This window comes from Rhinolophus hipposideros, assembly GCF_964194185.1.
Source record: "Rhinolophus hipposideros genome assembly, chromosome: 22".
Lineage (NCBI taxonomy): Eukaryota > Metazoa > Chordata > Mammalia > Chiroptera > Rhinolophidae > Rhinolophus > Rhinolophus hipposideros.
In genome coordinates, this window is record NC_138068.1 from 19,467,767 (window position 1) to 19,678,864 (window position 211,098).

Genomic DNA, 211,098 nt, shown 5'->3' on the forward strand with positions numbered 1-211,098 from the left:
ACTGGCTTCCCAACTGCCCCTTCCTTCTCCCCCACTTCACCTCCTGCTTATACCCCACGTCAGTACACATCATATTACTCTGCTAAGAACCTTCCAAATGCTCCCTTCGCATGATCATGAGCTGGCCCTAGTCCCCCGGTGCCCTTGTCTCCGTTCATTTCTCTCTCCTTTGACTCCATTCTAGCCACACCAGCCTTCTGACTGTTATTTAGCCATGCTGCACATGCTGTCTCTCTGCCTGAAACATTCTTCCCCGGGTATCCGCACAGCTCATTCCCTCACTTCCTGTTCTCACCAATATGAGTCTTGGAGAAGCCTTCTCTCGCTACCCTTTACAAAGTAGTAACCTCTAACCTGCCTCCATCTCCCACTTACCCCAATTTTTCTTGTTCATTTTTTGTGTTCTTTAACCACCCACCCAGAATAGAAGCTCCTTGATGTCGAGGACTTTTTGGTTTGGTGCTGTATCTGTAAACCCTGACCAAACTCCCTCTATCCCGAGCATATCTGCTGGTTGGAGATACACTGGTTGAATTCATCTACATTTCAGTTCAGCCCTGTCAGCTCCCATACACCTCTACCTAATGGAGATGCCAGTTGCCTGAAAGCTGAGGACAGAAGATAAGCATTGGCATAAAGGGAGTCGGAGCAGGTAGGCAGCCATCAGAGAAGCTCCAGGGATCTTCTCTCAAAGTGGCAGAGGACCCCATGAGCTGATAATCATTATATGATAATGGAACAATGTGTGAATGCAGAATGATTCGCTGATGAGAGCTCCTTATATGTGAAAATCCCCCAACTACTGTGATCTGTTAAACTGAGAAATACCCATATGTAGGACTTTTCAATTTGACCTCTGTGGGCAGGGCTATCCTCCCTGTTGGTCTGCAGGCTCACGGATCTCCTACCTGTACCATTTTGTCCATGGTTGCCCCTTTTTCTCCCACCTCCCACCTCCGGCATCTGCTTTCTGATAGTCAACCTCTGAATTTAGTGTTTTATACAGACGACTTAAGTTAATCTTCATGACTTTATGAAACAGATGTTTTATCATTACCATATTACCGATGGGGAAACTGAGGCAAAGAGCAGTCACTTACCTAATGTCACACAGCTGGTCTGCAGCAGAGCAGCCTAAATCCAGAACTCCCACTCCTCCTGCTCTGTGATGTCAGTAAAATCAGACAGACCTGCAGGGAAAGGGCTGTCTTCACTGGTAGGAGGCCTCCAGAAGAGAGATGAGCAATTCCTCTCCACCTCCACCTTACACACAACAAGAGAAAGTCTTTAATGGTAGCATGAATTTTAAGTTATGACAGGAAGGAGGATTTCCTAACAGTATCTTTCAAGATAAAAACCTGCTCTCAGGAAAAGATATGGTGCCAGCTTCTATGCATTAAAATCACGGATGCTCATTATTGTTAGGGCTTAAACACCATGAGTCCACTGCCTCCTTCCGTGTGACAAGACTTCAATAAGGGAGCGAGAGGGGCACAGCCCTCACCTGCAGCCAACCATTCACATGCCAACTTCGGAGTATCAGAAGGGTCCTGAGGCTGAGAAGTTTAGAGCCAAGTAGAACAGGCAGATCCCTAATTTAAGGTACTCCCAAAGAAGGGAGCACACAATAAACTGAGTAGAAGACCCATATGAAAGAGAAGGGAGTGAGGACAAACTTCCCCAAACTCCTAGGGTGACAAAAACTTTGTTACTCTCCTGAGGAACTGACCAGATTCTTCCTTTCAAATAATAAAATACCACATTTCTCTTTCTTGCCTTGGCCTGCAGGGAGCTAAAAGTCAGGTTTTATAATCATCACAGTTAATACTTATGTAAATCCATACTGACTTCTTCCATCTTCTTGGTCTTAATTGTGTACTTTCTAGTAAAATAGCATGTTTCCCTTTTCACCCTGAATATTAGAGAGCTTATCGCCAGGTTTAAAAATCCATCATCACCTAATTATAAAGTCAATTAGAGCTAATATCTATGCCTATCAATGCTCACTTCCCCTCTTTTTTTTTTCAGTTGTAAGTTTTATTTTGAAATAATTTCACACTAAAATTTCAAAAATGGTACAGCTGCCATAGAAAATGGTATGGCAATTCCCCCAAAAGTTAAAAATGGAATTACCATATGATCCAGCTATTCCATTTCTGAGCATATATATATGTACCAAAAGAACTGAAAACAGGATCTTGAAGATATTTATAAGCCCATGTTCACAGCAACATTATTCACAATAGCCAGAAGGTGGAAACAACCCAATATCCACTGACAGATGAATGGACAAACAGTGCAATAGATACATATAATGGAACATTATTTCACCTTAAAAAGGAAGGAAATTTTAACACACGCTACAATGTGGATGATCCCTGAGTGCATTATGCTAAGTGAAATAAAGCATTTACAAAAAGACAAATATTGTATAATTCCACTTACACTGTGTGATCAAATAATACAGTGAATGCTGCTGCCGAGTGCCATCCAACGGAAAGGCAGGGATCTTCAATACAGGAAGCGGCATGTCGAACCTTAGTAACAGGGTCTGACAAGTTTCTACTTGCTCAGCGCAGTCAGCTGTGACCTACAGTGAGAGAAGGTGTGTTTTACGTGCGCCGTAAATCATGGATCACGAACAACACGTTAACATGAAATGGGCAAATGGTTTCATCCTCCATCATGACAATGCTCCATGTCACACGTCGCTTCTGGTACGGCAATTTCGGTCAAATAAAAATATTACAGCGTGTCCTCATCTGCCTTATTCACCGGATCTGGCACCATGTGACTTCTGGCTCGTCCCCAAAGTCAAAATGACCATGAAAGGTAAACGTTTTGAATCAATTCAGGACATCGAGGCAGCCACGACAGCACAACTGAAGACTCTCAGGAAAGAGGACTTCCAGAATTGCTTCAGAAAATGACTGAACAATGGAATAAGTGTGTTTGAAGCAAGGGGGGGACTATTTTGAGGGGGATTAATGACAATGTGTTTTACTATAATTATTTTTAATTTAAACATTCACCATATTGTTTGGTCACACCTCATATACAAGGTATCTAAAGTAGTCAAATTCATAGTGACAGAAAGTAAAATAGTCATGTCCAGAGGATGGGAGAGAGAGGAATGGGGAGTTATTATCTAATGTGTACAGACTTTCAGTTTTACACAATGAAAAGATTTGGAGATGGATGGTGATGATGGTTGCACACTATGAAAGTATTTAATGCCATTGAACTGTACACTTAAAAAATGGCTGAGAGGATAAATTTTATGTGTACTGTACAATTAATTTTTTAATTGCAAAAATGGTTCAAAGAACTCCTAAGTAGCCTTCACCCAGATTCGCCAATTGTTATGTTTGTATTTGCTTTGCCATTCTAAATATACACATAATATATTTCTGTATCATTTGAAAGTTGAAGAAATCATCTCCCTTAATTATCAAGTATTTAAGAGTGTATTTCTTAAGAACAAGGAGATTCTCCTACATAACTACAGCACAATTGCCAACATCAGGACATTTAAATTAATACAATACTAGTATCTCATCGGCAGTTCATTTTCACACTTCACCAAAGGTCTCAATAATTCATTTGCTTCTTGACTCTGATTTTCTTTTAGGGATGGGGAGGCTTCAGCAGTAGAACAAGAGAGTGGGTCAGGGGCCCTGCACAGCCCCTGGTGTAGGGGGAGGCTAGAAGAACAACGACTGAACCCCTCAAATTTTACAAATGATAGCAGTAAAGCTCCAGAAAGGGAAGGAGCCTGGCTGAAAGTCACGCAGCATATATGCCAGTGTGCCACCTACCCACTGCCCCCAGCTCTGTCCCCAAGGCTAAAGCCCACACTGCCTTCAGCAGCCATGAAAAACCCTATTCCAGCTTTCTGCTGCTTCTCAGCCACCTAGAAACAACTAGTCCTCATTGTTAGCTTTGAACCTGTGATTACAGATTCTGCAAGTCAACATCCTGGTGGTTAAGCCCCTAAATCCCCAAACAACAAAATGGCATCACAGCAAAATGGCCTCTGGTGGTACTATGGAAGTGGCAAAGTGACCCATCTCACCCCTTAGACTGGAAGGTAAGATTTTTCCATGAGTTATACAAAAGGAATAGGGGATTTAAAGAATGCTTTTGCTTTCAACCCCAAGATGGGACTCTTACACACTTCCTATAACAAATACTGGCAACATCTCCCTTGTTTATTTTTCAAATGGGTTTTTTCATTTTCTCCCTACAGTAGAAGCTGTGAGTGCTGGGGGCTGTATTTTTGGAGCAAGTGGCCTGGGTGTGCCTCTTCAAGTATGACTGTGTTTATTTACATATGGAAAATCATTCCAGGAGGTGATTATATTCTCTAGCACAGTTCCGGGTTGTGTGTACAGGATTTATTTTATGAAAACAGGTGGCTCATTTGGGCTAGATGAGTAACATGGTGTAACAGTACACACACTGTGATGCTGACTGCCTCGGAGGACGCCGGGCTGCGGGAAAAGCACACGGATTTCCTGAAACAACCACATGGTAGCCAGATGAGCGTAGACAAGGCTCTTGCCTCTCCGGGCCTCAGGTTCTTCATCTGTCAAATGGGGATAACGCCCCCTTGTTAGTGGCCGGGAAATATTTTCAGGATTAATGATGGCCTCTGTTGAAAGCCTCACACCATGCCTGGCACCTGAAGGACACTCCACACCTGAGCCCAGGCCTTTCTCCCTCGTGGCAGATCACTGTGGTGTCCAAAACTCGTGGATCTGTGCCCAGGTGGGCGATGAGGTCCTCTGTAGCACTGAAAACATAGTTTGCTGCTAACACGTGTGCTAAAAGGTGTCACATTTGCTCCTTCTGAATAAGTTGCTCTCCTAAATATATCCTGATTTGTCCTCCCTTCCTGATTTGACCCGTGCTGCGTGCTGCAGAACGCCTTGAGAACCACTCTTCATGCTGGAGCTCACAGCCTGGAAGCGAGGAGGCTCTCACACACTTACAAGCAACCACAAGCCCTCCCCATGCTCCCACCCACCCTTTCAACAGTAGCCCCACACACAGTGCATGTTAATGCTTTGACCTGCCTCTGCTCTCTCCCTCCCAAGCTGATATTAACCATGTCACTTAGTGAAGAGTGTGGCAAGATGTCAGCCAGGACAGTCCCACCCCAAATCTCTTGGAGATGGCCTTTATCACTGATGATGAAAGCTTAGTGTTCCAAAGCCCCAGTTTCCTATTCCACTAAAAGAGGAAGAGTCTCCGATGCCATACTGATCTCAGTCAAAAAGGTGCTGATAGCGTCTAATGTGTATTGAGCACTTACTAAGTACCCGGTACTTTCCATGTGTAACGCAAATGTCACTGGGGCCTCGTGCTGCCCACTCTCGGCTTGATTACAAAATTCAAAGGAACAGCAGTACTGCATAAAACCTAATTAAGAGCGATTTAAATGTTTATTTGGTTTCTCGAGAAAATGCCAAAGGAGAAACATATTCTTAATGCACAGAAAAGCTCTTTAAAGTCCTCTTTAGACGTTTCTCATTCTCAGGTTCTTCAATTGCACAGTGGCTTCAGAAAAAGGCTTTGCTCTTTCTCTACACCCAAGACTTATCGAAGCCCAGTCCCCCCGATCCCTCCCCCACCACAGCACAGCCACTCCCAGGTTGCTCTTCTGGTCTATTTTCTCACCCACCACTCCCCTATGATCTGAGTTTTTTCTCTCACTTCACAGGAAGTGGAACCCAGGGGCCTTGGTGAGTACAGTCCACTTTGTTGTACATGTACTTCTTTCAATCCTCAACAGCCAGTAAGTAGTGGAGCTGGGATCCTAGCCCAAAGGTCATCAGATACCACAGTGAGAGATTTAGCAAGATGGCTGTCATAGAATAAGTGCTCAATAATAAGCTTCTCTCCCCTGCTCTGGTCATGTCATGTCTGCTCAAGAATCTTCAAGGGCTCCTTATTGCCTGGATCAGGGATAAGCAAACTATGGCCTCAGGCCAAATTTGGCCTGCCACCTGTTTTTGTAAATAAAGTTTTATTGGAACACTAAAGCTGCTTTCACCACACAGAGTTGACTGTACGGGCGGTAAAACCTAAAATATTTGTTATTTGGCTCTTTACAGAAAGGGTTTGCTGACCCCTGGTCTAGGGAACGGGGACTGCCTTTTATCCTCCTTTGGACCTGCTCGGAGCAAGTGCTTAATAAATACATTTTGAATGAACAAGATGTCCACACCATCACCTTGGAGCCACAGCCTTAAATGCAGACAGATCCCAAATTGAGTCACACTCTCTAACTTACCTGATTCCAAAACAGCGCCACCCTGTCCTTGTAGGTCACAGACAGCCCTTCCAGGACGGCCACAGATGTCTCAGACTCTTTGACCCTTTGGAGCTATCGGGGAAGTTGAGATCATTACGTCCACTTTCTCTACCCTTCTACCTCCATATTCCGCTCTGACGGAAAAATTCCTACTCCTCCTTCTTGGCTGTACAACATAAAACGTTTTCTTTCAAATTCAACAAAAAAAATTATAATGTTGAATGTGCTTTTCAAACTATACTCACCCCTCACTCTTGAAAACTACTGACCTTGTCCAAGTTGCTCATTTTGCCACTGGGGAAACTGGAGTACAGGAAAGGACTCAAGAATGTCCAGTGAGAGGGAGACAGAGCAAGGCTCTCCAGCTCAGTGCCCAGGTGTCCCCCAGACTCCACTCCTTGCCAGGGGTGGGATAGGGGAGGGTTAAAGTGTGTGGAGTGGGGGAGGGCTCCTGCCTCTGCTGGTGGCCCCAGGCCAGGCTCTTGTGCTATCGCGGCCTCTTCCAGGCCCCTCAGAACTCTCAAAGCTAAACTATGGGGTTTCCCAGGGGAGAGAGGTGACTAGGCGCTGGGTATGTGGTGCTGAGGCTGGAGGGAGACAGGAACCCTGAGTTCTAGGCCCAGGTCAGTGACAGGTGGCTGGAGATTCAGGGCCCCCCACAGGGATTGAGGAGCCCTCTTTAAGTCCAAACAACCGCCTCCTGTCTCTGGCCTGCCTCCTCTCCCTCAGGCTGCTCATTCCTCCTCTTTGACCCTGGAGGCCACTCCTGTCAAGCTGCCCATCTGTCTCTGTATACCTCTCCCCACCCCCACTCATGCCTCACTCCAGCCTCTGGCAACGCTCTGTCAAGTCTGACAGAGGTGCTTGATGAGCACTGGCAAAATAGCAGCCACACAGCCCACATATGTGTTTTGTTTGCCTAACACAGTACTTCAAAAACAATCTGAGGGCGGCTGGTTGGCTCAGTTGGTTAGAGCACAGTGCTCCTAACACCAAGGTCACCGATTCGATTTCCACGTGGGCCAGTGAGCTGCACTCTCCACAACTAGATTGAAGGTAACAACTTAACTTGGAGCTGATGAAAAAAACACACCGTTCACCAATATTCCCCAATAAAAAAATTAAACAAACAAACAAACAAATAAATAAACAACCCATCTGAATTAGTTGCTCACATTTAAAAACCAGTAGGAATCATCTTAAACAATGAGTTTCTTGGCTCTTTTGAAAAACAGACTGGCAGTACTGGGCCTGCATTATTTCCTGGCATGGCATCCATGACGGGGGCTAAGGAGCAGCTGTTTTGTGGATGGGAATGTGCACAGTCCCCACTGTTCCCTGTTGCCTCCCCAGCCCTTCTGCTGTAGTCCTTTAGCTGAGCTGTGTGGCCTTGGAAGGCATTTGAGTTTGCAACCCATCTTGCTCACTTTGGTTTGAGCCCCACTTTGCCTCCCCATCCATCTCATCAGATAACACCCTCCCCACCCTGAGACCATCCCCAGTGAGACCATCCACACTCAGCGTCCCGACCACCCGTTTAATCAGCCCCACAAGTAACAAGGGAGACAGTCCCCAGCTGCTGCCCCCAAACCTCTCTCCAGATCCACAGCTCAGCCCCCAGGAGCCCCCACTCCAAGCCCCACACCCACATGGTGGTAATTCAGGAAACATGGTGGCCAACCCAGCATCCTTTATTGGGTCTAAACAAGGACCCCTGCATTCTTGTACTGAGGCAGGAGTTCTCGGATTTTATACCGGGGTGCTAGGATGGCTTGGACAACCCTCAGTGGGGGGAGGTACTTCTGGCGGGCCATAAAAATGGGGTAGCCTTTAGTTTTCTTGTGGAAGCTACACAAATCCAGCATCACAGACTTGGGGCTGTAGATCTTTTTCTTCTTGGGCCGGACTGGAGTGAATGGTGGCAGTTGGCGAGGCTCCACCAGCAGGCGCACCAGGTCCTTCCGGAAGATATTCCAGCTGTTCTCCATGAGGAACTTCTGACACATATCTCCATCGCTGAAGGTAAGGCACAGAGGCTGAGGTTCCCATGCCAGCCCCCGCCCCGTGCCCATGTCCCTCCAGCCTTGCCTCCTGCCACTCTTTGCCCTCCCTAAACACCACGTGCTCCATCCCACCTCTGTGCCTGTTCCCAGTCTCTTCTCTCTGCCTCCTTTACCTTTCCACACTTTCCTCCCCTGGTCCTGTGCTGTTCCACACACAGTGGCCAGAGCCACATGTGGCTACTGGGCACTGAAGTGTGGCCAGTCTGAATTAGAGATGTGCTGCGAGCCTAAAATACACACCTGATTTCAAAGACTTAGAACAAAAAAAGGAATGTAGACTGTCTCATTAATAACTTTTATGTTGAAATGATATTTTAGATATACTGAATTCAATAAAACATATTAAAATGAACTCCACCCATTTCTATTTACTTCTTTAATGTGTTTACTGAAATTGTAAATTACATATGTGACTATTAGCCATCAGGGAAATGCACATCAAAGCTACAGTAAGACAGCACTTACGCCCACTAGGATGGCTGTAATTAAAAAGGCAGTAAGTGTTGATGAGGATGTGAAAATATTTGAATGAGGGTTCAATACATCGCTGGCGGGAATGTAAACTGGTGCAGCCACTTTGGAAAACAGCCTGGCAGTTCCTCAAAAGGTTAAACAGAGTTAACTTATGACTCAGCAAGCCTACTCCTAGGTATATACCCAAGAGAAAGGGAAACATATTTCCCACAAAAACTTCCACAAGAATGGTCATAGCAGCATTATTCATAATAGCCAAAAAGGAGAAACAACCCAAACGTCCATCGTCTGATGAATGGTAAATAAAGTGTGGCATATACTTGCCATGGAATGCTATTTGACAAGAAAAAGGAATGAGGTATTGATACATGCTACAACATGGATGAACCTTGAAAATATCATGCAAAGAAACCAGTCACAAAAGACCACATATGGTAAGATTCCACGTATATGAAACGTCCAGAACAGGCAAATCTATACACAGAAAGCAGATTGGTAGCTGCCTTGGACTGGTCATTGTGCTCTGGCTCTACTCTGCCCCTGCCCTCACAGCCTGAGAGGGTGGGGCAAATGGAGGACGGTGGCATGGGCTCAGCACTCAGTGGCTTATTCACTTCTGAGACCACAGCAAAGGACGGGCATGTTCAACTTCATTGACTCACCTGTGCTCTCACCTAAGGAGGGAAGCCTAATAAATCACTATCAGATTAAAACGTTCTTCTGGCTAGATTATATTGACCAGGGCCAAGTCAACTTTGATCCATAGAGATCAAATTAATAAAAAATCCAGAGGTCAGAGTGGGCCACAAGCTAGTGGTATACCAAAGTCAGCTCCTACCACCTCACGAGAGCTGATTGTTGCATCTCTTCTCAACTCCATGTTCAGTGACATCAGGTTGGTAGCTCAAAACTGGCCATGGTGGGAGTGTGCACACCACAGAAACTGACATACACTTCAAATCAAGGTTACCTGCCACCTCCGGTTGTTAAACATTCACCAGCACACCACTGGAGAGTCTCCACTTTAAAAGTTCCATTAACTCCAATAACAACAACAATTTCTTACGTAATAACAACAATACTATATGACCTAGCACTTACCATGTGCCAAGCACTTTACATTTGTTGACTCATTTAATCCTCACCACCACCTTATTTCACAAACACTGAAACTGGGGCTCAAAGAGGTTAAGGGACTCACCACGCTCTATGAGGGGACAAGCAGGTCTTTACAGATTTTTAGGGGTCTTTTTTCCAAGTTAAGACAGACAAGATTCTATGTCACCTCCTGATGCTGAGGGTCCTGCTGATTTCTACGTAGTATAGTTTTTCACGAAACAGGCTAGCTCTTTAGTTCCAATCCCTACCTCACTTGGACTGAAAGTTTCACCTGTCCTTGCAGGCTGTACAACTTCAACCCATGATTCCCCCTAATCCCCATCCTCGCCGGGCAATCTCAGCACCAGATCTCACTCTGTGCTTTGGTTTTTAGGATCCTCTTCACTTTGACTCTTGGAGATGCCCCTTCTTGTGAACTCAGCTATTGATCCTATTTTCCATGGTACTCTCTGTGTTGTACAGGGTGAGAGGTTTCAGGGTATCTCGCCCATGGCATTCACAGGACAGGTGTCTCAGCTATTGACTGTGTGATCTTCAGGATGTCATAGCCCCTTTCCTAGGCCTCACGGTCCTCAATTAACACATGGAGGGTTTGAGCTAGATAATGGATATGATTTCTGCCTGCTTTAGCAGCCTAAAAACCATGAGTTCAACAATTAATGAATAAGCCAGAATTCAACCTGTCAGCATTATGGATGCCTGCAGCAAAGTGCTGACTGGGCAGTACAGATGCTGAACGCCCAAACATCTGCCAGCCTCAAGTCTATGTAAACCTTTTCTGAATTTCAATTCAACAGACATAAACTGATACCCATCATGTGCCAGGCATTATGGGAGGAGCTAAGGCTCCTTAAATCCTTCCTTGGGTAGGTGGCTCTGAATAGCCATTTTCTATATTGGTAGTATGGAGGAATCAAAGAACTGTGGCATCTTTGAAGGGCAAGGAACCACCAGTGTTTCCTAACTTGTTTTTCTCACAAAACTGCCCCAATTTGGGCCATATCTACAGATTATCTGTTCTTTAATTTACTAATGATTTTTCTTAAATCTACTAGTTTCTTTTACTTAAAATTTACTTTGGCTTTGTTCTAAGCAATAAGATCTGTCAGATGATGGGTTTAATGAGCTGTAAAAGCTAGTCATGTTATATTTCTAATTCACACTAGAATAAATACATAGCTGTTAAAACTAACAATGTCAAATAGTGTGCTACCTAAAATCATCTTGTAAACCTTCTGTGATTATATTCCAAACTTTGGGACACACAATCTAGTCTAATTTTCTTGTTTTGCAGATTGGAGTCTGAAGCGTCGAGGAGGGGAAATGACTTATCCCAGGTCCTATAGATCCCACATCAAATCTTTTCAGGTGCTTCTGGGACATGGCCGCAGTAACTCAACAGAGCTGCTTCACTTTACTCCTCTTTCTCTACCTGGAATCACCTGCTTCCCACACCTGTCAGCAAAACCAAGTCTGACCACAATATCACCACCAGAAAAGAAAAAAAGGGAGGATGTAAAATTGTACAATCAGTATGATCCCCATTATGAAACTTTGTGTGCCTATTTGGCACATGTCCACGTGGAGAAAAAAAAAAAACTAGAAGGAAATACACAAAATGCTAATTGAGATTGTTGGAGAAAAGCAAATGATCTTGGTTTTTTGCCTTTTTAAATGGTCAGCATTTTTCCGCACTGAGTATGCCCCATTCAGTCAGCATTTATTGAGCACCCACCAGGTAATGGACTGGGACGAGAGATGACAAGCGGATAAAGCCCTTCATGATACAATTAATCAAGTGCTGGCGAAAGAACTGTACAAATTACACGCCTCCCACCAGCTATAATACAACATGTACAGCCAGTGACAGAGCCATGGAGGGAGCATGATGAGCGTACAGAAAGGGGTTCTTACCCCAACCAGGGATCAGTCAGGAGAAGTTTTCTGAAGGAGATGAACCTTAAAGAATAAGGAGGAATTTATCGGGAAAAGAGGGGCAGGGTTGGGGGATTACACAAGGGCCTGCACTGGCAAAGGTGAGTATGAGCAGGGTCCAGGAGGTGATCTGCCTGGGCTGTTGGAATGGGTTAGAGGTGGCAGGAGGTACTGCAGGGGGTGTGAGGGGTCAGACTATGAAGGGCCACTTACGTGGCACTGAGTCTGCACTATATGCCATAAGCAGTGAGATACCACTGAAAGGTTTTAAGCACGAGTGTAACATGGCCAGATTAAGGTTTTACCAAGAGCACAGTATGCAGAAAAGATCTGGTGAGGGGAGATTGAGGCAGGGGGACGTGTTGCAGGAGTCTAGGATGGGGGTCCCAAAGTGGGGGTGGGGAGCATGTCACCCAGGGAGGTGAATAAGATGAATAAAGTAGTAGGGGGTGTATAAAGAAAATAGTAGGACTTCATTTATATTTATCGTCGTCTTATTCTTTCTAAATATCTATTTTTGTATGTTTATAATGTATGTGATACATTATTAGTACAGCAATATATAGATATATTAAGTAAAAAAAATTAAATAACATGTTATTTGTATTACACATATATTCTTAGAGAAAATATGCTCAAACACTTTTTAGTAAGAGTGTGAGATCAACATAGTTTTTTGACCATTGTTGTGGACAATAGATTAATTTTTACATAAAAAAAAATTAGGTGTTTTTTTTTCTCCACATGATAAAAGTATTCACTCTGGAAAATTTGGAAAAGAGAGAAAAGTAAAAAAATCTTTTATTGAATCTTATAATTTATTTTTAAAAAATTATAAAACTAACATAGCATCATTACCAAAAACTTGAAGAATAAAGAAAAAAATCCATTTGAAACGTCACTACCCTGACCCAACTTTTACGAAATCTTTTTTCCCTCATTATAAAAGCAATGCATACTCACTGCAAAAAACAAACATAAGAAGAATATTTAACTAAAACTAGAAAGTCCCTTGTGGTCCCACCTTCCAGAGAGAATTTCTCTGGCATAGTCATTACCACAGCAATTAATATTTTTGCTTATTTCCTCCTACATTTTTTCCATGTAAGTGTTTTACAAAGTCATACTCATAGTAGATACATAATTTTATACCCTGTCCTTTTCATTATCATTATATTACCCATTTTACCCTCCTGCTGTAGAACCATTAAACTTAGGATTTTTAATAAAATAGTTACAGTCTATCAAGGGAATGGACCATAATTTTCTAAACTATCCCCTTAGTGTGACACGTGTGGGTGGTGGTTGCTTTTCTATTGTGAATATGGCTGCTCTGAACATCCTAATGCATGTAGTTTTCCCCATAATTTAGTTATATAAAGATATATTCACAGGTGGACATAGTTTCAAAGGGTAGGAACAGTTTTATGGCCCTTGAAACATGATGCTAAAATTATCATCAAAAAGATTGAGCCCATTTAGAGTATAACAACAACTACCAGTTTCATTCCACCCTTGTCAACATTAGGTCATTCTTTTCGGTCTTTTACTAAAATAAGAGGTGAAAATGTGTTCATTTGATCTGATGAGGTGTCCACACATATCCAGTACTGACCTGGGGTACTCAATCTTGAACTTGGACAACTTTTCTGTTATCTCGCTATCCATCAGTTCACAGAATTTTTCTTTCCTCACCCTTATCACCTCAGTTCCCAGGCTCACTAGGATCAAGGGCCGAGTGTCTTGTTGGTTCTCCGGGAGGAGGATCTGGTGAAGGCCCTAGAGAAAAGAAGTCGCAGAAAATTCTACCTCAGAGACCATCCACTTCTACCAGATTTTCGAGATGGGAAAAACAAGACCCCAGACAGGAAGTGAACCCATCTGAGGTCATTCAACAAGTGGTGGGGAGAAGTCCAGGGCTCCTTTTGCTACATGACATCGCATCCTCTGACTCCTCAAATGAGAAGAGCCCTTAAGGCACTTTGTCCACATCTTACCTCCAGGCAGCAGGCTCTCCAAGAATCTCACTCAGACAGTTGCTCTTCAGAGGACAGAATTTTACAAGTTTTCCCCAGTATTCCTACCTTTTCCTTGTGCGAAGTAAGCCCTTTTTTCTCTTCCTGAGGACTACGACGAAAATCAAACAGCTAGAGCTGGTCCTCCTCTTTAGACCTTCCCTTTTGGAGCCTCCACACCCTCCCCTATCCTTCGCTGCAGGTCTTCGCTCATAAGTGCATGTTCCTGCTGAGCCTCAGTTCTTTCTCCATCCCATACCGGCTTTGGGGGCCAGTGGCCTCCTCTCTGCAGCTTATGATGCTCCTTTGGCTCCCTGGCATGGATTCTTATTTGGTTATATCTGGAGGGGAGATGGAGATCAATAGGCATACCTGCTTGTTCTACAGAGAGCGTAACCCCTTTTGAAGAAGAGACCCTGAGATGGGGCAAAGCCAGGACTAGAACCCTTGTTGCTGAAAGCTCAATCCAGTGCTCTCTCCTCAGCCTCGCAGCTATTAATTAAGATTCAGGTAAGAAGGGAAGTGGAGGTCAGTGGCCCCAGAGCCCATAATACCCTTCTGTCTTGGGCTTAAGAAGAAAGGCGGCCACAAACCAAGAGGTCTGTTCTATGGAAGCCATATGGTATTGGAAATAATCCTGGCTTCAGAAGGAAGATCAATTGATTACTTGTTATGTAACTTTGGGCAAGTTACACCTCCCTAGGCCACTGCTTGCTCATTTATGAACCAGAGGTAAGACTACCTGCCCACATCTCCGAGGGATTCTGAATTTGAGGGATGTGAAGTGGTGTCACGTCCAGCACAACGACGGTTGTGGGGAGCAAGGAGGGCGGCTCAGGGTTAAGAAAAGACAGTAGCCATGAATAGAGCTTAAGTGCAAGGGCCAAGGGACCAGCAGCGTCAAAGCTTGGGCTGAGGTGCCTAATCGGGTCTACACCCATTAGCTTTTATTAGTTAGGTGGGGAAGCAAAGGAGATAAAGCTTGTCAATCTCAAGATCTGTGAATTCCATACAGTATAATAGAAAACTGATTCAAGCCAATCACCCTTGCCTGCAGTCTCAGGATGTTTATACTTCCCCAAGGGACAAAACCTATATACATGTGAATAGATGGAGAGCACATCATTGAATCTCTTCCCCTCCAGGTTTTGGGAATGAATGCAGCCACAGAGGCAGAGGCTTTTCTTAGCCTGGGGAAGGTGGGGGGCTGTGCCCACCTCTAGGAACCACGTGGGTTCCCCTGTTGGTCCCCACTCGATTGCACCTGGTTTGAGTTGTCCCTCACATGGGGAATCTTACTCATCATTGGCTGACCAGACATCTTTTTGGGGACAAACAGGGAGACATGAGGTGTAAACAAAGGTTTGGCAAAGTCCCTGAAAGGATCCGTCTCACAGACTCTCCTTTCTTTGGGGGCAAGTACAAGGAGACAAAAGAGTAGGCTGCTGCGTGGAGACAAAGAGGGACTTGGAAGAGCTGCCCCCCTAGCCCCACCACCATTTGGGTTCTAGACCTTGAAGTCTGACTATCTTCAAACTCTTTGGTGCTCTGAGCTCTGGCCTTGTCTCTCCTTGGTAAGACTGGAATGGAGATACGTTATCTTTTTCACGAAGCTGTTGAAGGTCCAAACAAGATGGTGGGTGAGGACATTCTGGGAGACAAAGCACCTCACACGTCAGTTATGCTCAGTATAGTGAACATGAAGGCCCTTCTAACTAGCACCAGATCTTGCACAGAAATCAAAATGGCTGCCCTTTGGCCAGTTCCTACTGTGTGGTGAAAATATAAAATATGTATATAAATGTAATCTTCCCAGGCCCTCTAGGGTAGAGGGATTATCATCCTCAGATGTGGAATATGAGGCCTAGGAGAGGAAATTTACTTGTCGAACGTCATACATTTTGTAATTACGATACAATGATGAGGCGATAATGATGACGATAATAGCACCGGCTAACCTTTATTGAACATTCATTAAATTCCAGCCCCTCTTATAACGTTCACGTATATTAACTCATGTAACCCTCACAATAACCCCAAGAGGTGAGTCCTATTGCCATCCTCCTTTTACAGAGGATGCTGCTGAGGTTCAAGAAACTTGTCCAACATCACACAGCATGGAATCAATAAAGCTAGGATTTGAACTCAGATGGTCTGTCTTCAAAGTCCGTACTTTTAACCACTACAGTATGTGAGGAAATGGAGGCACATAGAGGTTAAGAAACTTGCCCAAGGACAGAAAGTGGTGAAGCCTGGATTGGGACCCAGTGACTTGTTCCAGGCCTCATAAGGGCAGGGCTGTCAGCTGGCACTCCTATCCACCTCCAATCCACCTCCCTACATTCCAGCTTGGGTCAGACCCCTTCTCTGCCTACATCCTTCAAAGAGCTTCCTAAAGCAGCCAGGATAAAATAAAACTCATTGCAGCCACCAAGGCCTCATCTCACCCTTGCCTGGCTCTTCAGCCTGGCCTCATGTTGCCCCTGCCTTGTTTACTCTGTTCCAGCCATACTGCCCTCTCTTCAGTCCCCTCAACATGCCAATCTCCTTCCCACCTCAGGCTGTGAACTTGCAGTTCCTCTATCTGGAATACTCTTCCCTCAAGTCATGCATAGCTTGTTCTTTCCATCATTCAAGTCTCAGCTTAAACATCACCTTCTCAGAGCAGCCTTCTTGACCACCCTATTTAAGAAGCCTGCTCCCCCAAACCCAGGTTTCTATTCTATTGCTAACAGCAATTTGCAACTTCTATGTGTGTTCATTTATCTGTTACTCATCTATCCCCAAACTAGATTGCAAACCCCATTAACGCAGGAATAATGTCAGTTTACTTGCCACACTGCTACCTTGTGCCATGCCTTGGAGCATGGTAGATGCTCAAGAAATTCTGCTGAATGAATGCCCAGAACATTAGAGCTGGCGGCTTATCCAGGTGAATTTCCTCATTTTCTGATGAGGACACAAATTCAGAGAGATAAAGTGATTTGCCCAAGGCCACAAAGCCAGCTAATTAGAAGCAAAATGAGAATAAGATACTCCCACCTCAGTATGTCATCTTGCCCACGGCTCTGCCTTGCTCAGTACTGACCATTTCTGAGGCTTCGACCTGCCTGTTCCCTGGAGAGGCTCATTCCCCTAATGCCTCCTAGCTCAAAACCTGGGTCTCTCTACTCTAGGACCAAACCTTTGCTTTTTCGAGGGCCAACCCAGCTCCATCTCCTGCTCCCAAGACAAAGAAAGTATGATCTCTGGTAGGTGAATACAGTAACAGCTGTTACCATTCATTCTCCTACAAATCATTCTCCTACAAATAAAGCTAGGTCCTTGAAAGCAGGGAAAGTGTGGGTCTTACCAAATGTACATCATGAGACATCCACAACCATTTAAAAACTGTCATGTTAACAAACACTTGTGTGGGGCCTTCCACGCACTGTGCCTGTGTGGTGAACGAGGCAGTCGGGTCTTTGCTCTGAGCCCTACCCAAAGCCTGGCAGGTCTTCCTTGAGAATTCAGTCCTAAGTCCCTATTCCGACATTGCAGGCCTTCCGCTGTATGAATCCTGTGGTTCTTATTCCATCTTACACAGCCTCCTGCTCCTCTCACCACCTACAAAACTGGGTAACGCCTTCCCTGTCTTCTGGTGCCTCCATTCTGCTCAGGGTGCCAAGCTCCTGTGCCTTGCCATGTGCCAGGCTGCATTCAGGGGCCCATGGGCCTGGCCTCTGGCGACCTGTGTTCAGTCCTGGGCACCTCACGTGGAAACAGTGACATGAGAAGGCTGGAAACTGCATCACATGGAGACTGACTGAAGGAATGGAGGATGTTTTGCCCGAATAAGAAAATAAGTAACGGGGCATTGGCACTGGGCCCGGCTCCATAAACGCTCAATGAAAAAGAAAACAGCATTCTTTAAATACCTAGGGGCCAACACATGGCAAGGAAGCTGATTTCTTTCATTTTGTTCTTGGGGAGTTGGGTAGGGTGGGGAGAGGAGCTAATTAGAAGTTGCAGAAGGCAGAGTTTTACAGAAGACAAGAAAATGCTTCCCAAGAGCTCGAAAATATTCCACTGGCATTGACCGAGGGCCATGAGAGTGCCTGGGGCTCCGAGACAACACTGGGCTGACTCTCCTGCTTCCCAAGACACACAATCCACAGGGCAGAAGCATGAAGAGCCCACCACGACACAGGGTGAGAGGGGCGTAAAAGGCCCCTGAAGACACTAACATGTCTGAGGAACAGTGGAAAGGGCATATGAAAGGAGCAGTTTCCCTGACTATGACCACCACACACAGGGCTCCAGAAGACAGCCCTCCCCAGGCAGACTGAGGCCCACTGCTGTTCTCCAGAACGCCCTCATGCCCTCTCCATGCTGCTCACCCTGCCTCCCAGCTCCAGCACTTATCACTCAGCTCCTAAAACAACAAACAACTCACCGCCACACTTGTTTCATCCATATGTTCCCCCTCCACTACTGGATAATTATGTTTTTTAATAGATTGTATTTTTTAGACTTGCAGAAAAATTGAGAAGATAGTACAGAGTTCCCATATAGCCTGCACCCAGTTTCCCATTATTACCATCTAACATTAGCATACCTTACAATTAATGAACTGATATTGATGCATTATTAACTGAAGCCAATGAGTTATTTAGATTTCCTGTTTTCACCTAATGTCCTTTTTCTGTTCCACAATCCTATCCAGGATACTGTCATGGAACTTTAGGCTCCTCTGGGCTGTGGCGGTTTCTCAGGATTACCTTGTTCATGATGACCTTGACAGGTTTGCAAGGTACTGGCCAGGTATTTTGCAGGATGCCCCAGTGTTAGAATTTGTCTGATTTTTTCCCCATGATTAGACTGGGGTCATGGGTTATCGGGAAGAGAACCACAGAGATAAAGTGCCATTTTTATCACATATGCCATTTTTATCACAACGTGTCAAGGGGTCATACTAGCGACATGATTTATTACTGTTGATGTTGGCATTGATCACCTAGCTGTGGCAATTTACAGGTTTCCTCACGGCAAATTTATTTATATTTTCCCCCAACACTTCCTTACTTCCTGGCACTACAAAATACTCCAGGCTCCTCTTGTCTATTTCTTGCCCTAGTCCTAGAATCTCAATCATTTCCCAAGGAGCCCTTGTTGCTTTTATTGAAGAACAGAATTAGAAACCACGATATGGGTGCTTGCTGTGCTCAATGTTATACGAGTGTCAAATACATGTACGTAAACATATCTTTTGTGACAGAGCAAAACATACCTGTTTATACATACATATATTTATACATATTTCTACATGTAACCATCTGTATCAGTATTTAGCTAAACATGAATGCATACTGATGTCCTCAACTCTAATCCATTACCACATGGATCCTTCTAGCCTCCTGCTCTTGCTTATCTATAAATTTCCACCCCAATGGTGAGAAACTTGGCTCTTACCATCTAGCATTCATTTACTTATACTTAATTGATTCATTTCAGTATACAGGTATAACATTGTCAGAATTGTTAATTCATACATCCATGGGAAACAACAGCTTTATCAACTAAAGTACAACGCTCATATGCAGTTCCTTTTGCTTTTAGTCTTACAGACTTGTCATCTCCAAATATTTAGGTCAGCATATTTTTCCCCCATCCCCTTCACTGAGGTTGTTTCATGCATCTGCGGTATCCTTAGATTCTCTTGTCATAGTATGTATTCCTTCCTGGGATACCCCGGACTTCCTAGATGATTTTTTTTTCCATTTGTATAAATTACACACATTAAGGTTCACTCTTTGTGCCGTAAAGTTCTATGGGTTTTGACAAATGCTTATGTTTTTAATCCGCCATTACGTTATCATATAGAATAATTTTACTGCCCTAAAAATCCTGTGTGTTTTAACTGTTCATCCTTCCCCCTGAACTCCAAACCTCTGGCGACCAGAGATCATCTAACTCTCTCTACAGTTTTGCCTTTTCCAGAATGTCATAGAATTGGAATCATACAATCCATGGAATGAATGGAGACTATTTCTCCATTTATTTAAATCTCTGAATTCTTTCATTATAGTTTATAGTTTCCTGAATATGGATCCTGGACAGGTTTTGTTCGATTTATACCTAAGTATTTCATTTTTTTGGTGCTACTGTAAATGGTACTGTGTTTTTAATTTCAAATTCCAATTGTTCATTGCTTTCTCCCTGTGACCTTGCTGTAATCGGAAGGGTTTTGTTAGTGTTTTTGTTTTTATTCTTCGGAATTGTTTATACAATCACGTTATTTGCAGACAAAGACACCTTTATTTTTCCTTCCCAATCTGCATGCATTTGATTTCCTCTTCTTATCTCAGTGCACTAGCAAGGACTTCCAGTACAATGCTGAACAGGAGTGGTGAGAGGGGACATCCTGGCCTTGTTCCTGAATTATTTTAAAGCAAGTCCCAGATGTCATATCATTTTATCTGTAAATATTTTGACATGTATCTCTTAAATATGAGGACTCTTTTTTTTTTTTACTTAGATGTTCATCATTTATATCCCTCACACTGTGAACCCCCCGCCCCCCATCCATTATCCCTCCGACCTCGCACCGAGCCATCACATTATATATATAAAATTATAGTTGGCATTCATTAATGTTTAGCTTCTGGTGTACAATGCCATGATCAGGCATCCACATTATCTCTGAGGTGGTCTCCCAAATAGGACGCATGTCCATCGGATACCCAACAAAATCTTTACAACATTATTGAATAAGTAATATGAGGACTCTTAAAAAGCATAACCACGATATGATCATTTTAAATGATCATATCTAAAAAAAATCAATAATATTCCTTTCTATCAGAACAATGAGTGAGATTTTTAAACATTTACTCTCACGACTTAACTCCGCCCGCCCATCACGTCACACGCTGTATCGTGAACGAGGCTCTCTGCACACTTACAATGACTTCTCCTTCTTCCACAGTGTGGATCTTGACATAGGCCCCCACTGCAGCCTCCACAGGGAGATCACCGTACTTGGTATTGATCATGGGACACTCGATCAAACGAGGACGCCTGGATCTGAAAGGTGACAACTTGTTAAAAGGAACTCATTTGTAACACAGCCAGTTCGTGAGGCTGTGGGTCATCAGCCCCAACCCTCCAGCACATGGAGATCTCCCCTGTCCGTCTCCCAGAAGGTGAGAAAATAACATCAAGCACGAGGAGAGACTGACTGTGTCAGGAATTAGAGAAGTTTAATGGGGGGGGGGGGCAGACTTGTAACGGAAGATAGGAAACCTCTAAACACCTGAAGGCTGTTATGTGGAAGAAGGAGGTGACGATCTCACGCAGCTGAGCTAGGTCTACTGCGTGAGAACTCCAGGCTGGCTACTTTATGCTCATCATGAGGAAAGAATTTCTAAGTCAGAGCTGTCTGAAAATGGAGCAGATTGACAGAGAGTAAGCTCTGTGCCCCTGGGGACACAACAGAAGCCGGGGCTCGTCTTCTTGACAGGAAAGCAGCGAAGAAATGGCTTTGTGTGTTTGTTTACAGAGACAGGTTTCCCTGGGTGGCCTGGCGACTCTATACTTTGTTCATGTTGGGGCTGATTTTACACAGGCAATGCTGTTGTGCTTTCTTTGGTCTCAGGCGAGGGAGAAGGCTATGCTATTTGGATTAAAGGCAGGGGAAAGACTGTTTATCAGCTGAGACTATAGCTGAACTTAACCAACACATAAGTAAGGCAGGCTTCTCTTCTCACCACCCCCAGGACATGTACATCAGTGGCACATGCCCAGCAGGTCCTTTTTTTGTCACTTCTGGGTCTAACCTGTCCCTTCTTCCTTATTGACTTTGTCATGCAGGGTGTCATGCGAGGTCTCAGGTCCCGTTCCCCACATAAGAACACAGGACATGGTGAGGCCAAAAAGGAACACCCATAGAGCCATAGATAGGGGAGTCATACCACTATAGTCTCACTGGTGATTGGGTTGGAGACACAGGAAGCAGGAGCCACATGATCCGCAACCTGCCGTCCACTTCTCTGCCAACCAACCCACCCCTTGCTAACTGCACTCTGCCTGACGCTCCTGCCGTTGCCAGAGTGATTTTGGTCCCAATTATGGAAAGGGGTCGGTCGGTTGGAAGGCAGAAAAGCGGACAGCATGTCGCACGTCGTGTGAATCCAGCCTCCAGTGAGACTATAGTGGTACGACTCCCCTACCTATGGCTCCGTGGGTGTTCCTTTTTGGCCTCACCATGTCCTGTGGGGAGCGGGAGCAGAGGCCCCGCAGGACAGACTTACAGCAGAGAAACGGGGTCTGTTCTATCTCTAACTACAGAAGAACGGGGATTGGGATTTCAAGCACTGGGTCCCTTGGGAAGAATGTCCACCTGAGGGAAAAACCACTGGGAAGTCATGGGATGCTCATTATGGAGGCGAGCAGGCTGGACGTGTTCGTAGGCAAAGGACCAGGGAAGTGGCGCTATGGCAATACGGAGATTGGGACACTAATGCCATTATCAGTATCACTGTGATCTTTCTATTTGTGATATAATGGGGCATGGGGCTGTTATGTTGCTCTGGGCCCTGCCGTGGGCTGCCTCTAGGCTGGTGCCCACTGAGTCCCTTCCTGTTATTCGGCCTCTCTGGGGCTGAGGCAAAAACTGCAGTCCTCGTTGTGCGTCCATCTTGTTTCCATCGCGACAATCGTACCAGATAACAAGACTGAGCACTAACAAGCAGCTTGGGCTGGAATCCTGGCAGCCACTTCCTACCTGTGTGACCTCGAACGAGTAACAATCTCTCTCTGTTCGGGTATTCTCTCAACTGAAAAATGGGAGTGATAATCGTAGTACTTACACTTACTTCATAGGGTTTTTGTGCAGATTAAATTAGATAATCCAGTATCAGGAACAGAGTATTCCGTAAGTGTTAGCTGTAGTTACCATTATCTCATTTAATTGCTGGCTTACAACAACCTCGAGCCTTAGATACTGGTGTTACACACAGACAAGGAAACTAAGGCTTACACAGGTCAAATCCCTTGCCTAAGGGTGCAGAGCTGACATACGTGGCCAAGCCAGGATTTGAACCTGGGTTGGACTGCAAAGCCCAGGCTCTTATCTACTGCCTCCCTCAGATGGGTAGAATTTTCTGAGGAGGCTGAGAGTCAAAAAGGCCCAGTGACACACAGAGTATCCGAGCCGGAAGACGTGTCGTGCCCTTCTTTCTCAAATGGGTTCCCTGAGAAAAGAAGTAACTGACCACCTAAAGTGGCCCTGTTAAGTTAGAGGCAGAGAATGCAGCTCCTGGATATCAGACTTAGCACCGCTCTAGGCTGCCTTCCCCCTATACCCCAACTTTTGGGGGTGGAACTAGTACGTCTGTCCCCTCCCCAGCACCCCTGACCTTCTGCCCTGTAAGTTATGTCACCCTTTTCAACCAGAATCTGGACCCTTCTATCTGCCAAGAGCTAAGCTTACTTGATCTTTGCGCCCAAAGTCCTTGGGAGAGTATTTTCTGAGGTATTAATCTTCCTGCTGAAGCTGGTCCCCTGTTGCTCCCAGGCTTTCTGGAGACGCAGAAGTTTCAGAGAGCTAAAGTCCTGTACAGGATATGATTTTATCCGGAATTTCTTAAATCTCTCCACAGTAGGAGGTTCTGTTAGAGAAAGGACAAGAAAACACATTAACAGGTCTTTGTATATGTGAGCGTCGTCGTGGTGGTGGCGATTGGAGGTATGTCACAGTCCCCTGCCTAGCTAATCTGGTGCATGGGTGAAATTAAAAAAAACAGAAAAGGAAAACACTGTGCCTTCTTTCCATGTATTGTGGCTCTGTGTCAGGCCCTGAGCTGGAGCCTTTACATCCATTACATCCAGACAAGTATCATTGGCCTCATTTAAGAGGTAAAATGAGCAGCAGTGAGTTTAAGTCACCCAGGCAGGGGCTGAAGCTTGGATGTGAACTCAGGTCTACCTGATTCAAAGGTCATGTCTTTTAGCAAGATCACATTTATCTGGGCTTTCAAATTGCGTCTGGGGTAGGCCAGCAATTAAAGATAAGTGGATGCCCAGGCATAGATCCTTGCACAAATAGGGCTAATGTAAGAAATCCAGATAAAAGTATCTACTATCACCTAGCACAGTGCTCAGCCCATAGCAGGCCCTCATGAGAGTTAGTAACAAGTTCTCCAAGAGAATATTACGCAGGAATAAAGAGTAAACCAACTACCCCAAAACACTATGCTGAGTGAAAGGAGCCAGACACAAAAGAGTACCTACTGTATGATGGCATTTATATAAAACCCTAGGGAAGACAAATGTACCTTATACTGATTGGTGGTTGCCTAGGGCCCGGGGTGAAGGGAAGGGATCGACTGGGAAAGGGCACAAGGAAACTTTTGGGGGTGATGGAGCCTATTACTTGATTCTGGTGGTTGCAACGGATGTAAGTTTGTCAAAATTCATTGAACTACACATTTTAAATGTGTGCATTTTATTGCATAAAAATTAAACCTCCATAACTATTTTAAAACCAGATCTCCAAGTGTTAGAATCAACTATTAAAATTAATGTTAGTAGAAATAAGTCCACAAGCTGCATAAAGAATAGGGCCTAGATTAACAGAGCACATATAAAAAGGCCTGAGTACAACCTTTTTGGAAGGCATTTTGGCAACATCTATCAGCATTTTAGATGTGCATACACACTGGATTAATTACTTAATCCAGTAATTCTAAGAATATATCCAATATGTTGCCTAGCACAAGGATGCAGAGATAAACACCAGGAATTCACCATAGGAGAGTAATAGTGAAAAATTGGAAATAACCCTAAATATCTATAAAAGACAATTGGTTTAATTAATTATGGTATACCCACATAGTAGAATAAAACTTGGCTATTAAGAAATAGATATCTAGACTTCTGATTCCAGCCGAATGGACTTACATAGACTAGATTTACTCTCCCACCTGAAACTGCTAAAATATCAGGCTACAAGCATGAAAAAGTGGTTTTCAAGACAAGGGCCATCAGGCCACAAAGAGCAATGATTCCTGAAAGAAAATAAAGAGGTGAGCCATATTTATTGCCCTAGCTTATGCCTGGAGATTTTCTAGGACGCGGTGCAGGGAAGGGAAACCCAGTGGTCTCTCTGAATTGATAAGATAGAATTGAGACTCCCACGGAGAACAAAGCAGTTAAGGGTTCACAGGGCAGGGTACCAGGAAGGAGAGAGCTGTGAAAGAACTTTGAAGATCTCCCTTCAAAGTTGAGCTTCTCAGCTGAGCACTGAGCAGCACATGTACGATGTTAGGAAACCACCAGTGATCCGCAGCCTCTGAGATGGTCCCCCACAATCTCCACACTTCCTGGTATTCACACATTGTGTAATATCCTGCCATTAAGTGTGGGTTGGACTTGATTCTAACAAATAGAACACAGAAGAAGTAATGGGATGTCACTTTGGATTAGATTTAAAAGATTGTCGCTTCAACCCTGGGCACACCCTGTGTTGCTCTCTCATTCCTGGTGGGGGAAGCAAGCTGCCATGTCATAAAACAACCCTGTAGAGAGTCCCATGAGGCGAGGGACTAAGGCTTGCAAATACCCATGTGAGTGGGCATGGAAGTGGCTCCTTCCCAACTGAGGCTTCAGATAAGACCACAACCCTGGCAGACAGCTGCAACCTCACAAGAGAACTTAAGCCAAAGGCATCTAGCTAAGCCATGCTCAAATTTCTGATCCACAGAAACTGAGAGATAGTAAGTATTTGTTCTTTTAATTCAATACATTGTGGGATAATTTGTTACATGGTAATAGATACTAATATAGCACCCGAGACTGGGGAAAGAACCATCCAAAATAATTAGAAGTATAAATCATCAGCGCTCACAGAGGACCAGAAGTAGTTCCCATTCTCAATAGCTAGAACAGAAAACCTCTCGAGTCACGGGGCACTGTGATACATTCAAAATGGTTTTGCCTTATGAATGGGGCAAAATTTTCTCTAGACTGAACACTGCTCTGATCCCACCTAACAAAGCTTAAATGCCAGTCTCCAAAAGATCAAAATATTTCCAAGTAACTTAAATGCATCCCAGAACAAAGCTCAGGAATATTTATAGGAACAACAAAAAAAAATATGTAGCATCCAAAATGCAGTTTCTAGCATCCCATGAAATATTACCAGGCACACAAAGAAGTAGGAAAGTATGAACCATATAACAAGAAAAAATGACTTGAAATTGACCCAGAATTGACCCAGAAGACAAAATTAATATAGGACATTAAAACAGTAATTATAATTATATTCCAAAATGGAAATTTTGTGTATATTAAGCAGAGACATGAAAGTTATAAAAAAGAGACATAAATCAAACTTCTAAATATGAAAACTGTAAGGTCTGAAATGAAAAATACACTGGATGGGATTAACAGCAGATTAGACAATGCAGAAGGTTAGTGAACTTGATGACATAGCAATAAAAACTATCCAAAATCACAGAGAGCAAAAAGACTAAAAAAAAAAAAAAAAATTAACAAGCATCAGTGAAACAACTTCAAGCAGTCCAATACACATGTAATTAGAGTCCCCAAAGTGTAGGAAAGGGAAAGGCAGGAAAACTTTTGAAAATTAATGGCCAAAAATTTCCAAATATGATGAAAACATAAAGCCAAAGATCCAAGAAATTAAATTAACCTCACACACAGAAAGAAACATGACAGAAGTATCCCAAGGCACAACATAATCAAATTGCTTAAAACTACTGATACAAAGAAAAATTTTAAATCACCCAGAAAAAAAAATGCACATTATGTACAGAGAATATACAAAATTATGCAAAGAGGTTATACAAAGATAAGAATGTTGGCGGACATTTTATTGAAAACAATGCAAACCAAGGGTCAGAGTTTAATATATCTTTAAAAGTACTGAACAAAAAAATCTGTTAACCTAGAATGCTATATACCCAGTGAAAATTTCTTTAAAAGGTAAAAATGGAATCAGTTTTAGACATAGAAAAGCTGAAAGAATTCATCACCAGATGTTCTGAACTATAAGAAATGTTAAAGGAAGTATTTTCAGGCAGAAGGAATGGTACTATGGAAATCTGAATCTATACAAAGGAATGAAGAACATCAGAAATGATAACTACATAGATAAATATAAAAGCCTTTTGTTCTCATTACTTAAGTATATTTAAAGGATAATTGTTTAAACAAAAGTAATAACCATGTATTGTAAGGTTTTTAACATGTGAAAGTAGAATATATCACAATAGCAGAAAACCTGGGAAGGGAGAAATGGAAGTATACTGTTGTAAAATTCTGATTCTACAAAGTGGTATAATATCACTTGAAGGTAGCCTGATAAATTAAAGATATATACAATATATTATAAAGCAACCACTAAAATAATACAACAAGGAATTATAGCTAATGAGCCAACAAAGAAAATAAAATGGAATCATACAGAATAATCAAAAGATGGCAGAAAAAAAGGAAAAGGGGAATAAAGAACAGATGGAGAATAGATAGGATAAATAAAAAATAGCAGGAGGGTAGATTTAAACCCAACCATAATCAATAATAACATTAAATTGTAAATGGTTCAGAAATCTCAATAAAAGGCAGAGATTGTCAGATTGGATTAAAAAAGAAAAGCAAGAACCAACTATATGATGCCTTTAAGAAACACACTTTAAGTATAAAGATAGACATAGGTTAAATGTAAAAGGATGGAAAAAGATATACCAAACTAATATTAACCAAAAGGAGTGACTAAATTAATATCAGAAAAAGTGGGTTTTAGAGCAAAAAATATTACCAGGGATAAAGAAGATTATAAGGAATAAGAATTCAATCCTAAACATCTATATACCTAATAAGAAACCTTCAAAATACATAAAGTAAAAACTGGTAGAAATGCAGAGGAAAACATATCTACAATTGTACTTGAAGATTTTAACAACTCTCTTTATTAATAATTGACAAAAAGGGGTGAAAGGATGGCTCAGTTGGTTAGAACGCAAGCTCTGGGAAACGGGGCTGCCGGTTTGATTCCCACATGGGCCAGCGAGCAGCGCCCTCTGCAACTGGAATGAAGTCAATGAGCTGCCGCTCAGCTCCCAGGTGGCCAGATGGTTCAGTTGGTTGGCGCACAGGCTCTCAGCCACAGGCTGCCAGTTGGACTCCTCGACTCCTGCAAGGGATGGTGGGCTACATCCCCTGCAACTAACAATAGCAACTGGACCTGGAACTGAGCTGCACCCTCCACAACTAAGATTGAAAGGACAACAACTTGACTTGGAAAAGTCCCGGAAGTACACAGTGTTCCCCAATAAAAAGTCCTGTTCCTCTTCCCCAATAAAATCTTAAAAAAAAAAAAATTGGTAAAGAAAGTAGACAGAAGATCAATAAGGATATAGATAACTTGAACACTATCAACCAATTTTACTTAATTGACATTCATAGAACACCGCACCCATTTCCAAATGCAAATGGAACATTTACCAAGAGAGACTAATTCTGAGACATGAAACAAGTTTTAATACATTTAAGAGGATTCAAGTCATAAAACGTATGTTCTCTTAGAAATGAGTAACAGAAAGATAGCTGGATAATCTCCAAATGTTTGGAAACTAAATAACACCACTCTAAATATTCAATGGGCCAATGGGTTCTTTTCTTTCAAAAAGAAATCAAAAGGGAAATTTAAAACTATTTTGAACTGAAGACTATGAAAACACAACATATCAAAATTTGTGTAGAAAACCCTAAAAAGTCCATGATAAAACTTTTGGAGTTGATAAATGAATTCAGCAAAGTAGCAGTATACAAAGTCACCACAAAAATCAGTGGTATTTCTATATACTAACAATGAGCAATCTAAAAAGGAAATTACAAAAATGATTTCAATTACAATACCATAAACAGAATAACATACTTACATAGGAAGTAATTTAACCAAGGAATGAAAAACTACAAAACACTGCTGATAAAGAAGACATAATGAATGGAAACACATCCCATGTTCAATGGATTAAAGACAATATTGTCAAGATGTCAATACTACCCAAACAATCTACAGATTCAATGCAATTCCTATCAAAAGCCCAGTAACTTTTTTGCAAAAATAGAAAAAGCCATCTTAAAATTCATAAGAAATCTCAAGAGACCTCAAGTAGCCAAAACAATCTTGAAAAAGAACAAAGCTGGAGGACTCACACCTGTTGACTGATTTCAAAACTTACTACAAAGCTACAGTAATCAAAACAGTGTGGTACTGGCATAAAGACAGACATATAGACCAATGGAACAGAGTAGAACGCCCAGAAATAAACCCTTCTACATATGGTCAAATGATTTTAGACAAGGGTACCAAGACCATTCAATGGGAAAAGGACAGTCTTTCCAACAAATGGTGCTAGAAAAAGTAGAGACCAGATGCAAAAAAAAATAAAGTTGGACCCTTATCTAACACCATAAAGAAAGTAGGCAGAAAATCAGTAAGGATATAGATAATACAAAAATTAATTCAAAATGGATTAAAGACTTAAATGTGAGATCTAAAACTATAAAACTACAAGAAAACATAAGGCAAAAGCTTCATGACATTGGATTTGGCAATGACTTCTTGAATATAAACTAAAGGCACAGGTAACAAAAGAAAAAATAGACAAAATGGACTTCATGAAAATTTTTAAATTTTATACATCGAAAGACAAAATCAATACAGTAAAAAGTCAAACCACAAAATGAGGTAAAATATTTGTAAATCCTATGTCTGATAAGGGATTAATGTCCAGAATATATAAAGAACTCTTAAAACTTAACAAAGAACAAACAACCAGATTTTAAAATGGGGAAGGGACTTGAATAGACATTCCTCCAAAGCAGATAGAAAAATGGCCAACAAGCATTTGAAAAGATGCTCCACATATCACTAATCATTAGGGAAAAGCAAATCAAAACTACAATGAGATACCACCTTGTGTCCATTAGGATGGAAACATTAAAATAATAACAAGTGTTGGTGAGGATGTGGAGAAATTGGAATCTTTGTACATTGTTAGTAGTAATGTAAAATGATAAAGCCACTGTGTAAAACAGTAATTCCCCAAAAAATTAAAAATAGAATTACCTTCTGATACATGTATCAGAATGTATACTTCTGGGTATACATTCAAAAGACAAAAAGGGTCTCAAAAAGATATTTGTACACCCATATTCATAGCAGCATTATTCACTACAGCTAAAACGATGAAGCAACTCAAATGTACGTGGACAGATGAATTGATAAGCAAAATGTAGTATACATGTATGTACAATGGAATATTATTCAGCTTTAGAAAGGAAGGACATTGTATACTACAACAGACAAAACTGGAGGACATCTTGCTAAGTGGAATAAGCTAGCCATAAAGACAAGTACTATAGGGTTCCACTTACATGAGGTACTTAGAGTAGTCAAAGTCACAGAGACAGACAGAATGGTGGTTGCTCAAGGCTAAGGGGAGGAGAAATGGGGAGTTACTGTTTAATGGGTACAGAGTTTCAGTTTTACAAGATGAAGAGTTATGGAAATGGATGGTAGTGATGGTTGTACAACATGATGAACATATTTAGTACTGCTGAATTGTATGCTTAAAAATGGGTAAGACAGTAAATTTTATGTTATGTGTATTTTACCACAATTAAAAAAATACTGGGGAAAATAATTCATGGGATGCAACTTTTTCTTTGGTGGAGTGGAAGCGGAAAAGAGAGATAAAATTAATTGACATGAGAAGAGAACTGACATTTCCTAAGCACCTACCAGGCCCTAGGCATACATGATCTCACTTAGTTTTCCTAATAACCTACGTGATAAAGACAGCGAACATCTATGTACTATATACTAATGCATCCAAGTAGTGTTCTGAGAGCTTTACACATTTATCTGCTTAATTTCGTAACACGTCTGAGGTACGGATCATGATTAACATTTTACAGACTCTAAGGGTACTGACACAGGGACACAGAGTGACTTGTCTAGAATCAACCAACCCGCTGGTAAGAAACGGACCCTGGATTCAAATACAAACAGTTTGGTTCTTGGGCCTGTGCTCTTCAGCTCAACACTACCGTGACGATGCGAAGTCACTCAGCTCATTCAGCTAATCAGGGGGATGCAAACCCAGCTCTGTCTAGTTCCAGTCTCTTTTTCCTACCCTCTCCCTGGGAGAACCTGAAGCAAAGGGGAAAGGCTGAAAAAGAGGAGCGGGAGAGGTGGGCCAGAGCACAACCTGGCCAGGCCATGTGGACCAGGTTTCCACAGCTGGTAGAAGAAGAGATCAAACCAGACAACCTGTCAGGTCTTTCTAGCTCTGGATTTCTAAGACTCTATGGACTGGGAACTGAAAACCGGACGGTCCAGGCGCCCCCTGCTGTGCTGCCAGATGTGGACAGCCACTTACCATTGAGGTGGCTCTCTAGAGGTCTGTCGTCAATCAGCTGCAGATGCTGCCAGATCCATTTATAATAGAAAGGCGAGGCTCCAAGGTCTATCAACCGCAGGACTTCACAGCTGCCCTGGACACATCAAGGGACATAAGCAAAAGGCTTAACCCCCTAGGCTCTAGGCAGGCTAGGCTTTGAAGATAAGCTCTCTGTACCCCCTTTTGTTTTACTTGCTTAATGAAAGTGATTTCAGGTCCCCCCCTTTTCTTGAAATGACAATGTTATCTACTTATAAAAAATTCAAATAGCTGGCTGGCCAGGTGGCTCAGTTGGTTAGAGCACGAGCTCTGAACAACAGGGTTGCCTGTTCGATTCCCACATGGGCCAGTGGGCTACGCCCTCCAAAATTAAATTGAAGACAACGAGTATTCCCCAATAAAATTTGTTTTAAAAAAATGCAAATAGCTAAAGAGATATGAGAACTAAATACAATGCTGGCACTGGAAAAACAATCACCATTGTGGATGATACTGGGACAACTGGTAAAATTGATTATGGACCATAGATTATATGTTATATCAATGTTAAATTCCTGGATTTTACTATATGTATGAAAATGTTAACAATTAGTGAATCCAGGTTAAGATTCTACAGGAGTTCTTTGTACTCCTTCTTGCAAATTTTCTATAAATTTAAAATCATTCCAAATTAAAAGTTTAAAAAACTATTCAAACCAAACAGAAGAACATAGATAAAAATAAGACAATATTAATCCTAACATCCAGAAATAACAAGTAATAACATTTTGGTGCGCATTATTTCAAACTTTTCACTATAAACATGTAAGATATCTATATACAATTTTTCACAAATTAGTCCATTTATGTAAAACAGACTTTCGTAACCTTTATAAAAACTCAGCAATACATCAAGGACATCTTTTCATGATAAGCAATATTGTTCTACATTATTGTTTTTAATGATTGCTTATTATTCTACATATGCCATAATTGACATAAAATTGAAAATAACAAATATTCAGTTGAGCAAAAGACACATAACTGATAATTCCATTTATATGAAGTTCAAGAACAGGCAAAAGTAATCTACGATGACAAAAGTGAGAAGAGTGGTTACCTTTCTGAGGGGATTTTTTTCTGGGAAAAGGAATAAGAGAACCTTCTGAGGAGCTGGAAATGTGCTCTATCTTGATTTGGGTGATGCTTATACAGGTGAATACATATGTAAAACTTCATCAAGCTGTACAGTTTCGATTTGACTTCTTTATTGCATATATGTTATAGCTCAAGAAAATATTTTTGAAGATTAATTTAATATTTAGTTGTTTCTAATTTGTCAGTATGGTATATAACTCTGATTTTGCTCAGGACAGCAAAATCCCCAGTTAAAAAAACTCTCCACCTTCCCAGACTCTCCATCAGTGGATGGGCAGTGACCCAGTTCTGGCTAATAAAATATAAGTGGAGGACTGACTGATGGATAAAACTCCCAGGAAAGCTATGGTTGTCCTTCCACCTTCCCTCCGCCTGAAACGCAGATGTGATGGCTGGAGGTGGAATAGCCATATTGTGATCATCAGGATGAAAGCTATAAGTTGTGGATGATAAAGGGAGAAGCTAGAAGGGGCCTAAATTCTGGAAGGCTTTCTAGAATAGCTCTTCTAGCCCTGGCTTGCTTAATTCTAGACTCTCTACTGCATGAGAAAAATAAATTCCTATTCATTAAGCCACTGCAGTTGGGTTTCTGTGACTTGCGGTGGATAGCAACTTTAAGTGATAATCTCGTACAGACATCTTTAATGCCTAGAGTGGTTATGAAGGCAGTTCACAAATACTTGAGTTTGCCTCTCAGGCACATGGCAGGATTGTATTTTTCCACCCTTTGCATTAGGCATGGCCTCCTTCTTGCTTTGGCCAATTTCCATTAGCAAAGTGACTTGTGATACTCTGAGTGAAAACTTTAAAAGCTAGGGCTTGATTCTCAGCATTCCCTTCCCCTGTCCTATTGATCATGGGAGCATGGGTCAAGACAGAATCTCCAGTGGCCTGGGTCCCTGAGTGACCATAAGGAGCAAGACCCGCTGGCGTGCTCTGATTAAGTAGTGGGATGAAGGAACAAATCTTTGTTAGTTAACCCATTTTTTAAAATAATTGCAGCAAAATCTAGTTTACCTAATAGAATACCCATGTTTGATTATCTACCTGGATTAATTCCTAAAGGTATGCATGTTTTAAATACACATTGCCAAACTTCCCTCCAGAAATGTTAGGTTCGTTTACACCCTCTCACGATGCTTAACAGAGCCGATGGTAATACATCTTTGTATTACACTGACAACTGGTCAAGCCTTTTAATCTTTTCTAATCTGATAGGCAAGAAAGATATGTCATTTGTCTTATATATTTCGTATCTTTATAACATCTTACCCTTTTTTAGTAGGAACTCTAAGAAATACATAAAAAGGGTTAAGGTTCAAGACATGTTACTATTGAAGAGGAAGGACAAGAAGGGATCAAATGTTTCATAAGCCCTTATTAAATGACAGGCCGTGTGCTTGGAACTTGAGTCAACATTCATTCAACAAACATTTATCAACCAGGGACTGCAGGTGCTAGAGAAAAACACTCTAACAGTTTCCTCTTGGAATGTCTCTCATGGGTCTTTAATCACATCTCTATCTGTGGAGAAAACAATTTCAACATGTGTCCCCAAGTGATAAACTGCTCAAAATGAGTTGATTATAGGCATTAATTGTGTTTGTGATGCCAGCAGGAAATCAGGTGCTCCAAGTTTCTTGGGTCCCAAGGACTCCCAGCTACCCGCTGCTGATTTCGCCCTCTAGTGGCGATATGAATAAACTACAGGAGTCAGGATAGCCTGTTCTCAGCAGATCAACAGTCACTCCTTGAGCTGACCAGATTTAAATCAGTTTTTAATTAAACACTGTAAGAGACAAAGTAAACTCATCTGCTGGCCAGGAGGCCCCCTACGTACTGTCACTTTGTGACAACTGTATTATTCTTCTCAGAATGAAGTTCAAGCACTCCTGCATTAGAATCACTTGCTACACTTATTCAAATGCAGATTTCCAAAGTTAACGAATTTTAAGGGAAAAATTTTAGGAAAAACAATTTTAGGAAAGAGGACGCAGATGTCAGGGAGGAGAAGGAATTGCAAATTATTCAGGTTAGCCTTCAGGGCTGTCCACTACCAGTTCCTCTTTTAAGCTGTCTCCCACCTCTTCTCATTTGACTATCAGGATTTCCCAAACTTATCATATAAACCACAGGCACATCCCTACTGTGTGCTTGGCTTCCCACTATTCCCCTCAGCCGGCAAGGACGTCCTCCTCATCCCCACCCTCCTCTGGGTCACATCCTATGTCTCCAAATCCCCATTTGTGTGTAGAGGCTGGAAGCCAAACACTGCATTTCCTAAGCTCCCTTGCAGCTAAGGCTCTAGATGTGATTTGGGCTCCACCGATCCGATGTACTTAGGCAAGGCTTGGTTTCGGAACTGCCCAACGTCCACTTGGTTAGTGGCTGTAGAAGTGGCTTCCTGAACGTGGCAGGAGCAGCAGCACCTATATGGCAGTTCAGTTCTGGACTCTGATCTGGAGTTGTTTGGGAGTCATTTTCAGTCTAGGTCTGTTTCTTCAGGCCTCCCTACCCACTCCCCCGCAACCCCCACCCCCGTAACTCTGTTAGCCATTTAACATCCTGCAATAAATCCCTTTCTCCTTATATTAGCTAGACTTGACTCTGTTCTCTAGGACGGAATCCAGAATAATAACACAAACACACCCCTGGTGCTGCTGGTAAATTTAACAACCAGCCCTCTGGGAAAAACCAATAAATTTTACTGTTATAAAGTGTGTGTTACACAATTTATAAATAACAAAATATACCATACTCTTATTGGAAATTCCACATAGCCAATTGATTCTCACAAAATGCTTTTGTTGACTTTGGCTGAACTCTTGTGTCTATGGCCAATCTATAGTCACAATTCAACCATGATTTCACAAATGAATTTGTATCCCAATGCACTCTTTGCCCCATAAATTTCATATTATTAAATTTGACTTGTAATCTACTGGGAAACTATCACTCTTATATAAACTATATTCATTACATTTAAACCTTTTTTAGCTTTGTCATTATGTATATCAGAACTTCACTGTTCATCAATGATGAGTCATTTCTATGATGAATCAGATAACTTTTTAAACACAGACAAATATTTTCTCAATTTTCTTATCTTCATAGTGTAATGGCTACAGACCCTGTCCACTATTAAATTTAATCTGCATTATAAACATTTTCTCTGTAGCTTTCTTAAGACAATGAAAACCTGTCTTAGAGTGCCTGCCAATTTCGCCATGTAAATACTCCCACGGTGGCCAATTTTAAGCTACCAACGTGAAGTTACTGAACATGGAATTGAGAAGAGATGTGTATAATTGAGAAGAGATAGTATTTCTGCCATACAAATACAACAGACATAACCTCAAGAGCATAGATAATACTAAAATGCAGTAACATCAGTAGGAAATTATGAGTTTTCAGCATTTATTACTCTTATTTTCAATATAATATATTTAATTATAGGTTTATATAATTTAATTTTTAATAATTACAGTGTTTAGCAACTCATAGAATTCCTGAAAACTTAATCAGATCTTGAAGGCCATAAGGAGCCAGCTCCAGCACACAACCAACTTTCCCCCCTCCTTTGGTCTACTGGTCCAATACTTCAAGGCTCATCTCCCACCTCCCATCTTCCAGGAAGCCTTCCTTAAAGCCGCTAGCCTTTAGAGAGCTCTCCCTCCTGAATTCTTATAACTCACAGACTTTGCACTAATCACCTGGTAGTTGGCATTGACAACTTTGTCTGTGCTCAGAATCTAGGGGAGAAGATACATAAGGAGAGACAACCAGTCTTTTCCATCTTTGTATCCCTCCCAAGCCTGGATCTATGTGTCATGACCTTGGCAAAAACTCGATAAATGTCTGTGGTGACTTAACATGTAAACAATAGGGATAGAAAGATGCTAAAAGTTTGGGGGCAGAACTCTGGCTCTGCATCTTACTAGCTGGGTGGCCTTTCTTAAGGTGTCTTAGTTTCAACTTCCTCATCTGTTAACTTGGAATATTAATATCTTTCTTGCAGAGCTATAATAAAAATGTATGGTGAAATAAGACTCATCAAGATTTATGGTGAAATGGTTACTCACAAAACACTGAAATAGCAAAAGATTGAGGTAACCTAAATATCCATCGATATGAAGCTGATTAAATAAATTCAAGTACAACCATACAGTAAAATACTACACAAGTGGGAAAAAATTTTGAACGATTCTTTATGTGCTAATATGAAACAACCTACAGAAATTCTTAAATGAAACAGTGAAGTACAGAATAGTCTGTGTAGTATGACACCATTTATGAAAAAAAGTAAAAAACATACACACGTGCATTTGCCTACATGTGCATGGATAGTCATGAAGGAAACTGGTGATAGTGGTTCCCTCTAGGGGGGAGTACTGGGTGGCAGGGGAAAGAACTGAAAGGGAGAATTATCACTCTTGAACCTTTTAAAATTTTGTCTTGACTGGCCGCCATCGAGAATATGTAAGCACCTTGACTGTGAGCCACTGTTGTTCCAGTACAGTACCCTGAGAGGCCCAGGAGAGTGGCAGTGCCCTGAGAGGCCCTGGCTGTGTCCAGGAAGTCTGGCTGTGTCCAGAGAGAGTGGTGGTGCCCTGAAAGCCCTGGCTGAGTCCAGGAAGTCGGGCTGTGTCCAGAGAGAGTGGCGGTGCCCTGAGAGCCCTGGCTGAGCCCAGGAAGTCTGGCTGTGTCCAGAGAGAGTGGCAGTGCCCTGAGAGGCCCTGGCTGTGTCCAGGAAGTCTGGCTGTGTCCAGACAGAGTGGCAGTACCCAGAGAGGCCCTGGCTGTGTCCAGGAAGTCGGGCTGTACCCAGAGAGAGTGGCGGTGCCCTGAGAGGCCCTTGCTGTGCCCAGGGAGGCTGGTGGTACCCTAGGAAGCCCAGGAAGTCTGGCTGTTCCCAGAAGGACTGGTGGTGCCCTGAGAAACCCTGGCTGTGTCCAGAGAGCCTAGCTGTGTCCAGGATATTGCATTCACCTCCAGGCTCCTTGCACAGGGCCCCTCGCAGAAGACGCTTGTGCGCAGATTGTGAGGCAAGACCCTGTAGGGGTAGAGTGTGGGGACAGAGCCAGGAGTGCAGTTTCCAGGCTCTCGGCCTTATGTGGAAAGGTGCTCACTCAGGTAGTAAATGGCCATCAATTGTGATTGGATGGCCATCAGCTGTGGCTAGTTGGCCATCAGCTGTAACCAGTGAGCCATTGGCCACTAATATAACTGCCGTGGCTACGCTAGCAGAAAATGGGGGCTAGCAAGAAGATTGTGGCTGAGCTAGCAAGCACAGATTGCAGAGAGGCAGATGCCGCTACCCAGAATATAGTGGTATGACTCCCCCAACTATGGCTCCGTGTGGGTTCCTTTTTGACCTCATCATGTCCTGCATTCTTATGTGGGGAGCGGGAGCTGAGACCCCACAGGCCACCCTGCATGACAGACCCAATGGTATGTGATAGGAGACTGGCTACAGGCTAGGTGAATGCAGGGCATGTTAAGTCTTTGAAATCAGACAAACCTAGGCTGAACCCTGCTTCTGTCCCTCAGCAACTGTGTGACTTTGGACAAGCCACTTCCTGTGCCTCAGTTTCTTCCTCTGTGAAAAGGGAATAATGACAATACCAACCTTCTTTGTACTTCTGAGACTGAAATGAAATAAAACAAGTGAAGCACACAGCATGCTACACAGTCAGCTCTTAATAAATGTTAGATTTTCTTTTCAACCAACGGGAGCTGACAAAGGACATAAAACAATTTGCAAAAGATGAAATTTAGATAGTAAACGAACATGATTAATCTCACTATTCATCAGGAAAAATATAAATTAAATCCTCAATGAGGCAGCAACTGCCACCTATTAAATTAGAAAACTTCTGAAAGAATGACTGGCAAGGCTGGCAGAGGTGTGGTGGCACTGGTGAAGCTGACAGTGCTGGGAATTAGATAAAAGTATAATAGGTCAATCCTTCCTTTTGGAAAGCAATTTGTTCCATGAGACATAAAAATAATGAAAACCTGAGGTGATGAGCTTATGGTGATTTCTTCCCTCTTTCCAGAAAGTTTTATAATGTGGTCATATCACTTTTACAATGTAAAGATCATAATTTTTAAAAATATATAATTTAAAAATTCTTAAGATTCAAGAGCCAAATGTCTAATTTAAATACCATGTTGCCCCCAAAATAAGACCTAGCCGGACAATCAGCTCTAATGTGTCTTTTGGAACAAAAATTAATATAAGATCCAGGATTATATTATTGTATGATATTATTTTATATTATTATATTATATTACATTATATTATATTATATTGCATTATGTTATATTATATTTCCTGTCTTATAGTAAAATAAAACCGGGTCTTATATTAATTTTTGCTCCAAAAGACACATTAGAGCTGATTGTCCGGCTAGGTCTTATTTTTGGGGAAACACAGTATGCATCTTACATAAATAAACACATACATGAGCTCAAGGTGTGGGTATCCTATCGGCCCTAATACAACTCTGTATCTTAAAGGTTCACAGCAACTCTCTGAGGGAGGGAGGGTGTCGTTTGCCTTTTGTATCCAGAACACAGAAACTCAGAAAAGGCAGTGAATTGCGGTGCCGCGGAACAGAGCTCAGCCCCTGTCTGTTTGGCCACAGGATGGACGTTGTGTTAGGCACACCCTTCCCAGCTTCACATCCCCAACCCAGACCTCTTACCCTGCAGACAAACATGATGGAGGATGATTCAACAAAGTCTTCTGAGATCAGTTGCCCATACGAGAACTTCTCCACATTCCCCACGGCTACGAGCTTCCAAAGCTTCTCATCAGACCATGACCGAAACAGATCCATCTCCCTGAGAGGAAAGGCCTGTCAGAATGCATTGCCTTCCATCACAGAAGGTGCACAGCTCTTAGCAATTTCCCGCAAAGGAGCATGTTCTCCTGCTCTTGCCAATGCCAAAGGTGGAAGGCTTCACACGCCCTCCAATCACCTGGCCTGTAGCCAATCTCCTATCACATACCACACTCTTTATTATGAGGTGAGGGTAGGTGGAATTGGTTAGTGTGGTGGAGCAGAGAGGCCCAGGGACTTCGGAATCAAGCATACCGGGACATCTCCATCTTGAGTTCCCTTGGCCATAAACTGGGGAGAATGAGACAAACATCGGCACAGGACTGAATGTGAGACTAGATAAAGCAGGTGGTCAAGTACATGTTAGCCATTCTAGTATTCCTGTTCCATGAGGAAGGGATGTTTGAGCTGAGACCTGAAGGTACAGTAGGAGTTGGCTAGACAGAGAAGTTGGGTGGGAGGTGGGTGCCGAAAGACATTTCAGGCAGCAAGAATGGCACCTAGAGTTTCCAGCGGGTCTTGAGCGAAGTTAGGCAAGTAGCAACATACACCCAGGGGGAAGAACACCAGCTGATGACGGAGGTACCTAAAAAATGCAAACCGATGCTGATAATCCTTTTTAACTTCCTTGTCCAGCTTATAAGCAAGAAAATCTTCTTTGTCAACAACCAAGAACTCCGTTTCTTCCATACAAACCACGGTAGACTTCCTTACCGAAGAACTCAGAAGGCCCATTTCCTGTTGGGTGGACAAGGGCAAAGGCAGGTGAGAGGCCACCTCCCGCTTCCTGCTTGCGGCCATCCCCATCTCTTTCCTGCTTTCATCTCCACGCCCACACCCCGGAAATCGCTCCTCCCCAGACTGCAGTTTCCCTGGCCCACCCTGTGTTCCTGTTCATTCCCCCTTTCTGTGGGCCCATTTCTCCCTCTTAATATGCTGCCTGCGGAAAAAGAGGCTTGATGAAGCCAGAGAGAGGGCCCTGGAGAAGCCTCCCTGAGCAGGCGCTGAATCTCTTAAGGGGTTTCATAGGGAACAAACTCCTTAAACAGCACAAATAAAAAGGCTGGCCTTGGACATCACTTGGTCCAGCTCAAATAGGCATTTGACAGGTAAGGATGCTGGGCAGTGACTTACACAGAGTGTAAGGCAGGATGGGGCCCAGCTGAGAGGTTCTATCAGGAGTCTTCTCATAGCCCACCCCCACCCCAGAAGCCAGGCCCTTCCCCCATACTTACCCCAAAACAGTCGCCCCTGTACAGCAAAAATGGGTGGGGGTCAAGAAAGGCACTGCTCCCATCCTCATCATCGGTCACTGCGACTCTGCCCAGGTAGATGAAATAAAGGCTGTTGCCCCTTTGCCCCTTCTTTATGATCACACGCCTGCGACCAAACCTGGAAAAAGACCATGGCCAGTTGATCTGGGAGCAACACAGAGCCCAGTCCATGCTGGGAGATCGGGACTGGTTGTGCTCTTTGCTCTGGAGTATGAAAGCACAGACTGGGACGAGAAGGGACCTCAAAGGAGTCCAGTCCCAGCCCCATCAAGCTTGACTTCTTTATCAACATTTATCTAGTTACCCACCTCTGATAGATTGAAGCTTCCTGAGAGCAGAGATTTGGGCAGTCTACTTAGGCACATAGTAAATGCTCAATGAACAGTCATGGAATAAATGCATGGACAGATGCTGAATGCAATAGGTGAGCAGCAGCTAAATGATTAAGAGCATTGGCTTTAGAGTCAGACCAGGATCTTAACCCTGGTTCTCTGTCCCTAGCTATGTGCCACTGGGCAACTCATATCCCCTTTCTGAGCTTCAGTTTCTCTTGTCTGTAAAATACAGATGAGTATGCCTAGCAAGAGACAGATAAATGCTCTTATTGTATCCCCAAGAACTCACTAGCCAACTGGGAACCCTTAGGGTAGAAGTACCCAGGTCCAGAGCAAACTGAGAGTTAGTGCCTAAGTTCAGAGGGAAATTTCTGTATTTCAAATGCAAGCTCCAATCTCACTTGTTTCAGTTTGCTTCCTTCATTCAGTAAGTTAGATAAATGCCAACAGTGTCTGTTAAGCACAATGGTAAAAGACACAGATTTCGTTCTCAAAATTATAGTGAAGTACAGGAGGCAAAGTTTAAAAATGCTTTAAAAGAGAGAAGCACAAGAAGGAACATTTATCCCAACTTTGAAAGGCCAGAAAAAGCTCTAGGATGGTGTGTGGAGTCATCCTCGTGGAGAGATGGAAGAGCATTCCAGGCAGAGGGACCGCCACGTCCAAAGGCACGGAGATGGCGGGCAGCATGGCCCATTCAAAGGAATGACCGTAAGCTCCATTAGAGAGGAAAATGGGAAATAGGGAGGAGGTCACAGGCGTCGTGGGAGAGAAGTTTGGCTCGATCCAATCACAAAGGACTTCAAAAGTGGGCTAAGTTTGGATTTTACCAAGAAGACAATGGGGAGCCCAAAGTCTGCCCTTTTGTCTCTGCCAAGGTCTGATGGGTCAGTGGCCTTTGTAGAAGTGCCCCAATGGCAGGAGTTAGTGTTTTCCAGACTGCTGCCATTTCCCTCAACTCCAATCTCTCTGCACTTCTCTCAGCAGGTCGTCCTTTCCTCCTTCCTTGCCTCACTGAGCTACCAGCAGCAGAAGAGCCAACCCTCTGCACAGGCCAAGTGTTACCCTTTTGTTCCATCAGTTTGTCCATACTGCTCCCCCGGCCTGGAACAGCCTTTGCTCTCTTACCCACCTATCCAAATCCTTTTGCAAATCCTCAAATCCGTCCAGCGCACACTCCTCTAGGACACCCTACCTGACTCAGCCCGTCGCAGCATCTCCCTTTCTGAGCTTCCAGCACATCCACTCATGAACTACGGCAAACTCCTTGGGGCAGAGATCAGAGAACAGATGGCCTGAGGACTGCAGCATTAGGCTGGAGCCAGTAGCTGTGGGTTTGTTCAGATACAAACCAGAGGCTTTGTCAATGTAGGAAAGAGGAGATGGCCCAGATGACAATGACTAGATGGGAGAAGGCAGGCATATTCAGCCAGGAATTAAGACTCCAGGGACAAAAGAGCATAGCCAGTGTTCATTCAAGTGTAGACTCCTAGAACTGGAGCTAGAAAGACCATCAGAGACCATCTAGCTCAATCTACATTTTGCGGATGAGGAAAGTGGAGCCTGGGGAGCCCAGGGCTTGCTGAAGGTCACACAGTGAGTCACACTTGCGTCAGCACTAGAACCTGAATCTCCTATAGCAGACATCTATTGCTTTTGCTGCCAACCATCTGGTCACCTTTTTCTACCACCTGCAGCCTGAGTTTGCCTTTGGGGAAACGCCCTTTACTCCCAATCAGAGCATCACTACCCGCTGATGATTTAAGCAAAGCCAATCTGGTTTAGGAAGAACTAATCCCAAGGCTCTGACCTGAAGGAATGGGAGGAGCTATTCCCTCTTTCCCAACAGACTGAAACCAGAAGGATGGAAGTTTGGAGCTGTGGCTGGAGGAGCCATCTTGCCACCGTGAGAAGAGAATCTAGCTGAGACGGTGGCTTATGCTATGAAGTGCCAAGAGATGGAAACAGACAGACAGACAGACACTGGATCCTGGTGACTTGGAGCCCCTGACTCCAGCTGAACTTACTGGAGAATTATCCCAGGACTTTTCAGATGCATGAGCCACCAATGCATTCCCTTGGGCTGTGTTTCTGTCACATGTAACTGGAAGGATTCTATATATGGTCTACTAATTCCTAGTCCTAGCAATAATCAACTGGCTTTCACAATCACCACCTCTTGATCTATATAAAAATCCGTATTATCTTCATTTCACTGATGAGGATACCAGGCTCAGAAAAGTTAAGTGGTTTGCCTGAGGTCACAGCAAGGCAGACATGGCATTCAATTCCAGAGCTTCCAGCTCCACGATTCTTTTTCTTTCCATGACACCATTCTGCATGCCATAGAATCTTACCTTAAGACTCTTCTTCACTAGGCTAGGACAGAGCAGATGGTTCCCTCTGCCCGGAATGTCCTTGTCTACACTTCCACCTGTCACACTCACCAGTTCAAATGCCACCTCTGCTGTGAAACTCCCCCTGGCTTATTACCTGTGGAATGGATCCTGGATAGTTCATAGAAGGTCATAATCTGTAATGAGTTGTGATTAGTCCTAAACTGTGACCTCCATAAAGGAAGATGTCAGGGTACAAACTTATGACCTACATCCTATCTTTTCAAGACAGGCCTTACCTCAAATATTCTGCTAGTCTGTCCCCCATAAGCCATTGAAATGTCCTGGAAATGGCAATATTTTCACACATACCTCTTAAACTTTTTCAGTACAAGGTATTTACATGGTGCTTTTTCTGCCATGGGCCCTTTGACAATCTGGTGAAGCCTTCACAGAATAACATTTTACATGCATAAAATAAGATACAGCAGAATTACAGTTAACCCAAATTTGTGATATAGTAATAGATGTGCACCTTTACTAAGGCGCTGAATAATAAGATCTAGCAGCATGTCTAATAACTATCATATTTTCGAAGATGCGATAAACAAACCATTTTTCAAGAAATCTACAACAAGTTGAATATGATGTCAAAATATCTGTGATTTCTTTTGGTGAAAAAAGTCACAAAAATGTCTAATACTACAGTAGTTTGTAACCTACATCCATGATTAAAGGACATAATACATTTCAGTTAGAGGTTAATGAAAATACAGGTATAATGTTTTTCTCATCCAAGTTCAAGACCCTAGCCCTAGTTCCTATCTGGACATAGTACAATCACCTGTGATCCATTCTGGCGTTTTTTGTTTTGTTTTTTTAAAGATTTTTATTGGGGAAGGGGAACAGGACTTTATTGGGGAACAGTGTGTACTTCCAGGACTTTTTTTTTCCAAGTCAAGTTGTTGTCCTTTCAGTGTTAGTTGTGGAAGGTGCAGCTCAGCTCCAGGTCCAGTTGCCGTTGCTAGTTGCAGGGGGCGCAGCCTACCATCCCTTGTGGGACTCGAGGAGTTGAACCGGCAGCCTTGTGGTTGAGAGGATGCGCGCTCCAACCAACAGCCATCTGGCAGCTCAGTTCAAGGCGCCATGTTCAATCTTAGTTGCAGGGGGCGCTGTCCACCATCCCTTGTGGGACTCGAGGAATCGAACTGGCAACCTTGTGGTTGAGAGCCCACGCTTTAGCCAACTGAGCCATCGGGGAGCTCAGCAGCAGCTCAGCTCAAGGTGCCGTGTTCAATCTTAGTTGCAGGGGGCACTGCTCACCAACCCTTGTGGGACTCGACGAGTTGAACTGGCAACCTTGTGGTTGAGAGCCCACTGGCCCATGTGGGAATCGAACCGGCAGCCTTCGGAGTTAGGAGCACGGAGCTCCACTACCTGAGCCACCGGGCTGGCCCCATTCTGGCTTTTAAGGGCCTGTGTTTGAGTCTCAGCTCTACCACTTATTATCTGGTTGACCTAGGATGAGTCATTTCCCCCTCCTAAGCCTCAGTTTTCTCATCTGAAAAATGAGGGAATTGGACCAGATCTTTTCTGAGGTTCCTACCAGATTCTCTCCAGATTCAGTGGCTCCTTAATTCTGGGTAGACTCTCAATAAACGGATGAGATAAACTGGGCTGCAACCATAACAGTGAGCACTAAGTGATCTGATAGATGGCTTCCCACAGCTGGCACTCCGCAGAGAGAGCAGCAGACTGCATGGCCTTCTCAGCCAGGCTCTTCCTGCCCAGCCCAGCCCCAGCCCAGGGGCCAAGGGCTGTCCCCCTCACTGACCTTTCAAAGCGCATGACTTTAGCCAGGAGCAGCTGCAGGGGCTCCGAGTAGTTTCGGTAGCTCCCCAGAACCTGCAAGAGGTTACAGAGAGCCTGGATATCCTGCTCCGTCCTCCAAGAAGGCTTCTTCCGTGCTATCTCAATGGCTTTCGGAGGAAAGTAACCCTGGGGAGAGAGAGAGCCAGAGTGACACACAGGACCCCACAGTTTCCCCCTGGGCCAGCAGGCAACTCCCCACACTCCTGCTTTTATACTTTCCCACACCCCCCAGTCACAAGAGTGGCTGACATGGAGTTAAGTGCTTACTGTGTGCCATGGTGGGTAAGGATACCCCCTTACACACACCGTCTCACTGCATCTTTGCCCAGCCCAAGCAGCGAGGCACAATTATTATCGCCATTTGACAGAGGAAGACACTCAGGCAGGATTAGAACCAAGATCTGCTACATGCCACGGCCTATATCCCCAGCTACTGACCATACTGCCACTGCCATTCACTGACACCCGCTCCCAGGCAATATGGGCTGCCTGGGCTCCAGGGGCCCCTCAGCACATGCACACTGCAGCCAGGGGAGACCTCCCTTGGCCCAGCCTTTACCTCTGCATGCCACCGAAGACTAAGGACTGGAGAACCTACAGAGACTATTGGCTAACCCTCATGAACCAGGACTCAAGGACCCACCCATTTACCCACCACGCCCACCTGCTGTGGAAATGGTACTTAGGTGCTTAGCACTCCCACTGGCTGCCCGCTGCACTTAGGATAAAATCCTAACTCCACACCACAGCTGAGGGGCCCAGCTGGTCTGACTCCCTACCTCCCTATCCCCTCCAACCTCACCTCCTGCCTCAACCTTTCGTTCTCTAGTCTCTAGCCTTCTGTCCATCTCTTACAGGTGCCAAGCTCACTTCTGTCTTCTGGTCTTTCCTTAGGCTGTTTCCTCTGCCTGGAATGTTCTTCCCCTGGATTTTCCTGTGGCTATGACTGTTTTCTCCTCCTCATTCTGCTCTCAGCGTCTATGTCCTCCGGTAGGTCCCTACTGAATCAGCTGAGCTAAAATAATAATAGCAGAGCCCCTATCCCAGCACCTTATAAGCTCTGGATCCTTTTCTTCAAAGCATTTAATACTTCCTGAAATTCTCTTATTCCTATTATTAATGTGTCTGTTATCTATAATTTACACACACACACACACACACACACACAAGCACACACATAAGAAAGTACTTTAAGTAAGATAAAAAATACGTTCCTCAGTCACACAAGTGCTCAATGGCTACACGTGTCTGCTGACTACTACACGGGACAACACAGACTATTGAGCATTTCCCTTATTGCAAAAAGTTCTATGGGACAAAGGTGCTCTAGAATATAAGTCCCAACGTAAATATGACAGTGACCTTGTCTGTCTTGTTTCCCATGTTAGAATAATGTCTCACGTGTAGCGGCCACTCAGCAAACCATTTATGGAAACGATGAATGAATGTGCTAGTGTTACAGAACAGTAATTGTCACAGAAACAAAATGAAAGTGGGATGTGATGAAGAATTCTGGACAAAAAAAGAAAGTATATTAGTGGTTGCCTAGGGCTGAGGAGGAAGGCGGAGTGACTGCTAATACTATGGGGTTTCCTTTTGGGGTGATGAAAAAGTTCTGGAATTAGTAGTGATGGTTGTACAACTCTGTGAATATACTAAAAACCAGTGATTTGAATGCTTTAAAAGAGTGAATTTATGGTATGCAAATTATATCTCAATTTAAAAAAAACAATCAAAAGGAGGGAAAGAAAAGAATCCCACCAAGTGCTGGCAAAGAGACAGAGCAACGGGGACTCATACGTTGCTGGTGGAAATGCAAAATGTAATAGTCACACTGGAAAACAGTTTGGGAGTTTCTCAAGTTAAACATACATTTACCATACTCGTATGTATAAATGTGTGTGTGTGTGTGTATCAGCTTGATTGAGAAATAATTCACATACCATATGATTCACCATTTAAAGTGTACAATTCAATGATTTTTAGTGTACTCACAGAGTTGTGAAACGATCACCACAATGGATTTTGGAACCTTTTCATCACCCTAAAAAGAAACCAGTACCCGTAAGCAGTCACTCAAAGGGCAGATTTTTAAATTGGGTCTCTACTCTTCGTATCCATTTTGGAGCCAGAGTTAGACACAACTCATTCAAGAAGCCGAGAGGCCTTGTCTGTGTGACGGATTTGTCCTTCATGCCCTCTTCTCTCCGTCTATTGTTAGATACAGAATTGCTTTCATCTCTTCTGTGGCTCTCAGAGAGGCCTCTAGTCTCTCCTGTCGGAAGGGCAAAACTTGGGTAAACTTCAATGCCCAATGTCAGACACTGGCCAGTCTAGAAAGTTGAGGAAACCCAGAAATTGGATGACTTAACTGTGCTTCATAGATAATGGAGGACGAGAAATTAGACTATGCCCAGCAGAGGCAGGCAACAGAAGCCATGCCTTGGCTCCAAGGGGGAAGGGCAGGGTGGCACAAGTGGTCCTGGTAACAGTTATAAAACTTTGTCTTAGGCCCCCTTTCCCTGAGAGAAAAACCGACATGGCTACTCCAGGCCAGGGTCAAGTCAGGTCTACACGGGTAAGAACTTCAAATCCTCTCTATAAATAGGTAGGTCCCTTTAAATTTTAAATTTAATTTTAAATTTTAATTAATGTCCAGATTTGGTAGGGAGATGCTGGGAAGATAACCATGATTCTTGGAATTCAGAGAACAAGTCACCCAGTCCAAAGCCTCACCCAGATATAAGGCATTTCCTCATCAGAATGGCCGTCCCACATCCAGGCTGGGGACAAGTGTGCCCAGCATCTCTCGGAGAGCTTGGGACAGAGGCAGAATTCTCACACAAGCCCGGGCTTCTGCCACCACTCTGATTATTTATCCTCCACCTAGGGCTCTTACATCCTCTGCTTTGCCTTCTGCTGTTTTCCCCCGGGTCCTAGAGCAGGAGCGCTCCCTCCTGGTGCTGCTCAGTTATAAACCAACAGTGAGTGCAGGGGGACTCACAGTCTTCAAATGCCAGGACTAGAAGGGATCACTGAGATCAGCTATTTTATAGATGAGGAAACAAAGTGGCTAGCTCAGGGTGACACACCGGGTTGGTGGCATTAACAGGAATGAACCCAGCTGTCCTAATGCCCACCCAGCCCAGTGCTTCTTCCACACCATGATGCCGAAAGAAAATTCCCAATATCAAGGTCAGAGCTATGCATACCGACTCTGTAACGAAGTCCATGGTATCAAAGGTGATTCGGCCTTGCTTCTTTTCCTGGGGAAAAAAAAAAAGGCAGTACAGGAGAGAAAGAAGAATCGGCATGGCTGCTTCTAAAATTCTGCATTTGAAACTGTTCTGCACACCTGGACCACCATAGCAGACAAGAAGCCATGGGAAACCTCCTTCCAGCTGGGCCTCTCATGGCCACTTCAGCTCAAAAGCCCCAACGCAGCATGAGCCCTGGGCACACTAGTGACAATATACAGTGAAGGGAAGGGAGAGAAAGATGGGGGTGGGGAGAGGGAAAGAAAGATAAAGGATGGAGAGGGAAAAGAAGCAAACAAATGGGAAATTAGAGGGGAGAAAAAGAGAAAGTGGGATACAATGGAAGGAACCAACCTTCACTGAGAGCCTACTATAACGAGCCAGGCACATTGCACCTTCCTCATTTTATTCCACTACATCTTTAGGATGAAGCAGGTCTCAGTAAGCCCCATTTAGGACTTGAGGGGAGTGAAGGAACTTGTGCAGGATCACACGCCAAGTAAATGGTCCTTGTCTAGAGGACAGCCAGGAGGAGGAAGTGTCAGAGGTCTTAGGGATGATCTAATCCAACCCTACCTCCTAAAAGATGCAGAGAGGATGTGGAAAGAGTAGAGAAAGGGGCAGAGAAAGAGGGGAAAATATGTAGGAGGAGATAGGGGGTATGGAAAGAGACAAAGAAGGCCCTGACCACCATCCTGGGCCAACAAGGATCCTTCTTCATCTCTCTAGGCACACCTCATGTCCTTCCCCAGAGCCCACGCAGATCCCTGTCTTCTCCCCCTATTTTATAATTTGGGTATCCACATGGTGCTTCTCAGGGGGTGGGGGTGGGGGCCAATGAAGGAAAGAGGTGGTGTTCAAAACGATCTGGATTCACATATTCCACTGAAAACCAGTCTATGGCTCTCTCCACCCTCTTATGCCCCAGCCCTCCCAGCTCTCTGCCCAGCAATCATATAACCCCCATAAGCAGCCCTTGAGAGGCTTCTGCTCTCCTCAAAGCCGCCCTGACTGGGTAATGTTGTAAGGTTCAGCTTCACACTCCCCTGATGACTAGCCTGACTCTGGTTGTCAGCTCTTCAAGCGCCCAGGCATCAGCCCAGGTCTGCTGGTCACCGAAAACTCCTGGTCTCCAGGGCCCTTCACGTCACCAATGCATGGCAGCCTGAGTCAGCCTGTCCTTCCTGAGAGCTAATCTGAGTCTCTCAGGTTACAGTTCTTCTACTCCATCCCTTCCTGTCTCATGGCCTAAATACAGGGCAGAATCTGGCTGCAGACTTATTTGGTTCGGTCAGCACAATGTCTTCAAAATATACGAATTTGAACATCTTTAGATGGGGCACGCCCTTTCTCTCTAGCTGGCCCATAGGCCTCTACTCCCTGTACATCTTAAACTCAGCCACATCCACATAGTTACATTACCTGCTGGCCCCTTCGAAACCAATCTAAGACCACCCTCTTTTCCCCCATCACCAGCCCCTCCCACCACCACCCTCCTTGGCTACTATCCTTCAAAAACCATTGTGGAAAATTTCTTGGAGTGAATCACTGGATGCGGGGTAGGGAGCTGCATCCAGTCACTCTTGGCATAACAGGAAAATGGGCAGAGTTTGTCCAGGTATTGGCTGGGGGAACTTTGGAGGCCTGGATAGTAATGAAGACAACTTTAGGGAACCAGAACAAGTTAACAAAATGGTGAGCAACTTTTCTGAGCCAAAAAGGAGCTCATGATCTATGATTGGGATATAATATTTGAAATTGGGACCTTCTAGAAAGTCTAGAAACCATGGTCACCAGAGCAAACAGGCCCTGCAAATGTTCCCTTCTTGTTCAAGTGAGAGGACAGGAAAAAAAGAGAGAAAATGACCAGGGATGGGCATTCGGAAAGCCCCAACTAGACTTCTTCTGGCTCTTTTGATCACTGTCGGAATGGTGATAGCTTCTTCCCCACTCCGGATGTTTCTTTCCACATGGAGGGAGCTGTTCTAGTCAAATACTACTAGCCCCTCTCCTCCTTCCACACTGATAAGGAGTGACTTAAACTCCTTAGTGGACTTGGAAGCAGAAACTGGGCATGCTCACTCCCTCCCCCTTCCCTCTGAGACCACTTCCTGCTCTGCCCTTCTCCCCTGGGAGCTTAGGGCAAGAGGCCCTGCAGCTACAGGGGAGGTCTGCCGTGGTCCAGCACTGCCTGTGACAGTGTGCAAGGCTGTCTAATTCTGGGGTTCAGCATTAGGTAACTCTCCCGCTTGATGCTACAAGTCACCTTGTGCAATATAAATCTCTTTATTAATAAAAGCAACAGTTGAGTCTCTCATCTGTTTTACCCTTTGTCTTCTCTCTCAGTTGGTAAAGAACTTGGGCAGGGAAGTAGGGTGCTAATTATAGTACTCCTTTAAATTCTCCTACTCCTGCTGAGCCTAGCTACTTACATCCCAGAAGGAGAAGGCAGGGTGCCTTCTGTAAGCAGTCTCCACAATCAAATATTCCCGGAATCCCCTGAGGCCTTGGCGGAACATTTTACACACTCGGGTCATGATGAGGATATCCAGGATGAGATGGTACAGCCCCTGTGGAAACAAAACAAACAAGAACAGTGGAAACCATCTATTTTCAACCATCAGCAGCAGGCTGGATGGTGCTGAATAAGGTGAAATGTAATACGATTAAATGCAGTGACGTGTTGGAGCAATGGTTACATTTTCAGGATGCTTTCAAGACTGTTGAAATCATGTTGGTAGCTTGAAATTGCCCACGGTGGAAATATTTATGCCACATAAATACTGGCAATTACTACAAGTGGGGGCATCCCTCTCCCCAAGAGCCAGTTGTTAAAACATTTACCAGCCCAGCTCTAACGAAATGTCAAGCCCTTCACTTTGGTCCAGAAAATAAAGAACACAAATAGTGGCAGGAAGTGAGGGGTGATGCAGAGAGCCTGAACGTGGGAATCAGACAGATCTGAGGGAAGAGCAGTCAGAGAGATGCAACATTGTTGGCTTTGAAGACAGAAGAAGGGAGCCATGAGAGAAGGAATGTGGGTGGTGTCTAGAGATAGAAAAGTCAAGGAAATGAATTAATGAATTTTTCTCTAGAACCTCGAGAAAGGAACGCAGCATTGCTGACACCTTGATTTTAGTGCAGGGAGACCCATGCCAGACTTCTAGACTATACAGGATAATACTTTGCATTGTTTTAAGCCACTAAATTGTGGTAATATGTTAGAGCAGCAGCAATAGAAAACTAACATAACCTAACACCTAATCCAAGATGGGTCATCCAATCTTTTCCCTGGGAATTTGGAATTAAAACTGAGAACAAATTCCAACTATGAATTTGGGAAAGGACAGTCACCCTCTACCTGCCAAGTAAATACAGGGGATAAGGAAGCAAGTTCAATACCAAGAGACAAATCCAAATGTGAAACAATCTACAAATCACTGACTCAGTTTCTTCAAAAAGTCAATTTCAAGAAGAAAAAAGAAAAAGAAAAAGGTGTGGGGGCTCTTCTAGATTAAGACTCAAGAGACATACAAACAAATGCAAAATATGAACCTTTACTGGATCCTAATTCATCATAAGCTGAACAACACATTTTAGGAAAAAATAAGGAAATTGAATATGACTGGATATTAGACGTTAGATGGAATTAGTATTAGTTTTCATATTATCATGATGGTGATAATTGTGTTGTGTTCTTATTTTTAAGAAAGTGTCATAAAGTATGCAACTTCCAAATGATTCAGCAAACACAGACCCGTGCACACAGACAAATACACAAAGCCAATATGGCAAATGTTGATTGTTAGATCAAAGGGGCGACCATTATATATATTTCAACTTTTACATTTGAAAATTTCCATAATTTAAAAAATGCAAAAACTTGTGTTTATTAACTTTTGATAGTAAGAATATCATAAACAAAATGAAAAGACAAACTGAAGACTAGAAGAATATATTTGCCCTGCATATAATCAACAAAGGATTACTCTCCGTAATTACAAGGTATTACTATTACAAAAGATAGCTAGCCAGAATTTTTTTTAATTTAAAAAATTCTACATATCTAAAAAACCACAAATAACCCAATAGAAAAATGAGCAAAAGATATGAACAGGTAATTCAAAGGGAAAACTCAAATCACCTACAAATAATGAAAAGATTCTGAATACCACTGGAATTAATGAAAATGGAAATTAAAGCAACAACAAGATACCATTTTACACTTATCAGACTGGGGAAATGAAAAACGTGGCACAACTATGTTAAAGATCAACTTAGCACTACAGTGGTTCCTCGGTTTTCGAATGTCTCCACTGATGAACATTTCGGTTTACGAATGCCGTAAACCGGGAAGTAAGTGCTTCAATTTTTGAACACGCCTCAGAAGTCGAACATGTCATGCAGCTTCCGCTGAGTGCAAGATCCTGAGGCTTAGCTGTGGGCTATTTTCGAACGTTTCAGAACTCGATTGGTCTTCCGGAACAGATTACGTTCAAAAACCGAGGTACCATTGTATTTTCAAAAGTTGAGGATGTGTGTCCTTTACAATCAAGGAATTATAGGCATTTCATGTATATGTTAGAGAAACTTACACATTTGCACAAGGAGATGACCATGAGGGTGACCACGGCACACTGTTCTAGTGGAAAGCTGAAAACAACGGAAGTGGCCACCAGTAGGGGAATGCATCGACATGTTACAGCACAGTCACAGGATTGAACACAGCATTAGAGCTGTGTATGCCAATGTGGGTAAAGCTCACTCATAATTTTGAGTGGAAAAAAGGTAAAATACAATGCCCTTCACAGTACCATTGAGAAAACAGGCTGTCTACTATACAGTTGCTTATGGATACTTAGCATTGCTATGAATACATGCACATGTAATAATCTTTAAAAATATAGATAGGAAGGGTATACATCAACCTCAGGAAAGTCGTTACCAGTGAGGAGAATGGGAGCGGGATGGTAAGGAGTTTTACTTGTAACTCTAATATTTTCTTTGAAAATTATATATGGAAATCTGGGGAAAGGCTTTATTAATAAAATTAATATTGAAAACAATACACCACTATGCTAAGTCCTTTATGTGTACTGACTCATTTAATCTTCAACAATAAATCTACACAGTAGTTATTATTATCACCCTTTACAGAGGAAAAAACAGGCACAGAAAATCAAGTAATTTTCCCAATACTAATGTTAGTCACATGACTGATAAGTGATAGGGATTTGAACTCCAGAGTCCATAAATTTAACCTATTACTTTACCCTACTGCTGTACTTTATTTTCTCTGGATCTCATAACAGCAGGAAAGGTGGGTACAGAGCAGGACTTAGGGGCTCAGTGGGTAACCTGTGACTTGCCCAGTGTTGGGAAGCAGGGGTGGAGGTAGTAGGCTACAGAGCAGGGCTCAGAAGTCAAGTCTTTCTGAACCCTAATCTGGAACTCTTTCCTTTGTGCCCATGCTGTGACTCCAAAAGGTACAGGGTGGCCACATGCACTGGAGGCCCCCTCTTACACCTGCCTCTCCCTTCCTTAAAATACCTGTCTGCGCAAGCGTCCACTCTTTCCTCCCAGGGCTTTTGAACCTTTCAGGAATAAGATACCATAGATCTCCTCATGGTTCCTGAGTTGGCAAATGACACACGAGCCTCTTTGCCTTTCAAGGGTAGGACCACAAGTCCTTCCCCAGGTATCTGCTTATATTAGAAGTGAAGAGCTTCTCTCTGTAGTAGGGTAAATGTTCTTCTCCACTCCTCACACCCTACCAACAGCTGCGAGAAGTCTTGTTCTGAGAAAATTTCATTCTCAGAATCTCCTATGTCTCAATTAAGGATTCTGGAAGGAAGAGAAACCAGATTCTGAAAATCTAACATTTATTGAACACTCACAGGCATTATCTTAGTTACCGTATTTTGCCGCATACAATGCTCTCCCGTGTATGATACACATTCAAGTTTCGGCCCAAACTTTCAGGGAAAAACATCTTTCATTTTAATTTTTTTTTTACTGAAAACAAGTTTTATTTAAATAAGGGTTTAAATACTTTACATAACATTCAAACTGAAGGGGGGGAAAATCAGTTTACTTCACATGGCATTGGGCAGCTACTGCCAGTAAGTTGCAAGCTCCACAGCTAGCTACATAACTGACGTTATCAGTTTGAAATTTGTTCCCTTGTCAAAAGTAACTCTGATAGAAGGCTGGCCTCACATTCTGGTGTTTGGACATCAGATAACTAGGATATGTCTGGCCAAAAAGCCCTTGGTGAGAAGCCAGATGTCTATCACCTCACCAGAGGGAAGGTGGCTGCTTTAAGCTCCGCCCACTGGGTCAAATGGGAGACACCAAGGGATCTTTGACCACCGAAGGCTCCCTCTAGTGGTACAGTTGCCGTTGCTCTCTCATCCCCTCCTCTGTCCTCTCAGCTTCACGGAAGGAATTCAGGTGGTGGTGACAATCTCTTAGGGCAGGGAACTCTGCAGGGGGACAGCGGAGGAGCTTCTGGCCAGACATAGCAATCTGTGATCTTGGGGCTCTGGGCTTGGCTGAAACATCACGTTATTGCTCTCTTTCAGGCTGGACACTGCCGGGCGCCTACTGCTTGACTTCTGTTTAAAGGAGGGACTTCAAGACTAGGCAGCATGACTCTTTTCAGTTTATTGCATGAAGGAGTTACACTAGTCCAAGTTAAAAGCAGGCCCAAAATGGTTACATCACACAAGCTGGGAGGTTTTTAAACTTGTGACAAGGGACAGAAGGGAAATTCCACTCATTGCAAGGAAATCTTCACTTAAGCTTCAGCAAGCCAAAAGCATGTAAAACCTGGTCCTCCTTAGCCAATCCAGTCTCTATGAGGAACTGGCATATGTTCTTGCACTGGTCACCCTTAACCTGAATTACTTCTCCATATTCTGGATGCTCGATTACAGTACCACTGCAGGCAAATTTCTTCTTAAACGCCTTCACTAGTTCATTTTTATTGTAATCATCAGTGATCCCTTGGACAGTAGTAAGGGTCTTTCTGCTGTTTCTCTGTTGAATTCTTATATGGATATAATCCTCAGTGCCAGCAGGACTCAGATCATCACCCTTACTTGCATCTGCAAAGGAGTCGAAAAGGGGTCAAAAGAGTGGAGGTTCTAGATAGCGGACATAGGATAGGTTCCTTTTTCACGGTGGAAACGGCCTGTGGAAGGCGGCAGCAGGAGAAGGCGGGCAGGAGGGATGGACCGTCAGGAAGCAACGGGGCTCAGGCAGGAGGCTGCTAAGTCTTCTGGGGCAGCTCAGTGACTGGGGTCTCATTTTAATTTTTTAATTCTAATTTTTATTTGTTTACATTTAGGTACTTTTTTTGTATTATAAATGAATTTTGGCATTTATTTTTTAACATATTATGGTACAAGAGAAGGCCAAGAACTCTTTGTTGTTGCACGTTCATCGAAAGTTCTATAAAATCGATTATCGTATTCCAGAGTGTTATTTTGCATATGGATATAATTATTGATTTCTAGAGTTACACTTTTAACTCATGAGCATAAATAAAAGAATCAAAAACATTTATATTGATACGGAATTAGTACTACCCATGTATAATGCGCATCCTTATTTTTCCCTTACAAATTTGGGCAAAAAAAGTGTGCATTATACACGGCAAAATACGGTAATCCTCATAAGTACCACAAGGCAAGGGACCTTACACCCACTCCATACAGGAGGAGACTGAGGCTCAAAGTGGTTCAATGACTGCAGAGCCAAGGGGCCATCTTCAAGAAAGAAGGAGGCTCCTGGGCTGGGGTCAGGGCATCCAACACGGCAGCCTGGGGACCACTCTGAGACTGAGAGCTTGGAGACCCTGGAATGTAGGTGTATGGCACTGTCCTATAAATCTTGTTAAATCAGTATATCAGGAACACTCAGCAAATCGGAAGTCCTCAAACAAACGGGGTATCAAATGTTGAAAGGAACTTAAGTGACTGAAACTCAATGACTCTGGGGTCCTTTCAAAAGTAGAGATGAACATAGGGTCTAAAGTACTTTTTTCTAATAAAGATGGCAGTTGATAATCTCAATTTGCTCTTGTACAAGAATCTTCAGTGAAAAACTATGACATCATGTATTGCCTGATTTGCCATTCCTATCCATCTAGGCCTATCTGCCAACCCTTCCCCAACTGACCCCAAATGGAAGGGCACTGAATGCAGTGAAGACAGATGGACAGCTGAGAACAAAGACCCAGGCTCTGAATTACTAAACTAAAAAGCGACCACTTCTGGGGTGAGACACTAACCACTTACAGAGGTGAGCATAGACAGAACTGGTTTTTTCCCCCTTACCTGATGAAAAGATGCAAAGGACTTACAGACAGAGGAAGAGAGAGTTTCAGAGGGAGAGAAGCAGAGTGCAGTTTTTGCCTCCTTCACCACAGACCTGGTCTTGAGGAAAGAAATACAAGAAGATCCCCTGCAAAAGTTTAGGGGATTTCTGAGAGAAACTACTGCACATGGGGAAGGTAAGAGAGATGGTGGGAGGTGGCTATGGACAGGAGGGTGTCCCATCAGTCCCTGAGTTGCCTGAAGATCCAAGTGACATGGAGAGGACCCAGACTAACGAGGGGCATCAGAGGATGCCAGTAAGTAGGACCAAAGACCTGATGAGACCCCAAAAGTAGACACTCCCCACCTCACCTCCTGCCAGCTGTGGCTGTCTAATTTCCCTGAGAACTGGATCAGGGTTGGGGAGGAAGAGGCAGGAAGTTTGGAGAACGGTGAACTGGCCTAAGATGAGTCACTGTACCTGAAATGACACCCTCAAAACTACTGGATTGAATCTCCATTTACTTGAAGACATGTAAATTAAGTTGTCTGCTAGGAGGCAGACTGGGGACTCAGAGTCAGACATTAAAGTCAGTTCTAGAAATTAAAAAAGTGGCATTTCTGTCCTAGTTCCTAATCTTGTAATTGAACTGCTACAGAGTAGAATTTCAGAAAGAGCAGTGGTCCTATTCCTATGTGATCTTGGGTAAATCACTTAACCACGTAGGGCCTCATTTTACTTCTTATAAAAAGGAGTTAAAGTCAATTCCACAAATAATTTCTTTGCAAGGTAAGATCCTTATTGCTTTGCTAGTTATAAAATGTATATGTCAAATGTTTATAGAGCACTAACATGTAGTTGGAAAAAGCATGAAAAGGTGAGTAGGATATAGTCGCTGCTAACAAGTACACAATACGATGGGGAAGAAAAATGCTTCCACCACCGTAAGAGAAAGTCTCTCTAAATAAAGTTATAAACACATAAGAAGAAGGGGCAGGGCCTGTTCAGGGAGGATGAGGTGTGGCTGGAATGTGAGATGCCCACAAAGCATTGCAGGAAGTGATGCTGGGCTGGCAGAGGCCACGAACTAGCCATCCATGGACCAAACTGAGCTTGCAGACTGCTTTTTTTTGACCTGCACGGTATTTTGGTTCAAATTTGCTTATCTTTAGTTTGGGAATGGACTCTCCAATTCACCAATGTCCTCGTCTCACACAACTGTGTTACCTGCCAGGCACGTTATTTACAACCCCCTGTACAGGACCTATATGGTCTCTTTCAGGTCTAAAATCCTTTGACTATAATCAGTGGTTGCAAAATTGGGGTCCACAGGCCATATTTAGCCTGCTGGCATGTTTTGACAGTTTTTTTTAAAATTTTGAATTAGTTGGCAATAGCTAAATACTGGGGATTTTATAGATAATTTTCTAGGACAGCATAATTTACCAAGGTGATCCCAATATAAACCATCTAAATAGACTAGTTTCCATAGAAAAAAATAGAGGAAGTTGTAAAAGAACTCTCACCACCACTACCACCAAAATTGAAAAAAGTACCAGATCCTGAAATTTTCACAGGCAACTTCAGATAATGCTGATGTTTCTGAAACTGTCCCAGAGCATAAAAAGAAGGAAAATACCAAATTCTTTTTATGAAGTAAGAAGAATACTGACACTTAAAATATGATAAAGACTGCATAAAAAGAGAAAGCTAGAGATTCATCTCATTTATGAGTATGTATTGTTTTTAAAATCATAAATATAATATAAGCAAACAGAATTTAGTAGCACATTTAAAAATAACATATCATCCCAGGAATGCAAAAATGGTTAGCAGAGAATCCATAAACATAATCTGTTATGTTAGCAGAGCTAAGGGGGAAAAAATCATCTCATCTGCATACATTAAAAAAATTGTTTTTGACAAAAGCACATGAATGAACATGTCACTCTTGTGGGCATCTGGGCCTCCAATGTGCTTGGGACCTTATTAAGACCGCACAGAGCAAGCCTGAGAGCCACACCATTGGCTGGGGGCTGTTCCTGGAGGCATTCACTCACCAGCATTTCTGGGCTGAACAATTCAGAGGCCAGAGAAAGCCCTCGGCAAAGGTGCTTAGAGTAGGAGGTCATCACGTAGACCTGTGCAGAAATGTCATGTGCCCAGGAGACGCATAAAGCCAACAGAAAATGCCTGAGGCTGCAGGTCTCAGGGAGAGCTGGCAGAGTTCGGAGTTCTCCAAAGGCCATGTACCTCGAAAGCAGAACCAAGAGCACCTTCTATAGAACACTGGAATCATGATACCAGGGCTGGCTTTGGGAGCTTCCCTGGTGCCACTGGTACCAAGGAGAATCAGGGCATGTGGGCTGACCAAGGGAACACACAGACATGCCATTTTTGCAGCCCTGCAGCTCCCAGGTCCTGTCTTCCAGGAAGAGAAAGGGCTAAACCAACTCACTCACACAAAACCCTTGTCGTAAGGAGCTTCGCTATCCCTGCCAACCTAGAATTCTATCTCTAGTCCCCTCTCCACACACAACTCCAACAAATAACTGGTCCAGGAAGAACTCACTTCATTTAAAGGGGAGTTATAGTAAAAAATAAATAGCACCAGACCTATATATTACTCCAAAAGTGGGAGAGAGAAGCAGGGAACAAGAAAAACAAATGGCAGATGAAAGGCACTCACCAGAAAAATATTAACATGAAACAGATGATAATCTTGAACAACAAAGAATTCAAAGGGCTGAGTGAATTTTAAAATAAGAGATCAAAGCAAAGATGACATAGTTCAAAGAGGAGATGACGAGACAACTGGAGGATATCACATTGGCACAGCTCAGGAACGAAGTGCTTTTTAAAAAAACCATCTCAGCAGTGAAAGTCATTTTAGAAACATCAAAAAGGAAGCAAGCCTTGCTGAATACAGAGGATAAGGTTGCAAAAAGCAAGTGATGGAGTTGGAAATAAACAACTAAAAAGGAACCAGAAATACACCTGAAACTAATAAAAAACGAAAGAAAAAAAAAACAGGAACCAGAAAATAATATAGCTAACAAGCATGGAGATAACACAGGGATGTGAGGTAACATTGGTTTATCAGGAATGAGAATTACTAATAACTGAGTTAATTACAAACATAGTCCAGCTAGATTAAGCACCCTAGAGACCCGTTATCTGTAGTTCATCGAAACATCAAAAGACAAAACAGATCTTCACGCCAAGATCAAACACATTTGATAAAGTAGGTTATCAAAAAGAAGTGAATCTCAGTAATCATCAGAGAAACGCAAATAAAAATCACAATGAGATATCACCTCACCCCAGTCAGAATGGCTGTCGTCAACAAAACAAATAGTAACAATTGTTGGAGAGGCTGTGGAGTAAAAGAAACCTTCATATATTGTTGGTGAGAACGCATATTGGTGCAGCTGCTATGGAAGGCAATGTGCAGGTTCCTCAAAAAATTAAGAGTAGGGGGCAGCTGGATGGCTCAGGTGGTTAGAGTGCAAGCTCTGAACAACAGGGTAGCGGGTTCAATTCCCACATGGGCCAGTCAGTTGCACCCTCTACAGCTAAGATTGTGAACAACAGCTCTCCCTGGAGCTGGGCTGCCATGAGCGGGCAGCCGTCGTGAGCGGCCGGCAGCCGGCAAGAGCTGCTGTGAGCGACCGACTGCTTCAGCCAGCGGTAGCGCAGGGCTCATAACACCAGCATGGGCCAGGGAGCTGTGTCCTACACAACTAGACTGAGAAACAACGACTTGAACAAGAGTTGGGGGGAGGCAGAAGAAGGGAGAAAAAAAGTGAATAAAGTCAGCAGAGAGACCAGAGCAAGCTTCTTAGACTACATATAAAATTTTCAAATGCAGAAAAAGGAACGTCCTAGAAGCTTTGTATTCAAACTACCTATTAGCCGAACCTGCTTCTTCTTCACCATGAGCACAGCTGGCCCCCTGGAATGATGTACATACTGTGTGGTGTGTGCAAATGAAATTATAGAATTACTAATTCTGTTGAAAATCTGAATTTCTTGTCCACTTGTAACTTCTCTTAAAATTTTCTATTTAATATCTCACATTAAAAAAATAATGCAAAAACACCAGTGTTGGTGAGCATGTGGAGAAACTGGAACCCCTTTGTCTTGCTGAGAGGAATGTAAAATGGCGGAACTGCTGTGGACAACAGCATGTGGTTCCTCAAAAAAGTAAACATAGATTTACCACGTGATCCAGCAATTCCACTTCTGGGTATATGGAATGGGCCACAGGGACTCAAAAGAGGTATCTGTCAACCTGTGTTCATAGCATTATTCACAGCAGCCAAGAGGTGAAAACAGCCCAAACATCCATCAATAAATGAACAGATAAAACATGATATTACATACAATGAAATATTAGTCAGCCTTAAAAAAGAATGAAATTCTGATACACAGTACAACATCGATGAACCTTAAAGACATTATGCTAAGTGAAATAAGCCAAACACTGAAGGGCAATATTGCATGATTCCACTTACAGGAGGGGCCTGGAAGAGCCAAATTCAAAGAGACAGAAGGTAGAACGGTGATTGCCAGAGACTGGGGGTGGGGAGGGAGGAATAGGGAGTTATTGATTAAAGAGTATAAAGTTTCAATTTGAGAAGATGAAAAAGTTCTGGAGATGGATGGTGATGATGGTTGCACAACAATGTGAATGTACTTAATGCCACTGAACAGTACACTTAGAAATGGTTAAAATAGTACATTTGATGTTATGTATATTTTACCACAATTTTTAAAAACTGCATTAGGATAAGTAAAAAACAAAACCCGAAAACCCTCAACAATAAGAAAAAAATTTTCAAATGTGTAAAAGATTTGAACAAATATTTTACAAAAAAAGATTAAAATATGACAAGATACCCCATACCATTAGATTTTTTTAAAAATTCAAATTAAAACCACAATGAACTACTATTAAACATTGACTAGAATCGGTTTTTAAAATCTGACAGTACCAAGTGCTGGTGAGGATGCAGAGCAACTAAAACTTTCATACATGACATTGCTGGGCCCTGGATTCTATCTTGGCTATCCTTATCCTCTGTGAACTTTGGTTTGCACACCGATGAAGTAAAGTTCTGAGGCTCTATGAATCAAACACACCTCTATGGACAGCAAGGTGGAAATATCTATCAAAAGATTTAATTCAGTTATTTCTCTATTGGGAATATAGTTTAAGGAAGTTCAGGTCTCCCTTACTATCCAAACTCTTGCTTTTCAAACTCAGAAATCAAATAGATTTGTTAGCAACCGACACCTGTAATCCAAAATACAGAAAGAGCTTAAAGCACTAGGTGATTGTCATTCTTTTAATAGTGAAAAATCAGAAAGAATCAAAGTATTCAGCAATAATGCAATATTCATGGATTATTATGCAGCAATAAAATCAATAAACTATTGATACACGCAATAACCTGGATGAACCTCCAGGGAATTTTTGAGTAAAAAAAGCCAATCCCAAAAGGTTATGTATTGTATCGTTCCATTTATATAACACTTTTGAAATGACAAAATTACAGAGATGGAGGACAGATTACTAGTGGCCTGCAAATTGGGAATGGAGTATACATAGAGGAAAGGAATGGATATAATTATAAAGCAATAGCACGAGAGATCTTTGTGGTGATCAAACATTTCTAGATATTGATTTGGTAGTAGTTGAACGCATCTACATGTGATAAAATTGCACAGGCCTACACACATACACAAATGAGTGCATATAAAAGGTGAGATCTGAATAAGCTCTGTGAATTGTACAAATGTCTATTTCCTGGTTTTGCTATTGTACTATAGTTATAAAAGATGTTACCATTGGGGAAAACTGGATAAAGGGTGCATGAGACCTCTCTTTACTATTTTCACAACTTTTTATGAATCTGTACTTCCAAATAAAAAGCATTTTTAAAAAAGTATCCAAAGCCTCTGTCTGAACGAGTCATATTAGAGCTCTCCCTTCATAGGGATGGTCTGTGAGCCACTGCTTGTCCTCTTTCCTTTAATCAACACTTACTGAGGGTCAGCTGGGAGTTGTGCCTTGCATTGGAAGCTAAGTGATACTAGATGAATGACTTATGATCCCTTCCCAAGTGAGTTCCCAGCCTAGTGCTAATAAAAAAAGCCTAATAAGAAAAGAGCATTGGACTAGAAGTCAAAAGAATTCTGTCCTCGTGGAACTACTTACCAGCTTTTTTATTTTGGACCAATCCTTTGCCTCTTGCTGGCTAGACTTCTTAACCTGCAAAATTCAGAAGAATTGAGTACATATAAACATAGATTTTAAACTTACCCTGCATTCAAGGATATCTGGAAATTACCTGAAATTGTATGCAGAAGTATGTAAGTGGATCACTCTTCTAGGAAGAGGTATTAGTATAATTTTTCCCCCCAGACTCTGGGGGCTTACCGACCCATAAAGAGTTATCAGGGCCACTGGTATATTGATGGTTGTTAAACAGGTCCACTCATTCTGCACAGAGCTCAAAGGGACTGCAAGGGCCATACAAAACCTTTTATATGGGGCCCTTGTTTCTCTCCAGGCATTAATTTCCCTCTCTGTAAAATGGGGATACAAAACATATTTGAGAGTCAGCTAACAGAATGTATCACTCACTGAAGGGCTGTCAGAACTACATGCTTTTGCCTGTGTCATCTCACTGAATTCTCATAGTAACTTCTATGAGAGAAGTTCTATCAATACACATTTTACAGAGAAGAAAACTGTAGCTCGGAAATAGCAAACAATTTACCTAATGAAGACAACAGGAAACTTTTAAAAAGTCTGGGGGTGGTGGGGGGTGGGAGATGAGGGTACAGGGGATCAAATATATGGTGATGGAAGGAGAACTGACTCTGGGTGGTAAACACACAATGGAATTTATAGATGACGTAATACAGAATTGTACACCTGAAATCTATGTAATTTTACTAACAATTGTCACCCCAATAAATTAAAAATAAATAAATAAATAAAAGCCCGGTCTTTCCAAGGGCTTTACTGATTTAATCTCCTCAATAACTGTGGCCTACGGCAAATCAACCCTGCAATGGGGGTTCTACCATAGCATACTGACTCCTATTTAATGCAAAAATAATGTAAACAAATAGTATATGTAATTTAAAACTTTTAGTACCACATTTAAAAAGCAAAACGACACAAGTGAAGTTAATTTTAATATATTTTATTTGCCCCAATATATGCAAAATATTACCATTCCAACGTGTAAATCAATATAAAAAATTATTGAGATATTGGTTTTCAGGTTTTTTTTGGGGGGTGGGGGGTTTGGTACCAAGACCCGTGTGTATTTCAGATTCAGCACATCTCCATGCCAACTAGCCACCTTCCAAGGGCGCAGTAAGCACATAGTGGCCACTGGCCACTGTGCGAAGCAACACATTTACAGTGTATTTACTAATCCTAAAGTTAAAAGCCGGACCAGAAAGTCCCTTGGTTCCACAGGACACACAAGAAACAATGGCAAAGAGTTCTTAAGCATTTACTTTGTGACATGACGTGTTACCACGTTTGCTGAGGATCTTACGTTATAGTTTGTCTCCCTCGCCTTACGACGGGGATGCACTCCCCTTTTGACGGTGCGAGAGAACTTTCTCGAGTGGGGCACTCCGTCGGTGCCCGACCGCCATCCCGAGGTCCCGCTCCGTTCCCCTGCCGGGCGCCAGCCCCCGCGAGCCCGTGGCTCCCCAACATCCTAACAGGACGAGGCGCGGGGGCAGGGGCAGGCGCAGGTCACCTGCGGCCGGAAGCGATCAGAGCGGATAACCCCCTTGGGCTCCGGCTCCTCCTCTTCTTCCTGCTGCTCCTGCTGCTCCTGCTGCTCCTCCTGCTCCTCCTCCCCCTCCTCCGACGCCTGCTCACACTGGGGCACTGAGGCGACATCGGCCGGTGACTGCGCGCTCGCTGTCACCTCCGGACTCGACTCGCCAACGCGAGGGGGCGCCGCTTCCTGGAGCCAGGACTCCGCTTCCGGGTGCTGGCGGGCCGACCTCATCTTGGAAACGCCAGCGAAGACTTCCGCTTCCGCCCGTCCCCGGCGCCTCGCTGGCGCAGGTGAGCTCCGTGCGCTCTCGTGAGCCCCGCGCCCGCCTTCCTGGAAGTCGTGCGGGCTCTGCCCTGTCGCGGGGAACGTCTCCCGCCTCACCCCGCCCCGCGCAGACGCACTGCTGAGCACACAGCCGCGGAACAAAGGGTGACGTTCAGAGCCGGAGTCATGGCGGCGACCGAGCCGGTCTTGGCGGCCCCTGGGAGCCCGACGCCGCCACGGGAGAAGGAAGAAGAAGGAGCCGGCCCGAGCTCAGGCCCGGAGAGCAACCCTGCGGGCTCCTTGTCGACTCCTGAGGCGCCCCCGCCAGCCCCCGAGCACTCCAACCAAAATGCCGCCGTCCCCGAAGCGGTTCCTCCGCCGCCCGCGGCGGCGTCCCCGGCCCTGGAGCTGCCTCTCCGTCCTGCACCCCTGGGCTCCGCGCCGCAGGCCGAAGCCGCTCCACGCTCCCCCCCAGGCCCTGGCGGCCTTGGCAGCTCCCGGCCCGGCCCGGAGACGTTCCGCCAGCGTTTCCGCCAGTTCCGCTACCAGGACGCTGCGGGCCCGCGGGAGGCGTTCCGGCAGCTGCGGGAGCTCTCCCGCCAGTGGCTGCGGCCTGACATCCGCACGAAGGAGCAGATCGTGGAGATGCTGGTGCAGGAGCAGCTGCTCGCCATCCTGCCGGAGGCGGCGCGGGCCCGACGGCTTCGTCGCCGCGCGGACGTGCGCATCACCGGCTGAGCGGCGGAGCGCGGGCGGCCTGGGCCGGAGGCTCCCTGGACGTGGGGCCGCGGCGGAGTCTGGGGGCGTGAGCCTGCTCCCCACTCCGCGTTAATGAAAAACGAGTTTGTGTAGCTCCAGTCGCCTGGTGTGTCCCTTTTCGTTCGTTTTTTACTGCGTTTATTTTCCCAAGCGTATTTTCAACCTCCCGGCTAAACCTAGTTGGGAGCCCATGAGAATAAAACCTGTTAATAATCACTTGGCCTTCGTTGGATCTTTACGCGTTGGCTAGCCCCGGGCCTGCACACCGGGGAAGTATTTCTGCGCGCTCCCCAGGACCCTGCTTGGGCGTCCTTTGTTTAGTTGCAGTCTAAATAGGGTTCCATATTCGCCCCTGATTCTCACTAGCTAGAATCTGAGCTTGTTTTCCTACCTGAAAAAATAGATGGTAGTGATAAGTCTTGCCTTCTCGTTGGTTTTGGGATCGTTCTGGTAAATAACTGGCTCTATTAAGTGCTTGTTTTTAATTACCTCTACACCAACACTGCCAACTTACCCCACGAGCCTGCCCTTTGGGCACCAGCTTCCTAAAAAGGCCCAAACTACGGTATAGGGCTATTTTAATAAGTGTTTCAGTGCGGGTCCTTATGTAGTTCCTGTTTGTGAGCTCTGGTTTAAGCCTGCGGCCTCACCTGCCTTGCCAAATTTTAGGCCTCTAGGACTTCAGGACTGATGTGAGCTAATGGATTTTTTTATATTGCTGGAGCTATGCATTTTAAGTATCTCCAACTGCCTGCATTTTTAAAAAATAAGCGTTTGTTTAGAAAGGGAAGCTTGGAGAGGGGGAGTTACTTTCTGAGGGGTGTAAATGTCTATTACATGGCTTCGTACACCTGAAACTGGAAAAAAAAAGAATTTGGGACGTAAACAGGAAGCTCTGCTATGAAATCTAGAGTACTTGAGATTTGAGTCTTCTGGTCAACCAGGAAGGAGCTAAGGGGTCCATAAGCAGCTTGGATTGGTCTCAGAAGAGTCCTAACTGCAGTGAGTGCCATCTCTTAAGGCCAAAACCTGTCCTGTGCACTGTTTTCAACAATCAAAATCTAATAAGTCTACAGCTCACATCATAAAAACAGGAGCCAGGCTGGGCTGGAGGCTGGTGTGGGACGTTTTACTTTTGCATATTAAAAACACAAATGAATTCCCAAGTATTTTGCATACTTGGGCTTTAGAGTCTTGAGCTTGCATCCATCTGCCTCACTGCAGAAGATAAACCTGTTTAGAATGTAAAAGCAGACTTCCTTTAAAAGATAATGTTTATACAAAAGTAATACATATTAAGAATAGAGAACTTTATTATACAATAACATTGTAAGGGTAATACTGTATCTTCTATTTTGAGACTTAAACCACTAGTGTAATTTAACACTGTAGTTGAGCTTGGGTCTTTTTGAAAGTTTTTCTCTCTTCTCCTCTCCCTGTCAAACCTTAATGACTCAGTTTACTATGCATACAAGTTTCAATGATTCTCTTTACTCCAGGCCAGTTTCAAGGACAGTTTACTCTGGGCCAAGACCATCTCCCCCTCCACCTTTTTCCTTTGTTCTGCCTCTTACAAGCCCATAAAATCTTTTAGCCAGGCCCAGAGGCGGGGGTGGGGGTGGAGGATGGCCTTTGGACCAGAGTCCCAACATCCTCCCAGAATGCCGGAATTTTGAATAAACCTGCTTTTCTTTCCATCAACCAGGTCTTGAGTTTTGGCTTTCGTGTGGTAACAATATGACAAACAGAGCAACAAAAACCTGTTTTATTTTTTCCAAATACAGATACAGAAGTTTGCATGTTTTGCAAATATTGCTTCAAAGCAACATTTCTATATACAGGGCCTTCTGTTCTAACAGCGCGTAAACATAGATATGTATCCACAGTGCAATGTTGGCTCATCAAGGGTCCACCTTGCATAAATTCATCACTTAAAGAAACAAAATGTTTAGTCAAACCAGAACTGTTTTTGTCAAGGCAATTTTGTTAAAGGTGGATAGTTTTTCTCAAAAGAAAACTTAGGTAGTGTGACAAGGATCAAAAAAAAAAAAAGAAAAAAAAAACCGTGCCTCAATTCAGTTTAGGCAATCTACTTAACAATGGAAGATAAGCAGGTCAGAGCAAAAGTGCTGTGGGAAATTTTCGGCCACCCGAACATATCTTCTGTTAAAACCATGTACCCAGTTAAGCTTACCCCCCAAAAAAAAACTAGATATCCTGTTGCTGCAGCAAAGATAAGCAGATCCTGTTGCTGCAGCAAAGATAAGCAGAACATCCCCTTACCCCTGGGAACATTCCCTTAAGAAAAACTTACCCCTGGGAACATTCCCTTAAGGAAACCTACCCCTGAAAACATTCCCTTAAAAAATAATAATAACCAGCACCCCTTTTTTCTCCAAGGCACATAAATCAGAAAAAGGACAAATAACAGAAAAGAATAAATAGGGATGGGAAACAGTGCTCGGGGCTCTCGCTCACTGCTGTGTCAGTGGAGGCTTGAGCCCAGATTCGGATCTGTAATAAAGAGTGTTAATTTGTCCAATTCGGCTCCGTGGTCATTTCTTGGGGACTCGCTCCGTAACATTTGGAGGCCCCAGCGAGATCGCCACCGGGACGCCCTGGAGCCCCCTCCTCAAGGTTGGAGGAGGCCCAGAGGCTCCCCTGTAACCTCCTAAATTCCTGAATCAACGACCAGCGGAGACTCCCTCTGTCCGGACCAACTAGCGGCGCCGGTAAGTCAGGCCTCTGTTATTCCGGTTTTGTTTATTTCTGGTTTGGTACGTACCCTGAGTGGTGGACGTTTGGAAGGCGGGACGCCGCGGAACTTCCAGTCCATGACCGAGACGGTGACGACCGTCGAGGTCCTGGTTTCGGCAGATTGGGGCTCCAGCCGCCCCAGTCTCCGATCTCAATTCTGTCAATTCTCGTGTTTGTGGACAGTTTTGTTTATAGGATTCTGGGTCTGTTTTGGTGTTCTGTGTTGTCTGAGTGTCTATCGTCTTGGCGCGCAAGCGAACATGGGTCAGGGAAATTCGCAAGCCGGGGGATTGAGTCCCCTCGACTGTGTTATTAAGAACTTTCAGGATTTCAGGAGGAGGGCAGACGGCTACGGGGTGCCCGTGGACGCCTTCTCTCTCCGGAAATTCTGTGAACTAGAGTGGCCCACTTTTGGGGTCGGGTGGCCTTCTACGGGGACCTTCGATCTAGATTTCTGTTACGAAATTCGGCGAATCACTTATGGGAAGACCGGCCACCCCGAACAAATTCCCTACATTGATATCTGGATTGATATTGTAACTGACAATCCAGGTTACCTGAAGGCCTGTGATTGCCCTCCCCAGAAATCGGGAAAGAAACAAAAACGATCAATTCTGTTAGCTAAAACCCCAGGCCGGACAGAGAAACCCAAAACTAAACAGCCTCTTTCTGCCCCGCCAGTTCTCTCAGCCCCAGAGGAAGATCCTGTCCCCCACCGGCGGCCACCCCCATATGCCCCTCCGGGGGCGGCAGCGCCTGTCCAGGGAGCTGTGAGAGAACGGGGACGGGCGGGATCCGCCCGGGTTCCTCCCGACCCGCTTTACCCATCTCTGGCTGACCTCAGTGGGGAGTGGGAATCCCAGCGCGCAGGTCAAAGGAACCAGATTTTGACTCACCCGGCTGGGGAATCGAGTTCACCTGATTCTTCAACTGGGGAAGGGAGGCCTCTGAGCCCACGTAATCCTTTTAGTCCCTCACACACCCGTTCGGGGACATTTTTTAGAGAGGCTCAGACAGTCCCTATTTTACCCCTCCGGGAGGTGGGAGAAACTGGCCCGGGAGGGGTCCCGCTACGGACTTATGTTCCTTTCACCACTTCTGACTTATACAATTGGAAAAATCAGAATCCTCCTTTTTCCCAGAACCCCCAGGGTCTTATTACTCTCCTTGAATCGGTATTTTACACCCATCAGCCCACGTGGGATGATTGCCAGCAGCTGCTGAGCACTCTGTTCACCACAGAGGAAAGGGAAAGAATTAAGACCGAAGGGAGAAAGCAAGTTCTTGATGCCCACGGGGAACCTTCCACTCACCCTGATCATATAGAGACTGTCTTTCCCAACTCCCGTCCTGACTGGAACTATAATTCACTAGTTGGAAGGGAGGCCTTAAGCCATTACCGCCAGGTTCTTTTGAGGGGAATCCGAGCTGCGGCTCGGAAACCTACCAATCTATCTAAGGTGACCGAGGTAAGGCAGGGGCCGACTGAAAGCCCGTCGGCGTACCTCGAGAGGCTATGTGAAGCTTACCGGACTTACACGCCTATCGACCCTGACGCCCCGGGCAATCGGGCGGCCCTTGCAGTCCAGTTTGTAGCCCAGTCAGCCCCAGATATTAGACGCAAACTACAAAAGTTAGAAGGCTTCGAAGGGAAGTCTCTGTCTGAGTTGCTGGCCGTGGCCCAGAAAGTTTTTGAAAATAGAGAAGACCCAACTCAGGTCTTAAACCAAAAAATGGCTAAAGTCCTACTTGCAATACAGGAAGATAGAGGAAAGGGACGAGGGAGAGACAAGACACCTGGCCAGGAACAAAGGAAGGAGCGGAAACAACTGGGGAAGAACCAGTGTGCATACTGCAAAAAGATCGGCCATTGGAAGAGAGAGTGCCCTGAGAGACCCCAGAATGGGAGAAACAGAGCCGCCCCAATCCTGGTAGAGGAAACAGACTAGGAAGGTCAGGGCTCCCCTACCCCCCAGGAGCCCAGGGTAACGCTGAATGTGGGGGGAAAACCCATTGACTTTCTGGTGGATACGGGGGCAACCCACTCAGTTTTACTAAAACCCGAAGGATCCCTCTCGAAAGGAAGGGTGCTCATCCGAGGGGCCACTGGGAAATCCAAATCATATCCGTGGTCCCGAGCCCGAGTCTCCAACCTCGGGGAGAAGACTGTTACCCACTCCTTTTTAATTATCCCCGAGTGCCCTGAGCCCTTACTCGGGAGGGACCTTCTCCAAAAACTTAGAGCCACCATTTCATTTGCTGATAATGAGCCTCGGGTAATGACAGGGGAGGGAAAAATATTGACTGTCACCTTCCCTGTGGAAGAGGAATATAGGCTCCTGGAAGAACGGATCCCTGAAACAGAAACAGCCCTCCTGGCGAAATGGCAGACCGAAATTCCGGGCGTTTGGGCTGAGAGAAATCCCCCAGGGTTGGCCAAACACCAACCACCCATTATTGTCCAACTCACAAGTTCAGCCACCCCTGTCCGAGTCCGGCAGTACCCGATGAGCCATAAGGCCAAAGTTGGCATAGCCAAACACATCAAGAGACTTCGAGAGGCAGGCATCCTGGTCCCTTGCCAATCTTCCTGGAATACCCCACTTTTGCCTGTTCAGAAACCAGGGACCGAAGACTTTAGGCCAGTCCAGGACCTAAGAGAGGTCAACAAGCGGGTAGAGACCATCCACCCTACGGTCCCTAACCCCTACACCCTCCTTAGTCTGTTAAAACCTGACCATCGGTTTTACACCGTCCTGGATCTAAAAGATGCTTTTTTCTGTCTGCCCTTGGCACCCCAGAGCCAGCATATATTTGCCTTTGAATGGGTAGACCCGGAGAAAGGGGAGTCGGGACAGTTAACTTGGACTCGACTCCCCCAGGGGTTCAAAAACTCCCCGACCCTCTTTGATGAAGCCCTAAGTCAAGACTTGAGAGATTTCCGAGCTCAACACCCAGAGACCACCTTGCTCCAATATGTGGACGACCTCCTCCTCGCTACCAGAACCCAGGAGGAGTGCGAAGAAGCCTCCCGGGACCTTCTCCAAACCCTGGGTTCGTTGGGGTATCGTGTCTCTGCCAAAAAAGCCCAGCTTTGCAGAACAAAGGTCACCTATCTGGGCTATCTTATCCAAGAGGGGAAGCGCACTTTATCCCAGAGCCGGATCCAGGCGATTCTCCAAATCCCCACGCCACGGACTAAAAGGCAAGTACGGGAGTTCCTTGGGGCTGTGGGCTATTGCAGACTCTGGATCCTCGGGTTTGCTGAGATCGCCAAGCCTCTGTACTCGGCAACCGGGGGAAAAGAGACAGAACTCAAGTGGACAGAAAACGAAGAAAAAGCCTTCACCGCACTCAAGACAGCTTTGGTAAGTGCCCCCGCCCTAGCTCTCCCTGACCTGGAGAAGCCCTTCCAACTATTTGTGGCCGAGTCTAAGGGGATCGCAAAAGGAGTTTTGACCCAGACCTTGGGGCCCTGGAAACGCCCCGTGGCTTACTTATCTAAGCGACTGGATCCCGTGGCTGCCGGCTGGCCTGGGTGCCTCCGGGCAATCGCTGCCACTGCCGTCTTGGTAAAAGAAGCCTCGAAGCTGACGTTCGGGCAGAATCTCCAGGTCACTGCCCCTCATGGTATTGAGGGCTTACTGCGGTCTCCACCAGAGAGGTGGCTATCAAATGCCAGAGTGACCCAATACCAGGTCCTCCTGTTAGACCCACCGCGAATCAGTTTTCACCAAACCACAGCTCTCAACCCAGCTACCCTCTTGCCTGAGTCGGGAGATGGGCTCCCGTCCCATAATTGCACAGAGATACTCACATCATTGACCTCCTTAAGGGCGGACCTTACTGATACTCCCCTCTCTGATGCGGACGAAACCCTCTTCACAGATGGGAGCAGCTTCGTAGAAGGAGGCACCCGCTATGCAGGAGCAGCAGTAGTGACTCTTACCTCTGTAGTCTGGGCGCAGGCGCTAGGACCCGGGGCATCTGCCCAGAAGGCCGAGCTAATCGCCCTCACTCAGGCGTTACGGTGGGGGAAGGGGAAGCGGATAAATGTCTACACGGACAGTAGATATGCCTTCGCCACTGTCCATGTCCATGGGGCCCTTTACCAAGAGAGAGGCCTCCTTACGGCAGGAGGAAAGGACATTAAAAACTCCCAGGAAATTCTGACCCTACTGGCCTCCATCTGGGGTCCTACTGCAGTAGCAGTCATCCATTGCCGGGGGCACCAAAAGGACGAATCAATAGTGTCGCGGGGAAACAGGTTTGCCGACCGGACAGCCCGAGACGTCGCCAAAAGACCAGTAGGGCCCCTACAAGTCCTGAGCCTCCATGAGGTCACCCTCCCTCCGGGCCCGTATTACACACCAGAAGAAAGGGAATTAGGATATAAACTGGGAGGAACCGAAACAGAAAAAGGATGGATCCAGCTCCCAGATAAAAGGACCTTACTTCCTCAAAGCTTGGGCAGACAAATCGTCGAACAGATCCACAAAAGTATGCATCTAGGTGGTACCAAGCTCGCAGAACTCTTGAAAAAAAATTTTTTCATAAAGGGACTCTATAAGATGACCCAGGACATCGCAAGGAGATGTCAGACTTGTGCTCAAGTGAACCCCAACCCTACTCCCATCAAGAAACCTGGGCTCCGGTTTAGGGGAGGGGCCCCAGGTGAACATTGGGAGTTAGACTTCACTGAGTTGCCACCAGCCAAAGGAGGGTACAAGTACCTCCTCGTCATGGTAGATACTTTCTCAGGATGGCCAGAGGCTTATGCAACCAGACAAGAGACAGCCCAGGTAGTAGTTAAACAATTGATCTCTGAAATTCTCCCTCGGTTTGGCCTACCGCTATACTTGGGATCTGACAATGGCCCGGCGTTCACCGCCCAGGTCACCCAGTTATTGGCTTCCACCTTAAAAATTAAGTGGAAACTCCACTGCATATACAGACCACAGAGTTCTGGCCAGGTAGAAAGGATGAATCGGACTCTTAAGGAAACCCTAACAAAATTAAAGCTGGAAACTGGCGGTGATTGGGTAAGTCTTCTCCCTTTCGCCCTCCTGAGGGCCCGGTGTACCCCGTATACCCAGGGTTTTACTCCTTATGAAATAATGTTTGGGCATCCTCCTCCACTCCTACCCCGGTTGGGGGAAGAGCAGCTGGGGGCCATCAGGAACCATAATCTTCTTAAGTCTTTACAGGCTCTCCAGGTGGCACGGAACGCAGCTCAGAGTGCAGTGCGTGAAGAGAGAGACCCGGAGACTTCCCGCTCAGCGAGGACTCCTGTTATTGAACCTGGTGAATTAGTCTGGATCAAGAAGCTCAACCCAGGCCAGCTTGAACCCAGATGGACTGGCCCATTCACGGTGATCCTGAGCACCCCGACTGCGGTTAAGGTAGCCGGAAAACAGTACTGGATTCATCACACTAGACTAAAAAGGGCGACAGATCGAGAAGGGGAATGGCGGGCCCAACCAACTACCGACCCCCTCAAGGTCAAGCTGACCCGGCGCTCCTCCTCCCCCTCTTTTTCGCCCTCCTAGCAGGGACGGTCCCGACAGCCGGCTCACAACATCGACCAGCCGCCTATAGGTGGGAGGTTACCCGGACCTTAGATGGCACGCTAGTTAGTAACCTCACCACCCTAGGCCAGCCCACTCTTAGATTTGATCTATGCGATCTCTTCGGACGGGAATGGAACAAGCCTCACCCCTCCACTAGCAGGGGGGGGCGGGCAGGCGTAAGGTCACAGGGATGCGGTAATCCTGATCTGGAACGTGGAATATGGCACTCTCAGCTTTACCTTTGTCCCCGCGAAGGGCCTAGCGAATGTGGGGGAGAAAACGACTTCTACTGCGCTGCCTGGGGCTGTGTCACCCTAGCCCCCTGGACCACGACCGACCAGCACCTAAGGTTCCGGAGGGTCGCTCGCTCGGGGGCTCCAGACGCACCGGGGACCTGTCAGGTCGGGAACTGTAACCCTGTGGAAGTTGACATTCTGACCTGGGGGTCACACTATTGGCAGGGAGGAAAGACCTGGGGTCTCCGACTCTATGTCACCGGCCCAGACCCCGGGATCCTTTTCACCATCCAAAAGAGATCCATCCCCCACATGGTCAACCCCATAGGTCCACTCCGACCCGTCCTCTACCCTGAGCCCGCCAGGCCTTCTCCTCCTCCCCACACGCCGCGGACAAGCATCCCTGATCCAAACATCTCCCAGGAGACCCCGGTGGAGGCGGCCCCACCTGTCAAACCAACCACTGCCCACCCAACTCTCCTGGGCACCCTGGATGCCATGTTCCAGTTTCTCAACCACACTTCCCCCAGTTTAACCCAGGACTGCTGGCTTTGCTTAAACCCTGAACCACCTTACTATATAGGAATTGCCGTCAACCGCACTGTAGGAACGGGTTCCACTAACATCAGAAATCTCTCCCTAAGCCAGACCCCCTCTCCAGGGACCCTCCTAGAACACTTCTGCCCATGGGGAGCCTACCCAAAACTAACTCTTGACGATCTGCAAGGAGAAGGCACATGCCTTTTCCCAGCCAACTTTCGCATAGAGGATTCTCCTTATTCATCCTCCTGTGTTCAGACCATCATCCTTCCAGAGATAGAGACCGACGGGGAAAACGTCCTTCTCGTCGCCCCCGAAGGGACTTGGTGGGCCTGCACAGAGGGTATCACCCCTTGCGCTTACCCCCCTGCTATCATGAACTACAACTCTCCAGGGCTCTGTATCCTTACTCGTATTCTTCCTCAGGTCTATTATTATTCTGGTGAAGGGGGTAGAGAACATCTAGGGTTAGAGCCCCATAGGGCCAAGAGGGCCCCAGTCCTAATCCCACTCTTGATCGGATTGGGCGTCGCCGGTTCCACTGCGGTTGGTACTGCCTCCCTCATTAAACAAGATCAAGATTACCGAGAGTTAACTAGACAAGTGGATTTAGACCTCAGTACGCTTGAGGGAACGGTTACAAAACTTGAAAGCTCTCTGAGCTCCCTTGCTGAGGTTGTTCTCCAGAACAGAAGAGGCCTCGACCTCCTTTTCCTTAAACAAGGAGGACTATGCCTCGCCCTGGGGGAAGCCTGTTGTTTCTATACTAACCATTCTGGGGTCATAAAAGAAAGTCTTAGCCAGCTTAGGCGGAGACTCAAGGAGAGAGAGGAAGAGCGAGCCAGGCAAGGAAACTGGTATGCAAATTTATTTTCCTGGTCCCCATGGCTCACTACTCTCCTTAGTGCGGCCGCTGGGCCCTTAGTTCTCCTCATCTTAATCGTCACTATCGGACCCTGCATGTTTCGATCTCTAGTCAACCTAGTTCACTCTAGGGTCCAAGCTGTCAAGGTCCTCACGGTTCGTACTCACTATCAAAACTTAGCCCTAGATGACGCTAACTTCCCAGAAGAAGATCGAGAATCAATGATTTGATTCCCGGATAAGACCAGTAGGGAATGTGACAAGGATCAAAAAAAAAAAAAGAAAAAAAAAACCGTGCCTCAATTCAGTTTAGGCAATCTACTTAACAATGGAAGATAAGCAGGTCAGAGCAAAAGTGCTGTGGGAAATTTTCGGCCACCCGAACATATCTTCTGTTAAAACCATGTACCCAGTTAAGCTTACCCCCCAAAAAAAAACTAGATATCCTGTTGCTGCAGCAAAGATAAGCAGATCCTGTTGCTGCAGCAAAGATAAGCAGAACATCCCCTTACCCCTGGGAACATTCCCTTAAGAAAAACTTACCCCTGGGAACATTCCCTTAAGGAAACCTACCCCTGAAAACATTCCCTTAAAAAATAATAATAACCAGCACCCCTTTTTTCTCCAAGGCACATAAATCAGAAAAAGGACAAATAACAGAAAAGAATAAATAGGGATGGGAAACAGTGCTCGGGGCTCTCGCTCACTGCTGTGTCAGTGGAGGCTTGAGCCCAGATTCGGATCTGTAATAAAGAGTGTTAATTTGTCCAATTCGGCTCCGTGGTCATTTCTTGGGGACTCGCTCCGTAACAGGTAGTGTACATATTTCTAAATGGTAACAGTAATACTTGCAAATAACAGTTTCCAGTGCTCCAACTTGGGGTTAATTCATTCAACTTGACCCAGGAATGAGGATGGAGCCCCTCAACATGGCTTTAAATTAGGGAAACACACTGAGGTTATCAGAATTAGGAGTCATCCCTGCTTCCCTAAGGATAAAAGTCACAATGAGTGATATGGGATTATTTCTTTACAAAATAAACAATAAACCCAATAATAGGCAAAATTAGGGTAATTCAGTTTCTGCTTCCATCTTTGAAAAAGACACGAGACTGACTAAAGTTACAGCTTCCCCAGATGTGACACTCAAATTCATTTTCAGAAAAAAAATCAGTAATCTAATGCTATGAAACACCGCACAGTTGTGGCTACAGAAAACCATCCTGTTTCTTCCCTTTTCAGACAAGTATCACAGTTCTGAAAATGTGGCTGTCTGATAAATGATGCAAAACCTGGATGCCACGCACACTCCTTGAGCGTTTCTTCCCATACCAGAAACACCAACGTTAGCAACTGGAAACAGCCTCTCATAGAGGAATTGTGTCAGCTTTATTACGGACGTCACATCTACATGTATGCCTTCTGATGGATAAGCTACAGCAGGTCAACTTGTCCTAAATTCATTTTATAATCACATGGTGAACAAATCACTAGACAGCGTTCCCTGAAACAGATCTTGGTACAGAGGCTTTCCTGACCACAATGACCTGTGCCTTAAAGCCTAACCATTCCACAGATCACTGGACATATGGTCATTGCTACTGAGATATTGGCTACTTCACGTTTACATAGTAAATATTTGCAGCATATAACATTACAGATTCAAAAACCCATAATTAACTTGTGTTAATGGACAACTGTGCTTTGATTTTTGCCTTTAGTGATAAGAAAACTAAACGGTGAAACGGGTCACTCCTCAAAGCATGGAACATTTTCTTTAACTTTGCCTAGTAAGGAAAAACAACAATATAGCAATTACACGTGGAACCGTAACCTGTGAGAGTAACAAATATTGTCTCAAAAGGTACAAATTGTACCTGGACCTTAAGCAGCATAATAATCACCTTTATCTCACAAAATAATACAAACAGGATATTTAAACTGTTAAAGTATATTAAAACAATTCTGAAAATGCCACTACTGAACATACACCCTTCAGAGAAGGAGAAAAGCGGCACATGTAGAATCTGAAGTTTGTTTACAATATAAAATAAGGTAGATCCCCAAACCACATTCTTTGTAACAAATCTTTACAGTGAAAGAGTTCAAAATTTTGGGAAACATTTTTTGGACATTAAATAGAACTGGGAAGCTGTCAATATTAAGAAGTAGGTAGAAAACGATGTCCTTTGGGTTCCAGACCTTTCCTGCTTCAGCTTGGAATTCCTCCTAGATTCTTATTACAGTGAGATTCGAGTTTCTCCACAGGCTGTATGGGCTTTGCTACAGAAGACACAACCCAGCCAACTCTGGGATGAAAGCATATAAAACTTGTCCCGGTACCATGAAGTCATGCAAGAGATGTGAGAAAAGTGACGAGTCCTAAGAAGACAGGGCAGCCAAGGCCTCTGCTCCTTTCCAACCTCCACAGAATGGTGAAGTCATGACATTCTGGAAAAATGAAAATGATGCCTTCTGCCTAAATTCATGCCAGGCAGAAACCAAATGGCTTGGCATGTGCCCCAACCTACCAGAAAATTCAATTAAATAAGCTGCAAGTTGAATTTATAACTTGTTTCTGATGAAACTTTTTTGGCTCTCATTCTATTTATCATCAGTGGCACGATTTCAAGTGAAGTTTGTGCAAAAAGACTCACTCTCCATCCAACGACGTGCACAGAAGAAGGGAATCCCAGGAGTCTATTTGCTACCTTCCTTGGTAGGCTTTGAGATCAGTGCCCAGCCCTCCAGCAGTCAAAATGGCCTCTTTGTCCAATGTCCATCACACCCCCTGCCCAGATCCCTGAAGTCGGTCGGTGTCACGTGCATTCAGCATGCTAGGTTTATTTATTTAAATATGCGAAGTTCCTCCTGCAGGGGCCCCGGGCTTGTGCCCCATTAGTTTTGGGTGCCCACTTTCACGTGGAGCAGCAGAGCGCGATCTGCTGCACCTTGCCCAGGTCCGTCAGCAGCTGCTTGATGCAGTGCTTGAGCTGCGGGAGCCTGGCCAGCGGCTCCGGGGGCTCCAGTTCCCCGGTGTAGTCCAGCCAGCTCTCCAACACTGTGGGCAGAACAGAGAGAGAGGACTCAGTGACTCCCCAACACTTGATTCATAAGACTATCAACAACAACTCAGGCACCAAATCCCATCTGAGCATTCCTGGGAGGCGGGAAGGGAGGGCAACACTGACTCATCACCCTCTCTGGAGAGGATTAACATCTAGAACAAAGCTCAAAAGCTTTGGAGCAGCGCAGTCCAATAGAACTTTCTGCAACAATGGAAATGGTGTACGTCTGTGTTGTCTAGTACAGTAGCCATAGGTAGTTACTGAGCACCTACAATGTGGCTAGTGCAAATGAGGAACTGAATTTAAATTGTATTCAATCTTAATTAATTAAACAGCCACACATAGCCAGTGACTGCTGTCACTCTAAAGCTTTCTCACCCATGTTGGAAATCAGAGTCTGATATTTTCGCCTCCTGTTAAGAAAAATGAGACTCTAAAGGGACTTGAAATGGTCTATTTTTATCACCATAAATTCTGATTTGCTTGCTTCATATTAATCCCTATCATTAGTACAGAATACTCTGATTTTATTTTCTCTTGAAGTATTTAGTATAAGATGTCCAGGTACTAATGCACTTGATTATAATTGGTTCCGTATCTAAAAAGCTGTCATGCTTTTCTGAGAGCAGGAATTTCTCTTTAGGAAGATGTCTGTTCTTCCCCAGGCAACTCCCTGAAGCTCTGGCATTTGGGGAGAAGTCATCTTGGAACGCTGCATCTTGGACAAAAGCCAGCCCCTCCAGGTAGGCCCTGTGCTTACCCCAGCATGCCTATAGCCTTTCTAGTCCTGTACTGAGCACCTTCTGGACCCTGGATCCAGAGTTGCAGAAAGAGGACAACTCATCCAGTGCCTGTTGCTCAAGCAGCTCGCAGTCTCACACACAATCCTCTTCCTTGCTCAGACTCAGCCCTCTACCTTCCTTCCCACCTTTTAAAAATCCTGTATTTCCTACAAGTTACTTCTCAGAGAAGCCTTCCCCAACTCTACACCTGGAATCCAGTCCCTGTGTTATGGGTGCTACGCTACCACATGTTCTCCTCTGGAGCACTAACCATAATTTGTAATCATATATAATGTAATGATTTGATTAATATCTGTCTCGACCACAACACCAAGCTCCATGAAGGCACAGGCCGAGGTGGCCTTGCTCATCATTAGACCCCTAACACTCAGTTGTCCCTGGAACATAGCAGGCACTCAGCCACTCAACAGAGGCGGTGAGAGCATGTGGGAATGCTCTGGCGGAATGCCCGGTGACTGATCGGGCTCCATGGAACTCACCTTCCTCCCTCTATCATATTTCTTGTTGGCTCTTGGGGGTTCTAAGGAGGAGGAACCTATCCCCTTCCTGATCCCAACAAGTACCGGGACTTAAAAGTAAGAAAAATAAAGAAAAATAAAAAGTAAAGGACCAAAGTCACATGAGAGGGACTAGCGACCTCCTGAGAAAGAAAAAACTCCATAGCGACCAGTTCCAATACAGCAGTAAGTTTAAAAAAAAAAAAAAAAAGAAAGAAAGATACTAGGAGACAAGCCACTGCTCAACAAAAGGGCACAAGAGTAAATGATGGAACAAAGACCCAAAGCCAATGCTGGAAGAGCTCATCTGGGTGAGTCTGAAGAAGAGGCAGTCAGGGCTGGCGGGGTCAATTCTGAGAGAGTGAGAATGTCAATCAGTCTGTCCCTGGCAAGATGACCCTACGATTGACGAGAGGCCCCTCTCTTAAGGTCACCGTAACTACCTCAGATCTGGTTTCAGGCTTACTGAAGACCTCTCCCAACTCTGTGACCCAGGAGGCAAGCACCAGGAGAAAGAGCACCAGTTTGCAAACAGCATTGTCTGAACGTGGTTAGGAGGACTGGTTAGAGCCCCGAAGCTGAAGCCTTCTCTAAACCTGTAGGTCTGAAGACCAGGCCCTGGACTGGGAGCCAACAGCCTCTCCTCTGGATCCAGGATCCAGCAGGCCAGCCTTTTCTCCACACCAGGTGCTGGAGCTAAGTCGCTCTTTTAAGGAAGCTCAACAGCTTCTCAGCAGTATGACGACTGCAAGCAAGGGAAAGGGTTGCATTTCAAATGCGCTCTCCCAGACCATCTGGATAGAGGCCAACGCGCTCTAAAGTAACACATTTTCTTAAAATAATAATTTCTAATGCTAAAAGATTGAGTATTTTCATGGTCATTAAACATCTTTTGTCTTTTAGTTTTACAATACTATTCACACAACCACCTCAATTATTGAATAATGGTTAATATTAAAACAATGACATTTTAAAACATATTTATCAGTCAATATAACAGCTTACTAGGCTTTTTACAAAGTAACATTGTCCCCCAATTCCTATACAAGCTTAGCTTATCTTGATGGTATTTAGATGAACTGAAGAGTTCACTTACTCCCCACTGTAGTGGAAATAAAACAGGATTCTTATGAATAAATTAAATACAATGCAAAAGTCAGTTTATCTGAATAAAATCTTTACACTTTATAATTGATTTTCGTGCTTCCTTGGTATCTCTCAGGGCCTTGAGTAGCAGATCTCCGACAGAGTATGTGGCCCCAAATCAGCAGGACACAGAAGAGGCCCACTGGAAGGCTAGAGAAGGGAGCCTCGGCTCATCATCCTTACCACCGCTCATGCTGGGCCGGAGGAGAAGTCGGTGAGTAAAAAGTACATAGGCTCCGACTTCTCCCCATAGGGCAGGTTCCTTTGACAACAACAGAATGTTCGCTGTTTCCACCAGTGCCAGGCCTCCCCTCAGGGACCCAGAGCCATTCCTACTGCCATTCTTCCAGAATCTGTCATTTTCAGTCTGCCATTCGATCCCCTTTCAGCCATCTACGAGCAGGGTTTTCATAGACAGTGACATCAGTTGCAATTCTACGGAGCCCAAGCAAACCTTTTAGGAGTAAAGGAGACACAAACATGCCCCCTTTCAGAAATGCCCTCACAATGGACCCTGCATTAGCATCCTATTCCCACATCAGCTTGAGGGCATGGGCTAGGTATCTCTGTTTCTCACTGCCCTCCAGCAGGGCAATCCCTTTTCCAATCGTGCTAGTCCTCTTTCACCCACTCTGGAGTCACCCCCTCTCCAGCAAAAAACATCATCCTCCAAGCTCCACTTCAGTCCCAGGGGTTCCAGGAAGCCTCCCTGTCACCGCTTCCCCTTACAGCAGCTCTCCTCTGGCACGGCCTCTGCCACACGTGTCCTGGCCATACCTCATGAATCTAGCCTGGGTAACATATGGCATTGTTCTGAGTTATTTCATGTTAAGTATGTTTTATATCCCCAATTAAAGCAATAATAGCTTGACTGTACTCAGAAATCCTCAAACAGAACATTTATTTCTTAATCAAGCCCCATTTTAAGAATGAAAACAAATAATTCGGAAACAAGTGAACAATCAAGAGGGAATTCTGTCTTCGAAAACCAAACCGGCAACTTCCTGGGAATCAAAAGGGACTGAACTTGATCATGTACATCGTCACAAGTTCCGTCTTCCAAACCCATCTGCTAGTACCACTAACATCTGGGAGAAATACCCAGGGACTACACAAACGACTCAGTCAAGTTCTTAAATCTCTACTGATACGGAGGAGAAAGGCTTCATTTTAGATTTATCAAAAGTTGAAATAAAAGGTTTTTTTCAGATTAATCCTCAGATACCCTAAAAACTCAATTAAAAACTTGGTTACTGAGACGGTCAGCTCGCACACGGCCTGCAGGCAGTTCAGTTGCTCATCTGTACACTCTCCTTTGCAGAAGGGATGGGGCAGATCTTAGACATGCATGATAAATACTCAAAGTAAGGCCGGCCCATCTGGAGGGGAGAATGGAGGTGGGCAAGACTGAAAAAAAGAGAAGGCAAGAACACAGCTGTCCCTGGAGAGCTAGATTGGGGGTTCAGAAAGCGGCTCATCCCGGCGGACTCACAGTGCCTATTAATGGGCAGAGAGCCAGGGAAGGAGCCCTACCATCCAGCTCCTTCTCAATGGAGTCCATCCTATGCGTAACTTCATCCTGAAGAGATTCCACGTGAGTCAGCAGGTTGAACTGCCACTGGTGCTGGGAGCTCAGCAGCCCCTCTCCGCCTCTGTCCAGCAGCTTCCGAGCAGGGGCTTCCTCTGGTAGGACCTTTTTGGAGACGTAGTCCCTCACCTGGTGATGCAATGGCATTTAAGTTACTGAGTGGAGACAGCTCCCAGCCCCTTCTCCAACCAGCCAGTGTTTGTAACTATTTGAAAAACCAGCTGCAGCGTGAATATTCCAAATCTCTACCTCCCTTTCCTCCCACTCTCGGCCACTGGGCAGACGCGTGCCTGCTGTACCAACTGCAACCACCGCAAGGCAGCACAGACCTCTGGCTCAGAGGGCCCCACAGCAGCTTTCCAGTGACTGGCCAATGCCCGAGGCCTGAAGTAGGCCTCCCAGAATGGCTTCCAGAGCCCTGAGCTAAGAACAGAGCTGGGCGAGTGTAGATCAGGATTAGTATATGGGAGTCAGAAAAATTAGTTTTAAGTCCTAGCTCCGTGTCTTGCGGAACATATGAACCTGGATGAGTTACTTCACTTCTCTGAGCCTCTGTTGCTTTATGGGAAAGATGGAAATAGTAAAACCTACTTTTAAGGTTCATGAAGATAAAATGGGATACAGTTTATGAAACACAGTGCCAGCCTATAGTCAGTCTGCCATCGATGAAAGGAATTTTTAACCCTGGCTGCCATGTTTAGGCCCAGTATTGTCTGCCTCGCCTGCAGGAGCACAAACCTTTTCTGGGGTTGGTGATCTCAACTTTTCATTCATTCATTTGAAATGAAATAAATTCTAGCTGGTATTTACTTAGAACTTACTATGTGCAAAGCCATGTGCTGAGAGCTTTTCACAGATACACTGGGCAATAACTGAAAGGTCACTCTCACTGACTCCATTCTACAGGCGGCTGAGGAGACACATCTGAGGACGAAAGTGACCTCAGAATCACAGCAAATCGCTCAGTCCAGACTTGAACCTGGGTCTGTCTCCAAAGACTGTCCTTACCAGCCTTGCCCAGCACTGTTGAGACACTGGCAAGGGCACAGGCTTAATGAGGTGCGATGGCCCCCTTGGGCAGCTATAATCTAGGACACTCCCTCACTCTCAGCAACGAGAAGCAATGCACCCAATGCTGGTGATACCAACCCGCACGGTCAATCAAGTCTGTGAAAGTGAGGATGACAAGGTGGGGAAGCTCTCCAATCACCCAGAGCCTCACTGACAACTGAGGACAGTGCTGAACAAGGCCAGTGAACAGTTACAGATGACAACTTTGGCAAGAGGATGACACAGCGGGCTCCAGAAGAGAATGACTTGAATAATGAAACAAAAATGAGAGTGGCTCTTGGGAAACTGATGAAACCTACAAATGTTTTGACCAAACAGACTGTTCTTATGTCGGGGCTGAGAAGTTAAAGGTCAGAGTAAAGCTATCATAGAATTGTATTGAAAAACGATGCCTAACAGGACACTTGACTCATTCTTTCCTCATGCTAAGAATTAGCACCTAGGTGCAATTATAATGTAACTTGTGTTAAAGAAAAACTCCTTTTCCTAACTTGGTTCCATTTACCAAGTCCGAAGCAAACCTTTCCTCCTTGCTACTTCCCACCTCTCCACCCCACCCCACTGACTATGCCATTTTGTGGGTGCCTCCCAGAACCAAATCAAGTGGGCTCTCCTGACTTTGCACCCATTTTAGCAGACCAAAAAAACACCTATGAAGGCAAATTTAAATATAATTCTACAATAAATACAATTTCACACTAATCATCTTCCATAGAACATTTAGCCCTAGAACTTACAAGCACCCCCACCAAGAACAATAAAAGTGAGCCACATACCTTTGGGGAGCTGGGTTTGGGGTCACTGTCACCCCTGCTCCTGTCTTGGTCTAGAGGCCAGCCCAGGCGTGGGGAGAGAGAATCGTCGCCATTCTCGTGGAGGGGGTTGACTGCATCCTCAAGGGCAGAGCCCCGGGTCTCCACCACCAGCTTCTGCTCCACAGCAGGGTAATAGGCGCGGGGCTTCTGGTAGCAGTGCTCGCTGGTGATATAGGACTCCTCCACAGACCGGGGCAGGGGCAGCGGCAGGGGCTTCTCCACCGCCCCGTTCAAAGTTCTATAGCTTGGGGCTTCCTCCTTGCTCTTGGCTTCCGCGACATGGATGTGTTTGGAATGAGACCTTCCGTCCCCTGAGTGCTGTTTCCAAGGCTGACACCACAGCTGCAGGTCAGGGTGCTCCCTGTTTCTGTGGGGAGGGGAAACACGGAGAGGGCACTGGAGTAACTGGAACCACTCAAGGGGCTTCACGGTTCCCAAACCCTCTCCCAGTAGGGAGAGAGGCTCCCACCTGGGCCATCTGGTCACAAACCGTCCTATGCCAAGCAAAGAGGGAATGAAACTCTGCGGTCTCTGAGGGGACCACTTCCAGGCAACATCCCACTGTATACATTGCGGCGAGTGGACCAGACCTGCAGTGAGAAGGCCTGACTGCATTTCACTCAGCTGCGGATTAGCAATGCAGCTGGGACGGGTCACTCAGCCAGCCTTGTTGCCATTTCCTCCTCTGCAAAACTGGGCTAACCATCTGTCTGCCATCAACCACTGAGTTTGGTGAAGATTAAGTGAATTAATTCAAATGGAAGGACTTTGTTGGTGGCAAAGTGCTTTTCAAATGTGACTTGCTAAAAATAACCCTAACTTATTAATAAACAAGGCACGATAATCCGGGTATACAATGGCACTCAATTATAAAAATGCAATGATGACACAGGGAAGGGGGGAAAACACCAAAAGTCATCTGTGTATAGGTCACCAATAAGAAAGTTTTTTAAAATTCTTCTAAAATCTTCTGTTCTCACCATTCCAAAGAGAAAAGTTTGCTATTAAAGAAAAGGGATTCTGATCCTTTTTTGGGCCACAGACTCCTGTGAGATAATGCTGAAAGCTCTTCCTACATATATATATATATGCACATGAAGCTCTGTATATAACTTCAGTTTCCTAGATTCATTCACTGTTTAAGTTTTGACCCAATGGAGGTCAAAACTTATTAATTTATTGAATCAATTATAAAAAAGGAAAAATAGAATAGAAATATAGAAAAGAAAATATTAAAGTAGGAGTAGGTGTTTTGTGAAATTTTAGTTTCAGTTTTATACATGTGAGTGAGATAAAATGTATTCCTTACTCTGAGATATATGTTTAAGTTTAAAAGCCACTACTTACTCCTCTAGATAAAGTTCACCTTTTAACTCCTCTTTACCACCCAGAAGTTCCATTATAACCTTTGATCATTAAATAAAGAAGGAAGAAAGAAAGGAGGGAGGGTGGGTGGAAAAGAGGAAGGAAGGAAAACTGGGCTTCTCCAGTAAGGTCCATCAGCTACCAGCAGCAACTAGCTGGGAGGGCAGTGTCCTCCAGGAAGTGCTGGGAAACAAGTGGAAGGACAGACAAGTGCTACTCACATTTGGCTCACAGATGTGTTGAAACATGTGGGGGTCTTTCTGACTGTCACAATGACGAGGGGTATTACTGGCATTTAGTCCCCAGAATCCAGGGATGCTCCACATCCCGTAATACTCAGGCCAATCTCACACAGAGTTAGTCTATGGTATAATTGTCAACAGTACCTTCCCAGCCCCGGCTAAGAAACACTGAAACCAGATCAGCAGAAAGGCACAAGCTTAACTCACTAGCAACTCCCACACATGGGTACCACCCCCACCTCCCTCCTCCAAAACACACATTTCAATGAAGCCTTCCTGCAGAAATGGAATAGGTCATAAATATGAAGGCATGGATCTTACAGAACCTAAAATTCTGCTCCCAAGGGGCTGCAACTATCCTTTCTCAGCATTCCCACTCCAGTAATCTCCAATACCAGTACCACTCCTATCTATTGGGGAAGGAGAGGAAACAACCAACATCACCTCCAACAGAGTATCACAGCCTATACAAGGAACCCCAGACCCCAGACACACCTCTGAAATCATAACTGCATTGGGGAAATGGGAGCCATTGTTAACTCTAAAGTTCACTATCATCAGAAATCTGTTAACGTGGAACATATAAGCCACAGTATAGACTTCCTCTTGCATGAAAATCACAAAAGTCTTTGCTTCCTCCCTCCTGTAAGTTTCATCTCCCAGCTAAGACCTGAAGCCCCAACTACTACTCTGCACAAGCATGACTCTGGCCTTGCCTTGTAAGCCCTGCCAATCAGGAAGAAGGTACGCACAGCCATGCATGCTACTTTTTAAATGACAACAGATGCTCTGAATTTATTCCCAGTTTTGTTTGCCTTTGAAAATTGATCGGCCAGGCCACTTAGGAACAATATGTCTGAGCATGAAGTCCCAGAGCCTGTGAGAGCAGAGACTATCGATGTGTACGCAGACATACTGGGACCATGTCCCATCTCCCAGGATCTTTTCTACACATGAATGACTACACGATCCCCCTTACACCTCTGCTGAACTGCTAAGAGAAGTCAGCCTTAATTCCAGTACGAAGTCACTACTACAAAGAGGAAGGATGGAAACGGGGATTCAGAAGAGACAAAGTTCCCAAATATGGAACACAGGCAGGAGCTCTGGCATCTCGGTGAGAAGAAAGAGAACCACCATCCGACTGAATCCTCAGATGAAAAGAAATGTAGCAAAGGTCACAATGAGCAGCATCACCTGAGTGTTTTAGGCTCTCACGTGGACCACCTTCTACCTACCTCAGTCAATTTCTGGCAACTCATTAAGAAGAAATTCATTTGGTTGAAATGTGGCAAAGTTTTCCAATTTTATAAAATGTGACAGAATAGCTAGTCTCTGACATCCTATCGAGGGCTGTCACCTGATTCAGTTCCCCTCAACAATAATGGCTATTTTCCTCTCCACAACTATCCTTCCCTTCCCTAATACGCACTTCCACCCTCACTGCTGAGTTTCCGCAGGGCACATGGCCACCTGCAGTTAGGTGTATCCATGAAACTGCTTGTTCCCCCTTTCTCCCTTCTTCTCATCCTGGGGTTAGAGCTGAGTTGAGGTACAGATGCCACTCCTTCAACCACGCAGATGAGGATAATCCCAACAGACTGCCAGAGCATTAAGACAGAAGGAACTCAAATCCCCAAGACCACAGCCAGAATCCTGGAGAAAAGTTACCGACCTGGCCTGGACCCCTGCCTTCTTCTGAACCATGCATTATGCGAGAAAGAAAATTCCATTTTGTTTTAGCCTCTATTTTTGAGGTCTTTGTTATAGCACCCTAGCTTTTATAGCTTAGCTTTTATAGCACCAAACCAATATATACCCCGGCTGAACAAGCCCTGCTCAACCTCTCCTGGTCATGCCAGTACTTGGAGCCAGGCCTCTGTGTGACGCCAGAAGCAGCAGACCCTCATGCTGCCACCTCAGGGCTGTGATGCTCTGCCTGACTCCGAGAGGCCTCCAGGACTAGTCAGCACAAAGAAAAGCTCAGCGGAGGGTGGTCTGTCAGATCTAACGCACTCGAGGCGCCAGTTTGTTATTGTTGATGAGAGACTTTTACAGAAGAGAAGCTGTCTCTGCTACAGACCGTGCTAATACCAAAAGAAAATTCACGGAACCACTGAGGAGAGGCAGTTAGAAAGGCTAGGACAAGTACTTGACGGGAGCCATGGTCTACCCCCCAGAAACCACAGGAATGGCTGCCCCACTTTAGGTCCAGTTGTCCTGTTTGGTAAAGTGGGGGTAGGTTATAAAGCCAAAGGCCCCAATAAGAGCCACATTTCTTTCTCAGAGCTTACGTGAACTTGGGTCACCTGACATGTGGAATGCAACCACAGAAAGGAATTCACACTCAATTTAAATCCAGACTCTGGCCACTAAAAGCCAGAAATCCAGCTCCAAAAGGCCTAAAGCTTTTCTGTATGAGCAAACCGTCTACAAACATACTTATTAAGCAATCCCTATGCGAGAGGCAGGCTTGCTAACAGCATTTCTTCCAATACCTTCCAATTTTACTTTGTTTACGAATCAAGAATGTTTAGGATGAATGGATAAATAGAAGTGGTATTATTAGGTTGGTGCAAAAATAACTGCGGTTTTCGCAATTATTTTTAACCTTTAAACCTAATTACTTTTGCACCAACCTAATATATACAATGGAATATTATTCAGCCTTAAAAAGAAAGGAAATTCAATACAGGCTACAGAATAGATGAACCTTGAGGACATTATGCTCAGTGAAGAGAGCCAGTCGTAAAAGGACAAATATTGTAGGATCCCATTTATACGAGGTAGGGAGGTATGTATAGTAGTCAAATTCATAGAGACTGAAAGTGGAATGGTGGTTGCCAGGGGCTAGGCGGAGCGGAAATGGAGAGGAGTCATTTAATAGGTATAGACTTTCAGTTTTACAAGACACAAAGAGTTCTGGAGATTGGCTGCACAACAAGGTGAATGTACCTGACTCTTACTGAACTGTACACTTAAAACCAGTTCAGATGGTAATTTTTATATTATGTATATCTTATCATGATTTTAAGAACAAAAACAAAAAAACTCAGAACTGTACAGCAAAACAAAAACAAACTGAACTACAAATACATACATCGTTATCTTGATTATGGTGGTGGCTGTAAGGGTGTATAGATCTGTCGAAACTCAATAAATGTGAACCTCATTTATGTAAGCATACCTCAAAAAAGGTGATTTTCTTTTTTTTTTTTTTTAAACAATGTTTTATAACAGAATTTTTAGTAAAGGTCTCAAACTCATCTCTTATCAGTGATTTTGTGGCTTTCCAATTTCTCAAATTTATCCTGCCTCCAGACCCGCACCATCAGAGCCCGCCCATCAGACCTGCACCATCAGAGCCCGCCCGAGGCTACGGCTGCCACACTTACTGCAAGATGCTCATCTTGAGCTGCAGGCCGTGCAGAACCTCGATCACTCTCTGCACGTCACCGAGAAGCTGGTGGGTGGCCACAATCTTCTTGGCATTCTGTTGGGAGTAGTTCTCTTCTAGAAATGCCAGGCCGTGCATGTGACCCCTACTCAGCCACTCCTTGTCATACCAGTACTTGAAGCTAGGCCTCTGACCTGAAACAGTGACAATGACAGTGTTAATACTTGGCCTAAAGGAAACCCCGGCCATTTCATCAAGGTACAACTATCACACAAACTAAGGGAAGGATGGATTGGTGTGTTCATTTTGTTCCTTTATTCCTCCAATATACATTTACTTGGCACCTACTATATACTAGGCTATCTACTAGGTGTTAGGGACCAGGTAGGGAGTAAGGAATGAAAATTTCCTGATCTCCAGGAAACAGCCAGAGATGCAGTAGGAACATGGATATCTCCTTACATTTAATCACGGCATCCCCTCTCCTACTTAAAACCTGCAAAGACTTCCTAGCACGCACAAAAGAAACCCAAGCCCTAACTCGGGCCTCCTGAGGCCTGTAGGATCAGATCCTTCCTTCCCTCCTGGCCCTACCCTTCCAGGGGCCTCCTTTCAGTTTCTGGAACACATCAAGCTCTTTCTGGTCTACAGTCCTGGCTCTAGCACCCGCCCTGTCGGGAGCACTCTTCTCCAAGGCCTTTGCCGGACTGAGTCCTTACCACCTCTCCTCAGAGAGGTCTTCTGTCACCTCCCGATGTAAGAGAGTCTCTTCAGTCCCTCCTAGTTGTTCACCATCTCTTCGTTTTTGCCCCCTCAGAGCATTCATCCCTAGCTAACAAGTTCTTGCTCGACTGATTTTGACATCTGTTTCTGGCCCCAACTCCACTAAGAGCCACAAGAATAGGAACCATCTTGTTGACAGTTGTATCCCCAGTGCCTTGCAAAAGGCATCTTGAATGGATTTATCAAATGGAAGGGAGCTCCAAGTCCCCCTCCAACTGTCACCTACCATCTAACTAAATAATGGCCAGGCCCCCTCCCTTTTCTGGACCTCTGCTTCCCATCTGTTACAACAGATGAACTGGATGGCTTCAGTGGTCTTGTTCATTACAGGGATCCTTAGGAAGGGCTGAAAACACAACCATATGTAACTTGGCAGTGTTTCCTGCTCCAAAAGCCCAGGGAACAGCTTTCAACCAGACTGCTGTTCACCTCCTAATACCTAAAAACCCTGAAATACCCCGGGTTATCCCCACGAAAGTCCTTGGGCTCTTTTTCTTTCTGGCTTTACCAACATGTGTCGTGGGGATGCACCCTGATTCTGTTAAAAACATCTTTAAGTAACCTCTAAAGAATAAATCTGTTAGGTTAAACTTCGGGCCCAAGTCACTGCAGAGTCAAACACAGTCTATAAATGTGGCAGACACTGAGTGCTCAATGCAAAGAGGAATCTATTCATAGTCTTGGCAGTTAGAGTTATAAAAGTTCAGAGAGTGTGTAGGAATTGACAAAGACGGTGTATATGATTTCTAAAAAGAGAAAGAATGAGAGACAACCAAGTAGACAGAAGAGATTTTTAAGCAGTGCCCCCAAGAGCCCTAAGAATGATGTGCGGGATCTCAGAGGCAACTGCTACTGCAGGAGTGGCCTGAGCAGCAGGACTCAGGGCTGTACTACCTGTTTTACATGACAGAGGCCAGAGACACTGGTTCTCCTTCTCTGTCACGTCCTTTCTGGGCCTGTATTAGCTCACTTGTCAAATGCTGGTCTCTGAGATCCTGCCCATTGATAATATTCTATGACTCATAGACTAATCTGACCATATTTTTTCCTTGGGATAAAGGGAACACAGGCAGATTAGTCTCTGTCTGTGGACTAATCTAGCGCAAGGAGATATAGTGTCACAACAAAGGTTATCAGGGGACCTGCTTGCTGGAAAATGAACTACAGTGGCCAGCCCCTCCATACACAACCAGCAAAATCAAGAAATTTGGCCCCACAAGCCAGTTCTAATTCCAATTTGCTTTATGAGATTAGGAAAGTCATTCATATCCCTGAGCGTCAATTTATTTCTCATAAGCAAAAACGGGAACAAGAGTTCCTACCAGGCCCCTCAGAGCACTAAACGGAGTAACAGAAGCAGAGGCTCTCAAGAATTATCTAACTGTAATGTGATCATGGGAATGGAGCTGAGGGGAGACCTTACAAGTGGTAAAGGGAGAAGATGTCACCATCCCATTGACAGCAAGACAAGAACCACAGATTTATTATCCACCCCTCAGACTTCTGGAAAGGGGCACCCAAGAGCCACAGGCTAGCCCTGTGGCCAGGGCACAATGAAACTAACTGATTCTGCTACAGAATTAATTCACTGCTCTGGGTGGCAGACCAGCTCTTTGAAACGGCACCTTTCCCGTACCTTCAAGAGCATGTATCTCCCTTCCTAGTAGCAACGAAGCAATGAAGGGCGATGCCACCAGAGGGAGCAGCGGCAGATTTCTAACCCTCCAACAGTCTCAAAAAGCCAAGGACAGAGCCCACACACATCCTCCTGATCTGCCAAGCAAAGGGAAAGGTGCTGCCTTGGGCAGCACGTATTCTGAAACTGGAGTGATACAGAGAAGATTAGCATGGCCCCTACACAAGGATGACACGCACATTTGTGGTGTTCCATAGTTTTTACAGAGGCTTAGTCATGCAAGATGAAAAAGTTCTAGAGATCTGCTGTACAACACTGCTTAGTTTACAAACAATACTGTACCATACACTTAAAAATCACTGTACCATACACTTAAAAATCTGTTAAGAGGGTAGATCTTATGTTACATGATTTTTACCACAATAAAAATTTTACAATTCTAGTTCAAGGCTAGGCCTTCCACTAGGTGAACCTCTTCACACATGGCCTCTTACTGCTAAGTTCAGGACAGCTGGCCACCAGGTGAGTGAGTGACAAAGGCGACGAGGTGTCGTAGTCTAGCCGATGCTGAAGAAACGAGTCTCAAGACCACAGACACTTAGGCTACTTCACAGGCAGCTGTGCTCAGGAAAAGGCTACATACTGTTAAGATCCCTGACTCTAGAAATCTCTACCTGGAGGGTCTTGGCAAACATAACAGGTGTATTTCTCAGGCACATTTTCTTCCAGTAATCCCATGCAGACCCCATGCTGCCAGCACTGGCACTCTTCACACTGTTAGAATTAAAGAAGCAATAAAAATTAAACTCAGAAGGTATCCTCCGTCCAAAAATAAGACCCACCTGTGGGGGAAGGGGACAGGGGGATGTAGAAGGAGAGGGGAGGGTGAGCACCCCCAACTGACTTACACAGGAACTGGGGCTGCAACCACTCATCTAGAACTGAGCTAGCGTATGGCAGCTACTGGCCACCTGGGGCTCTTTGTATTTATTTACATTAACAAATTAAGTTAACATTCAGTTCCTTAGTCCCACCAGCCACATCTTAAGTGCTCAATAACTACATAAGGCTAATGGCTACTGTGCTGAACAGCACAGATGAAGAACATTTAAACAGTGCTGGTCTCAGAAAAATGACTATTTTCGTTTCCATTTCTATAGGCTTTCATTGTTCTGATCACTTTATGAGGACACACAAAAACTGTTCAAGTCCTTAAGGAAAGGTTAACAGGGAATGACAAAAACCTGAGTTTGAATTCTGGTTCATTCATTCATTAGCTAAGTGACCTTGCACAGGTCACTTCTCCATCCTGGGCTTCAGTTTCCCCATCTGCAAAATGGGATACTAGTCCTACCAACCAACCACAAGGGGCTGTTTATGACGAATCAATGGGTCATGTACAGCAGCAACTATCTCACAGCCCAGAAAACAGCTTTACTGTATTAAGAGCCTATTACTACTACTACCAATGGGCAGGCTAATTCACTTTGATGCCTCCTGGAATAACCATGGGCTGGCACTTCGCATTTATTCTCTCTAAACCTTACCAAAGGTCACACAGCGGAAGAGAAGCAACAGTGAATCAGAACACAAGCCAGGCAACTTGCAAAGCTAGTTCTTTTAACTCCTAGACTCCACTGCCTTCCCTGGGCAATGGGAGAGGAAGGAGAAGGAGGGACAGGAGGCACAGAAGGAAAGAAAGGGGCAGACAATGAGGGCAGCCTTGGGAGACCTGAGGACAGTAAGCAAGCCTGAGGGCTAAAGGCCCAGAGGAGGAAATGGAAAGGAAAAAACAGATACCACCACGGATAGTACTTGAAGCAATTCCAAACCATGACCCTAAATCTTTGTACCCAACCAAAAGTATAGCTCTGGAAGGTGGACAGTGAGCTTCCTGACATGGCCTTATGGGTCGACCACCAGCCTGGACACAAGGGATTAAAAGGCCAAAGCTCAGCAAGTCTTCAGCCACTTGGAGTCAGACAGTCCCCGTCAGTAAGAGGGCTGTCGTGGGCAGACAGAAACCCTCTAGAAAGCTGATCATATCAGAGTCGACAGGGGCAGAGCTGGAAGAGAGGTTTCAGATGAAGATCTGGTCCAGATTCTTCAATTTCCAATGAGGACACTAAGGCTTGTTCAGAGGGAAAGGAAAGAGTGCCCGACAACAAAAGCAGTTAACAGCACACAAAAAACCACAGACTAATAATAAGAATGAAAGTCTCTCAGCATTGACTTTGTAAGTGTCTTAAGAACTAGGATTCCAAATACATGGTGATGGACGGAGAACTGACTCTGGGTAGTGAACACACAATGGGATTTATAGATGATGTAATACAGAATTGTACACCTGAAACCTATGTAATTTTACAAACAATTGTCACCCCAATAAACTTTAATTAAAAAAAAAAAAGAAAGAAAGCTATCTGGAGGAAGCAGTTCAAAAAAAAAAAAGCACTAGGATTCACCACAATTGAATCAAATACAGCCAAGTTGAATATTTCAGAATAACTTTTTTCATGTGGGTCTGGCTAAAATACATTACTCATTTTTTAAAAGTTTAAATTTAGAAATGAACAAGAATAACAGAAAAAATAAAATAAGAATAAGTCTAAGACTATCTAAGAATAAAACATCTAAGATAAAATATCTAAGAATAAAACATGCAACATCTCTATGAAGAGTTTTAAAAAGTTTTAAAATACTATTTCGAGGACACAGAGACTTATTAAGTCAATGGTGAGGTGTACTTTATTCCTGAACAGCCAGAGTCATTATCATGAGCATGTCATTTCTCCTTGGGTTAATCTATAAAAATAATGCAGTGCCAATAAAATTATAAATGAATAGCTTTGGAACTAGATAAAAGCTGATTTTAAAATTAATAGCCAGAAAATTTGTAAAAAAGAAGAGGGTACCAGCCCTACAAGGTATTTTTAAAATATTACAAAGATACAGTAATTAAAATAGAATTATACAAGTAAACATATAGACAGATGGATCGACGGAAAAGAAGAGAGAATCCAGAAAAGATCCAAATACATACCGAAAGAGTAAATAAAGATGAAATTGGTGGGGCATAATGTTGGGACAACTGGGTAGTAGTCATAGGTCTCACCTTATACCAGGATAAATTCCAGGTGGCTCAAATATTTATATGGTTAAAAAAAAAGGAAAAAGAAAAAGAAACCTCAAAAGTACCAGAAGAAACCGAGAGAAAATTCTTTTTATTAACCGTTCTATAAACTTTTATGAACTTCCAATGAGGAAGCAACTATTATTGAAATTTCAGAAGCCACTGAAGAAAAGTTAATATACTTGACCTCACAAAAACCAGTCTGTAAGGCAAGTCAAAATAGAGGTGACAAAGTGGGTACAAATATTTCTAACTGTTCTCAGAAATTCAAAAAGGTACTACAAAAAGCTTATACAAAGTAGTAAAATCAGCAACCATTCAACAAAAAAATGAAAAAGGACAAGAACAGACGAGTCAAAGGAAAAAAACCTAATTCTTAAATAAAAAGATGTTCAAATGAACTATCCAAAGAATAAATTAATGTACAACTACCTGAATTAATATAAATTAATGTGAAATAAAACAAGACTAATAAACACATACACAGTATTCGGGGATTACATGTAAACATCAATCACTTCTTTATACCTTTATGTACTGCCTGAAGTTTTTCCAATAAACATTTACTACTTTCACTATGAAAGTGTTATTCTCATGAAAAACTGTTTATAGAGCATAATTTTTATTTATACAGAGGGTGCCAAAAAATGTATACACATTTTAAGAAAGGAAAAATTTGTATTAAAATTGTAATACTCAATATATATCAATAACAAAAGATGAATACAAGTTTATGTGTATACATTTTTGGGCACCCCTGGTATATGCATGTGTATGTGTGTATTCCAAAATACGTATTAACTGGTTATCCCAAGGCAAAAATAATCTGGGCAATTCTTGTTTTCTTTTCTGTGATTTTCTGCATTTTCCAATGCTACAATTATGAAATTTTTTAAACGTTTATTTAAAAATAAATCACGAAATGGCTATATTAATAAACTGTTTTTTCCCACTTCTCTGAAAAGCCAAGATAAAAAAGTTCAACAGTACCTTGTACTTACAAGGGTGCTGGTGAGACTGCTCTTTGATTCTGCCTCCGGGGGGAGGCTTCACATCATACTATGACAAATAGTAGTATTTGTCAAAATTATAAATGCACATACCCTTCAGTCCAGGAATTCCACTTCCAAAACTTGGTCCCACAGGTATACTTACACAAAATTATTCATTACATCACTTAAGATTAGAAACAATCCAAATGTCCATCAACAGAGGAAGGGTTAAATAAATGATCATCCATCCATTCATTATGCAGCCATTTAAAAAAAATGAAGCTTTTTTATGTTTGAAAATGGAATGGTCTTCAAAAAAAGATATTGAAAATACTACATATAAAATAACATTTGTGTTTAAAAAGAAATATGGTTGCATAGTAATATGAATGTACTCAATGCCAATTCACTTAATTCCACATACACTTAAAAATGATCTATGCATACTTTGCGGAAAAAAAAGGAGGAAAAATGGAGAGAATATATTTGTTAATGCTTGTGTAGCCACAGAATGTTTCTGGAATGATATACAAAAAGGTGATGAGGCTGCCTACAGGGCAGGGTAGTTGAGGGACACAGGTGAGGGGGCTGCTTTGCTCTGTATACCTATGTTTACGTTTTAGACTTTGAACTATGTGACTACATTCGCTAGCAACAAATAAACAACACGAATTTCAAAACAAACAAAACTTTTTGAATGGGCTCCTTGTTAAAACTGGTACCCAATCTTTACTGGGGTTTGGCACCTAATATATATTTTTGTTGGCCTACGGCAAAGGTCGGCAAACTACAGCCCACAAATCAGATGGAGTCCTGTTTTTGTAAATAAAGTATTATATGAACATGTTCACTCATGCTCATTCATTTTACATGTTGCCGACAGCTGCTTGGGGCAGAGTTGAGTAGTTAGGACAGAGACCGTATGGCCCTCAAGGCCTAAAATATTTATTATCTGGTCTTTTAAGAAAAAGTTTGCCCTGGAGCAATTAAAATTAATGCACGCATCTTCTAGAAAACAAACTTTCAATGTATTCTAGGGTTATACAAATTATCAAAGTTAAAAATTTGTTTTAAGAAAAGATTATTTGACCCTTCCTACATGATGAATACATTTAAAACTAGACGATGAATAAACTGAAGAAGTTTTAAATGTATTAGCTCCTTCTAAATTTACGCCTTTTGCTAAAAGTTACTCAGTAGAAAAGGTGCACTGCTCACAATGATAAGGAAAAGTAAGAACCTGTCCCTCTATAACACAATGCCAGCTGGACAGCAGGAAAAGCCTACAACAAAACCCAACAAGTCCTGAAGTGAGCTCATCACCACGATGCCAGATAGGAAGGCACAGTGTGAGCTGAGCTGAGGGGAAGGCCCTGGGAAGCAAGAGATGGAGCTCAGTTCCTGACTCTGCCATGTGACAGCTGGTGTGGCCTCACTAGCTCCCGACTTTGTTTCTTTATATAGCACAGAATGGCACATCAAGCTCTATCCCCCAAACACCCTGCGATCCTTGCTACTTATAAAGGACCACAGTGGGTCAGCACTGGGTCTCATGCTAATTAGCCGGAATAGCCTTGGCAGGGCCACCTCCATTACTCACTCACCAAAGATGTCTAGGGACAAACGAGGACCAAATCAGGCTTCCAAGGCCTGGAACTAAGCACACACCCAGAGGCAGGATAAAAACTAACAATCTGTAACATCCTTTTTAAAATGCACAGGGAAACGTGTTCCAAGCTTAATGTTATAATTCTGCACTGTTAGGCTAGCTCAGTATTACGTTGTCCTTGGAACAAAGCTTTTCCTCCCATCCTGATTAATCAAAGTGACTGCACAGCATGCTGCTTCAGGAAAGTCACCCATACAAAGGCCACGTGCATCGGGCTCATCTCACAAAAAAAGAAAAACAACTAAGCGATTGAAATGCTCCAAGTCGTCAACTATCCCAACCGTGGCTGCGCATCCGACCTCATGGGAACAGGCCCACCACTCATACTTCTAAACTTCAAAGTGCAGATTATCCATTTGGAGCTTTCAAAACGACCGCTTTTACCTGTTATACATTTTGGGTTTCTGTGAAAGAGAACGGTTCCTCTTTCACAGAAACCCAAAGAGAGGGGTTCTGATGCTGAACAAGTTTGAAAACGGCTGACCTAGGCATCCTGAAGGTCATCGTATCAGGTAGCATTTGAGACCATTCATGTATGTACCCGGAATTCCCAGAGGTTATCATGAAGGCTATTCAAAAGGAAAGACACTCCCCCCAAATCCTAACCAGTATAACCATGACTAAGAAACTCACCTTCTCTGGACAACCAGGCAGCTGCCAAGACATGCAGGGTATTTCTGACAGCCCTTGTAGTCAGCCAGAGAGGAGCCACCTCCACCAGAACCGTGATTAAGAGCAAGAGAAGGGCCAGAGGCAAGCAGGCAGGGAGGCCCAGCCCACAGGCACCTCCCAGCGATGGAAATGACAGATACAAGTGTCAGCAAAATAAAAAACAAGAAACAGACAAGTTATCAAACTGGCCTCCATGACTTTAGGCCATAAAGAAAATTCCCCTCAGAGAGAAGGTACGGGTCCGCAGGAAGATTAAACTGCCAGAGATTCAGGGCGCTGCTGTCCAACTCCTTCCTCACTGTGTGACCACAGGCAAGGCTCTTCCCAGTTACGGGTCCCCACTGCCCCAAGCAGAGCACGAAAGGTGTAGACTCAGTGATCCCTCAAGTCCTCTCTTCTTCTATAACAGGCTATTGACACCAGCCTGAGATTCGGAGGAAACTGAACCAAACAAGCAAAACTCGATGTACTGCTAACACTGCCTACCTGGGGCTTCTGACATGACCTGTTATTTTTGCAAGCCTCCAACTGCAGTCCCTCGAAATTCCCTCCAAGGACCAACTTGCGCTTCTCTATACCTGTCTCCTGGAAGCTCTACCTACCTGAATCATGAAGTCATTTTCCTCCTGAACCTCGCAGATGCAGCGGACCACTTCAAAATCATAGCGGTCGTCCCCATCCAGTTCCTCGTCTGGGTTGGTGGTCACGTCGACGTCCTGCCCATACTCCTCATCGCTCCAAAGGAAGCTCTCAGAAGAGCACTCACTCAGATTATCCTCCTCTGGGAAAAAAGGGAAAACAACAGCCACTATTTTAAATTATGTTATAGACTTTTCAAACTCCTACATTGTCAACAGTGGAAATGACCTCACAGACTTACTCTATGAACTTTCAGAGCTGGGAAATGGAGACTCCAATCTGTTCCTAGGGCCTGTCATCTAGTAACAGCCCAAACAATATGGGTTACTTAGCAGTGAACTGAACTCCACTTCCTCATTTTACTGAGAAGCCCAAGGTAAGTGGCTGCTCAAGGTCACAGAGCTCATCTCTGCAAAGCTGCAACTCCTCATGAACGTATAGGTCACCATCCCTCAGGACTCACACATGTTCTTCAACTTCATCCCAGCCGACCAACCCGGACCTGACTTACAGTCAAGTCTGTATCCAGAGTCACCTTTAAAACTCTGTAGATGGTGGGGAGTGAAGAAGGGGCAGATTCCAGGGGTAATCAGAACTAGAATCTGCTTAGTCAGTTACAGCTAACCTTTACTGATCACTTATTCTATACCAGATACTGTTCTAAGTATTTTCTACATGTTTATTAACTCCTTTAAAATTCACAATCACCCTATAAATTGCTAGAGAAGGGGTAGCTTCAAGGTTGACTCAGATTTCCCTGAGCAACCAGGTCAGATGCAGAGGCCATCAGACAAGAAATGGAGGAAAGCGAGGGCAGGTGTGCAAGGGGATGGGGATAATGGATTTGGTTACGGACACACCAGCTTGGAGGTCCCTAAAAGACATTCAACTAAGAGCAAAGTTGGAAAGAAGGGAAGTTCAGGGAAGGTACAGAATGGCCTTTGTTTCGTGTGATGTACTTCTTATTTTAAAAATATAACAGATTATGCTTGCAGAGAGCCTAGGGAGTAGATTGCAGTATCCACATAAACCCAGCCTTCTCTGACTGTAGTGCGATGGAAATGATCAAGCCAGCAGGGCCCCCTTACCGGATACTTTCACTTTCCCTTTGTGGTTTCCGGATTCTGAGCCATGGAGCTGTGGGCTCATATGGACCCCCGGCTTGTGTGAAGACCCACACCTGGTGACAGCAAATGCTTTGGGTGGAGAGGGTTCCTGGGAGGTGTCACTGATCTCCTCACTGCAGGGGCATTCTGGAAGAACAGGATCAGGAAGGAATTAGCACCCCCAGACATCATCAGGGCATTCCAGAATCAATCCCATCCAACCAGCGGTACCACTGTTCAAACAGCTCAAAGGTTTGAGAGCAATTCGAGTACAAAGGGGTGTGGAGGAGAGACTTAGAGATTAATTCTGCTGGCTATCTCTGAGGACCTCAAAACCAAAAGCGTCCTCCTCCTCATCACCTCTCTTCCCCCTTTTCTGGTAAGATTGTTTTTCTAAGCCACAAGATACACTGAGAATAAAATGTGGTGTCCCTTTAGCCACATTTGAAAGATTGAAACACTGATTTTCTTACAAACCCAACATTTCTGTGAGGGCTAGACATATTCTTTTCAAGAAGTGAATCCTTTCCTAAAAGGGTTCAGATATGTGTTCGAGTTGCATCTGTACGCAAATACAGTCCTTTGCCTGCATACCCTCTGCTACTATGAGGCTTTCATACGTATTGCCCTGTGACAGGGCACACTGGCCAGTGCAGCCCAAGGGAGGGCTTTTCTAAATGCCAGTGGCCTTCTAACTCCGGGGTGAGTGGGCTCCTCCCCTGCCAGGGCCCATGCTCGGCTGAGCTCACAAGCTCCATTAAAGGGCTGCTGGCCCTTCCTCTCCTCCGTGCAGGCTGGGAGGCCAGGCCTGGGGAGAAAGCAACCCCGTGGCCCACCCCTGCATGGTAAGGAAACCCTAGGGAAACATTACCAGGTTTGGTTTTCTTTTTCTTTTTCTTTTTCTTCTTTGGCTTCACTCTCACAAACTCTTTGAATTTCTTCTCTTTATTCTTTTCCTTGTCTTTTGCAGCTAGAAATAAATACAAGTGTAAGTATTGGCATTCTAATGCTTTGTTTTCTACTCTGGGTATTTATTGTTAACTAAGTAAGCATGTCCAACATAATGAACGAAAATAGGTGGTAGAACAGAGTTCCGGGTCTGTTCTGCCTGGAAGGTCACCTTCCATCGCCTTCATGGCTCTGGATCCCCTCCTCCATCATTTAGCCTTCAGACCTGGAGTCAGCAAATTCTGGCCACCGCCTGTTATTGTGCCTAAATTTTACTGAAACACACCACGCTCATTCATTATATGCTGACTATGGCTGCTGTCATGCTTCAACAGCAGATCTGAGTAGTGAAGACAGGGACCTTGTGACTCTCAAAGCTGAATATTCATTGTCTGACCCTTTACAGAAAAAGTTTACTGACCTTACTTAGATCAATGTTTCTCAATACTGGTGTATCACATACTGCAATCACTGGGGGAGACTTAAAAAGTGAATGCCGGGGGTGGGGGGTGGGTGATGAGGGTAAGGAGGATCAAATATATGGTGATGGAAGGAGAACTGACTCTGGGTGGTGAACACACAATGGGATTTACAGATGATGTCATACAGAATTGTACACCTGAAATCTATGTAAATTTACTAACAATTGTCACCCCAATAAAATTAATAAAAAAAAAAAGTGAATGCCCAGGTCCCACCCCCAGAGATTCTCATTTAATTGGCTTCAGGTGTGACCTGCGTGTCAGGATTTTTTTTTTTAACTCTTTTTTTCCTTTTCAATTCACAAAACATAAAATTACCCATGAAAAACGACCAATTCAAACCTTCCAAATACCACAACTTCATTCTCTGCTACTCTCCACAGCAAAACTCCTTAAGTTATTGATACTCCCATCCAAACTTTTTGTCCCTGCTCAGCATCATACTAAACATCCCAGCTAGTACAATAAAATACAGATTGGAAAAGGAAGACATAAAACTATCTGCATAGACATAACTGGCTATGTGGTAAACCCCGAAGAATTGACAAAAAAACAAAAATTGGAACTAACAGTAGTTATAGCAATGTTACAAGATATAAGGTTAATATACAAAAGTCCATTGCTTTCCCATATATTAACAATGAACAGTTGGAACTTGACATCAGTAAATAGCAAAGAGGCCTGTATGTCTGCATTGGAATTGAAATTAGAATTAGGTAGAGGGAAAGATGATGATGCAGAGTAGAGGCAGATCACACAGGGCCTTATAAGGAAGTTGGCCTCACCATGAGGGATTGAGGGGGCTTCTGGAAGGATCTGAGTAAAGGAGTAATAGGACGTGATGTACCTTCACCCACACACATACAGAAACTGTTGCCCAATCGAGTTCTTAATTTGTAAATCCAGGTCTTGATAGCCTCCAAACTAAAGTAACCGTATGCATTAGTTCAGTGAAATGCGACCAGCATTAACCCAGTCAGTAGCAGAACTGGCTGAAGAAGAGGTGTCACCTAGGTCCTGGATCCCTGAGCTCAAGGTGAACACGTAAGGTCTACACTGCCAAAGCCAGGGCCTGCCCTGGCACCTAAGTAAGGGGTGCCTTTGCACTTCTCTAAAACCAACCTTGTTTGCATTTCACATTTTATAATACAGCATCACACCTTCAGGGAACAACAGGCAGTGAGAGAAGGATGGGGCAGGTCATTCCATACAAGGGATTCCTGAAGACCCCACATTATTCAAATGCACACAATTTATGATTAATATTCTCGTACAATAAAGGTATAATGAACACACTCTCACTGGCCTTCCAGCTTTGAAATCATGTAGTTGATGAATTTTCTCAGTTTCTTGGGATCTGCATTAATTCAGATTTTGTACATAAAACTTTTTATAATTCACTACTTCAAACTGGTAAACTTCAATTTTGCATAAAATCCAAATACCTTAACATCATTACCACTTTATATAGAAGGAAGTGCAATTCAGAGAATCTGCAAGATCACATAAATGAATGTACAGAAAAGGAGAAGTGAGACCTGTCAGAGCACGTGGGCCTCCAAGTCCCGAGCCCGTAACAGGAAACGAGCACAGGGCATGGGTCAGCTCCATAGCTTACCCCCACCACCCTTCCCTGGCGGGGCACGTTTCTCCTTTCACATAGTGCTTGCTGGGGGAGTAGACATGGTGGACACCTCCAGAACCTTTCCTACCCCTACCTCACTGTGCAGCATCTAAAGGGTTTGGACAGCATTGACTCCACACTCAGTAAACCAGTAAGAGTAACCCCATGCCCCGCGTGTCAGTGACAGGCTTACATAGTCTGAGCCTGGGCCAACTAGTTCCGAAGGCAGGAACAAGAATGGACTATTCCGACCCAAACTTAGGACTCTGGTCCAATGTTAATAAAAAGGGTATTCTCTTACTCTCGTTAGGTTTGAAGGAAGCAGCACGGAGCCTTAAACGATACTGGCTACCATCTATGACCACAAGGGTGTTCAACCTGAACACCGCAGTGACAGGCGAGAGGGAAAGACACTGGGTCCTCAATCAGCAGGCCTGGAGTTGTACCTCCCCTGGACTCCCTGTTAGGTGTAACTAAAAGCATCCAAAGTGTTAACGGTGGGTCAGAAACATGGGTCAGAAACATGGGCACGTTAAGCTTTAAAGAGGCTCCTCCTCAGGCTTCAATTAGAGGAGTAAACGATGAAGACAAAAAGAAGAGATATTCCAGTTGTTCTATAGAAGCCCATGTTCCCTGAGGGAAGAGGGAAGAGAGAAGCCTTCAGAGGCTCACCCTGGCTTCTGGCTGAAGACTGTGAAGTTGTATGTGGCCTTAGGTGGCAGAGCTCACAGGGAGAATTGTTACTAAGGTAACCCACGTGAGTCCCTGAGGAACAGGGGCAGACAAGGGGACAACAGGCAGCACTCATTCAGATTACCCACATGCACAGGAAGTCTCGTGAAGGGAGGCATTCTTATTTCCCAGTCCAGGTCCCAGGGGCAGAGTATCCTTCCCTTAAATACAGCAGAGCCTAGAGGTGAGAGTATGGGCTGTACAACTAGATTCAAACCGTGGCTCCACCACCTGCTGAATATGTAGGCATTGCTTCAGGTGAATCCATCTCATCTGCACCTCAGTTCCAATCTAAAGAGTAGAAACAGGGGCCGGCCCGGTAGCTCAGGCGGTTAGAGCTCCATGCTCCTAACTCCAAAAGCTGCCAGTTCGATTCCCACATGGGCCAGTGGGCTCAACCACAAGGTTGCCAGTTTGACTCCTGCAAGAGATGGTTGGCTGCGCCCCCTGCAACTAGCAACGGCAACTGGACCTAGAGCTGAGCTGTGCCCTCCACAGCTAAGATTGAAAGGACAACAACTTGACTTGGAAAAAAGTCCTGGTAGTACTACACACTGTTCCCCAATAAAATCCTGTTCCCCTTCCCCAATAAAATCTTAAAAAAAAAAAAAAAGTAGAAACAATAGTACTCATCTCCTAACGTTTGTTTTGAGGATTAAATAAGACACTACAAGTAAAGAACTCGGCATGCTGCCCAACACATGGCAAGTATTCAAATAGTAGCTGTTATTATCTTGTTTGTGACATTCTGCCCAGAAAGTGGCGTTGGTCTGCTATCAGCTCTCTCTTCAAATAGCTTAGCCAACTGTTCCGCGACCCGTAGAACATGTACCTGGCTGTAGGGCTTTGTCCTGAATGCCCAGATTCAGTTGGACCAAGAGCGACTTCCTGCCAGTCCTCTGGATCAGAGAACAGCTTGTCACCTGAGGAGGGCAAGGCTTTTCCAGGATGGCCACTTGTCCTCTCGTCAGGCTGCAGACTCCCATCAAGAGAAATACCTTCTTGCTCCCTCTGCACAGCCTGCTCCCTATTTCTCCATCAGATCATCACACCAGACTGCTGCTTCCAGGAAGGAAGAAGAAACAATAACATCCCCCTCCCCCATGGGCGAATAGCTTGTACACCACAGAGCTGGGGCAAGCGCAGACCAGATCGTGTCTGACCTCCACGAGAGGCAGGGATGACTCGATCAGCTTCTCACTGCCTATCGGAGAAGTGATGCGCACAGCCTAACACCATCATGTCACCATGTCCACCTTCCTGGCCTCATCTCCCATCAGTCCCTGACCCCAGACATCAGCCCAAAAGGGCCCGCCAATAAACCCCTCCCTCGAACCCTGCATTTTCTTTTCTTTTTCTTTTTTGCTTTAGCTCATGGCAGAGACTGCTATGCCTTTCCCAATACCCATTTCTCCACTTAATGCACAGGAAAAGAGAACATGTTCCCAGCTTCCCCTGACTGAGGGATAGCCAAGTACCAGAGGTTCAGGATATGAACAGAATTGACGTGGGGTAGTCTAGGTTATATCCTTACAAAAAGAGGCATGCTCTCCCTTTCCCTGCCCAGCAGCTGGAAGACAGGCAAGGTGGTGAGCAATCATGGACCATGCAGAGGAAAGCCACTCCTCGGGCCTGCTGGGACACTGAGGAGAAGGCTGGCCTCAGACAACTTCACACAGCCACCGCACATAGGTTCTGTGACTTTAAGTGAAGAGCTTGCAGTCTGGACTGAGAGGGAAATAAACTTCTATCTTATTGAAGCAGCTACTTTAGCATCGTAATCTGTATCCTAATTAAGCTCATACTGCTCTCTTCCCATTAAGGGGACAGACGGCACATCCCTGTGAGAAGGCCAGTCTAGTACCACAAGAAAAGGTACAGATGGCGACAAAGAAGTACCCACTTTGGTGTCCCAGGGCTCATTCTGGCCTAAAGCCAAGGTTTATCCAGAGGTAGAATATGAACCAAATGGATGTGACAACAGGTAAGAAGCACAGGTGAGGTTCCCGTTGATCCTAGAATGTTCTTTCTGGGCCAAACCTCTAGTCAAGACTGAATGCATTTATGCAGAATCAGACCCAAATACCAAGGAAGCCCGAACTTGTCCCTGAAGAGAATTTATTAAATACATTCTGATATTCTGAGAAACTTCATTTGGAAAAGCAAATCTAAATTGACCTTCCAAATTCCCTTACGGGACTGAAGGCCTCGCTGAGGGAAGAGGAAACCCATGAAGGCCTGAGTCAGAGGGGCACCTTCGGGACAGATGATCATGCCAGTTTGCTGCCCTCAATACCCCTGAACCTTTGCTCTGCTTGTTCCCAGCACAGGGTACCTTTTCCCATCCCCCTGCCTTCTGGTCCTACCCTCACCCTTTCAGGCCTAACTCAAATGTCACCTCCTCCTCTCGACATCCCACCCTTGCTCTATATGCAAAATTTGAATCTGTGTTCCGACAGCACTTTATGTGTCCCTGATATAAGACTTAGCCCTTTTCACTGTATCTGTTTCTGTGCTTTTCTCCCCATGTGAAAGGGCTTTGTCTCGTTCATGCCTAGTCTGACATCATCACTTTAGAAATGAGAAAATGAGATCTGTGAAGAGCTCAGATCACAAGCAGACAGGAGCAGGACTGCTACTAAGATTTGGTCTATAGACTCTCAGATCACGACTGCTTCTCCTGCTCAAGGTTATTGGCAGGAAAAAAAAAGTCTCTGCAGAGTGTTTTCTGGTCCTGACGGACTAGAAGAGCCAGGAATCTCCATCTGAGAAATCCATCAGAATCCAAGTTTCTATTTGCCATAATCAGAGCACTCAGCATAACAGGGGTACTTTTTTTTTTAAGGTAATTATCCCCAAGCAGCACAAATTCTATAATATTCTGTCTTCTACTTAAGCATAAGGTCAAGTCCAGGACACAGGCTGCCTGGTGTCAGAGTCTCACCTTGAAATATGTCCTCAACTGAACTCCCCACAACTGTCTGAAATGCTACTCCTAAAAGATAAAGGCTCTCTTAGAAATCTGAAGTGAAACCTAGGTATGCCAAGAAAACAGGCAAGTGACTGAGCTGGTTTTATTCTTTCAAATCTTATAAAATTTAGTTATCGGATTAGTCAATTACCAGCAAAACCATGAGGAAACAGACGGAGGCTTTGAAGGGAGAAAAGTGAGGGGAGATGCCTGGAACAGGGGGGTGCCTTCTGGAGTTCTGGGGCCTGTGGAATCTTAACCCCCTGCTGTTTGCTCTCACTGATAGCCAGAAGCATGATGAGGGTCTAGACCCCAGTACACAGAAGACAATAACTGAGGCACCTGCTGGTCAGTGGCAGAAACAGGACCTAACTCTTCTTTAGATCAATTAGCCTATGGTAAAATTGGCTTCATTATACACCCTTTCACTTAAAGTCTCAGAATCTATCGACAACATTAAGTGAGGACTTAGTATGAGATCCGAGGACAGTACATAAAAGTAGAAAATCAATCACCCAGGCTTATTAATTATACCAAATGGCAACTCTGTCTATTTCACACACAGGGTCAGAGACCACCTTTGTCTGCATGGCCCTGACCTACTGTCCTGAAACCTGATTTTATACCTGCTGTCAGATGACCCAGAGTTGTACATGCCATCTAATAACTAATGTATTTTAATGGCGAAGCTATAAGCTTCCAACATATATCATAATGTTACAATTTCAGGTAAAAAGATGCTGAGAAGCTCATAGAATTTACAGGAAACTCGTTAATTTTTCTGCAGTTCCCCAGAAATGTGTAATTTTTCAATTTCTGTAAGTTTCAGAAAAAATCTCCAAAACAGGGTATCTGTAATAAAACATAACCCTTACTAGCACCATTATAGTTTCTATGTAAAATATACAGTGCTGTACTGTTGGTGGGATTGCAAACTGGTGCAGCCACTATGGAAAACAGTTACTCAAAAAATTAAAAATAGAACTACCTTATGACTCAGTAATGCCACTTCTGGATATTTAATTGAAGAAATCCAAAACACTAATACGAAAAGATATCTGCACCCCTATGTTTACTGTAGCATTGTCTACAATAGCCAAGATATGGACGTAACCTAAGTGTCCATCAATAGAATACTGGATAAAGAAGATGTGGTACATATCTACAATGGAATACTACTCAGTCATAAAAAAAGGATGAAATCTTACCATTTGTAACAACATGGGTGGACCTATAGGGTATTGTACTAAGTGAAATTAAGTCAGAGAAAGACAAATACCATATGTTCTCACACGTGGAAGCTAAAGAACAAAACAAACAACAACAAAAAAACCAGAAATGGATACAGAGAACAAACTGATTATTACCAGATAGGAGGGAGTTTGGGGGGCTGGGTGAAAAAGGTGAAGGGATGCAGTACAAAATGGTAGTTACAAAATAGTCACAGGGATGTAAAGCAAATCATAGGAATACAGTCAATAATGTTATAAAAACTATGTATAGTGCCAGGTGGGTACTAAACTAACTGGGGTGGGGTCACTTCATAAATTATATAAATGTTTAACTATGCTGTACACCTGAAACTAATATGAAATAATAATGAATGTCAACTGTAACTGAAAAATAAATAAACAGTGTTACAGGGAAATGTCTTCAGTTGCAATTATGTTGAAATCAGACTCAAATTTGGACCTCACAAGAAAATCATGTCACCTTTTAGTTCTTTTGTTCCTTTTGTCCTACCAGCAGGGATGGGTAATGGAATAGCACCCATGCTGTTCTGAGCACAAGTTGTGCTGGCTTTGGAAGGAGCTCTCTTTCCTTGACTGTCTAAGCGACTGTCCTTCACAGGCTAAGCAACTTTCTCAAGGTAACTTGAGCAGCAAGACACTGAGGTAAGAACAACAGTTAGGTACCTCTACTTCTTCCAGGAGGGCCACAGCTCCATGATGTTAACTCCTGAGATCACTTGTCATTTTCAATCTTTTGGGACTCAACTGGACCAGACCAACCTAATACCTGCTTTCTGTGTCAGAAATGCAAGCACTGTGACCTGAGCAGCAGAACCACCCTCGGTGATACAGACACAACACAAAATGAAAATACTTACTTGGGGAACTGGCAGAGACTCGCTTCCTGGTCAGGCTCTCCTGGCTGGCCTTGTCTGAAGCTGAAGAGCCCCTCGTTTGGACATGCCTCTTTCCTGGGTTCTCCTCTGGCTCTGGAGACTTCTCCATTCCGTGGAAATACTTCATGTGATAGTGCAACAGTTTGGCTTTGCGGAAAAATTTTAAACAATCCACAACCTTGCACCTAAATTTGTGGTCTAGGTCGATAGCTGGTGCTTTCGATGTCACGAAATCATCTGTTTTCTTAAAAGTATTTGTTACTGAAAAACAAAAACAAAGATCCCTTGTGCTTACCTAATTATTACAATATACACATTAACACATGGCAGTAGAAAGTGAAAGAGTAGCATACATACAAAGCTGCGGCATCAATCAGACTGCCATTACCTCCCAAGATTACTCTTTGGAGAGAATGGATATAACTTCAGGGTAAATAACAGAGACTCAACTGTGATACACCTTTTGAAAGAAGTGATCAACTTTGTTTGCTTGTTTGTTTGTTTGTTTGTATAAAGATGCCATATAAGTTCTCATGGTTTCAGACTTAGGGAAAAGAACAAGGGAAAATACTAAAAACAAAAATCAGGATCCCAACCCAGCACTTGTTATTCATGAGTTGGACCAGATTCAGACTCAACACCATTCTGGTACCTCTCTGTGTAGACAAAACCAGGGTCATTCTGATGGGATCTCTTTATTAAACCTAAAGGATCTTACGATAGTTTTTGCACAAGGAGAATGTAACTGTTACAAAGGTTTTGGTATTGAGCTTTTTTGAGATTTCACTACCATGTACTTTGATCAAAATGACTCAGAGACTATAAGGGGGGGAAAAAAAGGCAATGAACTGAATGGAGCTCAAGAAGAACTTGGAGGACTCAATGATTAAATTCAAGAGACAACAAAGTTTGAGTCTCCCAAAACCAAATCAACAGAAGTCAATGGTCTGTCTATGCTTCAATGACAAAGAGTAAAGGTGTCAAAAGGCCTTCACATGTATTAGAAAATCAGTTTAATTATGGTCAGTAACAGTATAACAATTATATATGGGGTCAAATGGGTACTAGACTTGGGGGGATCACTTCCTAAGTTATATAAATGTCTAATCACAATGCTGTACACGAGACTAATATTATATTGTATGTCATTGTAACTGAAATTTTTAAAAAATTTTTAATCAGTTTACTGAAGACTCCCTCCACAATGCCCTCACCCCAATGAGAGCAATGACCTTAAACTCAAGTAAGTCACTCCTACTCTACAGAATAGGTCACCCAAGAATAGCCTTTCTTGAGTGAATCAAATTTTTCCTAAATGTAATGACAGAAGTTCCATTAGAAGCAGATAGTGTGCTGAATCTCTGGTAAATGTTATGATTACTTTTCAAGTACCATTCCAGAATCAAAAGGAATTTTAAAAATTCGTAAACTCAATTTAAATCATACTCTATTTCCAATGCAGCACTAGGGAATGATTGTAAAACTGGGGGGCTTTATGATCTGATACATGCTGTTATAATATATGGGCAATTTTAAAAAGTACAATATTCTACACACAGACACACACATCCCAAAGCAAAATACCTTAAAATCATTTTCTATCCATGACAAGAGATTTAAGAAGCTCAAAATAGTTAGAAGCAGTTAAGAGAACAAAAAGCAACAAAGTAAAATGGAATACATACTTCTCAGACTAATAGTTGTACAGGACAAGCATGTCAGTGGAGAAATTCAAAACTCAAACCTCCAATATATCCTAAAATTCTTTCTTAGAACTAAATACAAACGGTTTCTCTGGAATTTCCTCTTCTTGGTCCAATGAGTTTGAACCATAGAGATCTGTCACTTTTTTAGGTTAAAAAGGTTAAATATTGGCCATTTCATACGGTACAACCTAATAATTCCTCTTCCATATGACACAGTCTTTCAAAAATTATTGCAGGGCCGGCCCAGTGGCTCAGGCGGTTAGAGCTCCATGCTCCTAACTCCGAAGGCTGCCAGTTCGATTCCCACATGGGCCAGTGGGCTCTCAACCACAAGGTTGCCAGTTCAATTCCTCGAGTCCCACAAGGGATGGTGGGCTGCGCCCTCTGCAACTAGCAACGGCAACTGGACCTGGAGCTGAGCTGCGCCCTCCACAACTAAGACTGAAAGGACAACAACTTGAAGCTGAACGGCACCCTCCATAACTAAGATTGAAAGGACAACAACTTGACTTGGAAAAAAGTCCTGAAAGTACACACTGTTCCCCAATAAAATCTTTTTTTAAAAAAAGTATTGCAGACAACTCCACTTACTGCATGTGAACAAAGCGAAGGTCTGCGATAGAGTATTAATGCCTGCCACCACCTGACTACAGCAATCAAGTTCATGTAAACTCAGCCATCCTCTGACTCGTGTTTAAAACCCAGGTTTGTGACATACTTATTTATAATGCCAAAAAAGAATACTAAAATATAAACATCTTTTGAATTTTTAAAAAATTTTAAGAATTGAAAACGATCTCCAACAAGTGGTGGTGCTGGGAAAACTGCACATTTACATGCAAAAAGTGAAATTGGACCACACTCTTACACCATATACCAAAACAAACTCCGGATGGATTAGAGACTTAAAACATAAGTACTAACACCATAAAACTCCTAAAAGAAAACATAGGTAGTAAACTATTTGACACCAGCCTGAGCAATATCTTTTTGGATATGTCTCCTCTAGCAAGGGAAACAAAGCAAAAATAAACAAATGGGAGTTCATCAAACCGAAAAGTTTCTGCACGGCTATGGAATCTATAAACAAAACCAAAAGACTGAATGGGAAAATAGATTTGCAAATGATATATCAATAAGGGGCTGATATCCAAAATATATAAGGAACTCATACAACTCAATAACAAAAAAAAATAATCCGACCCAAAAATGAGCAGAGGACACGAAAAGACATCTCTCCAAAGAAGATATACAGATGGCTAAAAGACATATAAAAAGATGCTCAACATCACTAATCATCATGGAAATGCAAATAAAAACCACAGTGAGATAATCATTTCACACCAGTCAGAATGGCTATTATCAAAGAGTCAACAAATATCATATTTTGGTGAGGATGTGGATAAAAAAGGGAGCGCTGTGTACTGCTGGTGGGACTGAAAATTGGTTGCTGCCACGGTGGAAACCAGTATAGAGATTCCTCAAAAAACTAAAAATAGATTTACTATACAATCCAGCAGTTCCACTTCTGGGTATTTATCAGAAGAAAACAAAAACAGTAATTTGAAAAGACACATACACCCTATATTCACTGCAGCATTATTTACAATAGCCAAGATATGGAAGCAACCTAGGTGTCCGTCGATAGACGACTGGATAAAACAAGATGTGACACACACGCACACACGGAATACCACTCAGCAAAAAAAAAAGACTGAAATCTTGCCATTTGTGACAACATGGATGGACCTAGAAGGTATGAAGCTAAGTGAAGTAAGTTAGAGAAAGAATATCATATGGTTTCACTTCTATGTGGAATCTAAGAAAACAAATGAACTAAACAAAACAAAACAAAAACAGACTCATAGAAACAGAGACCACAGGGATGGTTGCCAGAGAGCCAGGGGGTGGGGGTGAAAAACGTGAAGGGAGATAGTCTGTAATCCTGTGGTTTAAGTTTGCATGGTTGACAGACGATTACTAAGAATTACTGGAGTGAGCACATTGTTAGGCATAAAAATGCTGAATCACTCACGATATTGTACACCTGAAACTAATATAACTAATGTTGTATATCAATTATACTTAAAGAAAAAATAAAAATAATGTACATTTAAAAAAAAGAGTTGAGTATGAAAACTATGGACCAACTCTATGAAGACTTTGCATCCGGGGTACACATGCTGATCGTGTGGATGAGGCAAAGACAGGGCAGTAGTTAAAAGTGTGGACTCGGCGCTGGACAGCCTGGTTCAACTCTTGGCTCCTCTGCTTATGTCACCTGCCTGTTTCCTCATGTGCAGGATGGAGATAATAATGGTAACTTCTTCACTGATTTGTGAGAATTAAATCAATTACATGTGAAGATCCTAGGAAAGTGTCTGGCATGTACGTGTCATGTTGCTATTTTGTGTTTATGAACAAATGGGAACAGCCTTTCAGGAATTAACCTGTTCATTAGCAGGAGAGCAGAGGGCCCCACCACTCCCAGCCTCACTGCATGCCCATGCCAGAGGCAGCATGCTATCATGGAAACAGCCCAACTTTAAATCCTACCTCATCCTTCCTTCGCTGCATAAATAAGCTGTGCATATTTTTTTTGAACTAATCTGATCATCCAGTTTCTCATCTACAAAAGGGAATAATACCGTCTATTTCAAAGAGCTGCCTAGGAGGCTATAGACAACATATATATGTGGCACAAAGCCGACCATTTCAAATATAAAATATACCTTATAAATAAATAGGCTTACGTCATTTATGGAGCAGCTGGAGACAGCCATTACAATTATCAACCAAGGTGAAACAGCCTTTGAACCAGCCCTCGTAGCTCTGGCTGGGAGGCAAAGCGCCATGCAAGCACTCAGGTTTGTCTGCATCTTCTAAAACTGTGACATCCAAACCAATCACAAGATTTCTAGTACGGCTATTCCCTGGGATTATTACCTCCACTGTTTAAGACATTTCACTTTTACTAATGCAACTAAATCATATTATACGATGCTGGAAAACAACAAGCTTAGGCCCTCGAAATCCTAAACTCTGTGTTGTCTTTGCATTTCCATTTTCCCCAAAGAGTTTTCTCAAACTATACACTGGAAGTTACATTTATCGCTAACAAAGTCCATCTGATTATTTTAGCCCAAGAATTTCATAACTCTCAACTCTGTAATCCTGTGTATTCTTAGGTCTTTTTCCAAGTTGTTGATAAAGATCCAGTAGATGGCCATTAGAACACCTTTCAGGCTGACACTGACCAATTAATCCACACCGGCTGGGCAGAGGTGCCTGAGCCTATTCAATCTCACCTATGAAGATCACCAACGCACTCATGTAGCTATTTCCTGCGTCCACAGATCGTTTTCAAGAGAGATGTGGTCAAACCACCTGCTGAAATGAAGATATACCTGGTCTGATAGTGCTATAGATCCCCCAAATGCGTATGTTGAAAACCTAATCTCCAATATGATGGTATTTGGAGGTGGGGCTTTTGAGAGGGGACTAGGTTATGAATGGGACTAGTGCTCTTATAAAAGAGACCCCAAAGACTCCCCTACCCCTTCCACCATGTGAGGACACAGTGAGAACAATATGAACTAGGAAGTAGGTCACCAGACATTGAATCTGCTAGAGCCTTGATCTCAGACTTCCCAGCCTCCACAACTGTGAGAAATAAATTTCTGTTGTTTATAAGCCACCCAGTCTGGGGTATTCTGTTATAGCAGCCCAAATGGACTAAGACAACTGGTCTTCCAATCTTGCAAGCCTCTCAAAAGAAAGTAAGTTTAGTTTGGCATGATAAAAACTCCTCCCTCCAAAAGCCAAACTTGATTCCTCACAGCTAAGCAGAAGGTGAGAGCAGCAGGGCCTCCAAAGGTCAGCAAGCTTGGCACGTAGTGGGCCACCTGCCTCTGAGAGGCGGCCTAGGACCACAGCGGCTCACGTGAGCAGAGAAACTCCCCAACATAGAAGACACTTCCAGGTGTCACTGTCACCAAGCCCCTGGCCAAACCAAGAGCCCCTTTCAAGACAGCAACATAGATAAGACAAAAATCAGTTGCTGGTTTTTGCCTGAAGGAGTAAACATTAAAAGAAGATTTAAGAATTATGAATCTTCAACCATGGAAATTCTGAAAGATTCCCCCATAAATTCAACTCAGGGAAGTATTACTCATTGATATGCAAGCCCTTCTGAGTATAAGCCTGCCAGTAACCCACTGTTGAGGAAAAACAATCAACACAAGCACCAGGGTGAGAAAGCAGCAAATAGGGTATAAATCAGTCACAAATAGCCTGTGACAAAATCTGATAGATTATACGATTAATTATAATTTCAGACCCACAAATCAAAAAGTAGATAAAAAATATTCTACAGTAATAAAAGTATTAAAAGCCAACTTTTTAATAATGAGAGTTATATGTTAAATAAAAATGAAACAACAGCAAGAAAAGATATATAAACACCCCAAGACTTAAGTATTTGTTCCTTTTTCATGAAGGTGTTGCAAACTGTACTAATTTTGAACCCAACAAGTTTTTAGAGGCATGAAAAATTCTCCAGACTTCACAATTTTATCTTACTTTTCCCTGACAACAGCCACAATGAGCTGTCTGTATGCACAATGAAAGCTGCCAGGTCAGCCTGTGCAGTCCACGTGGTTCCCTGCTTGGCACCTTTCTCCCATATGCAAACCAAGCCGTAATCATTCAAATGCACCGCCTTGCACAATGCTTTCTCCTTGGCTTCTCGGCAGAAAACATTCTGTTCTGTCTTCTCTGAATTCCCATAAGCATGTCATGGAAAATAAATCTTGTAGTATCTGTCCCTTTCTATTTGTATTACAGTTGGTTCTGCTCACTCCTTATTCCAAAATGAAATAGAAAATGTGTTCCTTTCTTTTCTTCTTACAGTACTTATTGTGTACTTCTACATCAAACAAGAGAGCCTTTCCCAGACTGTTTCCTCATCATTAAGTGGAAATAAAAATACTTCTTTCACAAGGCTCCCACATGTTTCCATGAGGTAATAGAAGAGAAAACCATTATTAACTGCAACAGGTTACTTGAGCATTAGTTGTCATGGTTGTCACTGACCTCACAGTAATTTACTGAAAACAATCAAAATTATGCATAATCCCAGCCAGGAATCCATGTATCAGTGGCATAACTTGCAAAATTTTAACATCTAATTGCCCATTTTATTAATCAAAAACTGAATATCAATGGTAATTAATAGAAGCGCAATAGCAACAGTAAAATGATGTAACCAGCAAAAGTGTTTTACATTTTAAAAGAATTAAAAAAGCAAAATATGCACACTATAACTATGCTCAAAAACCCCACAAAATATGTTATAAGCAAAACATAAGAATACATATAAAAATAACATATAAATATAATAGTATATGTTAGTTTTTTAGAATTGTAAGAATGTAAATAATGGCAACTTTTTGGTTAAGGGATTTTAAGTAAAAAAAAAACAGTTTGATGGCTGCCTTATGGGAAGGCGGTTGGTGGGCTGGGTGACAAAGGTGAAGGGATTAAAAAGTACAAATTGATAGTTATAAAACAGTCACGGAGATGTAAAGTACAGCAAAGGGAATATAGTCAATAATATTGTAATAACTACCGTGTTTCCCCCAAAATAAGACCTAGCCAGCCAATCAGCTCTAATGCATATGTTGGAGCAAAAATTAATGTAAGATCCAGTCTTATTTTACTGTAAGACCCGGTCTTATATTAATTTTTGCTCCAAAAGACGCATTAGAGCTGATTGTCCGGCTAGGTCTTATTTTTGGAGAAACACGCACAGTATGTGTGTTGTCAGGTGGGTACTAGACTTACTCAGGGGCCACTTCGTAAATTATATAAATGTTTAACCACTAAAACTTAAAAAATAAATGAGAAATTTTTAAAGAATCAGTTTTCTCTACTTTCCCATATTTTCTAATTTTTACAATAGCCATATTATTTTCATAGTAGAAAAAAATTCTTTTATATTTTCATATAATATTTTCCTCCTCAGAAAGGTGTTCCAGTGACAAAAGAAACATGGTGATGGAAGCATGGTCGAGAAACTAGGAGAGCCTCTGGCTGTCAAACGGGCCTGCTGGCCACTGTCTACATGAATTCCAAGTCTCACACATAGGTGTATATTTCCCAAGGGGAGGACAGTTCATTTGGAACTTATGTCACTGATGGCACCAGCTAAGTGACGTCATCCACTCTTGGAATATTAGAGTCCTTGTCAAGATGGGAGCAGTTACTAGGACAGAGAGCAGAAAATACGTACATTAAAACCTCGTGGGATCAAATATATGGTGATGGAAGGAGAACTGATTCTGGGTGATGAACACACAATGGGATCTATAGATGATGTAATACAGAATTGTACACCTGAAATCTATGTAACTAATAACAATTGTCACCCCAATAAACTTTAAGAAAAAAACAAACACCTCCTGGGAGCCCGGTTCAAACGCTAGGGATAATGGAATTTGCCTCTGGGGTAGAAACCCATTTATTCCTGTTTTAGAAAGTCATATGGAAATCAATCTTTGCAAACAGTTACTGGTATTACCATTTCCATGCTCTGTGCTCTTCCTCATGTTTAACAGATGTTTGAAGGAATCAAAGCATAGCGCTCTTCCCTGGCTCCCAGGCACCCTTTGCTCTTGCCTCTCCCAAATTACTACTAGACAGAGAAAAACAGTGCACAGAATTTGAATTTGCTTTTAATAATGGTAACTCTAAAAAATGTTTGTTTCATTTTTGTATTTTTGTATTTTTTTTTGGTGGTGAAAGTGGGGATACACTATAAAATGTCTCTTAATAATCCCTGCCTTCTGGTACTTACACCCATGTATAAATCCCCTCCCCTTGAGTATGGGCAGAACTGGTAACTTGCCTCTACTAGAATATGGCAAAGGTGACAGTGTGTCACTTTCCTGATCATGTTATGTAAGATTGTAATGTCCATCTTACTAGTTAGCACAGCCCCTTGCTGGCTTGATGAAACAAGCTGCTATGTTTTGAGCTACTCTATGGAGAGGTCCATGTGGCAAGGAGCTGAGAATGCCAGCAAAAAACTGTGGCCAGCAGTCTGACTTCCTGCAAGGAACTGAAAGCTGCCAACAATCATGTGAGCCTAGAAGCAGATCCTTCCCCGGTAGTTTTCAGCTGAGAACACAGCCCTGGCCAACTCCTTGATTGCAGCCTTGCAGAGGATCCAGTGAAGCTGTACCTGGGCTCCTCATCCACAGAAACTGAGAAAATAATTGCGTTGTTTTAAGCCACTATGTTTGTGCTAATATTGTTACACGGCAATAGATAATACAGAGTAGGATCAGAAGCCCTCTCATTTTCTATATGCTTGGATAATGCTTTATAGCTTCTTTTTTTACAATACGCATACATTACTTTTATACTAAAAAAGTTTTTTAACTATGTTTTCTGAAATTTGGCTTAGAAATAAATGTCCTATTTCACTCTTTTTTCGTGTGTATCCATTGGCAGTACCTCAAAACTGCACAGCTAGATGACTGTGATGGTTATGTTCAGTCTGATTGGCGATACTCGGTCTGGCATTCTAAGCCCATGTCAATCGAAGTACCATCCTGCTTTCCCAGCTTATCTCCCATGACTCCACCACAGTGAGGCCTCAGGTCTGCCCCAGCCTACTGCTGGCCCCCGCAACGGCTCACGCTCCCACAGCTCACACCTCTGCTCATACTGTGCCCTCTCCCTGCCATTCCCCCAGGGCTCAGGCAACTCTTCACTTCCATCCAGACCCAGCTCACTCCACGTGCAGGAAGACGTCCAGATGGCCCTGGCTCTCAAGAACCACATGCCATCGACTCCTGGCACAAATGACTATCTGCTGCACCCCATCTTTAGCACTTTGGATCTGCTCCTGGATCCTGTCATTTGTCACTTCTCCAGCCAGAGGATAAGGGCCACTTCTCATTGTCTTGTGTTCCCTCAGCAACAATCCCTAATACGGTCAGTATCTTAGTCAAGTAATAGCACCACATGAACCCAGGAGTTGAATACTTTTTTGACATGTACTTCAAATACTGTAATATAATGAATAAAACATTTTCCAAGTCTGTGAAGGAATAACTTTCTCAGCTTTGAAGCAACAAAAGCAATCAAAGAGAAACATGAACAGCTTTAAATATTCACAGCAAGTCCACTCAAACGCTTAGAATTAAAAAATAAACAATCAAAATATCCACAGTGGAACAGTTAAAAAAAATTATGGGAAGTCTGCATTATGTAATTCTAACCAGCCACTTAAAAGAATGAAGTAGCTCTGTATGAATAATCTGATATGAATAATCTCAAGATACATTGTTAAGTGAAAACAGGAAATTGCCCAGTACATACTGTACAACTCCATTATAAAACTGCACAGCAAGGAAACCAGAGGATAGAAATCAAACTGTTGACAGTAGTTACCTCTGGAGAGGGTCTTGGGCTAGGAAGGCAGGTGGTAAAGAAGAACTTCAACATTTTCTCTGTATTCCCTAAAACAAGGAGCACACCTAGCACCCACATTTTGGTTTCCAAATACAATTCTCTGCTTAAAAAAAATATATGGCTTCTTGGAGAAATAACTGAATCCAGGATTGAATAAGTATAAGATGAGCTTAGAACATCTTCTTATGCCAAAAAGTAAGTAAGTGCTCAATTATGATGAAGACATAGGAACCAGTTTGAAGGGTTCCCACTGGCCAAATATGGGACAATATGGGTATTAAAATAAGTAAATGATACTAACAGATTATAACTCATAGAACAAAGTAAGAATCCATGAGTCCGTGTGGCTATAAATAAATACAATAAATAAAAAAGAAGGGAAAGCTCTTCCTTACAATAAAGCACAACCTAATAAATGTAGAAGGAATGAGGAGAGTTAGAAATCACCATTTGGCAGCCATCGTAGTTATAGCTGTTCCTGGCAATATCAATGGATGCTAAAATGTCTGCAACATTTAATGAAGAAACAAAATATTTACACAGTCTCAGAGTATTCTCTCACAAGACATTTTTTAACAAAGGGAAAAATAATAGCTTTACAGCATAGAAACCCCATAGATACTACCCTAGCCAAGTGACAGAATTAACATCAAGCAATAAATGGGACAAACAGATATGTATGTGCCTCCTGAAACAATGCACCTGAAAACGACATCCCACTTATATGGTATTTCTGCTAAAAGTGAGTAACCTAAATCTAATCATGAAGATACATCAGAAAACCCCAAATTGAGGAAAATCTTATTCTTTAGAAATGTCAAGGTCATGAAAGACAGAAAATCTGAAGAATTGTTTCAGATGAAAGGAGACTAAAGAAACAAAATAATTACATCCAATGTGTCATCTAAGACTGGATCCGACCAGGAAAAATAATGGTATAAAGAATATTATTATAATAACTGACAAACCTTTAATAAGGTCCTGATTTTGATAATTATATTGTGGTAATGTAAGAGAACGGCCTTGTTTTTAGGAAAATATGCACTGAAGTATTTAGGGGTAAAGGTCTCCAACTTATTTGTAAACAATTCAGAAAGAAATATATTTTAAAAAACAGAAAAAGCAAACAAGGGAAATTGCTAACAAGTGTGGAATCTGGTTAAAGACATACATGCATACCTCATTTATTGTGCTTCATTTTACTGCACTTCACAGATGTTGCGTTTTTTTACAAACTGAAGGCAAGACCCTCCACAAGCAAAAAGATTACAATTCACTTTATTGTATACTTGCTTTATTACAGTGGCCTATAACTGAACCCGCAAAAATCTCAGAGGTATGCCTGTACAGAAATTCTTTGTACTATTTTTGCAACCTTTTTATAAGTCTGAAATTATTTCAAAATAAAAACGTCTTAAAAATACACACAGGAAAAATATTTTGAGGCCACAGAATATTCAAATAGGAAGAAAGTAACCCTGCCAAGGCCATCCCCTAGATTACAAATGTCTGCACTCAGCCCTCACAAAAATCACTGAGCATTTATTCCACAAGATGGCAGAGCTGCCCCAAATGCCAGAGCTGCGTTTAGAACAGCTAATCCTTCCTCTCTTCTCTGAACTAGACGTGTTGCCTTCCCTAGCGTCTCCTCCTGCTGCCCACGTGCCTCCTTCACACTGATTTCTCAGATCGTGACTCCAAACCACGTTAGAAATTCCATGACAGGCACCAGCTTAGGACAACAACCACTAAACAATGACTAAGCCCCGAAGCATCCTGGCCTCCAGGGGCCTTGCTGGATGTTTCTGATGATGATACCGCCCTCCTTCCTGCTTACTTACAAAACACATTCCTGGTGAATGAGTTCTCAACAACCCCTGTCTCTCTCCCAGCAATCTTTCTGGATCGTCCTGTACTCACCACTAAGCCCTGTTCCAAAAGAACACCAGGAACACCATTCGGTTTCCAGATCAAATTAGAGAATTCCAAAGGCACCAGCGTGTCTGCGTCCTGACATCACTGTCCCACACTGCTCTTCCAGACTGACCACCCGACTTAATAAGCCTCTTACCCAGAGTGTACACAATGCTTTCACGAGTGCCCACAAGAGCAGTGGGAGTTATAGATACAACTTCCCTAAAGGCAAGGATTGTGTTCACTTCGCTTGATTTTATAGCAGCCGGCATCTCAACAGATGTCATCAGGCACTCATTTGGTGGATGGGAGTCAGAGACCCTGCATCATCAGCTATAAAAAAGTGTACAACTCTGGCTAAGTCACTCTTTCTTGGCCAAGTATTAGGCTCTTTGCCTATAAAACAGGAAGAATTAATAGTGAAAAATTAGAAATAAATGTCTGTCAGCAGGTGATAGTTAAATAAATTATGAAATACCCATACAAGGAAATAAATTACATGCAATTGTGAAGAGATATGAACCGGCATGGGAAAATACCAATCCATTGAATAACACAAGAATATGATTCTATTATTGTGTCTTTTTAAAGCTATTTGAGTGTATATAGGCTTGCATGTGCACAGATCCATGACTGGAAGGATGGAAAGCCACTCACCAAATTGTACCATGGTTCTTTCAAGAATGAGAAGGCAATAAAAGGAGGACTTTTCACTTTTTTTTCTTTAACTTGGTTTTAATTTTTCCTAGCATGTATTGATTTTTAAATTTATAGGAAAAACAAACAGCAACATGATTCTTTATAAAATACTTTTTAAAATATGGATCTCAGATGCCTTTGAGAGTAGTGAAAATTCATGAAGAACTAGTACTTATAAAGAACTAGTATTCCTTAGTGTTCTGATTGTGAAAAATCAAATTTCATTTAAAAATCAACATTAAACAAAACTTGCTATTGTTATCACCTTATATAAGACTCAAAAATGACGAGGATACTAAAACTACAAAGTCTGAGATTACTAAATTCCTGCCATGTTACGTTTTTCAATGAAGAAATTAATGAGCAACTGATGTGATTTAACTTTTAATACCTTGGAAACGTACTAAAATACCTTTTCACATTAATTTTCAAAACATTTTTTATTTGGCCATATATGTTGAGTTTTTTTAAATCCCCATATCCAATAGGAATCTTGGAAAAAGAATCACTGCATTAAAAAACAGGACTTATTTGAAATTTTGTTTGGATAAAAGAATTGTCAACATTACGACAGATCTAGAAATATTTAAGCTGGGCAATGATCAATCAATAATGCTATTCAACATTTATCAACTGGAAGTATGCAGGACAGCCCATTCTTATAAGTAAATGCCTCCCTAAGATTAAGGAGATAATTTATTCATTTTTGTGTGTTTTCCTAACTCTCTCCAGGTTTCCTTTCGCTCCTTCAAAGTTGTGGTACATAAGAGATGTACATCAACTCTAATAATTCCTCTCACATGACAGAAAAGCAGGCTCGGGGGAGAGGAGCTCTGCCAGTGTAAGGAGGCTCGGCAAGAAAAGGGAGACCACTTGCACCCACAAGCCCTAGAGGCTGAGCTACAACACTCTGGACCCACTGAGTCAAAAGACCAACCTAATGGCACCACAAATGAGCCAGCAGTGAATACTTGAGAACTTTCAGTTCACTATTTTCTAAGTGCTGCTCTGCTACAGTATTTATGTTAACTACATGGCATCTGTCAAGACAAAAAATCTACCCCTCCCCTCAAAATTGAAATCATCCAAATAGAAGTATGCAATTCTGTAGACATTATGGTGTAAAAGCCTTATAGTCACATTAAAAACAAAACTATTTAAATACCATTAATCTTTTAACAATGCAAAATTTTCTATTTATAATTTAAATTACTCTTACTATTTGGAATTTGCCTTTCCACAAGAAAGGCAAAAAATCTCAAATCTTGTATTCACTGTTAAATATACAAATTAGATTTATATTTGTATAACACAACTGAGGATATAGATTTCATGACAGCTAATTTTTTTTTAAGTGGCTACTTTTTTTTCTTTTTTTTTAAATTTTATTGGGGAAGGGGAACAGGATTTTATTGAGGAACAGTGTGTACTTCCAGGACTTTTTTTCCAAGTCAAGTTGTTGTCCTTTCAATCTTAGTTGCAGGGGGCACAGCCCACCATCCCTTGCGGGAGTCGAACTGGCAACCTTGTGATTGAGAGCCCACTGGCCCATGTGGGAATCGAACCAGCAGCCTTCGGAGTTAGGAGCATGGAGCTCGAACCCCCTGAGCCACTGGGCCAGCCCCGTGACAGCTAATATTAAATAAAGTCACAAGTATGTAGTGTGTCAAAATACAGAATCACTAAATATTCAACCACCTTCTCTCCATCTGAAACAGCCTAAGAGGAAATGCGCTATACCTTTGGTCATCTTGCTCCCTCTGCTAGAATACCAGCCCCATCTGTTACTCGGGGAACACTGCTATTCATCCATCAAGATTCAGCTTCAATGTCAAGTCTCCCAAGTTAAGATACCTTTAGTTAGCACTAAATCTGACTGATCTTGTATCAGTGATGCTTATTAGCACAGGCCGTGGTACTTAGGAAGTTCATAGGATGCTGTAACTGAACTGAGCAAAAAAAAAAAAGAGATGTGCAGCCACGACCTCCACATCCACATGTGCGGCACCTCTTCTCACGTGTGATGCCCTTGTTGCCGGAAGACAATTTCATTTCACCTTTAGTATTTCCCTGAGTTGTTCTGTGAAAGGACTTGCCAGCATATTCTTCCCCAGAGAACAAGAAGCAACCCACAAAAATCTCCACAAGCTGCTTCATTTGTCCTCTGGGGTTATAGGTACCCACAAACCACTCTACATCCTGGGAAGGAAGAAATTTACAGACCATCCATATATACCAAGAAAATGTCCCAGGTCCAGAACTATGTAATGAATAACATCTCATGAGATTTGATTCCACACATTGTTTATGGATAAACTCTCCCATAAGGCCATGTTTTCCCACAGTTAAGTTGGCCTTAGTCCAGAATATAGCTGAGTCCAGAAGGAAGCTATCCTACAAGGCCTTAAACTTTCATGGATATTTAGAAAATGCCAGAATTTACCGACACTATTCCCCGCTCCCCTACTCGACCCTTCTCAATTCGTGATAACTTAAACTTCACAAAACTTTTTAAAGATGGATGTTAATCAAGAACCATGGGACATGAGTTATGGATAGGAGACAAACAACCTCATCAAAATATTTAAAGAGTGGCTTATACTATAATTAAAATGATTTTTTAAATATGGGGTTTATAATATGGGAAAATACATACATATGAATATCGATTGCATGCATATTATGATCGTAACAACAGTTTTTAAATAGGAAAAAAGACAGTAATTTAAATTTTTTAATTTCACTATTGTGAAATACAATAATAAAAGTAAAAGATAAGTGATAGACCAAGAGAAAATATAATACAACGTATATAAAAGATAAAGGATCAGTATCAATAATATACAAAGAAAATGTGACAAATCAATAATCAAAACAACCCAACAAGAAGTGGGCAAAGAGTAAGAAAAGACAATTCACAGAAAAACAGATAAAAATATTCAATAAACACATGAAAAACACTTCTTCATTAAAAAAAGAACTCAAAAAATGAAATCTTGTTTCCAATCTTAACACAAATTAGAGAAAACTTAAGAGATGAGTAATAGCCATAGATGGTAAAGATGTAAGGGAAAATGTACTCTACCATACTTTTGGTCAAATTATAAAGTGGGATGGCTTTTTGTGGTTTTTTGGAGGTGATTTGTCAGTGCAATTTAAAATGTGCGTTCCCCTTGAATGCAGCACTCACACTCACTGAAACATCCTTATGGGGCTATTCATCAAGTATTTAAAAATACATATTCAAGAAATACCACTCTATCATTATTTGAAATACTGCTCAGAAATACTCTAAAGGTCCATCAAATAGGAAATGGTTAAATGTATGTTGGAACATTTTTACGAGAGACAAATATTCAACCACTAAAAAGAGTAAGACAGTGAACTGCCAAGGACAGATCTCAAAAAATACTGTAAAAAATACCTGACATCAAATTATACTACAAGGCTACAGTAATCAACACAGCATGGTACTGGCATAAAAACAGACTTATAGATCAATGGAACAGAACACAGAGTCCAGAAATAAATCCATGCCTATATGGCCATTTAATCTACGACAATGGAAGCAAGAATGTACGGTGGGGTAAAGACAATCTATTCAATAAATGGTGCTGGGAAACCTAGACAGACACATGCAAAAAAATGAAGCTGGAAAACCTCCTTACACCATATACAAAAATAAATTCAAAATGGCTTAAACTCAAATGTAAGATCTGAAACCATAAAATACCTAGAAGAAAATATAGGAAGAAACTTCACAGACATTACCCGAAGTAAGATTTTTACTGATATATCCCCTTGCGCGAGGGAAGTAAGAGAAAAAATAAACATGTGGGATTACATCAAATTACAAAGTTTTTTCACAGCAAAGGAAACCATCAATAAAACAAAAAGGGATCCTACTGAATGGGAAAAGATATTTGCCAATGATATATCTAATAAGGGGTTAATATCACAAATTTATAAAAAAACTCACTCAACTCAAATCCAAAAAAAATAAACAACCCAATTAAAAAATGGGCAGAGGAGATGAAGAGACATTTTTCTAAACAGGACATACAGATGGCAAAGACATGTGAAGAAATGCTCAACCTCACTAACCATCAGAGAAATGCAAATAAAAACCACAATGAGATACCACCTCACCCCAGTCAAAATGGCTATCATCAATAAATCAACAAATAACAAGTGCTCGGGCGGATGTGGAGAAAAGGGAACGCTTGTGCACTGTTGGTGGGATTGCAGATTGGTGCAGCCACTATGGAAAACACTACAGAGGTATCTCAAATATCTGAAAATGGAACTACCTTATGATCCAGCAATTCCACTCCTAGGTATCTATCCGGAGAAATCCAAAACTCCAATTCAAAAATCTTTATGCACTCCTATGTTTATTGCAACACTATACACAATAGCCAAGACATGGAAACAACCGAAATGCCCATCGGTAGACGACTGGATTAAGAAGCTGTGGTACATTTATACAATGGAGTATTATGCAGCCATAAAAAAGAAAGAAATCTTACTATTTGCAACAACATGGATGGACCTAGAGAATTATGTTAAGTGAAATAAGTCAGACAGAGAAAGACAAATAACATATGATCTCACTTATATGTGGAATCTAAAGAAAAGAATAAGTGAATGAACTAATCAGAAACAGTTTTGGAGACAAAGAGGAAAAACTGAGGGTTGCTAGATGGGCGGGAGGTGGGGATAAATGGGAAGGTGAGGGGATTAGAAAACAGTTGGTAACCACAAGATTGCCACGGGGTTTTGAAAATTAATTTGGGGAACATAATCAATAATGTTGTAAAGATTTTGTAGGGTATCCGATGGACACGTGTCCCATTTGGGAGACCACCTCAGGGATGATGTAGATGCCTGATCACTGCAATGTACACCTGAAGCTGAACAATAATGAATGCCAACTATAATTATGTATCTGTATATATGTACATGTATGTATATACTTACAAGAAGCGGAGTACAGCATTGGGAGTGGAGACAGTGGAAGTGTAATGGCTCTGTGCGATGTCAGAAGGATAGTGGATGGGGGGAGGGGGGTCACACAGTGTGAGGGATATAAATGATAAAAGTCTAAGTATTACTTTGTCTTGTGCACCTGAAACTAATAAAAAAAACTGTAAAATTAAATAGAGAACAACAAGCCTAGAATTAACCCAAATAAGACTAAAAGAACCCAATTATATTTAGAAATAATAAAACCTTAATTTCTTCCCTACCTATGGAATTGTATATAGAAAAGGGTCTGAAAGTAAAAAAAAAAAAAAAAAATCACAAACTAGTAACAGAGGTCTACCCCAGTGGAAAGGAGCAAGACAGAGGAGGCTTTTCACTTTTACTCCTAATGCTTCCACATTGTTTGGCTTTTTTATGATCAATATGTATTATTTCATACTGCTTTTTTTAAAGGAAAGTAAAACATGAATATACATACACACAATACAAGGGGCTTAGACGTTCTTCACTTTAAAAGGCAATCACGGTCAGCACCGTCCTGGACTCTGATCAGTTACCACCACCATCAGCAAAACTAAGAGTATGCATTACCAATTACATCCAGATAGATATTAATGAAACAAGCAATCATTACTTGAGAGGAAAAAAAACCCTTATGTGCTCACGAACATGCAAAACTTCCTAAAGCTGTCTGTTAACATAAGATAGGGTTTTCTTTTTCAATATGGTGGAATCACTCATATTGAAATAACACTTTTGTATGCAACCCTATTATAAACTCTACAAAAAACATGTAAAAAAAAACCAAATATCTAAAGGCAGTGAAGAACAACAAAACGCAGGCCGAAACAGGAGTCAAATACTTGGAATAGAAAAGGGCACAAGATGAGTTTCCCATTTTTAAAGGTTTTTCACCTAAAATCAGTTTCCAGTCAGTAGCATTGGGTAGCTAAAACTCAGATAGAAACTTTTAGTCTTACTGATTGAAGAAACAGAAGATAAAGTTCAGTGCAACTACTGGAAAGTGAGGGACAAAATCCTAGAAAGAAGACAGCCACAAAAGGGTGGCCCCAATTTCTGCATAAAAACTCTGCCTAAGTCTCTGGCTGATCTCTGCATGTACACAGTTTCAAGCAGCCCAACTAAGGCAAAAATAACTGAACAGAGGTTTCAACTGCTGCCCATTGCAGAGGAAAAGAATTTGGAGTTTGAGTTTGGCCAAACTAATTGCCCTTTATAACAAAGAAAACAGTCCTTTTTTAAGGAACCTAACATAATCCAAACTCTACAACATATTAGTCACAATACCCAAGATACAATCCGAAAACATTAGACATGAAGAAAAGGGAAGAATGTGACCTGTGGTCAAAAGTCAAACAATGAAGATTAAATAATCTAGACATTGAACCTGGTAGACAAGAACTTTAAAGCAGCTATTAAAACTATGCTCATAGGGCCGGCCAGGTGGCTCAGGCGGTTGGAGCTCCATGCTCCTAACTCCGAAGGCTGCCGGTTCGATTCCCACATGGGCCAGTGGGCTCTCAACCATAAGGTTGCCAGTTCCATTCCTCGAGTCCCGCAAGGGATGGTGGGCTGCACCCCCTGCAACTAGCAACGGCAACTGGACCTGGAGCTGAGCTGCGCCCTCCACAACTAAGACTGAAAGGACAACAACTTGAAGCTGAATGGCACCCTCCACAACTAAGATCGAAAGGACAACAACTTGACTTGGAAAAAAGTCCTGGAAGTACACACTGTTCCCCAATAAAGTCCTGTTCCCCTTCCCCAATAAAAAAATCTTTAAAAAAACAAAAATTAAAAAAAACAAAAACTATGCTCATAATGAAAATATCAATTGAAAATCTCAGCAGAAGATTTAGAAAAAAAAGGGAATTCTAGAACTAAAAAGGTATCAAAATAAAAATTCAGTGGATGGGCTTAAAAGCAGATTGGAATTGAGTTGCTGAAAACAAAATAAATTATTCAATCTGAAAATGCTCATGATGAATAAACAGACTGAAAATCTCAGCAGAGAATATAGAAAAAAGGGAATTCTAGAATTTTTTGGTGGGGTGATCTTTTCTATTTTTTTTCTATATTTTTATCAAAATAAAAAATTCAGTAGACAAGCTTAACAGCAGATTGGAGTTGAGAGAAGAAAGAATTTGAGAGCAGATCGAAAGAAATTTTTCAATCTGAAAAAGAAGGGGTAAAGAGTGAAAAAAACCAAAAAAGTAAAGAGTCCCAGTGACCTGTGGAACAATCTCAAAAGGCCTAACATAAGTCTAATGTAAATCTCAAAATTAAAAGACAGAGAAAATGGAATAGTAAAGAATATTCAAAGATATAATGGCTGAAATTTGATGAAAGAAATCAATTTTCATATTCAAGCTCAGTGAAACTTAAGCAGGTTAAATACAAAAATAAAACAATTTAAACACATCACAGTCAAACTGCTAAAAATCAAAAATAAAGAGAAAAGCTTTTGAAAGTAGCCAAAAAGAAAACAACACATTTCAAACAGGGAAACAATGATATAAATGATCACTAACTTCCCTTCAGAAATAATAGAGGGCAGAGAACCATGAATAACATCTTTAGAGTACTTAAAGAAAAAAACTAAACCCACAATCCTCTATCCAGTGAAAATATCCTTCAAGAATGAAAGTTAAATAAAGTCATGTTCAGGTAAACAAAAGCCAAGAGAATTTATCACCAGGAAACCTGTATTACAAGAAAAACTACAGGAAATTTTTCAGGCTGGAAAGAAATCTTCAGGAAGAAATGAAGAACACTAAAAATAGTAAATATGTATATAAATAAGACTACCTCTTTTATCTTCTCTAAAATATGTAATTGTTTACAGCAAAAATTATAATACTGTATTGTGGATTTTATAGCATATGCTGATATAATTCATGTAATAACTAGAGCATAAAGAGGGAGAGTTAATGGAACTATGCAACATTTTACATAAAGTGATTCAACATTAATTAAATTGCGAAAACTTAAGGACATACAGAACGTTCCAAAAAAATGTATACACATTTTAAGAAAGGAAAAAATTGTATTAAAATTACGCTGATGATAACCACTTGAGTACCTCTTATAATTGCAGTGTCAAACATGGCTTGTATTTATCTTCTATATCGGTATATATTGAGCATTACAACTTTAATACAGTTTTCTTCCTTTCTTAAAATGTGGACATATATTTTTAGCACCCTCTGTATATCACAATTCCTAGGATAACCTCTAAAACAAATGCTAGTAAGTACAGATAAAACCTAATAGATGAATTAAAATGGAATTCTTAAAAAATATTCAATTAACCTAAAAAATAGGAAAGGAGAAAAAGAACAAAACATAGAGAGGATAAGCAGAAAACAAAAAGCAAACAGTAGAGACCTAAAAGCAGCCATATCAATAATTACGCTTAATATGACTAAACATTGTAGTTAAAAGCTAAACCTAACTATCTGCTATCTATAAAAGATACACTTTGAATTTAAAGGCACACTTATATTGACAGAAATGATAGAAATAGATATACCATGCATACAATCAGTAAAAGAAAGTTGGAGTATCTATACTAAATATCAGATAAAGTAAACTTCAAGTCAAATACTATTACCAAAGACAGTGATACATCATATTACAAAGGGGACAATTCATCAGGAGGACATAATAATAAACGTATATGCACCTAATAAGAGAACTTCAAAATACATGAAGCAAAACTGGCAGATTTAAAAAGAGAAATAGACAAATCCACAACCATAGTTAAGAGAGTTTTAACACTCCTCTTTTGGTACCTGATAGAACTAAACAAAAAAACAAAATCAATGGAGATATATATAAGAAAAACACCATCAAACAGCTTGACAGATATAGAACAGATATACAACAATGGCAGATTTTTTTTCAAGTGCATATATAATAGAAAATTCAGCAAGACAAATCATAAAATAAGTCTCAACAAAGTTTAAGACTGAAATCCTACACAGTACATTCTCTGAGCACAATGGAATTACATTAGCATCAGTAACAATAATGTATCTATAAAAACCCCAATACTTAGAAATGAGTTACTTCCTAAGTAGCCTATGATCAACAAAGAAGTCACAAGATAATTGAAATGAATGAAAATGAAAATACAAGATCCCAGGGCTTGGTGGGACATTTATAACTTCAAATGTTCATACTGAGAAAGAAGAAAGATCTAAAATCAATTACCTCAGTTTCTAGAAAAATTTAAGGGAAGAAATAGAAATCAACGACATTTTAAAGACAAATAGAGAAAATCATATAGGTTGTTTTTTTTGAAAGTATTAAACAAAATTGATAAATTCCTAGCAATACTAATAAAGAAAAGAAAGAAAACACAAATTAGGAATATGAGAAATGAAAAGGGTATTAAAGTGATAAGCGAATATTATTAATAAAAGGTGGAAAAACATCATTAGAAAAGTCCATTAATTGTAGCTCAGAGTCAAAGCAGAAGCAAAAGTATATATTAGAAGAGAATTGGGCTGGCCCGGTGGCTCAGGCGGTTAGAGCTCCATGCTCCTAACTCTGAAGGCTGCCGGTTCGATTCCCACATGGGCCAGTGGGCTCTCAACACACACATACACACACACACACAAAAAGGCAAAAAAAATTGTAAAAAAAATATAAAAAAAAAAAAAAAAGAAGAAGAGAATTATGTTAACTCTAAATATGAACCTGCCACAGTAGAAATCTCTTGTAACTCAGCAAGAGGAGTAGCCGGTTCTGTTTTCATAGCGTTTTCTCCCATTGACTTGCAGTTCAACTCTGTGCCTGCAGCTCCCACTCCATGCCCAAAGGGGTGGCAAGTTAGTGCAGATGAGACCTGGCCAGCTTCCAAGGGAGATTTCAATTGACCTAGAAGGAAAAAAGAAAACTTGGGAAACATATACATGTATGTAATCTAGGAACCAAAACTACCTCAGCAGACTAAGAAAACCAGGGACTTTTTAGAGAAAGCCATTCATCTTACACAATACAAGAATATATCCACAGGTTCCAGCACATACAGCCAGGGCTGTGAGCATCTTAAGAAAGAGGCTAATAAGAGGCTAAAATGAAGGGAGGATTTGCCAAAAGCATTAACAAAAAAAGCAAAGGCACTGGAGTGAATTAACACCAGAAAGACAGAGACAGGGGCAGGGCTCTTCAAGTATCATACCTCAACCCCACATTCAGATATACAGAAGCAAAACCAATCTCAAGCTTGTCTACTGAACCATCAGTGAAGAACAATATAAGAAACACTGCACCCCATTCAATAACTTGATTTCAAAACTATCTAAAACTTGTGGAAGGCCGTAGACAACAATTTAGATTGCTTGCCACTAGACAGGCATCAGTTTGGCAAGACAATTCCAGAACAGACTTTGACTCACCTTCTTCAGATTCCTTGGTACTGGATGATGTGTGCTGCAAAGGACCAGTACTAACTGTATCAACCAAATCTGATACAACCAAGTCAGGATCTAGGATCTCGTGGGGCCCATTAGTGGACAGCCTGGAGGACCGTCTCCTCGGGTCTTTATCAGTGTTTTCTGAGTAGTTTTTTGACTTTTCCTGGGCTATAAACCATTAAGAGAGTTGTAGTCAAGAGACCAGAAGAAATAACTCTACTATTACAGATTTCTGGACTGGCTGTCCTCTGTACAGTCTTTACAGAGACTTATGGAATATTAGACCAGTAATAAAAGGAAATAGCCTTTCCTAGTTTACAGTTTTAAGTGAAGGCACAGTCTCTCTTCCAGGACAGAATTTTCTTTATTAAAGGATTCATGGTCTGAAAATATGTGCCAAGATCATGTCCCAATTTTAAAAACTAAGTTCTATGTTGGGGCTTCCCAATATAAAAGTCTATGTACTAACTTTGAAAGTCAGTAAGATTTAGAAAGCTTAGAGCCATCACAAATCCTTTTTGGAGCCAACAGCATTACTTTTAAAAAAATCAATAAATAGTATTTTTACAGTTTCACTCATCATATGAAATCCATCCCTTCCTAAGCCATTAAATTTCCAAATCAAATGTAGTTTATGGGTATGTAGATGGCACAGCTGAACCCAACAGTAATGGAGTTTGTGCTCTGAGATTTATTTTTTCTAGCAAAACTTGTTCTAATCCAACCATATCCCACACACACTAGCTCCTGCAATTAAGGACAAGCCTTAGAGCCTATAGGGACAGAAGGGAGGCTAACCTAACCCACGTCAAGTTCTAGCCACACATACACAAACTGAAGACTCACGTGAATTTTTGTCAAGCCGAGGACGTTTTAAGGGGACTTCACTTCCTTTTGATATTTTCCGTTTTCTCAATTCCAATGTTATGGGTTGCAAAGTTTGAGAGTTTGAATCCACAGCTACAATATAAATAAAACCACACAAAAAAAGGCACAATTTCTTAGTGTCCAATCCTTGTTACTATATATAAATAACAGAGATCCTTGCATAATAAACAGACCAAGAAGCTTTCTTAGTTAAGTGAAAAGAAAAGTAAAATGGATGAGAAAGTACTTCCTTATAGGAGATACTTACACCTTGCAGACTGACTTCCTAAATCTCTTTTTCTTGGTCTCTCTTAAGACCCAGCTCTAGTCATATACCTCTCTCCTGAAACCCTCTCTTTAAAACACTATACCTCAACATGAAGGTGCAAGAGCAATAGAAAAATCACTTTTATCAACATCAAATCTTTTCATCAATACTCAGGAAATCCACCATGCAGGCTAATTCCTAAAATATGTACCCTGGAACTACAGCTTGACTATTGTTTCCAATCTCTACTTGCTAAATTAGTTAGCTTGGCATTGGTCCTAGCTTTAAGGAACCAAAAGGAATGTCAATATTTATAACCTCTTAAAAACAATTCCAGAAAAGTCTCAGGAGACTATGTTATTTGGTAGTCAATGTTGCAGGCAAGGCTGCTGATCTTTAGCAAATCCAGCTCCGACATAACTTAGCAGTGCAGACGCTAAAGTACTCTTTATTTTTAAGTCTAACACTTAAGAAGCTCTCGCCCAATCAGGAAAGATGAGAATATGAAAGGCAGGCAAAAGAAAAAACAGAAGAAAAAACTGGGATGCTTTGGGTGAAGGCAGGGCTAAAGGGTCTAATGAAGGTTGAAAGGAGAGGGAGGGGGAAAGGGGAAAGAGGAAGAGGGAGGAAGGGGAAGAAATGGGAGGGGAAGGGGAGAAAAGACTCATCTAACACCAGTAGCAGGGCCGGCCCGGTGGCTCAGGAGGTTAGAGCTCCATGCTCCTAACTCCAAAGGCTGCCGGATCGATTCCCACATGGGCCAGTGGGTTCTCAACCACAAGGTTGCCAGTTCAATTCCTCGAGTCCCACAAGGGAGCAAGTGATGGTGGGCAGCGCCCCCTGCAACTAAGATTGAACACGGCACCTTGAGCTGAGCTGCCGCTGAGCTCCCGGATGGCTCAGTTGGTTGGAGCACGTCCTCTCAACCACAAGGTTGCCGGTTTCGACTCCCGCAAGGGATGGTGGGCTGTGCCCCCTGCAACTAGAAAATGGCAACTGGACCTGGAGCTGAGCTGCGCCCTCCACAACTAAGACTGAAAGGACAACTACTTGACTTGGAAAAAAGTACACACTATAACACCAGTAGCTTCAGAGCTGCCATCACAAATGGCCAAACAAGAAACTCGGCTGAGCTCTGAGGAGGCTAACCTGATGAGAGCTGAAATCCTTGGCTCTTTCTGTGTTCAGTCTTCCCAATGTGCCAACACTATTTTGTTCCACGTGGTGGGAACTTGGAGATCACACACATTCCAAATTAAACACAAAGACAAACAATCCTCCTTAAATAGCTCAGATCCTGTTCCCAAATCTGTACAATCCAGACAGCTCAAGTATCCACGGAGTCAATGAACTTATCCCAAGCAATTTTTAAAGGGGACTTGAACTACATGAGATATTTGGCAAGACTTCTTCACTTTGATACAAACTGGGGCTGCCTATACAGAACGTCAGTGTTGTCCAAACTTGTCTTACAATAATAAGAATAATCTGGGCAAGTTGTTTAACAAGTCACATTCTCAGACCCTAATCCAGAGATTCTGACTGCGGAGGAAAGCCTCACACAAGTGTTAACAGTAAACGTGGAATACACCATTTCTCTATTAAATTGATCCTCCCTGGTATGAAATCTTACATTTACAAAATAAAAGCGATAAACTGAATGGCCTTTATTTTATCTGAATGAAATCATGTGGCTTCTTAAGAGCAGTCTGGAAAGTGACGTGCAACTATGCCAGTACACACTTTCCAGAAGATACAAGCCAGAGCATGAATAGCTAAAGAGGAATCAGTTTTCAGAAAACTCAATTCCCACATATACTCTTTTCCTAAACTGAGATGGGGACACATTCGATTTCTGCCAGTTCACATTTTCCACCTCTCCTTGCATAAGTGCCCTTCTCCCACTTACATAAAAAGGTCTGCCTCTCACTCATCCCACATCTTAACAAGGTACACTGTCCAGAGGTCTAAAATCCCTAGACCTTCTCAACTAGGGTCCTCACGTGAACACCAAACACACAGGTCATTTCCTGAGTTCACCCAAGGGTGGTTTATAACCATTCTCAATGCATAGGAGAGAAGTCAATTCATCCCAGATAACAGATGCCTTGAACATTAGGGATTCTCTCCCAGAACTCTGCTGAGAAAGCCAGTGAATGAATTCAGGCTAGTGCTGTCCAACAGAAATATAATAAGAGATACAAATGCAAGCCATGAATGTAGTTTTCATCACATTAAGAAGTTAAAGTGAAATTAATTTTAAGACTATTTTATTTAACCCAATATATCTAAAAGTATTCAACATGTAATTGATATAAAAATTACTGCGATATTTTAAATTCTTTCTTTGTTGTTTTTTGTTGGGTGTTTTTTTTTTTTTTGGTACTATTTAAAATCTGCTGTGTATTTTACACACTTACAGCACATCTCAATTCAGACTAGCCACTTTTCAAGTGCTCAATAGCCAAATGTGGCTAGCGGCTACCATACTGGACAGCACAGGTCTAGGCCCTAGATTTGTCTAGGGATAATTCCAGCATGTTCAGCTTTTTTTTTTTTTTTTTAGCAAAATAAATGTGTATTTTTATATTATTTATTCCAGAGATAAGGTTATTAATTATCCCAGATATAAGGTCCACGGCATGCTCTGCTCTTGAGGGCAAAATCCAGTTACAACCACTGAAAGGGGAGGTAGGTGCCTTATTTCATCTGGAAAGAAATCAATCTACCTCTTTTCATACCTTAAAATTAGAACTCAGATGTGAGAAGCTGCCTACAGGGAACGAGACGTAATACATTCATTCGAAGTAAATTAAGGTAGACTTTTTGTCACAGAAATTAAGTCTGATGGTCTAGTGTAGCCGTCTGGATCGATGGGCCTAACTTTGCGTTCTACAGCATATGGAAACAATGAAAGAGCTACCTCTAGCTTTGCTGAAAATAAATTTTATATTATATATATGTATATGTATATATCTTTTGCAACTATTTAAACTTGTGAGAAAAAATAGGTATCACTTTAGACTGTGCTAGGGGCGTCAAGAGTTTTTCCAAATTCATGTATGCAAGCAACAATGTCTGAAGACCACAGCCAATAGGTGGCGCTCAGTCTAGAGATCCTGCGGGCTCTTCATGCCACTGAATCAATCTAGAGGAGGACTATTTAGCTTAGAAAGAAATTCAGGTGTGCAATTTCTTAGAAATTGATTAAAATAATTCCAAATTTCAAATTTTTTAAAGAGCTGGGCATTCTTCCCTAAATCTGTGCCCTCTAACCTTGACTCTTACCAAGTAACCATCTCAGCTTATTTAGACTAAAAATTTCCAATCAATAATCACTCTCCATAGCTCCATTTCAAATGCACCCATGCCTTCCAGTGTTCTCTGGCTCCACCTCCTTCAGACGTCCACACCTATTTTACTTCTCCTTTTCTCTTTCACGTCTCTCATGAAAACTGTATTTCTTGATCTCAGGTTCTATTAAGCTTACTTAAACTGAGATCATTTAAATAGCCACAAGCAAAAGGTCTCAGCTCATTAGGTTTTATCATATAAGCTGAAGTATCTAGCGGACAGTTATCTATCACCCTAGAAACTCAGTCACAGACATATTTCCCAACTTATATTCATGTGGATATGAGTCTCCCTTAAAATTTGGTGCCACAGGCCAGCCCAGTGGCTCAGGCGGTTAGAGCTCCATGCTCCTAACTCCGAACGCTGCCGGTTCGATTCCCACATGGGCCAATGGTCTCTCAACCACAAGGTTGCCGGTTCCATTCCTCAAGTCCCACAAGGGATGGTGGGCAGTGCCCCCTGCAACTAAAATTGAACTTGGCACCTTGAGCTGAGCTGCCTCCCAGATGGTTCAGTTGGTTGGAGCGCGTCCTCTCAACCACAAGATTGCCAGTTCGATTCCTCGAGTCCTGCAAGGGATGGTGGACAGCGCCCCCTGCAACTAGCAATGGCAACTGGACCTGGAGCTGAGCTGCGCCCTCCACAACTAAGACTGAAAGGACAACAACTTGACTTGGAAAAAAGTCCTGGAAGTACACGCTATTCCCCAATAAAGTCCTGTTCCCCTGCCCCAATAAAATCTTAAAAAAAAAAAAAAAAAAAAAAAAAAAAACAGAAAAAAAAGAAAAATTTGGCTCCACAGATACAACTTGATTTCAGATCGCAGGACAATTCCAAGTTAGCCACAAAAATGAAGGACTGACATACAGAAGTGAAAAAGAACCACAAAAGGCCACAGAAGAACACTTTAGCAGAGCCCACTTGAGAAACTCACCAGTAGGAGCGATGGAAGGAGGTCTGCCTCGTTTTCTTTTCGGCTCCCTCAGGTTTTCTTGTGGACTCTTTACAATGTCATTTTCAGGTTTCTTATCCACTTGAGCATCTCCAGAGTACTCTCTGTCATTTTCTGAAATGTTCTCCTTGTCTTCCTTCTCGTTCTTGGGAAGGCTTTTCTCTGACACCTTCCCCTTTTCAGAACAGATTAACTTTCCTTCTTTATCAGGCTGCTTGGGTCGCTTTTCTGTCTTTAAGGCTTTGTCCTCTTTGTCTTTCTTCACATTGACTGTGGCTTTTCTCTGCTCTTTAAACTTCTCTCGTTTATCAGGAGATGACGAAAGACTTTTGTGATCTGTTTCTTTAGGCCTAGCATTACCCACAATATTCTAAAATGAGCAAAATAGCGATGAAACACATTTTGTGATTACTTGAAAATATAAAATCAGATGGTTTTTTGCAAACTTACGAAAACAAACAAAGAAATTTAAAAAGGACATATGCCAGGTCACATAATGGAAAGCATCACTAAAAATTATCCACCCACACTCTGGGGCTTAAGAATCAATCTTAGGTTTAAAGAAAATAATGGTCATGTTCAATTCCTTCCGAGACAGAGCTATCTCCCTTATGATTAATAAGTCACTAGAAAATAATTAAAGGAACATACAATTACCCCAGGGACCTCTTGCGGAAAGCAATCTTTCTGACAGAGGTGTTCTAAGAAAATGACTTCATGCCCCATCCTTCTCATCCCAAGCATGACTACACTGAACCAGGGCCTTTCAGAGGCCTGGCTCAGTTTGCCAGTGAATACTGATTCCCTGTGTAAAGAAGAACCCAAACTAAAAATTCACCCTAAAAATCCTGTGTCCTGTTATGATTGGCTCATAATAAAGCCAGCTCTGAAAGCTCTGGTGTTTCCAAAACCACAATTAAGTTTTATTTGTATGTGCATCTCTCTTTCGTGACCTCAGTCTCCACCATATCAGGTTCCTATGAGATTCCCAGCACCTAGCACGCACTAGGCACACAGATCTTTCCCAGAAGCAGAAAGGAGCGCCCAAACACTCATTGAGTGAAAGTTTAATCTGTCCCATAGGGAATACTAATAAACAAGGAGAATCCTTGTGGTTAGAGCCTAGACAGAAATATTTTTTCAAGTCCCAGAAATTTTCTGAAAGCAGTGAGGTTTCAGAACAAGCATTCCTCATAACTGCTGGCAGAAATAGAAACTGCAACCACCTGGGTGGGAGGCAGGGGTACTGGCAATTTGTGTGAAAGATTTGAGTTTATATTTTTGAACTAGAATGAATTCCTAGAAATGGAATCTGCTAACAGAATAATGAGATTTGTGCACCCAGATTTACAAATATTCCTTAACTGACCATTAGGGAATTGGTTACACAAAATAGTATTACATACATACTATAGAATACTACATAACTATTAAAAGCCGTATTCTCATACAGTCTTAAGGAGCTTGGGAAAATGTTATTTCATTAAAAGAGCAAATTATGGTACAGTAATATGCTACATGACTCAAATTTTGAAAAGAATACGTATACACTTAAATACTTAACAAAAAGCACAGAAGGATATACATCACAATGTTAACAGTCAACAGCAATTGTATCTAGATGATAAAATTATCGTTTTTACTGTTTTGTGCTTTTCTGTACTTTCCTAATTTTCTAGAGCAAATATGTGTTATTTTTACAACTTCAAAGAAAGATAAATGTTCCTAAAACATAGTTTATCAAAATATTTAGGACAGTTTAGTCCTACAGAAGCAACCTCAATCTAGTCTAATACTATATGAAAAAAAAACTTTAAAAATCATCTGACAGGTATTTCAAAGAAGTTTTGTTTTTTAAGTGGCCAATACAGAACCCTAGATTATTAGGGTTGAAAAGAGCTGAGAAGTCATTTATCCAAACAATTGTGTCCTCCCGGAACAGAAAACCAAGCAAACAGGCACCATGGTCCTGTGCCTGACAACCTGCCAGGTCTGAGATGAGGTGAGACACTTAGAGGCATCTGGGAAATAAGAACTGAAGCGCACCCACAGATCCACACTAGGTAAGGTGCCCAGCTCCAAGCCAAAGCACCGTGAGCGCGGCAGAGTAAACAGTTGGCAGTTTGTTATATGGTGCCCTGGACTTCTTTTGGGGGAGGTTCTGGATACAATCTGACAATTCTGAACAAGTTCTTAATATGGTCCTCTATCTATACTAACTCTTTCCACGAACGGAACACAGAAAAATGCCAAACCTAACGCTAAAATAACGTTTTAGGTTATAGTGTATCTCCTTAGATGTCTGAGGGGCAAATCATCAAAAAGAAAACATCTTTGGGGCTGAAGCTTTATAATTTTGTCAATTTTCTGAAGAGGATAATCATGAAAAGGTAAACATGTCTTGAGGCTACCTTTAAAGATATCCTGTTCATGATCCTTGGAAATTGCTAAATATATGTACAGAAGAATTTACAAAAGTCTGTGCTAAGTAGAAGCATTTGATAATCATAAGAAAAGACACAACAGGTTGCAGCATCACCAAACACTGTTACATCAACAACCACCAAAGAGGTGAGTAACAATTAGTAACAGTTTTTAAAAACATCAATATCCAAATTTTGATCTCTTTCCCCTCAATTACTTCATTAAGACATAAACATGAAAAATATTAAAGGAGAAAAAAATCATGACGAAAGCAGGCAGCACTTCCAGATGGCCCATATACATATGCACCATATTTCCAGTATCAAAACTCAGGCCCGTGCTCAGGCAAATATATGCCTGCGACAACAGGAAACAAAATTTTCAACGCTGGCACATCTAGCGCCAAGAGATTGCCAAATCCCACCGAACTGTAGCTCTGTAACCTGTGTCATGGTCCTGAGCTTAAAGACAAAGTGAGATGAGGAGGTAACATACTTAGATCTCCTCAAGCAGTTTGGCAAGTTCCCTGCAATGGATAACAGCTCTGGCAACAGGGCACATGGAGAGAGAAAAATAAGGACATTTCTGAGAAAAGATGAGGAAAACAGAAACAGGTAATGGTATCCAAGTGTTTGGTGCTTTTGAAAAGAAGAAACTGTGTTAAAAGGAAATGGCAGAGACAAATATTTACAATTTCTGAAAATCTGAGTATTGCTTTCTGGTGAAATAGTGTCAGATAGAGGAAACAAAGACTTTGCCATCATAAACAAATGTAATGTTTTATTTGAGAAACAAAACTACAATGTTAGCATTATTCATACCACAAAGCACAAAAACCACATTTCTCACCTGATCTTTGGAAAAAGCTTTGACATGAATATGTTTGACAGTCTGAACTACTCCATCATAAAATTTCACAGTGTAAGTACCTAAAATTCAAGAAGATATGATTTTAACTTGCAGTTTCATGAAAGTGACAAAACTTTTCAAAGCATAAACACAAGGGAGATCCAATCACAATAACAAACTTATGGAAATTTAAAAACTGAGAATCACACACACACACACACACAAAAATTGAAAATAACATCAGTCTTACCTATGTCTAAGATAATAGTATGTTTGCCTTTCTTTTTATCTATACAGATTAAAATTGATCAAAAAACAACTCATTTTTATGATGCTTCGAATAAAATAAAATAAAAATTGCAATGAATTTAAACCAAGAACAAAGAGGAGTAAAACAATGGAGAAGGTGAACAATAAATAAGTGAAGATTTATTTATTTACTGGTGAATTATTAAATTTTATCATTTAACTTTATTTTCTGGGCTTAATAGCTTTTAAACTTTCAAGGAAACATGACCGTCTACTAAAGGTATAATGTTTTTAGAGGTCACATTAATCTCAAAATCCATACGAATTACCTTCATATTAGAATATTTAAAAATAGAGACTTGGCCAAAACATTAAATGGTGCCTGCTTCATTACCAGTTTTATTCCATCAGAAAAAAAAATGTCCAACAAAAATCACTCTCTGCTAAAAAAAAAAAAGCTGGAAATCCAAATAACCTTTATCTTCCCAATTAAGGCACCCGACCACAAAAGTTCTCATTAGTTGCACCCAAATCAACTTCCAAACTTATGATCTTAGAACCACCGATGTCCCTTTTCTTTTTTTTGTCCCAGAGATTAAAAAAACCAAAAATCAGTTATTCTTGTCAATATTACCAGTGAACCAGTGGTAATTACATAATGGTTCACCATTAGTAAACATGGTCAATTTTCAGGATCAAGTTCCCACCCAACAAGGAAGGAAAAAAATAAAATCCCAAAGACTGAGAGCAGAAGAATGCAACAGGAAAATTAAAAACAGGCTGGTTACCTCTTATACATTCTCTGCCCACCCCACCTCTCCTCCAATCCTAAATAGGGCCCTGTCAATGGCTAGCCACCTCTATTAAAAGTCTTCCTCTCTAGTGTTCAAAGTAAAATGCATCCTGAGCCCAATTATTTGCCAAAACTTATTTCTCATACCCACAAACTCAAAGTGATTAGCTACTTGCTACCCACTAAAACTGCCTTGTGATATTTCTACCTCCATACGTATCTTTACCGAGTGTTTTCCTGCCTGCAATGTGCCACTCCTTGATCCTTAAGCCTCCCACTCAGATGACAAACAGTTCTGTAAAAGCTTCCTGACTTCCTAGCTACTGGAGATTTCTCCCTGCTCCGAACTTCTCAACGACTCATTGGGCACCTGCACAGCCTCTCACTTAGATCTGCCTTAATATAGAAGGCAGATCCCAACTCAAAGGCAGGCTCTCCAAGGCCAGAGACCACTGATCTTTATCCTAATAATTATAAAATAAAGGTGATTATTTGTCACAAGAGTCACCAACACAGAAAGAAAATGGCTAGCACACAAGCTAGATATTAAGAATATATAGCTGTGCTTGGATGGTATGGTAAAGGATTCTCATGTAGATCAGGCAGCTCAGCGCTGACTGATGAGTAATGACAACAAAAGTCTGCGTTCCTGTCTTCCTGCCTCTATGGTGAAGGTGTTGGCAAGCAACAGAGCAATCCCAGGCGATGCTACGGAACTCTCAACAGACTCTTTCCAAGTAATCATGGGGCAGCTCTGACCAGCCTGGGGAATGGGGGTGGGGGCCTTAAGCACCCAATTCTCATGAAATCTTAACGATTAAGAGTGCCAACAAGCCACCCAAGCCTATCCTTTCAATTATTTTATCAACAAAGGAAATCAGCATCAGCTACATCAAAATGAAAACTGTCAATTTTTACAGACTTGTCAAATATCCAGAAGGATGTCATTAAGTAATACTATCCAACAGTACCTTTTCAGCTATTTGAGGTCAATTTTGAAGCTTACTCTTGACGACAGGCTTAAAAAGGACACCTTAGATGAAGGCTGTGCCTCAAGTTCCAGGATAAGTCTGAAGTAGAGCTGGGATTAGGATCCAAGACTGTCTGCTGACCTCTGACCAATTCTTCTCCCACCACCCCACACTGCCTATTCCCCAGGTCCTTCAGCCTAAAGTCCAAACCACAGACCCAGAGCACAACTGGCCACTTGCAAATGACCCAAACTATAGCCAGAGGTGCTCAGGGCCACTGTCCTTAGATGACAATATCCCAACCCTAACTTTTTTTACTTCCAAAGGACTACAAGGGATCATCTTGAAACTTTCTCCCTGGATCATGCACACACTCTAACCTGGACTTTGGGAACAAAACAGCACATCCCATGGACAACGGTGGCCTAGAGAGGCCCCAAATCTACCTTAATGATTTCATACATGACTAAAATAATGTCTTCCCATTGAACTCTCCCATGGATGGCTGACAATAAAGCTCTCCCATGGCCATAAACAACATCTAAACAATAACATGTAAATGACAGAATTCAAAATAAGCGTGTCCTTAACACAAAGGCCACCTGGCTCAGGCTCCCTTAAGAAGCACCTGTCCTTACACTGCCAGGTGAAACAAAGCTTCCCGGCCTTGCCTCTCCGGAGGTTAAGAACTCAGCATATGAGACAAATTATAGCAATCAGTAATAGAAGAAGGGATGTAAGAACCAAACTAGAGATGTATCGCAAGCTCGTCTTCTCTAGGACCAAGGGATACACAGGTCACCCTGGATAGGAAAGAGTTCTATTGCTCTTGAAATCCACCATGCCTGTGACTCCAGGGCCTTTTCTCTATCCCACTCCTTCTCTAGGAATCAGAGAATTCCAGAATGCCATGGATGGGAGACTCAGAGTTTTCAAACATGGTTTCTCAAAGTACTGAGGTTTCCACAGATGTGCCTCAGTGGGGGGCAGAGGGTGTGTACCCATCTGCAGGCACACTTTCCCTTCCCTTAGTCTTTTCTTCTCAGCAATTTTTATATAATGGGCTTAGGTTCGGTGGCCAACAATTTCAAAAAATGCTCATGTAGTCCAATTTCTTCTCCAGCTTCTAATTGCTCAAATGAGTCCAGAGCAAGGACGGTGAATTGCCTATAATCACCAAGCAGGGACTGGACTAGAGATTGTCTCCCAGTCAAGGCTCTAAAGGCACCGGCAGACTCCAGAAAGTACAGACCATCTACACCCACCTACCCTACCACTATCTCAGATGCATGCATGCATACGCATTCTCTCTCTCTCGCTCGCTCTCTCTCTCTCTCTCTCTCTCTCTCTCGCTCTCTCTCGCTCTCTCTCTCTCTCCCCCTCTTCTCCTCCTCCTCCTCCTCCTGCTCCTCCTCTCCCCCTCTCCCTCCCTCCCTCAGTTCAGTGAACACCTGCCCTAACTGACAAGACCTACTGTTTTGAAACACCCTGCTTCCCAGAAGCAGCATGGTACTATGGGAACTGAAGTTCAGGAATTCTGGAGTCACACAGCCCTCCATTCAGATCCTAGCTCTACCATTTATGTATGTGCTCTGTAACCTCAAGCATTTTTCTTGTGAGCTTAGTTCCTCATCTTTAAATTGAGGATGAAGTTGATGGCAACAACCTCTCCATGTTTGTGTGAAGAACTAAATGAGATCAGATATGGACATTGCTTAGCAAAGGGACTGTCACAGAGCAAGGGATCAATAAGTGGCTCTAATTATTATCATCCCCAAGTCACTTTAAAACGGAAGCACCAACCTCTCCCTTCCATGGAAGATAAGAGCCAAGCTAGCACTGGCATAAGTGGGCCTAAATCTTTTATATCTGGGCAAAGCTGGTCACATAGTACCAACATCCCCATGTTTCAAATGGATCAGTCACAGCATGAAGAAAACAAAAAATAGTAACTGCTTCAACCAGAGACTCTAGAAATAAGACCATTTCCACAGAATCTCTCATTATACAGACTTCACGCACTACGTCAAAGGAACTGAACTGGGATGGGGGTGGGCGCACATGGTCTAAGAATACACATAACGGTAAGGAAGAGGGACCTGATTAGCCCGCTCACTCAGAGTTAAAGAACCACAGATCAACAGGAAGGAACAATTCCTCATTTTGTTGTAAATGTGAACCTACTTTCAATTTCCCCCCGAAGACAACGCTTTGCAAAGCAAAGTAAGTCCTCCACGGCTAGGGCACAAAACCCTGACAGAAAAGTGGCTCTGCCACCCCCAGTTTAAAAAAGGGGGGAGCTGAGTAGTTGCAGCAAACAACTGAGGTCAACTCACCAGAGATGGCTTCCGAACAAAGATTCCCTGGAAGCAGAATTCCATCTTTTACTCCAACACAGACTGAGAATCTACAAAGCTACCAGGTGTGACTGCCTTCACACTAAATGATGCTTAAATACCACTGGCAAAGAACCATTCCAGGTGAAAAGAGCTAAATGACATGGCATTGCCCTCCTCCCCAGTTTCCCAAGGCTAAATAACTCCCTTAAGAAACTCTAAAGTCACTATTCAGTTGTAATTCAATCATGCCAGGCTCCCAATGCCAGCAGCCACTGCTCTCCACTCTGGCTAGAGCCCCCCACCCAGCACCCTGCTCAGTCAATGCTCAGCCTCAGCAAAACCACCAAGGAGGTTAAGAGTGGCAAGAAAACCAGACCAAGCCTTCCAAAGATGAATCTACACAGTGTGACTTCGCTATATCCCGGACCTACTCCTGGCAGTGCTAACAAGACAGAATAACTTTTACAGGAAATAAAGGGGCACCGTGCCAACAGAGCTTCTACTAACAGAGCCATTAAGCTGTGGTGGCCTCTGTTACAGATGAAATGGAGGCAGGGCAGAAAATACCAGAAAAAGAGTGAAAAGAGAGCCCTGCATTGCCCCTCCCAATTCTGCAATTGCTAGAACGACTCATGATGAACTAGAATCTGTTCGCTGGCTCCCACAGATAAAATCTAACCCAAAGGCAGCCCCCAAGGGTCATAACCTCACCTCAGAATATCTGAGCTCCCACAAAGACTACCTTTCCCTCACAACACCACGCAGCCAGTTCCACTAACTTTCAGGACTTCCCCTCCCCCACGTCCTTTCTCTCCTCCCCTTTCCAATTAGTCTCCAGAACCAATAAGGGTAGCAGCATAATACAGGACTTCAGACTCAAGAACTCAGGAAAACAGATTCTGGCAGAAATTTCCCCTCTCTTCCAGTGTCCCTCAATTAACTAAAATTCAAGGGACAAAATTTGGAGCTTATAGAACCCATGTATTAGGAGAGCAAATGACCTTTTTAGGAACAAACAACCATTACCTCAAGACTCTCCCTCCTATAATTTTAGTTCATGGAGGAAATAAACTGAAAAGATTTTTAAAACAACTTGTAAAGCCCTGGTTGCCCCAGTTTAAAAGACATTTTAAAACGTTAATTAACTATGGCTGATAACGTGGCCAACCACTTTTAGTCCTTAAATGATTATTTCAAGAGATTTCAGACCCACCCACACACAAAACCATTAACTGTACACAGGGGTCCCTCCCCACTCCCCTTATGATTTATCTACACCATTTCTTCCTGCTTTGCCTCCTCTGGTGGCTCCATCTCTACACCTACTTCATTCTGCCTTGAACTAGTTGGTGGTGGTGTTTTTCTTTCATCCATGCTCGCAAGCTCTGGATTCTGCAGATATTAGATACACACAGTAGGTTCCTAAGTACGTCCTGCCTCCACCAAGCCACTCCCCTCTCTGTGAGAGCTCCCAGGGCTCCCCAATCCCTCTTCCTCAAACTGCCCCTCCTTTGCTAATCCCTCATTCAGTCACCTTCATCTCATTTCTGTCCTGCACGTGACTCTGGGACATCACTGGAACAAAAGAAAAATGTTGCTTCCTTTCTGCTACCTCCTTTACCTACAGTTACCCATGTTACCACCCACAACTTTCGTCTCCTCCAAGAGGCAGCCATTTTCTCAAGGAGGTATACCTCCAATGGATATTATTCAGGGGAAAAATAAGACTTGATCAGGATAAATCAACCTAACAGACTTTCAGGAACACATGAAGAACACCTGTATTTCATATTAGATGATTTAAATCCAGTAAGAGCAGAAAAAAATTATTAATCTTGAAAATGAGACCGAAAAAGTGAATCATATCTTTTACTAAAGGGATTTGAGGCAGTTTAATAACATATAAGCTTTCCTCTAAAATAAGTTTTAAGGTTAGTGATACATATGAAAATTATAACAGGTTTTTATTTTGAACACAAGCTTATAAAAGGAATTTAAGGAAACAAGGGGAATATCCAAAATGACTTAATCAACCATTAACTGGAGGATTAGCATCTGCTTAGACCACTTAGAAGATACAATCTTCCTTTGGAGGCCTGAGGATCCCCCACATCTGGCACGGGACTTAACCTACATCTATTAACCCACATTGGTCTAACAGCTGGATGGGTGGAGGTGGGGCAACAGAGAAACTAAAATTGCTGCTACGTGCAAATATATGTTCAGGGCAACAGAGAAACTAAAATTGCTGCTACGTGCAAATATATGTTCATTTTTAACCATTTCAACTTATTCTCAGACAAAATTTCTTGGTCAGAGCAAGGGCCAGCATTTAGCAGAGAGCTGAGTAAATACTTGAGTAACTTCACTGAATGCAAAGTCAATCTGGCTTAGTCACCCCTAACAGTAGTACTAAGAGGCCTGATTACCCTCTATAGTCACTACAGAGATCATGGACATACCGTAAACATCCTGGCAGAAAATGCTAAAAATAAAGTATATCTTGGACCCACAGTCTGTTATCTGTGTCAAGATACTGACCACACATACCGTTTCCCCAAAAATAAGACCTAGCCAGACAAACAGCTCTAATGCATCTTTTGGAGCAAAAATTAATATAAGACCTGGTCTTATAGTAAAATAAGAACGCCCCCCGGTCTTATATTATATTATATAAGACCCGGTATTATATTACATTATATTATATTATAATATATTATAGTACATATTATAGTACAATTATAATTATAATTACACAAGACCCGGTCTTATATTATAGTAAAATAAGACCGGGTCTTATATTAATTTTTGCTCCAAAAGACGCATTAGAGCTGACTGTCCGGCTAGGTCTTACTTTCAGGGAAACATGGTATTATTTTCATGACCCTCCTCTTGCCTTTGTACTAGCGAAATGAGCCTTTTTGAGTAACAGTCCCTGGTCTGACTCCTCACGTGTTCTAAACTCTGGCAAAGGCATCCCAACACGGTGCTCTAAATCCCAGCACCCCAATTTCAACTAGCAACTCTGATATAACAGACCACCCTCAGTCACCTTGCATCCACAAAGCACATTTTTAAGAAATATCTGTTGGTATTCATTTCTAGGCTATTCACAATAAGCAAAAGGAATATTAGGGGCTTATTTCATCAATTATATTCGGAACTCCTGGACAGCAAGAACCTACACCCTTTCCAGGAGAGTGACAGATGAACCATGACTGTATTAGAAAACAATAACTAAAATTAAGACGGCAAAGAATCAAACTACCCTATTTAACCCAGCTTTCTCTCCATTTGTAATTTCTTCCTAACTCTTGACATAGTGATTAATTTGGAGAGGGGACTTCTAGGCAACAAATACATTTGAAACTATATTATCCAACTCTAATATTACAAACTCCCCCCTAAGTCATGAGTAAAAACCATTACAACTCAAATGCCTTACCGTCCTTGTTAACAGCAGTGACTTTGGCTGGATAAAAACGACAATCAGACCAGCAAGCAAGGACCTGCTCATTTATTTGAAATTCCTAAAAAACATGGGGGGGGAAAAAAGATCCTGTTACCAATCTAATTTCACAGTACACACACAGAACCAGAATTCATAAAAGAGATTGAAATTCACAAGAGTGGAAAGGGGAGATGGTGACTGGATGAAGGAAGATATTTCTGCTGTTCAGTAATAGGAGTCACAACAAAATAGCTGGATACCAGACTTTCCCCATCCGAGGAGGTGCAGGCAGCGCAGCACAGCACTGATGATAATGCCACCCTGACCATGAAAGTGAGTGTAAGACAACAGGACCACCAGGAAACACATGCAGTAGACAGGCTGGAAAGAAGGAAGCTACCTCATCGTGAGGGAAGAAGCATTCATGCCACCTACAGCCACTCCCACTCTGAAAGGGTCTTTTGCCAAAGGAAGCACCCACTCACCTTTAATATTTCATACTGTTTCCCTAGTACACAGTTTGCACTTTGTAGAATAAATACGGAGCAATCAATCTGGACAACAGTGAACAATCCTAAATGGGGGGAATGAGGAGGCTATCGAGAGGTCAAGTTCCCTGGTCCAAGTTAAAATGGAAAACAAAATCCAGGGCTGAGTCAGATCCAAAGGCAGCAGGATCTCTATAGCCGTCTCAATGTCTATTTAAAAAACTCAAAACTTCATCCTTCATTCTGAAGTCAATAAAAGCTCCAAGAATACTGATGAAATCAATTCCAGGTTTTTCAAGGGCTTATAAAAGACCTTGATATGAAGCTAGCACAGTACTCGACATGGCATGACTGCTTAATAAATGATCAAGGAGCAGATCAGCTTAATAAATGACCAAAGGGATACTCGTACAGTGGTGTAAAAGAGAAATATAAGGTCACCATTCCTCATCAATGCAGGCTCAACCAAATTAGTTTATGAGCTGACACGTCAGTAACATCATACCAAGCAGACGACAAATGGGATTCTTCAAGGGCCCCAGGTGCCCTGGGGATCTCAGGGTTGCAACTACAGGCCTAAATAAAGATTGGTCCCCAGCTGCTACTGACTTTCATACTGAACATCAAAGGCTGGAACACAAAGTACCCAATGGCCAGTCCTGTTCATTACAGAGCTTCCCAGATCTGTTACTCACAGAAGATCCTTCCTCTTCGTGTAAACCCTCTTTCCTCAGCTGTATTTTCTCTAAAGGGCGTAAATAAGGACTGTCCCAGCAGAACCACTCATCGTAACGATGGTTCCAACGCTTGAAATGGATGAGTACTTTTCCTTCTTCGTAGTCAATATCTTCTATGTGAGCTGGATACCTGAGTCAGAAAAAAAAAAAATTAAAATGCCTTTAATACCCACCCAACTTACCTAAAATGGTATCCTTCCAAACCTCTTTCCAAAGGAGTAGGTTACCAAAGAACCAAATAAATACTACCATTTAGAGGTTCTGCATAACTGGTCAAATCACAAATTATGGAGGCTAACAGACATGGGATACGAATTCCAACCTTGATACTCCTTAGCTTATGAACTATTGGGTTAACTTTACAAAGTTCCCTCGTGTGAAGTGGAGGAAGGATACCAGCACATTGGGTGGTAGTAAAGGTTAAACAAGATAACAGATACACAAGACCTGAGCACAAAGGAGACAGGAAGTAAGTAAACATTTAACAACTAGATTATATTTTACATGTTCCAACAAATAAGAATGACCATGCAAACCAGACTGTATTAGACAGTCTCAATTTTAAGGATTTTTGAAATCCATAAAGTGGATTACCATGCAAGTGTTAAAAAGAATAAGATGGTTCTATGCCATGATAGGGAAAGCTCTCCCAGGATGAACTATTGTAAATGAAAAGAGCAAGGTGCAGAACACTATGTATGGTAAGCTATTGTTTATTTTTTTAATTAAAAAGAATATTCATATCTGCTTAAATATGCATAAAATAGCCGGAAAGATAAACAAGAAACTAACAGTGGTTTCTTGTGGAAGGATGGTCAGTTCAGTAGATAGACTCTTCCAATCTCCATTTCATCCTCCTTCTGACTGAGAGCTGCGAAAACCAACTACATCTCCCTAACTCCCTTACAAATGGCAATCAAGGTCACAGAGACCTATGGGTTTGGAGGCAACTACAGTGGCCAGAACCTAAGCTCCAGTGCAAAGCCTCTCAAGCTTTCAAGTAATAACAAATCCTCAGGGCATCTTGTTAAAATGCAGATTCTGATTCAGTAGGCAGACCAAGGGCCTAAGAGCTTTAAACAATCTCCCAAGTGATACTAATATGCTGGTCTGCAGTAGCAAGGGGCTAATGTCTAGTCACTGGCTTTCTGAGTGTCAAGCAGCAGGGGTGGAGATGACAGTGGCAGTAGTGACTTCCTGAGCTTCAGCGGTGGGTCCTTCAAACTGATACTCTAAGGGCAGCCCCCTTGAGCCCCACTCCTCCAACCCTTCCAACAATTTTCTAAGTACCCAATTGCTTGTGTTAAATCCTTTTGTGGTTAAAGCACCCAGAGTGGTTTCTGTTTCCAGCATTTAAACCTGACTAAGAGGGGAACTGGGTATGGGGACAGGGAAGAGCAAAAGTGAGAGAGACTTTTTGCAGTACACCTTTCAATACTTTTTCATTTTTCAACATATAAATGTATTTATTGTTCATTCCAAAAATAAATAAATGGTCAAAAATTAAGAAAAATAAATATTGCATGCAATTGTTCTATTAATCCGACTGCTGTTCTAGATTAAGTTTCGATTCTACCAATATTTTCTCCCTACAACTTGGCTTTACACCATTTCCTTCCTTTCTTATACCCTGCTGTGCTACCTAAATGAATAGGTCTCCTCCTTGTGTCTGTAAACTGTGTCCTCTTCAATCCTACACGTATCCTTTAAGGCAGTTTGCTTGGCGCTAATCTATCACAATAGGTTGCAAATACTGGGCATTCAATAAATGTTCAGCATATGAATTCCACTCTTTCTATTCTTCCCAAAGGTCACATGTCCTGTCAATTCTTCAATGCCGAGGCTCTCAAGCTCCAGCTCCCCATTCCAATTTCAGTAACCCATCGCTTCATGTGGGTATTTCTCATACAGGACTGATAGGGTATACTTTTCAAAATTCCTAATGGTACTATGTACACATTAGTTGCTCAAAAAAACATTAACAGAAGGAATAAACAGCCCAGAAACTAGTCTCCCTACTTCAGTCCAATTGACATACAGCTGCTATCAATACAAGAAGTCTTGACAGCAGAATGGTTAACTGTACGATCTGGTGAACTGAGTAGTAGAGTTGTAGGAGACAAAAGAGGGTTCCTCCCTACGAAATGGGGAGAAGGACAAGGGTATCTCAATTATACTCCTCTTGCCCTATCATTCACTCAGCCTGCCAGAGACTGGTGAGCCTTCCTAAAATAACACAACCTGCCCTAACACACACCTATTCAAAGACCTTTCTTTAATGGTTTACTATCTCTAGCCATAGTTTTCAAACACAGGTCTTTGGATCAATGCACAAAATTAATTTTTCACAGAACTAAATTTATTTCATTTACAGAACTTTTCTTTATACAAAAATCACATTCTTTCTAACGTTTTTGTGCTTAAATATACTTCTTAAAAACAATAGTAACTATTTTTAATACCCTTACTAAAATTATGCAGCCATTAAAAAGAATGAGGCAGCTCTCCATGTATTGTTTTAAAAGATTTCTAAGAAAAATAGGGGGGAAAAAACAATAACTCAAGATGCAGAACGGTACTGAATGCACTACTATTTATTTGGGGGAAGGGAGAGAGCCAATCCATTCGTACCTGTTTTTAAATGCGTGGGCTATCTCTGGAAGGATGATCAAGCAACCCGGTTTGCCTCTTGGGAGGGGAACTGGATAGTTAAGGAACTGGAGAGGAAGTATGAGACTTATTTTATTCAATGTATATCCTTTTGTATGTTTTGAATGCTGTACCATGAGCATGTATTAACTATAAAAAGTATATCATTATATACTTATTTTAAATATCTGTATTTGGCAAAAGAAAAAGTTGGAAACCTCAGGACAAATTCTTTTGAACTTGCACTGCTCAGTGTCTTCTAAAAGTCTGGGAGTCTGGATCCACAGAATCAACTCCAAATTCCTAGGCTCACAACTCCACTGCATACACTCGGAGTCTGCAGGACCCTCTGAGCCCTTGGCGAGCCCAACGCTTCCTCCTCGTTCAAAACGCGTCCTAGGGCACAGGCACCCCACTACCTGCGACTACATAAAACTCTCCAGGAGGATCAACAGTAACCAAGGGGTGAGCAAATTTCCTACGGGGAAGGGGGTTCTCCCTTCTGCTCTAAAGTGTGACAAAGATGCAAGTCACTCATGGAGGATGGAGAACCCCAACTGCATTTCGGAGAATAGACAGTTGATCTTGGAGATCAACCCATAAGACTCGAGGGATCACAACTGCTAGTTGCCTTGGGGACAGCTCAGCTTCATCAGTCAACAGAACTTCATTAAATGACTTTGATCTGGGCAGTCAATTCCTGGTCTTGGAAGGGATTATAAGACATGTGTTCTGGCCCCTGTCCTGACGGAAAACAAGACACATGAACCAATTAAGCTTTAAAACTATTAGTGGGAATCACATGAAACTGCTGATAATCAACTGCTTTTTACCTACAAAAATACTAATTTTATCTGGTTCGACCTAAATATTTAGACAACTATAAGTGGAGCTGCAGAAGTTGCAGCAAGGTTAACAAATGAAGAGACAAGATTGGTATCTGTATAAACAAAAAAGGGGAGAGAGAATTTCCAGCTTCAACGTGTAACAGACACTGAGGAGACTCTAGTTTCCAAACTAACATTGCAGCTGGGAGTCACATTTCTAATGGAAATATTAGCCAGAATGAAGCAGATATTGAACACCAAACTGATAACAAAAGGGGAGGGAAGTGGACTGAGAAGGGCCAAGAGACTTTTGCTTGTAATCCAAATTTTTTAAGGATTTAGTTACATAATACTTGTATGTAAGTAAAAAGAAATACTTTTAAATTAAAAAGTTTTAAAAAGTATTTAATGGGCAGATATCAACCAACAGCTTCATGGTTATTGGGCTTATATGCTGCTTGGCATATCCACAAAATAGAATATGATGCAACTATAAAAAAAATGAGAATGTACTCTATGAATTGATATAGAAAGATTTCCAAGACATATTAAGTTTTAAAAGGCAAGCTATAGAACAGTGCATATCTTATGATACCTTTTGTGTTATGAAAGAGGAAAATAGGAATATATGTGGGTGTTTGCCTGTATTTAAATAAAGGAACACTGGTAGGAAGGACAGAAACTAGTAACACTGGTTACCTACAGGGGGTAGGGTGGGTATAGGATAAAGAAGTGGAAGCAATCATTCTCATTGTATACCTTGTTACACTGTTTTTATTTTTTTGAACCTATTCAAACTCTGTCTAATGTTTTATCAGTCAATTCCCTTGCATATCCCAAGTAGACTATCATATCGTATTCAAATTATGATTATACTGTCTCATTTTCAACACTGACACCTGCCATTTATTTTTCTTATATTATCAGATTGATTAGTGCTCCCAAGATGATGTTAAAAATTATTGGGGATAGTTGGCATCTTTCTCTTTAATGAAAATGTCTCCAGTATTTCATCGTTAAGTATAATAACTTTAATCAAGCTTACGAAGTTTTTTCCTCTGTATCTAACTTACCAAGGGTTTGTCAAGAATAAGTTTTGAGAATTTTCAGTCTTTGTCAAGATGATTATACAGCTTTCCTCTGTTACTCTACAAATATAATAAGATTTCTTAAATTTGTTATCATTACCCTGCTAAAATAAGTCATATTTGGTTGCATGTGTCATTCACTTAATAAGTGTCCGTTTGAGGTTCTAGTATATTATTGACAAGTCTTGTGTTCTTTTATAAGTAGGATTTATCCAAGTTTCCTTGTATTAAGACCTTCCTGCCCAATTTTAGTGTTAGGCTATGCTAACCTCATAGAATAAACTAGAAAGCTTTATTTCATTTTCTATGAAACTACTTCCTCTGGAGTCTTCATAAGATAGCTCTTGATCTACCATTTCCATTACTTCTGTGGTTACCAGTCTGGACAAGTGTTCTACCTATTCTTGAGCTAAATTTGCCTAAACTAGAAAGAGAGTTTGAAATGTCATCAGATACAATGTAAGTGTTCAAAATCTATAGTTTTCCTTTGAAGAAAAGAGCTGAAAACTCAATGAAAACATTTCAAACTCAAGTTACAAACAGGACTTAAATGGCAAATACAAACACTAGATCGTTAAGCACTTTATAGGGCAGAAACTATGCCCTACTGATTCCATTATTCAACAAACATTCCTAAGTTTGCATTCTGAGAAAAACTGCTAGTTGACTAAATAGATGACCAAACATCAGAGCATCTAGGATGACAAGAGCCCAAAGAGAAGTTTGGTGGACTCCTTGGAATTTCCCACCCCTTCCCACAAGCAGAGAGACCAAGAACACTCTAGACCTCTGAAGGGAAAGGAGGATAGCCCTAGAATTGTCTGGCCTGTCTGTACCCATAACTAGGACCAGATGGAAGAGAGGCATTGCCCTTCCATGGCACACTTGGGCTGAAGAATCTAAGCATCTACATGTTCTCCCCTAACCCTTCTGAAGCACCTGAATGGACCCTTCTCCTTTTAAAGTACATTTCCTACCATTCTCTTCCCAGTCTCCTCCTTAATTAGCCAAATCTACTTCTTCTGCTCCTCTTCAGAGGCAGCAACCAACTGGGAACGCACTTCAAACTTTTCCATAAGGTACTGGAGGATTGGAAAGTGCCTTTAAAGACGACTTAGCACTTGGGCTGAGCCTGATGAAGAGAGGTGTTTGCCAAACGTTTAAATTTCTTCCAGAGTGTTCTGAATATATTAGGCATTCAATAAGTGTTTATCAAATGTAATTTTTAAAGACTTGATTATGAATAACTAGAGCCATAAAACTGCAATAGGAATAGACACACAAACCAAGGTGGATCATTGAAAAAAACCAATAATATCCACGTTGTGTCGGACCGACAGAAAATGGTCGGATTAGAGGGGATATACGCTCATGAGCTGTGCTCACCATGACAAAATTAAATTAGTAACAAAACAGGTTTCTACCCAAAGCCGAAAAGTATCAAGAACTCATATTTATCCAAAGTTCAACTCGGAAAGGTCAGGGAACCTAAACGTCATTAAGGTCCCCTCTGGGGACCTTATTTTAGACAAGTGGTATAACTGGTCACTAAGCCAACCAAGAAGCCACAGAAAGCCAGTGTAGCCAATCAAACAGAAAGGAAAAAGGAGAATGGACAAAAATTAGAGGGAGAGAAATTCATCAATCCCACAGATATTTTCTGAGTACCTACTCTGGGCCAGGAAGTGTGCCGGCGTTTGGAAATACCGACCCACATCTGTGAAGATGTGTGATCACAGCAGCTGGCAGAGGGAGACTGACTCTGTTACAACACGTTCCGCAGACATACCGCACACCTTACCTACCCAGTCTCACTTTACCTGCAATACTTCTCCTGCCCGCTCTCCCCAAGCAACAGCCTCAGATCCCTGACTACACTATCTTGAGTAGCTCCATTTCCTTCCAGCCTGTCCGTTTCCCGCTTGCTTCTTTCATAGCATTTACCCCAATCTGTAATTATTTTATTTGCTCCCCTGCTTACTTGTTTATGTTTATGGCTTGCTGCCCTGGGAGACTACAGACGTCCCCTAAAGGCATCTGTCTCTTCAGTATCCTCAGGGGGAATAAACATGTGTCTACATGCACAAATAATTGTAATGAAGTATTACAGGTGAAACAACAGAAGACCACTTAAGCTAGAGTAGCGTACAGAGGAACGAGAGGCTAATTCTGGGGCAAAGAGAGAGGGAGGTGGGAGGAAAGGAAGGAAAGGCCAAAACAGCCCTAGTGAAGAGGAGATAATCTCAATTCTGAAAGATGAATCGGCATTTTCCAGGTCATCAAGGAGGCACTGAAGCCGGAGAGTATTTCTGGGAGAGAGTGCATATTAGTAAACCAGCATAGGACAGAGGAAGGGAAGCAGGAAACAGGACAAGAAAATGCAGGAAACTGAAAGTAAGAAAGGAAACTAACTCAGTACAGAGAGCTGCACAGGCACCTTGTGGATTCCATAGCTATTGTACGGATGCTCTCAACGAGTATTTCCCAGAGCAGTTCATGGACCACGGGGTGTGGCTGAACACAGAGCAGGTGGCCCATAAGGTCTCCATGAGGAAATGTTTTATTGTGTTTCTCCATAATCTAGCCCATCTGTATGAGAGCTTCCCAGCTGAGGTGACATGAATGAATTACAAGTGAACAATGACATGAAAAAGGTTGAGACGCACTGACCAGATGACTACCATATACTCAAGGACTACTAACGAATTTTAGTGTATTTGTGTTTGCAATGAACCTGGCATTATATGATCACTCCCGAAAACATAGTTGTAGTAGCTTTAAAATACGTCTGCAAACTTGACACTCTGTCCTTTAAAAGGCAGAGCGTATTTAATGTGGCCTCATTTCTAACAAAGAGAATGTGGTGAAAGTGACAGCATGGTATTCCAAGGCTGGGTTATAAGTAACAAGTGTCCATTGAGAGATGAGTGGATACACAAAATGTAAATATCCATAAAATATAATATTTATTACTCAGCCTTGAAATGAAATTCTGATATACGCTACAACATAGATGGAATCTTTAAAATATTATACTAAGTGAAATAAGTCAGTCACAAAAGGACAAATACTATATGATTCCAGGCATATTATAAAATATCAGAATAGTCACATTCATAGAGACAGAAAGTACTGGGTTGGTGCAAATGTAATTGCGATTTTTGCACTGTTAAAAGTTGCCATTTGATATTGGAATACATTCTTAAATAAATATGGTTATGTTATACATCATTTTAATGCATATTTTTTGCTTTATTTCTTTTGCTAATGACATTACTTGCTGTTTATTTTCTATGTATTTTAGACTATTCAAATGATGTTAGACAAAAAGCAAATTCAAGAAATTTTCTTATTCGAGTTCAAAATGGGTCGTAAAGCAGCGGAGACAACTCACAACATCAACAACGCATTTGGCCCAGGAACTGCTAAGGAACGTACAGTGCAGTGGTGGTTCAAGAAGTTTTGCAAAGGAGACGAGAGCCTTGAAGATGAGGAGCGGAGTGGCCGGCCATCGGAAGTTGACAACGACCAATTGAGAGCAATCATCGAAGCTGAGGCTCTTACACTACGTGAGAAGTTGCCGAAGAACTCAACATCGACCAATCGACCATTCTACGGTCCTTTGGTCGTTCGGCATTTGAAGCAATTTGGAAAGGTGAAAAAAAGCTTGATGAGTGGGCGCCTCATGAGCTGATCGCAAATCAAAAAAAGCATCATTTTGAAGTGTCATCTTTTCTTATTTTATGCAACAACAACAAACCATTTCTCGATCGGATTGTGACATGCGATGAAAAGGGGATTTTATACGACAACCAGTGATGCCCAGCTCAGTGGTTGGACTGAGGAGAAGCTCCAAAGCGCTTCCCAAAACCAAACTTGCACCAGAAAAAGGTCATGGTCACTGGTGGTCTGCTGCCGGTCTGATCTACTACAGCTTTCTGAATCCTGGCGAAAGCATTACATCTGAGAAGTATGCTCAGCAAATCGAAAAGATTCGCCAAAAACTGCAACGCCTGCAGCCATTGGTCAATAGAAAGGGCCCAATTCTTCTCCACAACCCCCACTGCATGTCGCACAACCTACGCTTCAAAAGTTGAACGCATTGGGCTACGAAGTTTTGCCTCATCCGCCATATTCACCTGACCTCTCATTAACCAACAACCACTTCTTCAAGCAGCTCGACAACTTTTTGCAGGGAAAACGCTTCCACAACCAGGATGCAGAAAATGCTTTCCAAGAGTTCGTTGAATCCCAAAGCATGAATTTTTACTCTACAGGAATAAACACTTACTTCTCGCTGGCAAAAATGTGTTGACTGTAATGGCTCCTCTTCTGATTAATAAAGATGTGTTTGAGCCTGGTTATAATGATTTAAAATTCATGGTCTGAAACCGCAATTACTTCTGCACCAACCTAGGATGGTGGTTACTAAGGGCTGGGGGAGGGGAGAATGGGGAGCTACTTTTTAATGGGTACAGAGTTTCAGTCTGGAAAAATGAAAATGTTATGAAAATGGATAGTGGTGATGGTTGCACAACAATATAAATGTACTTAATGTCACTGAACTGCATAGTTAAAAATGGTTAACTTTAGGTTACGTATATTTTAACACACACAGCACTGCTGCTTCTTGGATTCCCCATTCTGAAGGATGCCAGGTGCTATGTCGTAAGAACATTCTAGATGCCCTATGGCAAGGAACTGAGGTCTCCCGCCAGCAACCAGCACCAACTTGCCAGTGGCATGAGGGAGCCACCTAGGACCACAACGTCCTAAGATCTGGAGCCAGACCCCTCTAGTTAAGCGGCTCCTGAAGTCCTGACCCACAGACACTGAGAGGATAATAAATGTTTAGTGCTGTTTTAGACCACCACATTTTGAGAAAATTTGTTACACAGCAATAAATAACTAAATTGTAGCATCTTGCTCCCATGCTACTAAAAGTGGGATCCTCCAGTCCTCATGGTTTTAAGTTGGGGAAACACTGCTCTAAGATACCAGGTAAGCCACCCCACCCTCGGGCTCCACCAAGGAAAGGAGAGGACTGTGGGAGAGTAAAGCCCACACCAAACTAGAGGGAGTAACTCCACATTTATGTCCAGAAAGACAGAGAACAGTACAGGTCTAATGCAAGGATACAATGTTGGCTTGTCCACAGTACATGACCTCAAGTCCCACGAAGGCTTGCTGCTCAGAGTCTTGGCTGCTTCTGAGTAAAATTACGCTGCCCGACATTGCACACTGTGCATGGGCTTAAATGAGAGCAGCTAGGCAGTGCTTGGCAGCAATTTGTTTGGTCCCCACACACACCCCAGAAACACAAACTGAAGAAATGTTACATGGAATAAAAAAAAAAAGGAACCAGAAAGGATAACAAATCCCCTCTGATTTCCACTCCAACCTTTCAGTCACATGGCTATTAATAACTAATGTGTATAGGCTTACTCTAGGGGTTATAAACTGCCTTTACATAGGGTATCTCACTAGATATTTACCACAATCCCATGAGGACTTAAGTTGTTATTATCACTGCACCCATTTTACATTTGTGGAAATGGAGGCCCAAATAGAGTGACGAGGAAGAGGTGTAACCTAGATCAGTATCCAAACCTGACTCTAAATCCAGGAAAAAGCCTACTGCTCTTAATGTGACTTCGTGTGTAAATATCTTTGTCATGATGCAGGTCCACAGAGGTGTCTCAACCATCTAATAGTCTACCCGGTGACTAACCCAGAATTTGCCTTAACTTTCCCCAAGGTGTTGGGCATTCAGGCTGCCTCCAGATTCTTCCCTATATAAACAGCCTTTCTGGGGGCCGGCCCGGTGGCGCAGGCGGTTAGAGCTCCGTGCTCCTAACTCCGAAGGCTGCGGGTTCGATTCCCACATGGGCCCCTGGGCTCTCAAAAAAAATAAATAAATAAATAAAAAAAATAAACAGCCTTTCTGTAAACATACAGCACTCATTTACTTCAAGAATCAGAGTGTGGCGTGTGCATATTTTGAAAGAAATATTCTAAAATGGTACAGTTGTTATCTCTGTAAGACCATGTGATCTTTATTTATATATTCCTGTATTTTTCAAGTTTTCTATGGGCAATAGCTGTAACTTTTATAATTAGAAAAACTTTTTAAGAAAGGAAAAAAAAAAGAATCAGAGTGTGCCTCTATTCCTGGCTCAGGACAAACACCAGAAGCCAAAGATGCCTATGCACAAAAGTAACATTCTAAGCCATCCCCAGCCTTTGCTCTAGAGGGGCTGGCGATGGAAGTTGTCTTTAGTGAAAAACAAAGGGCTGACGACTATTAAGCTACATAAAAACTGCGCTGTTTTGGATGCCTTAATTCTTTCCCTACCTCTTCACCACTTCCATTAATCAACATCCAACACTTCTAACTTAGGAAATCTTGCGTTCATCTCTCCTCTCTTATCCTGGTCATTTCTCACCAGCAACAACTGTCAGAACGTCAGATGACCCCTGTGCCTCTTTCAGTACCACTAAAGGGACTGATATAGAAACACTCTGTAAATATTTGGTTACTGAATAAACACCTCTTTTCTTTTCCTAAGAGGAACGAGACAGTGTCTCTCTCCTGACTTAAAAATCCCCTCTTTAGCCCAATTTCCCCCCATTCCTGATCTGTCGCCTCTGTGGATTTCTAAGAACACACTATGTTTTTCGAGCCCTGAATACTTTTGCTTACATTGATTGTTCCTTCTGCCTGCTTTCTCACCCTCACTTCATCCTGGACATCTTATACTTTAATCTTATTTCCTTGCATAGACCCCCAACTCCCTGGTCCCTCTCTCCCTCCATCATTCCTGTTTAGGGAAACATCAGCCCTAGGTAAATCAAATTGTAGACATTCTCCACTCCTGCATCCAGGCAGCTGATTATAGCTGGTGAATACATTCAACATGCTGACAGGACTCACTTTAAATGCAGACCACAAATAGTGGTTCCCTTGGGGGTGGAAGGAGTTGTGTGACTGGGTATGGGAAAAATGGTCTTCTGAGGTGCCCAAAATGTCAATATCTTGATTTTGGTGGTGGTTACACATGTGTAAACATGTATAAAAGTTCATCAAGCTACACACTTAAGATCTGTGCACTCTGATATAAATTATACCTTAATAAAAGGTTTCCAAAAAAGGAATTTTAAAGAGTAGCATCTTTGCTCTCTTAATTCAATGCCTTACAACTGTAAATTGCCATGAAAATTAATATCAAAAAGTTTTGGAAAAAAATCCAAGGCCTACCAGTGGATCCTGAGTGTAAAAGAGCCTGAGGAAGAGGCACAGTCCAGAAGGATACAGGAGACCAGTTAGGTGGCTATTGCCAGGGTCCAGAGATCCATGATGGGGACTTGGGCCAGGGAGGTAGGATAGAGGTGACAGCCAGTGTTGGAGTCAAGATAGATTCTGCAGGTGGATCTGAAAGGATTAGCTGATGGACCAGATGATGGGGTGGAAGAGATCAGGCAAGGAGGCTCCAAGGGGGCTCTAAAGGTTCTGGCTTGTTGAGTTCTGTGACACCTGACTGTTTTATTTAAAGGAAAACAAAAACAAAAACAAAAAAACAAGTACATATTACTATTGCAATGAGAAAAAAACAATACAGAGATTATCTTTTACTCAAAAAATAATAATAATAATAATCCAGAGCCTAGAAGCAACGATCCCTCAGTAGGAAGGAGCACATCTAGGACCCAGATCTCAGTGTTTAACATTATGTCCAATAAAAGGAACCAGAAGGAGTGGGGGGGGGGGGATGGATGAAAAAGGTGAAGGGAACAAAGAAATACAAACTGCCAGTTACAGAATAAGTAACGGGTATGTAATGTACAGCATAGGGAATATAGTCAATAATAATGTACTAACTATGTGTGGTGACAGATAGTTATTAGACTAGTCATGGCGATCACTTCATGAGATATATAAATGTCTACTCACTATGTTGTACACCTGAAATTAATATAATATTGTACGTTAACTATAATTTTAAAATTTTTAAAATAAGGAACCAGAGCTCCTTGGAGAAATCATTGTTTCTAGGACTGGGGCAGGAATTATACATGAGCCTAGAATATTTTGTAGTGCCAGAAATAAGGAAGTGTTAAACACACACAATGATGGGAGTATGTCAAAAGGACACAAGAGACCACTGAAAGAGCTCCCAATGAAACAACAGGAGCAACAAAACAAATAAAGCAGTATTGGATTATAACCCAAAATCTAAAATAAATTTCTGAGTCTATACTGATATAAATAAAAAATCATCAAAAACAAAAGAACTCTAGAAACAGACACAGCCAAAAGCCTAAGGAGACATGACTACTAAACATAATGCTGCATCCTGGATGGAATCCTGGAACAAAAAAAGGACATCAGGGGAAAACTAAGGAAATATGAATAAAGTATGGATTTTAGTTAATAATAATATACCATTAATGGTTCATTAATTGTAACATTTCTATCTTGCTAATAATATTTAATCTTAGTAGGGGATACTGGGTGTGTCATATATGAGAACTCTCTGTATCATCTTAGGAATTTTTCTGTAAATCTGAAACTATTCTAAAATCAAAAGCTTATTGACAAAAACTCCATGACCACCAACCTCCTGTAGACCTTAACGTCACTTGATAGCACCAGCAATCCTACCACATTTCTCTTGTCCAATCCCTCTTCACTCTCTTAAATATTTCATACCTTATCTTCTTCCCTCAACACAAGCCTTCCTCCTGATCATCAGTCACTTGAAAAAATAAAATCAATCAAAAAAGAATTCCCATTGCTGGTGGGAATGTAAAATGGTACAGCTACAGTGGAAAACAGTCTGACAGTTCCTCAAAAGGTTAAACAAGTTAATTACCACAGGACCCAACAATTCCACTCTTACGTAGATACACCCAAGAGATATGAAAACATATGCCCACACACAAACTCGAACACAAATGTTCATAGCAGCATTATTCATAAGAACCAAAAAGTGAAAAGAATACAAATAAATACTCATCAACTGATGAACAAATATTATAAAATATGGCATACATATGTAATGGAATATTATTTATCTATAAAAAATGCTGATATATATGCTACAACACAAATGAATCTTGAAAATATCATGTTAAGTGAAGTAGCTAACCATAAAGGAACATGTATTGCATGATTCAGTTTCTATGAAATATCCAGAACAGGCAAATCTAAAGAGACAGAAAATATATTAGTAACCATCAACAAAACAAAGAGGCAACCAACCAAATGGGAGAATATTATTTGCACACAAAACCTCTCATAAGGGGCTAATATCCAAAATATATAAAGAACTCATACAACTCAACAACAAAAAGACAAACAATCCAATTAAAAAATGGGCAGAGGACGTGAATAGAAACTTCTCCCAAGAAGACATACAAAAGGCCAACAGATACAGGAAAAAACACTCAACTTCATTAGCTATTAGGGAAATGCAAATAAAAACCACAATGAGATATCACCTCACCCCAGTCAGAATGGCTGTCATCAACAAGACAAATAATAACAAGTGTTGGAGAGGCTGTGGAGAAAAAAGGAACCCTCATACACTGTTGGTGGGAATGCATTCTGGTGCAGCCATTATGGAAGGCAGTGTGGAGGTTCCTCAAAAAATTTAGAATAGAATTACCATATGACCCAGCAATCCATTTCCTGGGTATCTACCCAAGAAGTCTGAAAACATTTATCAGTAAAGATATATGTACTCTGACGTTCACTGAAGCTTTAGTTACGGTGCCCAAGACATGGAAACACCAAAGTGTACTTCGACAGATGATTGGATAAAGATTGGTACATATACACAATGGAATACTATTATGCCATAAGATGAAACACTGCTATGCTAAGCAAAATAAGTCAGACAGAAAAAGTCGGAGAACCACAAGACTTCACTCATATGTGGGATGTAAAACTGAAAGCAACAAATTAACAAGACAAACAGAGACAAAAACTCCTGGAAGCAGAGAACAGGTTAGTGGTTACCAGAGGGTAAGGGGGGAAGAGGATTGGTAGAAAAGGGTAAAGGGGTCAAATATGTGGTGATAGAAGGAGAACTGACTCTGGGTGGTAAATACATAATGCAATGTATAGATGATATATTATGTATAGAATTGTACACTTGAAATCTATGTAGTTTTGTTGATCGTTGTCACACTAAATTTTAATTTAAAAAAAAAATGTATATTAGTGGTTGCCTAGGGCTGAGGAGGAAGGCGAAGTGACTGCTAATACTATGGGGTTTCCTTTTGGGGTGATGAAAATGTTCTGGAATTAGTAGTGATGGTTGTACTGTGAATATACTAAAACCCATTGATTTGAATGCTTTAAAATAATGACTTTATGGTATGTAAATTATATCTCAATTAAAAAAAAAACACAATCAAAAGGAGGGAAAGAGAAGAATCCCACCAAGTGCTGGCAAAGATACAGAGCAATGGGGACTCAGACGTTGCTGGTGGAAATGCAAAATGTAACAGTCACACTGGAAAACAGTTTGGGAGTTTCTCAAGTTAAACATACATTTAATACATGACCCAAGAGAAATGAAAACCTGATGGAAATGTTTGTTCATATTTACCACAAACTGGAAACAATTCATATTTTTGAACAGGTAAATGCATAAACTGGTACATCCATACAATGGAATTCTACTCAGCAATAAAGGGAAGAAACTACTGATTCATGCAAAAATATGGATGAAACTCAAATGAATTATGACAAGTATAAGAAGCCCAACTTAAATACATACTGTATAATTCCATTTATGTAACATTCTAGAAAAAGTAAAACTCTATGGACAGAGGACAGATTAGTGGGTGCAAAGGGCTGGAGGTGGCAGGTGGGGCTGATACAAAGGCACACAAAGAAATCTGGTGGGTGATAAAAGTGTTCTACATTTTTATTGTGGTAATGTGTGCATGACTGTATGAGTTTGACAAGCCTCAAAGAACTATACACTGAAAAGAATGAATTTTACTGTATGTAAATTAGACCTCAATTTAAAAATACAGTAACACACTCACCTATCACCAACTCTACCAGTCAACCTTCATTTCTACCGATACCCAGCCTCCCTCTTCCCCTTAGAATAAATGAACTACCTGGTCCTATCAATGGCCAATCCTTCCACCTGTGTACTACACTACAGTCTCTCCTCTCCCACTTTTTCCTTAAACTTACGCTAATCAGGGTTTTGAGCCCACTGCTTCATTAAAACAACTCTTGTCAAGGTCATCGATAACCTTGATGTGACCAAATTAACAGCCACTCGATCCTCATCTTACTTGACCCACCAGCATCACAAGACTGAGGTGATTACTTGCTGCTCCTTGAAACACTTTTTCCACTTGGCCTTTGGACACCTTCCTCATGGATTTCCTCCTGCCTCAATGGTCACTCTTTCCCAGTCTCTTTTTCTGGTTCCTTCTCATCTGCTGATGTCTAAACAGTGAAAGGCTCTAGGGCGCAGTCCTCCTTTTATCTGCACTGACTCCCTAGATCAGCACTGTCCAATACAACCTTCTCAGCTGAAACTTTCTATATCTCTGCTCTCCGATATGGTTTTTTGGATAGTTCAGCCCTAGATGAGCTCATCCAGTCTCATCACCTTAAATCCCATATATAATACTTGCAAAAAAATACTTTACGGGCTATCTACCTCCACTGGAACGTCAGCTCCTAAAGAGCGGGGACTATGTCCTAATCACTACTCTATCTCCAGCACCTAGCAATGAATGAAAGACTTGACGTCAAGTCATCTTTGTGAAGCTTTCTGAAATTCCCACACATGAAATTTATTGTACTCCTCCAGGGGTTTGTACATATGTAAATATCACCTCAAGATGTAATTAATTTCAAGGACTTCACTCTCCTTCCTAGGTACAGAACATAGCATGGGATTCAAAGCCATATCTTGTCAGGCTCAGAAGCCAGACTACCTGGATTCAAATCCCAAACCCAACACTTACTATTTGTGCAATTTTGGGCAACTTACTGAATTATTCTGTGCCTCTGTTTCCTAATGTATAAAATGGGAATGGCAAGCTCACAGTGTTGTGAGGATTATATGGGGTATAACATGTAAAGCCTTTACACTTGTGCCTGGCACAGAGTCAATCACTCAATAAATGTGAGCTACTAGCAAAGACATAAGCATCAGAATAAATGACTAACAATCCGTGGCTGGCAATGCTAAAAGCCAGTACTACATTGGCCTCTGAATTTCTTAAGGGACCGATGTGATTTTTCTTCTTTCCTATCATAATGCCTGATCACCGCAAACACTCAGCTCAATACATGTATATGGAAAGCTCAGAAATTAAAGATTACTGAAAAAGAAAAGATGGTACAAGAAGTGAAGAGGTATAAAGCAGGAACTCAGACCTAATCAGTGTAAAATAATCCTAATAAAAAAGAAATAGAAAAGAGAGCTAAGGACATTATGAAACTCAGATTTTAAAATCTTTCGTAAAAGAGATGGAAGGAGACCATGATCAACTTAAATGGAAACAAAGTAGTGAAAACGTGCCAAAGAGTCAGGAAAACAAGAGACAGAAGGAGCTTTTATCACTGTGTTCAGAACAGGAACAGGGAGAGCCAGGCCTACTGTTCAGGGCAGATGGTGCGCTCCTGACAGATGACAGGAGGAAGGCAAGGACGGCAGAACAAGCGGCTTCCATTCTATCCACCAAGGTTCATTACCAGGAAGCTGCAGCCTCTCACATGTTCGTCAGTTCACCTACACAACCCTGAAGGTAAAGACGGCAGGCAGGATTCCTGTCTATGGAGTAGGAAAAGGATATGTGGAAAGTTCAGCCCAAAGTGGTAGATCCAAAATTAGAACATGGATTCTTATCACTATGCCATGGTCTGTTTGGTGAGATAAACTGCCATGGAAAATCCAAATCTGTGTTTTACAAACTTCTCTCTTCTAAAAAAATTAAAACCCTAATTTCATGATTTCTTTGGGACCCTATTAATTTAAGAAAAGCTGGTTTGGATGACTTACAAATAAAATTCTGGTAAGGTACACAGAACAATGTTGTCAAACAAAACTGAGTAAGTCTTAGATTCATCAGTTATTAATTTGTGCCTTGGGCAAGTCATTATACCTCTGAGCTTCAGGTCCAAATGGGCTTGCTATGGGGGGTTAAATGAGATCGCCCAAGAAAAGCAACTAAAGCAATTAGCATCACCCTGACACATAGTAAATCTCTGATAAATGTTAGCGGTCATTGCTATTGTTAGTTTAACAGAAGTATAATATTAGGTGTTCTGTATCCTGTTACTGCAGTACACAGAAGCAAGGTTTCTGTATAAGCAATACAGACAAATAAAAGATATAGACCTATTATAAACATGAATCCCACTCACCCACTCTGGGTCACATTTGTGTCTCCATACACTTGTCACATGGGTTTTGAAAAATAACCCTTCATTTTCATGTTTTTTGTGTTTTTTGTGTGCGTTTGTTATAGCAACTAGCAGCAAATCAAGAAAATATGGAAGAGCACCTAGAAAAATATCACCAGGGAAAGCAATCACTTGGGAGGCACAGAAGCCTTTGGAGTCAAGTCAACAGGGGTGCAAAACCCCAGCTCTACCACTCACCAGTTATAAAGTTTGGAACAAAGAACTTTCACTTCTGTGAGCCTCGGTTTCTTCCCTCCTTTATAAAATTGAAACAGTAAATAGAACCGGCACAGTGGCTCAGGCAGTTGGAGCAGCATGCTACTAAAGTCGAGGTCGCCGGTTCGACTCCCACATGGGCCAGTGGACTGCACCCTCTACAACAAAGATTGTGAACAACAGCTCTCCCTGGAGCTGGGCTACCGTGAGCAGCCCGAGGTTGGTGTGAGCTGCAGTGCGCTGCTGCGGGATGAGTGGCCGGTGGCCAGCGTGAGTGGCAGGCAACAAGTGTGAATGGCCGGCAGCCATCGTGAGAGGCCGGCAGCCAAGAGAACTGCCATGAGCGGCCGACCAGTCGTCGACCGACTGCCTGGGGTGGGGGAGGAGGCACAAGGCTCATAATACCAGCATGGGCCAGGGAGCTGTGTCCTACACACCTAGACTGAGAAAACAATGGCTTGAACTGGGGGAGAGAAAAGGGGGATTCTTTTTAAATAAATTTTTTAAAAAATAGTAAACAACCTGATAGCTGGTTTAGAAGATTTAATGGAGAAACTGCATATGGAGAGCCTGAGAGAATCAATTCTTTACATAATTGCTATCAAATTCTGCAATATTAAAAAAAAATCTCTCATGCTTAAGGTGTAAGTAATCAAAACAACCTAGGAAATGTTTTCCTACAATCATTTGGAACTTGATCCACAAATATTTTATTGAGTACCTATTATATGCCACATGCAATTTTGAGGCACTGGAGTATATCAGTGAACAAAACAGGCTACCTGTGGCTGTCTTGAAAACACACCTATGGCATCCTTATCAAGGGGGGGGCTAGTAACTGACCAAAGCTGAAGCAGCTCTAAACCAATCACTGTCTCTGTGCCACCTCCACACTTGGCCCAGCCAATGACTGAGTAAGTAGGATACTAAGATAAAACTCTTTTAGAAGACAAGACTCTTCTGACAACTTTGACTTGAGGATTCTCCATCTCCTTCGCCAAAACTTTCAGAGAACTGCACTGCAGTCCCATACTTCCTACCTTCCTTTTCTCTCCTCCACAGGGGTCAGACTTGCAAAGCTATCTGACAGCTCTCCCAGCCTCTTCGCCTCACTCCCCATTTCCCCCTACAGGCGGTTAACAAATAAATCAATTGCATTGCTTCTTGGAGAATGCAATCTAACACAAATGAATTGCACTGCTTCTTGGAGAATCCAATCTAACACACTAGCCCTCGCTGATCTTTCATTTTAGTGGGGAAGACAGATAAACAAGTATACAAAATAATCAAGTAATTCTTAGACTGGCAAAGGTGTAGCATGACAGAATTCTTTCAAGTATTGTGTGTCCTGTTAATGGTGATGCTTACAAGAATCTATGTATGTGTTAAAATTCATAGGTATGTACACCAAAAAAGGGGGGCATTTTACTGTATGTATATTAGAAAATAACCTAAAATGCAGAGATAAAATTATACTGTAAGAGTATTAAAAAGGAACTCACATTATTTAATTTGAAATCCTATTTAATTTATAACAAATTAAATATATAAACTTATAAGTTAAATATAATTTATCCTTAGACATATTTTTTTTTAAAAGTCAAGAAAATCTTAAACTTCGCTCAGTAGATTCATTAGTGGTAATAGTGGTATTGTAACTTTGAAATTATTTTGTGTACAATGTAGAATGAGATAAACAGTTAATATATTAGTGTGATTAGGAACAAAGATTTTCAATATAAGAGAAAGGCAAAAATAAAAATAAATTACAAAACGTTGAATTTACACTGGAAATATCAAAATGAACTCACAGTTTTCAAATAATTTATTCTCTAGCTCCAGCCACTGAAAAGGCCTAAAAGAGAAGACATTCTAGAAGCAATAAACACACCCAGTGCCCAGAGCTTAATTTCTATATACCATTTGCAACTAAAAGGAACCAGGTCTCCTTGGAGAAATGGTGGGCTCCAGGGTCTGGAACAAGACATGTGTAGGATAAATCTGGGGCTTCTCGTAGTGCCAGAAAACAAGAAAATGCTCATGGACTAATAGGAGTGTGTCACAAGAACAAAGGAGCTAGTTTAAAGGACCTCTCACTGGCCAAATTTGGAATAATTTTAGCATCAAATAGAATAATGAATGTAACTGACTACAACACCACACTGAATAATCTGAGTTCTTAGTGATCCTTAAAAAGGAAAAAAAAGGGAGGGGAGAAAGCTCTTCTTGCAGAAGAACGTCAGCTAATAAAACATAGAACGACAGAGGCAGAAAATCACTATTCTTCCACTTTACATACTTATTGTAATATAATCAATCCTAATTAGCAATAATTCCATAATATCTAATATCCAGACGATATTAAGATTTTTCTTTCCCAAGAATGTCTTTTTCCAAAATTGAGATTCAATCAAAGGTTTCCACATCACATTTTCATGTCTCCTTAGTTCCTTTAATTCCACAATAATCCTCCCCTCCCCACTCTTTCCCCCATCACGGCATTTTTAAAATTTTTTTTTTAAGAGTACTGAAAAGTTGTTTTATAGAACATTCCACGTTCCGGGATGATCACATTATTTTCTAATGGTGAGTTTAACTTGTTTCTTGTATTCTCTTATATTTTCTATAAACTGAAAGTTAGGTCTACACTTCAGATTAAATATATTTTTTACAGAATGCTTCAATGGTAATGCTGTGTTTCATAACGCATCATATCAGGGAACACATAAAGCTAGTTCGCCTCACTGTTCCTTTACTTGGGTAAGGTAAAGCCCATCATCTCTCACCATTTTAAAGGTATACTTTACCCTGTGAAAGTATTAAATAATTTGTGGTGATACTTTGGTACTTGTCAATATCCTGTTCCCCCACACCACTTAGATAATGATTTTATTACAGTATCCATTGACAATCCTTGTCCGAAACTACACTGTGAGGTTCACAACCAACAATAAAGTTTGGCAAAACCTGAAAATCTGTCAAAGGCAATGTTGATAAGGATGTAGAAAAACAGGAAGTTCTGTGTACCACTGACGGGAGTGTAATTCAGAAGCAATTTGGAGATCAACTTGGCAGTTTCCAGTAAAACTGAAAATGTGTTGTGTACTACACAACAATTTCACTGGGGTAGGGCTTATTAAAAACTGCAATTCATGACCCATCAGTAGATTATAAAAATCAAATTATATGAAATTTATATATATATATATATAAAAATCAAATGCTTGCCTCTTGACAAGCATTTTTGTGTGTACGTTAAGGAGATATGCACACAACATAGAAGAAAAACACCAGAGTATAATGCATGTAATAAGGTTAAGGACTGTTCCATAAAATTTTTGCTTCATTTAAATTTATATGTATACATGAGCAGATACCACACTGTACTTAAAATATATTTCTTACTATACAGACTGTAGTCAAAACCATTTGAAAGCCATTGCCCAAGAAACATTCTCGGCCCAGGTGCACAGAGACATTTACAGAGATGTTCACAGTAGCACTGTGTATTAGTGAAAAACTGGAATCTAAATGTCCATCAGTAGGAGACAGGATAAACAAAATACGGTATATTCATACAGTGGACTCTATAAGTTAGAAGTTAGGATGAATATCGTATATCAATATCAAAATGGGTAAATCATAAAAACATGATACAGAAAAGAAACAAACAATATGATACCACTTATATGAATTTTTTTGAAACACCCAGAATGATTCTATTATTTACTGAGACATATACAGTGGTACCTCGGTTTTCGAACGTAATCTGTTCCGGAAGACCGTTCGAGTGCTGAAACATTGGAAAATAGCCCACAGCTAGGCCTCAGGATCTTGCACTCAGCAGAAGCCACGTGACATGTTCAACTTCCGAGGCATGTTTGAAAACTGAAGCATTTTACTTCTGGGTTTACGCCATTCGTAAACTGAAATGTTCGTCAACGGAGACGTTCAAAAACTGAGGTACTACTGTACACAGTAAAAATGTAAAAACACAGACAGAAAGGATACAACCAACTTCAGGATGCCGGTTGCCTCTATGGAGTGCAGGAGGGGAATTGAATAGGGAAGGGTATATAAGGTACTTCCACTACATCAGAAATGTTTTATGTCCTTTATTTTTTAAAATGTAAATAAAACAAGTGTTAATACTTATTAATTCTGAGCAGTAAGTACACAGATTATTTTATGATTAGCTCTTTTTACTTTTTCTATATTTTAAGATTTTTTAATTTAAAAAGAATTTTCCTTTTATGAAAGCTGCTTTAAAAAAAAAACTGAGGGAAAACAAAAAAAAAAGAAATAATTATAGATAATACAAACAGCCTAAAAACAACTGGGTGTTCCAAGTGTCTCTAATTCTTGGATTAAATCTCCCAGCCCCAAAAGGCAGCAGAGATATATTCTACCCCAGCTACTTCCCTGCTTCTCTTCCCTTGTCTTCTCTTTACATCCCAAGCACTGGGCAGCCTGTATATTTTGAGATAACTCCAAAACAGCTACTGTCTTCCTTATGAAAACTCAGAAAGCTTTGAGTTTCACCTTAAGCATTAACAAATAATCAAATTCTAGAACGTCCTCAACAACTACCATCACTTTACAGTTTATAGGCCTTTCCCCACATACTCTTTTTTTGTTTGATAATTAACTTTGTATTTTATTCTTTTTTTTTAATTTATTGGGGTCACAACTGTTAGTGAAATTACATAGATTTCAGATGTACAATTCTGTATTACATCATCTATAAATCCCATTGTGTGTTCACCACCCAGAGTCAGTTCTCCTTCCATCACCATATATTTGAACCCCACATATTCTATAATTTGATTCTCACGGGAAAAAAATCTCTGAGGTCGTATTACTATTACCCACGTTTATAGATAAAGCTGATGCTCAAAGTGGCTAATGACCAATGAGGTCACAAGTCAATGACAAAGACCATAACCGCTTAGCTTCTGAATCTAATCACTCCTACAGTATGACAACTAACTTTCAACCATACAACACACCCCGAAAACTGGAGGGGTTGTCCACAACACTGGAGCTGTTCTGATCTAACCTCTTTTCTTCATTCTTCCATCCTGATCTCTCTCCTCTCTTCTTCCAGACAGGCAGCCAAGAGCACGAGACCTGCCACTATTAACTCTTCCCTTCCCTGCAGCCACTCATGCTTCTTTTTCTTATAACTTCTTCAGATGAAGAGGCAGAAAGGGGAAACAAGCATGAACAAGGGGTCACAGAACGGTCCCCTTGACACAGGGACCCCTGCACCAAAGAGAAAGGACATTCCCACAGCTCAAGACTTTTAAGTCTCTCTCCCTCCACCTTCCAAGAGTCAGGGAGCAGGAAAACACTACAGAAAAGCCCAGACTACACCTCTTTACCAGTGCTGGCAAAACTCCTTTACTGAAGGGATTTAATTAAGAAAAACGTAAAAGTACCAGTTTTTTAATCGGTCCCGGGCTTCCAACTGGGCTCCCACTTCAAAGCTGATTCCTCGTCTGTTAGGTGGATGCTTTGTCATTTTCAGTCATCAACGGAGCTGCCTTTATTCTCCTGCAAAAGCCAATTAAATATTTATGAAACTTAGGCAAAGTCTGCCCAGAGTGTAGCATCACTCTCTACACGTAAAAGACAAACAGGCATTATTCAAAACACAAAGCTGCACGAAACCCTGCCTGGGCTCTCGCGCCTGCCCGCATCCTAACACAGGTGTGTACCCTCCACTGGGTCCTCCTCTATTATGCAGCACCCTGCAGTCTCTGGACCTGGGAGGAGAAAGGACTCACCTATAAGGGGCACCCCTCAGAACTCCAAGAAAACAATTGCTCTCAGCGTTAAAATTTAATCACTTGCTGACGCAGTCAAAATATATCTGCAGAGAGACTATTTAGGAAAATAGTCAAGGCCAAAAGAGAGAGAGTTCCTGCCCTCATGGCGCCTCCAGTCCATGGGGGAAAGACAAAATGTAGCCAGTAAACAGATAAATGAAATAACTGCAAGCTGTACCTGCTGTGAATGTTAAGTGCTACAAAGGAAGCTAACAAAAGCAGAGACACTAATAATTCCTGGCCCTACCTTTGGAAGCCTGGACAAAAAAGATCTATCTATACTTTCTTTGATCTAAATGTATATTTTCTACTTCTTCTTGAGTACATTCTGACAATCTACATTTTCCTAAGTAATTCTTTATGGAGCCTTTGGGTACCGAGACTGGTGGTCATTTTATATATAAGTAAAATCTATCTTTAGGTGCTAGTGGTGGTTTTGATGGAAATGGAGCCACACAAGCTCTCGAAGCACTGGAGCAGGCCACCTCCACACAGTGAGCTACCCCTAAATTCTTTGCCAGTAAACTTTGGCCCTCAACAGCCTACAATACCCAAGCAATGCCAGAGCACTGCCAGGACAACATCTACCTCAGATCAGGAGCACAATCTTACAATGGATGAATGTGGAAAAAAGTCACAGAAGTGGGTCCATCACATCTCAGGAGGAATCTGCTTGCAGTAAGTGTATTACATGAACAGGCAGGATGCAAAATTACACCACTTTGAGCTCACATTAAAACTCATACTTTTTTTTTTTCATACTTTTTTTTTTAATGGAACAAAATAAAACACATTGTAGGTGATTGTTCTTTGCCTCTCAGACACTTTCCTAAATTTACACGGTTTTTTTTCACAGCAGAAATTTTCTGCAAGAAAAATAACATGTAATGTGAAGGATGAGCTAGCTAGCTATTAGACACCCCATTCCGAAGGACTGACATTGGGAAACACACACAAAGCAAATCAAACTAAGGCAGGAATGGTTGCCAGTTGTAAATTAAAGAAGCTGAAACCTAATAAACTGAGAAGCTAAGTTAAGCAGGAGTGTTTCATGTGGACCCCGGGGGAAGGGAGTCAGAGGTTTGACTGGCCTTACCTAACACTCTCCAGGAAAATAAAATACCAAATCTGGTGCAAGTAAATCCAATCAAGAGAAAAGCCTTCATTTTGGCTTGCCTGAAATACCACATCAGGTTATCTTTGTATCTCTGACCTCATGCGTATCAAGTAATATTCAGATTAATAGTCTGGCCTCCCAGATTATATGAAAAGGCGGTGCCAAACAAGAAGAAAGGGAGTGGCACTGAACACTCACTGAGCTGCTGGTGAAAGGGGGATGGTGACAATAGCAGTACCTAGCTGTAGGTAGTGGATGTGAGAGGATTAAATGAGACGATCCATTTAAAGAGCACAGGGCCAGTACAAAGTAAGGACTATATTGTTACATAGTAGCCATTAATAATTCTATTATCACAAATGAGGAAATTAAACTTAAAGTAATTTGGCTAAGGTTCAGGTGCTCAGTGGCAGGCCCCAGAACAAAAGCCCAGGTCTGCTGGATATCTGAATTAACACTTTCACCACACAACTTCCCCCAGAGTACTTCAGGACACCTTCCATTAAAATATAGGCGTGTGGGAGCAAGGCAGCAAATGAATGAAGATGAGCAAATTATTCCCAATGGCTCAAGACAACCAATTCCTCTTGAGGCTGAGTTGTCAGAAGGTTTTCCTCATCATGAACTAAAACCTGTTTCATTTTAACTCTGATCCACTTATTTGAAGTTTCATTCTATTACACGGAACACGACTAAGGACTAATCTGGTTACCATGTCCCATTCCCAGTCTTCCCTCCATTTCTCTGGAAAGGCAGAGTTTGTTTTTCAATTTCACATTAATTCATTCAGAAACCATTAGTTGGTACTACCAGTAAGGCATTGTGCTGGAAATTAGGAATAAGAAATCCAGCTCATCCCCGCTACAGTCCACTCAGCAAGACAAACATAAATACAGAGATGCACAAGCTCCAGCAAAGGGCACGTGGAGGAGTACCCGGGAAGTCATCTGAAAGTCCCAATCTGACAACACCTGCTAACAAAAAAAGAGTTCAAAACAGAAGCGGGAATTTAAAAAAAAAAAAAAAAGATTACATAAGAAGTACATTTTTACTTCTCACATTTAATTTTAAACACAAATTTTTCTCAAGACACAAGAGGGCTAAGATTCTGTAGCTTTTAACTTATCCATTCTTCAGGGCCTTAGCTTTTCTTCTAAAAATCTCCAGCTTGCAGAATAAGAAGGAAAAGGAAGTATGTTCAATAAGGACACCAAGAGAAACTAAGAGAAACAAATCTGATGCAATCTGTGTTTATACAGGATTCCATTAAAGGCCTTGGCAGGACTTCAAATTACTCCTTTACATTCAAATCTCCCTACAATGGGACCCCACTGCTACACAGCAGACAGAGAGCCTCGCTTATTTCCTTAAATACAATATTCACAGTCAATGCCCCTGTATCAATGATAATGAAAGCCTTAACTGTACACTGTGTAATACAGTTTGAAAGGCACTTTCACAAATGACAAACTAGGAGAAAATAACTGCAACACATATGACAAAAAGCTAACTTCCTTTATTAACAAAGAGTACATATAAACCAAGAACAAAAAAGTCAACTCACTTAAAAATGGGCAAAATGTAAGAACTGCAGATCACCGGAGGAAAGGAAGGGAATAAGGCAAAGGTCTAATAAGCATGTGGTATTATACCCATATAACCTCACCCTAAATTAAAGAAAATGAAAATCGAAATAACAGTTTTTCCCTTCTCAGATAGGCAAAACTCAGAAAGGTAGGCTACCCAACGTTTACAGGGATGAGGAGAAAAGAGTCTGCTGTTGATAGAAGAATAAATTGCTTTTCTAGAGGCAACTTGGCACAACCCACAAAACTGCACATACCTGCAACCCAGCAGTCCCACTGCCATTAACTTATCCTACAGATACATCCCCCAGAGTCTGCCAAAATACCTATAAGAATGAGCAATATAACTTTGTGATTTCTGCGGCTATACTCTCCATCAAAAGAGGCCCCCTCCACAACTAAATTGAAGCAACTACTTGAGTTGGAGCTGATGGGTCTGGGAAAACACACTTAAAAAAAATAAAAGTCAAAAATTAAAAAGAGGCCTAATTAAATGAATTATGGTTCATCCATACAATAGAATGTTGTACAGCTATTAAGTGGAATAACGGCAATCTATAGATGATATGAAGCCATCTGCCAGATATAATGACAACTAACAAAAGGCCTGGTATGTGTAGAGGCGTATATATGCCTTCAATGTAAAAACACATAAACATAGACAGATCCATTACAGCACATACATAAAGTGATTCCATGGAAGAAACTAAGAAACTGTCTAAGTTCCTTTAAATGAGAGGAACAGAGCACGAAAATTTGACTTTTCATTTTTTACCTTTCTGTATTGTTACAATTTTCTAACCTTAAGAATATACTTCCAGGGATCATCTACTTGGTAAGATTTTAATTTTTGATTACTTCTTTATATTTTTAAAAAACATTATTTAAATATGTAAATCTTAGTGTTTAGTCTGTTAGGCTCTGCTAGTGCTGGTTGGACAAACTCTCTCTTTTGGCTAACAAAAATGGTGACTTAGATGGGACTTAGCCCTGAGTGGGCTTTCTGCCTGTGGTTCAACAACCCCTGGCTGGGACGGTCTCCCCAGATTCTGTCCAAGCAGCTGCCTGGATTAATTGCTCCAGGGACAGACTTGCAATGCTTGCTGCTGACCAGACGTGGCTGACCTATGGAGCTTTCATTTTCCAGTGAGAGAAATTGGGTTCTTGGCTTGGAAGATGTCTACTAGACATAATTGGAAACTGGTTTTATTATCAAGGCTTTGTCTGTGTTGTCATGTTTGAGAGAGAGATGCAGACTTGGATATGACCAGAAAGTTTTAAAGAATTAAGATTGACTTTGGAAGCCAATAAATGCCTCTTGGGATACCAGCCTGGTACCTTGCTTACGTGGGTCACAGCAGGGTACACGTATCATCTCCTGCTACTCTCAACTACTGTTGCTATGGTCTCTGATTATAAATTGAACACCCATAATGTCCCCTCTAAGGCTCAGGGACCATCACAGCAGAGGCGGGTGCATGAGATTGTAAGAGCCCGATAAGAGGGGCACAATGGGCAGACAAACCTGACTCCATCTTGAAGCTCATCATCCTTCTTAATTGAACCTAGACCTGTTGCCCTAGTTCCCTCAAGACTGAGGAATGAACAACAAAAAGGGGAGATTTGTAACCCGCAGAACCAACTCAAAATGGTCTTATCCTGTTTAAAAAGATACCGAGTTGCTTTTCAGAGACAATAGACTAAAACTGTAAGTCATGCAGCTGAAGCATGTGTAGAGAACTTTGATCTCCACCTGCACCAAAGAACCAAAGTCTTGCCCCCCCACTCCCCAAAACCAAAGGACAAGGACATAAACAGAACTTGAACACTGGAACCCTTTCAGAGGTACAGGGTCCACTGTCCAGGAAGATGGGTGCCGAAGCCCCTTACCATAAATGGGCAAGCTCCAAAGTCCTCCAATTAAAAACTGTTCCACCAGTGCTTCCACATACCTATTGCCCCAAGCCCTTAAAAACATACATCACACCCTGGATCGGGGAGTTTGGGTTTTTGAGCCATAGCTTTCCCCTTCTCCTTGCTTACCGCTTTGCAAATAAAGTAACCCCAATTTCTTCACTGCAGTTACCAGTGATTAGTGTTAGGCTCTGCAAGTGCTGGGTGGATGCACTCTTTCTGTTTGGTCGTAACTGCAGAATTATTCATAATAGCCAAGATACCGAAACAACCTAAGTGTTTGTCTATGGATATATGGATAAAGAAGACACACTATGGAATATTATTCAGGCATAAGAAGGAAATCCTGCCATTTGTGACAACATGGATGGACCCTGAGGGCATTATGCCCAGGGATATAAATCAGAGAAAGACAAATAGTGTTTTACATCCCATGTGGAATCTAAAAATGCCAAACTCATTCAAACAGAGAATGGAATGATGTTTTCCAGGATTTGGGGGATGAAGGAAATGAAAAACAAAAAGGGTGCAAACTTTCATTTATGAGATGAATAAGTTCTAGGGACTTAATGTACAGCATGTGATTATTGCTAATAACACTGTATTATACTCTTGAAAGTTGCTAAGAGGGTAGATCTTAAATGTTCTTATTACAAAAAAGAAATGGTAATTACGTGACGTGATGGAGGTGTTAGCTAACACCGTGGTGACGATCATTTTCCAGTATACAAGTGTATCAAATCATCGCATTGTAAATCTTAAACTTACACAATGTTATATATCAATTATATCTCAATAAAAAATCACATATTAAATAATCTTATACTACAGTATTGTACAGGATCTTCACAACCGCCACGATTAGGACTAAATGTGATGTCCCCATGGTAAAGACAGGGAACTGAGGTGCAGAAGGAAACCAGGGTACAAGGGGTTAGCAGCTTTCAAGGTCCTCCAAGACAGGAGACGTCCGTCTTAACACAGGTAACAGGATTTTCCCAGAGGCAGACAAACCACTTCTCAAAGGCCCTTCCTCTTTCCCCTACCAAAGTCGTTTCTATGCTTATATTCGTGCCTTCAGATATAAACATAATTTGAATACAAGATTAATCAACCAAGTGCTTTTCAAATGTTGTGTCAGAATTACTCCACCATTATATAACAATAGAAATATTTAATTTTTCAGAAAGGACACAACCTAAGACTGATCCAGGGGTGAGGAAACTAGAACACTTGAACCACTGCCTGGGGCCCTGACTATAACCATCTTTTTATACCTCAATCTGGAAGCAAGGAACAAGCTGTAAAACTGCCTATGCACTTGGTCTCAGTAATTTCAATCTGCAAAATACAGCTCAGGATAAAAATAAATCATTTGTGAAAACGAGGAAAAAGCAATGGCTCTTTACATACAATTCTGGGGAAACTAGATATAGTTCATATGTTTTAAGAACAAGAAAATATGTAAGCAAAACCTAATATAGTGGGACTACACTATAAGCTCTATTAGGGAAACGAATGACTGTTCAACAAATGCCTGATAAACGAAATTAAGAAAGCTACCAAGCTACTAAAATGATGAGGGTGTGAAGTAACCTCATTAAAAAAAAAAAAGCAGATATAAAATACCCTTATGCAGAATAACAAGACCTACATAAAAAATTTATGATTATAATAGCTAACTCTACACATGCTGTCATGTAATCCTTACCATAACCACAGAGGTTAAGTGCTATTACTAACCCTCATTGTATAGATGAGAAAACAGAGGAACAAAGAAAAATTAGGGACACCCTAAGACACCCATATCATAAGAGGCTGAGCCAGGATTTGAATCTAGGGCTGCACGGCTTCCGATTCTTAACCACTACGTTTGTTTACCAACTACATCTTTGAGTTCTCTTTCCTAACTTATCAAATGAGGATGAATGGCCCCTAGCTTGGGTGCTTATTATAAGGATTACTTGAGAAAAGATCTGCAAAGCTCGTATTTGTCTAGAAAAGAAGGTATTCAAAAAATGGCAGGAGAATTTTCTGAATTCGTAATACATTTACAGTTAATGATATACATACTGATAAGGACTCTGGGTTTTCTTTTTGAAAGAGGTAAAAAGAGTACTATAGCCATGGTAACTGCAAGTCCTGCCCTCAGCGACCCCATTGTGCTCTGAGAAAAGGTATTGAGAGCTTAAAGTAAGCCAGAATTAAAGTGATAGATGGGTATGGAACAAGACGTTTCAACTAGTCAGCTCTGAGTCAGGGTTGGGGGAAATAAGACTCTGTCACACTCAAGGAAAGACTGTCAATCACCAGAAACTACAGAGCAGCAGGCTTTGGGACAACTTAATAGTACTTACCACCAGGACTGCATTCAGCAACCCCCTTTCAATTGAGGGACACTGCAAGTGAAAGACCTGCTTAAATCTTTAGGCCTCCTCCATTCAATAGTTACTGAGTGACGGCTAAGTGCTGGAGATAGATACTAAAGACGAGACAACCCCAACCCCACTGTTCCCCACTGTTCTCTAGTGCAGAAGGCGGGCAAAAACAAGATAAACACATAGACAAAGAAGAGAGTTTCTGGCAGGCTAAGTACTATGGGTAAAAACCCAACAAAATAATGTGAACTAGTGACATGGGAGGACCCTTTTAGATAAGGCAGTTAGAATGGGCTAGGAGCTGAAGTCTGAGCAGAGATCTAAATGACAAGGAGACACTCATGTGAAGATCTAGGGGAGGAAAATTCTATCTAGGCAGAGGCAAAGTCCTAGAGGCCAGGGGCCTCAGGTGGGAATGAGCTCCCTTCCGGACCGGGGCCCTGAGCCTAGGAGGTGGAGACTCTCCCTGCTGTCCCAGAAAAGCATAAACAATATGCATAGGTCCAGTGACACATAGGTCTCACAGGAGGAAGCTTTCAAGGGCCTCTGCCAAAGTTGTCTTGGAGAAAGGCCAGGGAGTGCGTAGGGATGGGAGCAGACAGGTTTTAGACTCAATTCTGGCCAATCCTGGGAGGCTGAATGAAGATGAGAAGAATCACTGAGCCTCCCTCTGTTTGCCCATCTATAAAATGAGATTAATAACTCCTACCTCCTCGGTTTATTGTGAGCAATGAGTTAATTGATGTCAAGTGCTTAGCACAATAAGCACTAAATACTCAGTATTGGTGATAAAATGGTTGTGTAACAGTAGTACAAACAAAAAGGACATCAGATACAAAGGATTACAGTCAATGTTATTATGAAATACCAACAAATAGTATCCAATATACTAAAGAACATAAAGTGAACAACTTTAGTCCTAAGGAAGTGACAAGTTGAGTCAAGTAGACGGAAGGGCCTCTCCACCACTGTCCTCAAGTTTCAAGGACACAGAAGGAAGACTGGGTCTAAAGCAAAGACCATTTCCATTCCTTCAGGCCCTTTCCTAGGTCACACTAAAAGAGTTGAATTAACCTTTTTTACTTGAAGCGGAGAGTCAGAGAAGCGGAGAGTCAGAGAGGGAGGAAGGGAGGAAAGAAATAGGCCCAAAAAATTCCTTTGCCCTCTTCCCAGATACTTGAAATGCTTTCTCCAAGACCCTAGCTTTTCCTCCCACAATTAAAATTCAGACAGACAGCAAACACAGGTTGAGTTTACTCACTGCAAAGTACTGAGAATGAGCTGGTTAAGTCAGTGGATCTTCCCAGAGGCAGTGCCCAGACGTGGCTCCAGAATGCATGTGCTGAATGACCTTTGGCACATTACTCAACCTCACTGAGCTAATCATCCCACTCTCACAAGTTCCTTCTCATTTTCTCCCCATCACAGTCTAAGGCCCAAAGACTGGCCAATGTGCCAAGCTAGAAACATGGGCATCGCTCTTGCTTCCCACTCTCAGTCACCATTTTGTAACACCTACTTCTCCCATTGCTGAGTAGTTGCCCAGTCAAGGCTCTCCATCAGTTCTCATCCCGTCACTGCAACAGCTCTCATGGAGCTCAAAGCCTCCCCAGATCCAAATCGATACTGTCTTTTAAGCTGACATCTTCTGACTGTCTATTTTATGACAGACACTACACTAAGCACCGTATTTTGCCGTGTATAATGCGCATGCACCCACATTTTTGGCCCAAACTTTCAGGGGGGAAAAATCTTTCATTTTAATTTTTCAATTCAAATTTTTATTTGTTTACATTTAGGTACTTGTTTTTTGTACTATATATTATAAAGGAATTTTAGCATTCATTTTTTAACATATTATGGTACAAGACATTTAATGTAACAAATAATTACAAAATACAAGAACAGATACAAGGTACAAGAAATATTATGTACCGATAACAAATTTATGATATTTACACATCATAGAAGGCCAAGAACTCTTCCTCGTCGCAAGTTCCTGGTAAGGTTAACAAAACTGATTATCGTTTTCCAGGGTATTTTGCATACAGATATCGTTATTGATTTCTAGAGTTACACTTTAACTCATAAGCATAAATAAAAGAATTAAAAACATTTCTTTAGCTAGGAATTAGTACTACCCATGTATAATGTGCATCCTTGTTTTTCCCTGACAAATTTGGGCAAAAAAGTGCACATTAAACGTGGCAAAATGTTACTTTATATACATTAATACATCATCTAAGGTCTACTTCATAGGTTCGTAATGAAGCTTATTATTATTCCTATTTTACAGATGGGAAAACAGGTTCAGAAAGTAAGCTGCCCAAATGACAAAGCTAGCAACTATTGGGGCAAGGAATTAAAGCCAGGTGGTCTGACTCGGGGCAACTAGTACTGTGGCTAATCTTCCTCACTGCTACTTCCGTGGTATTTCTAAAACACAAACCTGATTATAAGACGCCTCTGTTTAAAACAGTTCAGGCTATATGTCAACGGTATCTCAATTAAAAAAAAACAAACAAACAGTTCAGTAGTTTCCCTACAGAGCAGAGTTCAAACTACTCAGTGGAGCAGCAAGGCTTTCGTGAGTTAGCCATTATGACCAGACCAAACTCGATGGGAGCTTAAAAGGAGGGAAGCAGGCAGGCTTAGCAGAGGGACAGTGGCGCACCATGGTTATGACCAGAACTCTGGAGTGAGCCTGCCTGGTTTGGGGCCCCAGCTCCATCATTTCCCAGATAACCTTGCACAAGTCATTTCCTCTGGGAGCCTCAGGCTCATCTGTAAGAGAGATAGTACCAGTACCTACTTAATACCTTCACACAGGTGTTGTGAAGATAAAAACTTCGGTAGCACAGAGCCTGGCACACAGTAAGTTCTCAAGCTTATTACTGCTCTTACAGCCCACACACCCAGACTCCTTGCAGTTCCAACCTCCAGATCTTTGCTCAAACAAGCTGCTTCCTCTGCCTGTCCTTCAGGATTGGGCCCAACCAGGGCTTACTGGGACAGGGGCTCATTTCAATACTCTCCCATGGCATGGGCCAGTGGGCTCTCAACCACAAGGCTGTCGGTTTCACTCCTCAAGTCCCGCAAGGGATGGTGGGCAGCGCCCCCTGCAACTAAGATTGAACATGGCACCTTGAGCTGAGCTGCAGCTCCCGGATGGCTCAGTTGGTTGGAGCCCATCCTCTCAACCACAAGGTTGCCAGTACGACTCCTGTAGGGGATGGTGGGCTGTGGCCCCTGCAACTAGTAATGGCAACTAGACCTGGAGCTGAGCTGCACCCTCCACAACTAAGACTGAAAGGACAACAACTTGAAGCTGAACGGCATCCTCCACAGCTAAGATTGAAAGGACAACAACTTGACTTGGAAAAAAATTCCTGGAACTACACGCTGTTCCCCAATAAAGTCCTGTTCCCCTTCCCCAATAAAATCTTAAAAAAAAACAAATTCTGCGACGGCAGCCTGACCTGCCCTCTGGGCCACAGCACTCTACACTGCAATTGCCTATTTCTGAGCCAGTCTCTCCCTAGACACTGACCTCCTTACAGACACCCCCAGCATCTAACAAGCAAGCAGTGCCCTTACAGGGTGGTCAGATGCTTGTCAGAGATAACCTCAGCTTCCTCACTGGCAAAAAGGGAATAAAAACAGGAAAGAGACCAATACCACCCCCCTGAAGGGATGTAGGGATTCAAGGAGACAACCATGTAGAACCTCGCTCTTTGGAAAGTGCTATCCACTGGTAAATGTAGGAACTGTTTGTACTCCTTGGAGGCAGGGGGAGGAAGGCAAAACACAAGGAATAAGGCACCTGAAGACAGATCACAATTTCACCCCCAGGGCTATAGAAAAGCTGTGTTCGGTTGTCATGGGGAGGCTACAATCTATAAATATCAGGAGTTGTGCAGTGAGTTTGTGTGGGATCCTTTTAAGGAAGGGTGTCTTTTTTTAAATATTTCTGACTAAGCTGTTCTTACAGGATTCTTTAATTGAGGTATCACTATATTACAAAGGAAAACAATTTGGAGATGTAGTCATTACTCCACAGGGCCTCCAAAGACATTTACCTGAACTACAACCCTTTCACTGTGTATGGGGTTTTAAAAATAGTTTAATAGTTAATGAATTAATTACCTTATTCTTAAGAATTAATTTTTATTCCTGGCCTTTATTTTTTTTAATACCAGGACATGGCTAACATTTACTTAGTCTTCACCACAGGCTAAATCCTTGACATATGTATCATTCCCAAGAATGCAGACAAGTTGGCAGTATTATCCCCCTTTCCAGAGGAGGGAAAGGAGGCTTGGAGCAAATAACTTGCCCATGGTCACCGGCTAGGTGGAAGAGCCGGGATTTCAGAAGTAGGACCTCTTCCAAAACCCACTATACTTACACTGCTTTTAAAAATAACACCTTTAGGTGGCTCAGTTGGTTAGAGCGGGAGCTCTGACTGACAGGGTTGCGGGTTCGATTCCCACATGGGCCAGTGAACTGTGCCCTCCATAACTCCACTAAAGACAACGGGCTGCCGCTGAGCTTCCAGAGGGGCAGCCAGATGGCTCAGTTGGTCAGTGCACAAGCTCTCAACAACAAGGTTGCCAGTTCAATTCCCATCCAGGGGATGGCGGGTTACGCCCCCCTGCAACTGAAAATTGAAAATGGCAACTGGACTTGGAACTGAACTGCACCCTCCACAACTAGCCCTCCACAACTAGATTGAAGGACAACAATTTGGAGCTGATGGGCCCTGCAGAAACACACTGTTTCCCAATATTCCCCAATAAAATTTTGAAAAAATATAAATTAACACCTTTGGGATATCTAAACACTAATGAAATGAAAGGAGTATTGTTAAGTGTGAAAATGAGGGGAAATTTTAAGTGTCTTTCTCTTACAGACAACAGTGATGTAGTTATGAATGAAATACAAACTAACAAACTAACAAACAAGGTCCATGAGGTCCATGTAGTTATAAATGAAATACAAACTAACAAACTAACAAACAAGGTGCAAAACTAACAAACATTTTGTGAGAGGAATAAAACAAAAATAATGGTAACATAGACAAGTCTTCACAGTTCACCAAGTTTTGCTAACCTTATGAATTAGGTTTTCTTATTCCCATTTTACAGAGTAGGAAATGTAGGAAAAGGGTAACATTTACCAATACGTACTTCCAATGAGCAATGGGAGGCCGTTACCATACTCGAGTGTGGATACAGACGTCCAGACAGTTAAGTGACTTGCCCTAGTGGGTGTCTGCCTTCAGTGTCCACGCCAGTGAGAGGCCCGAGAGGTTTAAGCCACATGCCCAAGTTACATGGAGCCCCAAGAGAGGGGCAGATGCTGGAATTCAAATTCAGGCATTCTGCTCTAAATCCTGGTTCTTACCACCACATGCCATGCAGCCTGAATACAAAAGGCCGCCTCTTTATCTTGCCTTTCTCAATTACAGATGTATAATTCTCATAGAGTTCATAGCATGACCAATTTCCTACTCATCAAAGCACACTGGAGAGCATTCACTACTCCATGGGACAAAGGGACAGTCGAGCAGCCCAAACCATCCATTCCCAAGTGCCTCAAGAAAGGGAGAAAGACAGCCTGAGCTGGGAAAGTGGAGCTTCTACAATTAAGGAATGTTTGCATGGTCAGGCATGGAATCTGGGGTGAGAGGGCAAGGCCACCCTTTCTCTCAGCAGTATCTCAGTCCTGGGTTCCATACTTCCACCTGTTTGATACTGTGATTAAAGTGACTTATTCAAACGGGGGGTGGGGGGGAGCGGGGAGGAGAATGGACGGAGGGGTATGGCAGCTGTAGAGAGAGGAAGATGTAAGAGCACCAGGATTGTAGACAAAGAAATCTGGGCGCTATTAGCCATATGACTCCGGACAAATTAGTTAATCTCAGTTTCCTCATCTACTAGATGAAGATAATAGACAAATTGTAAAGATTTAATAAGATCCAATAGAGGGCCGGGCTGGCGGCTCAGGTGATTAGAGCTCCATGCTCCTAATTCCAAAGGCTGCCAGTTTGAGTCCCACATGGGCCAGTGGGCTCTCAACCACAAGGTTGCCGGTTCAATTCCTCAAGTCCCGCAAGGGATGGTGGGCTCTGCCCCCTGCAACTAAAATTGAACATAGCACCTTGAGCTGAGCTGCCGCTGAGCTCCCGACGTCTCAGTTGCTTGGAGTACGTCCTCTCAACCACAAGGTTGCCGGTTCAACTCCCTCAGGGATGGTGGGCTGCGCCCCCTGCAACTAGCAATAGCAACCGGACCTGGAGCTGAGCTGCGCCCTCTACAACTAAGACTGAAAGGACAGCAACTTGAAGCTGAGCGGCATCCTCCACAACTAAGATTGAAAGGACAACAACTTGACTTGGGAAAACAAAAAGATCCAATAGAGTACTCAAAAAAATGCTTGGTGTAATTATTATGATTGTAAAATGTCCACAACTCCAGACCAGGTTTCCACAACCTAGAAATCCCAATACCTATACACCTGTAGAAGCAAGGAAGACATGTCAATCCACCTAACCATGCACCTTTTCCATGCAAAAAAGAGACCTCTTGAAAATCAGGTCTCCACTAGGACAAAGAGAGCCCAAATAGCATCTATGATGCCGGGGAGTCAGCCTTTTTAATCCTAGGATTATGTTTCCTGACACGGAATAAGCTCTCATTTAATACACTCATGGTTTTAAATCCTTCCCCAGCCCCGTCCTTTCGTTCTTTTCCCGAAGTCCATGGATTCAGGCACCATCTCCCTTTAATAAAACTGTACTATTTACACTTGGTGACTCATACAAGGCTCCAAAAATTTTACGGGATTTCTGCAAGCTCATTGCTTGCATTTGGCCAAAGAAAGCAAAGGACAGCTGGATGGATGCCTAGCCCAAGATCTAGCAAAGTTGTCACACCATCATGACGAATCAGGGTTTCAATTTGCAATAGGTTAACCCAATGGTAGTCAGTCAACAATCTGCAAGGTACAGTTGCTGAGAGATGAACAGGGACAGCATCCTCCCTTTTCTTTCCAAGTTTACAATCTTGGAAAGGAGGCTCTTAGCATACATTGTGGCTTAAAAAATGTTTATCAAAAAAAAATGTAGGGCCGGCCCGGTGGCTTAGGCGGTTAGAGCTCCGTGCTCCTAACTCCGAAGGCTGCCAGTTCGATTCCCACATGGACCAGTGGGCTCTCAACCACAAGGTTGCCGGTTCGACTCCCGCAAGGGATGGTGAGCTGTGCCCCCTGCAACTAGCAATGGCAACTGGACCTGGAGCTGAGCTGCCCTCCACAACTAAGACTGAAAGGACAACTTGACTTGGAAAAAAGTCTTGGAAGTACACACTGTTCCCCAATAAAATCCTGTTCCTCTACCCCAATAAAATCGTTAAAAAAAAGGATAGAAAAATGTAAACTTCCCTCCATTACTTCCTAAAAAGGTGAGGAAGGAATGTTGGAGATTATAGACAAGGTGACCAAAAATATGGTGAACGTTTAAATTTTTTTTTAATTACAATAAAAGACACATTGCCATTAATCCCCCTGAAAATACTGCCCTTCACTTCAAACACACTTATCCCATCGTTCTCGCCACTTTCTGAAACAGTTCTGGAAGTCCTCTTCTATGAGTGTCTTTAGTTGCGCTGTCGTGATTGCCTCAATGTCCTGAATCGATTCAAAACGTTTTTCTTTCACAGTCATTTTGACTTTGGGAAAGAGCAAGAAGTTGCATGGTGCCAGATCCGCTGAATAAGGTGGATGAGGACACACTATGTTTTTATTTGACACAAACTGCTATACCAGAAGCAATGTGTGACACAAAGCGTTGTCACAATAGAAGATGAAGTAAAGACACTCACGAAAAAGGACTTCCAGAACTGCTTCAGAAAGTGGCAAGAACGATGAGGTTAAGCGTGTTTGAAGCAATGGGGAGTATTCTGAGGGAGATTAATGGCAATGTGTCTTTTACTGTAATAAACCTTTTTATTTAAACATTCCATCATATCATTTGATCACACCTTATATACTTTAGAGCCCTGATTTCCACGCAGTGTCAGCAACTGCCTTTGAGAATAACCAGGTGTTCTCAAAAAAAACTGTTAGTTTTACTCACTGATGGAGTAATTTAAAATCTAGATTTCTTATCATTGCCTTTAGCATCTTGTCTGGGGTTTTGTGGCTGAGTATATTCCTATAAGGAAGAACACTTGGAAGTAATTTTTAAATGATGCTTGCTCTTAGGATGCACTTTCAAATTTCAGATAGGGAGTTTAAGCACCTTTAAAATCCAGGAAAAATAAGTACCAGTAGCTGATTTCCCACAGATTATGGGACACCTTGGGAGTTGAGGGCTAAAAGCGTTACATCTCACTTTCCCCAACTCCAGCCAAAAGCAAACTACCTGCTTCCCTTTTAAATTTCATTCTACCTACACTGCTAATTCAAAGTGAAAAAGAAAGCTGGGTTGAGGAGGTGGGGAAACATTGTTTAAATATACATCAGAAAAGAGAACTTACAAATAAACATGCTGTATGTAAATACAGTCTCCCTCTTCGTGAGAAGAGTAGCTAACATTTAATGGAGAATTCAAGGTAGACTTCTTTGATAAGTTTAGGCAGTTTTGAATGAAACAAAGCGTGGAACCGGCAGAGGATATGGAGGCAGAAGAACGCTGAAGTTGGGTGTGAGGACAAGCTGGACGCCTCGGCTGAAAAAGAGACGGTGGCAAAAGCGACTCGGACGAGAATGATTGGCAGCCTGCCCAACAGAGCACATGAAGGAAATCAGATCTGCTACAACAAACCCCCAGACACTGGGTTTCTAAGCAAGGTACTGACAAAGACTCAGGGCAGAGGAGACCTTGGAGATAATCAGCCCCTCACTTTACAAATGGGGAGAATGAGGCCCAGTAGCATTAAATGACTTGCCTGAGGTCTCACAGTGAGTGGAAGAGCTGGGACTAGAGCCAAATCAAGATCAAATCCGTTACTGAAGAGGATCTGACATTCATGTGAGGGATGGGGGAGGGGGAAGGACCAAGACACAAAACGGTCTAGTCATTCAGGTTTGTCCTGATTAGGGCCCAGAATAGGATCATGCTGGAAAAAGGCCATGACAGGTGACAGCCAGGGAAATAGGTAGAGATGACCTAAGACATTTAGAAAGGAAAAACCCACTAAGACTTAGAAATAGATTAGAGATGTGGGTACAAAGGTAAAGAGAGCATCATAAGGCATGACCCCCATCAAAGGTCATCTTCCCACCAGCATTCACCTTTGTGAAACTCCCATACAGAGATACGCCAGCAGCTTCCATTCAAGGTCCAAGCACCTGCCTTTCCCAGGCCTATTTCCAGAACCTGGAACACCAAGAAGGACCCCTTGGAAATTCCAACACCTGGGACCCTGGCAGTATCTCAGACTCTTTGCCCATGGTAGGAGGACAGGTGAGGAACCAGAGACATAAGCTAGCTGATGATCAGCTATGAAGTATTTACTAGAATGATTCTATGTCAAGAATTAGGTTCACATTTAAGCAAGAAATATTTAAGCACTTAAATTTGACAAAATACATAGCAATCAAACTCCTGGAGAAGTTTCAGCCATCGTTTTAAAAGCTAAATGCTAGGCTGGCCCGGTGGCTCAGGCAGTTGGAGCTCCATGCTACTAACTCCTAAGGCTGCTGGTTCGATTCCCACATGGGCCAGTGGGCTCTCAACCACAAGGTTGCCAGTTCTGATTCCTCGAGTCCCGCAAGGGATGGTGGGCTCCGCCTCCTGCAACTAAGATTGAACACAGCACCTTGAGCTGAGCTGCCTCCCGGATGGTTCAGCTGGTTGGAGCGCTGGCTCTCAACCGCAAGGTTGCCAGTTCGACTCCCGCAGGGGATGGTGGGCTGCTGCGCCTCCTGCAACTAACAACAGCAACTGGACCTGGAGCTGAGCTGCGCCCTCCACAATTAAGACTGAAAGGACAACTTGAAGCTGAACGGCACCCTCTACAACTAAGATTGAAAGGACAACAACTTGACTTGAAAAAAAGTCCTGGAAGTACACACTGTTCCCCAATAAAGTCCTGTTCACCTTCCCTAATAAAATCTTAAAAAAAAAAAAAAAGAAAGAAAGAAAGAAAAAAGAAAATAAGGGGATGAATTCCTCTATAATCTGAAAGTGAAGAAATCTCTCTTATCTGTGATTCAAAATCCAATAAAATAGGATAAATTTAGGATAAAACAGGTAGATAAATTTAATCACGTAAAAAAATAAAATAAAAGCTAAATGCTAGAATAACTGAAACTAAGTATAACTAATAGTCCTCAGAAGGGGACCATGCCTGGTACAAACTTGAAGGGATGTGTCTGGATAAAGAGAAAATGGAAAATAATACCCCAGCATAAAGCTAACCAACCACCTTTCTATTTTCACAGAGAAATCTTTGGCTATTATGTATAGCATCTCACTACTCAAAGTGTATTTCAATAACATTAGCATCACCTGGGAATTATAAACGCAGATACTCAGGCCCCACCCTAAACCTACTTGATCAGAATCAGTATTTTAGCAAGACCCACCCCTGCCCAAGTGATTTATACACACATTCAAGTTTGAGAAGCAGTAGTGTAGTTGAACAGGGCACTGTACAGAGCAGTACACAGATAAGCACCAAACAGGCAGACAAAGTACCTGTTCACTTACTGTATACCACAGTTTATGTACTGCTCAGACAGACCTCCAATGTTTTTTCATAAATTTGGTACTTACTAATAATGACCAAATAATCTACATGTGGAATCTATTTCACTTCCTGAAATAGCACAACCTAGCTCCAGGGCTTTCTTGAACATGAAATATAAAACAGCTTAGTTATTCTGAAAATACAATAATGGTTAATTTTATTCAAGTTCCAACACTGAGTTCAGAACACTTCTCCACAAGCCCCATTACTTCCTACAGGTTCCTAGGAGTCTCATTATATCCCCTAGCATCCCTAAGAAGAAGCAGGTGCTTGGCAAACGTCCAATCTCCAAATGACATTCAGAAGGATGTAGTCCTAAAAATGCTGTATTTTCCTGCCTTGTCCTGCCAGTATAGCTTCGCAGGCCCAAACTCTCTCCTCCACTGAGGCCTCTTACAGCTGCACACTCAAGTACTTCCTAAAAAAGGAGAAAGGTCAGAGGTGTCATTATCCCATAAGCACTTGGGGTGTCAGCTGTGGAGAAATTAATCTGGTTAGGGGCTCAGGTGGAAAAGCTCTAAGTAAGATCTGGAAAGGCAGAGGGAAATACAAAAGAACCTACTGTGAGGCTCTTAAAGAGAGAAGAGGGCCCAGATACTTGTAGATTTTAAGGTGAGGGTTGGGAGCAAGGCTTGGCAGATATTTGAGAGGATGATAGGGAGAGTTAAGTCCATCCCCCACCTGCAACCCATGGACAAGAACAAAAAGACTAAGAGGTTCCTCCAAATGACCTCTTTTCTTGATAAAAGGAAAGAAGAACAGCCAATAGAGGAACTTTTATTAGCTGAAACCAAGACTAAAAGAATTTCTTGAGGGAAATAAAGCAAACAGTACTATCAAGGCAGAATGGTAAAGGAAGCAAATCACCAGGAGGATTAAGAGTCCTGTGAATAACCAAAGAAATGAGAGGGGATTCATTTCCAGTTTGAATCCAGCGCTTGGGGCAGCAGGTAGTCCTGGACCTGAGGTTACCTCCAGCGCCAGGGGAAGAAAGGGGAAAATCTCTACAGCCACCAGCAAGCAGAGCAGCGTCCAATGAGAGTTAGAAAACAAAAAAATGCCTGGGGATAGAGCAAGCCAAGAGAGAAGAGTTCCAGTTAGCAGAAATCAGAAAAAGGTAAAGTAGACATAGAAAAAGAAAACATGCAGACACCCCTTTAGGAGGGGGACCCTCCCTTTAGAGGAAGGGAATTCAGGAGGTGTGATTAGGAAGTGTGCTCAGAAAAAAAGGCCATAGAAGCAGAGAAAATGTTGTGCTCAAGATACCCATTCATCAAAAGAAGAGGAAATGGGTGCACTGACCAGATAGGAAAAGCACCTAAATGGAAATGGGAAGGAAAAAAGAGAAGGAAACCGAGGAAAGAAAATGTCTTGGAGAGCAGAAAAGCTCAAGAACCATGGACCATGGTTTGGTAATGATTGGACTCAGAAAAAAGGTGTGCCCTCCCAGATTTAAGAAGCATCAGGAAGGTTACTGCTCCCTGAGAATTGTGTAACCAAGAGGGGTGCATTCTGTACATTTGGGGGTACAAACACACTCTCAGACATTAAAATAAGTATCCCCCAGGAAATAAAGTTAGTTCGATTTGGGGAACTCATGAAAAAGGATGCAAATCCAAAAAGTGACGGGAAAGTGCAGCGAATGCCCTTATTTGTGTGATTGTAAATATGTACCCTTAAACTTCAGGATTTCCATTTTATTTTCAATAGCATCTGGAAACGAGGTGCATCCTAGATTTGCAGGGTTGGAGAAAGGAAGTGTCCCCTAAATTTAAGAAATTCTGGAAAACATGTTGCCATATTTGGGGCCTGGAAAAGGGATTTTTTTTCCTTTGATTTGTGGAAACAGAAGTACCCCAAAACTTGGTTACTGGACTCCAGGTTTGAGAGAGTCGTTAATGCGGCGAACTTCCAAATTTGAAAGGGAGTGCTTGCTCAGATTGAAGGCTCGAAAAAGGAAGTGTCCTCCCAGTTTGGGGGGGTCTGGGAAAAGGGTTACATCTTGTTTGAGGGGCCTTGGAAATTGAGCTGGAGCCTCAGAAAGGGGGTGCACCACCCACATTTTCAAAACTAGAGAAAGGGGACACTCCCATAGTCGGGGGTTAAGAAAGGGGTGTGCTTCCCAGAATAGGCTAAAACAGTCAATTAAAAAAAAAAAAAGCGTTCCCAAAGCACAAGAAAACAGCAAGGGCTGGTGGTGGAGCTCTCGGGGGCCTCACAGTTCAAGCTGTGGCCCTAGAGCTTACCCCCCACCCCCAACACGGCCCGCTCCGCGCCCTGGGCCCGCACCCCGCGGCCCAGCCCCCTCAGGCGGCGCTGATTGGCCGCGGCCGCCGTCACTCCAGCGGGCAACCCTGGGGATTGGGCGCCGCTCGCACGACCGCCACGCTCTCAGCAGCGGTCCCCGGGCCTCCCTCCGGGCTGGGCGAGACGGGCCGAGCGGGGAGCGGGGCCGGGCAGGGGACCCGAGCAGCGGTGGCGTCCGTAACCGTCCCCGCCCGCACGGCGCGCGCCTGGCGCGGGTTCGCCCCGACCCGGCTTCGGCCACCCGTCTTCGCATCGCCGCGCCTCACCGCGAGCTCACCTCACAGCCCGGCTCCGGCTGCGCCGCTCCAGGACCAACCGACAGAAGGACTCTGCGTGCTGCGCACCACGTGACCCTCGGGACGCGCCCAGCGTATCCCCCGCCCCCCACATACACGCACCATCGCCACCACCGAGTGACGCAGCTCCCCAGCTGCCCCGCCCTCGGCCCCGCCCAACCCGATCACCGTGGCGACGCTCAGGCGGGCCACGCCCACGGCCCTGACGCGCGGGAACCGGGCCGGCGCCCTGATGCGGACGGAGCTCGAAGTCCCCACTCACCTGCAATCAGTGAGACCAAAGCAAGCCTGGGACTGGACACTATCCATCGCCTGTTAAAGTTGCCTCCTAAATGCCTGTCGAAGCCTCCCACTTCTCTCCATCCCATTCCCAACGCCCGGGTCTAGGCCACCATCACCTCTCTCCTAGGTGACGGTTGTCCCCTCCAGCCTATTATTCTTCCCCCTTCCGATCCATTCTCCACACACAGACAGTAGGAGCTTTTCAAAACGCAAATACAATCACAGGCTCCAAGTCTTTTTTACCCACTTTTCTTCGGATTAGGATCTAAGCCTATCTGCCAGGCTCTGGAAAGTCTGGACCTAACCTTCCTCTCTCACATGCTAATACATCCAGCTTCCCCAGTTCTCAGCCTCTTTCAAATCCTCAAACAAGCCAGGTTCCTTCCCACCTCAGGGCCTTTGTACTAATCCCTCTTCCACTTTGTCTCATTCACTGCTAGGTAAGGATTCCAATTACTGATGTGAAGAGCTGTATTTAGCCTCCAGAGACCAAGATGAGAGTTGCAGCCACCCCAGAAGGTTCTGAGGTGTTTTCCCAATGAGACTTGGAAAGTCTCAAAGAGAAATGCTAACCATTTGTAATTTAGGAGGGCAATAACTTTATTTTACATTGGGAAGACAACAGAGCAGCCAGATTGCACTTCTTTAAATGTAAATCGAATCATGTCACTGACCTGCGTAAAACAAGCTCTCCATCTGCATCCTCCACTCTTTTTCATCCTCTAGCCACACTGACTTTCTGTCAGTTGCCATGGCTCTTTCCAAGCTCTTCCCAGCTGCTGGGCCATTGACTAGGCTGTTGCCTCTTGCAAAGCTGACTCTTCATCATGCGGGTCTGTTTGTCATCTCCTCAGTGAGATCCTCTTTGATTACATTATCTAGAAATGCTTCCCTTGATCACATACATGCCTCCCCCATAGCAATTATTCTCTATCACTTCAATTTCAACAGAGCACGTAGCACAGTTTGTTATTATCTCATTTGTCTATTCTCTTGGTTGTATTTGTCTACTTCCTGAATTTTAGTTAGGGACTATCTTGTACCTAGTAAATTGTCAGAACCTGACGAAGAATAGATGCTTCATGTGTATCTGTGAAAGGAATGAAAGAGAATAATATTGAAAAAAAATTGGTAGATCCTTCTTTATGACGTGAGTCCATAGAAGAGGTGCTTTTCGTATCAACACTGGAGACTGAAGAGGGCATTACCTCAGCTCAAGTAAAAACAGAGGGTGACCTCTGAAAATGGTTCTCTATTTGCTTGACCCAGAGAACCCCACAAAATCATGTAAATCGAAAGGTTCAAATCTAAGAACACTCGTGAAACTGCCCAGGCCATCAAGGGTATGCATATCCGAAAAGCCACCAAGTATTTAAAGAATGTCACATTACAAAAGCAATGTGTGCCATTCCGTCGTTACAACGGTGGAGTTGGGAGGTGTGCCCAGGCCAAACTGGGGTTGGACGCAAGGTCATTGGCCCCAAAAAAGTGCAGAATTTTTACTGCACATGCTTAAAAGTGCAGACAGTAATACTGAACTTAAGTGTTTAGATGTAGACTCTCTGGGCATTGAGCAGAGCCAGGTGAACAAAGCTCCCAAGATGCAGCGCAGAACTTACAGAGCTCACGGGCGGATTAACCCACACATGTACTCCCCCTGCCACATTGAGATGATCGTAACTGAAAAAGAACAAATTGTTCCTAAACCAGAGGAGGAGGTTGCTCAGAAGAAGAAGATCTTCCAGAAGAAACTGAAGAAACAAAAACTTATGGCCCGGGAGTAAATTCAACATCAAATAAATGCTAATAAAAGGAAAAAGAAAAGAAAAAACACCAAAAACAGGACATTGCTTAGGAAAAGGTTTGGGGAAACCAGGGACAAAAGCTTCAGCTGTGCTCACTTCCGCAGCACATATACACAAATTAGAGATTAGTGTTAGCCCCCAGGATAACATTCAAATTAGTGAAGCGTTCCATATTAAAAAACAAAACAAAACAAAATACCTTCAGGAATTTGAGGACCAGAACCACCTACACTAACTCAGCTAAGTGCTCAAATACAGGAAGAAAGGACCTTTGCAGGATCCTCTTAGTTTACATTTGTTAACGTGAAGTTGCTCAGATGTTAGTGGCTGTTGTAACATATACAGAATTTTTTGCCTCACAACCACAATAATGCCAAGAATCCCAGACTCCATAGTCCCATAAAAATATAACACGTTTCTTCGTTTATTCGACCTGCATGTATTTAGACCCAAGGTTGAGCTGGGCACCAAAACACAGAGCAGAATGACATTTAGGTCCTATTCTCAGACAGCTCACAGCCTGGTAAAGAAATTGTCACAATTTGTAAGTTAAAAATTTTTTTGTCTGTTGCAAGAACAACCAAAAGAGAAATATAAGGATATTGGGGGTCCAGAACATCAACAAGAGGCCAGGCTTGGAAAACAATCAGGTGCAATAGCAGCTCCAACAAGAAGCAACACGTGATGTAACCAGCAGCACCACACACAACTGGGATTCAGTCCTAACATCCCCTTGTCTTTGAGTCCCTCACTCAAGAGGCAAAGTCTTGTCCAAGAGCTGTTTTTGATTGGTCAATCTCTGATCACATGGATTAGACCAGGCTGCCAAAGAAGAGAGGAACAATCTGCCCCAAAGGATATCCCTCCAAATGGGAAAAGAGGAGAATTGATGCTGGTTAGGCAAAACTAACTTGATACAGATATGAATAAAGTACATTGGGAGTTAAGCTCTTTCTGATTAAAAAACCTGCAGAAACCAGGCTTGCTAGCTTCTAAACTGGGCATTCACTGACTGCTAACCATAGAACTCCAGTTTGCAAAGTTCTGGTCTAAAACCCAAGTCTTACCACTGCCTCCTTAGCAGCCTCCAACTTTCTGCCTTAAGAGCTTCCCCAGAATCTCAATAGTAGTTGGTCTCAACATCCCAATTCTTTCTTTGGTAGAGCCTTTCTTTGTACAGAATAGGATTTCAACTAATAGTTGTGATTGAGTGAATGAGTGAAAGAATGAATGTGTAGCAGCCTCAACTCCAGAGAGTAGAATCTCTTTTGCTAAGTATCCAACAATTTCAGAACTGTGATCCCGGCCCATAAAAAGATTGCTGCCTGCATACACACAAGGTGTACAGTTGCACAAGAAGCATTCAATACCTGCATGGAAGAGTGCTTTCCCTCTCTAAACATCATTTTTCTTCAACTCTAAATTGGATATCTACCTTCACAGCATTGTCACTTTTTTTTTTTTTTTAGCAGGGTGGCTCACAGTGGTCCATGCAGGGATCGAACGAGCAACCTTGGTATTATCAGCACCATGCTCTAACCACCTGAGCTAACCAATCACCCCCAGCATTGTCACATTTAAATTAAATAACATGTGAGAAAATGTATTGTAAACTGCAAAGTTCTGGGGAAATGATTTTCTGATTGCTTTCTTACTAGACTTGTCATTTAGAGTATTCAAAATGTCCCCAGCTAAAGAGAAGCAGAACTAAAGATCTAACAGGAGATCAGATATTCAATTAGAAAAGTGATCTGTTTCAGCTTCTACCCAGCAAACCTTTATACTCTGTCCTTATGTAACCCCAAGGCATTTATAATACTCAAGGGAAAGGAGGAAAACTAAAACAGAAAAGCAAGCCCCCACAGACCCCATGGACTCAGAGTATCATCAAGCTTCAGCATGTCCGTTTCCAAAGCAGGAACTAGAGTATGATATCTGCAACACCAAATTGAGTGTGAGAACTCAAAAACCCGGAAACCACAGTCACAGCAGCGCCTGAGAGGTCCAAGAACCTCCACAAGGCACCAGGGGCCCACGGGAAGCGGTTGAGTCTTGGCCCTGGCCTGAGGTCTTGCAGTCTGGGCCTCATGGAAAGTTCCTGAACTCCAAGCCTTAGTACTCTTCAAATGAGGGGGAGGAGAATTAAGTAGGAGTTCTAATATATTTCCCTCATTTTGCAAGATTATAAGTAAGGAAGGGGAAGAAAAGAGGAGAGAACATTTTTTGATTCTTCTCCTAGCCACTAAAAAGAGTGATAAAATCCATTCCGACCATTTCAAGAGCAGGGATTATGTCCTGTCTCCTTTGCCCCTGGGGGGCCCCACTACCTAGCACTGCTCCCTGTAATTTAAGCATACTTAATACATGTTTCTTGTGGGTTAAAACTCATGCCAGCCCAGAGATAAAAAAGAAAGGGGGAGGAGTTTAGCCCCAGGAACTAAGGGAATGGAGCTTATAAAGAAGTTGATTAAATAAACAATCTCTAAATCTGCTGGTACTCCACTCCCAAACATCGTAATTTAATTTTAAATAGTAATGCTGTCACAGAGTTCAAATGCCAAAAACTATATAAATGGTATACAACACAAAGTCTCCCTCAAATTTTTGTCCCTCATTGGTCCTGTTTCCATCAGTAACCACTACTCTTATTTTCTTATGAATCCTTTCAGAATATCTTTATGCCTAGATAAGCAAATTTGAATACAAGATCAAATACATTTTGGCCCTTTTCCAAAAAGGAAGCATTTATATACGTAGTTCTCCACCTTATGTTTTTCACTAAAAAGCATGTTTTGGACACCCTATAATATATTTTGTACAATGGCATAAAAATAACTTCCTCATTATCTTGTCTTACTTTACTGCGGCATAGTATTCCTTGTGTGGATGTACTATAATTTACTTAATCAGTCCCCTATTGAAGGACATTTGGGTTGTTTCCAGCCTTTTGCAATAAAAAAGAAATGCTCCATTTACAAATACTACAGCAGACATGTGCAGATAGAACTGTAATCTAAATTCACAGAAAACGGAGTGGCAGGGGTACATGCACTTACAATTTTGACAGAAATTGCAAGCGCCCTCTGTAGATTCCCCAAAGATGTAACTCTATAGTTGCAAAATGTGTTGCAAGTAATCTGTTACTTGCAACAATTAAAATTCAGGCAAGTTATTTATATAGTTTAAGAAATAGAAGTGGTTTCAAGATTATTCTCATTATGTTATTCTCACTTACTCAAATTCCTGATAGGGAGAGAAATGAGTAATGTTCCATTTTTCCAGTGAGGCATGTGTATGACCCACTGCACAGCTATGTATGTCACAAATGGCCATGTAATCACCATATGTCTTTAAAAAGATATATTGGAAATTTTCTTGATGATAGGGGAAAATATCCTTAAGATATGTGAAGAACAAGCCATTAAGGAAAATATAAATTCAACAACATAAAAAATTGTATTTTATCTATGAATGTTCATTTATACATGGATGATCTCAGAAAGGTAGGGAAATGAGACAGGGAATGGAGGCTAAAGAGGAGTAACTCAAACAAAGAGAGACCATTCACTTTGTTTCCAATGTTTATAAACCATTTTGCAATAAATAGTTCCCTTACTGATGGTCATTCACAACATTTCCAACTGCTATAAACAATGTTTCAATAAGCAGTCTTGTACATTCAAAAAAAGAAAAAAAGAGAGAAAAAGTGGGGCTGTGTTTGGCTTGATGGAAATTGTGAGCCAAGAAACAAATGTGTGATTGAGTGTATTAGTGTAATTTTGTGCATTTGAGGTTTTAAAAAGAAGTGGGGATGGTAATGGTGAAGAACATTGATAATTGATGTTCTGCAGTCCAAACCCCACTGGATTCCTTCTTGCCGGTTTACTGACTCCCTAAGACCCAAAACCTTGCACCCCTTTCTCTATTGTCCCATGCTTAGTGTGAAAGCTCACTTCCTTGAATTTACTCAGCCCAGCCCAGCCCAGCCCACAGTTTCCTTGGGCCTAAAACAGTATCTGAAATCCAATCTAGATTTGGAATCCCATGTTCAAAATAGCACCACCAAAGGAATTCACTGGATGACAGCTATGGAGAAACAGGTAGTCACAGGTATTCTCACACCTAATTCCGCTTTCCCTGCTTCCCTTGCCTATATCATTGTTGTTGTTTTATTTTCTTGCTACTTCACAAGCATTTTTCAGGCCTTTATGCTTTTCAAAGGTTTACTTTTTCTAGTTGCTAGATCATCACCCCTCCTCCCACTTCATTTCCCTCTGTCTTCAAGAGAGCCTTTTTATTGCAGGAGGTAAAATAGACACAGAAACCTCTACATACTTGGCTAAAGTAAAGATTAAAGGTGCCATAAAAACCCAGATGCCATAAAAACCTAAGGAATACATGAATACAGGAGAGAGCTAGATCCTGCCCACATTTTACTCTCCCTGCCCCAGAGGGCTACTGTCCTCTTACCACATGCATTAGGGTCAGACCTCTGACTTTTCAGAGGCAAGATGGAGAGGGGGGGAAAGTTGCATATTCCCTATGGATTTTACAAATTTTCCTTTTATCCCTACACATTCACCTTTGCTTGTCTCCCTTCCTATTCTACCTGAAAATTTATCCCTTTGGGAAAAACAAAATAATGATAATATTTATTGAACATTCACTGTTTGCCAGGCACTGTGCTAAGCACTTTATATGAATTATTTCATGTAATATTCACAATAACCCGTGAAGAGAGGTTTCATTTGTTATCATCACTTTGCAGCTTGAATATATGGAGGCCTAGAGAAGTCAAGTTGCTTGTCTGAGGTCACATTGCTAAGAATAATTTAAGCACCAACAGTTTTACTCCAGATTTCATGCTTATTAATTCTAAACTAAACAAATTCTCAGTGGAGCATTCCCTATTTCCTCTGCCCTCAATCTCTCTCTAATCCGGCCTGTTTGCCAAACTATTCAAGTTACCATTCTAACATAATAGTAACCATAAGCAAAGTAATCCTTCTAAAATATATCAGATCATCTACTCCTCTGCACAAAACCCTCTAATGTTGTCCTCTCTCTCACTGAAAGCAAATCCAAAATCTTTACTTATAAGCCCTTCTTGATCTGCCTGTTGTGTTCCCTGGCTCTCTGACCTCAAATTCTGTTCTCTTTGCTCTGCTCACTCCAGCTACACTGGATTCCTTGCTTTTCCTTGAACACACTTCTACCTGGGGTTTTGTACTTGCTGTTCCCTCTGCCTGGAAAGATCTACCCCTATATACTCACAGACTGACCACTTCATTTCCTTCTAGTCTCTTTTCATGTGTCATTTTATCATAGGGGCTCTCCCTGCCACCCTAAGTAAAAGTGTCTTGTCCTTCTCTGTCTCCTTTATCTTCATTTATTTTTCTTCAGAGCACTTATCATAACCTTGTGTATGAAATATGTTTCTGTTAATTATCTATTAATTTAAAATTCTTAAGGGGCAAAGATTTTGTTTTGTTTACTGCTAAACATTTTGTTACTGCTAAACATTCCACAGTGTGTGGAATGATGTCTAGTGTAAAAATAGGACCTTAATATTTTACAGGACTGATAATATCACGCAATTTTTTTTGGAGTACTTCTATTATGCCAGACATTCTAAGTACTTTACATATTTATTTTCTCACTTAATCTTTATAACAACCTTATGAGATTGAACAACCCTTTTAATGTGATACCCAAATTTTTTCAGTTGGCCTATGAAGAAAAGGTTGATTGGCAGCATTTGCAGATATCAACTCTGCGGCTGATTTCAAACAACCTGTGGCTGAATACTCTGTGGCTGATTTCAAACAACCAATGTGAGATCAACTGGCTCACGAAATTCCTGGACATCTAATAAGCGGTTCACAAGATAATATGAGCACATTCCAGCCCTGTTCTTAGTAGAGCATGGAAAAACCTTTCACAAATTGACCCTTTTCTGTTTTTCCAATGGAATCTCTTCTACTGGCTAACTCACCTACACAGCCCATTTTCAAATCATACAGAATTCTTGTGTGTTTGAGAACACGTCCTACTTGTTTATACTCAATTGTCATTGGGCAATGTGCTCTCTTTCTGAGAAGTTCTTTCATCTTTCTTCAGTCTGCCTCTGATCCATCTCTAAAGCAACCCCAAACAACTCAACAAATAATTGTTAAACAACCAGAACATTCTAGGCAGCATGCTAGGAGCTGGGGGGATAGAGATAAAGGAGAAGCAGTCAATGTTCTCAGAGGAGCTCCCAATCTGGTAGTGAAGGCAAATGTGTAAAAAATGCAGTTGAATTATGATCTAACAAAAGGAATAATGAGGAATTGGTTGAGTCTGACAAGGGTGGGCAGGATTAAGGCCAACTTCCCTGAGGAAGTAAAACACAAATATCTTTAAGGGCAGACATTTTCTAGGCCAGAACATAACAGACAATTTGAAACTTTTGAGATAAAGAAAGTGGGGTGAGACAGATGATAAGGCTTCCCGGACTCCTCTGTGTTCCCAAAACTCTGTTGCACTCCATTATAGCAGAATCTCAAATGGGCAAGTGGTCAAAATCAGTGAATAGATCACGAACACAGGAAGAAATACAACAATCAGTCAACATCTTGAGAAATGTTCGCCAAAATTTTACACCTGTTGGTTATCAGCAAATCATGACCAACAAACTATGGTAGGTATTCTGTTCATTGATCAAAGAATGCTACAGAACTTGATAGACCTGTTTCGATCAGTACAAACATTGGAAGATACAGCAAAAGTTATTGGAAATGACAAAGCAATGTTGGTGATATGTAGAGAAAAGTGTTTCCCCGAAAATAAGACCTAACTGGACCATCAGCTCTAATGTGTCTTTTGGAGCAAAAAATAATATAAGACCAGGTCTAATATAATATAATATAGTATAATGCCAGGTCTTATATTAATTTTTGCTCCAAAAGACACATTAGAGCTGATGATCTGGCTAGGTCTTATTTTCGGGGAAACATGGTAAATAAAAATAATAAAATTAACACTATGTATCACTGACTTATGTGCTTTTGTTGTATTAACTCATTTAATTTTTGCCACAATTTTATAAATTAGGTTCTATTATTATCCCACAGGTATTTCACAGATGAAAAAACTGAGACTTAATACAGGTTAAATAACTCACTCAATGCCACATAGAGTGGGGTGCTGAAGCCAGCTTGTACTGGTTTGCAAGAGTTGATTATTAAATATTCAGTTAGTAGCTTAAAATAGGCCATAGTGGGAGTGTGGGAGTGGTGATACTATGGATATTGGCAAACACTACGTATCAGACCTTTTTTTTGAGAGCAAGTTTATCGGCACACCATTGATAGTCTTAGATGTTATTCTAGACTCTGGGGATATAATAATGGTGGGAGATGGACAATGAAATGAACAAATAAATAAAATATAGGGTATTTAAAATGATAAGTGCCATTGAGAAAAAGTATGAAAGGGAAGTGAAGGGGTTTCAGTGTAATTGTGGACATATGGGTGTGATTTCTTATATGATTACAAAAACAAAAATTTACAGAAAGACATTAAGAATTAACTGGAGGAATAATTATGACTAAGGGTAATGGAAAAACACACACATATAAGAGTAAATATTAGATCCTTATATATCAGTCAAGGTCATGTAAGGAGGTAGAAGCCACATGTTATTTGAAGAATTTAATATAATGGATTATTAATTATATAACTGAAAAAATAAAAAGAGAAATTGAAGATATGTAAGTCCTAATTGTAGGAATAGCTACCACCCCTAGGGCTGAGGAACAAAGGGAAGAGGTTGAAATGATTAAAACACAGAAACTTACAGGAGGTGCCCAACAGAGCTGAAACTCAGACTTCTGAAAAGGAGATGCTACTTGACAGATGTTTGGGTCTCTGAACTCAGAGGAAGGGCCCCAGGGGTTTGGGACCCAGACCTGTTAGTAGGAACACGGAGCAGTTTGGCACTGGTGTCTCTGAAGAAGGGGTAATGAGATGGGTTCTGTAAGTGTTGGGAAACTGCAAACTGATTGAGCTGCTGTAATGGAAGAAACTGTCACTGCCAGAATTAAGATTTGCTGGCATGCCACTGCAGTGTCTCTCTAGTAGCCTCTGTTGGGAGAGCTTAACAGAGCTAGTATGCAAAGGAGAAATACTGTTTGCAGAGTCCCAGCTTCAAAATCATAGAAGGGTGCATGTGGAGCTGAGACAATACCTAATAATTGACTCAGCTTACCTGGTTTGAAGGGTCTGCATGATCTGGCTCTTCATAAGCTTCTATTATTTATTTATTTATTATTTATTAATTTATCTATTATTTATTTGTTTATTTATTTATTTATTGTTTATTTATTTATTTATTACTTTCAGGTGTACAAAACAATGTAATAGTTAGACATTTCACCCCTCACAAAGTGATAACTCCCCTCCCCCAACCTATTACCCCTCTGACATCGTATATACGTAGCTGTTACAATTCCATTGACACTATTCCCTTTGCTGTACTCCATAACCCATGACCAAATATATATTAAATTATAGTTGACATTCAATATTATTCTGTTTCAGCTTCAGGTGTACAATGCTGTGGTCAGGCATAAGCTTCTTTACTACAGCCACGTGGCTTTCTGGCAGGTCCTTAAATACACCATGCTTCCTCCTCTTGGTAGGCCTTTTGCATATTCTGTTCTTTGGCTGGGGTGTTCGTCATCTATTAAATGCTCTTCCTCACACCAAATCTCCATTTTATATGCTTTCATAACACCATTAACGTCTCTTGTAGCACTTGTCACCGTTGTACATCTTCATTTATTGATACAGTTTTTTGATTAATACCTGCCTCCTCCAATTAGATTGTAAGCTCGAGTGGGGCAGGGACCATGACTGTTTTTATACTCTATTGTTTCCTTTCCCAGTGCCTAGTTTCATGGCTGCCACATACTTTAAATTCACCTTGATTTATTTCAATATTCTGAAAATAGGGAACGAAGCCATGACATGAGAAGAGATATGTATTAGAAAGCAGGAATTTGGAAGCTTCTCATTTCATCTTGCTTTAGATTCTGGAGGTCCTTAGAAGATCCCTTGTTTCTTTTTTTCATTGAGGTAAAATTCGCATAACATGAGATAAAATTAACTATAAACATGCTAAAGTGTGCAATTTTGGATATTTACTGCATTTATGATATTGTGCAACCATCACTACTAGCTAATTCCAGAACACTTTCATCACTCCAAAAAGAAATCTTGTATCCATTAAGTAGTCACCTCCCCCCACCCTCTGGCAACCACTAGTCTGCTTTCTGTCTCTATGGGCTTATCTCTTCAGAATATTTCATATAAATAAATAGAATTAGACAATATGTAACCTTTTGTGTCTGTTTTTTTAAAATTTAGCATAGTGTTTTCAAAGTTCATCTACTTTGTAGCATGTATCAGTACTTCATTCCTTTTTATGGCTGATAATATCCTTTGTATGGATACACCACACTTAGTTTACTCATTCATCGATTGATAGATATTCGGGTTGTGTCCATTTTTTGGCTATTTTGAGTAGTGCTGCTATGAATATTCACGTACAAGTATTTGAAACATATTTTCAATTCTTTTTTCTATACCTAGGAATGGAATTGCTGGGTCATGTGGTAATTCTACATTTAACTTTTTGAGGAACTGCCAAACCCTTTGCAAAGCAGTTGCACCATTTTAAATTGACTCGCAATGTCTGAGGCTTCCACTTTCTCCACATTCTTGCCAACATCTCGTTTCTTTTACAACCACTGCATACAAGTCATGTTCATGCTGCACATATTCCAACTCTGATGCTTCATTTACATATTGACGTAGGACCTGGTTATTTAGAGATGTTTGCACAAGCCATATCTCTTTGGGCCTCCTTTACTCCAGAAAATGATGGTTAAGGACTTTTTTTTTTTCCAGTTCCAGGAAAGACTGAGTCTATTAGCTACATCCTTTCAGAGATCCTGTCTTTCTGGGTTATTCATTATACAGGGTCATTCACTCATGTTATTAATCACATACTTCACATTCAAATTCACTGTGGGTTGATGCTTCTTTTGTTTTCCAACCATCATTTTCAAGGTATAGCTCCATCTTGTAATGCTTTGTCAGCAGGATCTTTCTCTCTGTGGCTAGATTTGCTTAAACCCCACATCTTTTGCAATGTTATGTTTGATTGCATTTCTTTTTGCTTCTGTTAGCAGATGTTTTTAAATAATACTCTGCCTCCTAATTTGCAATGTTTTATTCATTTCTCTAGTTGTCAAATCAGGATATTTTGGAATAAAATATGTTGCTTTCTCTAGCCCTCTATGCCTGCTTCTGCCATGCTTTCACTTTAAATAAAATTAACATTACCCAATTTGTATGCATTTGTCAAAACACATCTATGAGTACAATTAAGAATTGTGCATTTCACTGTACTTAAAATTTACCTCATAAAACAAAAGAATTTAAACTCTAATTAAGAATATGCAATGAAATGTTTAGGGATTAAGTACACTGGTGTCTATAACTTACTTTGAAAAGTATTAAAAAATTAAACTTCCTGGATGGGTAGGTGCATAGGTCAATATTGTAAAATGTTAAATGTAAAGCAAATATTGTAAAATGTTAAATGTGAACTAGGTGGTAGGCATATATATTATTCTCTCAACTCTCTGTTTGATAATTTTTGTAATAAAATGTTGAAAAAATACTCCTTAACTGCTCTGATGACATACCAGCTCCTTCCAAAAGAATATTCTGTGATCACCTTCTTCATAGTCTGATCACATCAATTTATTTTATTCAAGTAAATCAGTAGATTTAGAGGAATAAATGGGATAAAGTTTAGAAAATAGTTTGTAAACTGTAACGTGCTAAATGCTGTTATTAATACTATAATGTTCAAGGCATGGAGTTTATACAAAATTTTAATACACTACAAAACACTATCTTGAACATGGTTTTTAGTCCTTCAGATGTTCTCTAACTAAACTGGAAACGCTTGAAGGAAAAAGACTGTGCTTTTTATTTATTTTATTTATTTATTCTGCAGGACAATCTATAAATTTATTCTGCAGGACTCATAGATTGTCCTGCAGAATGCTAAAAATTTTGAAGGTACTAAATAAAGACTTATTGAATGAATCAGTAAATGGCACATTTCACTGATTAAACTGTAAAAGAGTGTTCTAAATTACATTTTAAGTTATAGTGTATTGAATTTTTTCATTTTTATTTTTATTCTAAAGTAGTATTTTGGGCATTATTTTTGCCCATGGAATTATGGATAGATGGGTTATATTATTTATTCATGAGTACCCCTTAATTTTCTTGATTCTCTTAACTATGGGAAGTTCAAACATTCTACTTTTTTTGACCAAAAATTAAGCTCTGGCAAAAACATCGATGGTCGCTTCCTTATCTAGTTCACATAGGCTCTTAAAAAACTATATCGTGAGTTTGAGGAACAAGATTTTTTGATGGTGATCCCAAGCAAGTTATGAGAGTTGCAGCCCATGGTATCAACCTCAAATAAGTGGCCAGTGTTGTACCCCAAAACCTGTTCTTTTAAGGAGTAGCCTTCACAAATTTATGCAAATTTATTTGGTCTATGTCACTACAATGTCCTTGATATTTTGGCCCTTAGACAGACAAGTATTTGAAACCAATGCTAAATTCAATCAGTAAGTAGATTGACTGGATAATCAAGTACTAAGGTGGGAATGATAGTTTCATCCACGCAAATCAGGCAAAAGTCATATGGATGGCAAAATTAATTTCATCTGTACGAAATGGACTCGAGTTACTCCTTGTCATAGTGATTTAGGGAAAAAAAAGGCTCATTTTGCCTATCAGTAACTCAAGAAGAATTGTTGAAGTCTATCAGGTAGACCATGCAACCATAGTCTGTCATGTAGGTCAAAAACTCTGACCAATAAGGAAACTTGGTCCTCTGAGATTGTATCTGAATTCTCTTGGGATACTAGTCTCAAGTGTTTTGAGATAATAAAACCCTGCTTTTATGGGTGTCTATCCAGGGGAGGTTTAAAGTTAAATATGCAGATGAAATCTTAAAACTTTCATTTTAAGTTTAGGAATACTTTGTATATATTTGTATTTAAATTGCAATGTTTAAGAGAACTTGGCATATTAGACATTCCAATTTAAAATGTTCAGCAATTCTACTTCTGGGCATTTATCCAAAGAAAATGCAAATACTAACTCAAGAAGCAGCCCTAAGTTCATTGCAGCATTATTTACAATAGCTAAGATATGGAAACAGCCTAAGTGTCCATTAACGGATAAATGGATAAAGACAACGTGGTATTATACACAATGGAATATTACTCAGCCATAAGAAAGAATAGAATCTTTCCATTTACAACAACATGGAGGACCTCGAGGGCATTATGCTAAGTGAAATAAGTCAGACAGAGAAAGACAAATACCATATGATTTCACTTATATGTGGAGTCTAGAAAAAAACACAAAATAACCCAACAAAACCAAGCTCATACTAGACACAGAGAACAGATTGGCGGTTGCCAGAGGCAGGGTGTTGGGTTTCATGAAATAGGTGAAAAGAGGCAAAAGGTACAAACTTCAAGTTATAAAATAAGTCATAAGGATGTAAAGTACAGCATGGAGACTATAGTTAATAATACTGTATTGCATATTTGAAAGTTTCTCAGAGAGTAAATCTACTACCTCCTCTATCCCAGGCCCTTGTTTATGCTGTGGCCTCCTCTCTGTAAGTCATAGGACAGAATAGCATTCTTGATAATGGTGATTTAACTCAATGACTTTTTGCTGCAAATAACTTGAGAACAAATCATTAAAGGGGAATTAATTTACACAGAAAGTCCACGAGCTAGACAGACCTAGAGAAGTTTTGCAAAGTGAATGAAAAGCATATGATGTTTTAAATATTTTCTTTGAAATATAAAAAATACTTCTGTTTTAGGGACTGAGTTTTCCAGCTGGAGTTTTTTAATTGAGGGCTAAATTGCCAGGTTCACTCGGATGGTCCTTGAATAGAAAACAATTTAAGGGATATTCAATCATCAAGTGACTCGGAGCTTAAAACCTTCCTCTTCCCAAATAAGAAGCCTAGAAGTTAAGATCAAATTCTGCACTGTCATGTTCCCAAACAAAATAATTAAGAAAGGGTCATCTGTACACTGTGATATTTGCACAATTAACAAGTGACAATACTGGAATTAAATCGGGAAAGGAGAAGACAAGGGTCAGCTTGTCTTTTCTCATATATAATGTTTTAATTCAGTATTCTGCGATGATTTTCAATATTTAAAAAATCAAAAAATGATCTGAATTTTCGGGACTAGAATTAAGGGAACATTACTAACAATGCAAAATCCATTAACCCTCTAAGGGAAACAAGGTGTGGAAAATTAACCCAAAATGGAAAGCCTCTTTATACCTACATTTCCTCTTAAATAATTTTGTTTAGCAATAACAGAAGTTAACTTTATTGAGAATTAAATATGTGCCAGGTAGTTTACCTGACATTTTATTTAATCCTCACTGTACTACTAGGCCTTCATTCACTCACTTATTAAGTGTTCATTTGTCTGGGCATCTGGCTAAGCCCTGAGAATTCAAGTGAGCGTTATAGCTGGTGTTCAGTCTCAAGAAGCTTAGCCCAGTAATCACATTACCCTCTTCTTCTAGGAGGAAATGGAGGATAAGCTCTGGAAGGCTAACTTACTTGTCCAAGATTACAGTGTTGAAACAGCTATTTGAACCAAGGTATCTCATTTCAAATCTTTGCTCTCAATCATTAAGCTGTAAATAGGCTTCTAGTATGATTTTTGCTTGTAGGTCATCTTTTTACATTTTTGAAACATTTTTCTCTTGGAGGAAAAAAGCCATATAATCAATGACCTTTTCGCTCCCTTCTTTTTCAAGGTGACCAAAGAATAAGTGGTGAACTCATACTCTTAACTGCCAGGCATCCGGGAGACTTCGGTGGGGAGGAAGGGGGGATAAAAGGAGTCAAATCCCAGGGAAATGGGGGATAGTTTTGGAAAAACAATAGCAACCCCGACACAAGGCCAGACTACAGAGGGTGCTCAAAAAATGTATACACATTTTAAGAAAGGAAAAAAAACTATTAAAATTGTAATAATATATACCCATAACAAAAGATGAATAGAAGTCATGTGTATAATTTTTTTGCCCCCACCCACTACAAATTTAGGGGGCACCAAGGTGATGCGCTGCCCAGGGAAGCAGTTTGGTTTTTCACCTCTTTGCCTTTCTCCATTACTTCCAAGGGTGTTTTGAAGTTGGACAGTCAAGGCAGAGCCTAATCCTGGCTCCAAAAGGCAGGAACATCTAATTTTTACTCTACAGCCCTAGCTCTCTACCCCTGTAAGGTCTCTTCCGCATTCTCATATGCTTTTCACTTTGTCTTCACCCTTGGCAGATAATCTACTATGTATGACCGTTTTCGTTTTATTCCATCGCCATATGGACGAAGTT

At 42.0% G+C, this 211,098-nt stretch overlaps 3 protein-coding genes and 1 pseudogene across 11 annotated transcripts; 2 read left to right on the forward strand and 2 right to left on the reverse strand.

The window, feature by feature from the left end:
* Positions 1-408: 408 nt before the first annotated feature.
* On the reverse strand, positions 409-64,968 carry CNBD2 (cyclic nucleotide binding domain containing 2). Of its 7 annotated transcripts, XR_013992326.1 has the most exons (14): positions 64,574-64,968; positions 63,004-63,057; positions 50,891-51,028; positions 48,414-48,467; positions 45,164-45,327; positions 40,620-40,776; positions 39,971-40,122; positions 39,247-39,385; positions 31,379-31,493; positions 23,398-23,575; positions 20,870-20,990; positions 13,526-13,689; positions 2,446-2,590; positions 409-1,263 (listed from the first exon to the last, which is right to left on the reverse strand). XR_013992326.1 is itself a non-coding variant. In XM_081034638.1 (13 exons), exons 1-13 carry the CDS (start codon positions 64,829-64,831, stop codon positions 8,020-8,022), a joined length of 2,010 nt encoding a protein of 669 aa, XP_080890764.1. In that variant the 5' UTR covers positions 64,832-64,878; the 3' UTR covers positions 7,480-8,019. The 7 variants fall into 7 exon arrangements, 6 of the variants coding, with proteins under 6 accessions (XP_080890764.1, XP_080890766.1, XP_080890767.1 ...); XM_081034638.1 differs by lacking the exons at positions 409-1,263; positions 2,446-2,590 and adding an exon at positions 7,480-8,335 and having other exon boundaries at positions 64,574-64,878; XM_081034640.1 differs by lacking the exons at positions 409-1,263; positions 2,446-2,590 and adding an exon at positions 7,480-8,335 and having other exon boundaries at positions 64,364-64,762.
* Positions 64,869-65,832, forward strand: SCAND1 (SCAN domain containing 1). Its single transcript, XM_081034643.1, has one exon. It carries the CDS (start codon positions 65,051-65,053, stop codon positions 65,600-65,602), a length of 552 nt encoding a protein of 183 aa, XP_080890769.1. The 5' UTR covers positions 64,869-65,050; the 3' UTR covers positions 65,603-65,832.
* An 11,130-nt stretch (positions 65,833-76,962) lies between these two features.
* Positions 76,963-194,632, reverse strand: PHF20 (PHD finger protein 20). Of its 2 annotated transcripts, XM_081034644.1 has the most exons (18): positions 194,467-194,626; positions 173,741-173,855; positions 150,028-150,199; positions 148,839-148,923; positions 141,042-141,121; positions 137,751-138,138; positions 133,174-133,287; positions 132,310-132,495; positions 131,609-131,788; positions 109,080-109,358; positions 101,084-101,182; positions 100,195-100,359; positions 99,070-99,248; positions 92,676-92,775; positions 89,581-89,776; positions 84,540-84,945; positions 82,638-82,821; positions 76,963-78,651 (listed from the first exon to the last, which is right to left on the reverse strand). In XM_081034644.1, the coding sequence occupies exons 2-18, from the start codon at positions 173,821-173,823 to the stop codon at positions 78,509-78,511; spliced, it is 3,039 nt and encodes a 1,012-aa protein (XP_080890770.1). In that variant the 5' UTR covers positions 173,824-173,855; positions 194,467-194,626; the 3' UTR covers positions 76,963-78,508. The 2 variants fall into 2 exon arrangements, with proteins under 2 accessions (XP_080890770.1, XP_080890771.1); XM_081034645.1 differs by lacking the exon at positions 132,310-132,495 and having other exon boundaries at positions 194,467-194,632.
* Positions 194,633-196,011: 1,379 nt separating this feature from the next.
* Positions 196,012-196,551, forward strand: LOC308491097 (large ribosomal subunit protein uL22-like; annotated as a pseudogene). Its single transcript has one exon. The product of its transcript is annotated as a large ribosomal subunit protein uL22-like (transcript).
* The last annotated feature ends 14,547 nt before the right edge of the window (positions 196,552-211,098 follow it).

What these genes read in the sequence shown, in the direction of transcription:
- PHF20 (XM_081034644.1), bottom strand. Translation starts at nt 173,823, where the DNA reads ATGACAAAGCATCCACCTAACAGACGAGGAATCAGCTTTGAAGTGGGA. An exon ending in TCGGCTTGACAAAAATTCAC is followed by an intron (nt 132,496 to 133,173) that starts GTGAGTCTTCAG and finishes AATGGTTTATAG; the next exon opens with CCCAGGAAAAGTCAAAAAAC. An exon ending in AAAATGACTTCATGATTCAG is followed by an intron (nt 92,776 to 99,069) that starts GTAGGTAGAGCT and finishes TAATTCTAACAG; the next exon opens with TGTGAAGAGTGCCAGTGCTG.
- CNBD2 (XM_081034638.1), bottom strand. Translation starts at nt 64,831, where the DNA reads ATGAGGTCGGCCCGCCAGCACCCGGAAGCGGAGTCCTGGCTCCAGGAA. An exon ending in AAAGTCATGCGCTTTGAAAG is followed by an intron (nt 40,777 to 45,163) that starts GTCAGTGAGGGG and finishes GTCTTTTTCCAG; the next exon opens with GTTTGGTCGCAGGCGTGTGA. An exon ending in TGGAAGAAGGAGAAGTCATT is followed by an intron (nt 13,690 to 20,869) that starts GTAAGTGTGCAG and finishes TCTTTTCTCTAG; the next exon opens with GGCCTTCACCAGATCCTCCT.
- SCAND1 (XM_081034643.1), top strand. Translation starts at nt 65,051, where the DNA reads ATGGCGGCGACCGAGCCGGTCTTGGCGGCCCCTGGGAGCCCGACGCCG.